We start from the raw sequence: 270955 nt of genomic DNA on the forward strand, positions 1-270955 counted from the left end.
AGCCATTTTGACCCCCCCCCCCGTCAGCAAAATTTCGTCATCAGCTCTGCCCCTCTGAATACTAACAATACTAACTCATATTTTTATGAAGGGTGGTTGATGACGTAAGCGTTATCCAACCCCACTACTCCCTTGTCATCAAAAGTCAGCAAATCGGAAACACCCCCCCCCCCATCGATGATCACGTAATACTTGAACGGCTCCTAACCGAATTGGAAAGTTGTTGCCCCATCTCTCCTGAAGCCAAAAAGAATCACGTTCCTAAGTGCAATATTCGCTGAAATATTTGAATTTGAAATCGGAGAAAAGTTGGGAAAGAACAGCATAAACGAGGGGGGGGGGAAAGAGTTGACCGTTTGTAAAGCTGTTCTTTCCCAATTTTTCTCAAATTTTTGAACCCAGATAGATATCCGCAGTGATGCGGATATCTATCTGGTATCCATATTTCTAAGTGAATAAAAATCCATATTTCTAAGTGCAATATTCCCTTAGAGATATGAATTTTTTTTCCACCTCAGGAAAGACAGTGCAAAATCTTTCTAATTGGGTTTTTTAGCGCACAGGGGCTGTATAAAAAGTTGATGTTTTAATTTGTTTATGCGTACGATCCCTCAAAAAATTACGAAAAGGGAAACCGCATATCATTTGAAAACATTTTGTAGTTGGAAGTGTACTTTTCAAGTCAACGGTGACAGAGTTAGAGTCCACAGACAAACAATTTCAATCACCCTGTACAGATATTTCATGGTGAAAAGTTTTAACCAAAACCAATTTTAATTCTTTTCACATGGGACCTATCTACACTGGTTGATGGTGTAATATTGACCACAGAGCCGTTGGAATCTGGGTAAAGTGGAAGGCACAATGAAAGTTTCACAAAGCTGGATATATCTTCTGATTGATTACCATCGATTGAAAAAAGACCAAACATTACTAGTGTGAAAAATAATTCAGTTATTTTGTAAAATCAGGTACAAGATAGTGGCTCACACCTTAGAAGACTTCTGGGGACACATTCTGTTGGGGTTCAGAGGGTAATTAAATTAATACAGTATCTATGTGATTTATAAAACAAGATTACATACACACAATTGGAAATCCATTTGTTTTGTGTTAATAGTGGAATTAATTTTAGTTTTATAGAATAATTTGACAATTCATGAAATACATTGACAAATAGCTGTAAAAATCGTGTTCTGCAAATTGTTCATATTTTGAATACCAATTCAATGTATGTATCTATAGAAAATACTCTAATGAGAATATTTTCTGACGATATTGCTAGTGCGTATTTACAAAGACGTTTATACATCAAAAAAGCGAGATGAATCATATTTTTGGCTGTGGAGGTACTTCTTGTAACGTACTTGGAAGCACTTCTCGTAAGTTTGCGACCAAAAGAAAAAAAATGTCATGTACTGAAACATGACACAGTTTAGCTTGAAACACCCTTGCACTCATCATCCAAATGATGACACATAAAAAAAAGGACAAAGTCAGATGACACGGAAACATCAAAATACCCAACATGATGACGATGACTCCAAAACGACGCGAAGGAGAAGAAGAGGAATGCATGCACATTCCTTAGATGGCAGAAAGGAGATTCCTGGAAATGATAACCGTATCATATATGAATGTCTTTGGAGCCTGAACATCAGATTTCGCGAGTGTAAACGCGCGCTGTTATTTGATACGCATCTTCCCTAGTTACATAGTACGTAAGTATATAAGAAATAGGCAGCTCCGTAATATGCTGCCCCATTTCTATGGGAGATTTACGTGGGTTTTCATCCTCTGACATAACACGCTTCTAGCTAGCTTCACCTATTGATGCGAACGAAACCACCTTTGGATGCTTTGGATTGATTACGTCGTCGTCGTCGTCGTCGTCGAAGGACATCTAGACTTTATGTATGTATATATTCAAGCACATGCACTGACATGCATGCACTTATTTCCCGCTCACGAGCCACCTCATTGTGAAGTACAGGCAGTAAAGACACGGCGCACTATCTCTAACCGTTTGTGCTGTAAAATTCCAGGGAAACACGAGATGTATTCTTTTCCCTGGTGGGATACCGCGCACTACCAAGCCAAGGAAACTGCTTCCTTCGGTATGTCTCAGAATCACCCTATCTAATTCAACGCCGCAGTCTCCGTTCGTGTCACTAGAGACATAAGGTCCACCCCCCTCAAGAAGGGTTCCTAAATTATTCATCGAACTTTAAATATTCAGAGGTATCTGTCTCTATATCTCTATCCTCTCTCTCTCTGTGTGTGTGAGTGTGTGTCTCCGTATGTCTTAAGAGCTGCAAAGTTCTGTCGGAAACGGTTGTGTGTGGGAGATCAAATAAACCATGTCTCGTACAATATTTTCCCTGTAGTGGTGGTGGAAATCGAAAAGATTAAGAAACTTTTAAGATAAGTTCTCTTGGCCTCGTCCCGTAGGACGACAACTTATTCGACTCTCATCAAACGGACCTGATTTTGATATCACTGTGGAAGATGCACTGCGCAATATACTATGGTTAGAGATCTTTTGATTCATTAATTATAGCCTGAATCATGCAAGGATTAATCAAAAACATAGAGAGTATCAAGATCGAATTAAACCTAAGAAATTAGTGGAACATTCCTCAACGAGATTAGTTGAAATCGTATCATTAGTGCGATTCTCATGCACTTAATTCTTGCGAGAGGAAACGTTAGTTATTCTCAAAGTTTCATTCTCAGAGTTCAAATCATCACATATTCATTCAAATGATGATATATTAGCACGTGAATTCAAACTTTCTGGATCAAATTTACTCAATGGGCCCCAGAGGACATTTTTTGTTTTCTTTCCTGTTACACGTTCAGTCTTGGATTGGATGTTGCAAATAATATTTGTAATTTAAGTGCGATTTCGTTCAACGTGAGATGTGGTCCCAATTAACAATAAAGAGAAAGTCGTGAAAAATTATCTAGCCCAATTATTTTATCTAGCTCCTTTTTTGAAAATTCTGGAAGTTATCATTGAACAGCAACTGATGAAGTGGATGGAAAATAGGTATATCTTGTCAGGGGAATGCTTTCATATAGGAAAAATGGGCACGTGGTTTTGGGTAGCGCAGAATAACTGTGGTTTGTAGCAGCTTGCCAGCAACCCCTTTCACTGGGACATTCCCATAGTTTCACGACTTTATATAGGGTAGTTAAGGCTACAGCCAGCACAGAACAGCCCAAATTTAATTACAGACAACCTGCATTTAAGTTTGTACAGCGTTTGTCATTTTATTTCTTCCTTCAGCCAACTCGTTGGGTAATTTACATGTTGCGGCTTTTAATTTCGCGTTAAAATACTCAGATTTAACTTATCCTCAAGGTTGTAGAAGCATTTATGTAAGCGTTGACAAAATATAAAAAAAACGGCTGTATAGATGATATGTGGGTCCGTCAGTACGCTTGCCCCATACAAGGAATGGACATCCACATGAGTGATGGTGGATGATGCCATGGAGATGTGAAAAGTACGGGGGATGATGTCTTACGCATACATATATTGTCTCTCCCTTCTATCCTTGGCTGTTTTTTTTGTCTTCAAGAAGCCACGCGATCGGTAAAAAAGAAGAAAAACACAATTTGTGCCGCTATCGCTCACTTCCCTGGGGAAGAACTTCATGAGCTCAAGGGAACGTGGGTTTCGCCACTATCGTTGTTCCAGCCTTAAGGCAGAGTCAGCGAACGTAGAAAACACACCTCCACGAGCGATAAAAGCGTGTTAATGGCAAAACTTTGATTCATGAGATAAAACCACGGATGACCATTCCATCAATTTACTCAAATATGGATGACATATTCGCGCTCTTCCTCCCCCACCTCTTATACCCATTTTTTCCCCTTCACTTTTCTACTTGTACGAGCCCAATAACAAATAACCGCGATGAAAAAAGTACGTTATATTTATGTTAAAGCCAAGACGCTTTGGGAGAGTGCGGACCACATCGTTGGTTTGAGAGCGTGTCGCGGGCCACTCTAGTGATCTGCACCACATATCACTTAAAGGATTTATAAATATGCCGCGGGTCTCTCTCTTGAGTAATCTGGAAATGTGCCGCTGGCCACTTAAGTGATCTCGGGTTGTGTCGTGGGTCACTTATGTGATCTGTAATAGTACTACGGGTCACTCAAGTGGTCTCTAAATGTGCCGCAGATCATTTAAATGATCTGTGAATGCGATGCTGTTGCAAATGTGGGTTGCTCGAGTGATTTGGAACTGTGATGTGGTTCACTTGAGTAATGTGGACCTGCATCGTGGGCCACTTGATTTATCTGGAGCTGTGTCGTAGGTCACTTAAATGATCTATAAAAATGCTGTGGGTCACTTGAGTGCCCACGGGACACTTTAGTAATCTGGAGCTGTGTCGTGGGTTACTCAAGTGATTCATAAATATACCGCGGGTCCCTTAGTTGATTTGGTATTGACTCGCACATGGCTGCCAGAAACCATGCCGGAGTTAAGCAGATGCCAAGGATGCGGAAGCACCGGACCGATAAATATTAGGGACCGCAAAACGGGATAAAAATGCTTTGATTACATTTTGAATTTAACATTTGAACAAAGTACGTAATAGCTTAAACCTCTTTCCAAGATAGGAACCCCCTTAATATTCGGACATCGAACCCTCAGGACTAGGTATTCGACTATTTTCGTTTTTTTTCCTTTTAGACCGTTCACCGCCCAGGCTCTATCGAGAAATGCCAGGGCCAGGGCTTCGACTGGACTGACACCCTTCCCCCCCCCGTCAATATGGCAGGGGCATCTCATGTCCTGGCTGCTGGACAAAAGGGTGTCTCCCCAGCACGACCCAACCCGCACGGGTAAAAGGCTTATATCCCGGGAGGGACAGAGCCTGGGTCGTGTCTGGCCTGTCGGACAAAAGGGTGCGCTGAATTCCTCCTTTAACGAATTATTAAAAACTATGCAGAATTACACAGAAGGAGGTAAAATGTGCGCTTGCTCCGGCTGAAAGAATACTTTGTTACTGCACTGGGTAGATGGTCGGTTCTCTAGCCCCGACAGCCTTTCCACAATGGTTCCTTGCATGCAGGTACTGCAGAGCAGTGGCCCTAGAGATACACCTGTAATATTTTCACTGGACAGCGGGAACTATTATAAAAACTTATTGCTGAATGTCATTCTCGGGTGCCAGCGTGCAGTGCCGTCTTAACTCGTGGCCTTCCTAGGCACGGCCTAGGGCCTCAAGAGCAAGGGGGTGCATATAAGTAATATCCAGTTAAAGTTTCCGAGAGTAAGCGTGTAAATTAGTACGGAAAAACATTTCTAGCCAGGGCCTCAAAAATATTACTTTGGAGGAAACCTTTGATGTTCTTAAGACGGCAATGCGAACTATGCACGCACCAGGGTGCTTATGGGCACTGGGGGAAATAGAAAAACCAGTTTTAAAGGGCCACGAAGCTGATCTTGCACCGGGCTGCCAAATATTTAGATCCGTCCCTGGTCAGAAACCATACAAAATAAACATGAAACCACATCGATCCAGAGAACCCTTGTAGCCAAAGATGATCAAGACAAAGCACGATTCAAAAGAGCCCGTTTATCTATCTCCCCGTCGTTCTTTTCAGGGTGTTCACGTAACTACCTTTCGACCACGGTCAAACAGCAGATATCATTGTAAATATTTCACTGACCCCCCCTTCGGTAAAGGATCCCGAAATAAAAAGGTGAAAGGAAAAAAAAAAAAAGGAAGCACAAGAGAGAAAGAGAGATTCTTTGCTCACATATGCACTTAATGCGTGGACGCTCGTAATTCTGTATGTTTGGTCGGTCCATCCATTCTTGAAATGCAAGCAAAAAACACGTTTAGCTAAACAAAAAAAAAAATATGTATGTGCATATATGTATGCATACATATGACTGGCCGTTTTTTAACGTCCCTTTCGAACTCCCACGTACTATATATTTCCTTTTTTGAACTAAGAAAAAAACTGAAATTGTGCATGTTTTTTTTGTTTTTATTGGCTCGAGGGCTCGACGGAGCAGAGCAAAGAGTCACTTGGATGAGAAGCAGAAAAAAAAAAATAGAAAATATTGCTCAGAGAGAGAGAGAGAGAGAAGGCAACGCGCGCCTGCAAAACAGCTGATAGAGCTAAGGCTCTCTCTGCTCTGGAGCCTTCAGTATCTGCATAGGAAAAAGTCCCCACATCCCTCGTGGAACTAAACTCCTGCATGAAGGCTTCTTTCTCGCGGGGGTGTCCCCAAAGGGGAGAGTGAGAGAGAGAGAGAGAGCTACCTTCTCCTTCCCCTTCATCTTACTGCTCGAACCCACTTCTTCCATGCAAAGTTGAGTTTGGCAGTGATGGATCTGGCTTACGCCAGTGCATAGCCCCAGACCGGAGCAATTTTTGCGCAAAAACTGTTTATAAATGGAGTAGTAGTAGTACCGCCACCACGGTACTACCGTCGTGTGTTTTTTTTTGTGTTATTTTTTTTTTGCTTCCAAGTGTTTTTTTTTTTTTTTTTTTTTTCGCGAGAGTGCCCCTCCATCTTATATCTGGTTCTGAACACGAGCAAAAGGATGCAAGACGTTTTTTTGTATATCTGTGTGTGTGTGTATGTGTAGTTTTTATTTTTTGGACTTCTCAAGAAGAAGAGGAGGACGGTTCGTGTCTCTCGAGAGAAGTGGACACGTTATCGGACGCTAGTTCTGAATTCAAAAGTCACGAGGGACGCTCCAGGAACGGTAGGAAAAATATGCTGACGTCTCGAAGATGGAGGCCTCTCCATAAGTGAAGATAGCTCCCGGGGAAGGTGAACGAACGTGGGCGAGAAGAGAACACGGCAACTTGCTTTTCAAAGATTTACATACGACGTGTTTGCCATCCAAATGAGATAGAAAGCCTTAAAGGCGGAATAATAATAATATATATAAAAAGCTGTCCCCTTTTTTTTCCCCCTCCTCCTTGAAATTTTTCGGAGGGGAATTTACTTACTCCATATTTTTTCAGGAATTCTGATCCGAATACTCGATCATCATTTCATAATGTATTTATTGAGGTGATTGGGAAAGTTTAGCAATACACTGTGAAAACTCGATATAACGATATTCTGTGGATCAAAAAAAAGAATTTCGTTGTAGAGGGATTATATCGATAGACAGCATTACCCTCAGGTCATTTATGCTGTTATTGGCATCTTCTCTAAGGCCGGGATTACACTATAAAAGTTTGATAAACGTCCTTTTATGAAACTTGAAAATGCTACCAATAAGATCATCGGTTGGTTGCATTTGCACGAATGTAACCGGTACGATTATTGGTTGCATTCTTCAAGTTTTATAAAAGAACTTTTATCAAACTTCAAGAATGCAACCATATTGGTTACATTCAAAAAAATGTGGACTTATAGGCTATTTTTTTAAAAGTGTTGTAAAAATATTTTATCAAACTTTTATAATGTAATCCCGCCCTTAATCACCGTTATTTTTACCACCAAAAACATGCGCTTTCGAGTGTTTATTCACCGCAAACATTTTTAATTGATTAGTTAATAAACAAAATTGAATTAGATGTATTGCCCCTGTAGAGTGGTTTATCGTGATATACTTTGATGTATCACACAAAACGTAGTGATACCGAAAACATCATCAAAATTTTCGATGATAAAATACCGAAATTATTAACGGTATTCTTGTAACGTACAATCCCCTTCAGCGGTTCAAATCCGTTCGTGGGTACACAAACTTCCTTTGTGTTCCTTTTTTTCTCCCTTTGTGTTCGTTGAAAAAATCCGATTCCAGGTTGGGCCCAGTTCAAGAATCATTCACAATACCCGTACAAATGACTGGACAACCAATAGCGAATGCTTAGATTGTATGATCCACGCACTAATGTATACGCTCCTTTAGATGTCCTCCGAAGAGCTAAAATATGTGACGCGTTTAAAAGTATACTGAAGGGTATTTCGAGCGAAGAATAAAAAAAATCGTGGTAGCGGTTTCAAAATCTCCTAAAAATATATCGTTATAGAAGGGTTTATCACAGTAATGCTTAATTACTCCGTCCCGTCCCTAGGGATATACGGTGTTATTTGTAAATCAGACGTCGCAAACGCAATCCAGTCCAGCTCGAGAAGAATTGGGCTGGGGCGACCTGCTCCAGTGTCAAGTTAAATATTAAGTGTCAGATTTTTCTAGTTAATTTAGACTCCCTCCTACGACATCCTCCCCCATAAGGATCTACAGAAAGTCGTCCTCCCACCTATAACAAAAAATTTTATCTTTATACTATTTACATTATTCCTAAGGTGTTAGTAACACATTATGCTGCTAAATCCACTCGCAAATTTATTTACATAGTGAAAAGACATAATTGTCCTGCCCGACAGTCTTATTCACGCCTATCCATAGTTTATGAAAGAATATCAAGCGGGATCTGCAGCTTTTCAGACCAGTATGGTTCACCACATTTATTACCTCAGCAAGAAATACCCTTAACTAAATGCCTAAATTATTTAAACATATCTTATTTTCAACATACAAAGACTTTTTACGCCATACTTACCAATACTTATCATGAAATACTACGAAAACTACTTGACCATATACAGCAACTCATAAACTGAGGAATTTGTAACGGATATTTGCATGCCGAAATGCGTTGCTTCTGTATACATATCTGTTGCCCTCCTAACGCAATGGTTATTGCGCAGACCTTGAGTCATATGGTCTCTACGCCCCCCCCCCCCCCGATATGCTGAGGAACTTCAAGGGGACACAAGTGAAAATCAAATGGAAGGGGAGCCATGAAAAGTAGTAAAGGAATAAAGCTTTGAACTGAAATATCCTAGTAAAGTGTATAGTAAATCTTGGTATCCAGCAGAACTGCCGTCTCAATGTAGGAACATCTTGGTATGACTCGTGAACCTCATGTCCATGGAGAGCCTTCATGATGAGATTCAGTACAATGACGATTTCCGAAAATGAATATAATATGTAAGCGGTTACTTCCATCTAAGTACGGGCCCCAGAATAGCACTTTGTCGGGTGGCTCAATGTTCAGACGGCTTTGCATAGTAACAAACCCTCCTAGATAGATAACAGTAGTATCTAGGAGGCTATTTGATAATACCTCTACAAGAGGGAAGTTCACTAAAATCTATGTCAGAATTCCATAGAGATCGCCCATATTAAAAATTTTTCTCATTTTATAAATATACTCATAAATCAATTCAATGATTCGTAGAAAGGGTCTTCTTCCTGGATGAGGGAGGAGAGTGGGGCTGGATAAGATTGGTGTGGGATAACAAGATAAAAATATGGCTAGAGATATAGTCACGAACGTAAAAAAAAGGTTAAGAAACTCTCCTATAACATATATAAGATGTCTGTGACATACACGTTTCGTGTTCAAGAAGTGCTGTCATCTGTCTTTCACATTGGAAGTGAAAGAGGCAGATGCCGGAATTTTCTATTGTTGACGTTCTCTGCGGGAAGACTTTCTTGAATGGGAGAACGGCTGGCATCCGCGTCTCGAAGCTTAAAAACCATAAAATACGGAAGAGATTGCACCGCCAACCCAAGGAAAAATATCGAAACGACACAATGGAATCGACTTTATTGCAATTAAGTTTTCCAGAAATATGGCCGTTGTATGAATAAAACGCAAAAAATAAAAGAAAAATAGATCAAAGCCTCTCGAACAATCAATTGCATCGGAAACTCTCTTCCATTTCCGATATCAGAAATAAACAGGCCATTTGTTTGCGGATCTCGAATGATCGCAATCACCATGGAATTAGTGCCGCTAGATAATAATAGAAGAGGTAATTAATTGCTACGTAATATGCGTTCGTGATCAAAACGAATCGACCGCTTCCAATGTGCAATTATTGACGCCGTCCGGAAGAGACGCCATTGTTTTTGGTTAAAAGCGTTTTATTATCGCTTCGTATCCCGGTAACAATTATAAGCAATCAGAACAACTGTTCAATAAAAAAAAGGATCCCAATACAGTTTTTTTCCTCCTCACATGCATTGTAGACATCATTTATTCACTGCAGCATTCGGTGCATTAGATGTGGAAAAAAAAATGTATTAAATAAAGAGAATTCAGTGTTTCTTTCAGAATGATGGATGATTTTAGTAGCTGTAAACATAATCAACATTTCACAGCTTATTATACATTCCCTGCTATTAAGGGATAAATAAAAACAATTTAAAACAATGATATAACAATAAAATATTCCCGCAAGCACGTACATTCCTTTCGAGATCCGCCCATGCAATAAAAAATGAAGCATCTTCATCCTTGTGTGATTGATTACTACGAGGAACGTATGATGCTATTATAAAAATGGTAGCTTATGCTTGGAATTATTAATAAGTTTAATACCTAATCGTTTTTATTTCTTTGTTTTCAAGTGTTCAGTGCTGGAATTTGAGTCATTACTTCAAAAACCATTAAGAATCATTATCATGAGGATCAATGAACACGACTGTTGATTCTGGAATACACGGTAATCTTTCCTATTTCTTAAGCAACGTCCACACTCATAGACAAAATCGTTCTCTATAGAAAAATCATTAGCAAATCGCAAAATGTTCTATCGACTTTTTCACTCGTCCACCCTTATAAAATGTTACACAACTTGTCTCAACTTTTCCATCCGGGATGATAGATCATACACCTGCCTGCAATTTTTGTCCATGAGAGATTACGGAGCACAAAATGAATTTGGACATATCCTCAGAAAGACAGCATTAGTGTTTCTGCAATAGCTAGTATGTTTTCCTCCTTCTTAGAAAGACAGAATTGTTGGTCCTGGAATACACGGTAAACTTTTCCTCCTTCTTAGAACAATAAAAGTGCTGGTTCTAGAATAGACAATAAGTTCCTCCTCCTTCTCAGAAAGAGAGAAATTTCGCTTTTAAAATGAAAAGGAGCATCTCCTCCTTCTTAGAAAGACAGAAATGTTGGTCCTGGAATACACAGTAAGCTTCTTTCTCTTCTTAGAAAGGCAGAAACTTTGTTTTTTTTTTCCTAGAAGGAAAAGTAAGGTTCTTCTCTATAGAAAGACAAATGTTGCTTCCGGAATAGACAGTAAGCATAGAAAGACAGAAATGCTCCTTCTTAGAAAGACAGAAATGCTCCTTCTTAGAAAGACAGAAATGCTCCTTCTTAGAAAGACAGAAATGCTCCTTCTTAGAAAGACAGACATGCTCCTTCTTAGAAAGACAGAAATGCTCCTTCTTAGAAAGACAGAAATGCTCCTTCTTAGAAAGACAGCTCCTTCTTAGAAAGACAGAAATGCTCCTTCTTAGAAAGACAGAAATGCTCCTTCTTAGAAAGACAGAAATGCTCCTTCTTAGAAAGACAGAAATGCTCCTTCTTAGAAAGACAGAAATGCTCCTTCTTAGAAAGACAGAAATGCTCCTTCTTAGAAAGACAGACATGCTGGTTCTGGAATAGACAGTGAGCTTCTTCACCATTCTTAGAAAGACAGAAATTTTGCTTTTAGGATGAAAGATAAGCTTCTGCTTTTTAAAAATCTGCTTCTTAGAACAATAAGCTTTTCGTCCTTCTTAGAAAGATAAAAATGTTGTTTCTCCGGAAAATACAAGCGGTAAGCTTTTCCTCCTTCTCAGCAGCTACCGCAAACTGCTCTAGCTTTTATGGTGAACTAGAGGCAATCATCATAAGTTTACGGAAATTCTCTTACGGTAGAACTTGTTTCTCCAATGTAGTCGTTCTTTCAGCTGAAATAGCTATTATCACTAATAGAGCGCTGACTTTGAACGTGCCTACGAGTGTAACCTAGTTAAATCTCTTGTCATATCAGTGTGGTCATAAGTTCCAGGACATAAATAAATCAAGGGAAATGAAATTACCAATTCCAGGGCTTAATAAGGGATCGACTGTCCTTTAGAAGCTCGAGCTTTGATAGATTATCTTCTGGGGTTAGAGACTTTCTTTCCTTCAATCCGATCATAACTCCGGTCGTATCGCAATGGGCAATTTACTACCGAATGAGTTGTGCCAGAAGTATGTTCTTGTGTGCCTAACAGTGGGAGTGCGTATCTAGTATTATGCGTGAATTTTGTTTTGGTGCTGCCATCTATTTTTCACACTATGAATGGAGTGTGATGATTGAATAACAGTACTGTTGAAGGTCTGTTTCTCTCTGTGGCGAGACTTTTAAACGGGAGATCACCTCGCTTTCGCGATTGGTTGGTTCTGAAAAGAAAAAAAAAATTACGTAAGATGAAGTCGCGTAAAATGAGTTGAATTTAACATGATCAAGATAAAGATATGTATTTTCTTTTCTTTCTTGAAGAGCTTGGTATGATAGGCTGATAACTTTTTCGATGAAACAGTGACGATTTAGCTGAAACGTGTCCTTCTTTGTCTCCTTGTAAAAACTTTGGTGTCAAAATTCTGAATAACCACGCAAATATGAGATTAGTCTCATTAATACCGTTTTCTTCGTTTTGATGGCATTGTCAAATGTTCATTAGTGAGATTCGTTAGTGACTATCTACTGGTGACGTAAGTTAATTTGAGCTTTTCATCTTCATTTCCAAATCCTACAAAGATTAGGCTGCACCATTTTAACTCAGTGCCGTCTTTTGACGCATGGGCTCACCCTGGCACTGCCCGGGGCCTTATGATAATGAGATCTCGTTAAAATTTTCGGATTCAAGCATGCAAATTGGTAAGAAATCATTTCTAGTCAAGTAGGGAGCCTCACAGAAATCAATTTTGCCGGGAGCCCACGATGCTCTTGAGATGGGCCAGTTTTAAACTACGTCTTATCTTTGATTTTAATCCCGAAAATTAGCTTTCAAAATAACCTGCAAGCCAAATTTCACAGTTTGCGATTTCTTAAATTTATTTTTTAAAATCATGTTACAGTGAAATCGCTTAAGGCGTGGGATACCTGTCGTGCAGCTGTGTCATCGTTTCATATTTTGAGTCTGCCTGAGACTGTCTCAATGCTCATCTCTTTTAAACATTGAACTCTCATAAATTCTTTGCATAAAACCAGCGAAATCAATGTATTTTCCGACAAGTTAAAATCAATTGAAACCTTACGACCGCTTTGAAACTTTATGGGTTTGGTTATCAGAGGATAAAATTAACTAAAAAGGTCTAAAATGAAAAAAGACACAAAAAGCCGGCCATCGTGATGGCTTTTGGTGTTAAATTTGTCGTTTGACGTTGATTTCACTGGTTTTATTCATCTTGCGGCTAAGTATTTGCTGTGTTTTTGTAGTTCAAATTATTTGCAGTCAATGCTCAAACTCAGAAATGAGAAGTAACGGACACGTACGTGACACCTACATGATTTTAAATTATTTACTCGGAAATATCGGGAAAAGTGACCAGAGTGCTGATAACAATGAGAGCATTATGATACTTCATTAGGATTTTAATGAAATAAGTGTGTGTGAGGAGTAAAGTAAGATTTTTTTCAGATTTAGTCTTAATTATGGGAGGAAAAATTATCTGTTTAAACAAGGCCGTAGCGAGAGGGAGAGGCCCTCTTCTTCCTTCACCAAATGAATCCATTCTGCATATACACACATTGAAATGTACATTAAAAATATTTCAGACCGTACATAAAGCATTGAATGAACTAAGTTGGTATGAACCAATTTAATGTGACGTCATCACATTATGGGTATCGATTCATATACAGCAGAACGTGGTTAATTCGAAGTCCAAAGTCACTGGAAAAAGTTCGAATTATCTAATTAATCTATCCTGAATTTTTAAAATGACTACAAATTGCAACTTCATCATCAACATTCAAATGGGATAATAATTATCAATTGTTTAAATTTTTCATCAGTAACGAAACGAAACTGTTTCCAAAATTTTACTAATTGTAACATCACATATATATACAAAATTTATGTGTATGTATATACAGTGGAATCCTGTTATAACGAACTCAAAGAGACCGGAGAAATCACTTCGTTATAACAAAATTTCGTTATAAAGGAATTCCAGGTTTTTGCATTGTTCCTATGTACACTTATCTGAGGGGTACGTTTATCTGAAAATCTCGTTTTAAAGTGTTGATTGAAACGAGATTTTCGCTATAATGGTATTCGTTAAAACGAGATTCGACTGTAATTGATCTTAGCTGCTACATTCTTCCACTGTTGTGAAATCGGCATCAGTGCAGAATGTCTTGACCATGCTCAAAGCCTGATTAACGGAAACAGTTGATGATTATCCGTTATGAAACTGTTTCCCAAATTTTGCTTCATCACATTCTTATGCTATTAATAAAACATACTTTCATTAACGTATTACAATCTGAACTTGCAAATATTTTCCATACTCTTGAACGACGACAAAAAGATTCAGATTTTGAATCCTACCACTTTGATCTATGGATTGAAAAGAAAAATCTTTATTAAGTGGTGCACAGTCTCAGTGCATTTCCAGCTGAACAATGTAAAATGGTCATCAAATTATCAGAAAAAAAGAGTAGAAGAGGAAAAAACATCGTTTACAAACTTTTCTTAGTCTTCAAAAATTTGTTGTTTAACAACTTGATCTAAAAGTTCGGCTTCTCGTAGATTTTTTTAAAAATTAAAATTGCTCGTACGAAAATTATGGTTATTTTTTTTCCACCAACTTCGAATTATCGAAAAAAGTTGGAATTAAACAAGAAATTTTAACATCAAATTAGATGGAAAACTCAAGGAGAGTTCGTAACAGTTCGAATTATCCACAGCCCGGCTTTACCAAGTTCTACTGTACAAATCATAAACCGATAATTACCGTTTTCCCTTTAAAAAAATTATTTTTGGGAAAAACGCTCAATGTAAAGAGGCTGCAGAAAAGAAAAATAACTATTGATAGTTTCTTAATCACCGATCAATCAGTGTGTTGACTGTTTACGAGTTTTTTTTTATTTTTTTGTTGTCTTTTCTTCTTTTCTTTTTTACTCCCTCCATTTTCAATTTATCGCAGGTCTTCACTATCAAAGAAAGTTGACACTAAAGAGAAGCTTCGTGTAAAAATACGAGTATATACATCGCAATGCACACACAGTGTACGTAATCCTCGAGTGAAGGACTCAAAAGCAAACGGTAGAGAGAGAGAAGAAGAGCGATGAACGTTTCCCAGGTAATAACGACTGATCATACGAGCTGGCTAATGGGGCATAAAAAATATACTGATACTATGCGTTATAAACGGGGAAAATCGCTGTATACGATAAAAAAAAATAAGGGGGGAACATCTAAATATTCAACCTGAGTAGAAGACAGGTATCGAGTTTGATCTTTTCTGTTACGTTTCTACGCTTTAATTAAACCTAGAGGTTTTATATCGAGACGAGCGTAAGAAAATTCCCAAGCAAATATTAATATTCATTAAAACAGAGGTATTTCAACCTTTTTCCTCAGTCGCAAGCACTGCCTGCAGCTATCATCAAAAGAAGAGCACCCTTACGGCAAGTTTGGCATATGAACGCATGCAATTAGGATGATTTGAATCCTTGATTTCAATTTGTACAAGGTGCTTAATTGGAACGCTGATCAAGTGCTCGCGAACACGAAACCGCACACGAGCACTCTGGGTGCTACAGGGAGCACCGTGGGGCTCGGCTCACGAGTAACAGGTTGAAGATGCCTGCATTAAAATACACTATTCCTATTCTGTACCACATTGAGTCTAGCGAGGTACAGTAATCTCTCACTAAGGGTGAATTCACAGCTACAGTCATACACCGTGTCGTGTCAGACACAGCATACGTTCTTTAACATAAAAATGTCTGTCTGCGCAGCCACGATACTATAGATATAAATACGGTCAAATTTGTTTTATGTTAAAGAATGTTAACCAGCCGTGTCTGACATGACACAGTGGAGTGTCTGTAGACGTGAATCCACCCCACTGCACCCTCTCAATTACAAGACGATTTTCTGCACTCCTGGCCAAAGATATAGCAGGATAATGATATTTATCAATCATTTATAAGACTTTCATTTGTATAGCTTTTTCATTTATGCGACTTATTTTGTGACGTACCTCTTAGTTATGGATCATAAACAATTTTGATTTTTTTTTTCAGAAAGGATTTTATAAAGAGCGTAAAAAATCATCAATGAACAAGCTATTATGGCTAATTTATATTTCACGTTTGCTCAAGAGCGTATTCATTCTCTTCTTTCGTAAGACTACATCGCTGTTTATGATTAACTTTATATCAATAAGAGCGGGGTTCCCTATGGAGGTTCTTTTGCACTCCATAGACCTCGCTGTGGGATTCTAGCATCTATCATCACTCTGCCCAGAGAAATTTATCAGTATCGATAAAACATACTGCTCCATGGGTGCCAGGAATTTCAAATGGAGGGTGGTTAGTTGAATTGGTTGGATATGGGAGATTGTCAATAGGGATAAGAAGTTGCAGCTAATATGTAGCAAGTTATTCAGAAAGGTGTCACACACACGAATTTTCGTATTCCCTAGATACTGCATTTTCAATTCGTCTAATTATTAGCCTACATTAGTTTCGCTATGCTCCAAAATGGGTAAATGAAAGAAATTATCAATTTCGTCGAAGATGAACAAATGAAAGTTTGATGAGCAGTTGTTTACGAGAACTACAGAATATATTGGACGGTAATGCACAATTGCAACATTGAACAGATCGCAGCAGAAGATAATTTAAATGAAACATCTACGACATTTGCAAAAGCTTTGGAGGCACTAGAAATTCTTCATGATTATAACATTTCATGAACTGGCACGACTTTCTTCCAATTATACGAACTTGAGAAACAGTTTTCCGGGATAAATGGAAAGAAAGCAGTCTTCAATTTGAAGGTATTTCAAAAACTGCAAATTTAACAATGTAATAGTATTGTCATCACCAGGGCGTGGCTTTAGCAAGTGCGAAGGGCGTGGCTGCACCGGGCCGCTAAATTTTAGGGCCGCAAAACGAGATAAAAAGGGTTTGATTAAATTTTGACTAAAAAAAAACTTTAATTTACATTTTAGCTTAACAAAGCATTTGCTTAAAATATTGTCAAAGACTTGAAATTCGGCCAGCGAACCCTCTGGCCTAGTGTTTTGGCGGAACCTATTTTAGAGGGTCGCAAACTGTTTTTGCACCGAAAAACACTTAAGCCCGCTCCTGGTAATCACAGGATGTTTTGCATGTTCATCTGAATTCAATGAAGAAATATTATTCCCCCCCCCCCCCGCATTTTGAGAATAAAGCCGATGCATTTCGCTTAAGTGCTTGCATATATTCATTTTCATGTATAATACATTTCATGTATTCCCCCCCCCCCCTCGCTTTTTACTTATACGTCTGTTTTTCTTTTTCCGTTGCACCGACGCAGAGGTGACACATTACTGTCTGATTTGTTTTAAAACGGTTCCTATTGAAGAATGGAACTCGGGCCATATTATGTGATATTCGTGAAAAACGTGCTGAAACCAGGGCCGTTTACCCTTGCAAGGAATCTATCCTTTCGACATCACAGTTAAAATGGCCTCAGAGGTCTTCAGAATCTCCGTTGATAAACGAAATCACTGCACGCTTTCACCTTCCAAAACGTTGCTGCCCATTAAAACAGCTTATGTAATAGTACCATATCGTAGTGACTTCTATACGCAAATGCGGTCTACAATCATGGAATAGTGTTTTTTTAAAATGAGTCGCGGCGAGCTGGAGATATTCATTTGTGTGGCTATTTATGTGCCTTGAAGTGGATCTTTTATAAATGTTAAAAACTAAACTGTTCTGGTAGCCGTGGATAAACCGTTAATTAGGTAAGGGCGCCGTGGGTAACAGAAGTTTGACTTTTTGTCAACTTCGGCCTCATTAGTAAAGGTCTTTGAGGCTGGTTTTAAACTCATCACAAAGCGAGACATCTTTTCTTCCTCTTAATTCGATGCTTACACGAATTACGGTACACGACTTCGCACATACGCCACCATCTACCTTTCCCAACAGGAGTTATAATCCCCTGATCTTATAACAAGAAAAGATCAGAAATGTCTGCAGCGGGCTCTGAACTAAATAAAATTTTGAATGCTTTCTTTTCTTTAATCAGTCTGATTGGAAATTTAAGCTGCTTCTTGCCTGTTCAGGCCGTTCACATTATTCTGAATTTTACAGGCGATTTAGAATAGACCATATGGCTTTGCTTTTATATCGACCAGCCAACAACAAACTAAAAATAATCATATGAAAATAATAGAAGAATAAAATCACTTATAGGAAAAAAATTTCGTTGACACACACACATTCCTTCGATTTATTCATACACAAAATATATTGCTCAGTCTTATCATGGGAAAGTGTGCTTTTGTCCACTATTTTAGAATTGAACAGGTAAAAATACATCGCCAGAGGGCGATATTGCATATTACTTCTGTTTGTTATATAGGGATTATTACTCGAAATAACATTTTTTCTCATATATTCGTATGTTCTTTGGATAAAGTTCGAGTAAAGTCCGTAAAAGAAGAAGAACGAACTGCAAAAATAAAATAAAATGCGAATAACTTCCTCGCGGCTACGGTAAAGGGGGGGAAAAAAATGTGTAGTGAATTTCATGACTTTTCGAATATAAAAAAAGAAAGGTAAGAGAATCTCTCGTTTCTGTTCGTTGCTGGCAATTTCCTCTGACAGTCACAACGAATTATGGAATTTCGCCGCCGGTTGCGAGTTAGAGGCAACGAAAAGGACAAAGAAAGAGATGTCTTCAAAATGTGCATGTAAAAATCAAACTATGTCAGTTGAAGGCGGAATAAAAGCCGAAAGAAAAAGGGGGAACATCACAGAACAATATTTCCATAACCAAACCCACCGAAATTCCCACGAGGATATAGCAAATCGCAAAAGAATATTGTCTTTTTTTTCACCAAAAGATCTTCCAAAGAAGAAAAAATTCTCTTTTCTGAATTTTGATGAGAATTTTTCGACACCACACCGTTCTACAGAATACGCGAATCTTTCTTTCTCTACTTTATTCTGCTTTTTTAGCTTATTTTCAATTTTTTTGTAAATGTTTCCGGGGGTAAAAACATGGATATTTTTATTATTAAATTGTATTTTTTCTTTTTTGTTGTTAATTCTAATTGTATTAAGAAATGTTTGTCGTCATACGGAATGAAAGTTTCAAAAATATCGAAAAAATCATGTCATATGGTCTGAATATCTCTCATTTCGGCTATGAAATTTCAGAGTAAATTTACGATCCATCTTGCGGTTCATTCATGGTACTTATGTAGATGCGGCGGACACAATGTAACTATACATTTGCGTCCGCAGCAATAAATGCAGAACATCACTGAGAGTAATGAAATACTTTTATATTTTTTTATGCAATATATTCATTAATAACTTATTGTAAAATACTAAAATATACAGTGCTCCACAAATTCGTAAATAGTTTAAATTTTTATAAAAATTGAAGGGAATTATTATATTTGAATGCAGTTTTATTCTCACAAAACGGGGTGTATATCTTTTTTTTTTTTTGTAAAGAAAAAATTAGTTCAAATTTTTGCCGATAGGAAGCGCTGCATGAAAGTGCATCACTGAAAATACGCAATTCCGGGCGTATAACGCAGGGTGTCGATTAACAGCTTATGGCACTTACATAAGGTTTTCATTGTTTGACGTTGGTGAAATTGTTTTACCTTAGCCACGAATCGCCAGTTTAAGCTTCCCTCGAGTTTCAGACACAGAAGAGATTGAAGAAAGGTTCAGGTAACCAATTTTTTTTTTGCACCAAAAAATACCCCTTCCTGAGAATAACGTTTCCGCAAACTGCATTCAAATATACCAATACCTCCAATTTTATTTAAATATTTACGAATTTATGGGACACCCTGTAACTACCATAAAATAACACTGTCTGTCTAAGAAATACTGTAATATCGAAACTTCATGCAATAAGAATCAACTTCGCTGCAACAAAATGCCAGAGATCAACTAGCAATGCGTCGAGTCTATTTCCATTTAAAATTAAACTTTAATTACATATTTTCTATTCCATAACTGAAAATCTATAAATTTTAAATTTTATTTGGGATTGTTTTTATAATCATGGCCCAGGAAAGAAATTCGAATTTCTAGAAACTTTTGTAATTTGTTGAAATCATTTTCAAAGATGTGAAAATCTTTAATGAGTGGCTCGATACGTAGTTGATACATTCTGTAAAATCAACACCCAACCCAAGGGTGAAAAATTGCAGTGCGCGTACGTAAAACGTGCAGCGTAAGAACTGCGTACACGTTTCGGTGCCTGTGACGTTTCCGAGTGCGTTGTGATACGTTTTTAATAAGGCCGATTGCGATAATTTTAGGTTATTTATCTCATTTAGAGCTGCGCGAAAATTAATCTACGAGCCATATTTCTTTTTTGTTTTGCTTTTAGTTGGTTCGATCTCATTCATTCGCTACACGAAAGACCGTGTCCTTATAGTTGTAGGTCTCGGTGATACAAAGATTAATGATTCGGGTTGTAATTTCGTGCAACAGGAAAAAAAAAAAAAAGGTGAAGCCATTTTATATATATATGTATATTATTATTATTAATACCAGTAGCTTGCGGTTGAAACGATAACACTACTAATACCCGTTGATTATAGCAATCAGCAGCTACGGTCCACCGAAGATTATTATCTCCATTGCCGAAATACGTTATATACTCGGGCTTTTCTTTTTTAATAATTAGTTTGGGGAAACCCCCGTAGCCTTAAATCAAGCTTTTTCTACGTTTTTTCGGTGTTAGTTGCTTCATTTTTCCCCCTTGAGAGATCCTCAGAGATTTTTGTTCTGATTTATTGAAAGTGGTCTTTTGATCATCAGAAATTTATGCTTTTGTTCGTTGTGTTCGATTATTTTTTCCACCCTATAAAAAAAGATGAAATTCTTCAAATATTTCGTGACATTCCAAAGAATCGTTTTGTTCAGATATTGTTGGAATCATAGTCAGAAATGCCATGTACCATAAACTATACCAGTGGTTCCAAGGCACCCACGACCTTCTGGGAGTGGGGTCGGTCACGTTAATGAACTGGTGAACTGGAGGGGGGAGGTATCGAAAAATTCTCCGAAATAAAACGTTCAAATAAGAAATTCATTTTAATTTTTCGCTACGAAAATGTCAAAATATGTCAAAACTAAAAAAAATGGCTCAATTCAACTAAGCAGCTACGTACCTTAATGTAATTTCATAAAATTCTACATGTGCAATGACAGCTCCATGGCAGTCAAAGTCATCATTAGTAAAGAGGGGTTTATAAAGAATCATCCGATTTTTTAAATTATTTTTATATATATTCTTAAAAATTAAAACGCAGAATGAGAGAGAGAGAGAGAGAGAGAGATAAAAGAGAGATAGAGTAATATATGTGAACGTCTACATTTTAGATTAGGAGCAATTCTTTGGTGTTTGGTCAGAACATATCTCCAAAAAATGGCTTTTTGATCTAAAAATAGGTCTCTTGCTATATAACTAATAAGAAGTGAGATAAATGCACAAATACGTGTGCATGGCTAAACAGCATGCTGCTGCAGTATGATATTTTCATTTGCATTTGTATGTATGCGTTATTTCTGATTTTTAAATGGCAATGAAAATGCTTATATCTCAAAACTGATTTTGGAGTTATCATGTTCTGACCAAACACCACAGAATTATAATAACACTAGTATGTCGTTTGTGAAGCTCTCTTGATGAAGAATTTCAGTTATTGAAAATATTGGGAGGGCACAAAAAATATCCGGAAGTAGAAAGGGGAGGAGAATTAGAAATATTGTCGGGAGTACACCGGGTAGTCGCTATAATAGAAAATTCTAGTGTAATTGAAAGATAATTTGTACAACTAAGCAAGGTTGACTGTGTTACAACCATCAAAATGCTATGAAAATTTTTCGAAATGTTTATAACATTATATATTCAAAATAATGTGTAACAAACAACTAGAATTATTCTTTCTACGAAGGAACCCGAGAATATTTTTGCACTGAGCCCTGTTTTTGGTAATGATGACCCTGAGTTTAGTTACCGAGATATCCACTCCGCATCATCTCGATGAGCAAAATACGCATTACGTCCTAACTTGCGGCTGTGTTGATGACACCGTCTACAGGATCCAAATCTGAAACACATGTTGGTACAGTAATTGGAAATTTTATAACAAAAAAGTTCTGCCAATTACATATTTTAAGAAAAAAACCATTTCATTTATCATTGATTACGGAAGTTAAAAGCACATTTAATAAAAAAAACAATCGAATGTCCTGTAAAACCGGGACATATGGTCACACGAAATAAAGAAGTTAACTGATGTTCTTGTCGACAGGGATCACGCTTCAAAAAAGTTGGGAAATAGGCCTGGGGTTCCCAACATGAGACTATGATCTCCGTGGGGCCTTGGGCTATTCTAAAGGGGCCACAAACAGCCGTGAGAAAGTAAACGGATGTGAAGAAATGAAGTTTTTAAGTATAGCGGGAGAAAAAATGCTACTATTTTCAGAATCCTGCAGAACTGCCTATAGGACCAGAGCCATGTTAACTTGGACCTATCATAGGCATCATGTCAACAGTGGGCCTTCATGATAAGATCTGGAATCGTGATTTTTCGATACACAGTATGTGAATATGTAAGCTGTTACTTCCAACTAAGTAGGAGTCCCCCTCCCCAGAACATCACTTTGCCCGCAGGACCCAACAGCGTTGAAGCAGCCCTGCATAGTCCCCCAGCAGGAAAGAAGCTCAGTAAATTCTGCCCTAGGAATCCAGAAATCTACCTTTATTTACCAAAGTTTTGTTCACTAGAAATTAACTCAGAAGATCCATTGAATATGTAGAAAAATGATAGCGCTCTCTATTATATTATCATTAAACGATAAAAGATCCATTATTTTTCTAAGGTGCTTAAATAATTAAGTACTTGAGTTATAATATATGATATACCGAGCAATATGTAAAGACCTCCTCTCCATTTTATCAACACAAGATTCCTTGGAAAAACTGGTTATAATTTGGAGATGATAATTTTAGAATGAAAAACGTCCATGTACTTAGTCACTCAACACACACACACACGCGCGCGCGCGCGATCCAAGAAAGGAATACTTTACCTGTTCCCATAGCATAAGGGTAGTGAGCTCGTTCGGCAAACGAGAGACCGGGGTTTGAGTCCCTGTGGAGACAGAGTTGAACTTTCTTCCTAAAATCATTTCCAAATTTTAGCCAGTCTTTTGAGGGGTGTCCGAGTAGCGCAGTGGTGAGATACTTGTCTTCCCCTATGAAGGCTATCGTCAAGGTCTGCGGGCAAGACCATCAGAAACAAGTTCTTTATCTACCGAGCCTGGGGTGACCACCGATAGATGGCACATTCATCTTCCACTTAACCTCACTGGTTGGAAGTTTCCGTATGGCGATATATGACCGGAGTTGTTGTGCGGTAAAGTAGTTGTCTTTCGAGGAATCTTGTAACACAGAGAATAAAATGATAAATTTATATTTTATTTGCATTTAAAAAATTTATATAAATAATACATATCCCCTAATTGTTTTGAGCAGTATATGTGAGAGAATATACGTATTTATATGACTATAATTAATTATGTTATAGTCCTAATAATCATAATATAATTTGTGAGTTTTTCCAAAATCATTATTACCAATTATTTTAATTGAGTGAAGTTAATTACTTCATATTAATTAAAATATTATCAATTTAAAATTCACATTAATTAAAAAAATATGCTAAATTGATGTCCATTTTTTTAAACTCCTCAAATATGTTATTTAAGTAGCCAGTTATCATTTCTAAAAAAAATTGTGCAATTTGGTCAGGAATTGAGTGGTCAAGATGGTTCAGGATTAGTTCGAAATACATTTTACATGTAGTGCAAGTAGTAGTAGGGGTATGATTTCCACCAGTGAACTATGGAACTTGGTTTGGTAGATTATATGGTTGGATAGGTATATTGCTATACGAAACAGAAAGCATGGCAATGTTTCAGAAGGCTTGGGGATGGCAAGAAATGCCGAGATAGAATGTACACCGATGCCACCAAAATACCACGAGATCATTCAAAGAAAGCCACGATATATTAAAAAAAAATTCTAATCTCATTCTTGAATTCGTGCTTCGAAAATAAAAATAAAAAGTTTGAAACTCGGGCAACGCGTTTATACATATCTCTATCTCATTCTTGTTCGTTGTGTCTTGAATTACATCATTATTTTATTAGGTTTTTATTTTGCCTCTAGCAGGTTAATTTATGCACTCTGGATTTCCCACCAGGTTTGATTGCATGTTTTTGCAAGCATCTGTGTTGAGAAAGCCAATTTTCAGGTTGGGTTTTAGTTCAGGTGGTCTCTGTTCATTTAGAAAAACTCTTTTCAGAAAATTCAAATTTCGATCAATTTCTCGTATATAAAATGCTCCATAGATCTGTGAAAACACGAAAAATTTTATAAATACTTTTACAACCCAATAAATGTGATTACAAACAAACTTGAAATTTAGAAATTCACAGTAACAAATACGCGTATTACTCATACTTTATAACAGTAAAACATGACTTTTATGTATATTTGTTTTTAGAGTATAAGAAAGAAAAGCAGATCCAACAAAGTAAGAAATTCGAAAGCGATGAATATTCATATTATATAGTCCCCTAGAGGAGTCAAAGATCAGGTGAAGTAGCTTTTTTTTTTTTGGAACGATGTTTTGCTAACGCTATCAAAAACATTTCGATCATAATTTGTGAGCGGAACGGGCTCGTGTGTGTGTGCTATATCACATAAGTTGAGTTGAGTATCTATCGGGTGGACGTGTATGGATGGCACTTGTGGAGCTTTTGGGAGATGCGCCGGAAGGCGGATTCGGCGCAAGTGAGAAGGTGGTGCTGATGTCGCAAAAAGGGTCTGTTCTTGCATCGGGATCTCGCTCCTCCTCTTCGTCCTCAAAATCATCAAACGAAAGAGACGACGGAGCAAAGAAACCATCAAAGACAACCAAGAAACACACCGTTGCTAGACGAAAACCAAAATACACCGAAGTTAAAGTGCGTGTACCGGTGGGCGTGGGCCACCGCCGAACCACGTGTGTGGCGTCGAAAGACAAAAAGAAAAAAATAATCCACACAAACTCTCGTCAGTTACTGTGAAAAAAAAAAAAAAAAGAAGAAAATCTACAAGTAAAATTGTGAAAAATGTCGAGAAGGAAACAAGCAAAACCAAGATCTCTAAAATGTAAGTCTATATCCTATTATACAAGAAACGCACAAACAGAACCATTACAAATTACATTTTTATGCGGACAGTTTAGACAACATTGAAGTCGAAAACTATTTTTTTCAGCAGAAATTGGATAAAAGAATTTTTAAATAATTAAATATTTTTAAACTCTTTTTATAGTGCCCCATATAAAAACCTATTGAAAATTATTTTTTCTTTGCAAATATGGTTGTAAAGGGGAGCTGTTAGCATATTTTCAATTGAAAAACATACATCAACAAAACAAATTAATGAGAATGGATTTTTTTAAATCAGCTAAAATGATTAATTAAGAGTAAAATTATCTTGTCTTTAATGTTATCTATAAACAGATAAAATCTTTCTTAGCAAAGCTGAATAGTTGTTACCTTTAATTTTATTCCCTCAGTAGTTGGTGTGATTTTATAAATCCCTAGACAAGTAAAATTTCAGCAGCTCTTACAAATTGACACCAATAGGAGATAAACATTTTGTAGATGAAAAAAGTATTGTACTTATCTAGCTGTATTTCTTACTGAAATGACACTAGAAGATGTATTTCCCAAACTACTAAAAAAATGAGAAAAGAAACTGGTATAATGAGTTTTTTTTAACCATGTATTAGCCAAATAAACACTGGCCCGTAAAGGGTTAAATAATAAGTAGAAATTGAAAACAAATAGAGGGAAAAATAATTTCATATTACGCTAAAATTCGAGATATTTCCACATTCAAAATACCCCCTAATAAAGATGAGAAATAACGTAGATTGTAGCATCTTTATGAATGGGCCAACAGGGCCTTGACCCAAGGCTCTGAGTCAACAGAAGCTCCCAAATTATTAGAAAATTTCATTAATTTTGGATTTTATTTTATTTTTTGATCTCTGCATACTTTTGTACAGTTTCCAATGAAATTTTCAGTATGTCAGTATTTTCCAAGTGTACGTCAATTTTTTATTCATCTACTTATATTTCATGTATGTTTGAATAAAAAACGACTTTCCCCAACAGAAAGCTTCAGAATATATACAATTAGGGCTTGCAATAAAACCTTGGGCCTTGTTTTCTCCTTAATTTCTTTTTTGTCTTAATTTCTATGTCCAATTTATGTCTTGTAATTTTTGATCAAACTTTTTATTCCTTCATTTTTTCGCAACAAATTTTTTATGTCTTGATTTTCATGTCAAATTTTTTATTTATTTATTTTTTCATGTCTAATTTTTTATGTCAATCTTTTCGTGTCCAATTTTTTATGTCTTGATTTTGATGTCCATTTTCATGTTCTTGATTTTCATGTTCATTTTTTTATTTCTTAGTTTTTATGTCCCTTTCTTGCTATTTTTGCACGTTGTTGTGCAATTTGCGTGTTGTGTCTTCAGATTTCTTATTTGTCTTTGTATGAACTCGTTTGACGGCTCTGATGATAAATACGAAGCTCGTATTTTGATCATTTTTTTTATAGAAATTTAAAGTGATTTGATTTGAAAATTTCTACAAAAATAAAAAGAGGAATAAATCTGAATATTTAAGAAAAGGGGGAAAAATATAAAAATAAATTTAAACATCAGGCAACGCCTACAATAATAATAATATCGGAAACAGTTACATCACTACGTGATTAATACTTCATAAATAGCTTGTAAAACAGGTATATTTCAAACAGGTATCGAAAAGTTATTGACAGGTTTAATTTCAGCGAAAAATAAGTAATTATTTTCGTTTTATTTCAAGGTAAATTTATCCTTAAAATACTTAATGATATTGATTTATTTTTTTTTAGGATGTGCCCTATATTACATGTTCTGGATGTATTCTACAGTATTTATCATAATGAAAACGTGCAATTAGTTTTTGATTACAGCTGTAAAAAATTATTGAATGCTGTTTTTTTCTTCATTAATTTATACAGACAGTAACTTGTTTGCGCTACTTGATTTCATTTTATTGTGAAATTCAGATACGTGCAATAACTAACTACGGCTAATTAATAATGAATATTCATACTTGAAATTATAATAAATTAAAGTATGTAATATTGAAAAAAATAAATTCAAAAATATTAATGACTTTCGTTTTACACATAATATCTATTTTTTAATCAAAATTTTATTTATCTATATCCTCAAAAATGAGGATGAGGATAGTATCTAAAATTAAAATTGAAATACATTACTAATATTAAAATAAATTTACGATAAAAAATATCTTTAAAATTCCTATAAGATCCATTACTAAACTTATTCATTCAGTTTCGATTCAATAAAAATATTAATTTGAATATATATATATATATATATATATTGTCGCTAGAGAAATTCCTATTACGTCCGTAGTGACAAAAGACAGTTAAGTTCTAATTGATATTTTTGTCACAAGTTATCGTAATAATCGTAATTACATAACTTGTTTTATATACAGAGTGATTCCATTTTTGGGTTTTTTAGGACACCCTGTCCTATAAAAACCAATTAAAAATTTGTTGCTCTGTCTTTCCTGGAGCCAACAAAAAAATTCCACGTTTCCTAGTGGAATATTATCTGAGATATTTTTGAATCCTAGGATTCGAGAAAAAGTGGGAAAGAACAGCCTAAAACCAACGCGAGCAAGCACATTTTTTTATGATGTTCTTTTTTATGATGAACTTTTCTCCAATTTTTTAATTCAGTTACTTCAACGAATATTGCACGTGGAAACCTGGAATTTCTTGTTGGCCTCACGAAAGACAGAGCAACAGCTTTCTAATTAGGTTTTTGAAGACGGGTGTCCGTATAAAAAGTTAACTTCCATATTTTAATAACTATTACTAATATTTAATAACTACACGTCATATGGATAATTTTTCTAATTGGAAGAATGCTCTTTGGATCAACAGTTCGCCAGTAAACGGCCGCAAGGGAAATTATGGAATCACCATGAATATGATAATTAATGATATTTATGAAGAATTAAATGTTTTGAAATTTAAGAGAAGAGAAAGAAGAAAATGTTGGAAAACATACGATAGTTTGGAAATTAAGTGATGAAAATCTACTAATACACCCAAAATTTCTGAATATATGTCGTCTACATGCGTATAATTTTTTTACAAAAGAGAAAATTCTGTAATACAAATTGAAATTCCGTATTCCCCGATAATAGCTGGCATGCCATGAAACTTGAGAGTGATACTAGCTTTTTGAATGTTGGGGGTCTGGTCCGTTCCCAACATGCTGGGAAAATCGACGTTTAATAAGGATCACAATATGAATTTAGCCGATCCAATAGATTTTAAAAATAAAACGATATTTAAGAACTCAGAATCTGTGACTCCAATTTCCCGGCATGCCGGAAAATACGGAGAATATGATACAAATACAAAAGTCAGACAACAGACAAAATGCCCAACGAGGTGGCTGAAAAAAGATGCCCTTAAAAATATGGATGTCAAAAATGCTAAAATACAGCAACCTAAAATAATTGCAATATATTATCACAAAAAACTAACACACACTAAATTAAAAGCGCTGACCACAAAAAGTTATGGTTGTCTTATTGTAAGTATGGATAGCTTCTCGCATTATAAACATCGCATATCTTTGCAAACGTTGTAATTACAATCCATATGAAAATTATTCTCAAACGACTTTTATTAGTTATTTTATATGCACTGACTATTCTCATACTATAAAGATATTTTTTCTGAAAGAATTATAATTTTAACAACTGTTCTGCGAAACAAAACTTGTTCTGTACTTTATATTCTTTGGCCTTTGTTTCTTTATTTGTATTTGCATATGATCAATGACACTTTATTAATTCAATAAAATATTGACCATTAAAACTGGACAACTTTTGACACTTTGATAAAATAAAATAAAAAATGTGATTTGTTTATGTTTCTCTCGTCAAGGGTTATATACCGTACTGTAAGGGCGATCCGGTACCATAACTTGGAGAAGCATTAATATAAAGCGTACTCATTGTATTGGTTTGAATGAGATCTACCACAATTGACCTCCTGAACTTCTATCTATGCCAGATACTTAATGAGATACTGTATAATCGTTTAAATCAGCGTTTCTGAAAATAGGATTCCAAGAGGAATAGTTAAGAAAATTTTGCGAATTTGTAACGTAAGGGGGTCGCTGTAAAAATATTAGGTTTTCCGAAAAGATATTATTTCGAAAATTGTACTAAGGCAAATCGGGTGAGAAATGCGCTTAAAATTGTCACCACAAATTTAAGACAAAAATTGACTTGAGAATGACTGACGATAAGGACCTTGGCTCCGTACGTTGCGGTCAACTTTTCGGGTTTGACACGATTTGTGAATTTCATAATGACATAATTTTTATTACCATGAAATATTTATATATACTGACGATATTTTTCTTTCTTATTCAGCAGATGGGGGAAATCTCGACGAAACGGATGGAAATATTGACGTTTGCACGACATCATCATCACCGTCATCATCACCACCTACGCTGCCTTATTTCGACGGAAGAGACCATATTGCTGATGGTAAGTAATACACACAGGGTGGGCGAGAAGTGGTGGACACATTTTAAAAATGAATAACCAATCAATCAATTGACATAAAAAGGTGCGGGTTTGCACTAAAATACTTATTAGGACCTAGAGTCTGTGGCACTGTAAAACAAAAAAACTCGACATAACACTAAATGCAATGCAAGCAGCGCATAATTAATGTTTATGACAATTTGCGTTGCATATTACTATCATACTTCACATGAGCACCCGTGTAGATGTAGCCTGAACTATACAAAATGTGTGAAATTTGAACTTTTTGTCTAGTTTAAAAATCAAAAAGGAACCAAATACTCTAGGCCACGATAAGTATTTTAATGTAAACTGTATCTTCTAATGTCAATTGGTTGATTTATTATTAACTTTCAAAATATGTTCAGGACTTTTCACACACACATACCCTGTACATTTATTCACAATGGGATGCCATGTATCATTCTTTAATCAGTCATTTACAAGAAATTCATTTATATTCTAATAGCTGATATAACTAAATTGGTGCATTTTTATCATATCACCAAACTTCTGAAAAATACGAAATACTGTATACGTTCGTTGGTTTGTTCGAAATGTCTTCATTCTCCGTGGGACATTCTGGTCATTATTTATGATCTTGTCAATTTTGGCGTGTCGATCACGATTTCACGATGTCATGATCATACATGATTTCATGGTCAATATAGTAGCAACGATTGATTATATTGATTTATTATCTTGCCGTAGTCTCTATGTACGGCTGAACGTGGGTAAAATGAAAAATGCGCGTGGCTTCATGGTGGTAATTATACATCAAAGTTCGTGATAGAAAAATAAATTATAACAGAATATATAAAAAGATGAATTATTATAGTATGTATACAGAAGCTTTTTCGGTGAAGATTCATTATATCAGGGTGTTTCGCACGAAGAGTGTACAAAAGAAAAGTATCCATAGAAAAATGAATCCGCACACACACGACTTAAGAACAAAATAATTATGTTCCGATCATCGTCCGTAAGTCGCACCGATTTTGCGCCAAATAGCTAATTTGAAATTCGAAAAGAAGCAGTGTGGTGGAAACGTCTTTGCCAAATCTCACCAAGATCAATCTTTAATTCGTCAGTAGTGTCAAATCTTTCGGTTCGTAACTTGGGTTGGGCAAGTTCGTAAGTTGGGCAGTGACTATATTAAAAGGGGAGGGATAAATAATAGTGGGACTTCCGTCAACAAGTTACTCGCTCATAGAATAATAGTCGATTTATGGTACTGGATAGGGCAGCAGGAACGGGTCTAGGATGGGGTGGCCATATCATGCGATTTAAAAACAAATTGAAAAAAAAAATTAATCTCAGAAGGCATTATAGTATCAAATTGTATGGCCAATGGATATAATGAGCTATTGGCATTAAAAGCCTGGGTCTTTTACAGTTTAGTTTAGTATTCTTAAACTTTTTCTCATTGTAGACCCCTGAAATAAAGGGAAAATTTTGACAAACCGCAGCTTAAATGTGAAAAATAATTTGTGAACCGGTGGGGAAAAAAATTGGATTAAACTTACCTAGCCTTCTGATTTATATTTTTATACTTTGTTATTATAAATACAATAAACTGCTTCAAGTTTGGACCACTGCTGTCACCCATTGAATAAAATCAAAACTATACCTGTTATAATTCTGTAAATAAAATTATATTGTTGCGCTTTTAAACAGACTGGTGTGCAGAATGGAAATGAAGAACATGTGGTATGAAACGAAATTTTTTTTTTATTCTGCATACCGGTGTAAATTTTATGTCCTAAAATACCGGTTAATAATGCTCACAAAAAATAATCTAGAGGCGAACATAAAAATGTATTAACCGGTATTTCGGCACATGATATTTATACCGGTATGCAATAAACAAAACAATAATGTAAAGTATTATAACACATTTTGTTCGTTTTCATGTCGCATACCAGTTCGAAACCTTCAACTAATTTTACTTAAGAAATTATAATAGGATATATCACATCTTTTGCGATGGATATTTTTTCCTGATATCTTTGTATGGAAGAGAAATGAGGCACAAATATTTTGTACAATTTTAGACTCAATCGCAGAGTTTTATCCTTTTCGGACACATTATATACTGTATATAATAGGCCATATAACATAATATTTTGGAAAAATGTATTTTTACGTTTTTATGCAAACTAAGACGTATTTTCCCTCATTTCGCGACGCACTAGAATATACAGTTCCGCTGGAAGTGAGGTTGAGTTTTAGGTTTTGCAGAACAGCCCAGTTACAGTAGACCTAAATGATTCCATTTTGAGAGCAGTCGCAATAGGTCTAAATGACTCCATTTTGAGCCTAGTTGCAGTATACGAGAGCCCATGATCGCAACGGGCTGCTAAATATTAGGACTGTGAAAATTGATCAAAATACGTTGACTACACATTTGAATCATGGCTACCAAAAAAGAGAATATTTGTGAAATTTCACGCATGTGTAGGATCACTTGCATCATCGTCAATGAAAAAAATAAAAAATGTTCAAATGTTTTGTATTTTTTCCTATGCTCGCTTATGTGGCAGTCGTGAGGTCGAAAAAGTACATGCCCCGGGCATGCCGAGCAATATATTTGGCTGACACAAATGGTCAGCACGTGAACTTTTACGATAGCCACATACGTATACAACATCTCTCTTCCACTAGTGGAAACAGCACCTCTGCTCCAGAAAAGAGTCGGACGAAGAATGGGACGATTTCATTGAAATTTCTGAATGTCCTTAGGTATATTAGGAGCTTGTCTTTTAGAGACGTAGCCTAGGCTCACGCCCTAAAATTACTCAGACTATTTTCTTCAACGTGTCATTAACAAAATACAAAACATGGAAACTACAGACTCATTTATCGGGGAGAAAAAACTTAAATGAGTTTCATGATGCCTAAACAGAATCAGCTCGCAACCATAAAAGCCTGGAAATTGTTCTAATAATCACATCGTGGATAAGGCCTTCTTCTCCACCTCTTCTACTTCTTCATTATACCTGATAACATAGCAATATCCGAAGCCGATTTCCAATCAGATATCAATAGAAACGATTATAAAAAAAAATATATAATAATAACGTTAGTAACTCGTCGAAAATTGTTTTTAAAGACGTAAAAGTAGTTTCACTAAAATATCGATTATTTCAACCTTTTTGGTGTTTTGTCTCGTTAACCCGGAAGATAAGAGCATGCAGTGTTTACTCCTCGTGCGAGTCGTAGTATATTGTGAACAAGGTAGCAAATACATATTTAAAAAGAAAAATAGTAATAATAAAATAACAGAGGTGGTATTTGGATAATTGAAACGTAAGTGTACAGTATCGTGACTCACGATAAATCGTGACAGCACGAATCGCACACGCTCTTCTTCTTCCTGATCATTTTTTTTTTAAAGCTGCCGCGTACACAACAGCCTCGTAAAATTGATCGTTACCCCATTGGAAGGTATAATATTATAGCAGAAAAGGTATCGGTTTTAGGGGAAACGAGAGCATTTAACCTGCTCATCAATATCATGAACTTCATAACTACATTCTATATTACAGCACGTGCTAAAGTGAATAGCAATGAAAAAATGAAATAAAAAAAAATAACTGTAGCAAACAACAATGATGTTACAACCTTCAAACAATAAAATACTTTTTTCCATCGATTTCTGTCTTGTCTATTGCGGCATCCTGTTATCTAATTGCTATCCCAACCCCTTTGTTATGTAGTCTAACTAATTCGCAGGCGTGTATCAATGTCGTATATATTGTACCAGTGGTTCTCATTCTTTTTGTGGCCCTGGGATCTTCCAAGAGAGCCACTGGTACATAAAGAGGGCCACAAAGAGGTTTGAAAAAAAATACATGCGGACAAAAATTAAGCATAAAGTGAGATGTGGTAGGAAAACGTGTGATTAGTTAGGAAAACCTGCTAGGGTCCAGTTCAAAACTGAGGCTTAGTTATAAACCTTGAAAAATGCAACCAATAAGGGTATTGGTTGAGCGAATGTAACTAATAGGTTTATTGGTTGCATTTTTCAAGTTTGATAAAAGAACTTTTTTAAAACTTTTACAGTGTAATGCCGGCTTTAAATAACTTTACGTTGGGGGAGCCCTGGTCAATACAGACGGTCATAAGAAGAAAATAAGCTCCAAAGGGGAGCCATGGGTTAAAAAAGTTAAGAAACACTGGTACTTATATACAGTCGGCGCTCGTTATAAAGACCCTCGTGGTTCCATGGAAAACAGATATTATATTGGGAGGTCGTTGTATCGGAAGTTTGTTGAGAGAAGTCCACATTTTGACGGAGTAAAAAATTATTGTTTATTTTGTTATAATGTGAACAGTAGGAATAAAATGTATCGTGTTAGGAAATAATAATAAAATCGTAATATATATAATTAATTCAACGAACACACTGCATGACGGATATCGCGTTGCTCTCCTTGCAGATGCCATGTTCAGTGAATAAAAACAAGAAAGTGTTTATTTTCATAATGAATGCATAAGTCCTCTTGTTTGGCCCCATATCTGAAGAAAAGGAATTCATTATGAATATCTATTGGGAGATATGACTTCACGTTGTGGTCAGGACACATGAAGTCATATCTTTGACACACACCTTTCATTTTCTCTTTCCCCTCAATAAGGATTCCGAGAAACCCAGACCTCGAGAAACGGAGGGATCAGTCATGCAACAGTCACACGCAGAAATTCAATAGTACATTCATCTGACATACGAAAAACCAAAATTCTCAAATATCGAAGGTCCAAGTTAAAACCTAATTTTTAAATTTTTATTCATTTCTTTTCAAAAACAGAGGCGTGGTAAAGACGAGTTCGGACGTTGCATTGAATCGAATGATCTTGATTGGCCGTGATATTATATGAAAATAAATGGGAAGAAAACATTCGGGACTTGTCACACTGGTCGTTATAATATAATGGAACGGTCGTAATAATGTGTGGTCGTTGCAACGAACATCGACTATATCTTGATTATATCTAGTATTTCCATACTTTTGAAATTCTCAAATGGATCAATTTCACAATTTAAGATTTCATATTGAAATATTATTCGTTTTTTAAATCCTCTGAATGATTCGTTGCTTGTTGATTTTTTTTTTTTTAATTATTCAAGATCATTTTCTAGATTTCGCGTGAATTTGAAAAAAGATATTTCCAATGGTAATCCATCAGCCTATTTAAACCTTTTTTTGATGAAATGCACAATTACTTCTTGAGAGTCTAAAGATATTAATTGTTATTGATGCTTTCAAATCATAGACAAACTTTTGATTGTTTTTATAATTTTTGAGCAATAGTCAGAATAAAATAGTTAATTGTATGCTTAAGTATTCGGGGCCAGCACCTGTGTATTAATGAATATAATACGCTTTCAAACAACGTATAAATACTTTTAAAAGACTTTTCCTGAAATTTCGACAGCATTGAATTAAGATAACCCAAATAATGAGAATTTTAAAGACTTTTAGGAAATCCAAACTTCTGAGACTTTTAAAAGGGGACTTTCTTTCGTATTCAAAAAATTCCTCTCACACACACGCAAATATCTCTATAAACCTTTCAACACCTAAGTATTTTCAAAAGTTATTCTTGTTAATATTTCTATAACGCTTTAATTCCTTTCGACACAAATGTTCACAATCAATAACTTCCAGAGTCATTCAAAGGTCCAAAGTCCAGAGGTGATAAAATTTTCCGTCTAAATATAAAGGAAAATTTTCTGGGGGGGGGGAGGGTGAAATGACCTGTAGAGGAACAGAGAAGAAATATTTAAAAATTCCTAAAATATTGTTACATGATATAAGGTAAAAAAATAATTACGGTGCGTTAATACCGTCTCGCATTTGGAATCTTCTCCATTCAAAGGAATAGAAACCTTGCAATGCGTGGCAATAATATGCAGTATAATCGAGAACGTGCTTTGCCACACACAACTCGCGGGTATATAACTCTATCTCCTATTTTTCTACTGTCAGTAAATCTGCAAAAAAAAGCAAAAACAAGCATGAGAGAAATACCAGGAGGCGTATTTCTTTGTAATAATTTTCATCATCAATCAACGAAGAATGGCTACCGTTCGCAATTCAGTGTGAAATTATTATTATATCCAGATATAGAGACCGGACCGTGATAACAACGAACGTTGAAAAATATATATATAAGATGAGAGAAAAAAACCTAAATAAGAGCTGAAGAAAATCGATTACGGCTCTAAAACTTGTTCTTTTTTTTTTTTAAGTGTATTTATCTTCATTGTAGTCGTGATCGGCCTGAAATGCAGGATGGGCGCTAATATCAGAAATACCACAGCCGTGGGCCGTTTATTCACAACAACAAAATATACATGCGTTATTATTATTATTTATTGATATCTCAATTTCTTCGATGTGAATTTGGAAGTTGTTCCGATTTCTCTGATTGTAAGAACCGAATAATCCTTCATGTTTATACATTGAGATACAGGCCTACATCATACTGGGTGTTTGTTGTTGTTATTTTCTTGATTAATCATACTTTTTCGTGCTCTTATTCATTTATCCGTGAATAATATAGTAGTTACGAACTTGAGAGATTTCGTGATCTATTTATGCATATGTGAATCAGTGCTTTTTTTTCAATTCTGATGTTTTGATTTTTGTATTGGATTTATATTTGTGTTTTGACATCGCCAAATTCATGCTCGCACCAGTCGCTATTTTACATTGACCTCTATTTATCCTATACCGTCAAACCTCGTTATGGAGCCACTCTTGGAAGAGAGCATGATCTTGCTACTTCCGCACTGCCTCTATTGATGCATTCGATCACAGAAAATCACCTGTTCGTAATTCACGCAAGTGCAGTCTTGATAACTGATTAATTCATGTTAATTTACATTATAAAACTCAATTAACCCGGCCTTCCAAAATCATGAAATATTGTATAAAAGTTAGTCATCTGTGTGACCCCAAAGATTTCAGGCTAAAAAGTTACTCTAATTAAAAAAATAATAATAATCCATCAACATTTCTTCGAGGAAAAAAAAATTGAACGTATTGAGAAGTAATTTTAAAACAATTAAAACACTGAGGAAAAAGCGTATGAAAATTATTTACTCTCATTTTTAAAAGAGTTTGGATCAATACGTTTTTTTTTCTTAATTTCTAGATGACGAAAGCGTTATAGACCACAGTATCTACCGGAATTTCGTCGATAAATGATGGAAAGGATGGAAGTGATGTCTCATTTTCATCACTATTTATCATTTTCATGAATTCGCTATTTTTTGGAAATTTCGAGTAGAATTTACAAAATTATGGAGAAGGCGCGAGAAGGGAAAAGTTCGTTGTAATGGGTGAAAATTTTCCTATTTGACCTCTCGACGTTTCAAAAATTTCTTCCTGGTAGAAATGCTATGCAAACATGCATGCATTTTAATGACACAGAAATATTGCCACTTAAGAAAATGTTTCATACGTTCCTGTAAAGAAAGTTATCGTTGTCTTGTGTAATATATATATATATATATATATATATATATATATATATATATATATATTATTATTTTTTTTTATTTTTTTTATTTATTTTTTTTTTCGTTACAAGAATTCTAAAAATTTAGGTTTTTCTTGCTCTCAATGGGAAAAAAAACGATTTTTAATTAAGTTGAAGAAGCAAACCTTTCATCAAGGTAGATAAAAATTGGGAATCTTTGTCAAGCGCTCTTTCATCCTGGAGCCTGTCCCCCTCCATCCTCAACTCAACTTTACAGACCCACCAGACTTACCCATATTGGAGAAGACATGCTCTATCGAATGGAGGGAAACGAACCAATAAGTGACCGCAGAGCGCAGATGAAAAGTTTCGAGTGAAGCCTTTCTTTCACAAAAGTGTCCCTTTTAAGTGGAGTTTAAGACACATTATCGGGATAGTGATAGTGATAGAAACCTAGAGAGATATATTGCATACATGGGCAGGTGCCATTACGCACATCGCCAGTAAACAAGTAAAAAATTTATAATCGAAAAATGGTGATTCATGTAAATAAATCACAATTATAAATCACAGGTTATAAATCACGAAATCGTCATAATCGATAAAATTTGATCTGCTTCTCTTCAGGAATTTTCATTGTGAATCAGTTACTATCACATCAATGAAAACTGTCAGCCTGTCTGCTGCTGGGTTGATCTAATCGCTGCACCGTGTGGTTTGATTTGGTCCTAAGACATTCGTCAGCAATTGCTGCCTGTATCCAGCTTCTCGATAATCCAGCGTGGATCATACTATTCCGGGCTCCTCTTCTTCTTCCTCTTCTCTAAACAGATGTATGAGATCGCTGTCTGGGTTTAGTTGACGCCTTATTCTAGTAAATCTCCTAACAGGCATGGGTGGCTCTCTATCTGGTTCTGGCTCCGGGGCTGTAGCTGTAGAAAGCGGACCAGTCTACGTATTTTACTTTTCGAATCTCCCCGCTTCAGGATGCACTCAAGCCAAGGTATTCGCAGATGTTCGGTTGGCTCTCTGAAGTGGAAGGCCGTAGTCTTGGAGCATTGAGTTGCGTAGTGAAGAGGCGTGCCTGTGGACGAACATAATTTTATTCATATTTATTTCATCATAATGTTATTGAACTTCCGCATCATCGGGGAGTTCAATAACATTAGATTATCATAGAGGTCTATCAGATTTTATAAAAAGTGACCCTGTAAGGGGAATAGAGCGTTATCCGAGTGACCCGCTAATGATTTTTGACTGTATATTGAGCAATATCGCCTAACTTCGCTAAAACGATATATAGTAAAATATAAAACAATTTTCTTATTCCAAATTCCTTGCATTTTTTCTAATCGAATTGTATTCAAATTTTGGTGTCGATCCAGCTAGTGGTTGCGGCCTCAAATAGCTCTGAACTGATCAACTCATTTTACGCTCACCCTGTATCATCAATCCCACTGGATATGTTAAAAAAAGTCGGTAATGGTAATGTCCTGACTCACCATATAATGTTATAGTTTTCCCCTGTTAATTGATCCTGAAAAATTAGCTTATCGTAATTGTAAATTTCAAAAATCGTAACCAGAAATTTCCACATAGAAGATATTTTCCTAAACAAATAACGTTCCCTGTTAATTAGAAAATATAGGCGGGGTTAACTTGACTCATCGAGAAAATTTGTTTCTTTCTCCATTTCTTTCCACTGATGAAAAAGAAAATGATGTAAGTAGTACAATCTCTGGGTGGTTTCTCCAATCATTCATTCATTGCATGGTCCACCAGTCAAGAATTAGTCGAAATTATTTTCGCCTTTTTCAGTAGGGAAAAAAAAATTCTGTTGTGTGCTAAAACTAAGTTGCGGACGATTCCGTTGGGCTAACAGTAGTAACACTTGACCGAACTTACGATGAATTTGTACATACACACACACAAACAAAAAAAAATTGGAAATTCTAATTGTATTATGCGCTAATGAGTATTTACTATACCGTGTCAAATCATTCGTGTCAAGGGTCAGAGTCTGAATAATTTTCCCACGCATTCATTCGTGTACTTGATCTGCAATGGCTTTGTATACACAACCGGTACATTTTTTTTTTGTTTATTTTACTTTTTTATACTTTTGTATTCACGAAAATGAATTCGAATACTCAATTCAATTTTTATTGATTTTTTTTTTCGAAATTGGATATATTTCATGACTAAGAAAAATTATAGATTGTCGAAATAGATTGCGTTCTCTCCAATGTGTGAGATCGGAACAATCTACCAAAATGATGTGTAGACTACTTCAAGAGTTACAGCAGTAAATTAATGTCATTAATCATCACTTATGAGTCTGAAGTTCTGCATTTTACTAATTTCAGGGATTTCTTCTCAGGATAAATGCAGTCTTGCCCTCTTGCAAATCACTTCCTGAAAAAAATCTGGAATTAACCGCCCTCAACCAAGATTCTTTCCAAAATCCAAAATTTTAGTTAATTTATTCCATGAAACATTGTTACATAGAAATTACATCCCGCAAACCACCTGTCAGGAAAGTCTATCTTTTATAAAGAACACAAAAAAATCTCACGTGGTCAAATCTGGACTACAAAAATCTGAGCCAACAACTGAGCAAAATTGCTTGAGCAAAAATTGAGCGAAAATTCCAAAAGTCTGAAAGCATTGTAGGGCCCGGTCATATTCATGATGTGAAAATAACCGACATAAGCCTGACCTCTTAATCCAGAGATTCTTAACCAGGGAGGTCTATGGAGAGATTTCAGGAGGCACGCGTGGGGCTTGGATGAAAAACAATTTGCTTTATACCGAATATTATTTTGTAAAGGAGCCTTCATTTTATTGGCATGGGTGTAGGCCCAGAGAAAGGCGTGTTTCATATGCCGCAAGCCTTCTTTGACGCATCATTGATGGAACAAACGATTTATATACTATTCAACGTACTACTTTTTTTAAATTCGTTTCAAATCACACACAACAGGTTGATTGAGCATTCTGCTCCGATAGTCGTGAGTCAAGTCATTTTCTTGCTGGTGTTGTCAGCTGTTTTACGTGTTTTGAAGTCAAGATAGTAAATATTTGAATTTTAATGTAATTTTGAATTTTAATGTAATTTTGAATTTTAATGTTATTTTGAATTTTAATGTTATTTTGAATTTTAATGTTATTTTGAATTTTAATGCTATTTTGAATTTTAATGTAAATGTAAGTATCATGTTGTTGGTCTGCCTACTCTCTGCGAAGAGACTTTATCAAATGGGAAAGTTGTTTAACGGTTCGGAATCATAACTCGGAGTTGGAGAACTGCAGAAAACAAACTCTAGCCGCTCACTACTACCGTTACCGTGATCTGTTGAACGAAGCCCCGGGCTTTTCCCCGCATCTTCTCCATCATAGAAACTCGTATTGAGTTTTTGAAAAACCCACACATATGGCTATACACCCAGTGCTAATTCAATAGGCATATAGAAAAAGTTTCAAGCATCCATCTATGTACTTCACCGCACACCAACTCCGGTCATATCACCGAACGGGAATTTCCAACCGATGGGGTTGGGTAAGAAATGAAGGCAACTAACGGTGGTCGCCCTAGTCTCGGTAGGTAAAGAGAACTTGTTTCTATGTTCTTTTCTGGAATCGAATCCGTAAACCCTGACGGTAACCTTCACGGTGGAAGACGAGCATCTTACCACTGCACCACTCGGTCGCTATTCACCCACCACTGCAGCGGCAACGGGGCTCGAACCTGGATTTTCACGATGAGAGTGCAGCACGACTCCCACACGACTGCGCAGAGGCTACGTGTCTGTGTAGAAGAGGGAATTTCTAAAAAATTTCATAACAGCACTAGTATTATCTGAAATCTCAAAAGCTTCCAGCCAGTGGAAAATGGCATCCATGTTGTACTTTGTTGATAGCATCTTAGTCATCATTGAAATACAAAATTTCCATATTCCGTGTTGATCTTAATTTCGCTGAGAATCTCATACAAAATAATTCGTTATTTTATTTATTCATTTCCTACTCTTCCCGAACTAGAAATTTGTATTCATACGAAATCGAATCAAAAATCGTCATGATATACATATAAACAAAACAAAAAAACTTCTCACAACAACAAGATGTAAGAGAAATTCGCATCAAGTAGAAAAGACTTCGACTCCTTTAGACTTGTAATCAGGTCCTTTGACGAATACATTTGCGTACCTTCCTGTCGCTCGTTTTTATTCCTTATTTCCTTTTTGAAGTAGAGCTACGATATACAAAACAAGAACTTTATCCATATAACATATCTACTTCTTTTATTTCATTTTATTTATTTTTTTTTTGTTTGTTCTCCCTCAAAAGACTAAATATTTAAATTAGCCTGGAAGGGAATAAGAGGTACTACTAGGCGTTGCACTAGGACTCTCTCTAGATCTCTCGGGAGTCAAAGTCCCGAAGTACAATCGGAAAAATACTTCTGCACTTCTGATTAGCGAAAGGGAAAAGGGCTAGTTGGGGAAAATGGGTGGAAATACGGTGGAATATTCAAGTTTTAGGAGATAGATGAAGTCGAGAATACGAGGGAAGGTTGAGGAGAGAGAATGGTATGTACACGGAAATCGAAAGCGAAGGCAATCCGTGGAATTTTATTATTATTATTTTTTTTTTTTTTTTTTTAGTTCATTTTATCTTATTTTTCGACCCTGTTTCTACCGGAGGAAACTCTTCAAATGTTACCAGACAAAGTCGAAATGGGAGCTCGGAATTGCGAAAACGAATTGCAGAAAAGGAGAAAGTTCCCTAGAGAAATATGTTCATGTATGTGTGTTAGAAACTGGATATATATACACCTCTTTTTTCCTGTGTGTGTGTGTGTGTGTGTTTGTCGAGGTTTGTTAAGCTGCTCCAGGATTTTGTGTCCTCCAGGGGCCGTAAGAGCTTTTAAAATATATAAAAACAAAAAAATGTATATATATATAAAATAAAAGAGTAAGAAATAAATTGCACTGATGAGAATCCATGTTTTCGTCGCTTCCCAGTAATACACCTTTTGGGCGAGTGATTAGAGGAAAATGCGGCGAAACTGCGAACGAAAACTATTTTTATAGATTAGCCTCGAGATGATGATACGACGTGATGATTTTTCATTTCATGTTATTTTTCACATAGAAGAGGAAAGAGAGGGAAAAAAAAATATTTTCCGAGAATGATCCGTCGGATTATGATTGCATGTCAGTTTTTATTATTTTTTCGAGAAAACGTTACAGTTCCGACAATGTTTCCGAACAATCTTAACAAGAATCTCTTTTGATGTTGAGAGTTGAATAAATAATAGTTTGCGTATTTTAATTTCTGCTGCGATAAATTCATTTAAATACGATTTTTTTTTTAGTATTTAATATATTTACTACTGTATTCTAATTTAGATCTCTCACCGTGAATTTTGCCTTTCTTGTAAGTTTCTTTTATGAGATTTTAGATTCTCTTGATGTCGGAACATACAGGATGCGTAGCTAACAGCTGGCACCACAATTTACTGGTGGACCGTTGATCCTAGAAGCATACTTACAACTAGAAAAGTATCCAAATAACGTGTGGACCCCCAGATACGTCATTCGTATTGCAAGGGGTTGCATAGTTATTAAAATGAAATATTAACTTTTTATACGGACACCCTGTGCTCAGAAACCCAATTAGAAAGTTGTTGTTCTGTCTGTCCTGAGTTCAACAAAAGTGCAACATTCGCTGAGATATGTGTTTTCAAAAATTACCACATCTTTCACAACGAAAGTTTACAGCATCTTTTACAGTATATTTCGATTCAGAAAATGTTGAAATGTATTCATAAAATTTTTTTACATTACCACCAGAATTATTTGATGTGACTTTTGAACATTTGACAAATATTTGTATTAGATAAGGATACAAAAGAGAGTAATGTTAAAAAAAAAATTACTAGCAAAAATTACAATGCACAAGCAAAAAAAAAAAAAATTGGGTCACGTGTCCAAACAAATAGGCTACTAGCTACATACTATAAGAACAAATTTCAAATACCGTTAGAAACACCAAAAAATACTAGAAAAATCTTGAATTTATAATTATGTGGACGCGTGGTTTCTTTAAAGGAAAATATTCGAAAACTTACATCGGATTGGGCAGTATGTGGCCCGCGACAAGGTAAAAGTACCGTGAAAAAATTAAATTTGTGATCATTTTTTGAACTATCAGGGTTCCAACAGCAGATTTCTTGATTAACAAACTGCTTACAAACTTCTTATTTCTAGTGACGAAATTAATTTAATAACTAACTAATTAGTTCAATTAATAATGCAGTGGCTTATACACCGAAGTTGCACCACTGATGTGGCTCACGACGCTATAGCTAACCATTATGTTGGCCCGCGAACAGAAAGAAGTTGGCCACCGCTGATCAGTTGATCTACTCTGGGGGGGGGGGGGTTTAGGTTACTCTTCGGCATGCGCCCTTTACGCCTGAAGTTCCGACTGGAATGTAAGCGTGGATGCACGTTTCGGTTTTCCTGCCTGATCTATATTATTTTAGGAAAATCTTCCATTTTTAGCTCGTTTATGCTAAGGGTTTTTGAATATAATTTTAGTTTACTTACTCACGTATAGATGGCGATGCGTTGGAATTATATATGAACCATATAAGTACTGTACATGTATAGCATATATTCTTCTGTTATACTGATCCCCAAATTGTATGTCGCATCACTTTAGAGCAGGGGTTCTTAACAGTTTGTGCTCCACGTACCCTTTGTGCGAATGAGATGAAGCCCACTATTATCAATATATATGCATAAATGTGGAACTGATCATATGAAATTCGGCGTTTGTATCGGTGGTTCAGGAAATTGTAATCAATATGGTTTTACCGTGGCAAAAAATACTTAGGAATTGCAGAATTATTCTTTGAATTTCAACCGAAATTTTGACGACGGTTCAACCGTTACCTAAGAAAAGACTAAAAATATAAACTGTCAAGGAACATTTCTTTTCTTTCCATTTCTCTGATTCGATCACGATTTCGCGTGGTTCGACACATGAAGGCGGTGGCATTTGTGAAAAATATTCTGGCTCCAAGAAATTTGTAGGAAGACATAAATATCATTTCGCGTTTTTTGGCTGATTTTTTTTAGTTAATCGCAACCAATGCATCTAACTTGTATCAAAAAAAAAACAACTGTTTCATCTCGTTGCAAGTAGTTTGACCATGTACTTCACCCTTGTACCTTATTGAGAAATTTGATGAGACCACTACAGAATTTATAACATGATAAAGACTTCTGATTGTAAACTTTGGATGAAAAAATAAATCTTCGTATTGTGTGGAAAACACGTACGTGAATTAAGGGGGGAAAAAATTTGAATCAATACAATTGATAGAATGTGCTATAATTTTAACCCCTCAAGCCCGGAGGAGATTTAAATGAATCCCATCTCGTAGGTCGGAGGAGATTAAAATGCAATCGCCGGTTTTTGCAGATGTTTAGTTAAAAAATTATAACTGTTAAACTAATCATTGAATTAATTTGAATGAATTTTTTATGTTTATAAAATATATTGTCTATTATATTATATAATATCACTTGGGTTATCTTTTTTTTTTTTGGTAAAATATTTTTTTTCTTTCCACCACTGCCGAAAAATCGGATTTATAACTCATCTCTTGGCTGTAACAATGAACTACCCACTCAATTATACAGGTAATTTTAGCTCAAAGGGACTTTAACACGCTCTTTACAATAACAATAATTACATAAGGAGTGTTTTAGATCAACATTCTAAAATGTGCTCTTTAGAATAATATCTCGGATCCCCACGTGTTAAGCAGCAAATATTCATCACTCACAATAAAATATGATAAATGAAATTAATACAATAATTATGATTGTGCAAAGCCACATTATTCCTCTTTCGAATGATACCAAACATGCACAGATTGTAATATAATATAATGGATCAAAATATTATAACATATGCTGTTGGCCACCTCAACGTACTGAGTATGTCGCTCGCCGTTGATAGGGTTAACTGCAGTTTGTTTATAAAATATGGCCTGTCCTATCAATCAATATAACATTCATGGCCAGTGAATTTCTCGGAAATTCGTTGAGAACCAACTTTTATTATTTTTACGTTTAAAAATTGACATTCTATGTAATCCAGGAGTGATTATACATTTTGAAAAAAAGTTATAGATTTTGTATTTAAAAAGTAATAGTAAGAGAACAGTTGTTCTTTTTTTTTTCACATAGGAAGCCTGTAATGTGCAGTGAGAGATCGGCCGACATTTAAAATTCTCTAATATAATTACCAAAATACCATGTAATGTTCAAAAATCTCTCTCTCTCTCTGTGCTAAAAATTTACAAATTTCCTTAAAAAAATCCAAACTTTGAAAGAGAAATATGCTATATTATTAGCATAAAAATAAATATCGCTGTAATATTTTGCCCATAATCCACGTTGAGATATAATCCGCACATACAAAGTTTACCACTTTGAGAAAAAATTCCCATAATTCACTTATGGAAACTTTCTATGCATATTACATACACCCTAAAAATTATTACTTCTATTACCTATAACAAGGTAGGGTTTTCAGTCAAAAAAAGCCAATCCCTCTATTCACATTTGCCGTCAGTAAAAAAAATTTATGAATTATTATTAGAAATATTTATTTTTATTCCAACTTATGAGAAAAAAGTGACAAACAATATAATCTGAAAGTCACACGTAAAAAAAAAAAAATACAGATTTTTTTTTAATTTATAATCCGAGGATTATAAACGGATAATTACGGTAAATACTGCGTATATTCTTACTCGTACAGGGAAACCCGCTTATAAAGTTTTCAATACAATGTTGTACGTGGGGAAAACTCTTTAAACAGGAAATTTTAACGAAAACTACAGTTGGGATCACGAAAATAAGCCGTACGAAGCGGGAAAGCTTCCAAGTGGGAACCTTATAAGCAGGATCCACTGTATGTCTTAAATACAGAATTACATATTTTTTAAATATTTATCAAAAGAAAAAAAAATTAATCATGCTTTCCAGCGGGCTCAAAATTTCCCGAAGTCATTTTGATTAATAATTTCACTCAACATTTCAATTTAGTTTTTTTTCAAGCCAACAAACAAACACAATTTCTTAATTAAAATCCCTCCGTAAAATATCCTCTACCCAGGTATTAGATATCTGCCCGACTTGCCTCTCGAATTCTCGGAACAAAACCCCGAACCCAATCTTGCCAAAAAAGAAATATCCATACCCTATTCCAGGATAATATCATGGGTCTCCATCGACTTCATGCTACCGAGGTTCATATCAATAAGCATCTAATGGAAATATTCAACAGCAGCAGCCCTTTAACAGATGCAACCTCCCAGCGTTTTATAACATCTAAAAAATGAAAAAAAAAAAATAAAATAATAAAATAGAAAAAAAAAAATACATTCTTCCCTAACGGTTGATGATAATCCCTCGGTTCGTGCAGCGAAAACTCATTTGCATGTGAGTGTGTGGAATCTCATACCGAAAATGGTAAGGATGGAGAGGGGCAACGGTGGTAGATGAAACTACCTTAGCACCCTCCTCGGAGATGTATATTTAATAGACATATACGTAGATTTTTTTTTTTTTTTTTTTTTACCAGATGCGTAGGGAGCCATCACTTTCCATATCTACCTCATCCTTTCTTAGTCTATAGAGAATCCAAGATAGAGTAAAAAAAAAAATTTCTTTTTTTAGTAAAAATATATAAAAATATATATCTTTCTCTGGGAGCACGTTTATTAAAGCTAGCGATCTGTGCGGATGGAGTTTTTCTTTATACATTTTTCAAAAAATAGGAATACTAAAAAAAAAATATATAAAGGATATTTTCGCCATTAAAGCATCGTTCTGAGAAGAGATGAGGGAAATGTTTTGGCGTTCACTAAACGAGGAAGCATCTTATTCCCATAAGGATTAAAAAGCAAAAGTTTTGATATCCCCCGGATTCAAAACCTTCAGTCGACCAAAATTCTTTTCTATCTTTATTTTATCTTTTTTTACAAAATTTTCTTCCTTTCTTGAATTATTTTTATTTAAGTTTTTTTGGGGGAAAAAAAAAAGAATGTGATTGTTCATTTTTCTTTTATTATGTGATCTTTTTTTTTTTAAGTTCGTGATCCGATGAAGAATATAAAGATATTAAGATTTTTAATGTTTGTTATAGAAAAGAGATAAGGAATACTATCGTAATGTATGTGGGGATAATCTTCTTCTGTATATATATATTTTTTTATAATGATGATGCATTTTTTTTTGTGCGTGGATTACATTATAAGAGGATTAACTGGTTAGGTGGATATTTTTCCCTAGCCCCGTCCAGTTTTTATATATATCAGTGTTTCACACAATGTTTGTTACCTGAAGTACACAAAAATTTTTAGGAAATATTCGTCGGGACACCAACTTATTATACAAATACAAATACAACGCCACAACAGGCAAACTGCCCACCGAGGTGGCTGACTTAAGAACATCATGGATCCCCGAGCCCCTACCTACTACTGCTACACCCCCACCTGCACCCCCCCCCCCCCACGGAACCCCCCAACGAATCGGTACATGCGGGAATGTGTGTGTACATGTAGTGCAACCTGACGTAAAGTTTGTTTCTGTGTAATGCTTGTTATGTGTAGTGCCGTCATCTGCCCCCAGTTTTTTACTAACTATGAGTGAAGTGTTATGGGTGAATGATTTACCGTTGTAGGACTGTTGCTCTCTGTGGCGAGACTTTTTAACGGGGAGATCGGCTCGCATTTGCGCCTTGAAGTTGGGAACCACAGAAAACCAACTTCAGCCGACCACCACTGTGGGGTTCGAACCCGGATCCTCGCATCACGAGTCCGGCACTATAACCACTCGACCACCACAGCGGCCAATACATTGTGCCAATACATAATCATTATTAATTTCTTTCAACATTCGTGGGTATCAGTGTAAAGTTATATTAGTCCATTGTTGTTTAATTATGATTCAAGTAGAATTGAATTTTATTTTATTGCAAAAACATCAAAAATCTTAATATTTTTATTGAGATAAAGAATATTCTCATATAATGCCTGGTAATCTTTTATTTTATATATATTTTTTAAACAATGGTACAGTCGAATCTGCGTCTGTCCACGAAACACTTTGGCCAATTCTTATAGAGGTTACGCAGTTTTATAGATTTATTTTTAGACATTATACCGTCTCTATTTTGGTTTTCATTTCTGTCTCAACCGTCAGAGGTTTGTGAATTATACAGAGGGTGAAAACTTATCTCCGTTTCACCTCAAATAACTAGTAAACCGTTGGTTATAGAAACATAACAGATTAAGATAAGGACCAGAGATACCCCCCCCCCCCCCGCTTTACATCATTTAGAGATTTCAAGGTATTCCATTGGGGTGGATGCGTGTGGAATTTTTTTTTAAATCCTTTTTTCATTCATTTTCCTTCCAAAAATCAATACATCATCACAGATAATTTAACATTATAGCATGTAATTTGATTCATGTAAATAGTTCGAATAATTCCTAGGGAATGTGCTGTAATCAACACGCATATGGTAAAGAATTTGAAATTTATGTGCATTGTGTGATAGCGTTCGCGTGCTGTGATGTAAATTTTTGTAAAGTTCACCATTAAACTCATCGATAGAAATTATATACAAATCTAGCGTCTATTAAATATAGGCATTATATAGGTAGCAGACTCCATTTGTAATTTCATCCTCATCCTCTAGTAAATATTGGTTGGAATCTTGGATCAAACTCGTATGATCTTCCGAAGATGGTTGATTGATATAGAAACATACAACACACTTTCAGTTCGAAAAAGTATATCATTTAGTTTACTAAAGGCCGTACATGTACCGAAATAGAAAATTTAATTTTTATACTGTCGACTCCATCTTCTAATTAAAAAGTTGTTGCCCTGTCTCTACTGAGCCCAACAAAAAAAATTCTAAGTGCAATATTCGCAGAGATATTCAGATTCAAAAAACAAAAAAGAAAAAAACCCCGCTGAAAATAAGGGAAAGAACAGCATATGAGAGAGGGAGAGAGAGCAGCATGAATGAGCTTATATAAGGATGACGTCACTCTCCGCTATCATACGAAGGTTTTAACAACTGGCTGTTGCGAAGATGAATTTTTTTTGGAAAGAGAGAAAATTGAACTGCCTTTGCGGGAAATTGAACCCACGTCCTTTCACTTTCCGGGTGAACGCCCTAGACTACAAAGGCAACGAATCTCCCAATCTTTCCTTGGAGCTCGTGTACACTGAAAGGGGCCGTACATGGACGGTCGGACCTGACTCAGACCAAGCTCACAACTGCTGATGCTGCCACTAGATGGCGACTTACGTCTAGTGGTCTAGGGCGTTCACCCGGAAAGTGAAAGGACGTGGATTCGATTTAATGCAAAAGGCAGTTGAATTTTCTCTTTTCCCAAAAAAAAATGCATCTTCGCAACAGCCAGTTGTTAAAACCTTCGTATGAATGAGCTTGTTCGTTAGTTTTTATGTGGTTCTTTCTTTATTTTTCAGCCAGATTTCGAATTCAAATATCTCAGGGAATGTTGCACTTAGAAATATGGATTTCGTTTTGTTGGGCTGAGAAGAGACAGGACAACAACTTCGTAATTGGAAGTTAGAAGACGGGGGACCGTATAAAAAATTAAATTTTCTATATCGGTACATATAAATGACACATCTCAGATGGGGACAAACATTCTCTAACTAACAGTATGTTTCTACAGCCAACCATTTACGAGTTATTTGAAGTGAAACGGAGACTTACCCTGTATATGTGTTACTGAGAAAGAGCGAAATTGGCCAGTTCGCGAAGTGGCCAGTGATCCCTGGCCAAAGTCCAATAACAAAAGACATGATTCGAGCTCATCGTCAAGTTGGCATATTTTTTTCGTGATGATTATTTCCACGTTATTTATCGTAATCCATCAAACCACAGTAACGATTTTATTTCTCCAAAATTTGGAGGGGAAAACTATGTGTTTATACAGGGTTTCCTGTAAGTACTAGCACGGCTTTTATCTCATCAACCGTCTGTCGTAGATTTAAAAAATGCTCAACAGGTGTTCAAAAATTACCTTGTACCTTCTAGTTACAGTGAGTAACAAAATAAAAAAAAATCTAAATTTTTATACGGCCCCTGTGCTCTAACTTCCAATTAGAAAGTTTTTGCCTGCCTCTGCTGATGCCAACAACAAAAAAAATTCCATGTTCCTAAGTGCAATATTTGCATACATATTCGAATTCGAAAAACCGAGGAAATTTGGAAAAGAATAGCGTTAAATGCGGAAAAACTGTTTTACCCGCATTTAACACTGTTCTTTCCCAAATTTCCTCCGTTTTTCGGATTCGAATGTCTCTGTGAATATTGCACTTTTTCTATTTATTTATTTTTATTTTTATTCATTTTTTTTCTTTGGCATCGGGAGAAACATGGCAACAACTTTCTAATTGGAAGTCGGACCGGATAAAAATTCAGACTTTTTTATTTTGTGACACACTGTATTTTCACTCTCAAAACTGGCACAGGGTAATTTTTTAAGGCCTGTTGAGCATTTATTAGATTAGTATCATACCTCTACTACCGACGGTTGGTGTGACAAAAGCCGTGCTTGCACTTGCAGGACACCCTGTATAATTATTTTTATAGTTTTGTCTCTCAAATTTAACTTTTTTTTCTCTCGTTACATAGAGATAATCCAATACAGCTGCTGTACATAAAAATATATCCCACGATGGCGATAAAAAAATGGATTTGGCTCGTACTGGGCCGTCTTACACCAGCACATCGAGCTTTGGCCAGGGATCTCCGTCCAAAATCCGAATCATTTCTGCAATTCGGACTTAGGCCAAACTCTTGGCCAATTCGCGAAATGGCCGGTGCCGTCGCAAATTAGTCGCACTTCGGGCTCTCTTTGGCAGTAAAATATATTTTTTCCCCCTGTCCGCAAATAATTTCTCTTATTTTTACCAAAAAATAATTAATAATTCATTTATTTTTACCAAAGCCAAGCCAAACTTTGTACTGTGTACATTTTGTAAATAAGACATTAGGACTAATGAACATAAAGAAATGCTACAAATACGGAACGTAATTCAGTTCTTATGTTTTTTTTTTTCATTTAATAAGCAATCTCTATTTGATAATGTCTAAGTATAGTGTTTATTACCAGCACCTCCTAGAGATAGAAGGCCTCCGCACTGGTTGCCAAGTTCATCTGTAACGTCATTAATACTGCCTAACAAGTTTGCCACATTTTGCACCACAGCATCCTATTTTGTTTTTTCTTATTTTTGCGTAGAATCTTCCTGGTTGTCTCCCAAATACCGCATGGTGATTGGATGTGGAGCGGTGAATTATTTTCCCTGAATATTCTGAGGGAAAATGGATTATTGTACACTCACGCTGAGTTGGCCTCTGGCTACGTCATAAAACGTCACGATGGGCGATTCCATTTATCTTCTTTCGGTAAAAAGGTCGCAGGGAAAAGGAGCAGGTTAGTATTTTTCGTTCGCGTCTTTTACGCCATTTTAGCGAGTTTTTTTCCCCTTTTTCCCCCCGTTTCCCCTCCTTGGAAAATGAACCCTCCCTTCGCGCGTCAAGGTCAGAGGCCAACTCAGTATGGGCATACAATACTTGCTGACATTACGAGCAGAGTGCGGAGGTCTTCTATCTCTAGGAGGTGCTGGTATTACCCAAACCTTTTTCGACGTAAAATGTTCATTTTAGTTCATTTCAGTTGGAATAGCGTTTCTCAACCTATGGTCCGGAGAACTATAAGTGATCCGCAACGATGGCATAGGTGGTCCGCAGGCAGACTTGATAATTCAATTCTAACTGAATGCAAAAATTCAGTTTTTTGTAATTGATATTAGCAATATCCATATGGGTTCGAATAAAAAATTCCCTTTCTTACTTAGAGTCACCATACCCTATCAACAAAAATGCGGGAAATTTCAATCCTGAATACGGGATATAACTAATTGTAGCCTAAAAATGCAATTTACGGCAAATCTACTAATTATTGCTGAAATGGGTGAATGTCGAAAAATAAAGGGGCTGCTACATACAACCACAGTAAACAAAATTGTATTTGACGAAAAAAACGTGCACCTCGTGCACATTCCTCTACGGAATTTCTTACGAATCGGTACTTGCTGGAATGTGGGTGTACGTGTTATAAACCTAACGTGAAGTTTGTTTCTGTGTAATGCTTGTTACGTGAAGTAAAGTAAGGTCGACTAGATGTCCATATTTCATTCAATAAAAGTGGAGCTGGGATCTTAAATACGGTAAAATACGGGACGTCACCCATTGTCATCAAAAATGTTGCCATAAGATGGAAAAACCCCCAGTTGTAGGGGGTTTTAAAATCGCTGAAAAATCGAGGGAAAAAAATGCTGCTTATTCAAGATTTTAGTAAACATTACCAATTCAAAAAAGCATCGGTGAAAAAACGGGACAAATGTATAAAAAAATTCGGAACAACTGAAAATACGGGAATGTCTCGTAATACGGACAATCCCTTGAATAGTTCAGAGCGCACATGCAGTGGTCAAGTGAGTGACCGTATTAGTGAATGACTGAGTTGTTGAGTGAATGCTCATACGAATGATCAAGTGAGTGACTGCATGAGTGTGTGAGTGTCATAGGAGTGACCAAGTGAGTGGGTGAGTAACAGTATGAATAGCCAGGTGAGTGGGTGAGTGACCGTATGAGTGAGCTGGTGAGTGACTACGAATGACCAAGTCAGTGCATGACTGACCGTACTAGTGACAAAGTGAATGACTGTATTAGTGACCAAGTTAGTGAACGTATGATATCATTACATCTATATTGATTTCACTGTATTAAAAAATATATATTCATATTTTTGTAGCCTACTCATTATATTTATACAAGAGGCAAAATATCGAAACTGAAATGTTCGTGGCGAAATGTCCCACTCACTCGATCACTCATACAGTCACCCACTTGATCACTCACATGGTCATTAACTTGATCACTCACACAGACAATTCATACTATCACAAAAACGGCCCGCTACATTTTTATAGATCATTCGTCGATCTCAGCTCATTTCCCGGTCACTTAAATTAGCTGCGACACATTACCAGATCATTCAAGCGGCCAACGGCACACTTTGAGATCACCTGAGTTGCCCGCGGCACGTCTCCAAACCAATGAAGGTACCCGCACTTCCAAAAAAAAAAAAGTCGGCCACCCTTAGTCTAAAAATAGTGATCAATTTGAAATTTCATTTCGCGTACCCGTACTGAATCTCGTATATTCTCCCCCATTATAAAGAGATCGATCGATTGATTGATCTTTATGAAATCCAAATCCGTTTTTACGACCCAACTTAGTGAAACAAGTAAGATGTATATACAGTATTTCGAGAGAATATATATATATATATTTTTAATGATTGATGAGACTTATTTGATGTGCAAGAGAGAAAAAGCGCAGCAAGATGGAGATGGTAGCAAAGAGGTCGCTTCTGTGTGTGGTCTGTTCTTGATGAAGAGCTCTCATCAGACCACACTCGGTTGATCTCTTCGCAATCACCACAAGAGTTTCGCATAACTTTTTTCTTTTTAAATAATAATAATAAAATTCTTTTTGTCTATTTTTTTTTTTTCACGAGAAAAAGAGACATATTGAAAAGAAAAAGAAGAAGAATGTTCTTTTTTTTTTTGGCCTTTCATTTACGATCTTCCCGCACAAGAGGAAAGATTCAATTGGAGAGGAGAAATCTGCTAAAGAAAAAACTTAAGAGGAAGTTGGGAAAAGAAGTTTGACTTCAAAGTAGCCATCACCCAAAATTGTTGGGTTTCATTGCTTCTGTGGTGAGAGGGTGCCTCACAACTGATGCGTAAAAGATTGAGGGTTGCATGCTGCCTCGAAAATTACAGTTTTAAGCGGCCCATCAACATTTACGGCAGACATGAAAATACTTTTTCTCTCTCTCTAGATATATTTTTTTTTTCCTTTTTTGTCTTTTACCTCCTTTTGTAAAGGGTTCCTTTTTTTTGCCACTTATTTATTTTTCGTCCATCATCATCTCATAGCCACCCACAGACACCTCAAACGCCCAGCCTCACGTCGTGTGCGGGGGGGGGGGGGAAAGAGAGACCTTTAAAATTTTCAATTTATTCCAAGCCGAAGATATGCCTTCTTATTGGTCATTATCAACAAGTGATGGCTGTTTATATACCAGACGGGAATGGGATGTAAAAGTTTTTAAAACTTCTGAAGTGTGTGTTTTGGCATGCGATGGGTGCCGTCGTCGAAAGAACGAGTAAAATTAACAATCGACTATAAGATCTGGTGGGATACGGGAATTTCGCCCCTGATATTTTGCTTGCCCTGACCGTATGAATGACCGAGTGAGTGACAAGGTGAGTGATTAGGATTGTGTGAGTGACCGTATGAGTAACCAAGTGAGTGATCGTATGAGTATGTGAGTGGGAGTGACTGTGTGGTTGAGTGAATGACCATATGAATGATCAAGTGAGTGACTACGAGTGAATCAGTGACCGTATTAGTAACCAAGTGAGTGATCGTATGATATCGTTATATCGTGTATAATCGATAAAGTGTTGTATATCCTGATTTCAATGCATTAAAAAATAATTATACGTATTATTCGTAATATTTTTGCAGTCTTCTCATTTTATTTACACAAGGGCTGAAATGTCCGGGGCAAAATACCCCACTCGATCACTCATACGGTCACTCACACGGTCATGCGCTTTGTCACTCATATAGGCACTAAAGTGGTCACTAATATGGTGACTCACTTTTCATTAATGAGGTTATTAACCCACTCACTTAGTCATTTGTGTGGTCACACAGTTGGTTACTCACACGGTCACTCATATCGTCACACATTCTCACACTCACTTCGTGACTCACGCGGTCATGGCACCTACACCAACCATGGCTCCCGCTCTGTCCTCGTAGGGGGATATAAGTTGCATAGTACACGGTTATGGTAGGCGAAATGTCGGAGACGAAATTTTTTTAAACCAGATCTCTGACGGACATGGGAGGTTCCCACCAGGGCTTTGGCAGCGTTGCTGTCAGTGGGCACGAAATGCTGACGAGAAACCCAGATCAACAAGATCATATGGTCGATTGTTAGTTATTTATCAATTGAATAAAGTCAAAGGCACCCCATTGTGTGGTGAAAAATTCGTCAGAAATGAAACCTTTAGTGCTTAAGAATTCAGTCCCGGTCAACCAGGGGTTCTTGGCCTTCTTTTTAGCCGTGAGCCAAAATCAACACCACGATCAATTTCACGCCTCATATGTCTATTTCGAGTTCGAAATTTTTTTTTATAACATTCAAAAAATAAGTATTCCTAAATCACGGGTTTCCAACTGGTGTTCCGTAGAACCCTGGGGTTTCATGACAGTTTCTTTGGGGTTCCGCATGATCAAATGCCACGGAACCCTTAAGATTCCCGGGGGTGAACTATCTCTGCAGTCCTTAGTAACTACTAGTCCTAATGAACTACCGGTCGGAGGACTGAAGCTAAGGACCGCTTCAACTACTAGTAGTTAAGAGGTACTATGTACTACCAGTCCTTAAGGTCACGTGACGTGAAACAGTAGTTAGAGGGGGAGAAAATTTTTGGTTTCGAGAGTAACAGATCTCTAACCAATCGGGATGCCGTTTGAAGCCTACAACTACTACTAATTATTTAACAATCGTTTTTCCGCAGTGGGTTGTGGCAGCGATTTCATGTTTACAAACAAACGTGTTGTAAACAAACTTTTTTTTCCGAAGGACTCGCCATACATTTTTTTGTCACCCGTGTTTTGCAATTTTTTTTACTCTAATATCGCTGGCTAGTTTAATTATTTTGTAACCGTATGAGGACGTTGCATTTTTCCATCTTGGGACTTTTTTTTAGAATAAGATTCAGTATATAATAATAGTCAAAGTATTTTTCTTGTCCGAGCTCATGGACCCCACTTTTGGATGCTTGAAGAAGCGAGTATCTGGGACCCCAGCTGCATATAAGTGGGTCGCATACTGATGAAATCAAAATTTGAAAAAAAAATTCTTACAACCAAATGTAAGATTTTAAATTAAGGTTACCGGCACTAGTTGAGCCTACGGTCGTAGTGTGCCTTTCCGGGCAGACTTTCCCTTTTTTTGGGGGGGGGGGGGCTCTTCTTGAAAGGGTTATTATGCAAAATAATTATAGATTTTTGGGCCCCCTATTCACCTCGGGAGCCGTACTTGAGGCCCCAGCTGAATACTGTTTTTAATATTGAGTGCTACTTTTTTTTAAAAACCAATTTGTTAAATGATTTTTTTATTATCCATTTTTATTCCTTTTAAATTCATTGAAACAACGAATTGCAAATTCTTTCTGGAGCAATTAAAATAATAAATTATTGATAATTTATAATTAAAAGAATTAACTGCCTTGTTGCGTATTGTAGTTCTGCATTTTAAACTATGGGTTTCTCCTCAGTATTAAAAAATATTATCAGAACATGATTTTCTATGAATGAGCACTTACCTGTTAATGCAAGTGAATACTTCAATATTTAAAATATATATACTTCTATATTAAAGATCTTTCATCAATTTATCTGTTTCATATTTAGCTTCCAACAAATAACTTCACCATATAACTTTCATTTGATCGTATATTTCATTTCAGTTGATTAGAAGATGAATGATTGATTGAAGGTGATTAATAGAAACATGAATTGAATAACAACTTGCACACATGATTTGTCATACAAAAATTTTTTATTTCAAACATATGTTCATAGAGAGTTATCATAATCACAATTTATTTGTTGTACTTTTCTTAGAAATCGCACCTTTCAAGAATATAATTTTTTGAGATTCATTAATTTTCATTTGCATCTTCAAATGTTGATTTACCTGAAATTAGAAAGAGGAAGAAAAAAACACTTTTATTATGCTTATCAATCTTTAAATGTACTGTATTGATTTCAAATTATAACAGTCTTTAGTTGCATAAGTAGAGATAATTCGTGCACAATAGCACTTTGTTGACTCGTCACCATTTTATCACAGTAGGATCCAAAATGCATCAACTGTGTTTTACAAGGGAGGCCTGGCATTGCAAACAGATGCACTTGTTCATGTCTAGATGTATTTACCTAGGGCTTCACAAATCTTAGGAGCCAACATTGCAAAAAAGAAAATCATACTGACACCTAAAATTTTCTATGCAGATCACAAAATATTTGGAGTTTATGTCTGCATCTTCCGATATGTGAAGATCATCACCAAGTGCTAAAAAAGTTGAATATAATTTGTTTTTACTTTGGATTATTTCTCCTAAAAATATGCTTGGCTGCCAAGAAATTTGGCCGGCACCTAAAATGTTTTTCAATTTTTCGAGCCATGGTTCTACCCCTAAAATTTTGGTCAGACAGATGAAGTGAAAAAACCTATTGGCACGCAGCTAACTTCAAATTTTCACTTTACTTTCAGCTTCGCTCTAAAACACATCCTTAGCAACCTCTTGTGGATCAGGGAACCCTATTTAAATTAACATAGAAATTTTGCAGTGCTGTATGGTCTTACTAGTTAAAAAGTATGATATTATTTGTCGTCAATTATATTAATTGTTTTAATCTTTCCATTCACAAAATTTGCTAGTCAGTAAATATGATAATAACATTTTCAAAGAATTAATATTGCTTTTCAGTTAGCAAAGCTTCTAAAGGTTTTTTTTAATGTCCTCCCTCTCATTTATATAGCCAAGACAGGTTTTTTTAACAGTATACATGTTTTTACTTGCACTGGTCAAATTTTGAGTGGTACAGGTAGCCATTAAGAAATCTATCTTAATTTGCTCAATTCAATTATGTCAAAAAGAGTTGTTCTTTCAATAGTATCTAAAAAAATTATGATTATAAAGAAAATTACTCATAGCAAGATATTTCTTGAGAAAAACCAATATGGTATGGACTAAAAACAATGCCACCTTTCCCCCCCCCCCCCTGCTTATTTTGTTTTTGCACATATAAAATGTGTTGCTGAAATTACAATAATTTCAGAGGGAAGTATGTTTCTGTTAAGTTTTATATTGAGAAATATTCAAGAGATTTTACAGTTTACAATTTTTATGAATTTTCTCAACTTAAAATTGAATGTGTATAAAATAGGTTATTTTATTCATCATGCAACATAAATGAGACACTGAAATACATTTCTTAATAAACGTGTGAATTTATGTAATACAGCCTCTCCGAAACGCTATTATGTTTGCGATCTGATATAACGCCAAAATTCTTTGGGTGGGATGGTGGCATTAAATCGGGGGTTCGACTGTATTTGTTCCACTAGGGTTGTTGATACAAATGAAATCCGTGAAAATGATGCGACACAATGTTAAAATTTATGTCATTAAATCATGCATGGAAATATTTTATTTTACATGAAAATAATAATGGAAACTGTTGCTCAAAGTCAAATACAAAGAATTAAAATTACCTTTGTTTGCTCTGGTAGACATGTTTTGTAACTTTGAAAACCTTCACATAACTTCGTAGCTACCTACAGCCAATTTCCTGGGAAACAAAATTTTTCAAGAGTTAGAAAAGTCTCACAAATGTATATACAATATATATATATATCAGCTGTTTCCTAACAACATCGTTAAAAAATAAATTCTTGTTAAAAGTTTCAGTTCCATAACATCTCAAAATGTTATATTTTAAAGTTCTTAAGTATTCGACATGGAAATGTTTTTTCTGTCGTTACCCATACACACAAAATCAAAAACAATTTTTGGCAAAAAATTCAATTTGAACACACACAGCAAGGCCATAACCCAAATACTGAAGTAGTAATATGTTTCAAACACTAATCTGCTTCCTTTCATTATAATATATATATATATATATACCTCAACACTAAAAACTGTGCGTGAAATTAAAACTTTGTTTTTTAGTCCCATTGTACGAACTTCATTTTTTATATCAACAAAACAATATAATGATTCCTTATTAAATATTCTTCATCTCAGAGCGAGTTACAGAGTGCAATTTTTAAAGTAGTAGCATATGATTTTTTTCTGAAAATTTAACTTTCACTAAGTATTACAATATTGTTCATTTGAACAGTTCAAAATATCAAATCTATATTTTAATCCTTTACACTAAATTTAGTGCATGAGTTTTACAAAATTTAATATTTAACATTACTGCCAATTTTTATTACTCATCACAAAAAAATTAATTTAAATTTTTGTCATTTAGGTGCTATAATTTATTATCAATGAATTGTATTTGTAATTATTTATTTACGCATGTGCTCAATACATTTAAACATAATTTTTCATTAAAAAAAATTAATGTAGCAAAAAACCATAGAATGTAAAATTTCAATCTGATATTATCGTAATAGAAGATTCATCTTTCATTCGCCATGTAAATATTTTCAATACAACCCAAAATATACATGGGCTATTTGATATTTTTCCAGCATTACCAAGTGGGATCCACTGCCCTATTGATTGTGTGACATTATGTCCATTTATATTTTTAAATAACGCATTTACCGAGCAAAAAAATATTAATAATATCTCTAACACTTTTCTTATATAGTTCGATAGCAATAAAATAATTCTTACCTCAGTAATGAACATGCTAGCACTTCGTCGTGGCTTCGATCGCCGATGTCAACAGAAACGTATACGACAGCAGGTTTTTGAGGATATAACGATGAATCACTTCAACTTTGATGACACCGAAGATATAATCCAAGTTTTATGTGCCATTATTATCGTAAAAAAATTTTTAATTCGAAAAAAAACAGCATATTTCATCGCTAAATATCACAGCGAGAGCTCGCGGCCAGAGGCAAAATTTCCTCTTTTCCAAGATGGCCGCCGTGAACTACTTTTCTTGCTGCTTTAGGACTGGTGCTAGGCAGTCCTTAGCAGCGGTCCTAAGTAACTACTAAAAAAAAGTCCTTAGTTTAGAGATAGTATCGAAAAGTCGAACTACTGGCCATCTAAGGACAAATCGGGGCTTAACTACTTTTTTTCGGCTAAGGACCGCAGAGATAGTTCACCCCCCGGATCCCGGAGAGATTTCAAAAAAGAAAACTTTCTTGTTGCTGATATTCGCAAAGCTGATCTTTGCTTTGAATTTCAACGGGATAGTGTCGCGTTTAAAAATTAAATCTACACCACTTAAAAGATGACTAACCTAGAGAATGTGGACCAAAACAGTGTACAAGTATGTGAGTGACCAAAACAGTGTACAAGTATATGAGTGACCAAAAGAATGACCTGGGGAGCGAAGGACGAAAACAGTGACCTAGAAGGTATGAAAGCACGTGAACAACCGAAATATAGTGACACACAGACATATTTAAGGTATAGGGGTGGGGGGTTGGCTAATTTTGGGGGATAAGTATAGTCAAGAAAAGTAGACTATAATGGATGAATGAAATGGGGCATAAATTTGTTTATCCCACAGGCCACAAAACGATAAATCCGCATCCGGGGGGGGGGGGGAGGATCAAAGCCCTAATTGTAGGGCCTAAAATTATGTGATCCTTGTCAATTGCTCGAATTCCGTGGAAAAATGAGGGAAGAAAATCCTGCTGAGTTGAATAAAATTTTTTATTTCGATGGTACTAAGGGGATCTCTCTCTTTCCCTCCTCATTTTCCAGATAGTAGGCACATTCGCTTTAATTTCACCTGCACAAACCTGTTGTTTCTCTGCGCACAGAATTTTGATGCCTGTGAGAAATGAAAAAAAAGTATCGTACTACCTCATGCAATACAGAATTTTTTCTCTCCGCGGCAGAAACTTTGTGTACACGAAAGTACTCCCATTCTTAATCATTCTCAGACTCTAAATGTCTATGTTTTGTAATATAATAACTTATTAACCATAAAAAATGATGTCTTTCGTAGTTATTTTTGCCCATAATCAACAAACGGGTAAAAAGTAAATTTTATCAGCGTTAAATATGCCTTTCAGAAAATAACTTTACAGTGCAGTATGTAGTATTATCATATCAAGACATCATTTAACTGGAACCCCTTCTGCTACCTATCAAATAAAAGGAACAACTATTAAGGATCCTTCAAAATAGAATTTGTGAAAAATAATGTATGTATAAAAAAACAATACAACATGATATTAACAAATATTTTTTGAGCTTTAAGAGTATTAATCAATTTCTTTTACTGCATACAAATACCAACTTTTTAAGTATTGCAGTAAACTTAATAATTTAATTAATATTATTACTTAAAAGGTATATATTAATATCAATTAATCGTTTTATCTGTGCATATTATTTTTCATGAATTCTATTTTCAATGATCATTAACAGTTGTGTTTTTTATTTGATAGGTGGCAGAAGGGGGATTCAGTTTAATGATGTGTTTGTCAATATAGTACATCTTGTACTGTATGGTTGTTTTCTGAAAGACATATTTCGCGGCTGATAAAATTTTCGTTTTACCCGTTTGTTGGTTTGCACAAAAGTAACTAAGAATGGCATCATTTTTTCATGGTTAGTAAGCTTACAAAATATGGACGGGATTCCATAAGTTTACAAAATATTGCTACAAAATTAGTCTGGGAATAACTAAGAATGAGAATACTTCTGTGTACATACGTAGAGATTTTTTTGCTGGAAAGGAAGAAATATTTCCCTATATTGTATAAGGTAGCATGTTATTTTGAGATTTCATGAGCATAGAAATAGGCCAGTGCAGGTAAAATAAAAGACAATATGCCCAATCTGGAAGAAAACAAAGTTAGAGGGCACATTCCATGTAGGAATCAAATTTTTTGCTTTCCCTGCGAACATCTCTGTGCTCATCATGCGTCCCCCCATCCTGAAGCCAAGCTCTCTAGACTGAGATCTTTAGTAGGGCCTCCGCAGTATTGAGTTTAAAGTGTAGAGAAACCTACAACTCAAACAAACACCTTATGATTCAATTTTTGGCATCATGACTAATTCACAAGCATTTTCATGATTATTTAAGCACATGCCAGAGTTCTTGCACGGGAGCTCTGGTGATGGTTATAATAAAAGCTCTTGGTTCGTAAATATGCCTCCAATAGAATGACAAGGCCCCAAACCCTTGAGTCCCAACCACGAGTTCAATTGGGCACGGCCCGGAAACCCATGCCCCTACCAGCGGGGGGCACTGCCTATACTGCGGCAGTGCCTCTAAGCTGAAATATTTAGTGAGCCCCTATGCAAGACTCTTCACGTGCTCCCTCTATTATGAAAAGTTACAGTGTGGAAAAACAAAAATTATGAGAATAATATCGGGCCTCGAGCTGGAGCTCTGCAGGCTCACCCCGTTGTGGGGGGCCATGCGGGGACCTCAATTGAATAGGGATTCCACGATAAGATCTGGCACAACGATTTATGACAATAAATATGTATTTTAAGAGCAGAGACCCCTACGCATGGGGGGGGGGCAGACCGAACCAACACCATCTATAATAGAAGGCCTCCGCATGCAATATCTTTACCTTTTTTGCAGTATATCCAAAATGACTATAGGTGAAATAATGTTTGCAGTGACGTCACGAGCTTCGCGCGGAGGCCTTCTACTATAGATGGTGTTGACCGTGCCCCCTCCCAAGCCAACCAAAAACTAAAAAAAAAGTGCAATGTTACGGTTAAATAATTTAAATATCGAAATATAAAATACCTTTTATTTATTTATTTACAATAATAACCCCAGAAGGCATGAAATGCACTTATACCGGAAGGAAAAAAAAATAATAATAATAATAGTCATTACGGGAAGCACTTCGCATACGGAGCCAGGTCGAAATCCCCAATAGTGGAAGCAAATCTTGCGTAGGAGGCGCATACAAGTTCTGATGGAAGACTGTTCCATATTCTCGCCACACGGCATCTATATCCGTGGAAAAAGCAATCCCTTCTAGCCATTGGTATTCTTACTTGGAAGCGATGCCTACGTAGGTTAACTCGCCTGTCCATGATCTCAAAGAAAGGCTCTCTCGATGGTAGATAAACAATTTGGTGGACTAGTTTGTAGCACATCTTCAGATCTGCAGCGATTCTACGCCATTCCAGTGAGTGTAAACCCAGAAATTGAAGTCTCTGGCAATAAGATAGACCGCTCATGCCAGGTATTCGTTTAGTAAACTACCTCTGTGGCTTTTCGAGGAGCTGTATGTCCTTGATTTTGTAAGGGCTCCATACTTGCGAACAGAACTCCAGGGTCGGGCGAACGTACACACAGAAAGCATATGATAACGTATGCGCATCACACTTACGGTATGCCGTACGTAACATATATGAAATTCTATTAGCTTTGCAGACTATGCCATGATAATGATCAGTGAAATCCAGAATGCGGCTCATTGCAATACCTAAATCCACGCATGTATCCAATTGCTGTAACGTTTCATTACCTAGTTGGTAATATTCAGGATCGGTGCGTCTACCTAAATGCATTGATCCACTTTTTGATGCTGAAATAGGTAGCTTATACTGACAACTCCACTGGAAAAGTTGTTGGCATGCAATTCTTAAGCCCCTAGTGTTTTCCACTGGAGAGAATAACTTCACGTCATCAGCGAATTGCAATAAAGAGATGGGTGACACAGCCTGAGTAATATCGTACGTGTACAAAGTAAATAAGATCGGGCCTAACACCGATCCCTGGACAACTCCGCTTGGCACCTGACATTCTCTAGACATCACGCTGGCTACGCGAACCTGATGAACTCTGTCTGACAGCAGTTCTTGAATTATCCTCACAACTTTATCCGGAACCCCCATGCAAGCTAGCTTCCTCAGTAGTAGCAATCTGTCTACTTTATCAAATGCCTTCTGGAAATCGACGTAAATTACATCAATCTCTAATGTGTTACTTAATGTGTGTCTTTATGTGTTACTTTAACTAATTTCTGTTAATTTGAATGGTTTTTGAAAGGTAATAACTCAAAATTTCTCGGGAAAACAATTCCTGCGTACAGTCGATCCTGCATACTCCCTCGATTAAGAGGTGATTCCTAAGCCCTCTTCCATTTTGCCCTGGGGCTATGATGCTGTTGAGATGAGACGGCAATAGAAGGCAAACTGTTTTTGGATAAGTATTCAAAAACTTGTTTAAGTTCTCTCACCAAGGGTCCCGCTGATCAGCCTTATAACCATCGGTCACCCATCAACCGCGGGTTCCACGAGTAACTGTACTCTGGAAACTCCCGTGTCTAAATAACAAAATTTTTGGTTTTGAATTTTTTTTTAAACCAGTCAGAGGGAAGTCTTAACGGATGGACCAACGGGACCTGATCTGTGTGTGTGTGTGTGTGTGTGGGGTAGGGGGGGGGGGGGGTAGGGGACCCACTGATTCTAAAAAAAAAAAAAAATTCTCACTAATTTTCAATACCTTTCATCATCAGTTGCGAGTTTTATTTCTTCTATCAATTCTGACATTATTGTTCATTCTGGAAAAAGGATTTTCTTTCTTCTAGAACTATATAATTATTTTATTAATTTTTGTTAACTATGAACCTTCATTAATTTCTGTTTAAATATATATATATATTTTTTTTTTGGAATTGATGTTTCCCAGCATTCCTGTGCATTTCGTAATAACCTTTTTGAATGACGACCTCCTTTGAAAAATGTATAAAATCCTGTTCCGAGTGAGCCCCAAAAATTTTTGGGCCACAGCGCAGGCTGCCGAATTCGTTGAGACACTCCCTGAAACCAGTGGCGCCACATATGGATTTATAACGGGATTTTATGCAGATTAGTAGGACCCATCTCAGAAGCCATGCGACTTAAATTTGAGTCACGACCTATAGGTTCAGAAACCCCTGAAGTAAACTGACATAATCTTAGAGTATTGGCGATTCATTATATGAGCAAATCCTGATGTTGAATAAAAATATGGATGCTTTGCTTTTTAATTTTTAAACATCAGTAAAGACGCAACTTTAAGCCAGTATAGACCACAGTTGAGCGATATCTTAGCTGGTACCGCCGGGTATTGAAAGTAGATACCAGGAGGTGTGCACTGCTGCTGCCGATTTTTCTTCCATGTGGTTCAAGGCCAGCGTGGAAGCCAGCTGACGTTATTACGACGCATGAACTTTCCGTTCTTTCCTATGGGTGGATGATGATGCCATATGCTACCCCTTTCCCTACCATATGTGGTCCCCGTGAACGAGACTAGTCACTCTGAAGCGAGGCGATCCAGATTTTATGACTATACCCATCACTGACACCGTCTTTTATTCCTGCTTATCCAAACACTTTCAAGGCCTTATGACAACGAAAACCAGGTTTCAATTTTTGAGATCGAGTATGTAAATTCGTAGGCAAATATTTCTAGCCATGTAGGGGGGACTCATAAAAACCACTGCACTTGGGGCTTACGATGCTATTAAGACACAGTCTTTTGTGTCATCCACAGAAAATGGTATCAGTCGCCCTTGCCCCCCCCCCACATCCTGGAGCAAGTACCCTAGACTTCGACCTAACGTGTCCACCCCCCCCCCTTCCCTTCATACCAGCCTTTTCACGGGCTCAGCTATAGTTAATTTACAGCGTGAAAGAACAAAAAATGATGATAATCATCCCGGGCCCCCAGGGCTGCAGCCCTGTCAGCTCCACCCTTGTAGGGGGCCATGTAGTCGGAACGTGCTCGACTCAAATTATCTCAATGCAAAATCGTACTCTGAATGTGAGCACGAAATCGTATGCAAGCACATCGAGTACTCTTGAATATTTCATTCAGCCCCTCGGAATTTTGAAAGGTTCAAAAATATCTCTAGTAATAATATGAAAAGTACATGTCATAATCTTTTTTCTCATCATTGAGAATTGGAGCAGTGTTCGCCAATACGTATCTAGATGCGTGATTCATGCATCGAAATTCAATTTTATTCCTCCAAATTTTAGGTAATTTCCCTCTGTTAGAGCAATTTTGTGGTAAAGTAAGTTGTTCTTGCTTTATTAGAGCAAACTTTCCAATCATTCTCTGTTTTTCACTGAAAAAATGCTTCCCTTTTCACAAAAGTACCCCTTAAAGTTTTAGAGAGGAGAGAAACTACACTTTTCAAAATGATTTTTTCGGATAACACTGAGTCGGATATTTGTTGTATAGGTCACGTCGTATTGCACGTCTGACTTGATCAGACGTGTTGTATAGAGTCAGCTGGTCTTGTCTGTCTGTCGGTCAGCTGAGTAAACTGCAACCTGTAACGCGGGGACCAACAGATTGGAGCAATCTTTTGGCTATTATCTATGCTTCCTCTCTTCTGACAACGGCACCCATCATTAGCAGAAAAATACGTCTAGTCCGCATAATTTTAGAGCAGAGTTTCCAAATTTTTTTTTTTGTTCTACCACCTGTTTTGCAGAAATTTGTTTTTTCCCCCATCGCTCCCCCAATATAAACCACACACACAATCCGTAGGATTCACAGAGTAATAATACTATAGAGTGCGCGCGAGGGGTTACAATGTGAAGCAAAGATCCGGAGTCACGTGATTCCGGTCGAAAGGCTGGTCAGGGAATCTCGCTGGCAATGCTTTCCTTATGGCTGTTCGTATGACGATCTCCAAGTGCTGTCTTATTTTTCATTAGAATGGTCACCACGTGTGCAGCTTTCGGATGTTCTGAACGGTTTAGGAAAGGAGGAACATTATCCTTTCACAAAGGAATACTTTTTTGCTTATTCCCCTTCTTATAAATTAAAAATTGGAATATTAAATTGACGATGCAATGGATTTCTGACGTAATCTCAGTTTCTAACGACTCCATTTTGGATTTAATTCAATTAAAGTTCCAAGTTTTGGTAAAATTCAAATGGCATGAATCATTATTAAATGTTTTAATAGAATTTTTGGCAATAAATGATTGAAATTGTGAGTTTTATGAAGTTTTAACTGAAATATACGTCTCCGCAAGATTTGGCGAGATTTGGCGAGCTAGTGAGTTCATTCGAGTTTTGCTCAACTTGGAAGAAAATATGCTTTTCAGATGGAGAAATTTATGAAAAATATTCTATTTAAATAGAATGTGAGGAAAACTCCCCCCCCCCCTCTAGACAATTGCAGTTTTGCATAAAAATGCATAACAACCTCTAAAAATAATAGTATTTTTACCCCTCTTCGTAACGGTTATGTTTGCATATGCTGATAAATACAGCAAAAGCCAACATGAACTAAGCCGATGAAAAAAAATCTCTCTCTATCTTCGCATTTATTATTAATTTAATTTTTATGGCGAAATATGTGTAGTGCACGCATCTCATACGGACAGAACTAAGTTGTTGAAATAAAGTGATATTTCAGCATGGATTTTTTCCATATTCATTAAACTTACTAACTTCATTTTGAGAATTATTCGATTCATTCGTAAAAAGTGATAAATGCTACGAAATTCATCAAACTTACTAAAAATATTGGTAATTATGCATATATTTACCAACTATTATGCATAATTTCTGAAGATAACGCGCACTACGGATTTATCAAATTTACAGTAACATAAACATTATATATTTGTTGTATACAATATTTTGTTTCCTGTGTGTGTATAGATATTTAGAAAGCTATTAAAAACTGTGCCAAAAAAATTTATTTCATGAAATTTATACTGTTTATATTCACTTCCTTCAAATATTATATATTCAATTAAAATTTAAAAACCCATGTGTTAAGAAATTATTAAGAATTATCACTTAATGGAAAATAAATAAATTCCGTTTTCCAATATTTGTTTATTTTATAGAATTTATTTTTTCAAATCTGATACTCCCTAAATATTTCACATAAAAATGAGTGAAATTCATTGAAAAAATGAAGGAAAGTTTTCATCAACTTGATCGAATTGAGTCAAATTTCGTTACAGCAACATCCTAGCTTCTGCGAAAACGCGCCAAATGTAATAGCGCAGAACCTGTTCTTTCCCCGACAATACTGCTCATCTTTTCTTCACGTTCGACAAGTTTTATGAATAGCGTGCGCGGTCTATTTATATCTTAAGTCTATGGTAGGATTCTATACCAGTGCTTCTCAACCTGCGGGCCATCTTTGATTCTGAGATCTCCTAACAAGGGGCCACGGGTGAAAATCAAGTAGGAGGGAAGCCCTAACAGGCTGATAAGGGGGCCACAAAGTCCTGCGAAAAAAAAAAAAAAAAGACGTAGAGAAATGAATTTTCAAGTGAAATATGGTGAAAAAAAGTGTGACCACTTTCAGAATGAGGCAGAACTGCCCATAGAACCAGAGGCGTCTTGGCATATGCATCCAGCTTTGAGTGCGGAGGAAGGCTTTACGATAATAAGATTTGATTCAATTTTTTACATAATAAATATGTAAATTTCTATGCAGGTACTCCCAGCCAGGTACGCCCCCCCCCCCCCAGATGCCACTGAAATGGCCCTACAAAGAGTCGGGGGCCATCTTAACACATGGGTCCATCCAGGCATGGCCCGGAGCCTGATGTCAATGGTGGATCCTACATGATTAGATCTCGTACCATGATTTGCAAGAGTAAAGTAAATATGTATAAGTTGTTGCTTCCAGCTAAATGAAGTAAGGGGGCTCCGTAGAACTTCACACGAAAAACTTCACTGAATCAAGAGTCGACCATGAAATTTCTCTTAATATCAATTTGTTCAAAAAATCACTTCAATAAGTAAGAAGGGTTTCACTCTCTTGATGGCGGGGGGAAATAAGAAGGGAGGGAGTGGGGGGGGGGAGAAGACACGAGAAAAATATAGTACGAAGAAAGTTAAGAAACACACACACTGTCCTATACTTTAGCCATAGTTACTACCGCCCTCCAATGGGTACTATTGCCCACTCCATCCGGGAAACTGTTTTAGAATAAAGCAGCGGTTCTCAACCTTTTCTGACTCGCGAAGCCCTTTTTAGTATATAATTTCTAAGGCGGAGCCCCGTAGGCTATGATCATTTCTGTCGCACCATGGTGATTTTCGGCACACGGGAGCTAATTAAACTGGTACCTACAATCCCTTTGTGCTGGACTCTCTGCGGTAGTAATCTTTTTCACTGGTCATGTCGCCTTTTTTGTTGTACACCCGCGTCAGGAAAGTTTCTGACAATGACGAACCTCGAGTTTTGAACTCGCGACACCTCTAAACATTCTTTGGTACAGGGTGGTTATAAACAAACTGACATTACTCAGACGTACATAGTGCCATTCTGTTGAGGATATTTTAATGGAACTTGGTAATATAGAATATATGGACCATGGGGAGAAAAGAAAGATTCAATAAAAAAATAGTTGAGTTTCTGACCACCAGGTGAAAAAGTGGCACTTTTTTTTATCACAGTTGTCTTTTTCTCATTTCTCAAATAACATGTATACCAAGTTTCAATGGAATACGTCCACCACAACGGGCGCTACATAGGTCGGAGTAGAGTCACAGTATAATTAAGCTGAGTAGTGTAAGTATAGTTGAACTGACACTGCACCGACCTATGTAGCACCCATTGTCCGTGTATGTAGCCTCCGAGCTTTTTTTGCGTTATTTTTATACGGTATTCAGATCATGGGAAAAGGATAACTGCGCTAAAAAAAGCACCACATTTTCACCTGGTGGTCAAAAATTGAACTATTGTTCTTATTGAATTCTGTCAACACTCGATATAACGACCCCCTCCGTCCCGTCGAAAACGTACGTTATATTGGGAAGGTCGTTATATCGATAATAAAACATACATGATAGTTGCTCTGTGAAAACAGTTAGGACTTATCCTACCACCCAGTCGTTGTTATGAAATGGTCGCTATAACGTGGGGTCGTTATAACGAGTGTCGACTGTACCAAGTTTCATCAAATTGCATCCAACAGAATGGGCGCTACATACATCTGAGTAGTGTCAGTTTATTTGTAATCACCCCTACCCCGTACTTTAGGTGAGTATCACACCCCCGACCCCCGTAGGCCTCATGTTTTGTTTATTCATCAAATTTACAGATATATTGTATTTCCCTCGAACGGCCGCGGAGCCCCTGGGAAGTGCTAGGAGGCTCAAAGGCTCCGCAGAGCAGCCGTTGAGAACCACTGGAATATAGAACAACTGGCATTTTAAGACGTCAGAAATTACCTGAGCGACACAGTGGTGAGTCTATTAACCTTCCAAAGGGCCATGACCAGCACAGAAACCGATCGAGACAACCATAAGTTCATGCCAAATTCCAGCGGAGGATATCATTTCCGGACGTTTCATTCCGCATCATCTCTAACATTACAACCGTGTAATCATTTCACATTTTTACATTTTTTTTTTACGCCTCTTTTTATTCCAAAAATATGCGCTCTTATCAGGGATTCAAGAACTCATGAATACGTAAAAAAATAAAATAACATTAATAATATAAGACCAGATCTTCTGGAAGAAGAAACAAAGTTGGAAAAGACGAGAGCGAAATATTAATAACCAATATAATGAACACGTCCGTGTTTTTCTTCTATTTTCTTTCTTTTCTTTTCAACCCATTGCTGTTATTTCTCAACACTGGCTATATACAAGGCCGTCTGGACTATTCTTATGTTAAAAAGTGTGAAACTGACCTGTGTGTGAGGATTTGCTACTGCGTACCAATTTGGATGCTAAGTTCTTTTCCCCTCTATCTCTGACAGTGTAAAGTGGTTGTTGGCTGTGGTGTAACCTAGTAAGTTAGGGTTCGCCCTTGCCGTAAGAGACGTCGACTTGAATATTTATCTCTATGTGGTCCAAGTCACTTCTCTAATGTATTCTCCATTAAACTGCCCAAGGATGCAATTAACTACCTTTTCATTTTCTAAACAACCAACACCCTCCATTTCATTAAAGAAGAGGAAAAAAAGAAAAATGTAGCTAGTTTCGTTCCCAGTGAAGTGAAATCCTATTTATTTCTCCTATAGGCTGGCTTGCTGGCATAGCCGAAAAATAATAATTATTATTATTCATTATTATTATTATTTTACATATTTCTATCCGCGTATCGTATGTACGGTAGGCGTTGACGTGGGAGGTTCGATATTTTCGGGTTTTTTGATGAATATTGAATGTCTCTTCTTTTTTTTTTCAATTTTGTTTGAATAAATTTGTGAATGTCATCAACTCACCATGAATGCAGTGAAACCTCGTTTATACGGCGTTCAAGAGACCGAGTCAAAGCGTCGTATAAACGTGTAAGTCGAATAACTGAGACATTTTTTTATACAAAAAATGACTTCTTCCCCCCCCCCCCCCCGCAGACATACAAAACATTATAAAATTAAATGTGTTCAATTGAATCTCAAATGCTGTTGTAAAAAACTATAATTTCAATCCTTCTTTGAGGTGAAAAAAAACTGAATCGCATTTCAAGTCACTGAATGAAATAAAATGTAACGGAACATTACCTTTGGGACGCGACATCGGGTAAGAAAATTGAAACAAAATCTTTTCGACTAGGGAAAATTTCTCATCTTGAGTTCTTGATCTTTGATTGTTTCTGTGCTTTATAATCGCTTTCGAAGTTGTCACAGGAATATTCAACTGTTTTCCAGAATTTAGAATTCTTGTCGAATTCTTCCAAAATTTCCAGTTTTTTTGGTTTTTTTTTTTAGAGAAAGCGTTTTTCGTTTTCTCGACATTACGAATGGCAGATTTGACACGGCCAGCAAGCAAACGACCACAACGAAGGAAATTCTACTGGAAATGATCGGAATAACTTACTGTGTATGTATACCGTATATCGGCAGACCCGTACTCTCCAAATGCTTACAATGTGTGTGTGTAGACTTTCTTATCCTTGAGGGATAACGCTAAAAACATCGGGAGAAAAAAATTCTAAAAAGACATATGGCCGTGAAAGCAATTAGAATCAGTTTCTTTGGGGCTCGCCGCGTCTGCGTATTCTTAGAAACATGCAATAAACAAATCACTGGTGTCCATTCTAAATGGCCATCAGCGAGCTCACTGGCTATTTTCGTATATATCAACAATCAGCTTAAAATTTGTGGCTTTTGCTGTGACAATATGCAATATCTGTTGCAGCAACGCACTGCTATGAAATTTCACTTCATACAAAAATTGTGCGCATTTGATGGATATAAATGACGTTTTTTCAAAAGATTCGGAGTCCGAGTCGAAGTGAAAACATCGAGTAATTGAGGTTTTGCGTCAAATAAATGTATTATTTTAACATTAAAATGTATAAAAACGAATTGAGGAAGAAGATAAATGCCGTATAAATGCGAAAGTCGTATAACTGAGTGACGTATAAACGAGGTTCCGCTGTAATATTTTTTGTATCTGAATATATTTTTAGTGAGTACTGATTGAGTAAATGGTGCGAGCAGATTTGAAGTGTTGAAATGTACAGCTTAGCAATAAAGACATTACTACATGATCAAAAATTAGTTAATTAGTTATTTAAAGTCGAAGTCGCCTTACAATGATGAGCCCGCTGGGCCTGATTCCTGCATGTGTAGAAGGGCATTTTCTCTGGGCCACCATAGTTCAGAGAAAATTGAATAAATTTTTTTCTAAAGAGTTTTTTTTCTAATTCTTATCCTTTCAGCCTAAAGTTGAATGTCCAAACAAAAAATTGAAATACGATACGAGTGATATGATATATATATCACAATAATGAAAATAAAAAAAAAATCTGAAGAATGTTTTTACACAACGTTTTCTACAAATAGGAAACTAGAAGTGTCAAAAGCACCTGAGAGAGAGAGTAATTGAAAAACAAGTCCTAGACCAGACTTGAATTTGTTGGAGAGAAAGGGTTAAAATACAGAAAATGCAATAGAAACGTTTGAACTACAGAGGTGCGAAGTCGATGAAGTCCTCATTTAACAAGTTTTTCAAAATTTGGATTTATTATTAGGTAAAATTTTGAAAAAAGTATTTTTTACTCGTACTTTCTTCGTAATATATTTTTTACTCGTACTTTCTTCGTAATATATTTTATACACTCGTACGTGTCGGCTGTAGCTGCCGACACGTACGAGTATTTTCTCCGGATTAGGTGAGAAAGTCCATTGTTTATAGCAGTGGTTCACAACCTGTTTTCCGTGGTGTCTTTGGGGCTCCGTGGCCACGCCAGCAAAATGAAATTTATCAGTACGTTTAGTGAAAAATGAAAAAGAGGCTTGAGGGCTTCCACTATAGAATTCCATTCTTAAAAAAGGGCTCCTCGAGTTAAAAAATTTGGAACCGCTGGTTTGCGAAAGTGTGTGTGCGAACGTTAGAATCAGAATGTTACTGGGACACAGAAGAGGTAATAGAAAAAAAATTGTGAGAGAAATGGTAGGCGGATGACAATTAAAATATAAAAAAATAGATATTAAATTTTGATTTAATTTGGTACGAGATACTGTACTCTCTCTGTATTAGATAATAGCTTTAAATTTGGAAATAGATTAATGGCACGAAATGTTGCAAAAAAACAATAATTCTGTTCCTAATATTATATTTGTGTGAAACCTGTTTTTCTGTAATGAACAATATCAAAAAAATAAAACCCGATTGCAGAATCTTTGGAAGAAGCTTCAAGAGTGTTGCTGTCAAAAACGAAAATATTTTACAAATTAATTATAATAATTAGTTATAATAATTATATAACAAATATAATAATTATATAATAATTAACTATAATAATTAAATATAATAATCACTGAAATTACTTTTTTTTTTTTAAGAATTACAATTCGAGTGTGTCATAGAAGTTCAATTGTGAGTTTAAGTGTTCCAAGGAAATGAAAGGTTAAAAAATGCTGTCTTAAAGCAGGGAAATGCATTGACCATTGACTTTTTTTTTTCTGCAGAACCGAGCACAACCTTGGTCTACCGCCATGAGTAATGTACTTATTATTACATGAGTAATGTGCGTATCTAGTGCCATGGCCACGCTAGTGCTGTGCTTGAGTTTTTAGTGCTGCCATGTATTTTCCAAATCAAACTGTGAGTGAGGTATGATGATTGAATATTTATGCCGTTGTGTAGGTCTGTTGCTCTCTCTCTCTCTCTCTCTCTCTTTCTATCTCTATCTCTTCTCTTTCTCTTTCTCAATCTCTTCTCTATCTCTTCTCTCTCTCTTTCTCAATCTCTTCTCTCTCCATCTCTTCTTTTTCTCTCTCTCTATCTCCATCTCTTCTTTTTCTCTCTCTCTATCTCCATCTGTTCTCTTTCTCTATCTCTTCTCTCTCCATCTCTTCTCTTTCTCTATCTCTTCTCTTTCACTATTTCTTCTCTCTCCATCTCTTCTCTTTCTCTAACTCTTCTCTTTCTCTATCTCTTCTCTCTCCATCTCTTCTCTTTCTCTCTCTCTCTATCTTCATCTCTTCCCTTTCTCTGTCTCTTCTCTTTCTCTATCTCTTCTCTTTCTCTATCTCTTCTCTTTCTCTATCTCTTCTCTTTCTCTCTCTCTCTATCTCCATCTCTTCTTTTTCTCTCTCTCTATCTCTTCTCTTTCTCTCTCTCTCTATCTCCATCTCTTCTTTTTCTCTCTCTCTATCTCCATCTCTTCTCTTTCTCTCTCTATCTCCATCTCTTCTTTTTCTCTCTCTCTATCTCCATCTCTTCTCTTTCTCTCTCTATCTCCATCTCTTCTCTTTCTCTATCTCTTCTCTTTCTCTATCTCTTCTCTCTCCATCTCTTCTCTTTCTTTCTCTCTCTCTCTATCTCTATCTCTTCTCTTTCTCTCTCTCTATCGCCATCTCTTCTCTTTCTCTCTCTCTATTGCCATCTCTTCTCTTTCTCTTCTCTCTCCATCTCTTCTCTTTCTCTTCTCTCTCAATCTCTTCTCTTTCTCTCTCTCTATCGCCATCTCTTCTCTTTCTCTCTCTCTCTATTGCCATCTCTTCTCTTTCTCTCTCTCTATCGCCATCTCTTCTCTTTCTCTCTCTCTATTGCCATCTCTTCTCTTTCTCTTCTCTCTCCATCTCTTCTCTTTCTCTCTCTCTATCGCCATCTCTTCTCTTTCTCTCTCTCTATCGCCATCTCTTCTCTTTCTCTATCTCCATCTCTTCTCTTTCTCTATCTCCATCTCTTCTCTTTCTCTATCTCCATCTCTTCTCTTTCTCTCTCTCTCTGCCTCTCTATCTCCATCTCTTCTCTCTCTCTCTCTCTCTCTCTATCGCCATCTCTTCTCTTTCTCTATCTCCATCTCTCTCTCTGCCTCTCTATCTCCATCTCTTCTCTCTCTCTCTCTCTCTCTCTCCCCATCTCTTCTCTTTCTCTCTCTCTGCCTCTCTATCTCCATCTCTTCTCTTTCTCTCTCTCTCTCTCTCTCCATCTCTTCTCTTTCTCTCTCTCTCTCTCTCTATCTCCATCTCTTCTCTTTCTCTCTCTCTCTCCATCTCTTCTCTCTCTCTCTCTCTATCTCTATCTCCATCTCTTCTCTTTCTCTCTCTCTATCTCTATCTCCATCTCTTCTCTTTCTCTCTCTCTCTCTCCATCTCTTCTCTTTCTCTCTCTCTATCTCTATCTCCATCTCTTCTCTTTCTCTCTCTCTCTCTCCATCTCTTCTCTCTCTCTCTCTCTATCTCTATCTCCATCTCTTCTCTTTCTCTCTCTCTCTCTCTCTATCACTATCTCTCTCTCTCTATCACTATCTCTCTCTCTTTCTCTTGACAAGACATGGATCATGTTTCGATTGATTAGTGTGAGCATCTCTCAAGTCACTAGTGACCAAACTTCCTAATGACTTGAAGAACCTGTCCCGACCAATTTTCAAGTTATCCAGGTACGATGTAATGTAATTTGATTTGATCGCAAATTACCACAATTGGTGCTACAGTATTGCCATTTTAGCTGGCTGTCCAGGTTTCGAAATCTATATTTCCCGCTGAAATGTATCTTTATGAGAGTACGTGCCCATGACCATTGGATTTGAATTTCAACACTCTTGAGCCGGAACAGTAAAGCAATTTACATATTTATTTATATAATATGCTAATGATATTGGAACATGATCCCAAAAAGTGTCTTATAATTTTAAATTTCAATCATTACTAAAATGAGGAGGTTCAGTGAAGTTAATTCAAGTTTTTAAATTCAGGTTCTAGGAACATATACAAACAGCCATCTCATTGTTGTTAATAAGCTTTCCTATTGCAAAAGTGAACTATACCATATATGTAACATGAATATATACTTTTTTCTCTTCCAATAATAATTTTCGCGAAAGGTACCAGAGAGATAGATAGATAGAAAATTCTAGAAAACTGGACCCGCCCTTTGTTCATCATCATCAACAAACACGGCTGAAAAGTTTCAGTTCAGCTTTTATTTTCCTCCGAACCAGGAACGGCTCAGCCCAAACAATATATACATACATATATATATAAGCAATAACATTGTTGTTATTTCGTATACATACAAGTGACCGAGAAGAAAATTAGGCGAAATTCAGCCTAGAGAGAGAGACGGTGGGTGTCCGTCCAGAAGTAGATGAAAATTCATTTTTTGTTGTTTGGCCATATCATACCTACAGAGAATTATTGTTGTTATTATTACATATTTTTTTTTTATTTTTACTCTCCAGGGTGATTGTGGGTGTGTTGTTAATACGGAGAGAAGTTGCAGTATTAGCAAAAGTGGGGGGGGAGGGGGAATGGTTGAACGAGAAAGGAGTCCATGGATAAGTCTTCCATGCTAATGAGCGTTTGCTTTTTTTGGATGCTTGGGAGCGGCTTCTTAGCCTTTGATGTGGGAGTTGGGCAGCAGCAGCAGCAATCAAAGACCGATTGGGAAAGACTACTTTTTATTTTCTCTCTGCCTCCTTTTTTTTGCCATCATCTGAAACTACCGACTGCCATCTTACGGTATGAATCGAGAATGATGATGATAATAATAATAATAATAACTGATGTTGGTAGCTAGCTGGTGGTGGCCCCGAGGTTACGCAATTTCTCCCTCTTGTCCCATGTGAAATAGCATCAATGTTTGCCTTTTTTATATATATATATATATACATTGCCTTGGCCCTGTAATCTACCATCACAGAAGCTTCTGTCCCCATTTTTTTGGTTAAATTTATTGTATTCTTGTAAAAGCTTTGTTCATCTTAATTTATGAAATTAAGATCAACAAATTATTATTTTAGATTTGAAAGTATGTTTCGCAATAACCGATGCATTCGTTTGGAAGACTTTAAAGAAACTTTAGCGATAACAATGATAACACAGACAGACAGACATGACGTCTTACCGCCCTGAGAGACCATCTTGGAATGTTTTGACAATGATAATACAGTCAAACATGGTTATAACGACAGTAAAAATTCCATAAACTTTTGTCGTTATAACTGAGGTTGTTATTACAACAGAGGTTGACGATTTCCAGACTTTTTTTTTTTGACTGAAAATATAATCAGAGGCAATCAAATACTTTGCATGAAATTTTTATTTCATTATGATCATGGGTGACCACATTTAATCAAGAAAGATACGGAAAATTCGGATAATTAATGCTGAACATCATCGATTTCCGCCAAACATGTTGTGATATGACGACGAGATTATCAAATATTATTTATAAATATACCTTTACTATAATTTAATATAATATACTAAATATTTTAAATACTTTAATATACTAAAAATACCTTTCACGAGAAAAAAGAAATGCTACAACAAGTATGCTAAAATTTATGCATTTAAAACGTATGTTATTTCAGTCCCGGTACAGAGAGCAACATGCCTACAACGATACAAATAATCAATCATCACATTTCACTCATAGTTAGAGAAATCGACGCTAGATGGCACCCATAGCAAGCGTTACACAGAAACATTGGCTTCACGTTAGGTTCACAACATATGCATGCACCACTTCCAGCTTGGCTCAGATCTTCTTCCACCACCTGGTAAAATCTCTTCATTAAGACAGAACGACGGGCCATGATCTGGTTAGGAGTATATTTTACGAAGTGGGTCTGAAAAAATAAAAATTCCACGGTTGATTCTACAATTGAAGTGTGTATAATCTGAAAAATGAGGGTAAAAGACAAAAATATTGAGCTGCGGGGCGTGTGATGCCAATGCGTTATTGCCCTCCTGCAAAACAGGAACTAGAAGAAATGTTAAAATCAATTTTTTTGCAGATCAAAATATCTCAATTAATATATATAAAAAATTACACTCCCTTTATATCTCTATTGTACTGGGAAAAAATTATTCCGTGATGTTTAGATGAAAATTCGCCAGGATTTCACCGATTGAAAAATCTCGATTTTTTTCCATTTTTATGCTCGGTTGTCTAAATACATGTACGTTTCTAAAATAATTGTCAAAAAAAATTTTCTAGGCTTCCTTCGAAAGAACACGAGAAATGTCTACAATCAAGAATTTTCATTACCAATATCTTGATGAATTTCTATTCAAATGTTAAGAACAGATAATTCCTTTCAGTATAATAAAGCGAGGCATAATTTTTATCAGACGAGAAAGATGACAAAACTTCTCAAGTTCAATGGCAGGTTATCTAAACATCTGAGAAGGAGAACCCATTCCCATTTTTTTCAACTAAAAGAGTATAGCGTTGAGTTTACAAGAACGTGCTTTACTGAAGACACTTTTATGAATGCACTAATTTCGTACCAAAATCTTTGTAAAAATTTTCCGTCTTTGAAGGGTTTCACGAAAATTAACCCCCATCTCTTCAAAAAGATGTTTTTCCAAAGTTTCGTAATTTTCTATCGTGTAGTTAAGGCTATGAACAGTTCAGAACACGTCAGCTCTAATTATTACAGAAACCCTATAAATTCACTTCCGTATTCATTTCGACGTGAAGGATATAAAACGTCATACCTAACTGTGCAAGAATGAACCTGCAACCTGGTAATAAACACGTGTCAAACGGAAACAGAAGCAATTTGACGTTAATACTGCCACCTTATGATCAATTGATTCTATAATTTCAAGCATGTTGTTGGCTGGAATGCACTGATGTACGGAAATAGGAAAGTAGGGGTGGGGTAATCGACTCTGCGTAAATCTCAGAGCGGTGGCCAAAAATGTATTTCTTAATTGCGACCAAATTGGCAGTACAATAGTTTAACCATGTAATTCCGTATGCAAGGTGATTTCCATTTTACTGGTGAACTGTTGATCCTAGAGGCTTGCTTCCAATTAAAAAAAAATGTATCAAAATTTCGTGTAAAACTCAAATACGTCATCCATGTTGCAAGGGGTTGTATAGTTATTGGAATGTAAAAATTAACTTTTTATACGGACACCCTGTCCTCAGATGCCCAATTAGTTGTTGCCCTCTCTCTCTCCTGAGGCCAAAAGAATCCACGTTTCTAAGTGCAATATTCGCTGAGATATTTGAAATATTTCCAAATATCGGAGAAAAGTTGGGAAAAATAGCAGTATGAACTAACGGACATCCTTCGTTTCCCCATTCATGCCGTTCTTTTAGAACTTTCCTCCGATTTTTGAATTCTGATATTTCTACGAATTTTGCATTGGGAAACGTGGAATTTTTTTGTTGACCTCGGGAGGGACAGGGCAATAACATTCTGATTGGGTTTTTGAGGACAGGGTGTCCGTATAAAAAGTTAACATTTCTATTTTAATAAATATACAACCACTTGCAACATGAATGTCGAATTGGAGTTCTACACGTTATTTCATATTTTTTCTAATTGAAAGTATGCCTCCAGGATCAACGGTTCGCCAGTAAAATGCGGCAAGGGGAATTATTGTATAGGCCTGAATATAACGGCACATATTAACCAAATTTCAAATATTAGCTATTCCGTGAACTGCGTGAGGAACTGGTCACCTAGTTGATGGGATGTCACCGAGTATCAAGGAGGTTATCGCAAAAATGGATCTGAAATTCAAAACGCAATTGACACCACAAAAAAAAAAAAAAGCTTTCGTGTATTCGAATCGGTCGGGGGAGGGGGTCTGCGATGACTTTGACAACTCATATTGTAATGTCTCAGATATTTTAATGAAACTCCACATGAACTGAATTCAAAGAATTGAATTAATTCGTATGCCTGTAACCAACTAAGAAGACTTCTGAAACATAATGACCATTGGCCACATGAAACGTTGATTGGAGAACGGGTTTCACCTAGATGACGCAGTAAAATGAATATTTATACAAAAGGTGCAGAATCTAAAGATCCATGACCGATATAAAATCACTTTTTATATCCATCAAATTACAAGCCTCTGGTATTCTTAATCCTGATAATATAAGTGTTTAATATAAAAGAAGACCCTGACTCATCACTCACCTACACTTATATATTCAGAGAAAAGCTTCTCTTGAATGGCGCATTTCTCCCTTGTACGTCTAGGAAAAAAAAGTACATAATAATAATAATAATAATAACATGAACTTTAAGTGCACACATTTTTAGTTTTCTTTTTTTTTTTTAATCCCCTCTGACTCCACCTTTAAGTAGTTAGTTGTCCAAAACTTAACTGGCGCCACTTGTGCAGGAAACGGTTTGCATTAAAGAGAGATGAAGGTGAACAACAACAAGAGAACTCTCTCTCTCTGTGGTATCCTAAAACTGTACAAAAGGAGAGAAATCTTCTCCATCTTCCACCTCAATTGACAACAACATAGGTAGAGAACAGGGGGAAAAAAAAGTTTTCAGTTATAGTTTGAGGGGAAAAGCTCGAAGAAAAAAGCTTCCTTTTGTGCTCAGTCGGAGGAATGCGATTTTGGAATTGTTCAGGGAGATACACGTCAGGGGTCAAAAATCTCCTCTGCTCTGCTTTTCCACGCAGCTTGGTTTGCCTTTGACAACGTACCATCTGACAACTTTATCGCACTGCCACCACAACATGGACAGAGAGAGAGGGATTCCTTACTTGGCCTTGTCTGAATGTTTCACGGATCTCTCCTCACTGTCTCTAGGGACGTGGCCATAGGGATCCTTACCTGTAATGTGGGTGCGGGCAAACACCGTTTCCAAATTCTGGAAGAGTAAACAAAAACTGCCTTGTCGAACTCGAAGAATGAGAGAAGCATGAAAGAGGATCTTTTCGACCTTTCTTTTATGTGAGGGTAGTTGTATCCTGCTTATTCTTTCGATTTATCTGATATGTCTCCCTCCTTCGCGCGCACACACCCTCATAGATATGCTAATTTTATTGGATGCAACGATATTTGATAGGACATTAATGCATTTTGCTGTCATTCTCTTGCTGAATTTTTATGTATGAAAATAATTTCTAGAGGTAAATGAATTTTAAGCACAGGATAGATATGAATTGAATTTCGTGTGACGATAAATATGTAGAACAGAACCATTTTTCTCCAGTATCATGGGGGACCTCGGGTAAAATGATGTTTTCGGACTCCAGCTCGGCTCGAAGCAGGGCCGGATAACCATGGGTGGCAATCGGGGGAGAGGGAAAATTTCAGAAGAAGAGGAAAACGTTAAATAACTAGCTTTTATAATTGGGGGGGGGGTGAAATTGTATGCCCTCCTATACCAGACAAAAATCTTAGTTACGACTCTGACTTGGCGTACACCCAGGTCCTGTTTGTTTCATGGGTAACGTGTCCAGGAACCAAAAATTTTCAGGACCCGAAAGCTGAATTTTGTATTTTAGGCACGGCGCACGTACCTCTGCGTTTGCTTCTGCCTCAAAGGTGACCACATATAAGGAACCCCGAAATTCGTATTTGCCCAGGGCTCGAACTTATGGGAAACAAGTCTTGCATACATAGCCAATTCACATACTTCTCTGAAAAAAACAACACAGTACCAAATTTAAGTGTCACGGAACTCACTCCTAAAAAAATGTCTGAAACAAAATTCGTGTGCAGCCCACCCTAATATTTTACCCATTCCTCTTGATCAATCACAGCTTTGAAAAATATTAAATTTCCGCCCGAATATCCTTCACCTAGCGCAGCCGCATGTTAAACATGACTGAATACGGTCATATATAAATCCCTGTCAGTCTATCTTAGGCTGATTACACATAGATTTATATTATTATCTGTAAAATTCTTTATCCCGTCCCGGCCCCATAAAAAACAATTTTGAACAGAAACATGAAAATACACATACAGTCCATCCCACTTATAACGATTCTCAAAAAAAAACCTTTAAGAAAAGACATTGTAAGTGGGAAACACTTTAAACGGGAAATCTGATGAGTATTAGTGAGATTTAGGGCCCATGAAAAAGAATCGTACCAAGCGGGAAAACGTTCGAAGTGGGAACGTTATAAGCGGGATCAACTATATATTTCATTTTGAAAAAAGAACAAGAATAAGATAGATCAGGGGAAAACGTGGTAATTATGATGTGTTTCAGGATTAAGCATGAATTGGAATTAAATTGCAGTAAACCTAAACACCTATCACACGCGTCACTATAATACAGCTGAGGGTGTATATACTTCGGTTCCTCAGGTAAACTCTTATTTGCAACAAAAACATTTAGAACATCACTCTGAAGGCAGTTTTTAGGATTTATCCAAAAAATCAACGTGCAGATATCTCTAGCTTTACGTGATTTCATTATAACACAATTTTGAAAAGTTGATTTTAGAAATCCCGAGACCCTCAAAATTTGTTCTGTAATTTGATTTTAGCACTGCAAATGGGCTTGTAAATTAGAGGTATGATATAATTGAAATCACAAAGTTCGTTGGATTTGTTGATGTAGATAAGATTGGAGAAGAAATGCTGAAATTCACATGTCACCAGATCTCACTAATGAGCATCTTTTGGAAACACAGCGTCAATTCTATCGTAATTTCAATCGAAGAAAATTATCCTAATGAATCTAGAATTGTAATATTTACTATAGATATTCGGAATTTTCTAGCTTTGCTTCTCAAGTTTTTATAAAGGGACGAAGAATGCTGCTTGACAGCTAAATTTCGACTTCTTTCATTAAAAACCTTATCAGTCTATGATATCAAGCTCTCTCTTCAGGAAAGAAAACATCCAAACTCACTAGAATCAATCAGAAGTAGTGAAAACAGAAGTAAAAAAGTATCAAATTTACTCATACAGCCTGAATTGAAGAGATTTATTATAAGTTTAAATAATTGATTCATTTAAAAAATATATACTTTGCTGCTGAAGTTGGGTTTATTTTTTTCTCATGCTCCTGAATAAAACCACCCCACCGAACGAAATTCCTGGCTACAAGCCTGACGGGATATAATTGTGGGAGAAAAATGCAATTTACAACGAATTGGCTAATTATATTACCGAAATTTCTGAAGGAGGAAGAAGTATAGATCTGCAAATTTCAATTTAAAAAAAACTTATTTCAATGGAATTGATTTCCTCATGACTTGGGTAACCATTTTTAATTCGGAAAAACACGGGAAATAGGAGCTCAAATACGGGAAAAAAAATGGAACATCGGTAATTTTCACCAAAAACGTTGCCATTAGTCGGCGAAATCACCAATTTAACTGGTGGGTAATGAAGAATTACTGGAAATAACAATGAATTAAAATGTGGTTCACACAACATACTTGCTGTGTTAAAACTTCATGTTCAGATGAATATTTATACCGTAATTATCATAATATAATTTATAAGTGATGAAAATTACTTTCATTCGTAATTTCAGTAAAAATTTCGAATCCAAATAATGGATTTCATTGAAAAAAAAAAAGGTAGGAATCTATGAAACATGTGGGCGATGATACGGGGGAGGGGGAGAGAAGCATTGCCCCCCCCCCAGTGTCAAAGGTGGAGTCGACTGATCTAATGTATAAATGTATATATGCATTGACATCATCATCATCGTGCCCCCCCCCCAGACTTCCAAGTCTATCTCCGCCTATGCTATGAAAAAAAGAGAATGACCAAAAATGCAGGAAAATCACTCAAAATACGGCATATTCCTGCATAGTATGTATTTCATCCCTAAATTTCATTGACCTGTATCACGGGGCATATGGTTTCGGTCCTCATAATGCAAATAAGTGGTCCGTCGAGTTGTTTCAGACATTTTTACCGGTCCTTGGGTTGAGAAACGCCGGTCAAGAAGATTACTTTTTAGGGTGTCTTAATTACATCATGGTGAACTCGTAAAAATCAAAAGTCGATATACAACTACTTAAATTTCTACTAAACGTCTATTGATCGCAAAAAGAAATAAAATTTATGCACCCCCAGCTGCAATAAATAATTCAGTTACAAAAAAAAAAAAAAAAAAAAAACCCTTGAAGTATCCAGGTAGTATGCTGGACTGGGAACCACATACTATACCTGGAAATAGAAAGGGAAGATAGACACTTCCGTTATAAAGATTCAAAAACCCAGAATGCATTTCAATAAAGGGAGGCCCACCCGCACCACGGGTGTTCTTTGAAATATCTAAGCCAAAAAAAAAAAAAAATAGGGCCCCCACAGATAGAATCTACAGGTGAAAAGAACCTCCTTGTGGTCCATCTTCATCCAAAAGTGAAGATAGTACCCAGTCCTTCTTCCTGTTGTTATAAATGGAGAGAGAGATGCGGGTTGTGTGTGTGTGTGTGAGTGTGCAAAAAGTCCGTAAAGATAAAGATGTAAGGTTTTTTCTCGTGGAAGGAGGAGGTTTTTGCACTTGAAAAATCGTCTTTCTGATGTTAAAAAAAAAGCAAAAAGGGGTGGACCTTAACACCTTTGACAGATAAAATGGAAAGAAAAAAAAAGGGAACACCACATAATAACGTCTTCTTTCATTCTTGTTATGGAAAAACAGCTGTGCTGCTGCTGCTTTCTTGCTTGAAATTGGCAAGGAACATTTTTCTCTTGAAGGTAAACTCTCTCTCTCTCTCTCTCTCCTGTACCAAGAGTAGGATCCTCCGCAGGTGGCGCAGAAAAAATTCGAAAATTTATTTCCCTTGACTTGTTGAAAAATTGTACAAAAGACAATTTTCTAAGAAGAGAGGTGCTCAAACACCCAGTAACGTTTCTTACAAGAATGTTATTTCGTTGGATGAAGTCTCTCAATTATATGAGAGCTGGAGAGGGTGGTGGGGGGAGGTGTGAACGTTTTGTGGGTCTAATGTATATGACAGCTGGATGGATTTAGAATTTGCATAAACATTTTTATGCGTCGACGTTTACAGCAGTGGTTCTCGAAGCGAGTGTCAAATTTACCAGCATTGCGCCAAGAAATTACGTCAAGAGTGTTGAGTGTCTATTGAGGGCGTCGGAAGTGTTTCGTTCCCGTGGGTGCTCGCTCTGCTTGGATTTTATGTAGAAGATTTTCATTTTTGAATGAATTCAGAGGATGCTCTGCTCTCCATTACGAGTACCGTATTTTAACGTGTGTAAGGAAGAACCCTTTATTTTGCCCCAAAAATAGAGGGATGGGGAGTTTCTTATACACTTAGTATTATTTTTATTAATTTTTTATACTGATAATATTATAAGTACAGTGGATCCCTTTTATAGCGTTTTGAAAAAATCCTCACGTAAAAAAATATCATTTCGTTGTAAGCAGGAAAACGCTTCAAACGGGCAATCTCGATGAGTATCAGTAGGAGTTGGGACTATGATAATAAGTCATACTAAGCGGAAAAACATTCCAAGTTTGAACGTTATAAGCGGGATCCACTATATTAACACATCACTCAATTCCTTGCAATTTGCGATGAAAGTGACTTTGATGATGATAATGAATTTGTTGATGAATCTGATTGGGATGTATCAGATGAAAGTAATGAGGAATTTAATCGTTTCTGTAATCGATAAAAAAAAAATTATCTTAAAATAAAAAATATATTTGATGAAAACTTTTTTTTCCAAATTTTAATCATAAAAAACCAGGGGGGGGTCCGTTATACACGTTGAAATATAATACGTACTATGGGTTTTCGAGCACCCTCAATTTACCCCGGGCCCGATGCCGCTGGTGCTTAAGGTTAGTAGGAATTAGATTTTGCCTGACCATTTGCATAATTGTCACCGTCGCTAGAGTGCCTTGAATATACGACCATTAGAGTGTTGTAGAGAAAACGTTGGTAAATAACTACTAGGACAAGAGAACCTCGATATATGACAGAACAATGAAGTGAGAGTATGGGCAAGGCAAGGTTCCTATGAAGGATTTTGAAGAGCTTTGTGCGAAGTAGTCACTGGGACATGCCCCCCCCCCCACAAGGGTGGGTCTGACAGGGCCAGGGACAAATACCATTATTTTTTGTTTTTTCATGCTATAAATTTACTATAGAAGGGCCCGTGAAAAGTCTTTCTTGGGGGCCCGCCAAGGATTCCAGCCTAGCGACCCTACCCCAGGAAGTGCGGGCAGTGCATTTTATTTTGTCATAATCATTCGTTTTTTAATGGTTTTATTTTAGTGTGAATTTTAGTTTTTGGTGATAGTTGTTTCATTTTGGTTTACTGTATTTTAGTTACATTTGACGTCCATATTTTTTATGAGCATCTTTTTTTCAGCAACCTCGTTGGGCATTTCCCTGTTGTGCCATTTGTGTTTGCATAGTCACGATAAGACCGTTAGAGAGTGATTATGATAATTTGAAAACCAATTTGTGTGTTCTTTTTTTTCACATTTTTCTCTTCTTAAAAGTTCCAAAGTTTCCAAAGATTGTGATCCTTGATGTTTTCCGCTGTAATTTTTGAAAAAAATAAACGAATGAGTGAAATAACTAAAATGAAAATAAATAGAATGAAAGTAAAAAATAAATAAATAAGTGGTTTTTGTGCGTATTAATATGGATGCGACACCGCACCAGTATGAAAAGTGCCGACTCTCTGGGGATTTTTTGACTATTTTTATTGCGTAATTATTGAACGTTTTGAACAATATACGTTCAAATCAGGGAATCAGTCAACTATTGATTACATCATTGAACTTTGCGTAGGAGGCAAGATCGGCTCCCCCCGGACCGAGTCCTATTACTTTTTTGTTTATATTTAAACTACAAATTTACTATACAGGGGCCCCGTTAAAAATCCCGATTTGGTGGAGCTATTCGAAAATTCCTGCCTGGAGGAAGGGAAGGAGGGAGGGGGGCTCACCTCCAGGATGTAAGTGGTGATGAATTCAAGAAATAGAAAAACGTTTTTTTTGTTTCTCTGGACGAAAGAAATACGCTTAATATCAGCATCACTCCATTTTCATCAATCAATGGTTATATTCAATAATTAGCCACAGAAAAGCTACTTCAAACCGATGCAAAAGCACCCGTGAGTTGATAAATTTTTCATAAATCCTGACTGTGACGTATGATTTACTACATATGCGTAGGCGTACGCAGAATTTTCTAGAGGGGAGTGTCCGATTTTTTTTTACTTTCTGGGTGGGGGGGGGGGGTGCTTACGTTTTTTCCCGCAAAATAACACTAAAATCTTGGCTCGGGGGGGGGGTAGCTAGGGTTAGAACCCAAACCCCCCCCCCTTGCGTAAACCAATGTACATATGTATCGATTTTTTTTTTAAGAAACTATTTTAATAATAAAAAAATCCACTCTCCTCGTCACTTACAAAACAATTTTATCATGAAGTTTTGGGAATTTTTTGAGTTCACACAATTTTTAATCCTTTCTCTGTTGACGGCACTTTAAAGTACCACTAATTCATTCAACCTTCCCCACCCCGTAACATCCATTACATACGTTGTTGCGTGTTAGAATTTTGAACTGTAAAGGCTGCATGACCATGTAACTATTACCAGATAACAGCATCTAGTGTGGGACTATTTGTTTTTTGAAATATGTTAATTAATAAAATTCAGTTAGATGTTTCGTCCCTGTAAAAGTGTTTACTGCCTCATACAAAATTGTAATGCAGTGTATACATCATTTTAATGTTCCCGTATGAAACAAATTATGACTTTCTTTGCGGTAAAACGAATGTTCATCATTATGTATTATTTAACATTATTCAACACATTTTGCATTAGTATTCATTTTTATTGTAAAAGTTTGTCATTTTTATTAGTGAATTTTTACTGTTAATTAATGTAATTCGTTGTGTAGGTCTACAAAATAATTTTTTAAGCTTGAAATAGAACTAAAATGTATGATCAAAAAAATTTACACAATAATAATTTCATTTTTTCATAATGTAGAAAGAGTGTGAAGGGGTTAAGGAACGATTTTCAAATTTAAATTTCCATACATTTAATCAGCTTGAAGAATGTTTGAAATTTTACAAACGATTTTCATATTTTGAAATTAATTTTTTGGATATGAAAGAAGAAAAAGTAATCGATTGATGTTTAGGAACTAATTTGCATATTACACGCTAATTGTAATAATTTTATTAATTACCATATGAAATAACATCATTTTATATGGTAATTAATTTCTCTCTCTCGGAGAAAATCTCATCTGTCCAAATTTTAAATACCTAGAGGCCATCTCTTGGTCCTGATCCCTTCAAGCCAGTTCCTTAATGCTACTGGAGAAAACTAGCGAGAGAAATCAAAAGATCGTATTCGAATCTTTCAATGTTACATTAATGAGTGATGTGAATCCGCGTATAAAAATACTACGTATAGAATTCATATTATTGATACCTTACAGTCGAATTTCTGACCGTTCACTGAGAATCTCATAGGTAGTTAATGGAATCCGTGTATTCAATTAAGGTACACTGAGTTAAGTAGAAGAAGCAGAAGTTCGGGGTAAATGATTACCCATATGATTTGTAAAATTCAGTTCCGTAGCTACTGAGAACGTCTCTTGGGGAATTTTTCTTCTGTACTTACCCTATTTATCAGTAGAAATGAACTTGGCGCACTGGCTGCTCTTGCAAGGTCGCAGGACTTCATATGGAGAAGTTGGATTTGTGAACACGTTGCTACCTGTTGTGTTCTTTCCATTTCAACCATTTATAACAGTGTGAAATGACTTAGCATCAGTATATATTTCGTTATCAAGTTCTTCCTTTCTTAACTGAAGTTGAGGCTCGTCTGGAAGTAAAATTTTAAAGAAGAATCGGTGCATAGCTTATATCTACCTTTCAATGGCCCAAAATTCAAGATAAAAAGTATGATTAGAAGTTATGTGATTTCCTTCACCTCTCAAGAGTTTGAGTTTGGGAAAATTCACATTTCCCTTCTCATTTGTCTCACATGATTTCGGTTAAAATTTTGGGGGGTATTATTTCATCGTGAGTTTTCTACATACCAAATTAACATTGTGATTTTTCTGCATACTAAGGATGTTAATTGGCTTTGTATACCAGAATAATAGAATGTTTGGACTTTGGTTCAAATGAATTTTTTCGTTTCGTTTACACTTCTTTCACTGAGAATCGTTTATGATAATCATTTTGTGAATGATTTTAAAGCCCAATCAGCCATAGGTTCTACTTGCCCCACTCATCGAAGCAATGAAACGCTTCGCTAAATCAAAAATAAAACTGATCTTGGAAAAAAGGAATACTGCAGAAAATATATAAGTTTAAAACATTAGCTCTATAAAAAAAGCATAATTCAAAAACCCGCTTGCATATTATCAAGACGTTTCGTTTAATTCTTCAACGTAGGCGCTAGAGTGAATTTTCACGCTAGGAAAGAGTGGCTCCACTAATCCCAGTGTACCTGATGCGAAATACAGTGGATTCCGCCAAAAACATTTTTACAAAATACCGTCATGAGGAAAAAAAACGTTGTAAGCGGGAAATTGTTATAAATGGGAAATCTTTATGAGAATTAGACCACGAATATAAGTCATACTAAGCGGGAACAATATATCTAGTGGGAACATTATAAACGGGATCGACTGTATTTATATTTCTTTTCCATGTGATGATCGAAGTCACAAAATGTTTTTATGTGAGAGGAAGGAAAAAAGCTGCTCGGATTTGACTCGAACTCACAGATTGATCCAAAGAATGGAAATGGAGGAGGAAAAAAAAAAAGAAGAAGAAAGGTGCACCTACAGAAAAATATTTACTTACGGATGGAGGAACTGTCAGAAAGTCTACAACTTTACTGGCAGTCTTAATCCACCTCGGTATTCAGCTGGACATGCAGTAGCAGTATTAACTGTCACTTACATCACATTTAGACCGATCTCCTTTTGTTGTTGTTGATGTACGGAGGAGGTTGAGAGAGAGCATTTCCAGTGATTGTGCAGTCTGTACGATGGCCGTCTCTCGAAGGAAGAAGCTTTTATGTACAGTGTTTACTTGCACATAGGTGCAGAAGAAAACTGAAAAGAAATCAGAAAATAATGCGTTTGGTAAATGCTAAAAAACCGTTTGAACGATTTTTTTTTTCTTTGTGGAAGATTACAGAATGGGATCGGCTTTAACATCTGGGCAGGCTTTTCTGTACAAAGAAATATAATACTCAGTGGTACTGAATTTTTCGAAAGTACAAGAAACTTACCAATTTCTTTCAATTATTTATCCGAGTCTGAACTTGATTCTCGATGATGGCCGGGACCTGTTTCTCGCATGGGCGAACGGGGCACGTGCCCAGGGTCACAAAATTGTCTGCCTTCTATATTATGGGAACAAGTCCATACCCGTCCCCTTGAATATCATTCCGCTTTTAAAGAGAAATTCAGTGGATCCCACTTACAACGATCTTCAAAAAGCCGTCATGAAAAACGTTATAAGAGGGAAAACGCTCTGAAAGAGAAGTGTCTATGAGTATTAGTAAACGTTAGGACCACGAAAATGAGTCGTAATAATTCAATAAAACGTTCTAAGTGGGTACGTTATAACCGGGATTCACCGTAGTTTGTAAGGGCCCCCCCCCCCCACAAAAATATTCATATTTTCCCAGCTCCCGATCTTATGAGGAACAGGCCCTAATGATGACAAGTGATCAAAAATGATGCAAGAACCTCCCAAACGGTATGCGAAATGTCAATTAATGCCACTCCTAATCATCACATAATTGTTTTTCAAAGAAATCATGTCTCTTGTAGTAAACTAAAATGAATCACCGAATCTATTCTCGGAAATTAACCATCCAACCATCCATGTAAATGAAAGTTTCTGCTTAGACCTCGGAATAATTACATGCAAGTTAGTGTTGTTATTTTTCCTTTAGGTTCCCATACTGGAGTTTACTGAACGCTAGGCGTTTGAAAGATTGATATAATGCCGCGGTACTGTTTTGTGCCAACGCCCTCACTGCCGTTTGACCTAAAGACACACCTACAAGCCGAACCAAACAATGGCTACTTCAGTGGCAAACGTCATCAGCAAGTTCCGTGAACTAATGTAATTTTCTTCTGTCTCTTGAACGCAAATCGAGACTTCTTTCGGAAGCCCTTCGGTACACGGATGTCTGGTGAGCAAGGAGTAAGATACTCAGAGCAATAGAAACGTTTTGCAACTCGAGATGACATTTAGACCGGAACGGGTAGTTTTTGTTTTAGTGGGAGTTTCAGCATTTTATAATCATAAAATCAAGTACTTTTCAGCTGTGAGTGCTCATTTTTTGCCAGAATTCAAAAACAAGTGGTCTGACAAAATGGCGAAGTTCGAATTTTCAAAATTATTCATCTCGACACAGTCATATTGAAAGCATCGTGGTAGCCACGGGCAAGTGATGTTCGGGGGGGAGGGGTCCTATCAGCACAGTCTTATTGAAAGCATCGTGGTACCCCCGGGCAAGTGATGTTCGGGGGGGTCCTATCAGCACAGTCTTATTGAAAGCATCGTGGTACCCCCGGGCAAGTGATGTTCGGGGGGTCCTATCAGGCGGGAATAACGATACCATGTTCGAGGCCAGGTTAAAACGTCGTATAAATGTGTAAGTCACACAACTGAAACTTTAAAAAAATAACCTCCCTTCCTCACCAAAAGAAATACAAAATATATTCAATATCTTCGATCGCATCTCCAATTCTTTTATGAAAAAATTATAATTTCAATCATATTTAAGGGATGGGGGAGAACAGAATTTAAAAAAAATCGCATTTCAAATCTCTTAGATGAATAAAATCGGCAGAACTCCTTCCGTTGCTCAGGAAAATTTCCCATGTTGCACTATTTTCTTTTCGGCAGCAGATGAACTGCAACCAGCAGCTTCGCGTCTTTGGTTTTATTTCTCCACTTTATAATCGTGTTCAGAATTGGCCCAGGCGTATTCAGTTGTTTTGAGATTAACTTAACTAATTAAGATCAGTAATTTAGAATTCTTTCAAAATTTTCAGTTTATCTTTTAAAGAAAGCTCAATTATTTCAATATTGAAATGCATATGAACCAATTGCGACCGAAGCCCAACTTCGTATAAAAGTGAAAGTCGTATAACTGAGCAACTTATAAATGAGATTACCGACCTGTTAGCTTAAACACATGCTCTCGAAAACCATAGCACCAGATCTCATTATCATGAGGCCCTCTTATGAAACCGAAACCCTCTCGAGACTAGATGTTATACCGAGTCGCAAAACTTTGCTAGCTCCCTTAGCGTAAACAATATGGGGTTTAATTTTTTTACGTAGCTGGGGGGGGGGGGGAATAGATGGTGTTAAGAAAATCATGGGAAGACTTGCAAATATATTCGTATTATAGCCACTCACCAACATACGAACAGGATCCGCTCCGAGCATCACCCGTAATTCGAAACCAAAAAAATTCAATAATTTGAGATCGGAGACAGAAAGAAGGGAGGTAGATCTAGTTATCTTAGATCTGGTAGATCTTACATATGGGCTTTTGGCAACAAATTTGTAAGATGTGCAGTTGAGCACAGATAAATCTTAAAAATTGGTATAGTTGTTAATGCATAGGAAATGAAGGGAAAAAAGATTTCTGAGGAGCTGTTTTTGCATTCTTTTTCTCTCAGACAGTCACTTGTTCCCTGTGTATGTGATAATATACATAATGTTTTTTTACTCATCAGGTCATACTGAGGGAAAGAAGAAAAAATAATGATGAGGGAAGGGAAAAAGGCCAAAAAGAATTTCCGTTTACAGGGTTACAAATGGAGAAACTCGAAAACAGTTCGAATGCATTTCTTACATCTACACAGCGGCGAGGCATCTCGTCTCCGTTCGCTAAGGTGTTAAAACATTTTTGCTAACTATCGCTAAGGTAAAATCTATAATTCACTGAGAGCACCAAATCTTTAGGTTCGCAAGTCGGAGAGAGGCAAAATAGATCCATATTGTGGCTACTTCAGTAGCAACATTAAATTCGGCGAGCAAATGCAATTTTCTCTGCCTCAAAAGTGAATCAAAATTTCTTTTGGTATCAGGAATTTAGGAAAATTCTTAGAAGCCTCGTGTATATCAAGTGCCTAAAGAGATAGATACACACACATGGCACTAGGAGAGTTTCTCGACTGTCCGAAGCTGTACCGAAATGGGTACTTTTTGTTTTTGTAGGGAACACTTCAGCTTTCTATAATCATAAACACCTGGTGGTTTGCAGCTGTGAGCAGTCGTTCCTTATCAATAAAATTCAAAAGACGAAATGACAAACCTGGGGTTTTCGTCCAAACAAAAACTATCCATTTCCTCACAATTAGCTCTGTTATCTCGAGTCTTAAAACTTTCCAGTGCCCTTAGTGTAGACCGGGGGGTAGGGGTCTTTAAATTTAAACCTCTATGCTTTAACTCATAGCCTGTGGTGACATGTGGACCTCGAAGCTATTTTGCAGTGACCCCCTCAGACAAAAGGACTAACATAGTTACAGAATTTATATAAATGCTGAAATGTGTGTGTGAATGAGAAAATGTATTCCAGAAATGATGTAAGAAGTAATTTCAAATTTACTTCCAGGAAACATTTCAGAACTAATGACGGAATTTAATTTCACAATTATTAAAAGGAAATAAATTGGAAAGAAAAAGAAATAATTTTAAAATTATCGAAAAAAAGAAAGCGATTTTTTAGAACTAATGAAAGAAATGATTCCGTTATTATTATTAAAAGAAATAATTTCAGAAGAAAAGTAGAAAAGTATTTTGCAATTCACGTAAATTCATAAAAGAGAGGAAAAATATTTCCAGAATTATTGAAAAAATAACTTCAGAATTTTTTTTAAATATAAGATTCACATTTAATCAAAAAATTATTTCAGAATACTGTAAATGTAAGTTGTTACTTAATGAAAAATATTTCAGGATAAATGGAAATCCATATTCATGACAAAATAATTAGACAGAATTAATAAGGATTCACAGTCAGTAAAAAAAAAAATATTGCTGAACAAGTAAAATTCTGAAATAATATCAGGCCTCCTGTTTTATTCGCAGCCCTGGGCCCCGTTGGGCCGATTCGTTAACCCTTTGACCGCACAACACACTGACGGTACTTTAAAGTACCACCAACTTTTTACCCCTGTAACATTCCTTACATACATTTTTGGGTGATGGTATTTTGAAGTATTAAGGGCTATATAATTACTATACGATTTCCAGATTACAGAACAAATGTTGGACTAATAGTTTTTAAATATCGTCCCCCCCCCCATGCTAGAAGCACGAATGTGCAATTTTTTGCTTTTTCCTCTTTTTTCAACTGGTTGGATATCTTATTTTGCTATCTAAGTTTTGCCTGAAATGCGAATGTACATTATATCCCTATTGAAACATATGTTGCAAAACATTTTCGGAAAATAACTTCCATGTTAAATGTTTTGCAAGAGTACCATGGTTAGAGTAAACATTCAAACGTGACTTCCCACGTTCTTTTCTTTTCCATGGACATTGCACATTCGCGCCTCTGGCATGAAGAGGACGATATGACAATTGCTAAAGTCCAGTTAGATGCTTCACCCCTGTAAAAGTGTTTATTACATTACACTTTTGTGTAATGCAGTAAAACATTATATGCCGCAAAAGTATTCTCTAAGAAATGTATGAAACAAACTAAGGATTTCTTTGTGTTAAAGGAAATGAATATCCTAATTATTATGTGTTATTCGACATATTTGAATTGGCATTTTTTATTTTCGTTGTGCGTTCAGTGCTGACGAAACTTGCGAGTACCATTAATTAATTCATTGTGTACTAAAAAAATACCTCTTTTTAAACTTTAACTAGAACTAAAAAGACCTACCAAAATATTTACAAAATAATTATTTTATTTTTTCATAATTTAATGATAACGTGATCATCACGTATTCCCAAGAGATCTTTACGATCTGTCCAGGGAATTTGTTAATGTTAGTAGGCATCCATGCCTGAACTGGGATTCGAACTCAGACCTGCACAGTCAGAAGCTTGCTAGCTAGCTCCCTAACCGCTGGACTGCCAGGCGGCAAATGGTAGATAAAGAGTTAATGCGCCACTGTGTGTGAATTCAGGTACCGTAGTATGGCTTGTTACCTTCGAGCGTCATACTTTTTTTTTTGAGCACCATGTCTAAATGACTGAAAACCTCTGACATGTAAGCCATTTGGTTTTCATTGGTTTTCAAATATACTTTCGTAACTGATAAGTAGACTTGAGATCATCACAACGTCAATAACCACCATCACACCGAGGGATACCCAGTCCACATTGCCATATAGCAATATCGGCTCATTGTCCTCACGGAATGGGTACCTCTGACAATTTCTTTATTTATAAAAACATCACAAAATATGATATAATCATAGCAAGTATCAAATCATAATCTAAATATAAATCAAGTTTCAAGATCATGATCTATGTATACAATCATAAATCAAGGATACAATCCTATATCGCATATTAAAATCATAAATATAACTATAATAATGAATCCCGTTATAAAATCATAATCGGTTTCATCTTCAATTGAATCGTTCGATTTCCACGGCATTATACTGCTGTTGTTCCACCAGTATCACCGAGCTTATATTACTATAGTAATATATATCGGTATTCTTTATAGTTGATGACTTTCTTTTTTCTTTGTAAACGGCGAGGTAGTGCAGTTTGTACGTTTACTACTGGTAACTACTGATTATGTTCACCAATACAGCGTAAACTCCTATAACGGACACTCATTCACGTTGATATGGGCCTCAATGTATTTTAATACTCATTAACAGACACTCCTCGTTAGCGGACAAAATCTTCGGTCCCAATCCCGTTATGGGGAGATTCTACTGAATTTCTATACGTATTAAAATTAACGAACATAAGGTAGCCAGAAAGCGGAACAAAGAGACATGCACCTTTTAGGAGAAATCCACATCTGTAATGTGAAATATAAAGAGTAGCGGGAAGAAAAGTGAGAAGCTGGCATTTACAGTTTTCGGAAGAGAGGTTAAATTCCCGACACGGACAAGTCACGGGCCGCTGGCCATATGAAAGCGTGTGGCCCTCCTAACAAAAGGACACAATGCCACAAAAATCCCCCCCCCCACGTGTGCTTTTTCATTTTTTTTTTTTTTTTTTTCATTCTTTCTTTTTCGAAGCTATCTTTTGCAATACGGAAGAATGCGTTGGTTATACGCCACGATGACCGCCAGGCCAACGCGGGCAGATGCACGCGCTGTACATGAATGAAGTTTTACAGAAAAAGGGTCAATCGCTTCACCCCTTCAAAGGTCGCAACGTGCCCATGATTTTGTCCAAATTCACCCACAAAATCAATGAATAAGAACGAGGATTGAATTGTTGGTGGGGGAATAAGTGATGAGTCGCTCCCAAACCACCTCTATATTCCCTTCCACCCCCCCCCCCTTTATTATACTATCGGAGCCTCGAAACATATCTATTATCATACAAGTGGTGCCTTACCTTCTAGGAACTATTTTTCCACAGCAAAGACCCGCAACAACTGTTACACTTTCTTCCGAATAATAATATTTTGGACGTCTTTATACGCGAAGGGTTTGGTTCTCGGGTTTCGATATGGAACGGCAGCTGTTGATGTGCCATTGAGAATTACGTGATCAACCTTAGCCACTTTAGATGTAGAAAGGAAAGGCTAGACATACTCTGTCTATGGCAACGTTTCTCAACGTATGGACCAGAGGTGGACCGCGACGATGGCATAAGTAGTCCACAAGCAGACTTGATAATTTAATTCAAACTGAATGAGAAATTATTCAACAGTTGATATTACTAATATGTTGATATTACATAATATGTGTGTGTGTGTGGATGCAAATAAACATAATACCTTCATACTTAGGTTCATCATATATCATGCCGGAAATTGTGATCCTAAATACGTGATGTCACTACATTTTATCAAAAAACTCAATTTATCGCCTTAAATGCAATTTTCTAATTACTGCTAAAAGGAAGGTAAATTTCTGGGAAATGGGGGGGGGGGGGCTGCAAATCGCATAAATCTACGGCAAACTGGCATCTTAAATAAATATGTGACGTCACCCATTGTAATCAAAAATGTTTCCAGAAAAGTTGGCATAATTACCAATCTTTATTAAAGTTGCTGTAAAATTGTGGAAAAAAAGTTTTAACCTTAAAAATAGAATATTTATATTCTTTTGACTCATATTTAATATATTAATATGTTATATATTAATAACATAATTATCATAATGTTATTTCTATATTATGAAAACACTGTGCTACTATTAGAAATTCTCAAGAGTACCACAGTGAAGCATCGAAGAATTCCAAATTCTTAAGTCCGATTCCTATTCACGATTCCTCAACTGAACTACCAATTCAAATAAAATTCAAAGATTGATATTTGCTACGCTAGCATTTCTCAACTTTTCTAAATTCAAGGACCAGTAAAATGTCTGAAACAATTCGACAGACCACTTATGTACCGTATTTTACTGGGACATCCCAGTATTCTCAGTTGTTCCGAATTGTTTAATTTTGCAACGTTTTTGATCAGATTTGGTGACGTCCCGTATTTTCACCGTATTTAAGATATCAGTTCCTCCAGTAATGTTTCTCAATGAAATATGGTCATCTATTGAAATGAAAGAATTTTCATCAAATTCATTTTTGTTTACTGCGATTTGTAACAGTTTTTAATTTCCCCATCCCTCGCTCAATTTAGCAGTAATTAGTAAATTTGCCATATCTTTTGGCTACAATTAGTAATATATCCCGCATGTAGAATCGCAATTTCCCGCATCTTCCTTGATGACGTATGGTAAACCTAAGTATGAAGGTACAATTTTCATTTGAACCCTCATGGGGATATTAGTAATATCAATTACAACAATTGAATAATTTTCCATTCAGCCTGCCCGCGAACCACCTATGTCACCGTCACGGAATCCCTCTGATCCGCGGACAATAGGTTGAGCTACCTATGGATACCTATATACCTCCATTTCGCCAATTTTAGTTGCCGTATGGGTGCTCTTCTTCTGACGATGGACATGGACACGAACGGTGCTCTCAATTTTAGAAAGTTTGAAGACCCGTAATCTAGGGATCCCGTAGTTATAGAACGAGGACTAATGACGTTGGAAAACTGGGCAGAAAAAAAAAAGGAATATTTTCTAATTGCATTTCGAGACAGTTTCCATTTCGCTCCGCATTATCACTATTTTCCATTTCCCATTGCTTTCTAACATCAGTACTTAAATTGGCGAAATGAAGTACCTACCCATTAGAGTACTAGGTGCAGTTCCCGCATCCTCTCCTGCGAAAGGGGGGATTCATTTTTCAATTAAGCTTTGATGATTGGGTACGAGCGAGGAGGTGTTACCACTCAGCTCCACAAGCATTTACAACGTCTCATCATGGGCACTAGGAGAGAATATCACCGTTAATTTGCTGATGAATACGTTAATGGACAGTGGTGGGACTACGCAGAGGGATCTACTACGCTTTCTGTTCTGCCGGTAGTTGACAAATCTGTCTCTCAGTCACTGACGGTGAGATCACAGAGAGAGAGAGAGAGAGAGAGAAGTGGGGTGAAGCCAACCCAGTTAATCATCGATTTCCATCTAAAAGTAAGCGTGTTATGACCCGAATATACACTGAACGAGATTTCAGAACCTAACAAATCGGGCTGTTGAGTACGTGAGGAAAGGGGTAAATGAGGCTGTCGCTTGATTCTATCTCAAACCGCAAAAATAGTGCGGGACCAATGCAAATAGTACGGGAATCGGTTCTATTTTTATGAAATTAGCATCGGAATACTATACCAAAGCGAAAAGCATTTCATCAATTTTAATACCGAATGATTTATAAAGAAATATACAGTTTTTCCAGATGCTGTAAGACAGTAACAGTTGTAGGCACCAACCAAAACTGCGATCAGCGATACCTCAGCTAACGAACGCCCCAGCCTACAACTCTTTCGGCTAAAAAAGTTTTTTTTTTCGGCTAATGAACATTTTCATTGATGTGGATGCACGCGCTAACATAAAACAGCCGCATATTGAGCTGAATTTTAGCGCCAACTCAGAATTTTCTTCCAGGTGTATCAGACACTTAGCATCAAACTGAACAGTGTGAGCTCATAATTTTTCATCTACATGTGCGAGACACAGAAATGAACTGACCAAAATACAAATGGAGAGAGACACCTACGAACTCGACTGGATTGTGTACATAGAGTGAAATAGAGAAATATGTCTTCAGTACCTCCTCTTTCTGTAAATTCTCATTTTTTTATCCAATTTTGAAGCAGTGCATTTTAGCCTTTGATCTGTTTTTGTCTATTTTACAGAGCTCCAGAATAGTTTTAAAAACTTAGCTCTAAATTTTGGACAGTACTTGGAACGAATTAAACGATTTTCTATAAAAACCTACAGGAAACCGCGTTTCGTCGAACGAATACAATCGATTCTTAAGTACCAAATTTTACATATCATCTTTTTTTTTTTACAAATTTTCAAAAGAATACATTAGAAACAGCCGGCGCGTATGATAAAATTGCGTGAAATCGATGTAATTAAATAAAAAAAATTAATCAAAATAAGAGCAAATGCTCAGTTTCATAAAACAATGAAGAGATTGAGATTTTACTCTATCAATCTTATTCAAAATTAAATTTAAAATTCTAAAAACTTAAAAATAATTCAAGTATTTTTAAATGGATATCAAATATTTTTCGTAATTTTATGAACTGAACAGTTTTCGTTACTTTGAATCGATTTTTTTTAATTTCATGATGTCATATTTATTCATGCGTGCAAGCTGTTTTGATTGTGGGTTTGTTGTTTTTTTTTTGAAAATTTTTAAAAAATTTAGTATTGGAGACAAAACATTTTCTGGCACATAGGATAGCATACAACAATCAAATATTGCGTGGTAAAAATTTGAAATAAATCAATGGAAATATATGTAGTATTTTTAATAATATTTCTAGAAAGGTGTTTGCAATGTTTCAAGGTAGGAGATCCCTTAGTAATTTATTCATACAGTTCGTGAATTTAATTTATAACTTTAAATAATTAATTAATTCACGACAATTCATTGTGCTACCGGAGTTAGTTTATTTTTCCACCCTTCTAAAAAATTGCACTTATCCTTATATATCTTAGCATTAATTTTCAACTCACTTTATAACATTGCGCCCAGAGGAGCATTTACGGTTTTGTCTCCTGTGGGCTGACTACACGAATTTACCACACTTTTTTCATTCTAGTCTAATTTTCTTGTGTGCTCTTTCCTCGAATTCACCACCCTGTGCTATAACACACTTTTCTACCACTCCTGCAAGTACACCCGCTCTCTAAGTCGCTTTTTAATTCACTCATATGCTTGTACACTATTTTGGTCACTCACGTGCTTGCATACTGTTTTGGTCACTCACGTGCTTGCATACTGTTTTGGTCACTCACGTGTTTGCACACTGTTTTGCCAACTGACATAATTACATACGCTATAGGCCATTGTTCTGGTCGCTCACTGACATGGTTCTTTGCAGGCCCGTAACAAGGATAGGGCGACCGCGGCACTGACCCGGAACCTCGATCCGAATGCCCCTCCCCCCCAACAAAAAAATTTAAGGTTGTTGTAAAATAAGTAGAAGGTTACTGCATAGCAATAGTCTTTTCAAGTGTGCCCCAAGAAAAAGTCTGCCTCGCAGCCCCGAGATAGCACGTTGCGGCCTCGATTCCTTGTTTTATAGGTCACTCATTTGATCATTTACACGTTTACACATGCTCTAGGCCACTCTTTTTGGTCATTCACGTGTTTTAATTTTCTCTAAGTCACTCTTTTGGTCATTCGCGTGCTTTCACTTTCTCTAGATCGCTCTTTCCGTCACTCACGTGCGTTAACTTTCTCTAGGTCCCTCTTCTGGTCATTCACATGCTTACCCACGCTCTAAGTCACTCACTCAGGTGCTTGCAAACTCTCTAGGTCACTCAGTTTTTTTACTGTCTCACAGAAGCAAATTTATTTAGAGTTATGCTAATTTTGCCTTCCTTTTCACATTCTGCTAATTTTCTCAGACACTCATTCCTCGAATTCAAAGCCTCCTCTGAACTTGCCGCTCAGGGCTACGCCCCTATGTAATACGACATTTATGACGTCTTACATGATTATTTTGCAGAACCAATTATAACCCGTATATTTCATTTACAATCATTTCATTCTAATTTGAAATAGTGAAAGTGTTAATTTCATTCTTGCCCACCCTGTATATTGAACATAAATGTAGTTCGAAATGTCTCAAAGCACGCAATATCTCACTTCATTCAAAAGAGAGAAATTATTTTCTAAAAAAAATATTAACCATAAGCGCAGCGTTGCATAGATTTAAATAATTGCTGACGAACACGTAAATGAACGAAAAAAAAAATGAACAAATAATTTTTTCCTTAGAATAAAATTTTTCTTTCAAAACAAACAATTTTAAGATCCTAAAAAAATTGATATATTGACACTGATTGTACACATAGGAGTATTTTGTATACAACATAAAAATATCGGAATTTTTTTACTGTTACATATAAAAAAAATCCTTTGACCACCACTTGCGCAATTATTACATTCACTGTTCCATTCATTGCTGTCGATGTCCGGTCCAGTGAATTCACTTTCTATCCATGACTAATATGTATGAAAAAAAAACTGAATTTTTCTACGAGGAAAGTTTCACCTTATATAAATTTTTTTTCACTTATTCTATTCACTTATTGTATGTAAAAAAAACCCTTAACGTGTATATTCCCAGCGTTTCTTATTCCTCTTCGCGAAAGCTGGTCATTAATGCCCTAAAACACAGAAAATGCCTTAATGCCATTGTATTACTTTTCCCCCCCTTTGTGTAAATTTTTTGATATAAATTTTTTTCCCCTATGTGTGTGTGTGTGTCCAATTTTAGTGGAGGGCCAAAAAAAAAAAAAAAAAGGCATCAGTTTCGCGTAATTTGTGCGCATTCGGATGCGAAGTTGGGAAAATTGTCTCTCACAAACTTGGTCATGATGTGATTTCTGGCGAAAAACTTTCTCATTTCTGTCTTTTTTTTTTTTCATTTAAATCTCATGCTTTGATGCTTCCCCATGTACCAATTATACTGACAGTTTCCAAAAGAAATTGATACCGGAATAGCAGTGGGTGAATCATTGGGATGAAAAATTCTCGGCTGGGAATTTGTTGATTGATTCGGTGCTTTTTTCGAGAACTCTCGGGAGAAGAGTTTTTTTTTTTCCCCCAAAATGCCTAACATGTGATGAAAACTTATTTAACAGCTTTCATGCTGTACATGTATTTTCAGCATTTTAACGGCAACCTAGATTCGTCGTTATGAAGAAATCAACGGATGTCTAGACTGGAGGAGTTGCGGGTTCCATCTATTTTCTGCAGAATGTTAAATTATTTCTGTTATTTACGGTATTTTTTGCTGTCCACAAATTATTTTCCCCATTTATTATTATTATCTGAGTACTACACGTTATTTGGAAACTTTTTCAAAGTGGAAGTATGCCTCTAGAGATAACGGTTCACCAGTAAAATGTCACACGCCCTGTTACCCATACACCCTGTATATAAACAGCATATATATTACTAAAAAACATCTTCTCAGGGAACCCCCTAAAAGTTGGAGAAAAGCAAGCCCATCCCAGGAATTCTTTGTCTATGGTGTTCACTGCTATTTCTCACGGAACCCTCAGTCTTAGGGTTCCGTGGACACCGATTAAGCACTATAAGCTTTCAAACTTCATTAGCACAGTGGCGTAGTCAGTAGACCAGTGACATGACTAGCAACACTATAGTTTACTATTCTCACTGCATAGAGTCATGCTGTAGCTTCCTGTGAATATGTTCCTGCCGGAACTTTCTTCTCCAATAAATTCGAATTTCGAAATACCGTCATTTCAAATATTGTATAGTCAAACTTCTAAATATATATATAATTACAAATACGGTCAAACTTCACAAATAAAGAACAGCGATAAAGGGGGAAAATACGAAATTCCTAATGCATTTTGACACACACTATGGATGCCGTCTTCCAGAGGATTGAGAATGCATACAACCATCGGGGATCGCGCTTGGGTTGGTTACTAAATCTTAACTCTCGGTTGCTAAGCGGAAAAAAATATACGTCTGTGGTTATATTTATCATCTGAAGACGACACCCATAGTGTATATGTGTCGCCGAAATGCATTAGGAATTTCGTATTTTTCATTTGCCTTTATCGTTGTTCTTCATTTGTGTTTATATCAATCATAAGATAACACAATCAAGCTTCTAAAAGTACTGTAGAACTTAATTCTAACTTTTAGGAGAACTCCCCCTTGAGTTTCCTATCTAATTCAATGTTAAAATTTCTTATTGGAGTTCTTTTGTTTAATTGTCCAGATAATTTGAAGTTGGAAAGAAAAAATCATTATTTTTGTATGTGAGCAAAATTAGTTTCAAAAAATTCTACAAGAAATCAGACTTTGCTTTTCTCGATCAACTTGTTAAACAATAACTTTTAAGACGAATGAAAGTTTGAAAATTCTGTTTTTCCTCTACCCCTTTTCTTTGATAAATTATATAATGCCCATTTTAACATTGGATAGGGCATCGAGAATGAGTACCACTTAATACCGATTACGTTATTCGACCGATGTATCAAGGCATACCATTCAAAAAAAATCTGAATTTTTTAGTATCATTAAGAGTATGTAAAGTATCAGAAAGAAAAAATTGTGTAAAATACGTTAATGAAAGTATATTTCCTTGATAGAGCATAAGAATGATAAGCAAAATTTGAAAGCAGTTTCGTAACTGATGATAAAATCTTAATAATTGAGAATTGTTATTATATGTGAATGTTGATGATTAAGTTGCAATCAGTAGTCATTTTATAGATCTAGGTTTGATTAATTGGATAATTCGAAAATTTTCCAGTGACTTTGGATTTCGTATTAACCAAGTTCGACTCAGTAATTATAGCTTTTAAAATAAACACATCGGTGAGTTACGTTTTTTTTCTTCCACAATATTTCTTCCCCGCCTAAATCACTTTGCATTACAGTCTTTATTAAGTTTTCACTTTCAACGCTGTTGCGGGACAGGGGTTGAAACGCCAACAACAGCAGTATGTACACAGTACAAGTACGACGACCGTGCTATAGGTAATAACTCTTCCTTTTCCACCTGCCTGCTGTTAAGGAATACATCACATGTGTAGGCTCCGCCTGGTCCCGTTGCTCCACAAAAGGAATTGGAAAGCAAGAGAAAAGATATGGAAGGGGACCAACACAGGCCACCAAACCATCTATATACTACTACGACGAGGGCGGGCCCCCTCCAGCTTGTGATTCCACATTTTTTTTTTTTCTCCTACCTGTATCTTTTTTTTTTTCTTTCAGGGTGCCGTGGTCATCCAATGTCTGAAATGTACTTTAGGAGGGAGAAACGGGTCCATCCATCCCGGTGTAGAGGGAGTCGAAAGTAAAGTGAAGAAGTAAAATGAGCAACAAGCGAGGCGCCTTTTAAATCACGGGCGTGTTGTAGTAGTAGTAGCCGCTACCTGGGCTGGGAACTGCATTAGCCTTTAGCCTTGAAGAATACGTGGTTAGAACCAAAAGAATGTTTACACCCCTCAAACTTTTTCTTCTTCTTCTCTTGGGTTAAAAGGTTTTTCGAGAATAAAAAATGGTCGAAGATGAGGGAGGGATGGGTCCTAGGGCCACACTAGTGTATAATGGAGACGTTAAAAAGGAACAGAGAGCGATAGCCTCCGGGGGTGCCGCAGAAGCACCTCTTTTTTTTTTTTTTTTGCTATTCAATGCCTTCCCATATCTCTTCTTTTTTCTTTCGACTGAACCCTTTTGCACCATGTGTCACATTTTAATCATCCTCAGCAGAGACTTCAGTCAATTTCTTTATTATCACATCTACGGAAAAGTAATAGGAGGCACGGATGATTTTGAGGCTCGACGCGAAAATAGTGTTGCGGCCCTGTACGATATGCATTCCCAGAACAATGAAGCTAATTGAATTGCATTTTTGTAAATAATTTCTTGCTGCACATCAGGAGTGCCCGCAACCCTGGGGATGCGAGATGAAAAAAAAAAGTGTAACATAGTGACTGATTTTTCAGGAAAATTGAAATGATGTGAAGCATTCAATTCTATGAAAAATGCGAAGTCATACTGAAATTTTGATACTTTTCTTTTTAGTTTTCGCTTGCAGAAATGTGTCGTGCAAAATTCACGTTGCAGAAGTTTCTTTTTAGATTGGTAATTTATTACTAGAATGATTTACTAGAAGTTTTTTTTTACATTCGTAATTCATTACTAGAATGCAGCGCTCAGATTTGATACTGACGGAAGCATAGGCGTACGCAGAATTTTCTCGGGGGGGGGGGGTTCACGTTTCTTCCTGCAAAATAACACTATAATCTCGGCTAATTCCAAATTAGGAATTACAGGTCAATCGGTAGGCCTATATATTCTTTTTAGCACTTGAAAAAAGTTTTGCGTTTTTCCTGAGTCATGCTCATCAACGCAAGGGGGGGGGGAATTCTAACCCCCCCCCCTTCATGTACGCCAATGGTGATGAGCATGACTCAGGAAAAACGCAAAACTTTTTTCGAGTGCTAAAAATAATATATAGGCTTACCGATTGACCTGTAATTCCTAATTTGGCCTTTATCCCATCAACCGTTCGTCGTAGAGGTATGGTTTCAATTTTAAAAGTTCTCAAAATGTGTTCAGAAATCACACTTCCAGTAAAAATTTGTTTACCTGTCTCTTCAATCCACCAAAAAAAATCCCATATTTTTAACTTCAATATTCACTGAAACATTTCAATTCAAACACTACAGAAAAGGTGTTAAGAATAGCATAAAGATATAAGAGAAAAGAGCGTTGTCCGTTAGTTTATGCTGTTCTTTCCCGACTTTTCTCCGTTGTTTGCATTCAAATATCTCAGCGAATACTGCACTACGTCAGTGCCGTCTTGCCGGATGGACGCCCCCGGGCCGTGCCCGGGGGCCTGAAGAGAAGAGGGTTCTCACAAAAATGAGATCCGGTTGAAATTTTCTAGGATTTACCAAGTAGGGCCTCCGAAAAACCACTTGATACTCTTAAGGCGACCCTGACTACGTGAAATTTTTTATTGGACTCGGAAAAGAACAAGGCAACAACGTTGCAATTGGGAATTAGGAAAGTGCGGGACCGTGTGAAAAATTTGTTTTTGTTTCTTTTTTTAATTTTGTGATGAACTGTATTCTTGCTCTTAAAATTGGTACAGGGTGATTTCTAAACACATTTTGAGCATTTTCTAAACTAGAGCCATACCTCTACGGCGAACGACTGATGAAATAACGGCCGAATTAGGACTTACAGGACACCCTGTATAATATTGTTATTCCGCCTGGAATCAATAAGTGAAGAACAATTCATTGTACCTTTTTCTTTTGAATAATGAAAAATGTTAGAAAGTGATGATAATTTTTAGTTAAGAGTTTTTAATTAATTTTCAAGTAGAGCCAGAACCAACTACGAACCTTAGGCCAAAAAGGGAATTTAAAATGTAGCCTATAAAATATTTTGTAACAATCAATTAATGAATAATTAATGTAATTAATTACAGAAAAATTAAATTTCACGCAACAAATAGATAAAACGTATTGCACTGGGGGTGCGGGATGGACAAAAGTTTAAAGCCACTGCTCTATACATTCAACAATGAAACAATGCTGGGGGGAGGGGGGGGGGCTCTAAAAGTCTTGGCTTGAGATTGAAAACACTTTACCGTCATGTGTCCACCACAAAGAGCAAATTATCAGCTTAACCTACAAGTCGAATAACAATTTTTTTGCATTTTAAATTTTGCTAGAAAATTAATATAAAGGCACTCTGATATCATTGGCCTAGATGCTGTGAGAAGAGCACCTTTCGTGAGAAAATGAAAAGTGCTTTTTAGCTTCATCATCGGATTTATCTGTCTCTATTAGCCGTATTCGTAGTAGAATAATTTTTTCACCCTCTGGATCGATTTAAAATATCCTAGTACGTTCATAACATCCAAGTAGTAGAGGAAAAATCTATAAATATATAAAATCTATATATCACAGGGCTTTTCAATATTTTGATTCTCTGCTTGACTTAATCCAAGCCTTCATGGCCAACACGATATTATTACATCAAATAAAACTCATCTTGCGCTATTTTTTGAAGGAAGAGAAATTTGCCGAAGGAAATGCAAATATTTAAAATGCCGTAAACTCTTCGAACACATTTTTTTTATAATCCCCATTAAAATCGTTCTTAGTCTCTTGAGTTAGAAATTTTAATTCCGTAAAACTCGAAGAATTACAACAATATATGTATGCATTTCCATGTCGTGATTATATGAAGAGATAAAGATTTTGTAATATAGAGAATTTTTCTATCATGATAAGCTATTTTCCCCAACGAAAATAAGAAAAATCTCCGATTAACAATTTGCAGAAAAATTCCCGATTTGCTTTTCTAAAGCCTCATTAAGATTAACAAGTCATGGTGGAATTTAATAGAAGCTGAAACTTTTTTTCTCTAATCAACTTTCACTGATTTGTGAAATTTTAATCTTAAAGAGATCGTTTAAAATCTGAAACAACGTATAAATTTTGGTCAGAGGAATTTTAAAATTCTCTAACTTAAAACACTTTGAAACTTTTTTAAAGACCACTTGTGTGGCCCTAATTTTGTTCGATTTCTATTCCAATATGGTGACTTCTTTCGAAAAGTTTCTCTCCCTTAGTAGCGAGTTGCATGTTAACATTACGAGTAAAATGTGTTCTTTAAATTGAAAGGTGTCTGAAAAATCACGAAATATTTCTTTAAAAGTCAAAACTTCATATAAATTAACTCGATCCATGTCATCCCATTATATCTATTAGAGTTCTAACATGATTCGGTGGCCGCGTTTCTTAAAGATAACTTGTGGTTCTTTTTTTTAATGTTTCCTTTGTATGACATTGCGATTTGCGAATCGGTGATCATGTTTGCGCTAAAAATACGTTTGTGATGGTGTTAAACTGGATTTGTTTCGATGAAAAATAAATCTTTGTTTTGGAACTTTGAACGAATTCGAGTAACCGAAAAATCAAGAGAAATCTGCAAAAGAATCTTCCCCCCAGTAAAATTATAGCAGGAGGAACTTTCCGACGAAGTCGAAGCATCTTCGTCGTTTCGTGCAAATTACTTAATTGAAATTCTTGTCTCTTTTCAGATATTCTTATTCTATTTGATTTTAATACCGTATTCCCGCGTATTCTTGACTATATACTTGAGTAAATTCGCTAATTAGCTAAAATGGTTGATTAAGAGTGGGTATAATATAGAGTTCGCCCCCTGGATTTTAATGTTATCTATAAACAGATCAAACCTTGCTTAGCAGAATTAAATGGTTTTTATTTTGAATTTCATTTCCGATCCCATCAATTTGGTGCGATTTTATAAATCTCTGGGCACGTAAAATTTCAACAGCTCCCAAAAAATGACACCAACGAGGAATCGACTCTTTCTAGATAATAAAGTATTAAGATAATTTTTAATGTAGGTTATTATATGATAGATATTAATATACTAGATAATAATATCAAAAGCTGAATAATATCAAAATGTGAATATCAAAGCCTTGCAGGAAATCACCAACTACAGTATTTCATATTGAAAAACTGGAATCCCTCAATTTTTCTTTTTTCCCGCAAAAACCAGATTATACACGAAAATACGCAAAATCATTTGATCGGTGTAAAATAATCAAAAGAAATTGTTACTAACACTTAACAAACCAAATACCATACAAAAACAGGAATCAAATGACACCCTTTATCCATAACGACGAACAAAACTAGCATTTTTGTCTTTTGTTAGTGGACAAACCTTTCAATTTACACGTGGGTTCAGAACCGATGGCTCTATTGGTCAATAGACTGTCACGAGAGCATTGTGATCCCGTGACACCACTCTTGCCTGATCTCTGTGAACCCCTTTTCTCTTCTCTGCATAGATACCGTCTCCCGGGGTACTTGTCAATGTTCACTTTCTCCCCCCGAATGAAAGACACGTGCCCCCCTTTGGTATACAATTCACATTACCTGACAGGTCAACAGTGGGAGCCAGAATGGGTGGTTTCTGGTCAAGATAATGCTAGGCAGGTGTTGTCTTCCCACCCTTCTCCCACGTTCGAGTCTTGCTGTGCTTTTACTTATACGTATATATATATATATTTCTAAACCATCCGAGTTCATTAGTGATGATCTACCTACAGGTACAGAAAAACCATCACAAAAGGGTGAAAAACGCAAGAATTTTTCACTCTGAAAAGAAGAGCATAATGGAGTTGACTCACGTGCGTTATCTGCGATACGAATTCTGCTAAAAAAAAAAGTCTCTTCATTTAAATGAGGAGCTTATTTTCAAAAGGGGACATTTCCATATTTTTTTCCGAAATGTACTTTTTAATGGTTTATGAATCTTTGGGATAAAATCTGCCAGATTATGCAACCTCGTTCGATGATGTTCTCTTCAAGTCGTACCAATTAAAACCAGTGCTGACAGAGGATATCGAAAATCCGGGTTAACTGTTTTATTTTGACAGCACCGAAAACAGCTAGCTTTCCTTGTGCCCGAGTGGTGCAGTGGCAAAATGCTCGTCTTCCTAGGGATTTCGTGGTTCGAGCCTTTCGGGATTTCTCTCTCTGAAATTAAAGAAATTGTGAAGCGGATCCAATCGATCGTGTACTTCTGAAATATAGGGAAGTTTTTTGATGAAGGCCTTGGATCCGCTAACGGGGGGTGTCCGTTATGGAAGGTTCCACTGTAGAATTATTATGTTTTTTATGTTAATGATGAGAGGGCAGTAAGGGTACATTCCTGGGATAGTTAAAATCTTCTAGAATCAACAGGTGATTCCTCTTTTAAACGGAACATTTCCAAAATTTGAATGTATATATAGATAACTCCCTTGAATATTGATCAAGAGAAACACAGTATTTAAATATTCCTATATGACTCCCTTGTGTGTTGATAGATTTTCTAGTTTTGTAAAACGGTCCATTCTAGAAAAAAAGTTTTTGTTTTTACTTCTGCTGTAAATTTAGCGAAAGTGGAAACGTTGCTTTTTTGAAAATGAGCTTTATTATTTTTACTGGAGAGTTTTATTTCAACGGTTTTTTTCCCACTGATACTATTCTAATAGCGATTTGATATTATTCATAAATTTTGTATTTTGATTGGGATGATATTCAAATTATGATTTGAGCTTTCAATGCGATGTTATAAAATCTCCTTGATTCTTTTCGAAACTAATCGTTGATAATCTGTGATGTCTTGACTCTTTCACTACTTTAAATTAGTGTTTCTCAATCTTACGGTCCTTAGATTCTTGAAGGGGGCTCCGGATGGAAAAACCAAGTTTAAGGGGAGCCATAACAACCTGATAAGGGGACCACGAAGCTCTGTGAGGGAAAAATCGGATATAAAGAAAGGAAGGATCAAGTGAAATGGGGGGGGGGGAGAGTGTGACCACTTTCAGAATGAAGCGAAACTGCCCATAGAGCCAGAATCGTCTTAACACGTGTGCCCATTTGGACACAGCCGGAGCCATGAGTGCGCAGGACCCCCTCGATAATGAGATTTGATGCTATTTTTTTCGTGAATGAGTATGTAAATTTGTGTACAGGTACTCACAGCCAGGCAAGGAGGGGGATGATGCTTCTAAAATGGGCCTTCATAGAATCAGGGCCACCTTACAACATGAGCCCATCTAGGCATGGCCCTGGATGTCAATGGTGGAAGGGGGGTTCCTAAGTGATGAAATATGGTACCATGATTTGCGAGAGTAAATAAATGCGTAATCTGTAATTTCCGCGTGAAGTAAATACTGTACTATGTGTGTGGGCATTGGCGTACGCAGAATTTTCTCAAGGGGGGGGGGGGGGGGGGGAGTTCAATTTTTTTCTTCTTCTCAGGGGGCTTTTACTTTTTTCCTGCAAAATAACACTATAATTTCGGCTTGGGGGGTTAGAAACCCAAACCCCCCCTTTGCGTACGCCAATGTATGTGTGTATATATATATATAATATTCCGAGGGCCCATGGAGATTAAACAGCACTGCATAGATCCCCCTTTCTCACGAATACCCCTTATTCAATCGGGGGGGTCGACCTTAGTTATGACAATTTTCTTCAATATCAAAAAAATCAATTCAATAAGTAAGAAGGGTCTTGCCCCTTGACGGAAAGGGAGGGGCCCTAGGTAAAACAAGGGTCCACGAGAAAAAATATGGTCCAAAGAAAGCCACGGGCAAAAAAATTTTTTTTAAACACACTCTGCTTTAAAAAATGCCATTTTCTTTTTAAACTTCCGTAACATTTTTCATATACGTTGTTGGGCGTTGGTATTTTGAATTATGAAAGCTGTGTAACTGCTTTACGATTACCAGATGGCAGTACAAGTGTGGGACAGCTAGTTTTTTTTTTTTTTTTAAGTAGGGTTTAATTAATAAAAATTTAGTCAGATATTTGGTCCCTTTAAAAGTGTTTACTGTATTACACTTTTGTGTAATGCGGTAAAACACTGTTTCGCACAAAATGTTCCCTAACAAATTTATAAAACAAATTATAAATGTTTTCTTTGTGGTAAAATAAATAAATATTGATTATTATGTATTATTCAACATATATATATTTGTATTAGTATTTTTTTATTTTGGACGCTACGGTACTTTGAAGTACCAGGTTCATTAATGCGTTGTGTAGACCTACTAAATAATTTTAGGAGAAAAAATTGTTTTCATAGAGGCTTTATTTAGAGCTAAAATGACCTACTAAAAAATTCACGTTACAAAATTTTCATTTTGTTCATAACGTGGTGGATAAAGAGCTACCATGTAGACTAATAGAGCAAATTATTGAAGACTTTTATAGTTGTTGAATTTCAATGAATTAGTTCTCTTAAATTATTTCTTCCATTAGTTCTGAATTTTCATCTGTTCTGAAAAACGAGTTCTTTCTTGAAATATAAATTTTTATTCATTCGGAAAATAGTTCTTTCGTTAAACATGAATTCTAATAAATTGTGAAAATCATTCTTGAGTGAAACATAAATTTTAATCCATTCTCTAAAAAACTTTTCTTCCATTAAGTATAAATTTCCATCGATATTTTGAAATTACTTCTTCCATAAATGTTCTGGTATTACTTCTTTCATCAATTCGGAATTTTCATCAACTTTTGTTGATTGTGTCGCCTTTGTGGTGAGCTTCGTTTGGAAAAATGTCTTGATATAAGTGCAATAGAACCTCTCAATAACGAACACCCGTGGGACCCAAAATTTTATCCACTAACGATAAATGTCGGTTTAATAAGTAATGAAATACATTGAGACGCGTCGTCATAATTGAAAAACATGTCCGCTAACATGGAGTGTCTGTTATAGGGGATGCAAGTGTAGATTTTGGAAGCTCGGGGTATAGGAGCTCTGTGGCAAAAGATTTGGAATGCCCTGCGTCAGTGGATGATGGTGTATACTGTTCTTTAGCCTACTGTATGTTATGTTCGAATTATTCCGTTACGATAAAATATAAAATATCTCCAAAATGTGTTGGTTGTTTGAAGAAAAGAAATCCGAAATCGGGGCACCCATTTATGATTCAAAAAGATATGAAATCGTTTAAAACCATTGATTTAATTAATATTTCTTTCTTTCTTCACTGTTTTAAAGTCGAAAATTGATGAAAGAATATTTTTCGAAATTGTATAACACTGTATAATTGTATTCTAATGAAAATATTGTTATAAAAGCTCCATTTTTGATAAGATTTTTTTCTTTCTTTATTCTCAACGACGTCGAATAAAGATGAATGAAAACTTTTAAGTAAGTCCAGTGCAATACCATAAAATTTGCTGATGGGTATTCTGAACAGATTAGAAAGCTTATTGATTGGATTTACGTAATAAAAATATAGTTTCCTATAAATACTGAAAACCCGTCCGTATGAACTTGTTTTCTCATTTTGCGGGAAATTCTAAGAACTTATTCAGTTTAAGAAATTAGTGGTGGGCAATTAAATTGAAATTCTCTAAGACAAGAGACAAATTTATTTTCACTTTTTATGATTCTTGATTTTTCATCAACTCATTCAAACTAATAATTAAGATATAATGCTCAATGCAGGAGTAAATTCTTTTTCCCTGCACTTAATTTACCGCGTAATCATATGAAATAATATTTATATAAATGGTATAATATTTATCATTTACTAATAAGAACTACAAAATTATTTTCATAAACAGCGTATAATTTGATTTTTAAAAAAAAAGCTACTTTACATCATTATAAATATTAATTTATAATATATTTATATAATTTTATATAATTGAAATAAAATAGTTACATTATAATATTTTAATTTTATTTTCTGAATCCGAAAATACTTACCAGTATAGTGAACATTGAACATTGAAGGACCGGGCACACCCCGCTTCCCATCTCAAGGAGATATCGAAGCGTTCCCGAAAGATGGGTGCATCCGGAATTTTATTAAATATGTATACATATATATATATCTATATAAATTTGTATAACAGAATTACAAGTCCAATTGCAGGAGTATAAATCAACGGAATAATTATGATAAATCATGATCTAAGAATCGAAATCTAAATTGATATTATAGCGTCCTTAGCACGTCCGGACTCGATAATCAAATTCCGTTGGTGGCGGTCCGTCCGCGTTCGTTGGATGTCACTAGTCGTGTAGGCCGTACAACGACGAATCGATGTCATGTTTGCGTCACATGTGCTGGTCCAAGTGTCCCTCCCCAGCGCGACCCAACCCGCAAGGGTAAAAGGCTTATATCCCTGGAGGGACAGAGCCTGGGCCGCGACTGGTTTGTCGGTCCAAGTGTCCAAGTCAGCCAATGTTCGAACACCCAGATGTTTTAGCTCATTCTAGGCACACATTCCTGTTACATAAGCATCCTACGTCTTAATTCTCCTGGGCAATTAGGAGATTTTCATCATTCCCGAAGCTACATCGGCTGGCTAACTGGATTATGGGTGGCATTGATTCACAACGTTAACGTGTTAAGTGTTTATAGTTTCTCCAATAAAGTTCGCCGTTCAACGACGTATCAGTTTCGATGAGCGATCAGTTATAATGACTAATCGCTGACTTGATACAAATATAAAGGCCTCAACAGACAAATGCCCAACGAAGAAGCTGCAAAAAGATGGCCATAAAAATATGACGTCAAATATAACTAAAATACAACAACCCAGAATAAGAGTAATTATCACTAAAAAGCTAATGAATGACACACGCACAATAAAAACTAATGATTATGAAAAAATAAAATACACTGCCCATAAAAAAGTGGTCGTTTTATCTATGCATGGACAGTTTCCGATTCACCCCATTACAAGCATCGTTTTTTTTGAACGTGTCGATTGTGGTGGAATTCACGGACGCCGAGGGTAATCTATTCCATTTATTCACGACCCTGTTAGGGAAATATTTCCTGCGACAACCACGATCTGGACTTGTCCCTTTCTAATTAAATTTTAATTAATAATATTTTTAAGATACACCTACAGCGCATGGCCAAGATTATGCAAAATGTTCAGTGTTTTTTACCAAATCTATCTTTTAATAAACAACTCGTGATATATTTTTTTAAAGCATTGATTATCAATATTTATTTTTTCAAATTTACATAATACAGACCTACAGAAATAAAAACTAAGTTCGTATTTTTACTAGGTTTTCAACACCTGTGGTGAGTTAATAAAGATCTGGAAAACTGGAAAAATCCTTCATTGGAATTATTGTAGAAACATATTTTCTCCATTTAAAAAAAAATAGTGGATATTTATTTCTTTCATTTGTGGTAGGAGATTAAACTCATAATGGTTTTGTCAAACTGACTTCCATTTTTAATCCGATTGCATTGCGTGGGTGGTTCGTGAAAGTACGAATGGATTAACACGATAGGTGCCGAACGAGTATTTGCGTCCTTTCATACATACTCTGTTCGGATGATATAAGAAATAAATAAAGCGGAAATGATTTCTTTTCATACTTTTATCAAAAATTTCTCGCAAAGAAGCGATCCATTTTGTAGGTCGGGATCTTCTTTCTCCCAGCGGGAGGAAGTCTCTTTTGCGCGATCACCCGCTGACAATATTCACACGTATTCTTTATATCTCTCTATATATATATAACGCATAAATGAAAAGCACCGGAGGAAGATCCTAAAACTCAGCGAGTGGTAAATATGAACGCATATAATATGCTGACAAATGCGTATATAGTCCTCTCTTTTTTTATTTTTAATTCGATATATCTTTGCGTTTGAATCATATTTAACCATCTGGGCACTGCTGTTTGGAATATTAGAAAAATGCAGGTAAAAATCAATGTGCCCGTATGGTAGTTTGTCCAGCAAATGATTACGGGAGCCATTGGCGTAAGCGAAGGAAGGGTTTAGGGATTATAACACCCCCCCCCCCCCCCTTCAGAAGAAAATATTTTAACTGAATAACCTAAATTTCTTTATCTAACATTGGCTCTCTTTGGTCATGATTTTATTTCCGAGAAAAGTTAATACACTTGTAAGGTATGGAAATGCTTTGAAAAACACCTGCACTTGAAAAAAAATTCTAATAAAAATTCAAAATTTTTGGAAAATTTTCGATGATTTAAGAACCGCGTTTGACTTTAAACCATGGGCTCCGTTGATTTCTCCCCCCTCCCCGCCCCCGTTAAGCCGCCTCTGCACAGTATAACAGCAAAACGTTTACTGTGTAATATGGGTTTTGATATTGTATTTTTGCAGATTATGCACCAATTGCAAGATTATTTAAAGCGTTTTTCCGCTTTGCAACGGTTTTTTGAAGAACGTTATAAGCGGGATGCACTGCAGTTAACTCATTTTGGTAGTGAAATTTTATCGGGTTTTGTATTAAATTAAGATATAAAAATCAGTTACGAAAAATGAAATTTACGATGCATCTTTTTTCAGTCCTATTATATAAAAAGTAATTTCTCATTATCACTCTTAACGAGATAACAAATCAGTAATTTTGATTGATAACCGGACAAAAAAAAAAATTATTTCACTGTAAAGAACAAAAATGGTCGGGTTTTCTTCAACTTGGCCGTGATTCTCACTTCATTTGGCGAAGAAATAAAACGAAAAACTAATAAAAGAACCCAAGACGTTATACCACCAAGTAAAAAAAAAAATATATAAATGCATAAAAGAAAAGCAACGGCCTCTAATGAACTCGATCTTTCGCCAAGTCTATTTCCAGGTGTCTTTTCTTGCTTTTATTGTGTGTGTGTGTATATATATATATTTTTTTTTTTGCAATTCCCTTCTGAGGTTTCGCCCAATCGGGTGTCCCTTTCTCTCGGCGGGAGTGGAGCCCCGCCCCTTTGGGTCCCTGTGGGGTACCACCGATGGATGCCGGTTCGTGGCAGTAGGGGGTCCCGAGCACGAAAGGAAACAGAAAAATAATAAGAGACCAAAACTAGAGGAGGAGAGAGAGAGATACACACACACACACGCATAGAGAGAATAGATCTCGAGCCACACGCGGTCGAGAATTTCTCTTGTCGCGATCACGTTGGTTTTTATGGTGTGTTTCTTTTCCATAGGACCCTCATGTGAAATTTATGATGAGGTTGAAAGACGTTATTGCCAGTAAGTTTTGTTTTTTTTTTAGTTTTCTGCCATTATTATTTTTCCGCGATTTCTTTTTTTATGGTGTTGAACGCGTGAAGGTTTTTTGATGAATGGGTTAAAAAGATATCAGATTTTTTACGGTAAACAATCATTGATTTGCATTTTCTTTCTCAAATGTCGGTATGTATGTGATGAGAGATTCAATAATGGTTGATATCGTTATTCTTTCAAGCATTCGCGAAACGATGACGATGAATAATATACGTTTTTTCGGAAATTTGTTTAGTTTAGCAGAAAAATAGAAAGTAATTATTTTTTAGCACTTTTTGCTTTTTTTGACAATTTTAACACATAACTGTGACTTATTAAGCTTTATTCTCTGATGCCGATGTTTTCACATTCATAATGTAAAACAAAATAAAGACTTAATTAGAATCATTTGTGTTTAAAAGTATGAATTACAGCATTGATGTAAGATTATATTTATTTGAATCTTTATATGGTGAGTGTTTTAACCCTCTTGATTCACCCCTATAAAAACTTAATGAAGGAAACAAATTTTTTGTCACAGAATGGATGTTAATTTTGATATTGCTAGGAATATTTTAAATTGAAACAATGCATCAGCACAAGAGTATAATCGATTAGAGCGGGTTTTGTAAATGTCTGAAATGATTAATTAAGGGTGAGAAATAGATTTTACGTTTTAATTACGTTTAAATTGGCCTTGATTTTAATGTTACGTGTAAGATCTTGTTTTACCAAAAAGTTGAATAGTTTTTACCTTGAATTTTATTTCCAATTCCCTCTATTTTGTGCGTTTTTATAAATCACTGAACCAGTAAAATTTTAGCAGCTCTCAAAAAATGACACCAACAAGGATTAAACTCTTCCTACAAAAAAAATACGCTATGTACTTACATAGCTGTAGAAATGGCATTAAATAAATGCATAATTTACTTTCTAAAATACCAAAAAAAAATTGGCATAATGGTTTTTTTGCCATTTATATTAAAATTCCGCAGTAGGCCTATAGGCCTACATGGAACCACTGAGGATTAAATTTCAAAAGAAAAATTGAAACTAAAATTTAGAGTAGAATAGTGCCTAGAAACCATACTTGCTATAATGAAATATCAGTATTAAAACTCTGAAGTACGAGTAAAAATATTACGATGTTATAATGGGTAGAATTTTTTTCTAATTAATTTATTTAAAACATTGAAATATTCAATTGAATTCATTACGATTTGAGTATGATTGCTATTTTTGATCCGTTTTATTATTATGAAGAAAATTCATAATTTTTTGATGATAGAATTGAAATAAACTTGAACACAGAGCATCATTAATTCGTCATAACTGATAAATTTTTCACAAAATTTTTGGAATTCAAAGTGCAAAACTAAATAAAATCGTTCTTTCACCTCAATCTTAAGATCCCGTTTAGAGCTTAAAATAATTTATATATGTATGTATCAAATAATTTTCTTACAATTATTTAAAATTATAAAAATATTCCCTATCCCTGCTTCTCAGAAATCGCTGGATTGAGTTTATGATGTTTAATTTTCAGTAAGTAACCGTGATTTTTCCCTAATTGCGTTTTAAAATTAGTAGCTGACTTTACTCCAAGGATCAGATTTCATTTTTACGGCCAAGTAATAAATTTAAAAAAGCAGTCGCTTGTAATTTCCTGCGCAAAAGATTGCCAGACTTCTGTAAGTTCTGACTTAGTTTGTAGTGAAAAATAAGCCGTGTGTGACCACTAGTTTCATCTATAAAATTGCCACAGTTCATTCTGTTCATGATGTCTGTGTCTACTGTTCATCAGTAGGAAAATTTGAAGCCCCGATCGGACAACAATCCTTGGAGAAGACTGGATTATAATGTGCTTGAGCATTCTGACCTAACTCAGGCCACCGTCCGTGCACATTTTTACGGATAAGTTGCCATCTGATGGCATTGTCAGCAAATTGTGAGCTTTGGCCTGAGTTAGGTCCGTCCGTCCATGTACGGTCCCGTTCAGTGCACACGAGCTCCAAGGAAAGATTGAGATAGTCGTTGCCCCTGTGTAGTCTAGTGGTCTAGGGCGTGGGTTCGGTTACCCGCAGGGAGGTTAAATTTTCTCTCTTTCCAAAATATATCTTCGCATCAGCCAGATGTTAAAAAATTTTGTAACATTGCTCACACACTAAATGGCTGCACGATATGTAAATTTCACCTCTTGTTAAATTCCTGTTACACACGTATTATTACTTCATATTTCATTTGATGACCTCGGAATTTTCTATATCAATATTTAATTTCATTGAATTTAGCATCAAATTTAGTTGTATTCGTGTATTCCATTTCGTTGAATATTGTATAAACGGAAATTTTGAAAAGCGCCATAAAAACTTTTGTGTTCTCATATCGTAGGATTGAACGGAGGTCTCGGTACTCCGAATTCATGGCGATCTACGGACACACCAGAGGAGAGCATAAGCACGCCTTCCCAAAGTCCGACCAGTTGCACGGCTAATCTCTCTGACCAGGATGTGAGTCCACAACAGCACGATGTCTCGTTCACAATCGGCGTAACCGAGAACACGCCGTACGGTTGTCACTTTTGTGATAAGGCTTTCCCTCGATTGAGCTATTTGAAAAGGCATGAACAGGTGAGAATCTTACCATTTTTTATGACTTTTTATAATAACCACTGCTCAAACATTGATTTTGTTCTCGAAAATATTTCAGTGACTTTAGGGTGCTGATTTCGAATCTGGCATTGGTTTTTTTCAGAATGGCTCTAGTTTTTTAAAATAAAGTGAAAATTAAATTTCAATATGGTAATACCATAAGCAGCGTATTAATCACATTGACACTGTGCATTACAAACAAATACGGTAAATCATTGGAAAAAATATTTCTTAGATTTTAGGGTGATTTTGAGGCACTGATTTCAAAATTTGTCATTGGTTTTGTCTGAATTGACTCCAGTTTTTGAGACAATGCATACTCTCAGCAATGTGATTTGTATGCTGCTTATGTATTACCATTCAAATTTAATTTTCCTCAAAAACTAGAGCCAATTTGACAAAACCAATGCCATATTCGGAATCAGCCAATATGTCCTATAACCATCAACATTTCTTTGAGACCGTGATTTTTTTTGAGCATGTAATCCGTTAAAATAAAAATTAATTCAAAAAACAGCATCAGTTCGACTCGAACAATGATGGAAGTAATGTTTTTTGTCTCCTAAGGCAAACCAAGCCACTGGTTGTCTTGAAAAACTAAAGTCGAATCCAAGTTATTGATTAGAATCTATAACTTGGTCTTAGGTCTCATTTGAATCATTTATCTTCATCCAAAAATTGCTTTAAATCGGATCTGTAAACAGGATATAGCAGCTAATATGTTTATTTTGATAAATACAAGACTTTCATTTTTTTAAAAATCATTATTAGAATACCCTTAGTTAACAGCTACAGGTTATGGTGATAGTTTTTAAAACCGGATCAGAATTTCGTGGTTATCTCACGAAACCTTCAAAGTTTTTCGACGTTTTAAAGGTATGCAGTCGAGTCTCCATTGAACGAAGTTCCTTTGTTCCATTAATTAGTTCATTATATATAAAAAAATCATTATAGAAAAATAATTTTAATCGAATATAAGAAAATATGAACACACTCCGGAATAACGAAACATTCGTTCCATGGAAGTTCGTTTATACATAGATTTCATTGTGTTTTAATAAACAAATTTTTAAACAAATGAAAATCCAAATTAAAACTCAAATTAAATTTAAACAAATTCAAATTAAGATTCGTAGTAGACACTATGTGAATTTGATCATTTCAAAAATATTCAAATAATAACCAATTGATTCGCAGATGTTTAAATTGTCGGTCGTAAAGTGATTTACGTTTCTTTGCAAATACTCAATGTTACAAAAGAAACAAACTTCACGGGATAAATGTGTCATCGATCGAACTCAAATCCAGACTGTGTTCTATGTCGCAAAGCAAAATTGTGACAGAATCAAATCCATAAAATGAAAAAAAATACTAAATATATATTAATTTGATTTGATACATACTCTCCGTCTCTGTAATACAGTAGAAACTGTCTAATCCAGACGCCTTAGGACCTGAATGATTCCGAATTAGTGTATTTTACGGATTGATCAAGCTTTATTTATTTTCTAAGTACTCATACCTAGAGCATGAGTAATATGTCGCCTACGTTGTGTGTGTGTGTGTGTTTTTTTGTTTTTTTTTTGCTTCTCAGATTTTTTTAAAGAAGAAACGTAATTTTTCTTTCAATAGTTACTTACAATATAGTCTCAAGATCTTCCAAATCACTACCAAAGTAAGAAATGACTTATTATAATTGTATTCTTCCGAGTATCTTCATTACTTCCTGTTCCAGTGTGTGTGTATCACCACTTTCTGAATTAATTCTTTCTCGATTTCAAAACACGTCATAAATTTTGCGATTTTGTCATCTGTTCAGTTTTTAACAACCCATTTGACATTAGCAATGTCCATTATCTCTTCAATACCCTAATATTCTAAAATCAAGTTTCTCATACTATAATTGTATGATATTCAAAATTTTGATTTCATTGCACGTGTTTCCCGTTAGTTGGAAAAATCGAATTTGGCATCCATCGCCATGGTTGCTTTCAACTAGCGAAGTTGTGAACCCTAATTTATACCAGCATGCTATTAATTATGAGGAACAAGTGTCACTTCAAAAGCTTTTATCTTGCGTAAATACCCAATCCAAATTAATCTGGTTGAAGAAAGTCATATTTCTGTTCAGATAAATGATGCCGTAGCGGAACTGCGTGGATCGCATAATGTCCATTTCTATTGGTCACGAACATGATCGCAGTCGTAAGTTTTCTCTCTCTCAAAACACGAATATACTGAAAATATTTTTTTTTTTTTGTTCAAACAAAGAAGAATGGGTAGGTGCAAAGATGAAAATCAGTTGAAACAGTTTTTGGGTATAAAAAGATTCATAGTTCCCATTCATCGTTCCCGGATTAAGAAGTTCTTGCTGCATTTAAAGAAATGTATACACGAAGAAAAGGTTAATCTCTCAATGGGTTGCAATGTCAATTATTTTAACGTTAAGATTTTTATTACCAAGATGAACCGAAGACAAACGTTAATCTACAGCCATTCAAAAAGACATACTCAAGATTAGCCAATGGAACTCGGTATCATATCTCATCCAAACTACCATTTCCTTATGTTAAAGAACTTGGACCGAGGTAGGTCAGCACCTCCTATCTCTAGGAGGTTCTGTGTAGGCACATATCTGATTTCTTAAAGTCCGTGCATTCACATATTTTACGCCCCATTCACCTAACAATCAAAAAGTTAGCAAGGCCGACAGAAAAGCGATCCATATTCAATTAAGTGCTCACCGAAACTCTTAAAGTTGTATCAATTCGCATATGTAAATTAATTTACATAAAAAAATATCAGTCTCATTTCTTATTAACGAACATATCTGCTAACATGATGATGGTGTGAAATTCTTATTTGTTACTTAATTATTACGAAAGAAGTGTTTTATAGAGTGTGAATAAATCATTCTTCTCATGCCGTCTAGCCAGCTTGCCGCTATACTTTTAATTGAAACAATACATTATGCAATTTAATCAATTAAAATGGATTTTTTTAATTACTTAAAAGGGTTAAGATATGAATAATGATGTTTAAGGTAATGATTAATTAAAATATACATTTCACCTTAATTTTAATGTTATTTATAAACAGATAAAATCTTGCTTAGCGAAGTTAAATAGTTTTCGCATTGAATTTAATTTCTAATTAATTCAGTTCGATGAGATTTTATGAATTTCTGAAGAAACGTAAAATTTCAGCAGCTCTCAAAAAATGACACCGAACAAGAAATAGACTTTCTAGATTTAAAAAAAAGTAGCACTTATATAGCTGTATTCTGTACTGAAATGACAATAAAAGATGTGTCTGGTAGAAAAGTGTTTTCAAATCACACTTTACGTAAGATTGTTGGAATTCAAAGCGCAAAACCGAATAAAAAAAATTTCTTCCTCTCAACCTTAAGATATCCCGTGCATAAAATAATTTTCCTACAATAATTTACGGCTATAATAATCATAACATTTGATCTATTTTTAAAAAGCACTGGATTGAGTTTATGATAGTTAATTTATAATAATTAACCACAATTTTCCCTGATTGCGTGTTAAAATTAGTAGCTCACTTTTCTGCAAGGATTAGAATTCTTTTTTTACGGCCAGGTGTTAAATTGTGAGACTGCGAGAGCCAGTATTTCCTCGTATTGTTCCTGGTCAGTCTATTCTGGTCTAATTTTTTATGAGAGGTGAAGTGTTTCTTCAAACCTGTGGAATTCTCCTCAGAAGAAGTCTGAGTCTGGTAGAGTTTTTAGGAGCTGTATAGTCTAACCCCCCTGGTGGAATTCTAACGAAATGGAGTCCGTGTCAGAATTCTTGATTTTTGTCTTAATTTCAATCATATATATAATCTAATTATTTTAATCTTTAATTTATTTTTATCTTAATTTCTATGGCAGAACTCTCACACTGACTGACTGAGCACACAGCATTTTTTCAGGGAGTGCCTGGCCTATTGGCCTCCCTCAGAAAGTGACCCGGCTAATTCTTAAAATTTAAATTTGGTCTAATTTCTACGTACAAGGTAAAGTCTTCATCTGTTAAATCACAACACAAAATGATTACGCAGGCCTTTTACCAGAACCATCTTTAACTATTTTCTCATAGATTATCTGCCACCCAGAGAAAATTGGCAGAGAAATTTGCACATGTTGCACATGCTTAAATATGACCATAGACCGGGACTGTCTTAAGAGCATCATGGGCACCCACACCAAGGGATTTTTCTGAGGTCCTTACCTGGCAAATTCTCGAAAATTTCAACCGGTTTTCATTTTTGTGAGGCCTTTCCTTCTCTTGAGGCCCTTGGGACGTGCCCGAGTGGACCCATGCGTTAAGACGACACTCTGCCATAGACTGAAGTGTCACTCTATTAATTACGATGTTTTTTCATTAAAAAGAGATAATGAAGATGATCTTTATGATCATATTTATGTTGAAATATACATAACCTTTTATATGGATGAAACAAAGCAATCTCTCTGTATCACTCTGGCATCGAATCTGTTAGACAATTCGATACATGGTTCACTGAATGACTACAGATTCATCAATGATGGTCTCTCGCGTGAGAAAATATACGACGATCTATTATTCTTCATTCTGAGGGCGAGAGAGAGAAATCGATCTCTCATCCTATGGCAGAGATTAATCGTTTTTTCACGGCACATACTATATACTACCTAGAAGTGGAAAAAAAAACCCGGGTATTTGTTTGATACTTGAAGCAATTATCGACAAGAGGAAAGAAAACATCTCGGAATCGAGATACAGCTCTTCAACCAGCAGCTTTGTACCAGACAAATACTGTCTGAAAAGATTTCAACTGGAAGGTAGGGGGAAAAAAAGATAGTGTCCTGATGGCAATTGATGTGTGGGGTGGCAGAGACTGTGTGTAGCTCCTTCTTTTGTTTTTTTCCTGACGAAATATCCTATCCTCTACCGATTCCTTTTGTTCGTCAAACCGTGTAAGCTGGAATAAGATGAGAAATAAAATAAGAAAAAAATAAAATAAAATAAAATCCTTTCTTAAAAAAAGTTCTTTGCCCTTATAGGAAGTTGCTGTTTTAGAGAAAATTGTCTTCTTTTATGTAAGCCAACTTAATTGGCAGCGGTCCGGAGGACACAAAGCGGCACCTAGCACCCCACTAATTACCGCACTGACTCATTAAGGATCCATTAATTAGGCGCTGGAGCGGAATGATCGGTGACTTTTGAGGATTGCGAGAATAAGAAGGAAGTGGTTCTCACATACTCTGACTTCTTTTATTCTCTTCGTCATGGACATTGGGAAACTTGATGACCTGATGTACCGACGAGAAATCAATCCTTCTTGAAGATACCGAGCGGTCATTCAAAGACTGCTTGGGAAGTGAAATTCCTAGTAATTTATATCTGTCGATGAAAGGAAAAAAAAAATTAGAAGACGCCGTTAGCGGAATATTACGTGATCATGGCACGAAATTATTTGTTTCTTATGTATTAAGAAGGAACTGTTTTTTTAAGGCTGGTGAATAGATCATTCTCTCATACTGCCTGCAAAAATTTTTCGCATGTGACAACCAATGTTTTCTCTTCCGTTCTGGTAGAAATTTTAGAATGTGAAGTTCGTGTTCTGGTCTAATTTATATATATATATATGAGATATATTATTATGAGATGAAGTTTTCTCTTACCCTGCGATTAATTCTCATCAGATGAGATCATTTCTCCCTAATCACTGGGTTCAGCTATACGCTTTAGTCAAATGGCTTGTAAGTTGCATCGATTTGGTGGCTGTCTTCATGGGGAGAACGACGCGAGTGATTCGATAGTTGCGAGCACGGGGCAAGGGGAGCCATCACTATAAATCTTCGCTAACTTTCCGACACAACTTTGCCTCTTTTGAGGTAACGGAAGTAAGGTGCTTTGCATCAGTCCGGGGTTGTGAGTGGTTCTATCTATCTATCAGATGAGATCAGCGTCTGACAGAAAATTTGAGAAGTGATGTCTGTGTACCTGGGAAGACTTTTAGGAGATAAAATTTTTTGTGTCGTTAAATTTTCAGAAAATTAACGCTACAACTGGTGGAATTTATGTGTGACATATTTTTTTCTATGTGATGAAGACTACATATGACAGTATATTTAGAAGATGAAGTTCACATCTGATAACAATTTTAAGGAAATGAAATTTATCTGATATAGTTTCTATGAGGTGAAGTCTTCACATGCGGAGAATTCCACGGGTTAAGTCTGCATATGGTAGAGTGTTTAAGACGTAAAGTCTCTGTATCTGGGAAAATTTTTAAAATAAAATAGGTAAAAATAGATGAATATAGGTAGAATTTTTAGAAAATGAAGTCTACACCTGTTGGAATTCTTACGAGACGAAATTTGTGTCTACGGATTTTTCCAGAGGTGAAGTCTCTATCTGGCCGAATATTTAGGAGATGATATCTACATCTGATAGAATTTTTAGGAGATGAAATTAAAGTATGGTCTAATTTCCATTAGATGAGGTCTACGACTATCGAATTCTAATCATATGAAGTCTACGTACGGTACAATTTTTAGATAAATAGTCTGCGTATCTGATTTACAAGAGGTGATGTTTGTAATCCATGGGAATTTTTTGAAACTGAGTTCTGTCTTTTGGAATTATGCAAGCAGAATAACTGCAATAACTGAAGTAATACTGCACTGAGATGCGTAACTGGTTTCTTAAAAAATATATGTAACTACACGTATATTTGTAATCACTTTATAATAGAAGTTTTTCATATTTTCCACCGTTTTAAATGCTTTATATGAGAATAGTTTGGTTATTATGGGGGGGGGGGGAGAGAGAAAAATCGAAATTAATTTCGTTTCGCAATATTAGGGGCAACACAAAAAACGTCATTAAAACACATTATGACCGTGTATTTCAATTTAACTTTGTCTTAGCAAATCCGTAGATAGAAGTTCTATCAATTTAGACATTTCGCATCAAAACCTTATCAACAAACATGCACACATATATACCATAAAATGCCCCCTCCTCCTTTAGATCTCTAGCCAGAATTCTTAGCAGGTGCCCTACATTAATTTTCTTGTAAATGTGCGAAATGTTTCAAATTTTCTCTGGGTGGGGGGGGGGGGGAGTTTATCGGTCTTCTAGAATGAAGTCCTACGGTTTTCGTCCATGTGGTGGGGGAGGGACATGCATTGGCGTAAGCAAAAGAAGGGTTCTGGAGTTAACCCTCCACTTTGAGCCGATATTATGATTTATATTTAAAGACTCCCCCTCCACCCCGGGGGAAAAAGTGTAAAAAACCCCCTCCCTTTGAGAAAATCCGTTGTACGCCACTGGGGAGGGATTCAACTATAAAACTGTTCGTCACAGTGCAGCAAAATGTCCAAACCTCACCCAGGGTACAATCTAAGCGGGACCTTTAGGATTCAAATTGGCAAAAATTTACCTTTTTGAGAAACTTTGCAAACTGTTTTGTTTTTCCTAATAACATTTTTTTTAATGTTGGTAAGAAATTCTTAAATAGAATATTTTTCCAGATTTTTTTTTTTTATCATCTTAACACAGTAATTGTCATTTCACTGATTCCACCTACCACAAGACACAAGAAGTGTGTATCACTAAAATTCTTGTTTTTCTCATTTTTTTAAGCTCGTGGATTTGCTCCATTTGTTTTCCACTTATGTGTACAAAAGGAAATATACATCTCATCTTACTTTTTTTTTTCTCCATTTCCTTGTCCATTGTATTGTCTATTTTTCGATCACCATCATGAGTCCGAGACAGACTTTTACCTGATCAGAAGAGCCCTGTTCTTTCCTATATCGAGTCGATGCTAAAAATTATTCGATTTGCGGACGTCACGGACGAGAAAATCCCTCTTTTAGCATTTCCTGCTAAATAGATCGAGTATTTGTTATTCGAGGTGGATGAACCATCGAGTAAAAAAAAAACCAATTAAGTTTTTATTCATGAAGAAAAAAAACCGGATAATTATCAGTATTATATCAGCCACTGCTCGGAAACATATCAATATTCCCCCACATCCTCCTATTCCAAAATTATTTTTCTCATAAAGAGAAGTTTTGATTAACATTTGATATCAGTTTATAGCAATTTATCAACAGAATCAAATAAACTTTTCCAAATCGGAGATTATGAATTCGGTAGTTTAGGTCTATATACTACTTTTGAGACAATGGGGAGATAATATTATACAGAAGCACTGATAAAGAATCTATTAAGACAAAGTTTTAAAATTTTATATGGGAAAAGAATGAAATTTTGCATCATTTTATTTGTTATGTATGCATTAACTCCTAACATCCATTATTAGTTCTGTGTATTGTTCATATATGTATGTGCATAATTATTTTGATATTATTATAATAATAGTTATTTTAAATATTTTTTGAAAAAAAAATTTTTTTTTTCATGAATACATTAAATGTTTTTCGTAAATATTTACTTTCGTATATTTTCATTGAATTATTATTATTATTATATACAGTAGTTTATTTTTATAGCCTTTCAAATATGCATTTTTTTTTTTCTATTTTACTAAAACATTCTATTCTTCTCGTTACTTACTAGTAAAAATACCCAATTATGAGAGGTTTTTTTTATTCTTGGGATATTATAAATTGGGGATAACTGTTATTAAGAGACAAATATTTGTTTGCATTGCTTTAAAGTGCATATTTTTTTTTTTTTTTTTTTGGAAACACCGTGGAAAAGCTAGGGGTACGTACTCTGGGCAACGAAATAAGTCTGGCGGCAGAGTTTTGGCGTTTAGCAGGGACCCGTGGAACCGAAAACATCGTTATTAGAGCCATTGTTGAGAGAAAATTGTTGGACATTTCTTGACCATTTCGGACATTTACCGAAATTTGATCATTTTTTCAAGTTCAGCAGGGGTGCTCAACCTTTTAAAGAGTGCGGGCCACTTGATTGGTTTGAATACGTGTCGCGGGACACAAGCGATCTGTAAATTCAAGACACCGCATGTCACTTGAATGATCTATCTGTAAACGTGCTGCGAGTCACTTAAGTGGTCTGGAATGTGTTATACAGATTACCATAGTGGCCCGTGACATATTCCCAGACTACTTAAGTGACCCGCAACAACGCCCCAAGACACAAGTTATCTGTGAATGTGCCGTGGGTCACTAACGTGTCTTGGAAACGTGTTGCGGGTCAATCAAGTGATCTAGAATTGTGCCCGGGTCACTCAATTGGTCTGGAAATGTGCCAGGGGTTACTTAAAGAATCTGGTTATGTGCTGCTTTGTTAATTTTTATAAAATTAAGTTAAAAGCCACATATGATGACTCGGAGGAACATGGGTTGAGCATGAATGAAGTACAGTAAACTGCAGCTTTTCGCACAAGCCAGATTCTCCCACAGACGAAGAATATAAGAAAATGTGATACCGTACTGCAAATAAGACAAATAAGTTTATTCTTCAAATATATTTCCCCCCAGAAAACGAACTTCAAAAAACGAAATTCTCATTGGATCACTCAGATTTTCGTGAACGCATGTGATATTTACAGGCCCGTCATTTAGGGGGAGGGGCAAGGGCCCTCCCTGCCCCCCCCCCCTCCTGGAAAAAGTTGAGATGACGGCTCTGGACATTTAGCATTATTTTTCTGTAACGACTATTTTTTTGTTGGAAGTATTTTCGTTTAACGAAATTATATTCTTTTAACGTCTTATATTTTTCTTTTAAAAGTATGTAGTAATACGGATAGTTACGAATAGTTTCGTTACGAGTCTCTCATTTACATCAACAAGAAATTTCAGTTTAAAAACTATATTTCTATTGAAAATTCAGATGTGAAATAAATTTTTCACGTAGGCTATTGGATGCATGTTTGTTGTATTACGAATCAAACTGTTATCGATGGGATGTTTGTTTGTTTTTCAGTATTTTGTTTTTCATTATTTATTACTCATCTATTTCTAATTATTATGAGAAAGAAATGAGAATTTTGTTTGTTTACATTAGTTTTAATTTTTAATTTAATCTTTTTAAATTTTCAGTTAGAAATTCCAATTTTACAGGGGTGTTTTTTTCCAAAGTTTCAAGGGTTTTTTTCCCCTCCTTTTTTAGTTACTCTTTCAGTATTTTAATATTTTTCTCCTAGTTAAGGACTTTTTCCCCAAATTTTATTTCCATATTTTTCTACGCTTTTTTAAAATTTCCTCTCACTTATTTTTTTTTTTCATTTCATATAATTTTTTGGAGTTAAAATTATGTGCAAAAATTAAAAGCAGATCAGATAAAATTTATAAAATAATTAGTTGAAATGTTGAAAATAAAGAAAAAATCGGATAAAATGTGAAAATTTAAAAAATATGGAAATCAAAGAAAAATAAACAGATAAAATTTAAATATTAGAAAATATTAAAATTTGGAATATTTTCCGATGCAGTATGACATGAACAGGAAATACACAGAAAAAACTGAAAGAAAAAAATCGATTGATATGCAAATTGAAATAATATATATTATATAATAAGCTACTCATTTTATTCCTAACATTCTTGAACCCCTAGAATGACAGGATTTTTAGGAGCCCCCCAGGACAAGACTTAAATCTGGCCTCCTTATTTTGATTATGCGGTTGGTTTAAAAAAAATATATATAGTGTGAAATTATAAAAAAAAAAGGTATCGCCACACAGGGCCCCGGTAACATTGTCTCGTGAACATCCTGCCATGTAGTGCGGACCCTGCACTTGCTGATCATCAATATGGGATTCCCTGTGTAAATTTTTGAAACTGACAGACGAGGCTCGGGGTTTGTTGTAATCTTGGCAAGATTTGGCGCCGGAACAAGACGCATAGCAACCCTTGTGGAAGTTAGCACACCGCCCTCCCGCGGCTCATCTTCAACACACAGCAGCAGCAGCAAGAGAGCGAGTTGAACGCAACATCCCAAGCAGTTGCCCACCAGCAGCGAGGACCCGTCTGTTCGTGTGTCCTTCACTAATGAAGATATCTTGGAGGAGGGCGGGTCACCCTCCTCTTTCCCTTCCATTCCTATCTATCGTGGGGCGATAGTAGTAGTGGTGGTGGTGGTGGTAACGGGCGTCTGCATGCATTTACTGTGTATAGTGGGAACGGAACAATCCTCCTCACGGGTCCGCGCTCTCCGTGGGGGATACTAAGGAAACCTTCGGGGTCCCCCCTTGTGCACCTCCCGCGAAGCAGCAGCATCATCATCATCGCCCGGGCGCCATGGGAAAGGCTCCGCGGGAAACAAGTCCAGTTGGCAAAAGCTTTTATCCGTTTTATGCATGACATCCTCTGGGCCCTGAAAACCATCAACAAGAAAATGTATTAAAAAAAATGAGTGAATACTTCCCATAATAATAATGATGATGATGATGATGATACAGCGGATCTTGTAGCTTAAAGCACCATTGCAGTGATTATTACACACCGGCCCTTCCTACATCGTTCAATATTTCGTTTTGCATGTCTTCAATCAGGGCCAGCAATTAGGGAGGGGGAGTAAAATGGCCTGCTGCCCCCCCCCCCCGCGTGTCGGATCGAATTTAACGGTTAGAGAAGTGGTTCTCAACCTGGGGCCATATGGGCCTCCTTTAGGTCTTGGTACGTTCTAAAGGAGCCACGGGTAAAAATTAAATGAAAGGGGAGCCACGACAAGTTGTGAAGGGCACTCCCCCCCCCCCTTTTACCCTTTTATAGAGCTGTGAAAATAATACAGCTTTCAAGTGAAATATGGGTGGGAAAGATATGTACTTTCAGAATCCAGCAAAGTTGTCCATAGAACCAGGGCCATCTTACCGATGTGAGCAGGGGCGTATGCAGGATCGACCTTTGGAAAGGGCACAGAAGGGTAGGGGAGAGGAAAAAATTTTCCACCCCCAACAGAAATTGGTTAATATATCATATACATAAAGGGTAATTTCTTTCTGTATTTAAATTTTTTCACCGAAATATTAAATGTTTTTTTAAATTTTTGTTCGTCTTGGGTGGGGGCACAGGTCCCTGAGCACCACCCTGCGTACGCCGCTGCATGTTGGCATGACTCGGGGTCTCATACTTATAGGGGACTTACACGATGAGATCTGGTACTACGATTTCCAAATGTGTGTAAATATGTAAGCTGTCACTTCCAGCCGAAAGTGTGAGTACCTAACAGTCTGGGTGCGTAAATAGTGCTCCTATTGCTCTCTGTGGTGAGACACAGAAAACCAACTACAGCAGACCACCACTGTGGTGACGGTGGGGTTTGAACCCGGTTCCCGACGATACGAGTCCGTCGCCGTGACCTCTCGACCACCACATCACGACCATGGGTTATAAAAAATTTAGAAACACTGGGTTAGAGGATCAATTCGGTCCGAAACCGAATATGGGGGGTCTTAGAAATATCTCTCTTTCTGGCTGACCAAATATGTAGTTACGGTCCTAGTGCCAGGCGCAGACATTTGAGGCCTGATTGAGATAAGAAAAAAAGCTGTGGTCCTCTGCACCAGTGTTTCCTAACACTTTTCCGCCCATAGTGCCATATTCTGATCTTCGAGTCATATTTTCTTTTCCTCTAGTTCTCCATCTATCCAAGGCCTGCCACTCTAATCCAGGACCAAATCCCTTTCTACTTATTCAATTTATTTTTTGAGTAAATTTATATTAAACAAAATTTTATAAATGACTTCAATCTCCGGACAATTGGACTAGATTTCAGCGAGGTTCCCTCTTGTGAGGGGATTCTATGCCACGCCGTCTCAGCATCACGGTTCCGAAAGCAGTGATTTTCTGGTTCTAGGGTCCCATACTTAGCCGGAAGTAAAAACTTACATACGTGTCTGCATATTTACTCTTGAAAATCCTAGTACCGAATCTAAACGGACGGGGGGGGGGGGGACGTAATGCGTCTTATCGTTATTTTATCTTAGGGGTTACAGCCCGAATATTTTGTGGTCCAGATCCAGTGCACCCTTTTCACGCTTTTAGTCTGGCCTTAGCTGTAACTAAATTGACTGCTTTAGGGCTGCATTTATTTCGTAATGAAAAAATTACATGGTAGCATGGTATTGACACTGGCCATTTAAGGCAAAATATGTGGACCGAAATATTTTCTTCCCTCTTTTGGTGTCTCCGAGTGAATCAGATCCTACATTAAATCAAAGGTAGACAAAATCAGGCATTGGGGGGGGGGAAGGCACCATGTCAAGAGTCAAACATCTCTCCTAGGCTCTTCTAGGCGAGACTTCTTCTAGGTGAGGATTCTTGACAAGTCGTAGTCCAGGGGTCTTGAAAGCCACCAAGTCTCCTAGTCCATGGCCCGCGGGTCACATGCGGCCCTCGAAGTTTTTTGCAGTGGCTCGACGATAAATAGATAAACAGGCTCACACACACACACACATAGGAATTTATAGAAATGCAGAAAAAAAACTACAATGAAAAAATTTATTACACGAGAATTGGTTATTGGAGATTAGGGGCCATTCAAGTATTACGTAAGCAGATTTTCAGCCATTTTTGACCCCCTCACCCCACTTGTCAGCAAAAAGTCAGCAAAACACTGACCCCCCTCCCCATGTCAGCAAAATTTCGTCAGCAGCATAGAATATTTCATTTCTTCAAAAAGGGATGGTTGATGACGTAAGCAACCTTCAAATCCCCATCCCCTCTTGTCATCAAAAGTCAGAAAATCCGAAACCCCCTCCCCCCCCCCCCTTCGATGCTGACGTAATACTTGAATGGCCCCTTAGTGAGAAAAATAATTTCAGAAGTACCGTCAGTATTGAAAGGGTTAAGATGATAGCCAAAACAGTCCCTCAGGGAAGCTGGTTGATTCCTTGTAAGCAAATACTGTATGAAAGAAAAATTCCTGAAAAGAGAAAAAAATTTAACCCTACGTGGCCTTTCTAGGGGGTTTCACTGTAATAATAATAAATTATTTTCATAAAAAATGCCCCCCCCCCCTAAAAATTTTTATTTCAATTAAAATTATTTCAATGGAAATAAAAATATTTGAAGTATTTACCACGCAATTAATTTTGTTTTTTACATATATAATCGAATGCTATGCATTTAAATTTATTTGTTAATGCTGAATTGAATTTGTCTGAGTCATCATGACTAACGATTCGGTGTCATGTTTCTTAAGGTTCACAGCGACCAGATGCCTTTTAAATGCGATTTCTGCCAGAGACTTTTCAAGCACAAGCGTAGCCGCGACCGCCACGTCAAGCTGCACACCGGGGACCGCAAGTACAAGTGCACTCAATGCGAATCCGCGTTCTCCAGAAGCGACCACCTGAAGATCCACATGAAGACGCACGACAACGGCAAACCCTATCAGTGCACGGTGTGCAATCGCGGATACAACACGGCGGCAGCACTCACGTCGCACATGCAGAACCACAAGAAAGAGGAACACAACAACGCGTACACATCGGCTAATCAGTTCAGGTGTCTTCAATGTTCTTCGTCTTTCGCCACGTCCGACGAACTTCATGTGAGTACAAATTATTCTTTCATTATATTCGTGTGCAGTGGCGTACTTACAGGGCACCCTGGTCAAAAGCAGACACTTACGATTCAGAATTTTCTGAAACACTTTTTATTCAAAGTTTTATTTTCAGATTTCTTTTTCTTTGCTTTCACTTTTGAGATTTTGTACATTAATTGGGATCAAGGGGTCTCAAAAATGTCAGCCAAACTCCTTAAATGACCCTGTTCACATATAGGTGTCGATAATGTTGCCATGGCAAGTATTGTAGTTGCTGATGTATCATTAAAAAACAACTTTCAGCAATTTTCTATTATCACATATTGTGGTGCTCACTGTATTATGATCCAACCATGACTCAGTTAAATATCAATCTAGTGCTTACAGAGGCGCATTTATGCTTTGGCCGCCCGTGGGCTCAGAGCTGAATCTTGAATCTTGTGAACTACTCGACCGCAGAAGGCGCCAATTGAAGGGAGGTGATTGTTTATCACCAAAATATTATTCGCTTATACTTGAAAAATGTCCGAACCGGCCTTGCGCGTGGGCTACACGAATTTTGCTGCCCTTCTCCCATTCTAGTCTAATTTTCTTGACTTCTTTTTATTCGAATTCCCCCCCCCCCCGTATGCTTTATAGGTCACTCTTTTGATCGTTTACACATGCTCTAGGTCATTCGTTTTGTCATTCACAAGCTTACATACACTCTAGGTCACTGACTGGCCTAGTCCCTCACTCTGTAGGTTATTCTTTTGGTCATTCACATGCTTACTCACGCTCTAAATCCATGTTTTGCTCACTCATGTGCTTGCAAACTCACTAGTTCTCTCTTCTGGTCACTCACTGACCTAGCTCCTTGTTGCCTAGGCAGAAGCGGATTTATTGAAATTCATACAAATTTTTCCGCCCTTCTCCCATTCCGCTAACTTTTTTTGCCACTCATTCCTAAAATTTGCCACGCCCCCTGAACTTGCCACCGAGGGCTATAGACCACTGACCCCCCCCCCCCCCCCCGTAAATACGCCACTAGGTGCTTCTAAATGTGTGAGTCATTTAAATAATTATCATTTTCATGAGTGACTACATGTCACTGGACAAGGGTACCACTGGAGTCAAAAGTTTGAAAATCACTATATAAATATTTGGTTGTAATAAAATATGCTGTTTCGCATTATAAGATACGAAATCTTTAAAAGATGTTGAGGAAAAAAATACATTGGCCCTAATTCAAAGAATTCATTCAAACGGCCCTTTTGAGGGAATACCTGCAATTTTAGAACCGCATGAGAATTCAATTCCGAGGAATTGGGTAAATATGCTTCATAAATTAAAATCAGTTTTTTTTTGTTAAATTAAACTTCATTTTTGAAAGTTCATGTGTATAAAGTAAGTCCCGCTTATAACGTTCTCACTAAGAACATTTTCCCGCTTAGTACGACTTATTTTCTATCAAGATTTCTCGTTTAAATTGATTTTCCGCTTACAACGTTTTCCATAACGGTTTATGAAAAACGTCCACTGTAAGCCTATAACACAGAACAGAAGCTTTGATGCACTTTATTGCTGAATGTGAAATCAAATTGAAAGATGACAAATCATTAACATTATTGGGAAAGTAGTGAGATGAAATCTCTACTAGTGAAATTAATTAGTGAAAATTCTGAATTCAAGAACAAGAATTTCAGTATTAGTGTAAATTCGTAACTAGTTAACGAAATGATTTCGATATAAATAAAAATTCAGTAATAATGGAAGAAGTCATTTCTCAAATATAATGTAAATTCTGAATTAATGAAGGAAATAATTTCAGAAATAGTGATAGGAATAATTTCAAAACAAACAAAAATTCAGAATTAACACAGAAGTCTTCAATAATTCAGCTTCCGCCCTATTGGCCCACGAATTGAGGCACCATTGGAGATTCAAGGAAGTCTGAAAAAAGTTTCATCTTTTGAAACTCCGATAAGATCATTTCATCTCGCTTTGAAAACTATAAAATGAATAGTTAATTTGAAATAGAGAAATATGTCAAAGAAGTCAGACAATTGAGGGCATTCCCCCCCCCCCCCCGCGCATCTTATTTTACTCGGGCCTTCCAGAAATCATGTCTATTTACAGTCGAATCCTGTTTTAATGAATACCGTTATAGTGAAAATCCAGTTGTAACGAAAACGTTCCTAATCATTAAATACGTTTACAATGGAACAATGTATTGAAAATTCCGATATTGCGAAATGAAGAATCCGTTATAACGAATTTCAAAACAAGTTTCTGAAAATCAACAAGGGAGTTGAAAACGTTCCATAAATGATCTCGTAAAATCGATTTCAGAGAATTAACTTGTTGGGGAAATAAGGGTTATTCTACTATGGCTTGTGGGGGTGGATGTATTTCAACCAATACCATGCGTGCAAAAAAATATAAAATCTGTCGTAAGCCACGGAATGTTTCATGAATCTACGCGTCGGAATGTTTCATATTTCTTCTGTTTCAAAATGAGTGGGCCCTGAAAGAAAACACTTTTTGATTAGGGAAAAACTTACGATCATTTCTGAAGTAGATGCATGAGTAAATGAAAATAATGTGGCATTCATTTAAAATACGGCATGTCCCCATCTACTCTTTCAAAATTTTTGAAAAATCTAACCGAGTTGTAATTGCAAATTGAAATAGCAGTTATAGGATAAAAGACAAGACTTTCTCTCTCAAATTTTCAAGATGTGGATGTAGCTGTCTTTACAGGACATTTGTTCAAGACCTTTCTAGAAACGTACATGGTTTCAGGATATTCATTCTCGAAATGTGCCAGTTACCAGCCCACTCGTATGAAAAAATGCTTTGGAATTTGCATGTGCTTTTGGATGCGAAATCTTTCAAGCATTGCACGCGTTTGAGCATGCATATACTGTATAAGAATTTGCAGTTCTCTCCGCTTCTCTCTATTTCTCTCTCTCTCTCTCTCTCTCTCTCTCTCTCTCTCCGCAGTACTTGTACAGAAATTTAAAAAGAAATTGCGGATTATTTGCCTTAAATATGTTAAGTAAGTAAAGCTTACCCAAAAAAATTTCAACGCCTAATTGATTTGAGTAATTTTTGAAATTTAACTTCATTCTTTTCATTATCTAGAACAGCGGTTCCCAACCTGGGGTGCGAGAAAGCATTTTTGTGGGTGCGAGATGAAAAAAAAATTACAACATGATGACTGATTATCCAGGAAAATTAAAATGATAATTAAAATTGAATTTCTCGATTTTCCTGAAAAAATATGAATTAAACCAATGTTCCGACGCCTCATCTTCTGACTTTTGCTGACAAAAATGGCACATATGAATTTTGCGTTGTAAAAGTTTCTTTTCCGATTAGCGATTCGTGGTTTGTTTACATTGGTACCTCGTGTTATTAGCATGTTGTACGTAACGGTCGTGAACGCACATTATTAAGGAAAAACGTCAAAAAATTCAGGCGTGTCAAAGAAACATTAATTTATAGTTTTGTGGCTGGAATCAATAAGTGAAGAACTATTTGTAATTACTTTTTTTTTTTTTTAGTTTCGTTTTGGAATTAATTTTCAAAAAAATGAAGCCAAAGTTAAATATTAGTCATAGCCAAAAAGGCATTAAGCAATGAGTAAAAGAATTCATAGAAATTAGTTAATTATGGATAATTAATCAATTTCACAAAAAAAGCCCTGAATTTTCTAACAGAAAAACGTATTATCCAAGGGAGTGCGGGGAGAAAATAAAGTTTGGGAACCACTGATCTAAAACATAGTTTCCCAAACTTCTGTTCCATCACCCCATTCTGAAGAAGGGGGGGTTGACTTGAATTCGCCCCCCCCCAATTCAACCCGTAAGATCCTGTACTAAATCCAAAGCGTCTGCCGCCCCCTGGACCCTTCCATCGCCCCCCGATGTTGCCCACTTTGGAAAACACTGATCTTAGAACGTAAATAAGCAATTTTTTCCTTATAATCGAATTCCGCTTCAACGAATTTTTTTTTAACGAATGTTAAAAAATTCGTAAAATCTGAAATTCCTTTGTAATGAAGTTTTTTTGACAACGAAGTGACTTCTTCATTTCCTTGAAGTTTGTTATAACGGGATCCGACTGTAGTATGATAAAAAGAGGAACGCCTTTTATATGTTTACAAATTAATTTTATTATGCGGCACATTTTAATGTATTTTCTTTTTCTTTTATTCGTAGGCTCATATTTCAACGCACGATGGTCGTCGGACGAATTCACCTTCTCACAGGAATGGGGAGGCCAGTGCCCTGTTCAGGAAGCGCAGCGGGTCCGCAAATGACCCGCCTGTTAAGCGTCGAGACAATTTTTCGGATTCGCACATTTTCAGACCCCACAAGGAGGTAAAATGATGTGAATATGAATGTGATATGAATGTGAATATGAAATTCATGTAAATATGAATGTGAAATATAATTATATGTTACAGTAAATGTTTAATAAATAAGAGATTATGCATAATCACTGGTTATTACGCAGTCACCGGATTTATCACATTTACCGTCATGGCCTCCACATCCTGGAACAGGGCCCCCAGGCTGGGACCTTTTGCGGGTCGACTAGACTTTCACGGGCCCTTTTATGATGAATTCATATATCGTAAAAAAACGAAAAAGTTGAGAATCGTTCCGGGCCTCTGGGCGGAAATGGAAATTATTTGTTTTCAAAAATTCCAAAAGAATTTATTTCAGTAATTCTGGAATTATTTCTTTCATCAAGTCTGAATTCCTATCAATTTGTTGGAGAATTACTTCTTTCACATTTATTATAATTATTTTCCTTCCGAAATTATTTCTTCCACATATTCTAGATTTTTTTTTTTTCGTTTATTCGAGAATTATTTCTTTAATTTATCCTAGAATTAATCGTTTTTGAATGTTTTCAAGCATTTGCGGAAAATGATCGGTGGGCCTCAACAGAAAGCTTGGCCAAATGCAGCTCGCGGGCCATGCGTTTAAGACCCCTATAATACAGAGGGGGCGGTGAAAACATAATCTGGCAATGTTTTTCCATAGTAAGTATGTGAATTGGAATGCTAGTACTTTCAGCCAGGAAAAATGCCCTAGAGCAGTAGTCCTTAACTAATTGTCCTCGAAAAGGCTTCACGGGAGAAGGAAGGGGCTTAGTTTGGATAAGAAAACAATTAAGTGATTGTTTTTTTTTTAATTATTCTGTGCTGAATATTATTTTGTAAAGGGGTTCGGGGTCTTCATCTTATTGGCACAAAGTGTCCATGGTTGAGAATACCTGCCCTTTAGGCACGGGTGCCTACAAGATAGTCTGGCTCGTCCTCTACCCCCCCCCCCTTTTGACCATGTTTCATTTCTGTAGTCCCCAAATCCAAGTAACGAGATTATTTTACAAATTAAATGGATTTCTTTACCGTCGCTTTCCCACTCACTTTGTTTTTGCGATGTGCCCCCCCCCCTTTTAAATGTCTCAGGACTACGAAGTGGGTTATGCGGCTCCAGGTAGAGAAAAATGTACATAAATATAACGTATTTTAGAGTGAATTTTGTACGTTACATATTCCTTGAAAACACAATTTCGGAATGCAGATTGGGAGAGAAGGTAAACACACAAGATACTTTTGACAAAAATCTTTCGTGAGCCGTATGGCTGGTGATTGTGCACCTCTGGCTATTAACATTTTTTTTTTTACTTTAACATTATAAATTTATCGGAAAATACATTATCCAAAAAGCAAAGAGCTCAGAAAAAACTCTAGCTTACAGACCCTACTCAAAGATGTGTGGGTTTCATGTTTCTGGTCACTTCCTTTAATGAGTAATTTTAGCCAGCCAAGGCCTGATATGATCAATAAAGTCTAAATTCATCTGAATTAATCATCATTATTGACATTTTATCCATCGGCTTTATTTAAAATGTGTTTCTCTTTTTTTTTTCTTCCAAAAGGTTCGAGAAGATGACGCGGGAAAACTATCGGCCGGGTTCTCGTGTAGTTTCTGCAGCGAAAATGAATTTCTAACTTTGGCTTCCTTAGAGAATCACGTCCAGCAGTTCCACATCACGGCTCCGTCAGACACTGGACGCTCCGACCCGGATTCTCGTGGCTCGCAACAGAACGAATCGTCTCAATGTCCTCGGGACACTTATGACTGCGAGTATTGCAATACCAAGTTCAACACCGTGCAAGCGCTACAGAGACATACTTTAGCTGAGCATAGTTTAACGAACAACGAAGATGCAGTAGAAGAGGAGAAAAACTGTCGTAGCAAGTCTTCGTCGTCACTCACTACCGATGAGATTCTTCCACCGAAACCCGATTTCGGTGGAGGAGCTGTTCCTACTACTCCTAGGGACCCCACTGACAAGAAACCTCATCACGCAAAGACGAGAAGCCTAAGTCCGCGGCAGCACAGTTTCATGGCAGACATGCCCGTGTACAGTGCAAGCATGCCTCACTTCCCTATCCCTGGTACGTTGCTCTGCAGCCAGTGCAGCGCTGCTTTTGCTGACTTTGAATCTTTCCGGACGCATCTGAAGAGTCACTTGGATGCTGTCGTCAAAGTGTTCAACTGTAACGAGTGCGACGGTGAATTTTCTTCCGAGGACATGCTGAGTGAACATGTCACCAATCACTATTTGGTGATGAGCACAGAATATGGTTGTCAGTGTTGCCCAAGGTTATTCTCGAAACCGGACCAGTTACAAAAACATCTCATGGACATACACGCCCATCAGTTATACCGGTGCTCCCTGTGCAAAGAGGTATTCGATTCGAAGGTCGGCATCCAGGTGCACTTTGCGGTTCGACACAGCAATGAGTGTCGCATGTACAAGTGTTCGTCATGCAGTTCTGTGTTCAGATCCGAACTTGAATTCCAGTTCCACGTTCGAACTGTTCATCTGTCTAAAGCTCATCATCCTTTCAGGTGCTTCCTGTGTGACACGCTGTTCTCTTCGGAGATGCAGTTGCAAGTGCATCTGCAAGAACACAAGAAGCCGTATCCTTGCATGTACTGCTGCGAGGCATTTCACATTGAATATCTTCTCGATAAGCATATTCAAGAAGCACACTCCGGTGAAGTCATTTCCAATGGTAATAATGGGTCGGAGGGGATACAGAACTTGAGCTTGAAATCGAACTCTGAAAGCGTCGATAGGTTCACTTCAGGTAATAAGCAAGCACGCTGCGACATATGTGACGCTGCCTTTGCATCTGATTCGTCTCTGAATCTGCACAGGAAACAAGTGCACAACATTCGAACAACCGGTACGCAAAAACCGGGACAAGCTACCTTAAGTTTATTCTGTGCTTATTGCAACGAGTCTTGTAAATCTAGGACTGAGCTGGAGAACCACATGAAAGCGCACACCGTGAGTCCTACAAAACACAAGTGCAACATTTGCGACGAGGTATGTCCGTCCGTTGCCACTCTGGCGGAGCACAAACTTTCCCATTGCAAGATTGTGACCGGAAACACGTGCGTCGTTTGCCACATGGTCCTGAAATCCAAAGAGGACTTTTACTGCCATCTGAAGCAACACAATGCGCAGGGTTTACCATCTCCGTGTGTCGTGTGCCGGCAAACAGTCGTGTCCGATGTCGAGGTGCAAGTTCACGCCAATTACCATCTGAAAACTACCGAACCTCAGTACTCATGTTGCGTGTGTGGACAACAGAGCACAATACAGCAGCTCATAATCACCGGTACCCAAGACAGCCATTCCTACATGTGTAAGAACTGTTTCCACGCCAAAGGAGAGGATATCTTGAGGTGCATGGAATGTCTCGTCAAATTCGAGACCTTCGCCGACCTCAGGAAACACATGCTCGCCCATCGTAAAACCTACCAGTGTATAAAGTGCCAGATGTCGTTCGAATCCGAAGCCGCCATCCAAGTGCACGTCGCTTCTCACGTCCTACAAGAAGGTACTAACCATCTCTGCCGTCTATGCTCACGAATATTTGATTCACCTGCGAAGCTTCAGTGCCATTTGATAGAGCACACCTTCGAAGGGTGCTCCAGTTACTCTTGCTACATGTGTAGCGCGGTTTTCACGTCGCCAGCAGTAATCCAACAACATATGTTGGAGCACGGACTCGACTCTAAGCCTTACGAGTGCTGCCAATGCCACCAGAAATTTTTCTTCAGGACAGAATTAGACAATCACAAGTTCACCCACCAGAAGATATTCGGTGGATTCCCCGATGATTCGTGTCACTGCGCCGAGTGCGAAAGATTATTCCCAAACATTCTCGAACTTCGAAATCATCTCTGCAAAAGAGATCAGAAAGTCAACGGAATTCAGTGCCCCCTATGTCCTGAGATCCTCGAAACGCCCACTGAATTGCAACACCATCACTTCAGGCTCCACAGCCTAGAGCCGATGGACACAAGTGAAAGCGTTTTTCCGTGCAGAGAGTGCGACAAAGTGTTCTACTCTAAAGACGGTCTCGAAAATCACCTCGAAACGCACCATCAGGAATCGAGGTTAAACTGTTCCGACTGTGACAAACAGTTCACTTCGTCCAAGGAGTACAACGTCCATTTGCGAGTCCACGCGGGGGACAAACCCTACGAGTACACTGTCTGTAACAAACGATTCGCCAGGAAGGAGAACAAGAAGCTTCACATGAAGCTGCACAATGGAGAGAAACCTTTCACTTGCCCGCACTGCAGGAGAACGTTTTCGAAAAAATGTCACGTGAAAGAACACATGAGAGTCCACATAACTTCGACGACATTCTCGTGCGATCTCTGTACCGAGACTTTCGCTTCCATAAACGCCCTTCGGTGCCACCTCATGGATGCCCACAAGAAAGAATTCGAGCACTGTTGCTCTGTATGCGGTGACGTGTTCGAGAACCTCCAGGAACTCGAGCACCACATGAACGCTGAGCACGATGTGCGTACGTCAAACAGCTGCGATGACTCCTCACCCACCGATGACATGTCCGAATCATCCCTTGGACAGAGCTACACTTCACTCGACAGCAAGGACACTGAAAGTAGCATCTCAAGTATAAGCAGTGCTGCCGGTGGTGCTGGTGGTACCGGTACCAACACCAGAGAATCTCCAGTTTCTGAATGTGGTGATATCATTGTCAAATGAAAATATGCTCGAGTGTTTCAAAGCCTTATAACAAGACAAAATAACGAGTTCCTGATACCCTTGTACATGACTGTTTTTGTGTCTCATATTTTGATATATTATATTATTATTATTATATTTTGATTCTTTCGATCGTTTGAAAGTACAAAAGTTTGATGATGATGGTTGTTAAATAAGGTGCTCTTCCCCTTGCATGGTTCAAAGTTACTTACTTTCGATATATATTCATGTACACACATTTAATTGCCTGTATATACCAAGATAAGACTACAATGTTGCCCACATCTTTATCTCCATTCTCCGCTCCTTAAAGCAGGGATCTTCACTTTTTAAATCACGAGCATCGTTTATGTGCCTAGTTACCCACCCACCATCAAGAAAGCACCCAAATGACAAGAGTCTAGCATAAATGCTCAAACTTGAATTAGTACGATGCCACGTAACACTTCAATGATATTTTTGACTAAATGGTCTGCTCAATAATCCTCGAGATCACGAAATACTGGGGAAACATTTAGAAATTTTGGGATCTTCAGTGAGTGCTATGGTGCTCGCGCAAACAGGTTGAAGGTGCCTGTTTTAAAGAGTTGAAGAATGTTAACTTTTAAATAAGTTATCCCGATGGATTTATAGATTGAAATATTCGCAGAGATAGAAAATCTTGAGTATAAACATGACCGTACCGTTTTCTTTAGGGCAATGGTACTAAAACTTTTGTCAATTTCGGCCCCAGTCCACATTTTTACCTTCGACTCCTTAGAATAGTCTGACAAAGAACCGCTTCAAAGCACCGGATAGACGCAAATCAATGTCACCAGCTTCGTGCCACTAAGACACGCAGAACATTTTGAGAACCACTGCTGTAGAATAGTGGTAAGCTCACGAATTAGGGATACATAAATTTCGTATTTACGAAATAACCGCGATAAATGCGGAATTCACGAAATAAATGCGATAAATGCGAAATTCACCAATTTTGACTATACAACATTATATTGCTGTTTTTCTCAATAAATATGAAGACGATTACTCCAGCATAAGTTTCTAAAAAAATACGTTTTCGACAATGAAATTCTAGCTCCTAAAATATGGGTTCAGTTGACTCGTTTCTGTAGGAAAATTATGCTAATCAACAATTTTGAGAGAATCAAACTTTCCATTCGCACATGTTTTGTGGAGTAAGTTAATAGATTTGAAATCTTTCGTGCTCAAATTTTAAGGGTATTTTTACGAAAAATAAATTGACAAATGAGTAGAGTCTCGCTTAGCCGACATAAACGGGCCGGCAGAACGTCGGATAATACAGAGGTTAAGGAAAAGCCTATTAAAAGTTAAACTATGTTATAATTTTGCACATTACGAACCTAATAATCATGTTTACAGCAAAACAACAGAAAAATTTCAGTGAGAAAATGAACTTACAGTTGCAGAATATTTTGAAGCTAAATACAGTACTTGAAAAGTTCAGTCCTGTGATGATTTAAAAAACATTTTGATCGTAGTTTGCTTTCTCCTGACGAGTGTTGTTTCTTCGCTGCCAAATCTCGTCATCTTTGCAGCAAAATTATGTCGATTCCTGTAGATTCTTCTTGTTGCTCAATGTACTTAATTGCAGTTTCTAGAGCCTTAACTACGTCGTTATGTGAAATTCTGAAAGCTCAACCGTTGGTGCTTGATCTTTTTTTTGCGGTGGGACGTCGGATAATACGGAAGGTCGGATAAACGAGACTACTCTATGTTGAAATTGATGAACGGCATAGTATTCTGCTGAAGACACAGCAGCAGAAAAGAGTTAAAATAAATGCACTATACACGTGACATCCAACCAGTGTCGTCTTAATGCATGGGTCTGACCGAGCACGGCCCAGAAACCTCAAGTGCAGAGGGGGCCTCAGAACAATCATTTTAGCCGAGGGCCTATGATATGCTTTTTTTAAATATATTTTATTTATTTTTTTAAATTTTTATTTTTTGCGAAAAATTAAATTATTTTTTGTGAATAAATGCGAAATTTATGATTAAAAAAAATTTTTTTTGCGAAATTTACGTATCCCTATTATCAATATTTCTAACTCACATAATATGAACACCCATAACCACTGGTGTACGCGGGCGTGGATTGAGGGGGAGGGGGATCATTCAATCGAGATTACTTTTTGATATCGAAACGAGACATTTATCCGATTGGTGACCAAAAGTAAGCTAAATTACCGATCTACGTATCCCCACAATCAGAACAGAAGGTTGCCGATTCGGGCCCAAATACGCGACACGTAGTCAGCCAAAATGAAGCCGAAGTCATTGCCTTTCCTAGCTTTGCTTTGCGTCATGCAGCAACACTAATTTGAGTTGCAATGTGAAACATTTTCCATCAACTTAATGCTGTGTCCCACAATCGACTGATGGTTTTCAAAATAAGATAGCAAGAAAACGGCGACAGATATTAACGTAATTTTCGCGGAATTTAAATGTGCAAAGTCAAGAATTCAAGATACGTCATTCATGTTGCAAGGGCATGCATGTATAGTTATCAAAATTAACTTTTTATACTGACACCGAGTGCCCAAAACCAAATTAGAAAGTTGTTTCCCTGTCTCTCCTAAGGCCAACAAAAAAAATTCCACATTTCTAAGTGCAATATATCTCAGTGAATATTGCACTTGAAACGTGGAAACATTTTTGTTAGCATCAGGAGAGATACGGCAATGGCTTTCTTATTGGGTTTTCGGGTGTCCGTATAAAAAGTTAATTTTTTTTATTTTAGTAACAATACGTCCCTTAGCGCAACATGAACTCCTAACTTCACACATTTATATTCCGCGAGAACGACTGTCACAGTTTTCTTGCTATCCCATTTTGAAAACATCAGGAAATAGTGTAACACCACTCTGTATTGAATTTAATCGATTCTTTGCGATTTTTCTTTCAAAAAAAAAACAAAAAAAAACGGGCATTTATCTTATAGAAGTATAGGATCTCTAAAGTATGGAATAACCGTACTATATAAATACGATCTCCTATTAGCATAGGCAGGCAGAATTAATTATATAGTTGTTGTTTTTTTCATCGAAAACAGCTTATCTCTAATTATCTACGTTAATAACTTACGCATTTCTTTATATATTAACTTACATGGGGCCCCTGAAGCTGAAGATCCCCGAGGTTGCCAGCTTAGTCACGGTTGCTCAGCTATACATACGCACCATACGAGGTTACCGATTCTGGTGGCATTCTCTTATACGAAAAGAACAGTTAATTCCAGCATTATCAATTTTCAGAATTATCTTCATTGTTTTTTTTAAGAGATTCTTTCCATTTCATCAATTATCATAAAATGTCAAAATCTTTTGAAAATAATTTTCCTCTAATCTTCTAAAATTGATTAATTCCCATTATCTTCTAAAATGCATTCGTAATACACATAACTCTAAACAAGAAATCGACATATCGGTGTATAATACTCGAATTTTTACTTCTATGCTACATTTCTACTTCAACCATTGTTTGTGAATTTAGATATATTTTTTAAATGCAATTTACATTCTTTCTCTCATGTGTTATTTCTCTTCTTTTTTATTGTTAATCATTTCTTTGAGATACTCCCTTTTTTTTTCTTTTTACTAATTTATGTGTTCTCGATATTTGTATGTGAATCAAACCAGATGAATTTATTACGTTCTTGTCTATATAAATATTTATATTATGATATAACGACGAATGTACACAGTTTATATGAATAAAGAAATATATATTATATACAGAAACAAATTCGTCGATTTACTATACATCCTCATTAGAAAATAAAAGGAATTGGAAGAGTGGGGAGGGGACTCCATAAGACATCCTCTTATTGATATGGGACCCATCCGGAGCCTTCGTGATTTTTTCCCTCTTACGAACGGTAAGAAGGGAAAAAACGAACATCACGAAGGTCCGACCGAACCCATCCATTCAGCCAGGGCCCCAACTAGATACTCTGTCAGTCGGTGCAAGCACGCATTTTGGCAGCCCTGTCTGGTCCAGCGCCAAGGGCAACAGACCCACCGGCTCTTCTCCCCCCCTCCCCATCCATTTCCAAAGGATGTTTTCGTGAGTTCAATCCCCGTCAGAATTTTATCCTAAACCAGAAACATTCACTTCGGAATGACGAGAATTTGGTGCTCCAAGCTCTTTGTGAATGCTTTGTGAGAGAAGAAACGATTTGAAATTCGCTGATGACCCTCGAAATAAAAATTACTTACATAAAAAAAACTGACACACACACATTGCTGTTTTCCATTTCCAGGTTTGCGTGAGATAGATGGCAGCACTAAACACATAAAACAAAGTAACACTCAGACATACGCGAACACGTGAAAGAATCAAACACTTACGGCGAGTGCCAATTTTCTGAAAAATATTTACTATACTTGTTCGAAATCATAGCATTAACTGTAGGTCCCCTTATGGGGAGGTTGACAGATTTCTATCAATGGGCACCGGATTGTTTGTACGAAATCAAAAGAGCAACATTGTTCTATCCCCACGGGCAGTTTACTAACGTGTCAGTTGTGCGGAAATGTGAGTGAATCAGTGCCGTTTTAACGCATGGTCCCACCTGTTCAACGAAAAATGTGGTTGAAATTTTCTGGAGTGAGCGTGTATAATTTTTCAAGGAGGGCCTCAGAAACATCACTTAGCCAGGAAGCCCATAATGGTCTTGAGACGGCACTGGCGTGTATACCTAATAGCATTAGCGTACGCAAAGTTGGGGTTTCGGGAAGAAAAAATTTTTTTATTTTGCAGGAAAAGAAAAGATAACCCCCTCCTTGAGAAGAAAAAAATTGAAACCCCCCCTTGAGAAAATTCTGCGTACGCCTATGCCTAATAGTATCAGTACGTATCTACGTATTGTTCCAGAATTTTTTTAGTGCTGGCATCTGCAATCCGAATCGAGAGTGAAGTGCAATGAATAAATATTTCTACTGTTGTAGGTCCAACGTCACACAACAAATCTAAAACCATGCCCGAGTCAAAGTGCGTGGTGACTTTAACTAGTCAACCCGACTGAGTCAAAGTGGCAAGAGCGTCTTAAAAGGGATGAGACAGCCCTTACTACATTTTATATAGCACTGGTCAAGGCCGCAACTAGATGCTTGGTCAGTCGGGACAAGCACGCATTTTGCGCCTCCTTGTAATGTTGAAGGTATTTGAAAAATGGTGAAATTTGCGCTCCCTCTGGTCTGGCACCCGGGGCATCAGACCCACTTGTCCCACCCCAGTTGCGGCCCTGGCATCATCACTGTATTTTCCTGGGTCAAAGGACCTGGACGAAGAGGAGGAGAGTGTTAAGTCTCACCAGAGAGGAATAGGCCTACAATGGTACAATTATTCAATCATTACGTTTCAATCATAGTTTGAAAAATTTACGACAGATAGCAGCACTATAACAAGCATTACACAGAAACAAACTTCACGGTTAGGTTCACGGCACATACGCGCATATTTTCCAGCATGGTCCAGGTCTTCTTCGACCACCTGCTAAAATCTGTTCATTTAGACAGAACAGTGGGCCATGATCTAATTAGGTAGGGTCGTAACTAAGATTTCCGCCGCCCGAGGCAAACATAATTTTGCCACCCTCTCTCTCTCTCTCCACAACTTTAAAATTCAATAATTCTATAACGGTTCTTTGTTCCCACTTAAACCTGCCACCCATTAAATTTTTCCACAAGGGCAGTTGCCCCCCCCCTCCACCCACCACCTCTAGTTCCGGCCCTCGATTTCGAGGAGGGGATTATTCGCTTTTAACACATTTTTTTCCAAAATCTTGGCCCCAGTGTCCCGATAAAATATTTCGTGGCACTTAATCGACAGAAAGACAGAAAAAGTTATCATTAATAACAGCTTAAACAAGATCAAAACATTTTAATCTATCGGAAGTTTTTTTGCATCCCAGAAAGCAATTTAATTGTGAGTAAAACAATATTCTAGCAACAGAAGTAGTTGAAGGTTAGTTGTTGCAGTCGCGCCATCTGTCGAAGAAAAAGAAAAACGAATCTTTTTGCGAAATTTACGAAACTGATAAACACAATTATGCATGCGAATTTGTGCTGCCATCAAAATATTTTCACTTAACAGTTCACTGATCAATATGTGTCCCGTATTTCATTCACAGAGATCTGGCAACCTTGAAGTGACCATACGTCCCGTATTTCCCGGGGCAGTCCCGGTATTTTCTGTATTTTTGGCCGTCCCGACTTTTTGGCAAAAGTGTCCCGGTTTTTCCGTATTTTACACGAAGTATACTTGAATTTTTATTCTTTATTGAAATCAAAGATTGAAATTATTTTTCAACTCATAAATTATATTGTGATAATTGCAACTATAAATGAGAATATTAATCTCCCACATTTGTCTTGAAGAACGTTTTGTTTTTCGTGGAATTCATTTTAATCCACTGCAATTAGCAGTAATGCTTCATTTCCCGCTATTGGGATTTTTCCGTAATTTCAACAATATTTAGAAACTTTGTTCCGATTTGTCGTCATTTTTGGCGATAATTGGCGATGTCCTGTATTTTCCCGTATTTGGAATCCCAATTTCCCGTATTTCTCTCGAGTCGAGGAAATATGGTCACTCTAGGCAACCTCAACCGAAGAGGAAGAAAAACATATTCACATTTCAGTAAAATTGCAGTCGAACTCATTTTTTAAATTATAAGCAAGATAAAGCAATTCTTTTTTAATCGAAATAAATGTCAAAATGGTGAAATCGAGCTCGAATGACGTCACGTGCGGTAGCGTGCGAGTACGATGACGTGACGTAAGACTTCAGAAACCAGGTTGGAAGAAACCAAAACGCAGTCACGGCCGTCGTTATTGATATTTATAGCGAACCGCGTGTTCGCGCGCCACGTACATTTTTTAATTGTGAATATATTGTAGTGACTTTAAAGCTCAAATAACAGATCGCCATGGGCAAATCGAAGTGCAGGAAATCAAAGCACCACCGCCCCCGCCCGACCGGCATCCCCAGCCTCAAAGAAATGGATGAACTCGAGGAGATGAGCGCCAGTGTCGAGAAAGAGGCTGACACCATTGATGAGATTCTCGAGAAAGTAGGTCTAAGGAATTGAAAAAAAAAAAAAAAATTCACACGTGCTCTCGATTTCACGAACAGCTTCGGTATAAGGGGCAGCTTGGCGATTTTCGGCCAATTTTTTTTCGTCGCCAAACATGTCAATCAAAAGTCGCCAAGGCCGTCAGACATATGTGGGAGCAGGGCTGGGATCTTTTGCGGGTCCCCGACCAGACTTTAACGGGGCCCATTTATGATGATATTACCGCGAGAGGAACAGGTGCTGTATAATCCAGAGATTGGCGATTTCTGGCGACTTTTTTTTTCGGCGCCGAACATGTCCGACGGCCGATCAAAAGTCGCCAAGGCCTTAGACACTGCGGACGCCGAAAAAAAACATCGCCAGCATGGAAAACAATAATAAAAACCCATTCAAATATGAAAAATATCATGAAACATAAATATAATAGTATATTTAATAAACATTGGTAATGCATGTTGTAATAAGCATATTCTGGGTATGAAAAAATTAAAACCCGGATTTTTTCCGGGTATCTAGATTCTTTTAAATAAATAACGAAAATCAAATAAAATAACGAATATTACTAAGAAAAATAAATAAAAATGATACAGCCTTACCGGTCGAGGAAAATGTAATCCGGTTCGTGTAATCCTAACGCTCGGAACGAAAAAAACTAAATGGCTGTTCAAACGTTTGAAAAGACACTCTAAAAACAACTAGCGACAGGTAATCGGGAATAATCCAAGACAACAACGCTACTGCACAACGAGAAAAAAAGCTGTTATCCGTTTGAATCACCCGCGCTTTAAGTGTCATCTATAATGGAGGGGTAATGGAAGCTTCTAGAAAGAACAACGACAACCCGGCAAAATAAGTGAGAGCGCCGCCGTTGGCGACTTATAGCGCCCTCGGCGATCTGGATTATATTGGATTTCGCGGTCTGGATTATACAGCACCTGTTCGCCGCAAAGAAAAAGCAAAAAATTGTCCCGGGCCCCAGGGCTGGAGCCTTGTGGGGGCCATGCATTACGGGCACCGAAAAAAAAATGGGCAGCATAAAAAAGCAACGGAAACCCAACAAGCACATAATAATTACTAAATGTAATAACAATAATTAAGACAACATAAGGCATCCAGACACTTTTAAATAAACAGCCGTTCCTGTTGTTTAAAAAATAATACTATGGATAAAAATAAATCAATCTCAGGGTGGCATATCTCCGGGCTCATAAAGCCCGGACCCTTATTTAAATAATAAATCGATTTGAGTATAAATAAAACCCAGGCACTGTTTAAATAAAGGAAAATATTAAAGGTACAACCTGAGAGACGATAGAGAAATCTGATGATGTCGGTTTCTGTTGTTTTTTATGCTGGCAATTTTTTTCTCGGCGCGATATATGCAATAATTAATCTGATCCATGCACTACATTGTAAAAATCAAGCTCTCAATCATGAAACAAAAATCTTGTCTACCAACGGTTTTCAAAATGCTGCTGCTATGGGGTGACGCTATTTGGAAGAAAAAAAGGAGAGAAAATCAGTTACGACAAAATGGTAGTTGTAAGTTTCGAAACATGTGGTAGGAACAATAAAAAACAACAACCAGTGCCACCTAGCGGTTTTTTTTTTATCATGAATAGAATAGAACATTCTGGAACAACGACAACCCAGCCGAACAGCAAGGAACCTGAGCGCGCCATCGCCGGAAAAAGTCGCCAACTTGCCTTGTCCCTTATACCGAAGCTGTTCTGCAGTACTAGCATACTTACTGTATTGGGAAGAATTGATGGTGAATGACGCTGATAGCTTTCAACTGCCTTCCCAATGATTTCACTTCAGCAACTAGGGTGTAATTCAAATGTCCACCATTTCGAAGAAAACAGCCAAACTTGTTCCTCTTTTTCAGTGACCACCCCCCTCAAATTAATATGGTCTACATCCATTCGAGAGAGTCTAATATTTTATTTGCTCAGTTATCAAACCAAGGGCGGGGTTACTTAATCCAATTACAGTGCAGTATGCATGTACTATGTAATATGATTGAGAAAAAATATAAAGAAGTAAGGTTCTCTCTTGGAAGGGGAAAAAAACAGAGGTAGAGGGTCTCAAGAAGGAAATTTGAAATGGTGCTGAAATAGATAAGAGCTTAAAAACATTGTTGTCGGCAATGAAAAATTCTGAAAGAGCCAAAGCTTCAAGGTAATCAGTTAGTGACCAAAAACAATATCAAATTTGGGGCAAACCCGCTTACGGAATCTTTCAGTGTACAGCAGCCAATGCACTGAAAGCTACGTCATAAGGATCGTGATATTTTTTGAAGACAAAGTGTGCAGGGCTAAAACAAATTGCCAAAAAAAGTCTAGGTGCTAGAAAATTTTTTTATCAGAAGAAAAAGGTCCAAGAATTTCTTTTGGCTTTTTCAGAGCATAGTGACCCTCTTTCATGTTGGCAGATATGCTGCTATCATAGACGTACACAGAATTTTCTCAAGGGGTGTTTATGTTTTTCCCTGCAAAATAACATCAAAATCTCTAAATCTCTGCCTTTTGCGTACGCCAATGGCTGCTATAAATTCCAAACTTTTTGTGCTGCTCTGAGCCTGCAATTTAGTAACTACAAAAGCCAATTTTAGGTGCCATCTCTACCTGACGCGTAGGATTTGTCCAACCCTGAAAGTATGCATTACATTTATTCTATGTACGTTGTTTATCTTTTACAACTTGTTTTATCTTTTAAGTATGTTTATTCAGTGTACGGCTTACATGCACACGTGCAAACATAGCTACATGCTAGCAATTAGTGTACCTAGGGCTGCAACTGGAGGTGGGGAATGAGCAGACAGGTCTGGTGCTCCGGGATGATGGACCAGAGGGGGCACAGAATTCCCTCTTAGATCATTCCTTCTAAATTATACAGGAATGACAAAATTTGACCTTGCCTCGGCTGACCAAATATCTAGTTACAGCCTTGAGAGTATGCCACATATATTCCAAACCACACTTCTGCAGGTTTGTGTGCGATGGGTATCAACTCAAAAATGGCAGACAGCGTAATATGTAAAACACAGAAAACCCACTGTGAAAGAAAATGAATCAAATTTCATCAAAAAATGGAGATGAAAGAGAAGAAGGAAAAACCTTAAAGTTTATAAGTTTGACCCACGACCTCACGACCTTTAAAGTGCTGATCCCACATGCTACCACCTGGGATAATTTTTTTTGCCGTTAGTAGTACTAATGAAACATTGCACATCAACTTAGGCAATAGCATGGCACATTGCTTCTACTTATAGTCCTTTACCGTACACCAAATAAATGTACAGTGCCATGTACGTATTCACAGCTAATATAAAAAAATTTTGAAGCATATGTTGTTAGATATAGAAAACTACTAACTTAATGCACAAAATACGAAGTGAAAGTGAAGTGCAAAAAGAAAATTCATGTCTCTGTGGTGAGTTAGACCTTTTACATGCTCTAAGCATCAAGCTACAGAGGATTGACATTTTCTTTCCTTACAGCATATATGTTCCCTGAATGTGATAGCGCATGGGCAGCATCTGAACTCTGCCAAAAGCTCTCAGTAACAATAGCCCTTCCCCCTCTCTTGAGATGGTGACGTATAGAAAGAAACAATGTTGCTCTCTGCTATTTGTACTGGTGTGAAAGGCTGGATCAGGGCCGGATCTTGAACCTTTTATTAATCACATTTTTTTTCCCCAGCGCGACCCAACCCGCAAGGGTAAAAGGTTTATATCCGGGAGGGACAGAGCCTGGGTCGTGACTGGTCTGTCGGATCTTGAACCTTTCAAATTACATGGCCGGAGAAAGCATCAATTTAAAGGGGGCAATTTTTGTAACAGTAGGGGGTGATTGAGGTGGTGTGGGGCACCAAAACATTCACATGTAGCCTACTTGAAAAATGCCCAGAACCTACCCTGGGCTGGATACCAAGTGAAGATGAAGTTCGGAGAGAATTCATATGCTTCTGTGGGAAATCGAATCATGAACCCCTTCTGGACTGGGCAACTGCTCTAACCATTTTCTATCAGCACAAATTATCTTTCGAACTTCATCTTTGCTTGCAATCCAGTCTTTCATATTTTGTATTAACAGCAGAGAATAACATCACAGACACACACTCATTTCTTTCTATATGTTGTCATCTTTGTGCTATTGTTGTTAAGAGCTATTAGCTGAGGCTGTCTATGCACAGTCCCATTCAGAAAACATACAGGCTACACTGTTGGAAAGAAAATGTCAGTTCTCTGTAGCTTAAAGGTAGAGCATTCGCTTTGTCCATGAGGAGCTGATGGTTCAATTCTCAGCAGCGCTGTGTAAATTTTCTTTCTAAACTTCATCTTCTCTCAATATCAATTCTTTTTGTACTTTGTAAGAATAGCGGAGAGTGGCATTGTGCATTTCTCTCTTTAATGTGACATATCAGCCATCTAATACTTGAATAACAATACCAAAACCATGTGTAAACAGCGTTAAACACAATATGATTAAAATACCGAAGGTAAATTTGCCAGTAACATGCCATTCAAGAACATTTAAGCAGTTTATCTCTAAAACTATACACAAATACTGGCCACAATAGGCAAATTGCCCTATATATATCAGCCACCATACTGTATAGATTTGCACTGTATATGTATGTATATTTATACAGTGAAAATCCTGTATAACGTCTACATGACGATATTACTCCCTTTCTTTCTGTCGCTCATCCACCTCTGGTCATGTGGCAATTTACTTCTGATTTATTTTATATCTAAGCACTCTCTCTAGAGAAAGCCTTGCTATACTTCCATTCTCGTCTTAAACAGAGGGGACTATCAGCGAAAGCATATTGGGATGTTATCTATCATTGGTCTTCTCAGGTCCAATAGGAAAAGAACTTTTCATTGTCTTTCCCTGGGTTTTAACCCACAGACCTGATGGTTCCTTTCATACAGCCATCTTAATGCATGGGCCTCACAAAAATGAGATACAATTAAAATTTCCAACAGTAAGTATACTAATATGCAGAAAGAATGTTTAGCCAGCTTGGGCCTCAGAAAACAAAAAAATTCACTTGGCCTGGAGGCTGATAATGCTCTTGTGATGGCCCTGCTTTCACGGTAGTAAACGAGAATCTTACCACTTCATCACTCATGTCCCGAAATGACTCTCGGTTCCCAATGCTTTTTTCATACTGTTTATACAGTAGATTCCACTTATAACAGCTTTTCAAAAAAAAAAAACTACATGAAATAATATCAGTGGGAAAACACTTCAAATGGGAAATTTTCATGAGTAATTGAGACCACAAAAAAAAGTCAATGAACAGGAAGAAGTTCCAAGTGGGATCCACTGTATACGCCATCTATAATGATAACTTCTTGATAACAATGCATTTCTCCAGTGCCTTGGATATCGTTAAATAACTTTGTCACTGCATATGGGTATGAACAATTATGGATGTCAGTAATGCAATAGAAAATGAAATAATAAGAAAAGCACAGCAAAGAAAACATAGGAAACTAAAAATACCAGATGAGATACACTGCCCATAAAAACTATGGTTGCCATCAATTAAGAATGGATAGCTTCTCCATCATTCCCTACATTGATATCATATTTCTTTTTGAACATGTTAATGGTTATAAAATTCCCAACACCTGAAGGTAAGCTATTTTATTTATTGACAACCCTGAATTGCCCCCATTAGTGGATAATGGCCCCCCAAAGCAGAATGTTTTGCATTGTTCTGCAACAAGCCCTCAGCTGACTGGAAATGTCCTGTGGTAAAAATTCCCATGATGTTTTCTATTTTTTTTTTTCTTAAAATTCTTTCAGATTTTTCTCCTGCAGCATTGATTGTTCTGCGATATACGTTGCAGATTTAAACATATTCTGCTTTGGGGATAATGGTGCCCCCCCCCTTTTTGAAGCTTTCTATTGACGGTGTATTGATAACTCATTGCCCTATAAAATACAAATTAGAGTAAACCTCATTGCATATATATAGATTTCTAGACGCCATACCAATTTTCTAGTCAACATGGGCGACTTAGCACCTGTGATTTGTCTAGCCCTGCTGTAGGCTCAGTGGCAGATGAAAGTCAGTCGAGGCCCCAGGCGCAAAAGAAAATATTGGACCCCTTAAATTGAAAAAAAAGTGAGAAGTTTGTGTTTTTCAGGCCCTTTAGAAGTCAGGGACCCGGGCACGTACCCGGTGCACCCGCCGTTAAGTCCGCCTCTGTATAGACTAAGCTTCCAAAAGTTTAGTTTTGTTGCTGACACAGATTTTTTATGTATTTTTAGCTACTCAGTTCATCATCCAGTGACAAAGTATGCAGTGCGGCTTACATCACACAATCTGCAAGTAAAGTTAGTTTTGTGAATCAGCTAATTGAGAGAAATATTGTGAGGATAGCATCGCCTTTCATTGTTGATCCAGACGCATCAGTCAGCAAGGACATAGCTGCCTGCCTTAGGTAAGAATGTTTTGCTGAAGATGTTTCTAATAGCAAAAAATTTCACTATTTTTTTCTCATTTATGAATTCTGTTTCAAGCCAGAGGTTTCCTTGACCTTTTTTTTAAATTTATTTCCATGGCATATCCCTTTTTTTGAATGAATTCCTGTGGCCCCTTTAGGATTGCTCTGTGTCTTAAAAGTTTATTGTGTTTTACCAGTGGCTGTGACGAAATAGCAGGTCATGCTAATTTTTGACATAATTTAAAAAATTAATTATTTATTAATTATTTCAATCATTAAATTTGTTTTTGCTGATGATTTTGAAAAAAAGTAAAGAACATAATATGAACTCAGTTTCAATATATTCATAAAAAATTTTTAATCAAAAAAAAAAAAAATATATATATATTGTTAGCTTCAAACTTCCAAAAAAAGAGGAAAAAAGAGATGTTAATTGGGGCCAGATGACTAGTTAATATAGTGTCATGGAAGGGAACGGGACAAGATGGGGATGGTAGCACAGGTATGTAAAATAGAGACATCTAAACAATGTCTAATTCCCATGCAATGAAATTCAATTAGGTAAATTTTCATTTTTCCATTCAGAATGTAATTTCTAGTTTTCTTATTTTAATTCTATTTTTTATTTCTTATTCAATTCGGTTAAATTTTTATTACTTCTACTTTTCCTGGAGCTATTGCACAAAGCTCTTAGGCTTTGTCGAGCACAAGTTAGGTACCATTGATTTAAACCTTTTTTTTCACCCTACTCTCTGATGTTAAAGGCATTCAGATGAGCAATTAAAGAGCCTTGCAGTACATAAAGGGCTTTCCTGTATTTTATTCTAGTCTTTGATTCATGTTGCTTGCCTTAGAACACTGTATGAAATGATGAAATAAAATTTTTATAGCATGAGCGAAACAAATTGATTTAACTATAAATAGTAAAACCTGCTTTAATTTTTAGAAAATAATTTTGGTGATGAAAATTATAAATATTTTTAGCTTGTTAAATTTGATGGTGCCATGATACAAGTAGAAGGTTATTGATGTTTTAATATCCCATGAGAATGTTCCAAATTGGCCTGATTTCTTTTTTTCCTCATCAGGGTGGGCATTTTGCTGGGACAGTGGCAAAAATTAGTAAAAAGGGCAAAAACAGTTTTATGGGGAAAAAAAATTTGACTTGATGTGTATGATATGTAACTGAGACTTGAAATCATTACAACAATCAACTTTATAATGTTGTATTGTGAAATAATCTGGTGGAAAATACATGCACATTAATAGAGATACAGTTAATGTTCATTATAATGACCCCCCCCCCCCCTGTAGCGATCATTCCTTTACATTGACCTGTAGGGAAAGTCCCTAATGTTTTCTTTTAACATGTTCATAAAATATAATTTATGCTCATTATTTGATTAATAAAATTAGTAAGCATATATATATCTCATGTTAACATGATTCTTAGACCAGAGTTAGTGTATTTCAAACAATTTTTTTTCATTTTTTTTCTTCTGAAATGCTAGGAAAAAAATGTGAGAAGTATCAATTTCTGATACTTGGAAAAAACCTATTGTCAGGACATTTTTTACTGCTGTTTTTTCCAGCAATGGCAAAAAATCAACTCGAAAATTTATTAATTCTTACTGTAAAGTTTTCATTTAAAACTATCTTATTTGCATTTAGAGAAATAATCAAATGTACAATAATGCCTCACATGCATAAATGGGGAGTGGGAGGGGGGGGGGGGTTAAATCAAGTTTTACCACTTGGAAAAAAACTGGCAAAAACATATTTTTGCTAGGACAGTTTTTACCACTAGTGGTAAAACCCGACCCTGTTTGCCTCATATAAAAGACACTCACTAAGAAGAAACAGTGCACAAGAGATAGAACCTCCTGTGTATGAGAAAGAAACAAACTTGCTCTCTCTGTGATTTTGAGAGCATGTAATTGCTATTTTTGAATCATTGTGAATTGTTGTTCTGTAAATAAATATGGGGCATCCTGAGATAAATCGTTTCATGCCTTTACTCATCTCAAGGTATTGTGAGGATATTAATCCGGAACACACATACAGTGCAAAAGAGCAGCATCTGCTAACTTCTTTTCAACTTCTTCTTTCCCGCCAAAAAAATAATGTTTTTACTCAATGGGTTCTGATTGATGGAAATATCCGAAACAAGCATGGTGCATGGTCACAGACAGCAGAAGATGGTGGTTATAAATTATATTTCAGAGCACTTGACTACATTTCTTTTCTCAGGGAAATTGGATATGATTGGCATACCTCAAGAGATCAAAAAAATATTTAGGAGCTATGGTTTTTTTTGCTTGAGGAAGAATGGTCCTAATTAATGTTTTTTTAAACAAGATATCAGAAAATTGAAATTTTGTATTAACCTAAGACTCTAACTTAGCAATCATGTATCAAAAATTTTAGTTGCCAAAACTAATTTTATAGTTGCCATGGCAACCTAGCACTTGGGATTTATCAAACCCTTATTATTGGCATATGCAGGTTGTCCAGAACTTTACCACGAGAATGGGAGGTGAGATATTGCACATCAAGAAAATATTTTTACAATGGAACCCAGGTTTACCCAACCCTCTTATTTGTAGGAGTCATCAGTCTACTTCGAGAAGTTTCTAAAATATGACGTCCCTGCTCACATTATAAGTTGTGACAGGGAAATTTCACTTCCAAAGTGATTGTTGTTACAAGAGGGAAAAAATTTCCTTCCAGTCACTTGTCATTTCAGAAGAATGAGTGTTTGTTTTTCTCTGTGACAGTAGTGTGTGTGAAAATGTGCGGGGAAAATATTTTTCACCCCCATTTAAAACCATTACTTAAATATCTTTGTTTTGATGGCAGTGGCTTAAATTATATGCTCATCTTATGTGCTGACTAAAAAAAAGTGATTTGCAACCCAGAGCCACCCTTACCAGATGCAGGGCTCAGTGCTGAAGTAACCATGGGAGGGGGGTCTTTGTGCATAGGTTCAGGATGATGTGCTTGGGGGGAAGGCTGGAAGGAAAGTTGGTTTCCTGTGGTTCCCAACTTCAAGGTGCGCAAATGCGAGCTGATCTCCCCATTAAAAAGTCTCCCCACAGAGAGCAACAGGCCTACAACGATAAATCATTCAATCATCACACTTCACTTATGGTTAGAAAAACTGGTGGCAGATGGTAGAACTACACATAACAAGCATTACACAAAAACAAACTTCACACCAGGTTTCACTACACGTACACGCACGTTCCAACATGTACCAATTCTTTAGAGGTTCCACAGAGGAATATCGACGAGGTGCATGTCTGGCTTAGTAGTAGTAGTCTAGGGGAACCTGAATGAGTGAACGCCAAAACTTTGCCACTGGACTCATCCCATTCGTCTAGGGTACCTCGAGATAAACATTATTTTTTTTCACAAGAAATCTGCACACCATTGTTTACCGTGCAAAATGTTCGTGACCATACCACTTTTGAAATAGATTTTTGTTTTTTGATCCAAAATTATTTAACTATTCTTAATCATGCCAGATAACTAAATCCCCAAAACAGCACTTATTTTGGTAAGAGATCGTCACTTGTCTAGTAAGAATGATGTATATAACAAGGTTATTTTTATTAAGAAATTTATCTCAAATTGCTTCTGGTACTCCAAGGACTGGAGAAGTGACAAGCCAAATTTTTCCTTTGCTTTCATTTCACCATTCTGGAAAAAATAATAGGTGAGGGAACAGAAATGCACACTTTCCCTTTTTTGAGGAAGCACATGGCAGCTGTCAGGCAATGCAACCCATTGTGGCCATGGGGGGGGGGCAGTGCTATATCAGAGATGAATGGGTGAAAAGGATGTCATTGGCAAAAAAAATCGAAGAAAATTATCTCTGTCCACTGTGGGGAGGGGGGGGGGGTGGCAAATCCGAGATAAAAAACTTTCCCACAAAAAAAATTACAGAAAATTTTTTTTCCGTCCTTTCAAGTTTTTTGTTAGGAATTTGTGAAATAAGTTGTGAGGCAGTAGCATAGTCCTCACAAGGAGAGGGCTGACAAGGCTCAAGCCCGAAAGGTCACAGGGACTCTATCCTCTCTTTCTTTTCATTTTTCTTTTTCCAAACAAAAAACTAACTGAAATTTTTAAAAATTTTGGAGTCTTAATTAAAGTCTATGATACTGCCCGGGTGCACCGCATCCCTTGCACCCTCGCTTAAGCCTCCCCTGATTTTATGGGACAGGCATATTTTCCGTGTGTTATAGATTTCTTGGAGACTAGGAAACTATCTTTCTTCTGGATTAGAACAAATTAACCTCATAATACTACTTACCTTGTCAAAGTTTAATTTTGTGCGATCAAAATTCTTTTGATAGTCTCTTTGTTCATCTAATACAGTATAATCCCCATTCTGAATCTTTTTTACCTTCATTCTCATCTGTAGATATTGGTCAACAGGTGTCTCAGATTTTATCAAGTAATTTTGTCATTTTTGTTGTACAAATTGTTTGTTTCGCAAAGTAGAGATATCTGCTATTTATGATTGCTATAGAAATGGCAAGAAGATGCAGATTCACCGAAGAGGAAATTTTTCAGAAAATGTCAAAGATTTTGTGAGAGAATACCCAAAAGCAGTGGTGCTGATTATGAGAATTTCAGAAGTCAGAGGACAATGAAAACTACCCATGACGAAACATTTGTGAAGCAATCAACAGTATTGATGGTGGATGTGTGAATCAGAATGAAATTATACTATGACTGTGCTTCAGCTGATGCAAAATAAGAAACTGCTGAAAACAATAAACGCAAATCACATTGAAGCCACAAAAACTACCTGGAACTGTACCCAAACGTGTTATCACAGATTATCTTACATATCAGAGATCTCAGTGATATCTCGTCTAGTGGTTTCGAAGGCACATTAAAGTGTCAATAGGCCGTCAAATATTCTAAAATATTTTATAAAAAACTCATTGCTTATCAGAGATGCCACTTTACTTTAATTTACCTGGATCCCAGGACTCAGAGTATGCAAAAAATCTGGGTCCCTTTCAAGTGAAAGTGGGTCCCTCTCGAAAAAAAAATCTTGAAAAAATAAGTATGCCCCCTCCTCCCCATAATTCACTGGTATCTCTATGAATTCTTTTTCCAGCATGCCCCAGGTCTTTCATAACCTGCTTATATTTCTTCGGTAGGAGGAGGCATCTCTGTGAATCAAATAATTCATTTCTAAAAACATGTTCTGTACAAAAAAAGGTTCATTTAGTTTCATTAGGAGGAGGCATCTCTGTGAATCAAATAATTCATTTCTAAAAACATGTTCTGTACAAAAAAAGGTTCATTTAGTTTCATTGTCTACTAGTAGGAAAAGCTTTCAAAGAAGCCCATTAATGAGAATTTAACATATGGAATGTAGCACATGTAACAAATCTAAATTGAATATGCAGTTGATCACACTTATAACATTCCCATTCAGAACATTTTTCTACTTAGTACAACTGATTTTCATGGTCCCAACTCTAAATAATTCTTATTAAGATTTCTCAGTTGTAGTGATTTCCTGCTTACAACTTTTTTTATGTCAGTTTTTTTTAAAAACGTTATAAGCAGGATCCACAGTAATTAAAAATTAAAAGAAACACATTTATATATTTACTAATAGATTGATTTATTAATTCCCTTCCGATTGATTTTTCATTTCTTTAAAAAAAATCTTACCTCTTTCAAGAATATCTTCTGATTTAAATTTAAAAAGAAAATGAGATTTTCTCTGTCTCTCTCTCTTTTAGTACACACTCTCTCAGATAATTATCTTATTATTATTATTCTCTCTATTCATACGAGCAAGGATTTCATACCAATCCTTGCGAAGTGATTTCCTAGTAGAATGATTTTATTTTCCCTCCCTGTTGGTCCATCACTGTGATCTGTTGACATTTAACTGCCACATATTTTCACACCTGAATATGGAAGCTATGTCAGATTTGTGTTGGTTAAACTCAAGTGTGTTTGTGTGTGTGCCCAGCATTCAGCGTGTTTTGTGTTCAGTAGGTGGTGCCATAATTTCTCAAATTATCATTTTGTCTAGTAACATTAGTCTAGTCTTATTTTGCAAGCACACATTTTGGCACCCCATGTAATGTAGAAGAAGCAGTTATAAAGGGTGAATTCGGCGCCCCCTCTATTCCATAGCTCGGGGAGAACTAGACCCGCCTTCTCCCCCCCCCCCTAGTTGCGGCCCTGAATCTATCCTCCAAATTGGTTTTTCATGGATTGGAAATTTAATGTATACATATTTGTGTTGTAGGTCTGTGTGATTTTCGTGGCGACCATAGCTTTTTTCAAAGGAATAGCCTCAAAACTGGAAACTCAAAATTGGAAACCTTAGAAAATCGTATTCGTAGCCGATTACCACTACGCAATCGTGGGTTCAGACCCGGATTTCCACCAAAAGCAAAATTGGGGTGGGGGGGGGGGTTGTTATAGAGCCCCCGCCCCCAGAAAGTGAAAAATTAAAAATATTTTTGTATAAAATTAAAATATTGGAGAAAATAGTATTTTATACTATATTAATTTAAAATTCTTTTTGAGCGTTAATGATCCACAAGTGTTCTGTGGAAGAAATCCTTCTGCCCCTCCTAAAGCCGATTCCGCGTACAAACCAGGGATTTTCGCGATGCGAAACGGCGTCTATCACATAGCAGCTAGGTGACAAAACTGCGAGTATTCAAGGTAGAGTTTTTACAGACTCCTTTTTTTTTCAACGATCTCGGGAAATGTTGCCCACTTTGAACGGGCGTTCCAAATCCTTAACGATTTTTCAAAAATACGCATTCGCAATCTTGTAAGAACAAGGCGAATTTACGCCGTATAGAACGCTGTCTTTGTCGTATAGAATGCCAGCAGATAGCCGCGAAAGTAACGTAATTGCCGATATGTAACCGTAGGGGAGAAAATACGTATGGGAGTAAAAACTCCGAAATTCTCTTTGAAAATTCTGTACACGGCCCCTCACATTAAGGGGAAACTAAATATCTTCAACAACTCGCGTGTATATCAGTACAATACAGTACACAAATGTGTAAAACCACTTTTTCAAGATCGTGTGCGATCGTGATAAGACTGAAAAGAAAAAAAGGGGGAAAAAATGTTGGGGAGGTTTTTCTCTCCACTTTTTTCATCATGGAACTAAAGCTGGTATTACACTATAAAACTTTGATAAAAAATTATTTTATAAAACTTGAAAAATGTAACCAATGAACACATCTGTTACATTCGAACGAACTTAACTGATTGGCCTATTGGTTGCATTTTTCAAGTTTTATAAACGAACTTTTATAAAACTTTTATCGTGTAATCCCGGCCTAGGAAAGAGTTTTCTTCCTAGTTCTATGATGAAATTTTTCTTTCCTTGTTCCACCAAATTTTTATGCGTCCTTTCCCGAAATTTCGGGTATTTCACGTGTTATAGCGCGTCAATGGCATCTCTGGCTTATACTCTAATGGCATACCAGTAGAATTACATGATTTTTTACAGATCGGAATCGACAAGCTTTTTTTGAAACCTAATATTGCCACACTTGTCGGAACAAACCCTGGATTTCATTAAAAAATTTTTTTTTCCTTGACATCGACAGCCCAGTTCAAAGGGGCCGTTCAAGTATTACGTAAGCAAGTTTTTAGCCATTTTTGACCCCCCCCCCCCCTTGTCAGCAAAATTTCGTCATCAGCTCTGCCCCTTTGAATCCTAACGCATATTGGTGGGATTAGAGACGTATACAGGTGGGAGGGCATAGGGGGCTCGTTCCCCTCTCCCCCACGATAAAAAATTAATTTTTTTAATGGAAAAAAATGTTTTTGGAAGAAAATACCTTTATATGTTATTATAATCAATTTCTGTTGATTTCAATGTTATTTGAAGGCTATGAACTCAAAATTTATCTTTAATAAATTCATTGCGACCCAACCTCTAAGCCATACGAGGAATCGCATAAAGGCTCTTGGCCCGCGGATCAAATATGGCCCTGGGGTTATCTGATGCGGCCTGCCGTCCTCAAACTTAATTTTGTAAAAATGAACTAAGCGGCGCATTTACAGATCGCTTAAGTGTCCCGTGGTAGAATTCCAGAACATTTAAGCGGCCCGTGACACATTTTCAAATCACTTAAATGACCCGGTACACAGTTTCAGATCACTTAAATGACCCGGTACACAGTTCCAGAACACTTAATTAAGCGCTCCGTGACACATTTAGAGATCCCTTGAGTGACATGTGACGTAGTTTTAGAGCATTTAAGTGGCCCGCAGTGTGGTTCTACATCACTCAAGTTACCCGTGGCTCATTCTTAGATTATTTAAGTGATCCACGGCATATAATTATGGATCACTTGAGTGATGCGTGACACAGTTCCAGAGCACTTAAGCGGCCCCCGACACATTTCCAGATCACTTGAATCCGCGAAACATTTAGAGATCACTAAAGTGGTTCTGTAGGGCACTTATCAATAGGGGGTGTGTTACTTCAAGTGCCCACAAACTATCGAAAGGTTTTTCTCGTTTTTGGCGCACCGAGTAAGATGCCATTAAAAATATTTCATATTTTCATTAAGGGTGGATTATGACGTAAACATTATCCAAACTCCCCCCCCCCCCGTCACCGAAAGTCAGCAAATCGGGAAACCCCCCCCCCCCCCCATCGATGCTGACGTAATACTTGAATGACCCCAAAAAAGCAAATAAGAAAATTTATTTTTTTTAGTCATGTACGCCATGAGGACAGTCAAAAAAGCTTCTACATATTACAAAACAGCAATAACTTCGAAATCTGCTTATTATATGTTCCCTATTCTAATTAAATCTGAGTTGATTCCATTCCTTTCTGTACAAAGTGAATCTTTAAAATACAGATATAAAGTGAAAAGCCAAAAAAACTGGTACAGGCATGCGTATGCAAATAAAGAGATATGGAACCAATCAGAATACGGCGCTGCGGTCGGCAACGCCTATATAACACAACAAGTGTCTGGCATAGTTGTTAGATCGGTTACTGCTGCTACAATGGCAGGTTATCGAGATTTAAGTGAGTTTGAACGTGGTGTTATAGTCGGCGCCCGAGAGATGGGACATAGCATCTCCGAGGTAGCGATGAAATTTGGATTTTCACGTAGGACCATTTCACGAGTGTACCGTGAATATCGGGAATCCGGTAAAAAATTAAATCTACGACATCACTGCGGCCGAAAAAAGATCATGCAAGAACGGGACCAACGACGACTGACGAGAATCATTAAACGTGACAGACGTGCAACCCTTCCGCAAATTGCTGCAGATTTCAATGCTGGGCCATCAACAAGTGTCAGCGTGTGAACCATTCAACGAAACATCATCGATATGGGCTTTCGGAGCCGAAGGCCCACTCGTGTACCTTTGATGATTGCACGACACGCAAGCTTTATGCCTCGCCTGGGCCCGACAACACCGACATTGGACTGTTGAGGACTGGAAACACGTTGCCTGGTCTGACGAGTCTCGGTTCCAATTGCTTCGAGCTGATGGACGTGTACGGGTATGGAGACAACCTCATGAATCCATGGACCCTACATGTCAACAGGGGACTGTTCAAGCTGGTGGAGGCTCTGTGATGGTATGGGGCGTGTGCAGTTGGCGTGATATGGGACCCCCTGATACGTCTAGATACGACTCTGACAGGTGACAGATACGTAAGCATCCTGTCTGATCACCTGCACCCATTCATGTCCATTGTGCATTCCGACGGACTTTGACAATTTCAGCAGGACAATGCGACACCCCACACGTCCAGAATTGCTACAAAGTGGCTCCAGGAACACTCTTCTGACTTTAGACACTTCCGCTGGCCACCTAAATCCCCAGACATGAACGTTATTGAACATATCTAGGATGCCTTGCAACGTGCTGTTCAGAAGAAATCTCCACCCCCTCTTACTCCTACGGATTTATGGACAGCCCTGCAGGATTCATGGTGTCAATTACCTCCAGCACTACTTCAGACATTAGTCGAATCCATGCCACGTCGTGTTGCGGCACTTCTGCGGGCTCGCGGGAGCCCTACACGATATTAGGCAGGTGATTAGTTTTTTTTTGGCTCTTCAGTGTATTTCTCAAAACGGAATTTTGAGTTGCCTTTTTGAACTGAGTTGTTGGCATGTACTATCATCCGTCCATCTTATTGTGGCGATGAAGCTCTGAAATGCACATATGTTACAGTAAAGGCTTAGATCACAAACCTAGGTTTTATTGAATTGAGTTGTTGAGAAAAAAGCCTGAAAAGGAAAAGTTTAGAAGAACTGTTGCCTTGGACTGCAATTTGTTTTCAGGCAGAAATGCTCAGACAGACAATTTCATGGTGAGCTGGACTCATCATTTCAGTTCAAGGGGTTAATAATAATAATAAAGTTGAAACACAGAGGCTTCACAGAGGCATTCAGAGAATTTACTTTTTTTAGAGGTGATTAAAATTGATGTATGAATGATTAATATCAATAATGTTTTAATAAATATTCAGTATCAAGTAGTAATAAGTTAATGATATGGCAAATTACTAAAGATTTGTGAAAACGTGTTTGTTCAATCACTGATAGAAGAATATGGACTTTTCATGATCGATTTTGGTAATTAATGGTAAAAGCCCAAACTGGAAATGTGCTATGACCATTTTTCATTTCCATGAAATGAACCGAGAGAGAGAGATGAATTTTTTGGTGTAGAGAAAACATAATAAATATTCCAAATATTGTTATAATATTGATTAGTTTGTAAAAATTTTAATACCAAGTGATGTGAAGTTTTTATTCAGAGAGATTAGATTTGAAAGGGTCCTTTGAACTTTTTAGTTTTATAAATATTTTCATATACAATATTGATATATACATTGAAATATTTGATTCAAAATGCTTTGATGCCTGAAAACATCAATAGAAAACAGACTTAAAACTTCTGATAAGAACCCTTGCATCGAAAAATTCAGAAAATTTTGTATGAAAATTTAATTTACAAATCCCACAGTATACTTTTATTCATCGAGGACTCTGGGTCTCTTCAACCTAGGTTATTATGAGTTGCATCACTGAGATTTTGTAAGCTATTCAGTTGCTGATAAGATTTTTTCTTTTTAATATTAGAACACTATAAAAAAATGCAGCTGAAATATTTTTAATGTTAATATATGATGGATTATTCTGATATAAAATAAAAATTAAAGAGGGAATGTAATAGAAATATTGCTAGTTCAAGGAGCAGCTTATAAATTATGCAGTGATTGAGACATGAAAAAAAATGTTCTTCCTTATGTAGTATTTCTTCCAATATGCATGCATCCTTGGAGAAAATGAAATTTCTTTTTATATGCAAAATCTCTGTCATTCTGTAGTTATTTTCTATTCAAAAGCAGCAGCTTCATGTTTCTCCCAAAGCCACCCAGTCTTTTTGAAAAGTTGATCCTAGGATGAAAAAACTGGAAGCATTCCGGTATTTTCTCTCCCTTCTCTTTTCTTTATGTAGGTGCTCAAGAGACGCCTACAAAACTCCCTTTTTCTCCCTCCTGTTTCTTCAGAAAAACCTTCTGTCAGTCATTGTGGTAGAGATTTTCTTCTTGCCTACCTATCACATGCTTTAGGTTATGGAATTGGGGCCCATTCACAAAATATGATAATAATTCATGATTTTTTTTTTTGAAAATAAAAATTTGTGTCTCTTTGAACAAGTATATTGCATAGTCAGATAAGTGACGAGAGACATTTCAAAAGTTTTAGAAAGAGTAGCAGATTCTAAGCAATTTTAGATGGTTTTCTAAATTTAGAATTCTTAGGGCAATGTATTATTTTATTTTCCTCATAGTTTTTTGATTTTTCATGGATATTGCTTTTATTTTGGATTGCTGAATTTTTAGTATATTTCACATCCTTAATTTTCACGGGAATTTTTTTTTCCAGCTACCTCATTGGGTAGTTTGCCTGTTGTGGCCTTTGTAATTTGTATTAAGATAATAATTATCTTAATATAAATTTTGATACAAAATATTTACTTTGGTACTTAATACAAAATGTTTTGAAATTCATATTTATGAATTTCAAAAGTTTTGTAATGTTACTTAAAAAGCAAATAAGAAAATTTTTCTCATCAAAGGTTTTATTTTTTATGAACAAAGGTATTTAAATACATGAAGAAAACCATCTGCAGTTTTGATTAAAAATGTCAATCATATATTTATAATGTTTCTGGGCGCGGTATCTCAGGTTGATAAGATACTCGCCTAAAGTACCAAGGGATGTTTAGAGGTGTCGCGAGTTCGATACCCGATTCGTCCTTGTCAGAAAACTTTCCAGAAAAAATTGCTACCGTAGGGAGTCCCCCATCGAGGGGTTAGCGCTCCAACCTCTCGATGAGTATAAAAAACAAGCCTGCTGTTCGAAATCGGCAATAAATTGTAGGTCCCGGTCTAATTAGCCCTGGTGTGCAAAAAATGACCGTGGTGCGACAAAAATGATCAAAATGTTTCTGACATATTGGCCTAAGTTACGTATTGTTAAAAAAAATTAACTTAATTAACAAAATTAACTGATATTTTGAGAAGTAGCAATTTATATCCTTTTTCCTTACCTTTGTAAAAAAAAGAAATTGTTGGTTAAACTTATACAGTTGAACCCAGTTATAACGAACGCCAAGAGATCGGAGGAATCAGGAATCGGAATTATTTGATCAGTGAACATCAAATAATTTTGCTTTTTTTTTAATGATTAAGTGAAGTATTTTATTCTATTTCCATACAAGGGCGAGATTTCTCGTGTCAGAGTAACTGGAAAAAATACTAGAGAGCTCTATTTTCTTCCCCTTTCATCATCGCGACCTTTCATTGGCAATCCTATGAACGGAATTTTTGTTCCTTTACCTCAGCATTGGCTCCTTTTTTTTACTTTCCTGTTACTAAGATTATTTAAAATATGTATAATATTACACGTATATGGGGCGGATTCGAAAATGCTCTACTCATCTTTTTTTTCTTTGTTTCCAAAATATTAACAAAGACACTAGTTTATGAGAAACATCGCTGGTATTTCAACTGGGCAACATTGTCCAAATTTGTTGCTGAAAGCCCGAACGTAAAGAGTAAATCTTTTGATTTTCATCATTTGAATTGAACATTTATGTGTCCTTGAAGTAGTGTTAAACTTGTCGTGAATTTTGTCCTTGAGCGCAAAAGGTGTTTACACATATTGGGAAGGATTTTAGACCAAACTAGGAAGCCCCAAAACAGAATGTTTTACACTGTTGTTTTTGCATTGTTTTGCAACAATCCCTCAGTTGACTGGAAATGTTCTTCGGTAAAAATTCCCCATAATAGTGTTGTACAATTTTCTTAAAATTCTTCCAGATTGATCTGCAGCAACAGTGATTGTTCCACGACGTACGTCACAGTTTTTGGCATATTCTGCTTTGAGGCTTGGAAGGACTAAATAAAATAAGCGCAGCCCAAAATCACTAAAGTCCATCAGTGGTACATCTGGCATAGTGATCGAGTGATCATAGTGACGGAATCGCATCGTGAGTCCCCAGGTTCAAAACCCACGTGGTTCCCAACTTCGAGGTGCAAATGCGAGCCGATCTCCCCGTTAAAAAGTCTCGCCACAATGCGCTACAGTCCTACAACGGCACAACTATTCAATCATTCCACTTCAATAACAATTTGAAATATAGATGACATCACTTAAAATTCACACACAGCACTAGATACGCAACCCGGACAGTTAGGTACACACATTCACACTTCGGACACAACTCAATCGGTAATAAATTAGCCATGGCGATAGACCGGAGTTTATCTCGGTTTGGATGAAAGTGCTACATTTGGGAACTTGATAAGGACATGATGACAAAATGACAGACTTGATTCGAGTTTCTAGTGTCATTTTTTCTAGGAATGGGATCGTGCTTTTGGAAGTGTGTCTGTTCGCTTCATCCCGATGGAGCTTTGAAAATTATCAGGATAAAATTTTATAATATATTTTTAAAAATGGAGGTTATATAGCAGTTATTTGATAGTATGTGTAGAATTGAATTTTCATTTTCTTACAAATTTTTCTCTTTTGTTTTCCGTTAAAAAAGTATATCAGAAATGAATGTAAATCTTTTAGTGATTCGGATTTAAGATCAATGCCTTATCTTTCTCCCATTAATTTGTTTCCTCCAGGAAAAAAAAGAAAATGGAAATTTTTGGAAGTATTTAGGCCCATTATTGTTCATTCCCTTCATGTTCAATATGTATTCGTTCCCTTCCCTCTGTAATGGTCTGTACGGTAACCAAGAGAGGACCAAGCAGTTGCGGTTTCTTTTCTTTTTTTTGGACAATCCGAAATTGGAAAGGAGTTCGGATGTCCCTTGTCTGAAAAACTTATCTATATATACACGAAAAAAAGACGCATATGCACGCGTGTGAACTCTCTTCTTCGATATCCCCCGGTGTTGCTGGGTTTTTAGAAAAGAAAAATCTCAAAAGAAAAATGCAGATGCACCGCAACCCCCACGGTTCTTGGTCCTCCAACTGCCTGCACAGACACACACAAACCATTAACGTCCTATTTCCCCAGATGACACGCCGTTCCAACTCCGCAATACGTCAAACGGTGCGTGCATGTATACTTCAATCTTGGTCGTCTTCTTCCAAGAAAGAAGAACATTTCCAAACTCAAGCTCCCCCTCCTACGCAATGCAATATCTCGGAGGGATTTTATGCGCCGCTGGCGCGGCAAATAGTGCCACCCTCTGTGGCTCGGTGCTCTTGCTGCACGTTTCGAACTGCTTCCCTTCTCTCTTCAATACCTGTTTGTTCCTGTCCGAAGTATTTTACCTTTATTTATTTCTCCTTCCCCCTTTTTTTTTCATTTCCTTCTTAAATTTCGACATGAAATGCAAAAAGTTCTGGTCTTATATTCGACGTGCACGTCGTACTATTTGAATAGCGGAAAAGCAATTTAAAAGATTGAGAATTGTCTGCTTTAGGGAGGGCTATCTGTCCAGGGAGTTACTTGTGTTTTTGTGCGTGGTCAGTTGGCCTTGACAAGATGAATGAATTGTTTATGTACACATACAGTATATATGGTAATTTTTTTTTTTTGGTTGAAACATCAATCACCTCCATCTTGTGCTGGTGTTCGGAACCATGCCATAAATTGTAATAATAATGTTATGTAACATACGCTAGGCCAGTTGCGTGGGATGTCAGAAGTTTAATCAATGTATTTATATAAAACGAAGCCAAATGTTGTAAAAAAAAACTTTTCAAGCAGAAATAACTTTTGTGTGTGAATTATAAAGTGTCTGGGGATTATTGTCTCGTGTGTATAACACAGGAAGTGAGAAAATCCCAGGCCGCCATAGCGATAAAAAATTGATATTCTGCCTAATTTTTTTTTTATGTCTAAGAACAGCTTAAAAGCATCGGGAATTGCGTTAGTGTGTCTGTTAGCACGGAAAGAAAGTCCCTAAGGCCTGGATAAGTTAAAGAATGCAATATTTTGGGTGGATTTTGTCGGGAAAAAATTTTTTTGCACCTGTGAAATTTTTCTGGCACCTAAATTTTTTTCCGATTTGTCTAGCCCTGGTATAAATAATTGTAACTCGAGTCGTTCTGAAATTAGTTCCGAAAGTTACTCTTACCATGAAAATCTCGTAATAAACTTCCCCTGTTTAAAATACAGTTGAGTCTTGTTTACATGACATTCCGTGTTATCCACGTCTCGACTATCAGAGGCGGGCGCGCGGTAATCCAGGTCGATAAGATTCTGTCCTAAAGTACCAAAGGATGTTTAGAGGTATCGTGAGTTCGATACCCGGTTCGTCTTTGTCAGAAACTTTACTTACACAGGGGTTCAACAGAAATAGCGACATTACCACGGAAAAAAATTGTTACCGCATGGATTCTCACACCGAGGGGTTAGAGCACCAACCTCTCGATGAGTATAAATATAAACGGTGCCTTTCGGAATCGGCAATAAGTTGTAGGTCCCGGTCTAATTAGCCCTCGTGTGCACAAAATGACCGTGGTGCGACAAAAATGATCAGATGACTATGAGAGGTACCGCGGGCTATAGTTTGGGGCGGTAGGCAAATTAATGGAATTGGTGATCAAGAAAATTAGACTAAAACGGGAGGATGGTGGCAAAAAAAAGCCATAAATCCGCCTTTGCCCACAGTATACCCCCACATTCAAGGCGCGAATGCGAGCCGATCTCCTCTTTAAAAAGTCTCACCACAGAGAGCAACAGACCTACAAACAGTATAAATGTAATTCAATCATAACACATCACTCACTTCACTTCTGAAATACGGATGGTGGCACTGAAAAATCAAACGCAACACTACATACGCACTCAGACTTAGGTAGACGCACAGTTACACTTTCGGCACAACTCACTAGGTAGTCAATCGCCCATAGATGGTGATAGACCTTAGTTGTGCCCGGTTTGAAAGAAAGTAAGTATACCCCCCACAATATACGCTGTACTCGTATAAAAATTTGTTAGCATGGTGCCGTATCGCAATGTACGAGTGATTTTGCTTGTACAAGCGTAGATCTAAGATGATGTGCCTGGAACAAGGCAACTTATATTCTAATGGTTATTAAAATATCCTGTATTTTATGAAAAAGCATATTTTCCATGTAGTATGTATTTCTTGTGGGGGGGGGGGGGTTTCTTTGGAAAAATTCGAGTGTGAATATTCTGGCTGGTGACGAATTTCCCTACACATTTCATCTGAACATATGCAGGGTTACATCGAGCTAAAAGATTATCGGCTTGCGATTCATCCAAGTTACGGAAATATATTCGCGTGAAATAAAAAAAATGCTTCAACTTGCGAGAAAATTTTCAACTTACGAGAAAAATCAATAAATTCGCTTTAACTACGACGATCACCTTCGACTTTACTGAATCTCTCAATCTTTCGTGTGTCCAGCGAATTTCTTTTCGAACGTTAAATGCTCGGTAGAACATTTTCTCGTAAGGTGAAGCTTTTTTTTTTTATTTTCCGCGAATATATTTTCGTAACTTGGATTAATCGCAAGTCGATACTCTTTTAGCTCGATGTAACCCTTCATATATTTTGTTGAAGTGTGCAAGGAAATTCGTTGCCAGCCAGAAATGAACGCTTACACACTCGAATTTTTATGAGACTAAAAAATGAGCGTTTCTTCACTCGTTTCCAGGGCTCTTAGTGTTTGCGGAGGACCCGCAGTTGCAGAAGCAATGGTCGAGCAGGACGTCATGACTTCAGTCTCAACATTCTTGAAAGAAGTAAGCAGAACTTCTCTTTTCTTTAAATAATTTAAGTCATAAAGGAATTTAAATTTTAATTGCATAACGAGTGTCATGCAGTAGAGAAAATTGTGGCCAATATGCTCTGGTCTGGACCAGCGTTTCTCATCCTGTGATACGTAAAGATAAGACAAGGAGAGCACCAGCTGACTTGAAAATTTGATTTTGGTTAAATGAAAATTGTTTCACTATATACAATCAATATTAGTGATGTTCATGTTGGTCCGAATAATAAATTACGCCTACCTACTTTAAATTGGCGATCCTTCGAATTGTTTCAGAAATTTCGCTTGTACGAGTATTTACGTTCAGAAACGCTGCACTGGACAATTCTTTTTCTTTTGGCTTTTCTCTTGTATTTTTTACTAATTTGCACATTTATGGAACGTTAGGCGAAATTCATGGAACGTTAGGCCGGGCATATTTTTTTTTTCAATTTTTCTTACTTATGTCCTTTTTTAGATTTTTGTTCCCTGAAATGCAAATACGTCTTATGAATCAACTATCTGACCGAACGGGTACATTTCCGAGAAATTAAAGTAACGAAAATATATACTTTGCTTGTATCCCAAGAATAAATTATAGGGAATAGGTATGTGGGAGATCTTTTTTATACTACGGATGTACAGTATCTCGTTCATACCAGGGCCATACGCAAGTTCCACCTTTGGGGGGGGGGGGGCACGAGGAATTCTTCTAGAGAAAATTTGAGTTGTCAATTTTCAATCAATTTAGGTATTGATACCACACCTTCCACCAGGGCCGGACTATTCTTTAAAAATTTACATACCCGAATCAATATTTTATATACTAACGGCGGACGTGTGGTATAAAAAAAATACGGTAAAAATTTTGCTTACTTTGTATTTTTCCAGCTTTGAGTATCACACCGCGGCACGGTATTGTAACGAAATTATTTTACGATATATCTCAGGAAGTACAAGATGCAGATAGAGGCCAATAATATCTACCAATGGATCTCGATTAGACTAATCGCTCGATACCCCTCATTTATGTGAGTACTGTATATCTTCTGTTTTGGTTAACATCCTGAAAGGTCGTATTGCACTGTATGTAACGAGATGTAAAATATGTATCCACGTTCAAACTGCGACGAGACAGCCTCCACCGATATTTCTGCATTGATAGCAATTGATTCAATAAGCGTATCTGTTTCTCTTTTTTCTGATATTTTTGCGTAATATTCTTGCGATGTCTGACTTTTGCATTACGTACTCAATTTACGTGAACTTATCTCATTCCTCACTAGAAGCATCTTACGCGTCCCGCATATCATTAATAAGACTCATTCTCAGGTGCCTACTCCTTTCTGCGTCAGGTGTCCTAGAGCAGAAGTGGTAGGCGGAAGAGTTATGCATGGAAGGCTGGTGCGTCTTAAGTTGCTCCCATCTCAGATGTGTCCTATCATGGTTTAGACGCGCGTGCTCTCGTACATGCAAAACACCTGCTTTATATAAAAATACAACGGGAGAACATTTTTTACCCATCTCCCAGGGCGCGGAGTCGAGCGTCTTTAATGAGTTCCTGATTCCCCGGAGAGGAACCGGGAGAATATACATACAAAAAAAAATTCTTGCCTCTCTTCCGCGAAAAGCATTAGTGTTTCTTTTTCCTGAATTAAATTTTGCGCGGGTGCTTATATATTCGTAATACGCTGGCTATGGTGGCTCTCTGATGATGCCTGGGGGATGGAAAATAAGGTGGTTGTGGAAGAAGCTGGATGAATGGATCCCTTCCAGTCATCTTCCACCCATACCTAGTAACCTCCCTATTTTTACACTGCTTGCTATTACTAGGGATTAGAGTAAGATGAAAAGAGGAAGTTGTAAAGTTCGCCGCCGGATAAGTAAAGAGCAGAGCTATGCAAATGAGGTGGTTTCCCAGGAGGATCCCTTTCTCAATAACTCGCAGTTTTTTTCGGCCGCCCCGTGTATTTTACTGGTGGCAGTGTAAGTATTCTTCGCAGTTGTTAAGGAGTGAATGACGCGCTCCTTTACCAAATATCTGTATGTTACACGTGGGAAAAGTGTGCACATGTGGTGGTTGTCTGTTCCCTTTTCACTATTGAAGATTTCACCACCGTCACAGCCCCTTTGATTGACCCGAATTTTTTTCCATCCCGGGATATTTAGAGGCCTCTAGTTCGGTATTAAAGGGATTTGGGTGTCCCAGAAAATTGCCTGCAGATATTATATTGATTTTATTTTCCTATTTTGTATGCGTGCGTACCCCACATTTTTTTTACCAAGGAAGGTATTCGAGAAACATCTGAGACCATCGAAACGTGGCCCACATCACTAAATGCTCAATCAGAGCTTTAAAAGTTCGCGCATGTGTATTTTTTTTACACTTTCTCAAGTGCATGTGTCATTATCCGTTATGTTATACCAGGTCTTCAACCTTTCAGACATTGCGGGGCAAATTAGAACTTTCCATGAAGCCCGCGGGCCACTAAGTCGTAAAGTGGAATTCCCCGTTTTTTCACCATTGTTCCCCAAATTATTAGACACTTCTATTTACTACAAGATTCATTGAAAGACTGGTTATTTGTGGAAATGAAGATTACGAGGAAGAAAATCATTATTACTGCCCCCACGGGGACACGAACCCCGGTCTCTCGCTTGTCGGACGAGTGCTGTACCATCTAAGCTATGGAAGCAGATAGAATATTTCAATCTTGGAACGTATATATATATGTTGAAAGGCTCCGTACATGGACGGCGGCAGCAATCAACTAATTGCTCGTGAATGACATTGACCACCAAATTGCCACATGTATATAGAGATGTCCTCTCCACTTGTTAATTTGTTAATACAAGTGGCAGTGATGAATTTTCTTCCTTGTAATCCTCATCTCTACAAATAACCAGTCTTTCAATGAACCTTGTATTAATAAGTGGAGAGGACATCTCTATATGCACTTCTATTTACTTTGAAATTATTTCTTTCATTGAATCTGAAGTTTATCTTAATAATTCTAAAACTATGTTTTCATTAAATTTACATTTTCATTAATTATGAAATCATTTCTTTCTGTAATTCTGTAATTATTTTTCCTTAATTATGAAATTAATTTTTCCAATAATTATGCAATTATTTGTGCCAATAATTCTGAAATTACTGTATTTTTTTCATCAAGGTGTGTTTTAGCATTTCTGTAAATGCTTTAATTATGTATGCTGAATTGCACCTCTCCGAAATATATAGAATCAGGTCTTGAAAAGCGTTTTGGCCCCGATCCCCGAATTCGTTAGGACGACTCTTTTAATGTATCAAATGCACAGCATTACTATTGAATTTAGATAATATCTCGCAGTTCTAAATACAGCAATACAGATTTAAGTGACCCACAGAGCTCTTTAACAATTTATTTTATTTATTTATTTTTTTTTTTTTTTTTTTGCAATTTAATCGTTGAAGACCCATGTGTTGTACAAATAATTTTTTCACATAAAATCTAAATATTAAAGCAGTCTTGCTCTATTTTTTTATCTTTCGTTTTTAGAGCAGTAGCGGTTCAACTCTTTTTCTGGCCCGCACTAATATCGAGGCTAGAAATTTTGATATGTTCACAGTCATAGACAAAATCGTTCGACTGTCAATGGACAAATGGCGGATTTTGTCTATAGTTGCGAACACATCGCCAGATGTTCCATCGACTTTGTCACGCGTCCACATTTGCAAAATGTCGCGCAACTTGTCTCAAGTTTTCCATCCGAGACGATAAAAGTTGCAGAACACCCGATTTTTTTGTTGCGCAATTGCCTGCAGACAGTCGCGGAGCATTGTCCCACGTCCCGTATTTTTAAGAAATTCGTCAGTGCTTCGCGAAATTTCAATTAAATTCGAAAAATAAACGGCATTGTTACAGATTCGTTGTATGGGTTTGAAACCTGTCAGTATTATATAAATCAGTGTTCTTAAACCTTTTTTAAAAGAGAAAAATAATTGAAAAATTTTCGCGGACCGGCGAAAGAAATAATTGCGCATGCCGATGGCTGAGACAGAAATTAAAACGAAAAAAGAGACGATGATTTATTTATTAAATCTTGAATTAAGTAGTGACTACAATTGGATGAAATGTTTCCCGGATCGGCAGGAAATTCTAACGGATTGACAACGGTCCGTGGGCTAGCGGTTGAAAAACACTGATGTAAACTAACTATGCACTATAAATTTTTTAAATCCAAAAATTCTTTTTTTATTTTTACAGGAATAATCTAAATATTCTTCATCGTTTTGAAAATTTTTGTGGCAAACCTTTTTGCGTGCTGCAGGGGTTACTCCCCCAATTTCATAAAATGATTTTAATCACCGACATCAATCTCTATAATAAAGGGCTCCATCACAAAGCTTTGATGAAGAGAACAGAGTGTTGTTGAAACCCAAGTTTTTCCCCCTAACCATATGTTTAAGAATATTATTTACAATCGTTTATTGCAGCATTTTCTGAAGTTGAGATAGAATATTTTGAATTATAGCAGAAATTAATTTTCCTGCTTGATTTTTGATTTTTATTTTAGTGATTAACTATTTCTAATACAAAATATATTTAATGCAGTGATTCCCTAATGGTGTGCTGTGGCATGTTAGGGTACTGTGAGATTGGTAAAAAAAAAAAGGGAGGTGATATCGATTATTTTATAGAGTTGTAATTCACAACAAGTGTCCCGGTAGAGAAAGGTGCTACCAAAGTGTTTCAAGATCCCCAGCAAGAAGTACCACGAACGTGAAAATTTTGGTAATCTCTGATTGCAATGAGTAACTTCATACAAAAATTTCACCAAGAATATTTTTTGGTCAACTTCAAATTTTATTAGAGAAAAAAAAAGAATGCAATTCTCCCTCTGGCTTTTTTTGTTTATTCAGAAAATTTTAAATCCCTGTATAGAAATTCTGTGGTGGTGATGACAATTTTATAAATATTAAGCTTCCCAACTTCTCTTATTTTTACTGTATTTTTTTAACAGCTAAATGAATCTCCACATTTTCATAAAAATTCTATTTTATTTTGGTATTACTGACTTTTTCTTCCCATCTTAAAAATATCTTGTATTTACATATATCGAGGAATTGAGGAAATATAGTGCTTTGCTTTCTTTGAGGATGAGGAGATTAGCATTTCCTTCTCCAAAACTTCTATGAAAAAATACTTGAAGTGAAAGTATTTTTGAGTCACCAAGCTAGAAAAATGTAAAAAAAACATTGTTTATCCTGCACATTTTTTTTTGAGACTCATTTTTGTTATTATTTTAGATGAGAAACGCAATTTTCACTCGAAAAATTAGTGTGCCAATCTTAGTTTTAATGTGCAACTTAGTTTTGTTAATTTTTTAAATCAAAATTTTTAATTTTTCCTCATAAATCTTTTTCATATTAGTAGAATGTATGTATGATAAGCTAATAAATAATACATCAAGTAAAATAATGTATTAATATAAAAATAATATTAAGAGTAAAAAAATTGAGAGTTTTTGCATTTATATTTTTTGATACTCTTGATTTTTTTTCCCAAGTAATGTTTTTGTTAATTTGTTTTTACTGAAGTATTAGAAGTATCACTACTCCTGTCATAATTTTTTTCTGAATTCATTAAAAATTATGGAAATGAAGTCAAGTTCATTATACATGACAATGAATTTGTGATGTTTCTTCAAGCATTGCTCTTAAATGAACATAAATACACTTTTACAATTTTTAATGTGAGCTGAGTTACGTTTTTACTTGCAAAAATTTTAAAATTGTTTTTTTTATTATCTCTATATTACTCAAATTTTGAAACGTTGTTAGATAGTCAAACTAATTCTGACTTAGCCAAGCACTTTTCTACAGTTTATAGAATATTTTAAGACTCCAGGTGTTTTTATGTTTTTGTTTTGAAATCAATGCATTTGTTTTCAGTATTGAAATTTTATTTCTATTTATTATTTTTTGATATTTATGGCAACTGCTTAGAAATCTTAACTCGTAACCAACAAATTATTCACTTTTGTGTGATTTGTGTGTCCTTTTTAGTTCCGACCTCAGGGCTTTGATTTGAGAAAACTAAGTCAAGAGAAGTACACAGCTAAAAAAGAAGCATTTGGAGAAGTCTGTGGTCTTCTAACTTCACTTTGGTAAATGCCAATTGAAAATAAAAAGATGTGAAATTTTTTGAATTTTTTGCAAATGATGTTTAATTAAAAATATATGGTTCATAGATAGAGACTGTATAGTAAAACCTCCATGAAATCACCTTCACTCTGAAGCCAAATTTTTTGAGGGTTTAGACTTTTCCTGTATGTACACAATTAATTGATCACCTCTATACAGGGACCCACGTCTCAGTAGAGTTGGTTTACGAGTGGAATTTTTTGGGTAGGCTTATATTGTTGAAATTTTCACTGCTACAGAGACAATAGGATTGGAGTATGAAAAAATTAAAAGTGAGCCAAATAGGATAACAGGATAAAACTGTTTTCTTTGGCTCTAATTAGAGTTGTACTTGGGGAGGAATGGAATACAAATAAACGTTCTATATCTATTTTACTGTCATTTACCTACCATTGATTGACATGGAGCTCTATATGTTAATGCAGTTTACAATTCATTCAGTTACGTTTGTACAGAGCATGTTATTTAAAATGACTCGTTATGAATTCATGCTGTTTTTAATGTCAAATAAGTGCAGTTATCTCTCATATGAAAGCAGATTCTTCAAAGTTTGTCTGTATTGTTTTTCTTTCTTACTCAATTCAAATTGGTTACAAGCTGTTTTATTTAGTTTTATTTCTAATTTATTATTTTGTATTGAAATTTACAATCTCAGTAAAATTTACTTTCAATATCACATTTATTATCATCATTCCCCCCCCCCCCATCTTTCCCATTAAATACATGTCCTAAAACTTCACCTTTTTTTCCTCTTCTAGTGAAAATAGCAGTGCTGCCTTAGATATCTTCAACAGTAATAACCTGCTGTTACTATTGCTGCCATATCTGAAACTAGACATTTCAGAAATGATACTGGCTGTAGGTGAGTCAAATGGCTTCAGCCTTTATTGCACTTAATCTTTCATATTGCGACTTCCTTGTATCTGTTCTGTCAGATTTTGTATTTATTGTATAATCAAATTTAGCTTTCAAATGCGTTGAACACATTCATTTTATTACTTCAGCCTTGTACTATTTTGTATAAACTCATTATAAGTAATAATTTTATATCAATGATAATAGTAAAATTTTTCATGAGAAAAATCATTTTAGTGAGACTGGCTAATTTGAGCCAGTATTTCATTTAAAATACTCTCACCATAGCACATACAAGTCAACCTTGGAACTAAGCCTCTCTGTAGTGGCAATGTTCATCTCTGGGAAAATAGGTCTCTTCCCCCCCCCCAAAAAAAAAAATTCACAAAAATCCTGAAAAAAAAAATTGTCAATTTTTTTTTGAAGTTTTGTTTGGGGCGGGGGAACTGCCAACCTATATCAAATTTTTTTTTTAATTCAAATCAATTTCCTTCAAATTTAGAAAAAAATTGTGAATCTGACATTGTTTATCAAACTAGCGAGTAATGCAAGCAATGTCTGGCACTGGCCAGGTTTTCTTCATGTACAGGGAGCATTAAAAAGTGATGAACCATTGTTTGGGAACCAAGGTAACAAAAGTAGACATTCCAAAAGGCATTGTTGCTAGACAGTTTTTTGACCCTATCAGATTTTTTCATTAAGTTGGTACCTATTTGGTGAACATAAAAATTTGACCAGAATCATAAAGATTGATATGAAATTGTAAATTTATGCATATGCACAGACACACAAAACATCAATTATATATATAGATAGATGTCAAGTTTTCTGTCCAACTTTAATGAAATTTGAACTTTTATTCATCAAAAAGAACTCTAGGTTATGACAAGTTATCTTAGTGCAAACTGCACGTTTTTGTGTCAATCGGTTGATTTGTTATTGTGATATTTATTTTTTGGAGACATAGTCTGTGCATGATGCCATTTTGTACTCGATAGGATAATGGCACTCAAAAAATCCTTGTACAAAAGAAGTTTCTAAAAAAAACAGATTTCTGTAGTTTTTTAAGATTTGCAGTAATTCCGAATTTTATTGTAGAAATCTGTAGAAACTACAGAAATTCCATAATAGTAGTTGGCAAGTATGCTACAGACAGCAGATGGCTTTCAGCGCGATACTTATATAAATCCAGACACGCTTATTTTTATAATTTGTTGCGTGAGAACTCCAGCCAAGCTTAAGCAGCTTTCATTTAGTTAAGGATCACCAGACAGACTTGTGTGTTTAATCTGATTCGATGGATAAAATTTCCAAATAATTTTCAAGAGGTAAGACAAAGTTTTTTATAATTATGAAAAGGTTTTATGTAATGCCAGAACAATAATATGGTCATTCGTAAGAAGCTATTGTCAAATTAAAGATGATGTGTTACATAACTTCAAGTTCATTCTTGCCATCAGAATTTGTTTCTTTTCCTATCTTTTTTTTTAATGCAAGAATTCATTTTCTCTAGTTCAGTGCATGCAAACAGTCACAGAAAACAACATGAATGCACTCAAGACTCTTGCAGAAACTAAAAATGTGGAATCTCTAAAATCAATCATGTCTTTAACATGCAATGACGGAATCCATATTCACATCAAGATTCTGACTACTGGTGACTCACTATTTCCTTCTTTTATAAGCCAATATAGTACTGTATTTCTTAGCATATTTGTTCACTATGCTTGATTTTTTTTTTAAATAATTTTGTATGCTTGCAATGCTTACACTATTGTGTTGACAGTGTTAATTTCTGTTTAAAAAAACACCACCTTCGTGAAGTTGACTATTGACAATATCGTATAACAAGAATCCCAACCATCGATCAAGATTGACCAGATGTTAAACCCGCACACAACATTGTGTTTTGCAGTGCAATTTTTGCTCTGTGTATTCCAATCTTACACATGAACATGGAATGCAAAAATATATTGCAATCTAGGCCTACTTATTATTTTCCATTCATGGTGTTCCTATTATATTTTAATATTTAACTCATCTGATCTATGCAAACTTAAATAGCATCCAACAGTTTTAATAAATGAAAATTTGTGGTATAAGAAAGCAAGCATAAATCTCAAACGGTCTGAACCTAATTCTCAGAACAGGGGGTGATCCTTAAATGTGGAGATGAGGCAAGGTTTAAATCAACCTGTAGAAAGTCAAAATGTGAAATTACCTGTCATGCTGGTCTTCCTCAATTTTGTTCGCCATCGTGCCAGCTAATGCAGGGGAATCCAGTAACTATTCAGAATCAATTCTAAGCATTTTATAACAAACATTTGTTTGGAGGATCCAAGGAAGTATTTACATGAAAGTCAAATGTTATCCTTGAAAGATACAATTGCTGATGTGATTATTTTGAAAACCTTTTTCATTCTTTATTTTGTCTAACTGTGGTAGTTAGTCCAAGAAATACATTAATCTGCAAAATTTGATACATTATTTTTCTCTAGCATTTTAAAGAAATTAGAAAACAAAATTATTTCTACATCACAAAGCTATTATTTTTTCAACTTTTTCTTTTAAATTTCTTGTAGGAGTGCTGTTCAATCTGTATTGGAGCAAAGTGATTGACAGTGAAGCTTCAGCAGCAGATTTTATAATGCAAATCATAGAAAATACTCTGAATATTCCTATTCAAAGTGATATTGAAAACATAGCAAGATCAATTGACTCTGTCAAGGTAGTTTTATGCTGATCTGCAATATATTTTGTTTAAATATTCTTTTTTTTGTTCAAGAATTTTTTCAACATTAAATTAAGATGAATGCCTGTTTTTATTATATTACTACTGATATCTACATCTTTTTACCACTCTCTAAAATTCTGGATTTCAAATTACAAATTTTCATTAAGATGAATCTATAATTGCTCATTAATCAGGGGATTTAAAATTTCATTGTTGTAAGAGTTATTTAGTATCATTTGATAATGTATGTATTTGCATTGAAGCATCAATAGATTTTTCTCTAAATCTATTTTCTCTAGATTTTTCTTTGATTTTTATGAATCTGATTCTTATTATAATGCTAAATCATATTTTCTTTTTCCCAGTCAATTTGTTTTGTGTCCATGAAATAGCTTTTTGAATACTTGAATTTTTTGAATAATTTGATGGTAAAAATTCAGATTTCTTTACATTCATAAATTGTTTAATTTAAATTTAATTCAGTTGTTAGTTTTATTTATATATGTTTGAAAAAATCTCATAAAAGTCGGAGAAAAAAATTTATTAATATATGTTTTAATGCATTGCATGTTTTTAAATCTTCAATATTTCAATAAGGAAAACAAAGGTGAAGAAGAGAAAGTTTCATTAAAAGAAAAAGTAAGTTCACATATTATTTGAAGAAAGTTTTTCTTATGCATGATTATGTTACATCTTCTCAACTCAAACATGTGTAATGTATGTATTATAATTTAGAAAATGTGTCCCTTATTTTTTGATTATGCTCATATATATTTATACAGTTGGGCCTTTGACAGTGGATACAATAAAATACAATAATAATTATACAGGGCTTTCGGCTACTATGGCCATACCCTGATCATGAGAAAAAAAGTAGAGGAAAAGATAACACGGGTAAAAATAAAGCATTTTCACAAATACTCACAATAACAAAAACATTAATAATGCCTCATGGTCACAGATACTGACAAAAAAACCAAACAAATTATTACAATACAAGGTTATGAGTATGAAAATAACTGAAAGAAAAAAAAATTATATAATAAAGCGGAAACATGACTAAGATCTTTCAGTAAGGAAACCCAAAAAAATTTAAGATGGCTTAAAAAAAAAAAATATATATATATATATATAATATTCCGGAAAACAAAGGGCATCAAAATACAATGATAAATATTTAAATAAAATGTACCTTACATTCAATGAGAGAATCGTAACATTACTGACTACTTTATTCATTAGAAACAAACAGGAGAAATCAATAAAATAATTATAATAATTATAATAATAAAATAAAAAATAAAGAGGGAAAAACACATCTGCTAAAAATAACCCAGACTGAGGGGAGAAAAAAAACAAGTTTAGACAAGATAACAATGAACTCTTTTCACTGAATGCGAAAAGAAAAAATGTGAAAAAAGCACACACACCCAAAAAAGGCAACATTATCTACTTGATAACAATCGAGGGGAACCATCAAGTTTTGGGTTGGGGCTTAGAATCCCCCTTTTATTTGGTTTTTTGAATGTTCAACGTTTCTTTGCTGTTTCCGCGGACAAGATGAGAAAATTGGTACACTCAAATTCACCAGAGATATTTGAGCCAGGATCATCATCAGATGGAAGGGTGTCATTAAAGTTTATACCGGAACAATCCAAGGCCTCCATGTCCACATTTGCACCATCTGAACATGGCATGCACGTATTTTGGAGAGATAAATTAACAGAATTCACGATCACCGGTATCAAGGATTTAATGAAGTTTTGAAGGGATTCTTGGAGACTGGAGCTAAACTCCTTGAGAACTATTTCTCTAAGCGCATTTATCTCCGCATGAACCAGAGATCTGATCTCCAGTTTCAAAGCGTTAATGTTCGACGACGTTGAAATATTAACACGACCAGCATATGACGTATTATTTGATTTACACCTTGCTTGTGCAATGTTTATGGGGACATAGTTTTCAGCTTTGTATTTGAGGACTTTTGCTTCAAAAATAAATGTCGGACAATTCCGGTCAGTGGCTAGGTGTGCAGCTTTGCAATTATACAAGAAACTAAATTTTGACATAGCTCATAGACATGGTCATCACCACCACACTTACAAAATTGATTAGAGGCCATACAAAACTTTTTTCAGTGTGAGTAACTAAAACATCTAGGTTGATCGATGAAACGACGGGGATGGAAAATCAAGAACCACAATTTTACCTCACTTGTTATACTTTTACCATCATCATCATTTGGCGTCCCATAGGGGAAAAGCCTAGGCAAATTTTGCCCATTGCTCTAACACCAAGTGGTTCAACATGAGTTGTGGGTCATGTAAGAATGAAGAAAAATATTATTCTGTGGAAATACCCAGAGTTTGATGACTGCTCCGGGGACGAGAGTTATGGTATCTATTACCACATTATATTGGGTCTCTATATGGGACATTAAGGAGAACCGCAACCGGTAAAGCCATGTCAGAAAATTTGAAGCTGCTCCTGTCTGCGGTGCCCTTTTAGAAAAGGAGCAGAGAAGGTCTCAGGGATATGGCTGAGAACTCAACATGAGGTTATTAAATAGTAATGCATGAAAGTTCAAGTTACAGCAGAATTGAAACTCACCATGAATTTAGGCGTTTAGTGTAATTTAGAAAATTTACCAAGTTGTAAATGCTGGGAGCATTGACAACTTCACTTAGTGTCACCTGATGATCACCGAAGTAGTTCCTTCTCGGGATAGAGAAGGCGGGACATCATCCCACATAGTGGAGTGGAGTTTCGTCTTCTTCTCCACACGCAGGGCAAATAGGTGAATCTGTATAGCTGCAGTTGTGTAGGTGTTTCGCTAGGTTAGCATGACCAGTGATGATCTGTATAACCTGACGAATTTGTTTCCTGTTCAATCAGATAAGTTTTTTGGCAATATTCGGATGGGTTCCCAAGGCCAGCTTGGCCGGTCTGCAGTCCCACCTTGAGTTCCATTGCCGTATGTGTTTGTCTTCTATCCATTGTTTGACATCTCCTTTGATGGTTGACATCGCAACAGGATAGAAAGGTTCAGGTCCAGATAGCTTCATGTTCGCTGCCTCTTTGGCTATCTGGTCTGCGAGTTCATTTCCCTGGAAATTTACGTGACCAGGAACCCAGTAAAGGTTGATGTTGTTGCTCAATGCGGCCAAGTTATTCAGCATGTCAGTGCAGTATTTTACACACAGTTGAAACTTGAGGAAGTTGTCAAGAGCCAATAGTGCTGCTTGGCTGTCAGAGAAGATAACAATTTGTTTTCCATGATACCCTTTGGTAATCAGACTTTCAGCCAGTATGGCTATTGCTAATACTTCAGCTTGAAAGACTGGACGTTTTGCCTAGATACAAACGTATCTTATGGTAGTCGTGATCCACTCCAAAGATGCGGAAAATTGCTCCAGCCCCAGTATCAGTAATCCTAGAGCCATCGGTGTAACACTCAATAACTCCTGTTGAGATGCTATCAATTATGTGAGCAACTTCATTTCTCCTGAGTATGTGGATAGTGAAGCATTTAGTAAAATTTTTTGTTTTGGAACAGGAGTCTTTTGGCATTAGTAGAGAGGGTATCTCCACTTTTCCCAGTAGACAGCTGTCAAGATGATTCTTGAAAGAAGGTTTGTATCCCATATATGGTCGATTGCACCATGTACCATTTCTTTCCATCCTATACATAGTTTTAAACACTTCTCCTTGTAGGTACCATTTCAGAGGTGGTATCTTAAGAGTAGTTTCAAGGGCGATGGAGGGAGAGCTGGGTAAGGCTCCCGTAATAAGAATGCAAGCTAGTCTTTGCACTTTTTGCAAGACAGTTTCATAAGAGGTCTTTGATAACACCTGGTGCCATACCACACAACCATAGCTCAGCATTTGGCGTGCAATAGCAGTATAAATCCACTGAATGGTTTTAGGGTTTAAACCCCAGGCTTTACCAATAATTCTTTTGCACAGCATAAGTATATTAGTGGCCCGTTTAGCTCGTTCATGAATATGGGATTTCCAGGAGAGCTTAGAATCCAAGTGACATCCAAGGTATTTCACTCTGTCACATATGGTTAATTCTTGTCCCTTGAGGGTTAAGTTTTACCAAGAATCGTGACTAATACCGTGTGTAAGAGATTATTGCCTTTGATGAAACGATGAACACTGATAACCTGGAGGTTTTCACCTTGAAGCTCTTCTGCAATCTCACTGACTGGAATATCAGTAGGAACATTATTGAGCACAAACTTAGATGAGATGGATTACGTAAGTAGGAAAGGTTTAACCGGAATATCAAATATATTCTCTATCTTTAAGAACTTCTTTGCAATTTGTGGATTACCCTTGGTAATAAGAAGCTCATCAGCACGTGTGAAAGGATTTCATGAATATCTTTGGGGTTAGAGATTTGGCCATATACATTTTTTTAATTCAATAGGTCTTGTTTTCGGAATGGCTGCTGGACCTGAAAATTTGATAGAATACAAACATGCAGGTTCAATATGATAGATGATTTCAGCATCACAAATCGAGGATGACCAAACATTAAAAGGGCCGGGCACCTTACCTTTTTGCTGGCCGAAGAGAAGGAATTCGCCTTGGCAGAGCACATGATTTTTGGGAACTTTTTGGCACCTTCAACCAAAAATTGAATTAGTTTTTCATTGAACTTACAAATAACATGACCACGTGGGGCAACTTACCTTTGAGACTTAACTCTATAAAAATTCACTTTAAAGCAAAAAAAAAAAAATTATAAAATATAAAACAATTTAACACTAAACCACTAGAGCACGTTGATCCGCTCCACACGGTTTAACTTATTCAACAGTAGATAAATGATCGTAGTTTGATTCCAATCTTCTGTCAGATAAGTGAATACAGTTTTAATGGATGAAACAGTTAACTGAATGCCCATTTTTAGCCTGAAATCTTCAACCATAATGTAAATATTACTCTCTCTAAGTGGATACTTTTTTTTTTCCGTTGATTTTTTTGCCCACCTGTTTCTTAATTTCACTAAAATTAACTTTTTTTTATTGTACTCAATCTCTATTATTGAACAGGTTTTGAGAATCCAGATTGATGATTGCTGATTTTTCTTTTATGTTGATAATTGTATCTTTTTTTTGTCTTGTTGCTTTTTTTATTTAATATTTCAAGTTTCCAGATACACCCATTCTTCGGGAACATTTTGAAATCTCTCTCTCAAATGTGAAGTCGGGTGTGTCCGGTCCTTCAATGCTCAATGTCCACCTGTTTGCAAAAATTGCATAAAAGTGTGTTTGTAGGGGAACTTTATATGTAAAAGCTCCATTTATATTGTTTTAGTTCCTTTGTATACTTGAATTCATTATCGTGAATTATTTTAATTTTTGGGGCTTGTATAATGCATCACCAGCTCTAAAATTATGTTTTTGAGAATAGAGGCGCCATGGTGGATAGATCAAGAAATACAGTAATTGAAATTCAATTAGCAATGAAAAATATTCTTCAATGGAATAATTCTTTTGTTTGATTTATTCAAGGAAACTGAAATTGGGAAGCAAGCAGTGAATGCAACTCATGTTTTGACAGCAAAGCAAGTTGCTTTGGAAATTTTGACTAATATTTGCTCAAGTGATGGTATGTTGTTAATATTATTGTGTTCTGAGCTGATCCATAATTTATGGCAGTTCTTTTTTTAATGTGTATATGATACACAGTCGTCTTCAATACAGTGAATTTTAGTCTCTTTTTTTTCTTTCTTTTTTTTGTGTGTGTGTGTGACAGTTTCTATACTGATAGTTATATTGCAATGGGAAAGAAAATTATGGCAGTATTTTGTATGATAATTTATTTAAAATATGTGAACTGAAGTTTGACAGAATTATTACAGAATTCTGAATTATTTTTAAATTTCTCCTTTTTTTGAGTGTGTTATTCCCATAATTTTTTACATTTGCTGTATTGATTCAGTTCTATTACAATAAATTTCAAATTTAATTGATCAACATAGTATCAATTTCAAGAAGATGAGGCAAAACACACTTGTACCCTTTTTGAGCTGCCAATATATTTTGTACAGCATTTGGATAAGAAAAATGCTACATTTGATGATACATATTTTATATTGACTCAGATAATCTTTTTATCTTTACATATATACTTTATACTGTTTAACTTGATTGCTCTGCATCATTTTTTCAAACTCTCAGTAGATGACTTGCAAAATGTTTAATTTATTATATCAGGACTTGACAAAGCCAAGGCGTTAGTCGCCATGGTAACTAAAGAAGCTTAATTGGCACCTGAAATTTTCTGTGTGTGATGAATAAATTGTCTGAGAACAACTTAAAATTTTCAGAATTTGTAAAAATGTCGACCAGTATAGGAGGTCACCAAGTCCTGGAAAAGCCTAAAAAAAATTATTTTTGATTTTTTTCCCCATTTTTTAAAAAAAAATGGTTCCTATAATAAATTTGACTGGTGCCCAATTTCTTTCCCAATTTGTGAAGTCCTAATGATATTAAGTTCGGATAAAAATATTTTTATTAAAGAACTGCTTATCTTTTTTCTTTAAGATTCTTGTGATATGGATGAGGATGACAGCTGGGGTAGCTTCAGTGATGATGAAGGAGAAATAGAAGAGTTGTGTACTTCTCCTGATCATGTAATCCTTTTACAGATTAGTTTTCATTCATTTTGATCAATTTGCTCATTGTATTCATGCATGTTATTGCATGTTTTATGAAATTCATTTCATAATTTTTGTACATATCAATTTGTAATTGTTTGAATGCACATTAAAGTAAATCTTAGGAATAGCAAAACTGTGACCATAGGAAATGAATTGCTCTGAGCTTTTTTACCTTGGTATGGTCATTTATTTAAAGGAATTTTTTTTAAATATTTCTTTGACCTCAAGCATAAAAATTGTACAGTAAATATCTTATATAACAATATTCAAAAACAGGAGGAAAGTATCATTATTTAGGATTTACCATTATAGATGGGGTATAATTACACTATTGCTGGGACTGGGGAGTAAAATTGTTACATAGGCTATTATTATTGTGGAGGATTTTCACTGTATTATCCTTATTTTATTCATATTTTTTTTTTCTTCAAAATTATTATTTTTTTGAAATCATATTTAGATATTTCAACAAAATCTGAAGAATTTTTTTTTTTTTTTTTTGCATTTAAAAATGATAAAAAGAATACTTGGTATAATCCAATGATGTTAGTCTAATCGTGGAATTTTTTTACTTTTTATCTGATGCATCTTGTTGTCATGTATCTGCAGCTCACACCTGTGTTTTCAATGGATGTCAACAGCATTATTGTTAAGAAGAAACTTGTTCAAAAGCTTCCTCAACAAATATTGATTTTTGATGATAATCAAACGACTTCACTGAAGGAAATCACAGAAGGACAAGAAATTGTGAAAAAGTAATTGTGTATATTGGTATATATTACTAAATTTTGTGAACTAAAATAGAGGATGTAAATTTACAATGAAACAAACCTTTTTCAAATACTATAGAACACTTTCCTGAAATTTTGATGTAGTTTAGAGTACAGTTGTATGTAGGAAAATCTGATAATATTTGACATTCGGAACCCTGAAAATAACTTCTAATCACAGGCATCAGAAGTTTTTCAGACATGTGTGTGATTGGCTTGGGATTTATATATGAGATTTTGATTCCTCAATGAATTTTCTGGGGGTGCTCAGCCTTATGCTGCAAAATACTGTGGGTGCTTCTCGGCTCTAACTCCACTTCTTCTAATGCTTCTTTTGCTGAAAATGCTAGTGTCGCTTACCAATAGCTGTATTTACCATGGAGCAACCAAGATATTAGAAAAAGTTACTGAAAGAGAAACACACATCTCTAGTTGTATACCCTTCTGGATTTTCATGGTATAAAAAAAAAATCTTGCTAACGATGACAATTTCTCTCAAGAAAATACCTCCCCACCCTTTCTCTCTGTGCTCATCAATACATCCCTTTAAGCATTTCTAAAGTCTGAAAGAGTGTTTTTTTAGTATGTTCTTCAGTATGTATTTGCTTTTTCGGTTAGCATATATACTGCCTTCTTTCTTTTATAGTTTTCAGAAATGACATAGTGGCATTTCAGATGAATGTGTAGAGATCTGTTTGTTTTATTGGTTTTTCATTGTTATGAAATTAGAACCACATTATTCTGAAGTCAGGTCTATGGATTCATAGGTTTGATAGCCCTTTGCAATCAGATCTAAAGTTAAACTGGTATGATAGAAAATGGAAATTTTGCTTTTGATGTCTTTCTACAACAAGATAAAATAACTTCAGCCATATTTTATTTTTGAATGCAGTGCCATTTATCTAATTCTAAACATTTGTTGGAGGACAAGAAACTGGACGTTATGTAGAGATCATGATTTCTGGAAAGAAAAATTCATTTGTGTCTATGGGGAATTATACCACTGTACCCTCACAGTCATATATATATATATGCTGAAAGAGATTGTGTGATAGCAAATGAATTTTTCTTTCCAGAAATCACCACCTTTACATAACACACACCTGTAGTTTCTCACATATCTTGTATAAGCAAGTTAAGAATATGTCGCATCTTGCTTTATATATATTTGTTTGAGGTTTCATATTATTTCGTTTGTTGCAGATTGCATACAGTCCAATGCAGGGCACTCTTTTGTGTTAATAATGTTGTTCAAGCTTTAGATGTTGATGACCTCGGAGGCTCAGCAGAACTCTTCAAACTTTGGATGGATCTTTCTACATTGATGTTTACGCGAACAGGTATCTACATAAATGCCACATATGATGGTGAAGCATTTTCCTTGAAATATTTCTCTTCTGAACTGCAGATTTGATTCCGGTTGTGATTTTGAATTTTAGAATTTTCTTTTTTCAAAAATTTTATTTTATTTTATTTATTTATTCAATATTGTTTGGTCGAGGCCTAATATTAAGGGCGCTTTAATATTTATTATTAAAACTTTTTTTTGCCTCTACATCAGGGGTGGCGAACAGCTGGCCTGTGAACTAATTTTGTATGGCCCCAAGAAAGTAAAAATACTGAACACAAACCAGACAAACAATGAATAAACTTTTATTTATGAAGAAGTAGAGGAAAACAAAGCCCCAGGAGAAAAGTTTAATGCCTAAATTGGCCGTGTTTTACCATATTACTTATGGTGGAGGCAAATCTGCAAGTTTCCTGGATCATTTATTGGTGTAGCTTATACACCAGAGTTTCACTCCTAGTACCACTCCCCATGGGGTGTGCTGACCATTATGTTGACCCTCAGACAAAGAGAAGTTGACCACTCTTGCTCTATATCACTACAGCTGTGGTGCTGAAGTGGTCATAGTGACAGACTCGCATCGTGCAAGGACCCGGCGCCACAGTGGTAGGTGGCTGAAGTTGGTTTTCTGTGGTTACAAACTTCGAGATGTAACAGTATGGACCCGTGACAAGTTGAAAGGGACTGCCCCATTCAATAAGTGCTTATTGATTGATATAATTATTTATCCCGTATCTGTCCAAGGTCGGCGACTGTGATACTGTATTGTCATCCGGAAATGCCCACCTAAATGTTTACACCAAATCAATGTTGTGTTGCGGTTGCTACATCATCCTTCTAAAATAAAGGAAAGGAATTTGCAAGATATTGTGATTTAGCTGAATCAATGGTGATTGGCCAACACCTCTGCAGCTGCCACTATATAATGTAGCGACAAGATCATCAATGCACTTACTTTCCCTGATTGCTTCATCTCTCACTTGATTGTCTAGTGAAAACCTGCCTCCACTTGGGGGGGGGGGGGGCTGTGCATAGGAGCTATGGATCAGCTCTCCTCTTTGACAATGTTCCCAAACCCACAAATGCCACTTCTTGATGTAAGAACAACCGAATGTAAAGGAACTGTTGACTCGGTACAGAGAGCTAGTAGCGTACACCCGGAGCATGGCGTAGACAATACTTTCCATAGACTGGACATGTGGATTGCCAGATCATAGTTTGGCGTGATGTGCAGTAAAAATTTTCATTTTGTTAATTTCTAAGCTGTAAATTTAAATATTAAAATTTTATTATGTTAAAATAATTTTCCAGAGTTCAATCTCAACTCTAATTGCATTGGATTGCTTATTGGTACTCATCGAGATCCTGGCTGTGCGAATGCGACCCAATCTCCCCATTAAAAATTCTCGCCACAGAGAGCAACAGGCCTACAATGGCATAAATATTCAGTGTACAGTTCACTCACAAACTGAAATATAGGTGTCAGCACTGAAAAATCAAACACAATACTAGATATGCACTCTGACTTTTAGGTACTGTTCCAGACTCTGCCACGAAACAGAGCTAGAAGAGATCTTACTAACAGGATAAGTCCGGCAGCAGAGTTCTGGTGTTCATTCATTTATTCATGCTCTATATCACTAGAAGCATCATTTTCAATTTCATGTGAATTTTTTTGGTTTTTGAAACATAAAATTATGAACAAATTCTAATTCATATTCTTTAACCCTTAAATTGCTCCCTTTACTTAAGATGATGAGCTCAATAGGCTGCTGCAGTTTGCTTGTTATTGGGGAAAAAGCGCAAATTTTTCTCTTCCATATATGGCAAAGTATATCTCTATTTACAAACTCAAATGGTAGAGCATGGAGGCTCTAGAATTATTTCATAATTGAAGTGTTCAGTTTCGATTATCTGTTTACTCATGCACCTTTGTATGAAAATTTATTGAGGTTGTATTTTAATTTCTATGTGGTTAATTTTTCAGATTCAGCGGACCATGAACAGATGGAAGCTGCATCATCCTCGGTGCGTGCTGTTCTTCAAAAATTAGGTGTCACTGAAGGGGTGGCTTCACAGTTTGGACAAATGACAGAGTCTGATGTGAAACTGTTTTTTGATATTTATCATAAAACAGAAGATGCAAATATAAGAGCAAATATCATACGGTGTGTGGCTACTATAGGATGCATATTGGGCAACATGACACAACAGAATTCATATAGTCTTATACGTGTGAGTGAATAAAGCAATAATCAAAAATTTATTTTGAATTTATACCGTAATTTTCTGTATATAATCTGCTGATGCAAATTTTGTTACTGTGAGAAAAAATATCTTATAGTCTGCAGCAGCATACACTGAAGTTCCAGAAAAACTGGTATACTCACCTAATATCATGTAGATCCCCCTCGAGCACTCACAACCACCCCAGCACAAGGTGAGATAGACTCCTCTAATGTGTGAAGGTATCCTGAAGGCAATTCACACCATGATTCTCTTAGGGTAGTCCATAATTCCATAGTGGTGAGAAGTGATTTTGTAGAGCATGCTGCAAGGTATCTCATTATGTAGTCAGTAATGTTCATGTCTGGGAGATTTAGATGGCCTACAGAGTATGCAGAAGTCAGTAGAGTGTTCCTGGAGCCATGCGATATTAACTTCTGATGTGTATGGTGTCACTTTTAAATTTTTCAAGTGCGTCCAAATGAATGGGTGTAAGTGATCAGAAAGGATGTTTCATAGTAGTCATCATTCAGTCATCTGCAGCCTTATCAGGGGTCCTATATGTTCCATACCATGACAGAGCCTCTGCCAGCATGAACAGTCTACTGTTGACATGCAGGATCTATGGCTTTTCTCCACACCTGTATACATTAATCAGCCCAATACCACTGAAAATGCTACTCATCACACCAGGCAGTGTTTTCAGTCATCCAACGGTCCAATGGCCTTGCATTAATCAAAGTTACTTGAGTGGGCCTTTAGCTGTGAAAGCCCATATCAAGAAGGGACCGTTGTACATTTTGCATGCTGACACTCGCTGATGCCTAAACTTTGAAATCTGTAGATTTCAGGCATTATCTTGTGAAACGATTCTTGTCAGCTGTCTGTGGTCTTATTCCTTCAGTGTCTTTTTCCATCTGCACCTTTGTTAGAGATTTGATGTTTTTCTGGATTCCTTATATTCACAATACACTCTTGCGGATGGTCAGACGTAAATTTAAAATTTCACTTCTACCTCGGAAATGCTGTGACCCATCTCAAGTGCCAACTACTAAGTCATTTAAATCATGATAACCTGGCATTTTAGCAGCAGAAACCTACCTAACAGCTACCTGTTGTCTTATGTAGGCACTGCTGACCACATCAAGTTATGTTGATTGGTTGAATTTCTCCTTTGTTTGCAAACACTCGTCTGTACCAGTTTTTCTGGCACTTCAGCGTATAATCTGCATTTGGGAATTTCTTCCATCAATGATGAAAGTTTAAGGAATGGAAGTTGTTTGTCACGTTTTTGTAGAGAAAGTTCAAATTTTTCTGCTCTCACTTATATGCCATTTCTAGGTCTTTGAAAAATTATTTTTTACAAATTAATTTTTTAAATATTTATTTTTAATTGAACCTCTCGGAAAAATAAATCTGCAGATAAGACACAGCAGTAAGAAATTCTGATGTTTTCTTTTCTTAAGATACATAATTCTGCAGGAAAAGACCGCTTATTTTGAAATTTTATCAATGTGCAGATCTGATTTAATGGTTGATGGCGTGGGATCATTCTGTATTTATCATATTCCTAATCAAGGCAACATGCAGAATGATACAAATAAATTCACTTTTTACAGTTACTATAATTTTTTTCATTAACAGGTGATTGGTTCTTTCTTGACGGATGCATGTGCCAAAAGCTCAGAGCTATGGGTGACTGCTGAAGCACTTGATGCTCTCTTTGATGTATTTGCAGAAGATCATTTAGATGATATTGCCAAAGAAATCAACTTAGTCGATAAACTAAATTCCTTAGCTCCTATTATGAAAAGCAAGGTATTAATCTTTCTTTCACTTCACACATTGAGTATGTATTTTTGTTTATGATGAATATCAATTCATATGGCAAAAGGGGTAGAAAACACGTATACTTAATATTACACTTATATCCTTTGTTGCTTTAGAACCCCCCCCCCCCAAATATGATTAGAGTTTGTTCCAATCAGGAAGGTGGCAGCACTGGGACTGTTTTCTTATTAAACTTAAACTTTTTTGCCAACCACAATTGAAATTGTTAGGATGTTTTAACCTGTGTTGATTGGACATCAAGCTATGTTGCAAGAGGAATGTTTGAAGATTTGGTAAGTATTCACAAACCTACAAATCCCTTGTCAGGATCTTTCCTGGTGTATTTCGCTTTCCACTAGTGGAAGAGAGGGATAACGTACCGTTTCTGGTGCAGAAAATTTCTGCCAAGTGGCTAGTTGAAATCACTTTAAATTTCAGGTCCTGGTAAACCTCTTTACAACCGAAATTATATTTTGAGAAAAACGAACCAGAATCTATGAAGGAGTGATTTTCTCCCAGTGTTACCACAGAAGCACTAGTCATTTCACCCTAAAAATGAATGGACCCAAGGATAGTATTTCTTGAATGCTATAAGATGGCACAGCTATCTCATTTTTGAAAAAATTCCTGTGAAGTGGACCCTTCAAATAGTTGGTATAAAAAAGAATAAATTTTTAGAAAAAGACAATAAGTAAAACTCAATTGAACTACAAGTGTGTCGGTTCATATATATATTTCCATTTATTCAACACCTATATACGTATATAATTTTTTTTTCCAGATAAAACAACAGAAGAACTCCCTTGGAGAACATCTTCCAATAATAATGACTGCAAAAACAAATTTATTGAGGTTTCTCAAATACAAAAATAAATTTATGTAACCATATATTTCTTTCATAAAAACAATGTGCATTGAATAAATTATGCTTGATAAAATCGTGTTAAAATTGTATTTTTATGTGCAAAAGTTTTCAAAGACCATCCACATCTATTTCAATATTTATTTCAAGATTTTTGAAAGAGCTTAAAATAAGTGTAATTTATTTGTAATCTTATCTGAAATTTCATGTGGATGACCATGAGCTTTTAAATGTTACAATGTTGACTGAATCTATAACAGTTATGAAGATAATTTCCCTTTCCATCTCACTTGATTTTAACTTATAAGGAATGTCATATAAATGGTATTGAATTATAATTCTTTCATGTCTGCATTATACAAATTTTCACGTGATACATGAAACTTTTTTTGAAAAAGATTCCTAATGTTTGGCATGATTTATTTATATCAAGTTATCAAAATCAGAGAATGTTAAAAATTTTTGGTATTGATGAAATTGGAAGTTTGTTATGGTAACACCAATATTTAAAACTTGCATGTGAGAATCTGATAGTGTTTAATGCAAACATGAAACTTTTCAATTCCAATAATGCATAATGATACGTATATTTTAATTGTATAGAATAACTTGAAGAAATATTACTTGTATCAAGAGGAACTTCTGTTTATGACAGTGCTCAAAAATGGAAGTTAAAATACACAATCAAAACCATTCTGGGCAAATCATTTTGACTAGAATATTTCAATTAAAAAAATGGATTTTTAAAATAAATAATTTAAAGATTTTTATAGCTTGGCCAATCACAAGTGACTTGAAGTTTTACCTCACAACTGTAAAATATATCTAAACTATAACTACCATATTTCTCAGCCAGTGCTTGGATTTTTAAGAAATCAATTTTCAGAAGCTTTCTTCCCCCCCCCCCCCCCCTCCCCATCCTTGCTCCAATTTAATGCTTATATCAATTTTTGTTTCAAGAAATCCGAATTTTGAACTATAATGTTTATAGTCAATATTAATTAAATTGTATTTTAATTATTCAGAAATGATTCTGAGCATTTAGCAGCCATTTTATATCTGCTTGTAAAATATGCAAAAGTATTAATTATGCAAAGTTTTAATTTTTTCATGGAAAGGTGGTCCCTTATGCCATGCCACATATGTTGGACAACTTTCTTTTGCTTGTGATTTTTCTAAACCAAGCACACCTGGGCCGAGAAATACGGTATATATATTATTGTAAATGTGATAAATCTATTATACATAATAATGAGTTATTACGCATACTTATCAATCGTCTTGGTAAGTTTATCTTTTTACTAGCAATTATGCATAATAACCGTGTGTTGTTGGTAAATTTAATAAATATTTGAAATTTATCACCTTTATCTACGATACCTTAGTATAATTGGTAAATTTGATACATATGAAAAAAATTCTGAATATGTGTGATGAATATAATCAGACCCTGATATAACAAATTTTATGATCATACTCCGATATAATACGTGCATGAATTATCATGTATATTATATAATACAATTTATCATGTTTACCAATGACCTGATGCTTGAGTATTATGCATAATCTCTGTAAAAGTGATATTTTTAGTACTTATTAAATTTTCCAATGGCACTTGGGTGCTATGTATAATCTCCATAAAAGTGATAGATTCAGAGAAATTTATTAAACTTACCAAAATGCTTGACGATTATGCATGTGATTATTATATATAATCAGGACCGTAGCTAGCCCCAGCCCTGTGGAAGAATTTGAATTTAGGCCCCCTTCGAAGTGGGTGCACCTACGTAGTTGCGGCCCAGTACATAACTGGTTATTATGTATGATAATACATTTACCATAACATATATTTCATTTTCATATTCTCCACATTGGTGGAAAATATATAGTGAAAAGATTCAAATATTTAGTTGCTGCATTAATATAGATTCCCGTTTTTTCCAGTTCAAAGAATGTTTTGTTGGAAATTGAAAATAAAGTATCTTCAAACATGAACACTTATTTTTATGCCCTTCATTTTAATAATGACAAAGTGATCTTCAGTTTCTCAAAAATGAATGAACATGAAATACGATCGAGCTTCTTAAAGTGCATCTGAGAGAGATTTAAAGAAAATCATATTCACTTTGAGTGGTAGAAATTCAATTGAATGTCAATTAAAAACTCTTGAAAAAAAATGTGAAAACAAACATAATTTATTATTGTAGTTAGTTTGTATAGAAAAACCACATAAAAAACAATTTCACACTATAAAAAATTTGTACATTTTAAAAAACTAAATTAACAAATGCACTTCAAAACGGAATGGAATCTATAATGCACACATCAATATATATATATTCAATATCAATTTTTCTTGAAACATTCATATACACAAAATGACTAACACTAAAACTTAAAGATATCTTTCTTTGATGTTTAACCTGCAAAGCATGTTGTTTGGCATGATTATCTGGAAAGCTGAGAGATGTCTGATTTGTTTGACTTCCATCATGATAATCTTTCAAATCATGCTTCTAGTGTAATTTAAGCGCCTTTAATGGAGTTTGTGTATATAACTTTTTATTAGGTCAGTTATCACCAACTGCATATTTTAAGATAAAATGCCTTGTACTTAACTGTGGACACCATGTTTATGGAAGCACATTTTAATTTTTCGAAACACAATTATAATTGGTCAATTTCAAATTCATGTAAATCTATTGGCAACATATTGTTGGAAAAAAAATCTGAGTACACCACATATGATATAACAATTTATCATCTAACAGTTAACAATGATTCATATCCAGCATGCATAAAACAATTTGGATTAGTTCATCAACACCTGTAAAGACAAGATTAAGTTAAAGTATGCCTTTCTTGAATTCAAAAAATTCATCAATTACAATAAGCTTCAATAAAAAATGAAATTTTCATACTCCATGAATACATCAAAAAATAACTCAATGAATAACAAGAACATACAGTTGAAAAATGAAACAGTTTGAATGAAAATACAGAGCGATTTTCAGCACCCCATACCCACCTAAAAAAGCTATTACATTGCAAAATAAAACTTCCTGGCTGAGATTTGATTAAAGGACACCTTACTTCTTTACAATCACAAGTAAAACACTCTAAGTCATACGCTTATGTAATTATGTGTAAGTAATGCTAAGAATATTCTAATACACATTCATTCAACTGCATCTCCACATCTGGAAGGATGTATTTTGAAAAAAAAAGTGAAGCAATTCCATTGCTTGTGCTGCTGATTTCTGTTTTGTAGTTGTCAATGAAATAGCTTGACACCTCTTTTATAACATCATCAAATAAAAATAAAAAATCAGAAGCCATAACAGGCAAACTGCCCTACAAAGTAGCTGGAAAAAGAAATAGTAATAGAAAGACCAATAAAAATATGGTTTTCATAGCCTAAATACAGCTACCCAATATTGATAAGTCAGAAAATAAGTAACTGAAGTAAAATATTCTGGCTATAAAAATATGTCGGAGGATGATGTCACACTCTGCTATTCATGTACGAAGGTTTTTAACAACTTTCTGGAAGTGAAAGGTCGTGGGTTCGATTCCCAACAAATGCAGTTCAATTTTCTCTCTTTCCTAAATATATCTTTGCATCAGCCAGCTGTTAAAAACTTTTGTGTATATAGAGTGACATCATCCCTGGATAAGTCGCCATCTGGTGGCAGTGTCAGCAACTGCGAGCTTTGGTTTGAGTTAGGTCCAATCGTCCATGTATGGTCCCGTTCAGTGCACATGAGCTCCAAGGAAAGATTGAGATATTCATTGCCTTTGTAGTCTAGGGCATTCATCTGGAAAGTGAAAGGACGTGGGTTTGATTTCCCGCAAAGGCAATTGAATTTTCTCTCTTTCCTAAATATATCTCCACATCAGCCAGCTGTTAAAAACCTTCGTATAGAGATATGGTTGTAATTCATTTAAAAACATGGATATCTTCTCAATTACGCCTACCCATCTCCTTATTTCTGTGTGAAAGTGTCTATTGTGAGGGAATTCACGGCATCAGATGGTAAGCTACTCCATGCATTTACAACCTTGTTGGAAAAAAATTCCCGCGATACAACCACCTAGAATTGTCCCTAACCAATGGAAACATGTCCCTGAGTAGAAGCAGTTGAATGATATCATAACAATATTTCATGATTCATCTTATCGATCCCATCGAAAATCTTGAATACTTCAAACATATCTCCATAATGCCTGTACATTGTTCCAAATAAAACACATTAAATGAATCAAGCCTCTCTTCATAGCTCAAACCTTGCATACCCTTTAGTGCCTCATCTTTGCATTCTTTCCACCAGTCTATATCTTTCTGAAGATAGGGTCTCCAAAATCGTGCGACATATCCTAGACAAGAACTAGCTTCGGAAATACGAAAGGATGACTCTAGGAGAACACGTAGAGAGCTTTTTGAGAATCAAATAGAGCATTCTATTTGCTATTTTGACAACCGTGGAGCGACGTTCAGAATACCTAAGGCGCTCAACAATGAGAATTCCCAAATCAGTGATCCTAGATGTAAATCCTTCCAGACAAAGATGTCACTCATTTGATATTATTTAAAATTTCTACAATCAATCAGCACCTGACAAGCTCAAAAAAAGCAAATGTATAATATGCTGTGATCATTTGTTGGTCTAAGGTTGAAAAGTCTTGGATTTCTGGCAAGGAAAAAAATGTCACATTTGATATCAAATTAAGCAACTTAGACACCTCCCGATGATACATACAAACCGCTAATGTTGGGTAACATGGAGAAAAATTAACTCGCACAGACAACAGCCTTTTGTCCAGAAAACCTCTTCTAATTCAAAACTGCTGTGGAAACCTTATAAATTACTAATCATCTTTAGATGAAAAACACGTTGGCTTATTATAAACCTTATAAATTACCAATAATTAAAGCAAAATTATAGTTTTAAATAATAAAAACTATACCTGATATCATGCTACTTGTATTCCTCTAAAAATTTCTCGTGGAATTGTTCCAGTTTCTGTAGCATAATCTTCAGCTTCTCTGGTTGTGGCAAAATTGTTGTCCTAAATAAAAAAATAATTATAATGGAACAACATCTTTAATTATAAATGTAATTTTAAGTTTTAAAATAAGCTTGAAATATATAATTTTTCATACATACATTTTTCTTCTTAGTTTGATTCAGGGAAAAAAACTTGCGATAAACTTTAACCAATTTCAAATGAATATTTGATCAATTTTTTATAAAATTAAATTTTCCATGAGAAATTTACTAGCGAGATGGGAGAAAATTTGCTCTGCCAGAAAAAAAAAACCAGTTATGTTTTTATTGCTTCGCAACACACACTCAGGTATAATCTATTAAAATACCTGAAATGATGAGTTCCAGGAATTTGACCAAATCCACTTCCAGGAACTACACAGATTCCAGTACTTTCCAACAACTGCATAGCGTAGTAGAAATCCGGAGCTTGGCCTAGAGACTGAAACAAACACATTAATTTATTTCACATGCAGTTACTATTTACAAATTTAACAGATTGCAACTCTACTCATATATCTTAGAGTAAAATAAATAAGGCTTTTGAGTATGTAAAATTTGCTTTCTTGTAATAAAATATCGTTCTGGTTGCATCCATGCGATGGATGTGTTTCTACTTACTTGGGCTTTCTGGATAGCTCGCTCTGGAAGAGTTAACTTTGGGAAAGCATACATGGCACCAGCGACTTTGTTGCACCTGATTCCCTTCATCCTGTTGAATGTGTCAGCTACAGAAACAGCTCTTTCTTTCAACGACTTTAGAACAGCTTCTTTTTCCTGAAATTTTTAAAATTAACTAATTTAGTTGTATCAACATAAACTTTGCTTTAAATACTATATAATAAATACTAAATATTTCTTTTAAGAGCAAATTATTTGGTTTTGCAAAGTGACTGCAAGAAATTAGAATTTATCATTTTGTACCTCTGTTTTTCAATAAGCATGTAATTGAGGACCCTCAGAGGTCTGAGCTATAACCAATAGTTGTTAGCCAGAGAAGTGTATATATTTTCAATAATAATCTTGTTTTTTTTTTCTTCTATGGACTACCTTTTGAAAGCAAAAGCAACGGTTATATAAATATCTTCAGACAGTGATTCCGAAAGATGGGATTATCGCATGAGTATTTAAATAGAGAAGGATGATGCATATATTATTTGCACCATCCTGCTTGGTTGTTTATCATGCTTTTAAATTTACAAAATGAAGGCCACCTTACTATCATTAAATAGCATTCATGCTATAAAAAAAATTTCATGTAAAAATACATACTTTCTGGAATAGCTCATACGAAGGCTCGCCTTTTTGTGGAGGGTTTACTACACAGTCAATACAGGCCTAACAAAACAAAATGAGAAAATATCCATTAACCATTTCTCAGCTCAATAAATTTGAAAACAAATGGATAGATCGCCAATACAATACGTGGAAAAAACTGGTCAGTAGTTAAACAAAATTATAGAACAAAAATAAATAAAAACCTTAACAAGCATGTGTAATATTAAGTTTATGGAGATCCGACTTAGCATATCGATGAATAAGCTACGCCTCAGCCAAATTTCTTTGCAACCGAACATTTTATTTATTCATTTTTAAGAAAAGATCAAAAATAATTGTTTTCTTTTCATGGGATTATAGGTATCCTTTCCCATGTTAGTAGATACAATGGCCAAAATTTCCAAAAATTTTTGTTGTCTTGACTCTTATTTGATAATCACATGCACAAAATTTAAGGTGCCAATCAATAGAGATGTTTTGGCCACCATGGCAACATGCGAGCTGTCAAGGGGCCATTCAAGTATGACGTAAGCAGATTTTCAGCCATTTTTTACCCCCCCCCCCCATTAGCAAAATTTCGTCAGCAGCTTAGAATATTTCATATCTTCAAAAAGGGGTGGTTGATTTGATGACGTAAGCAACCTTCAAACCCCTTCCCCCTCCCCCCTTGTCATCAAAAGTCAGCAAATCCGAAACGCCCCCTCCCCCGTTGATGCCTGACGTAATACTTGAATGACCCTCAAGCTCTGATGAGATTTATAACTAAACTAGCTATAATACCCGGCGCTGCCCGGGATTTCTTCAATGACGCTTTTTGGATCACGTGATATCTCCCTCTTTCTTTGAGGGACATGCAAACCGTGTCTAAGTTGACCAATATGGCGACTTCATGAAATAAACAAATCTAGATTTAAAGAAACATAGAAAGGAATATTTCCCCCCCCCCTTTTTTTAAGAAGCGCTAGGTATTTTGATCCCCCCTCCCGAACTTCAAGTTATCTATTTCTGCCTGTTTCTGCTTCCAAAAATGCTTAAAGCTGTGGAATTTCTTCGATGTACTATACAGACCCATAATTGATTTTAAAACAACCTAAACTATATCAATTTATGCAGTTGAATATAAAAAGACAATACAGAGAACTTAAATTTCATGCTTGAGAAGATATAAATAAAAAGTGGAAATTAATGTTATTGCCTGGATATCCAACTCAAAAGTATATATATATATATATATATATATGCCCGGATAATTACTTCATATTTAATCTCCTGGGCTTTGTATATCTCTAAGCGAACTCAATATTTCAAAAAAAAAATCGAGAATTCAATACAATTTTTAAAATTATTGACATGACAGAAAACATCACCAAATTTTCGCATTTCTACAGTAAAATCGGCAATTTTAACACTAATTTCTATGAGGATCACCCTTTCCCTGACCCTCAAAGCGATGCTGATGATGATTAAAAAACCTCATTACTGGGAGTATTGAAAATGTGGCAAACCATTATAAAGACATAAATTATTATTCATATAGTAACAGGATTAGAGAAGTAACAAACCATTGTAAAGGCATATACATGTCTGAAACGCATTGCTAGGGAACCACGGTAACCAAAGTAAACGTTCGGAAAGTGATTGTTGAGGCAGAGAAAGCATTGTTGCCCGACAGTTTTCTGCCCATTTGGGGCACTTGCCCTGCTCTGACGAAATTTTAAAGTAGCCTATCGTTCAAGTCGGGTTCCGTTTGGTATATATGCAAAATTTGGCGCCGATTGATCTAAAATTGTAGATTTGAATAGAGAACATACACACACACAGATAGAAAATCAATTTTATATATATAGATTGACACCTCACCTGTCCTAATATACTAGAGCATAGTCTTGCAGACACAGCCTTGAATAACATACTTTTCACTTCTGGGTCAAAGTTTGTGAGCTCGCAGTAGCCTCCACGCAATCCACACCTAAGGGCAAATAGATATTTTAAATAAAAAAATATACGTGGGGAAAGGGCCAGAGCCAAAATTTTTTGTTGGCTACACTGCATCAATTTTCCAGTAAATTTTTAATTATCACAGAGAGCAAGCAAACCAATATGACACTTACATAACAAAAAATGTAGGCGTTTGCCATTTTTACTTCGAAATATGGAAGTAGGATGTGCAGCACCCTTAGAACACAAAACATGTGTAATTTTCACAAAATTGATACATTACGGCCACAAATACACTCAGAACACACATTCTGACAGATATCAATTTGTTAGAAATTCTTCAGAGGAATGCTTATGAGGTGCATGTGTCAACATGTACTAGTAGTAAATTCATAGTAAAGAAAATCAAAACAAAATCATCTTGATCCCTGGGCCCATCAGAAAACTACCATTTTTTGCCTACATGAGGGATTTGTATGGGCTAAATATTAATACAGTTGAACGTTATCATGCAAAACTAAAAAGACCAAAAAAATTATTTTGTCCATGTGCAGCTATGGACTGTGATGACCTTAACCCTAGAATACGAACAAAAAAACATTCCGATTAAAAACTGCATGTTAACTACCTATACAACTACGTTTCTGAGACGTAGAGTTAGTATTCTAGGGTTAAGAATGGCACAGTATGTATTGTCTGTCAGTAAAAGCAGCAACCCTGGAGACTGTTTTTTTCCCCGTTTCTCCCTACTGAAGAATGAACCCTCTATTTCATGATAAAGGTCATAGAAGCTCATACGCCATCTTCTGTAATCAGACAATATTTTCAGCTTTCAGTGTGTTTCGTCATGTTAAAATGTATTTTAGTAGAACTAAGCAAAGAAAAATGTGCAAACTCAAGACCAAAAATGGGATATCTTTGTCAAGAACCCAAACTTTTGTTCACACTATATTGAAAAATTTGGATACCAATCATTTTTAACTTTCCCCCAAACCTGAAAGTGTGAAAAACACAATTTCAAAACAATTTAGACAATATTTTGCACATGAACCATTCAACTTAATGCTATCTCACCAATATTTCAACAGACATTTACAAAAATATTTCCTACCAATTTTGGGAACTAAAAAGTAAAATATTGAAAGAACATTTAAAAAAAAAAAATCGGAACATTTTAGGAATTAAAAAAAAAAGTTAAACACAAATTGTAAAAAACTAGGATCTTTAACTCACTTTTAATCCAATTAGAATTATCAAAATAAATAAGTTTCTTACTCTCCCATATAGCCTTTAGATGCAGACATGAATGACACCAGCTCCATCTTGTTGTAAGGAGCGCCCATTTCCATCATTACCTTTTTGAATGAATGGAACTTCATTCCTTCTGCATAGACATTGTCTTGGTAGACCTGCCATAAAGAAATATCATAGCAAATTATTGTCAATGATTCGTTACTGAACTAGCAAATAGTGTTTTCAGGATACAGTATTACCATACATAATTTACAGTGACAGAGAGAAATCCATCTTTGCTTTTAGTATCGTTGTATCAATTTTATTTAAGGGGGGGATAGTTAAAGATGTTTACTGAGGAATCATTAACTCATGGCCGGTTGCAGTATATAACTTTTTGAGAATTCACAGGGGTCTGTCCAGACATTCTTTTGTAAGGTCTTGTTTTTGTGAAAAATTTTCTTATTTTAGTGAAAAGGGTGATTAATTTTTTTAAAAATAACTAATTTTGTAGGAAGCAAAACAATCTAGTTAATTTATCACAAAAGAAATGGCAAATTTCATCAATAAAAATGGTTCCATTAATTTGTATTTAATAAAGGGTCGGTTTTTCAGATCCAAAATTTTGTGAAGGGTCTGGAAAACACACACAAATTTCAGCTGGACAGACTTGATTCATGTTTATTAAAATTACAGTAGATGCTTGATAATTTGAGGTAAACAGAACTGAGACCACCTTAGATTATTCGAAAAACAGTGGAGAAACTACTTTTAGAAGTGGTGGGCGGGTGGGTCCCTATATTGATTTTATGGTAAATATTAGTGGTGAAAAGTATTTAGAAAATACAAGGTCCATCACTGGGTTGGAGCCCCTTCAGCCTTTCAATTATAATTTGCTGTACTTACACATGGACCCTTCCAATAGACAAGGAGCGTGGTGTTAAAAAACAGAACTTATTTTCATTTGGCATGAATGTCGCTGTCCACTTGTTAATACAAGATATACAGAAAACTGGATGTTGTGAAGATATTTATCATTTGAGATGTTAATTTTTTTTTAAGGAAGGAAAAACTCATCTCTGCCTCTACTGGGAGTCGAACCCGGGTCCCTCGATTGCCGGACAAGTGCTCTGACCACTAAGCTACAGAGGAGATAGAGATTTTCCTTCGCTAGAGCGTATGTGTGCTGAACAGAACCGTGCAATGGACGGTGAACCGATGAGCTATTAGCTGATCGGTTCACCATCCATTGCAGGTTCCGTTCGGCATTCCTTGTATTATTCTCATTTGATGAATAATTAAATTGTTGTAATTTGTTTTCTCTGGACCTACCTATCCCTGTTTAATTTCACTCTTCTTGTTCTCAATTCACCTGTTTAATTTATTACATATTATGGCTGCCACAACTGTGACCTCCTCTGGATCCAGTGGTGATGCTTCAATCAGGCCAGTCATTTTGGGGGGGGGGGGGGACCTGGCTTTTGAAAATACACTAAAATTGGTAAAAAATATATACATACATTGAGTGCATGTTGTTTGCCCCCACCCCCCTGGAAAAAGTTGAAATGACACCCCTGGGGGGCTTCAATATAAGTTTTAATTTTTATTATTTTTTACAATAGAAATTTACAATAGAAGGATGTCTAAAAAATTCTGGCCTGGGAACCCACCAAAACCATCAGCCTAGGAACCAAGATCCCCTTCATTTCCCGTCAACATCCCATTCAAACTGAAATTACTCACGCTCATAGGGAAAAATGGGGAAAAAATTCTTGGCAAACAAAAATATATGTCTCGTGAGAAGGAATTCCAAAACATTCTAGCATCTCTGATTATCCAGACCTTGAACTTATTGAATTATTATCGACACTACTGCGTTTATTTTTTTTAAAACTGGGACTTCAATATTGTAAGTTGATCGTAGTGTGTGGATCACCTATGGATGATCAAGCAGTTTAAGGATTAAAAAAAACATCAGACACTATAAAAACGGTGAAGTAATAATCCCTCTATTTCATGCAGAAGATTTGTTACAAAAAAGCAAATGTTCTCATCGTAATAATTAACTCACTTCATCAGCCATCAGGAACAGATTTTCTTTTTCAGCAAACTTCACAATTTTTTCAATATTATCCTTGGACAACACAGATCCTATAAAGCATGACCACAAAAAATATATTGATCAATAAATGAAACGGCTCGATTTATTCAGCTAATGCAAGCATGGACATTAGTCTCACTGAAGTCCAGAAATTGATTCGTTGGATTTTGTCTGTGAAGCATGCTTATTTTTTTTAAGATAAAAAAATACGTGTGATATTAGAACATATCTGAACACCTCAAAATAACTGAGGACATTACTTACACGCCACTGTCTCAGGATAAGCTGATACATAGTTCATTTTTAAAAGTGCAGACATATGCAGACAGGCCCTTCAAAATATGTACTCTTTGTTCTGAATACAGATACAGTCAATGCTCGATTTTACAAACCTCCAATTTACAAACTGCATGTTTTTATGAACTAATATTCTGGTCCTAAACGATATACTATTTCTTTGAACATCTTTCTCATTTACAAGCTATTTTTCACCTCCGTACAAGTTTGTAAAAATGAGTGTCGACTGTATATTATATTCCTCTAACAATAGACATTTCTCTAAGCATTTCTAAAAGAAGGGCTGATACTATATTTGTTTTCTATTAGCACCCTCCCAAATTATTTCAACACACTTTTCAACTCTCTAGGAATAATGCTGTGGGTATTAGAAAAAAGTTCTGAAAGGACATATGGTCACATTTCAAACAATTTAAATATATATATTTTTCCTTTTAACAATTTGAATCTACAATAATTATATGGATTCCATAAATGGAAATGATGTTTTTAAAATTTTGGGGTTGATTCAAAGAGTAAAATAAATGAAGCATTTTAACATTAAAATGACAGGGCCTGTCTCACATAAGACAATGGGGCTCGTGCCCCAAAGCCCAAAAAAATTATCTGTCTTTTTTAATTTAGTCACAGCCCACATGCCTCTCCCTTCCTGTTTATGCCTCTGCCTCGGGCCCAAAAAATCCATATTTGCCCAGTGCCCGAACTTATGAGGAACAGGCCCTAAGAATTTTTAGCGATTAAAAGTCAAACAGTGTGTAAATGTGAAAGTTGTTTAATTAAGAGATATATAAATGAGGATTTTTCAGAATTTTATTCCAGAAATGAAATGCTCTATACCTGTAGGGTTTCCAGGATTGATAACAACTAATGCACGAGGATTGCATTTTGCACGCAACTGGTCAATGGCTCTTTGCAACTCTTCAATGTTCAAGGCCCACTCGTGGTCTTCATCCAAAAAGTAACTAATCTATGAAGAGAGAGGAAATATGTTGTTCAAGAAAGCAATCAATGTCACACAAGAATGTGATAAAATTTGAGTAATTTGTTACACGTGCAGTAGAGTCTAGTTTATCCGACATTCCATATTATCCGACGTCCCACCAAAAAAAAACTCATCAATCAACAACAAGAACTGCAAGTTGCGAGTGTGAAACTAAATACATTGAGCAACAAGAAGCAGCTACAGGGATCAGCATAATGATGTGACAGAGATGGCAAGACTTGGCAGCGAAGAAATGACATTCATCGTGAAAGTTGATGATTTAAAGAAATTTTTGATCGCAGTCTAAGGACAATGTTTTAACTGTATTTAACTTCAGAATATTCTGTAACTGTAAGTTCATTTTGTCTGTTGTTTTGTTATGAAACGTGATTATCGGGTTTGTAATGAGTAAAATTATAACATAGTTTGACGTTTAATAAGCTTATGGGCTTTTTTCTTATCAACTCCCTATTATCCGACATTTTCATTTATCCTAGGGTCTGCCGGCCCATTTATGTTGGATAAGCGAGACTCTACTCTACTGTACTAGACAATTTAAAAAGGATTCACAGGAATAAAAACCAATTATCTCTTCTTTGTAAAAATTGCTCACCTGATGCATACCATATTCAGAAATTGTAGCAGAATACAATGGATATTGTGGTATTGGTACCATTATTCCAGGCGGTTTACCATTTTGTGTGCTATTCACAAGACCCAATACAGCCTTGAAATCAAGAGAAAAACCAAACTCAGAGATTTTCAATGTAACTTCATATTTGCAATAAGAATCACAACATTATTATTCAAAAATTGTAAAAAGATTCGATCATTGAAATGAAGTGATTTCCATCATATACAGTGTCATGAAAAAAAAAAATCGTTTTTTAAGACCCATTGATTAGTAAACATAGGCGGAAATGTGGAGTGGGGAACATGCGCCTAACATAAAAAATGCTTGAAGGTGACCTAATGTATGTGTGTCTACATGTACTGACATCATAATTATTGCGCCCTCCACTAGAACGTCCATCTCTGCTTATTGCAGTAAAATGTCTGAAAATGATCTGGTGGATAATTTATAGTATTTGGGTTTGCTGTCATGCTATCGTTTGGGTACCATAATGGACTCAGATCATGAAGATCCAGGTTTGAACCCCACTGATGGCATGTTGGTGGTCAGCTGAATCTTGTTTTCTATAGTTTCCAGCTTCAAGGCATGAGTGCAAGCCGATCTCTCATTAAAAAAAACTCTCCACAAAGAGCAATCAGGTGTTCAACATTTAAATATTCAACAGGAAAATAACCTGCCTATGTGTTTGCTTCTGAATTTGGAAGGCAGATGGCAGCACTTCTCCAACATATGACAAGCATTCACCAGAAACAAATTTAATGTTAGATGCACAGCACATCTTGACATATACCTATTCATTAGGAGTTCCTCAGAGAAATTTTTGCGAAGTATGTGTGTGCTTTAGTGGAAGTAGTATTAGGTTTAATCGTTTATTTCAATGTATGAGAGTATTACCAATTAAAGTTGCATGCAACGGAATTAATTTTAATTAAAATTAAATTTTTATGTCTGTTACAGAAACAACTGACACTATCCTCAAGGATCACAGGTTGAGAAACTCGCTCTAAAATACTATGTTCGAAAACAATCATTATCATACTGGTTATTATTAGGACGAAAAAATATTACTTTCACTGCTTCACTGGCACCAGTGCTGAGAATGATGTTCGTATAATCAGAGGGAATGCCATCTCTTCTCTCGATATACTGAGCAATATGTTTTTTTATGACTTCAACACCAGTACTATCGCTGTAAGCTCCTGTGAAAATCCAAAGCGGTCATTTATTGTATATAGAATATACATAATTGCATAGACACTGCACCAGAAATATGTGTACATTATACATAACTTCACAACACAATATGAATAGACCTACATATGAGTGAATCAAACAGCTATGTGCAAGATTTAATAAACCTATTAAATCTCTTTGAAACTATGTGAAATTTATCTTGCACAATGCTATACTGTGGAATAGTTCCATGATCAAATCTTACATTAGTGACATCACCTGAGCTTGATTTTCTCATAAGCACCAGGGTCCCTACAATTTGAGACCCACACTACTTATAACAGAAAACTCCAGATTATTCAACACTCGTGGGACCAGGGGGATCAACTTGTGATAAAAAAAAAATTTCTCTTTTTTTGATTCCTAAAAACACACCATAATCTCAACTCAAATGGGGGTTTGAAGATTCACACAAACCCGTTTCTACCATTTACCATTTGTTTACTACTGAATATTCTGACATGATTGAACACTTAAAATATTATTTTTTATAAAAAAAATTCTCTTTTGCCCTGTTCACATATAGAGTTTGATTTGAAACAATAAAGCACATTATATACAGTCAAATCCCGATAACGAACTCCAAGAGACAGGAGAAATCACTTCGTTATAATGAAATTCTGTTATAAAGAAGTTCTAGGTTTTTGCATTGTTCTCATGAAAACTTATCTGGGGATTAGAAAAGTGTTTGTTAAAACAAGATTTTTGCTATAACAGAATTTGTTAAATGGGGAGGGGGATTTGACTGTAATAAAAAACTTTTTTGAGTAAAGTTATTGTTTGCTTAACATCCATACCAACGCTATGACCACCACAACCTTCCAATATTGTTTTGGCTCTTTGTTTTACATCAGCTGGAAATTGGTCATCATCCATGAGCTTTGGATACGTACACAGAGTTAAAACCTACAAGAAAAAAATCACCCATAATCTCGAAAGAATAATATTTTCTATAACAATTCGCATGTAACTGTTTTAAATGAACTCAGTAATTTACAGCCCATTCTCCTGGTCAATGCCCTGACATTAGATGCTTAAAGCCAGGATGACACTATAAAATTTTTGAAAAAGTACTTTTATAAAACTTGAAAAATGCAACCAGTAAGCAAGTTGGTTAAATTCGAGCAAATGTAACGAATAGGCTTATTGGTTGTGTTTTTCAAGTTTTGTAAAACATCTTTCATCAAATTTTTGTAGTGTAATAACAGCTTAAGACACAGTATTAACAACAACTTTCGTAGGATGAGTAATTTTCTCAAGAAAAAATTCTAACTGATATTGATTTTCTATATTTTTTATCATCCAACATAAATGAAAGCTGGATTCATTTACCAACAAGATTTGCGCAAGTATAGAATGTTTATTCAGTTAAAATTACTGTAGATCAGGACTTAAAAAATTGAGTCACCAGCAAAATTTCATAGATATCAAGCATTCCCCCCCCCCCCCCCCGATTTTCATGATAACAGACACACTGACATAATTTTCGATAGTTTTGTGATTTCCTCAGCCTTCATGCATAAAAAAATTTGCCATCAATGTCAATTTTTTAAGGGGGTCACATACCTCTTAACATGGAGAAAAGTTACGTTTAAAAAGCTATTATATTGAAAATACTATTTAACCATTGATTTATTAAAAATGTTTTTCACATATTTTTGATTAAATATGATATCCTATGCTGGTATAAAATTTTACATATCTTTAATACTTAATTTTTTTTTTAATTTCAAAAAAATACATTAAAAACAGCTTGCGTGCATGATAAAATGACATTACATCAATGTAACCATACAATATTAAAATTAAAATGAAGAAAACAGATCATTTTATAAAATGAACTAAAAGATTTAAATTGCATTGACTCATTCTTATTTAAAATTTAAATTTTCAAAAATTCAAAAAAAAATATTTTTTATAAATCAAATGTTTATGAATGAATCTGAAATCTTTTAGCTCATTTTATGAAAGGAACCGTTTCCTTCCTTTTAATTTCAGTATTGTATGGTTACATTGATGTCATGTCACCATGCACGCAAGCTGTTTTCTGTTTTTGGAAATTTTTTTAAAAATTAAGTATTAAAGATATGTAAAATTTCACACCAGCACAGGATAGCATATTTAATCAAGAATATGTGAACAAAATTTCTAATAAATCGATGGTTAAATAGTATTTTTAATGGTATTTCAACTTTTTCCCATGTTAAGAGATATGCGACCCCTTAATACTATGGTGGGTACCTGGGATTTGTCAAGCCCTGCTATAATAATAATATATACATATATATAAATGATGCTTTCTTTTTTTTCTATAGATGGTACTGTGTACATCTGAATTGGTACATATTTGACTATGTGGATAATTGAATTAACCAATGTAGCTTGTTTCCAATCAAGTTGAATAATCAAAGTTCTTCTCTATGAATTTTCTAATGATAAAGTCCCATAAGGTCAACACTGTATTTGCTAATGACATGAGATAAGAAATAAATATTTTAAGTTGCAATTGAATAAGAGAAATTTTTTATACATGGATTTTTTTTCAAATGAAAATAAAATAAAAATTATTATTATTTACCTGACGAATGAATGTCAATGGAGTTTGTCCCATGGCATGGCAATCACCAATATTAGCCCTTATAACCTCAGTGAAGGGCTTTTTCTCACCCTAATATTAAATAAAGAAAATGATTAAATTCACCAAAACAAAATATGTAAGAATTTGCAATAAATTATGTCGAAAAACACATTCTTTTTTTAATCTGACCTCAATAATCAATGCATTTTCCCCGATATAATTTGTAAAAATATTGAATAGTTAAAAATACATATATTGTTGCAAAGAATCACCAATAAGAATAACTTGATGAAAATATTAGAAGCTTGGAATGGAAATGCAACTTATTGTTAAATATAACTCTTCTTGTTTGTCAAAGACAAATTCATAGCCGTTTGCTACAGTTGTGATTAAAGCTCTATTTTTTTTTCTTTCTGTGTGTACTCAATTTTTATCTGCATGATATAATGACATGCTTTGTATAAACTGTGTATATTGTGATTTGTATGTGTAAGGGAGCATTTTCACAGTGAAACTGCATGCTTGCACAGCTTTGCAAACACATTTTTTAATGAATGATAGGTTAGTGAGATATAAGTATAGTCACACCTCTATAAGTGGATATACGATAAAAGAATAAACTGGTTGTGCATAATTCCTTTGAGTCTTTTCCTCTTTCCATACATTATTATAAGAAGAATCGAATGAGTGGATAGTGCTTTAGTAGATAAAAGCTAAAAGTGAATGATTCTTCTTTGTCCTCCAAAAACTTTAAAATTAACACTGAACAATGTAAACACTGAATGAAAATTTCTTGTAAAACCTATGTAAGAAGAATGTGTATGTTAGAAATTTACCTGCATAATAATTTTCTATTAGCAAAATTCAATAAAGTAACTTCTGAAATGTCCTGATAAGTGGATAACACAATATTAGTCCCAGAAATATCCAGCTAGAGAGGGTTATCTGTATTATGTATATTTTTTTAACTTAAAGAAATAGAAATTTCAAAAATCTCAAAATTTAAATTAGATTATAAAAAATGAAATACACGGGTGTACATAATATGTAATTATTCTTAAATTTTTTTGGAGTAGATTGTAAATTGTCTGTGTGGAAGTCTGCATAACTCATTGCGTCAGTTATTAAAAGTTGTGGGGACGTTCAGCTCAATGTTTTAATTTATATCTATTAAATGTTATGAAGATTTTGGCAAATATTGGGAAAAGAGGTAATGCAAGTTTATGCTCATACAAGATAGATATAATGCAGTTTCTGCCGAACACATCCTTATTAGAATGAAATGATGAACCTCTCCACTAATTATACAAAGTATAGGTGGCTGGATAACAAGCAAAGATAACTGGAAAGAAAAGTCACATTCCTCTGTGGGGAATCAAACCACCAACCTTGCACTTTCTGGGCATGTGCTCTACCATTAAACTACAGAGAATAGACATTTTCTTTGCCAAGAACAATGTGTTCCTTTGGGCTGAACAGGACTGCGCGAATCCTTATTGGCACTTACCTTGGCTCCTGCAACGTGATATTTAATCTGAATAAGCTCTAGAATTTATAATTTTCACATCAAAAAAATCTTTAGACACATACTAATTGTTGATTAATATTATTGTTATCTGTTGTTAATGTTAGCAGTTAATGATCTTACCAAGCAGATTGTTCTTAACCAAGGGTTCTCAGAGAGGTTTCAGGGTGTCCGTGAGTTTGGATGAGAAAACAGTTGGTTTACTGTGGAGCGGGATGTTATTTTCTCAAAAACTGAAAGAATGCCTTTCTGGATATTAATGCTGCGATGAACTTTGGAATGAAAAGTTTGTTGTCTCCGAAGAGAACAAAGAACAAAACACTTGCAAGAGGACCGGGTTCGATTCCCAACACAGACAACAAACTTTTCTTTTTAAAGTTCCCCTCTGCATTAATATCCAGAAAGTACTTTTTTTATGAGCTATAAAAGCTTATATTGTGCTGAAGTATCAACAAGAGTTCTTGAAGCTCTTTAGAAGAAGAAGAGGTCATATGCCTTTGTCTTAATGGCACAAAGGGTCAGAGTTGCTGAAATGTAGAAAACATTAAGGGAGCTGAAAATCTGCCAGTTGTTCTGTCTATAGGAGACTCTGGTCCTTATACAGAAAGGGAGAGTTGCATCTCATTGTATATTCATTAATCATGGGGGCTCAACCCTCTCGAATAATTTATTGGTTGGGGGGGGGGGACAGAAATTTAGTGCTTCTTATATGGGTATCATAGAGATGGTGGCAAATATTGGGGAGGCTCACGCCCATGGGCCCAATAAAAGTTTACACCTATGTTTATGGAACACAAACCCCTGAGAGAGATAGAGAATTTGGCTATATTTAAGAATAGATATATCACATAGCAATTCAACAATACAAAATGCATATACATAGGCCTACAAGTACATAAAATTAGCATAAACTTTAATGTTGATTAATAATCAGACGCACTTATAACAATGTAAAAAAAAAAACCAGGCTTCATAAACAGATAAGCAATTCAAAATTCATAGAAAATGGAAAAACTTCATTAAGTTGTATGTGAAAAAAATTATGTGTGTTCATTATAAGGGAGTTTGACTGTATTTGCATTCCCTCACATAACAAATGTAGTGGGCATTAGGCATCAAGGGCATCCACATAGTATTTTGCAAGTGATTTGATTGATGTTTCTCCACTTTTAATTTCCCAATTAAGATTTTCGTAAGTGAATATTCAGATTACAGTGAATTTCAGTGGAAATATTTGGATAAATAAGGTTAAAAAAAAAAAGGTTAGCTTATTCAAGATTAATTGATAATTCACGCAATAAAAAACGGAAATAAATTATCAATTTTTTAACCTTCAAGAGCTCTTTCTCGATTTCATTCGCTCTTAGCACCAAAGGTCCACGGACAGCATACTCCATCCTCCGGATATTAGGATTAATGTTATCGATGGAAATAGTTTTACCGCCGGTCATCTTGAGCGATTTCCCAGTACAAAACGGTCGAAAATTTAACAGCGAAGAAGCAGCAGCTGTAGTATCACGACAACCTCTACCACGGACGGCAACCACCGACTCCAACAGGGCGGTAAACATCAACAATTCACCGGATGAAGTATGCGCCGACGCCGACGGCTGCTGGAAGAGATGGATAACGCGCCGCCGCCGCTGCACGTTATTACAGCTCCTCGTCGCTATCTTCCCAGCGCAAGTTTTCAACAGCATGATTAATGTTTATTTATTTTTCTTTTTTTTCCACGTCAATGCTTTTCCCTGTATTTTATTTGCATGAACAGCCTTGAGACGCAATATTTCGCCTACAATAAAAAGTGTATTGCCTCGCATACGAAAGTGGTCGGCCGTGAGCTTCTGCTGGTGTCCCGAAAAAAACCAACGATGTATGTCAATAGGGTTCGCGACTTCGCGTTCTATTTTTTTCCAGCTCGATAGTCGAGTTCCGTCACTCGTTACGAAGTTGCTTCATTTCTGTGTAGATTAATATTCACTCCTAGGCCTCACACACACACAAAAAACCGCGTAATATCTCCTATCTAAAAGGATTTCGATAACTTATACTTCACTCTCTTCAAAGACTGGTCTGATTATGAACTGGAGGAAGAAATTAGCGAAAGAATAAGGAAAAAAAAAAGAAACCTTTAATAATATTAGGCGTTTTTCCTTCCCCTTCTGGAGGAACTGTTTTCATTTGTTGGGATGGAAACAGATGTATTTCAAGTGGCGCCTTTCCTACAGGGAACGGGGCCGCTTTTTTTTTTTTTTTTTTCCTTGGCAATGACCCAAGGTTCAACCACAGCTGGATAATTCCCAAAAAATAAATAATTTTTCTTTAAGCCTTTTCCTTCTGGTTCTTTCCCGTCGTGAGATTCGACGTTAGAAAGTACTTCGAAAAACAATCAATGCCTATGGTGAAAGAGATGTTCTGGATTATTGCCACGGCTACTTTTGAAGTAGCGGTACGTTTCCGTGTCTCGAAGGCATTGGCGTACGCAAGGGGACCCCCCTTCCCTTTAGCTGAGATTGTAGTGTTATTTTGCAGGAAAAAACGTAAAACCCCCTCCGAAGGAAAAAAAAAATCTGAAACCCCCCCCCCCCCTCCTCGAGAAAATTCTCCGTAGGCCTATGCTCGAAGATAACGATAATCAGTTTCACAAAATATGATCATTTTTACCCAACTTTTGTTGAACAAAAATTATTTTTTGATTCTTTTCATAAGGAGGGGAGGGCCGTCTCAATATCACCATGGGTCCTCAGGCAAAGTGATACTCTGAAGCATTATTGGCGTACGCAAAGGGGGGGGAGTTGTAACCCCCCTCCCCCCCCCCGAGCCAAGATTAGTGTTATTTTGCAGAAAAAAAAAGTAATCCCCCCCCCTCCTCGAGAAAATTCTGCGTACGCCTCTGCTGTGAGACTCCTAATTAACTGAAAATACTGTACACATACTGCTTATAAATTTCTATGCTTTCTCTCGAAAATCAGGAAATCATAGCATCAATTGTCAGTATCACGAGACCCCCCCCCCCCTCAATATCAGGGTCATAACTAGGAGGGAGCAGGCGGGTCTAGTGCCCCAGACCAGAGGGGCCACCAATTTCACCCTTCAACTTCCCCCTTCATGTAAGTGGCGCCAAAATGCGTGCTTGCCCCAGCAGGCCAATCACCTAATTGTGGCCATCTCCTTATGCATTGAAGGCCCCTGAGCCATACCAGGGTGGGTCCACGACCTCCTAAATTACACAGCCCTCTGCACACGTGATCAAGTAAGCTGTGACGACAGCAACAGTTCTCTCTCTGCCGCTTTCCCGAGCCACGACCTCCTAAATTACACATTAGCTAGGTGATTATCTAGGTGGTCTTGATGGGTCCATAAGATGGTACTTTATCCAATGACTATAGGTGAAATGGGCGACTTCAATGATGTCACGAGCTTTGCGCGTAGGCTTTCTGCTACAGAAGGTGTTGCAGGGGCGTAGCCAGAAATTTCGTTCGTGGGGGGGGGGGGGAACCAAAGTGACAGAACAATGGATTTAGCCATCTTTTTCCCTTTTTTCGGTCATTTTGTCACATTTCGGGGGGGGGACCAGACCCCCAAGTCTCCCCCCCCCCCGCTACGCCCTTGAGGTGTTGGCACTGATCAGAAACACGGATAGGGCAGAGAGTGCGTTGCTTCAATCACACAGTGGTCAAGTCACATCAGCGGTAATTTACGTATTAAACAGTGGAACCCGCCATAATGGATATTCCCCGTTGGGCGGATATAGCTGGATACCTTCTGTTAAGAGTTTTTTTTTAATTATGTCGACGGGCCTCAATGTATAGTTTTCTGTTCATTGACGGACCCTCCTCGTCATGGCCTCCTACAAGGGTGGGACTGAAAGGACCGGGGCCGCAACTAGATGCTTGGTCATCATCATAAAATGAAGATCGATATTTGATGCTGCCAGCCAGGAGAAACCGCAGGATGAATGCCACTCATCTACAGGAACAACTTTGGACAGTTACTGGAACCAGTGCTTCAACTCAAACTGTGAGAAACCGACTCTACTTTATTGGTCTTTATGCTCGCAGACCTATGGTGTAGCTTACTTTGACCAGACGCTACCGCAGACGGTGGGCACAAGAACATGCTAGTTGGGGAAGGGCAGACAGCATTGGTTGGGGCTGAAATGAATGGTCCAATGTTATGTTCTCGGATCAGTTCTGTTTCACTTTTCAACCTGACAATAGGTGACTGTTGATTCGGAGCGAACGTGGCATTGAGCGAACGAAACAATCCGGCATTCTTGCGTGAAAGTACCCGGAATGGAGGAGGCGGATTGATAGTATGGGCGGATATCTCTATAAACGGCTGCAATGGCCTGTACATAATCAGGAATGGATCACCAACGGCTCAGCGCTATAGAGATGAGATTCTCAGACATTTTGCGATCCCCAACGCTGCAGCAGTTGGAAATGAATTCTTTTCATGGACGATAACGCTACCTCACATCGTTCTAGACTTGTGGATGACTCCCATTTCGTCAAAGGAATCCTTCAAACGGACTGGCCATCGTGTTCTTCTATGAATCGCACTGAACATGTTGAAGGAAGAAGGGTTGCTGGCATAGGCGTAAACTTATTGAAAATGTTGGGGGGGGCTCAGGCTCTAATGGGACCTCGTTTATACGACGCGTCGTATAAATGCGAAAGCAGTACTGAAAAACGAACTTTTCCGAAAATTACCCCCCCCCCCCACTTTTTTTTTACAGACGTTTCCGAAAAAAAAATTTGTGAAAATCTGTCGTTTTGATTCAAAATCTTATGCTTGAGAAGAAATATACTTATAATACTATCATAACATTATTGTTGCTAAAGTCTCAAGCAATTTTACGGTATTCATTTGAAGATTTAACAGAAAAAAAAGTGTTATTTAAACGTTGTGTAAAACGTCCTTTACAGAACACCGTTACAAAATTATCGAATGTGGGGGCGACAAAAATCCCAGTTACAGCCCTGGCTATCAGCATACCGTAGCCCGTTCAATAATTATTTCAGTACCTGCCAAAAGACATTGAACACAGGGCCACAACTAGGGAGGAGCAGGCGGGTCTCGTGCCCCGGGCGCTAGACCGGATGGGGTGCAAATTTCATTCTAAAACCTCTCCTTCAACATTACAAGGGGGGCGTCAAAATGCGCGCTTGCCCCGGGTAACCAAGCATCTAGTTGCAGCCCTGATTGAACCAGTCAATCATCTTAAATTTTATTACTTTTTCAGTAAAAAATATGCATGAGAAACTACAGTCGATCCCGCTTAGTTTTTCCGCTTAAAACGTTTCTTCATGATGGGTTTTTGAAAACCGTAAAACACTGTATTTCAGTGACACGTTTTCACCAATTGAAAAATTATGTGATTCGATTGATAGAAAAGGTGTTTTCCAAAGACTTGGGAGTTCGAATCGAAGTGAAAACGTTGATTAATTGAAGTGTATACAGGCAGGGCCCTGGGTAAAGCAGGAATTAGGAGGCTCTTGCGACAAGAGTCAAAGATGTTAATTGGTCAGTGAATGTATGTTGTTTGAATTTCGGGGGCTCAAAGTTATAAAGGCTTCATTTGCCCATGAAGAAATTAGGCCCTGTATACAGGGATAATGTATAGAAATGTATAGCAACTGAAGCAAAACCTCGTACAAATAAGTAAGGTCAGAAACGTAATAGGGAGATATATACAAAGGGTTCCATTACATTTTCCTAAATACAGTAAAATCTCCACAAATGATCACCTGTACTCAAACACAAATATGCATCAGTGGCCGCCTCTATTCGGCGTAAAATTTCTATGGTGGAGCCCCGTACGCTCTCCTCTTATATTCATTTATCGAATTTACTGATTTATTTTCTTCGAGTGGGTGCGGAGCCCCCGGGAAGTGTACACGGAGCACCGGTTGAGAACCGCTGCTTCAGTGAAAAGTTTCCCAAAATTTTTGTGTTCCATAGCTCTTCTTTAAAAAAAATTTCTTTCTCATTTCTCCCAACTCAAGACCACCCATAGGATCCTATACTAAACCCATAGCTTCTATCGACCCTTTGGACAATTGCATCGACCCCTTCCCCCAGGGGTCGATATTTCACACTTTGGAAAGCACAGCTTCAGTGGCCATTCTTGGTTATTATACAACTTAATTTAATGAAAGGTCACGGGAAATTGACCTTTTTAATTTTGATTTATTCATTTTTTTTTTGCACTATTTATAAATTTGTTATGATTAGTCCTGTTTGTTGCATTTATATAAATTAACCTCTTTTTAGCATTAATGTGTGTATAAATGTATGTAATTGAATAATTTTCAGAATAAGTGCAAATTTTCAAGTTGTGCGGAAGATTAATTAAATTTTTTTAATTTTTCAAATTAATATTGCTCATAAATACAATAAAAGTTCGTTATAACAACAGCTCACAACCACAAGAAAAGTTTTCGCTGTAACGTAGTTCTCATTATAAACGAATTTTCACGTTTCGCTCTGTAAGGACATAAAATTATTGAAAATTGCTGCTTTATCTGCATTGGGACGTCTTTGAGATCATTTCGTTCTAATACGTCGTATTAACGATTAACGGAACTCTAGTCATGTGAAATTGATTTTTGATCTCAAATCAGTTGATTCTCTAAGAGTATAAGATGTTTTCCATAGAATTTCGTATTATCAAAGCGGTTTAGATGACCAACTGAACAATTAAAAGTCTGAACTTATTACATTCATGCTCACTTCCATGGATTTATGGATCAGGCAACATCGTTTATCGAATCGGAAATTCGATATTTTCAAATAGTTTGGTTGCTCAACTCCAAGGACCTTCTAGCTACATGGACCATACCCGAAGCCCGGGTGCTTTATTTGCTTGTCATTTCTTTTTTTTCAAGTAAAAAGAAGTAAAATCTCAGGAGAAAAATCCGCCCATTTTTGACATTATTCATGTTTTGTTACTTGTGTGCACGTGTAGTTTGCTTCTTTTTCGAGCAACTTTTTCTTTCTATTAGTGAGCAGCTACAGTACTAATAACTAGAAATTCCTAAATAAAATACATGTAGAAATCATTTGCATGAGAATGTTTTTGCAAATGAATATGCATCGAGATAAATAGAAAAGATGCATTTAAAAATGCGTTTGCGTTTTTTGCTTGGTTATTTGTTCTTTAGCACATATTTTCTCAGTTTTAGTTCATATTTAGCCATTTTTTTTAAGTGGAAAATTCGGGCTCTAATTACAGGCGAATCCCGTTTTAACGAATACCGTTACAGCGAAAATATCGTTTTAACGAATGGTTTTCTAATCCCTCTAATAAGTATACATAGGAACAATGCAAACAATCTGAAATTTCTTTATAACGAAGTGTTTTCTCCGGTTTCTTGGAGTTCGTTATAACAGGATATTCGACTGTATAACAATCATTTAATGTATTGTTACCAAAGTGAATGGGACAAGGGCGTAGCCAGAAATTTCGTTCGGCAGGGGGGACCAAAGTGACAGAACAATAGATTTGGTCATCTTTTTCCCTTTTTTCGGTCATTTTCTCACATTTCGGACGAGGGGACCAGACCCCCAAGTCTTCCTCTTCGCTACGCCCTTGGAATGGGACTACCCCTGAGCATGAGCGTACCCAAGAAAACCAATCTATTTGGGGGGGGGGGGGACACGGAATTTCTTCCAGAGAATTTTTGAGTTGGTGCCAATTTCCCAAAAGCATTTAATTAACAAAAATTTATTTGATTGTTGGGGGCGTAGCCTTTGCCCTTGAGCCCCATTCTAGTTTGATCACGGTCCAAGTAAAAATATACTTTCATTCTCTCTCTCTCATTGAAACGAGCACAACTCCGGTCTATCGCCATAGGCAATTTATTCAGATCTAGTCATGCCGTAAATCTGCGTATATCCTCCCAAGATCCCCCAGATCTCATGAATCCCGAAATCCCCTGGGCGGGGTCATGAAAATGACTATATACAAAAAATATATTCAGAACAGTATATGCATCTTTATTTATTCCAGGGTTGGACAAACCCCAAGTGCCAGGTCACCATGGTGACTGGAAAATCTGTATTCGCGCCTAAAATTTTGTATATGTGATTGCTAAATCAGAATCTAGTGATGGCTCAAAATTTTCCGATTTCATAATTGTCTTCCAACATGGAAAGGAGCAGAGCCACAACTAGAGAAAGCAGGTGGGTCTGGTGCTCCGGACGCTGGACCAGAATGTGAGTCGAATTCACCCTTTAACTGCTTCTTCTACATGCAAGGGGCGCCAAAATTCCGAATTGCCCCAGATGACAAAGTATCCAGTTGCGGCCCTGGGAAGGGGTCATCAATTCCCAGAAAGGTTGAAAAAAGATTATTTAAGATACTTTTCTCGTGAAAAAACCATGCTTGGCTCTTACAAAATTTGGCTGGTGCCTAAATTTTTTAATGATTTTTGTCGAGCCCTGTATTTATTTATATTTTATGATACAGTGTATATTTCCCCCAAAATCAAATTACATGTCACTTATTTAAGATTTATTTTACTCTCATATATTGAGTCATATATCAGGTTTTAAATTAGAAAAATAATAATTTTTTTAGTTGAATAAATTTCTTATTAAAAACTCGATTCAAATATTGTCACTTTTACAAGTATGCAAGCCAAATGGAGTTTAAATTTTTCTTAAATAAATTTTAAATATGATTGAAAAAAATAAAACATGGTAAGTTTTATTAATTTATTGATATGTCTAACAGAAAAAAAAGTATTTTATACTACGCTTTATTGATTATAAGTATTAGAGGGCTGCAAAATCTAGATTGTTTTTGAAGATTCTGAATAAATTATCATTAAAGAAAATGTTTAAAATGCATGAATTTATCAAAAATGTGTAGCTATATTTAATATTGTTTACTTTTTCTGTCAGGAAACTGTGCGGAATCACGAGGAACTTTTCCGTTTTCTTGTAATATAACATGTTTTACTAACAGAAGGTTATACTGTACGTGCACAACCGAATGTGGTCCACACAAACCATAAAATACTGTGGAACTGTCCATCTCAACATTTGTGGTGGGGGGGGGGGGGTTCAGTGGAAAAACAAGGAGTTTACTTCAAGTGGCTCCAAACACAGCTATTCTTATTTTGCAGAATCACAAACCTCGTCTAGATTTTTCTTCACCACCGTAATTTCTTTATATTCCAATTAGGATCATCTATGTCGGCGTCCTTCACGGATGGCCATCCGTTAAGCACAAAAGCTTTTAAAGCCTTGACCAGCGGCGTCAAGAAGAATGTAGTTTTCACTATCAGAAGGGGGGTCCCCATATGGACGGATGCCTCCAGGTGACATATTCCCCACATAAGCGACACGCTATACACTCCCCGTCCTTCTAATTAGGAAATGGTGATTGTATTCAGTAAACTTGCATTGAAGCAGCCGAAACTGAACCCTATTGAAATGCTCTTCGACAGCTGCAGAAGGTGCGGCCCCTTTATCATGAAAAAAAAAAAATACATGGAATAAAAAGTCCGCCAAAGATCCCAGGCTAGAAGCCCTTCTCCAGTATGTGGGAGTCCATGGCCGTGCTTATAGCTCGCTGAATGCCCCCCCCCCCCCGGGAAACACGCCACTAGATGCCACAGACGGGCTGTAACTAGGAGTGAAGATCATTTTATTGTCGGGAAAGGGGGGGGGGAAAGCATCGAAATGCCTCCTTGAGATCGACTGTGATGCCGCAAGATATTTAAAATTTCTAACAGTGCTGCGAACGTAAACAGGGTATGTAAAACCCCCTCTTTGCGGTCACCGGACCCAGCACTTCCCTGTGAAAAATCGGGGTCCTCGCGAAAGATCTGTCCAAAAGCCCGGTCCAACGGAGACAGGATCATTTTAGTCGTGGAGGGAGGGAAGAGTATGTAATTTTTTCACCCTCTTTCCACTAAAAAAAACGATCGAAACGATATTTTTCGTCTTCCACCCCCCCCCCCCCCCAGAATTAGCAGTCCCCACAAGAATTCCGCCTGTGAAAACTGCCTTCTTCCCTAGTTCCGGCCCTGGCTACCTAAGTGTTGGAGTACTGGAAACAGGGCTGGGGGGAGGGGTCAAATGTCTAGGGTGCCGGACCAGGGGGGGGGGGACGCAAATTTCACCTTTTAACCTCTCTTCAACATTTATTGAAATACCGTATTTAAAATTTCTATATAAGAGTGCTGCTAACGTAGATAGTTTGAGAATCCCTGATTTATAAGGAGGAAATTTCATATTCCTAGTATTAGAATGCAATGGTACCCGGCTCAGGGGGCTTTGAAATTTTCCATTCATTTCTTATTTTCTTTTTTTTTTGTGTTAATTTTATTTTACTATTATTTATTTGATTCCCCTCAAAGGCACCGGAACCTAGGAGTGGAGGATATTTGAGCCCAAAAAATTTTGTAAGGTGGTTGAGCCCCCCCCCCCCAATAGTTTTCAGAAGAACAATGCAGTGCGTCCTCTGTTTCCTGCGTATGTGCTTCATTTCATCCCCGTATATAGGGGACGGCCAGCAACTTTCAGCGCTCTCTCCCCACCCAATGTTAATTTCTTCATGTCAGCGCCTCTGTTGTGAAGAACTTGTTAATAAGCTTAATCATTGTTCACTTTACCTCCTCCCACTTTTTTTCTTTTTTTGTGTTGTATCATGCCCCCATCCCCAAGGGTCACACTCAACAAAAGAAGGAAGAGATGCTCTTGAGTTTACCGACAGTGCAAGCAAGAGAAAGGATCCCTCCCCCCCCCCCAAGTTATCTACACTGGTGCCTTCAGGCACCACTCTGGGAGGACGCAATTTAGGATGAATGGATGCTGGATTGATTGGGAGATAAGACTACTATTGTCACAGAACAAGTGCGTTGAGATTCTGAAAAAAAGTAAAAAAATAAAATTTCGAGCAGATGGATTTCTACTATTTAAAGAAATTTTTTGTCAAAAAGTTTTTTCTGAGCCAAGTGTGAGAAACATATCCACTCGAATTTTTGGGGGGGCCGAGCCGGCTCTTCTAAAATGTTGGGGGGGGGGGGGGGCTCAGGCCCATGGGCCGGATACAAGTTTACGCCTATGTTCTACCCCCACCCCCAGTCAAATTTTGTTATAAAGGGGCTTGAAAAATGTTTCGGCATCGATCCTCAAGATCTGTTATGAATGGGCAATTAGAATGTGCTTTTTTCCCCAATATTTTTCAAAAAAACATTGGGGGGGGGGGCCTAAAAGTTATTGGTCCTCCCGCATATACGGGATTCAAGCGTGTACAAAGGAGAGGGAGAATGCATTGCACAATGGTTTTTTTCAGTAATTACTGGGAGGCTCAGTCCCCTTACAAAATTTATTGCGGGGGGAGGGGCTCAAATGGCCTCAGCCTCTAGGTTCTGGCACCTATTCTTTATAGAGTGTAATTTATTTCGGTTTCAATATCATTGCTTCCCAATATTCAACCTTCCCCCTCCCCCCACCATGCATCTTTGGGCTTATTTTCATGTCGGCGCCATGGCCGTCCTCCGGTCGCAGTGAACAAAAAAAGAGACACTCCATCGAGAGACACTCAGTTTTTGCCACAGGCAAAGAAGAAAGAGCCCCCCTCAACACCGCAAAGAATCTTCCTCTCAGCCGTGCCTTCTGGCAGTAACCGATGGAGACCGATTGGAACCGATGGAGGGTGCAATTGGGGATTGAACGGCAGGGAAGAAATGAGATAAACGTATTGTCATGGAACAAGAAAGCCAAAGACCATCCAGATTTTTTAAAAGAACTAAAATTTTGTGCAGATTGTTTCCATTAACTAATTCATAATTAGGACAACTTTTGGTTAAAAAAAAAATTTTCATCATTGCAAAATGAATAAGCCATATTCATACGAATTTTTGGGGGGGCTGAGCCGCGTCTTCAAAAATGTTGGGGGGGCTCGGGCCCATGGGCCCTATAGAAGTTTACGCCTATGGTTGCTGGTCGTCCATCATCCCCACAGACACTTCAGCAGGAGTGGGGCAGAATACCTCAGTCCCTCATCAATAATGTCTATGAATCCATACCTCGCAGGAGTCAAACATTGTTTTCCGTCGGGGAAAGCCACACTCCGCATTAGAAATGATTTTCATCCGAAAAAAAATCACATTAATCCCAAAAGTTTTTTATACATAAAGTGTAAAATCAAAAGGTTTGTATGCAATAAGGCGTGCATTTTCAGTTCAACATAAAACTCGGAACAAAATTTGATTATTCCATATAGCCGAAACCGCATTATCCCCCTATTTGTTTTGAGCACAGTGTATATTCAAATTCCCCTGACAGATCATACGGATCTCTTGGGAATGCGTGGGGATCACGTTATTAAAAAGAAATGTACTTGAAGTGCAGATCCTCTTGAGCGAGTGGCTAACATAAAAAAAATCGTATTTTAAATTGAAAAAAAAATTTTTTTTTGATTTAAACCGTATATAAAGATATTTGCTTATCTTTTTTTTTCTTCAAATTTCGATCGTCTTGGGTAGACAAGGCACATCTCAATTTCCCTCGTTCTTGAGTTTTTGCCTCTATCAATATATGTCCGTAATATACGAGAATGTAAAAAAGTTCGGAAATCTCTCTCTCTGAGCTTGACTACCGAGAGTCAATGAACTCGAAGTTTTGTGTAATTTCCGTTTGTGCTCAAAATGAAACACAAAATATGCATGCATGCATTAAAAAATAATGAAAATTTGAAACGAATTTTCATTATTTTTCAATCTCCGATGACTTTGAGCTCCTTTTGTTTTACTCGAGATCCGATAAGATAGAGCTGATTTCAGGCATAATAAAAAAATAAATTTTTGTTCTTTAAACTAATTAAGCTTCTTATGTGATCACATAAGCTTTGACAATTATTTTCCTTGTATTATCAGCGCCTCTGCTGATATGGCTCACCACTACGGGAATAAAACCAGCGTCGATTACTTTTATGTCAATAGACTAGGGGGTTGTGAATGCACAACCAAGCATTAATTCAGAGAGGAATGGTAACGATCGAGTCGCACCCCCTTTCCCGCCCCTAAAGGCATCCAGACAAGAGAGAGAGGGATGTTAAACGCAGCGTCAATATCCAAGGATGATGTCATCTCTGCTATCCACTCAGAGGTTTTCAACAGCTGGCTGATGTGAAGATGGATTCGGGAAAGAAAGAAAATTCAACTGCCCTTGCGGAAATCGAACCCACGTCCTCTTACTTGCATTATTTTTTAAGAGAGAACACTAGACTACAAAGGCAACAAATCACAATCTTTCCTTAGAGCTTGTTGATATGAACGGGACAGTACATCATCCTTTAATAAGTCACCATCTGGACAGGGCTGTCTTAAGAGCATCATGGGCCCCAAGGGCCCAGTGATATTTCCAAGGCCCTACTTAGCAAACATTCGGAAAATTCAACTGTTTCTCATTTTTCTGAGGCCCCTCTTCTCTTGAGGCCCCCGGGCCCATGCATTAAGACGACACTGCATCTGGATGCTGTGAGCATCATGGTTACAAAAAGGAACTTGTGATAAGTTTATAGAAAAAAAAATCCAGGGAAAGATTTTAAAATAATCATGGAATTTTGTCCATTTTTTAAAAGGAACTTGACCAAAATCCCTCAAAAACATAGTTATTATTACACTGTTCATTGACTCACTTAAAAGACCACACCAATGACTTTTTGATACAAAATGGAAAGTGATGCCAACAAGCGACCACACATTGAACCAATTCGGTGCAGAGCTCTCTTGTTTCTTCCACCATATGACACCAGTACAGCTCCATTTTTTTTATAGCCATTGCTTGGAGCTGTATGGTCCTTGCACCAATTTATTTCCCTGATTCTTTCCTTTATAGGAAAAAGTGAAAATCAGAAAAAAGTTGAGCTTTCTGGTTCTTACAACCACATTTTCAAATGAAATGTATGTATGCATAGGTGGCACACCATCATAATATACCCTGTGCTCATAATTGCATGCAGAAATATTTTTCACATGCTTAAAAAACTGTCAACTATTGCCAATTTAATAATAAAGAGTTCCAGACTGTGCCACTTGTTGAAGTTAGGTTGAAAGATATCTCAGCAACAGGATAAGACTGACGGCAGAGTTCTGCCATTATTGTATTCAATATCATGAATCCGATAGAGGCTACTACTTAATCATACATGTACTTCTAAACATTGCTCAAGGGAATTCCTAAAGAACTCATAAAGGATCCCGAGTTATGTTTGTTTTGCCTTACCCATATCCAACATCTTTGAGCACTACCACCATGACAAGAACAACGAGAGAAAGATTTTATGAGTGAAATTCGTAATTAACAGTCTGCTAATCTTTGACGAATGGAAGACCAGATTAAATTATGGGCAAAACTAGGAAAGATACAACAAAAAAATTGTAGGGATATTTATTCACACAAATCATGCTATAAAAATAATTTACACATATAAAAATAAAATTATTTACATAAATGATAAATATTGAAAGGTGTGTTATAGGTTTGACATTGTGACTGGCTGCGAAGACCTATGTTCGAAAGGTTGCAGATGCCCACACTGAGGAGTGACATTACACTGTAGGATGCATCTTGAGCCAATTATTGCCATGCGATTTAATTTCTTTGATTTCAGTTTCAATTCCTCCAGGCTATAATTCAAATGTGTCATCTTTGTGAAATCCTCTGTATCTTGAGGATATAGATCATCACCTTTAAAAATTTGAAGAAATGTCTCTCAATGACATATACCATATTCAATTATTACCGTATTTCATTGGCATGGAACTCTAATTGCTTCTAATAAATCAAACAAAAACTGTATGTTATTTATATTACAGACTACATTTCTGAGACATAGAGTTAGTGTTATATTATATATATATAGAGTTATACAGTTAAAAACCCATAGAGCATTTTCCAACAACTTCCAACCACATCTCATCTGTTTGTTACTCGTTACAGTACGGCCGTGAAAAATGTATTGTCATATTTTTTTCCCTTAACATAATAATAAAGTGTTTCAGACTATGCCACTTGAAGTTGGGCTGAAAGAGATCTGTGCAACAGGATAAGTCTAGCGGCAGAGTTCTATCATTCATTTGTTCATTACTGTATTCAAAATCGTGAATCTGATAGAGGCTACTACTTAATCATACATGCACCTCTCTAAACATTGCTGTTGGGAATTCCTAACGAATTCATGATGTCAGAGTTATGTTTGTTTTGTGTTATAGCTGGTCGCCTGGTGTTATAAAAATGGCCTCTGATAGAGGCTGCATGAGATTTGCAACGGGTGGTTTGTATACCACTGATGGCATAAAAATAAACCAAATCATGCAGCTGTTATTTTTGTCTGGGTGAGTAGCAGAAAAATCCAAATAGATAAACTGAATGAATTTTCATTCAACATTTTGTTCCTTGGAAACAACTTGGATGCAACAGCCATTTTTTACAGAACTTTCTAACGAAGAACACATCACACTAATTAAAACTTATAACTTCATTTCACATTGGATTTAATGAATGAAATACTTAGTCTGAAATATTTCATATTCATCAATCTGCCGATATATATAAAAAAAGAGTTGAGCAATGCAGGTAAATATACCTATTTTGAAAAAAATTAAGAAATCATTCAACGTGATTAAAGCTCTTCCTGCTGTAGTGTATTCATCTTTAAAAAAATATATAAGCAGAATACACTACAGCAACGTACCCTCTCCCATTTGCTGCAATGTACCCTCTAACACATTTTTTAGGGGTGGAACGGTGGGAAAAATTCCTTGATATATGAGTTATCAATTCTACATATATACTAATCGTTTGAAAGAGAGCAAGGATGTAAATTTAAGTTTCAGCAGTAGAAAGTTACTAAAGTAAACTGAGGGCCAAGTAAAAATTTAAAAGACTAGAACAAAATGTATATCATGAAAATAAAACCAGTTTATAATGTAAAGATAATTTAATTAATTAATATATAAATAATTAATATATAATATAATTTAATTAATTAATATACATGATAATTAATATCTTAACAACACTCTATAACTCTTATGTAAAATAATGTCAGAAGTATTGCGAATTTTTGTGATAAAAACCAATGGCTGTTATCAGTGATATTTTTCAAGTTAGTATGATATTGATTGGGGCATGCATTAATTTGAATAAGAGTGGGGGGGGGGGGAGAAGGTGAATGCTCGCATCTGCATTCGCCCCATGCTGATATGGCAATATAATTTTTTCACTGAACTAATGGTGGGGGGGGGGGAAGAGTGACTATCTTCTTCTTCGCTCTCTCCCTGTATCTGCCTATGGGCATTGTTCCAGCCCTAAAATTCACACATCTCAAAACTTCTAAACAAAACAGTATAGATATATGATGGAGCAGTGCTTGACAAATTAAAAAAATATATTTTTAGGTGCCAGTCCAATTTCTTAGGAGCCATGCATGGGATTTTGCTCAAGAAAAATGGTACTAGACAGTATTTTCCTTTACTTCTTACATGTTAAAAGATGTAGAATAATGAAATCTGAGAATTTTGTGTCACCCTTAGAAATTTACTCCAATTTAGCAATCACATTTAGAAAATTTTGGGTGCCAGTACTGATTTTATAGTTGCTATGCCAACCTGGCACCTGGGATTTGTCCAGTCCTGTGCTAGAATATGTTATTAATATTAGATATATGGAGAGCTCAGCAGCCAATTAGTGTATGCCAATTTTCTGAAAACAATTTTCATATTGCACAAGTGACTTTCCATTATTAAAACGTTCAGTTGCCAAAGTACTCAAATTCCTATACTTATATTGCATTAGCAGATAGTGTCACTTACACTACCTGCCGAATAAAAAGATCTTTTAAAAGATTCTTTTACCTCATTTTTAAAGTTTATTGATTTACACTGATTGGCTTATGAGCCCTCTATACATTATCAAATGTTAGAACACACTTCTACATAGTACTGAATTATTTTACCAGGAAGAAGTAACACAGCTCCATCATTCATTGAGACAATGATAGGCAAACATTGTTCACAACCAAGTGGTTCCCTTTTCCTAGCAAAGTTGAGAAGCTCATGATATGATTTCAAAGGCAGCAGTCTCGAGAGTTCATAAACTTGAGGTGGTGGTAAAAACACTGAATTATCAGAAGTCGATTCCAACATATCCTCGGGTGAGCTCCACTGTAGGAGAAAAAATTGAAACATTTTGTTATCATGAAATAATTTCAGGACATTTCTAAATTTCATGTGATGCAGCTTTAACATGATTAACAACCCACTTCCACCAAAAACTTGTCAGACTTGCTGATAGGTACATATAAAACCCGTGGATAGGATCAAGAACAGTAAAGCAGTGTGGCCCTTAAATGTCTGAAAATTGTAGAAAGAGCATGACTAAGGGCAGTATTCACCAACATGATTATGTATGAATAAATCAACATATGATTATGTATGAATTGGACTGGCAGAGTTGACAGCAAGGGTATTTTAATGAATAATTCTAATGAACAGCTGGAGGTGAAAAGACAGTAATACACACACAACAGGGAGTGATTGAGATTCCGTGGATGAAATCAGAAATAATTTTCAATATTGAAAATTTGTAGCATGTGTTTTTTGAGGTTTTTTCTGAAAATTGAAAATGAGGGGGGACTGTATGAGATCATTTGGAAGGCTATAGTTAGGCGTTATTAGTCTTTATTTATTTTTTGGTCTTTTTATTCTTATATAAGTTCACAACAAAATAAATTAAATCAAAGTTGATTGATAAAGGAAGCTATTCTTATACAATCACCTTCATTCTAAGATACAGAACTGTTGTTTTTTCAATGCACATACACTTAAATTCTGTATCACTCACATTTCTTTAAAAACTGTGCAATTCAGCTGTTGGTTTAATTTTCTTGCTTTCAAACTTTAATATTGTGGTCTACAAACTTCAATATACCCATCTTCTTGACGGGAAGAGAGACAGGGACATTCTCCGAAGAATATTCTCTCAAAGGACTATTATAAATTACTAGAGAATATTCTTATCAAAAATAATTATTATACAAAAATAATAATTATTCTCAAGTTGTGTATCAAGATTATTTATTACTAGCTATAATACCCGGCGCTGCCTGGGTTTTCTTCCATGAGGCTGTTTGGATCACGTGATATCTCCCTCTTTCTTTGAGGGGCATGCAAACCGTGTCTAAGTTAACCAATATGACGACTTCCTGAGCGACTTCATGAAATAAACAAATCTAGATTTAAAGAAACATAGAAACGAATATATTTTTTTTCCTTTTTTTAAGGTAGGTATTTCGATCCCCCCCCCCCCCGAACCTTAATTTATCCATCTGCCTGTTTCAGCTTTCAAAAATGCTTAATTGAAGCTGTGGAATTTCTTTGATGTACTTTACGGGCCCATAATTAATTTTAAAACATCCTAAACTATGAATTAATGCAGTTGAATATCAAAAGACAATACGGAGACATTATTTTTCATGCTTGAGGAGATATAAATAAAAAGTTGAAATCAATGTTATTGCATGAATGTCTAACTCAAAAGAAGGTCCAGCTAATTACTTCATTTTTAATCTCCTGGGCTTCGTATATCTCTAAGCGACCTCAATATTTCAAAAATTGAGAATTCAATACAATTTTTAAAATTATTGATGGGGCGGAAAATCCCACTAATTTCCGCATTTCTACAGTAAAATCGACAATTTTAGCACTGATTTCTATGAGGATCACCCTTTCCCTGACCCTCAAAGCGATGCTGATGATGATTAAAAAACCTCATTACTGGGAGTATTGAAAATGTGGCAAACCATTATAAAGGCATAAACTATTATACATATACTAACAGGATTAAAGAAGTGACAAACCGTTGTAAAGGTATATACACGTCTGAAACGCATTGCTAGGGAACCACGGTAACCAAAGTAAACGTTTGGAAAGTGATTGTTGAGGCCCAAAAACCATTGTTGCCGGACAGTTTTTTGCCCATTGGGGCATTTGCCCTGGTCTGACGAAATTTTAACGTAGCCTATCGTTCAAGTCGGGTCCCATTTGGCATATATGCAAAATTTGGTGACGATCGATCTAAAATTGTAGATTTGTATAGAGAACATACACACACACAGAGAAAATCAATTTTATATATATAGATAATACATGTTATTACATATATTCTTGATAATACTCTCTGGAAAGATTTCGGTAACTGAAGAATATTCTCTGGAAGGACTATTATTAATAACTTCAGAATAATTCTTATTATTTTCTATAAGAATATTCACCAGTAATTTATGAAAATAGTTCTTCCAGAGAATATTCTCAATGATATTATACGTAACCATATTATAAATAAGAGAATATTCCCATCAAGAACTTATAAGAATATTCTGAAGTTATTTATAATAGTAGTCCTAGCAGAGAATATTCTTGAATATTCTTCTCGATGAGATATTCTCCGAAAGATTACTCTCGAGAATTTTACATCTCTAGACTGCACTAAACTGTTTCTTGGGATATAAGATAGTGGTCACATTAACATGACTCTGCTCTGTAAAATTCACTACTTAACCATACATGCACCTCATAAACATTCCTCTGACTTTCCAATGAATTGGTACATACAGGAAGGAGCAAGTTGTGTGTATATATATGCATGGCCCTATCCTATTCAATTTGTCAGAGATGCTTGTTTCATGTTACACTGGTGCTGCCAACTGTCTTCCATATTTTGAGCACAATTCACTGCACTACCTTCCCTCCCTTGCAAACATCTAACATCTTTTGATCCAAGGAATGTTTGCCAAGAGAAGGATTTAGAGCGACTTTTTGCCTGCCTATTTTGACTATTTTTAGTGCCCAAATTTCCAGGTGATCGCTATCACATGCTAAAATGGTTAGGTTAGCCTATTTGGTATATATAAGTTTTAGTTACACAAATAACGTCTCTTCATTTTAGAGAAATAAAAGAAAGGGTTATACCTTCATGATAGTGACTTCACCCTGATCGAGCAAAACATCTGGTTTCCTAGGCAAGCAACATAAATAGAATATTGTGTCGTATCGCCTGTGCTCAACTGTTGGCGTCAACCAGCCAGACCATTCGTACAAAGACCAAATATCAGGACACATACTGCACTCAATGCAGAGATTGATGAACTGATAGGGATCTTTATGGACTTTGTCTTGCCAGTTTTTGACATCAACCTGATTAGAAGTGTGTGTCGTTGCTTCTGGAATTTTTTCTGCAGCTGGATCAGTTAACAACAGTATGCCTGTTTCTTCGAATGTTTCTCTGAGAGCAGTTATACGCAATGCAATATCGGGTAGCAATGGTTCCCCTCTGGAAATATTATTTTTAGATTTCAGAGTGATAGAATCTTTGATGATGGGAGGGCGTAGACCAGCAATTGACTCAGAAAATTTCATTAGTTTGCTTCTCGAGATACCAAACTTTTCATAAACTTTCCACCAGGACGGTGAATAATCTGCAGGTTCAACTATTCCACCAGGAAAAACGTAAGCATTAGCCATGAAAGAACTCGACCGGCTACGTTGTACCATCAATACATTGTAATCGCTACTAGAGGGTTTGTTTTTATGGTTCCAATTTGCAGAATCCATAATCTCAGCAAAGTTGTTTCCTTTAGCATTGTCATGCATAGATAAATGAGCCGATATAATCAAGCTTGCAGCTTCTCTCCAAGGAGGCTTGTCCATGGTATCTGGAAAAAGCGAAATGAAGATTTTCAACCTTCCTTGTTTAGAATATACAGATAAGGTGAGAACATCACCTGTTTTGGAAAAGTAAAAACCTCTTCATTGTCAATGGTGTGTTACAGTAAAACCTCGATCAACTGAAGCATGTGAAAGAAGACACGCAGATCGAATTCAAAAGCATGAAAGTGTCAGGGAATATGATTGAAGTTTTTAAAATTTACAACAAAATTGATAGGATGGACCATTATTGAGACACTGTCAATCTAGTGTTCCAACAAGAGGACACTAGTTTCTGCTAGTGAGTAGCAACTCCAGGCTGTGGTGTTGCAGGGAATTTCTCTGTATCAGGAGTGTGAAAAATGGAATAGCTTACGTTAGGGAGTCACAAATTCTACTCCAATTCACACGTTTAAAATGAATTATGTTTAGGCTATAATGGGATGAATCGAGAATATATATATATATATCATAGCTGTCAACATTAGAGAATGAGAATTCTGAGGTTTCACGGATCCAAATTCCATAGAAAAATAAATGCAAAAGGGATCTTTAAAACATTTTAAAGATTTTTTCATTGTTACAAGGGAAATTTTAGGGATATTTTCCCATAGCAAAAACTGTGACACCATGCAACCCATCGCCAATCATGGCCAACTAGTGAGTTAAACTACCTCTGAAAAATCTCCCCGAATCTCGTAAAGCAAAAAAAATCTCTATCAGGCCCGAACCGGACATATGAATAAAGCAGATACATGCGATCGTGCCAATTTTGGATTTTGAAAGGCCGGATTGATGCTTGCTGATTGGCTAATAATGTGTTTTCTCCCCAAAAATTAAATATTTTTTTGTGATTTGACACATCAGTGACAATTTACACAATGCTTATAAAGCAGTTTTTTGTGGGAAAAATTCTTGGTGAATAACTTATTTCCCTGAATGTAGGGAATTTTTTACAATCACGGGCGAAATTCTGGAGATGTAAGAATTTTTTGGGAGTCCAGGAGTAGAAATTCGAAAGCCTCTTGCAAAATCTGGGAGCCGTGGCAGCTATGATATATATATATATATATAAATCTTTATGGGCGAGAGATGTGTTTTATTTTATCATAATCATTAGAGTGGGACCCGGGTTCGAGCCCCACCGTCGCCACAGTGGTGGTCGGCTGAAGTTGGTTTTCTGTGGTTCCCAACGTCGAGGCGCAAATGCGAGCCGATCTCCCCGTTAAAAAGTCTCGCCACAGAGAGCAACAGACCTACAAACAGTACAAATATTCAGTCACGACACATCACTCACTTCACTTCTGAGATATAGATGGCAGCACTGAAAAATCATACACAACACTAGATACGCACTCAGACTGTTAGGTACACACAATTACACTTCCGGCACAACACACTAGGTAGAAAATTGCCTATGGCGATAGACCTGAGTTGTGCTCGGTTAAAAAAAAAAAAAAAAAAAAATCATTAGAGTTTTATTTTAGCGTGTATTGGTTTTCTCGTGATAATTGCCAATAACAAACTCTACGCCTCAGAAATGTAGTCAGTAATATAGATAACAAGCAGTTTTTTTTTTTAGTTAATGATTTGGCAATTTCCTTTCTAGATCATTGGTGCTTTTCTTCCTGGTTAGTGATAGTCTGCTATTTTCTTTTGCTGGCGTTTTTTTTTTCTACCGGATATTATTAATATTCCTTCAGCTTTTGGGTTATTATTTCCTTCTTTTTCTTGCTATGGTTATCGTCTGAAGGTGATGTCACCTTTAGAGACCACTATTAATTATAGTAGGCTTTGAATTAATCGAGTCAATTACCAAATGCATGCACATTTCGGAGCTTTTTTTCTTTTGGTTTATTATATATATTTTATCGTACATGCCGTTTTCTAAGTATGCTATATTCAGTGTTATTTGTTGGAACATTTTATTTAGAATTTTTTCTCAGGATTACGTATGGATTCTCTCCGGGTTCTACACATTTCATATTTCTATTTTAATTCCCGCAATCATGTTTTTATTGAACCGAGAGATTTTTTTTTGAACTGAAAGTTGTATTATTTAAAAAAAGGGGTCCTGGTTTAAAAAATTTTAAATTTCACATCCGGTCTACGATGTTGTACCTTTAATTTCGATTCCTTATTTAGTCTAAGAATTTTTTGCTATTGTTTGCTTTTGTCACAATCATAATATTATACTTTTTGGCAATGTGTTGGCAATGGTTTTTTTTAAATTTGGCAAGAAAGACATCCGAAAGCATGACTGTTAGACGAACTCTTACTCATCGCCAAAAAGGATTTTTTTTTATATGAATTTTTTTTTCGTAGCAGCCTCAACTAAGATTCTGTGAGCGGGATTGTGTCAAATTTGGTGATTTCAAATTCCGCCAAGGTGTTCAGCCTTTTATGACCTAAAATTTATTGTTCACCAAACATCTTTAACAACATGAAAATTGAGATGGCTGATAAAATAGGAATTCTTTCCTTGCAAGTTAGAACATCACAAGGGGAATTCTGGAACCAATGAAGAAAGTGGCCATAGGATTCACAGTGAATCCCTTGGCCTCTTTTCTTATTGATTCCAGAACGCTGGTGAAACCATTCACGAACCCATTACATTTGGGTTTTGTATTCCTATTCTGGCAAACCCAAGAACAACCAAATTTCTTGTTGCGATCGCGGTTCGTAACCACGCTAGGGCCACATTTTGGGCAAGAAACTATAACTTCTTTTGCAGATATCAGGGCAACTTATGCGTCAAGAACTGAAGTGTTGTTTTTTTTTTTTGCCTTACTGTAGAATGCTTATCGATGAAAAAACTGAAAAATTCACAAGTACAAAAGATGTATGATAAGAAACAGAGCTTCGGCATGTTGCTCAATAAATTTCAATGTTGATGAAAAAGAATGGCACATGTTAGCTTGAAAAACATTATTGCCGCCAACGAAAATTTTCTAAAGAGCCAATTAAAGCATCAAGATAATCAGTTGGCGGCAAAAATAATCGCCAAATTTGGCGCAACCTTGTCGGGTATTTCGCTTTTAAGGCCTTTGTATACATATAATGATACATGAGAAAATTAATAATTAATTTTAACTTGATTACTAAGTGAATATTACAGTACTTAGACTGAATGTGCACAAGTGACCCAGTGCCTATCTCATTTCCTTACTAAGAAAACATTAGTATCGGGCCGTTCAAGTATTACATAAGCAAATTTTTAGCCATTTTTGACCCCCTCCCTCCCCTTGTCAGCAAAAGTAAGCAAAACGCTGACCCCTCCCGTCAGCAAAATGTTGTCATCAGCTCTGCCCCTCTGAAACCTAACGCATATTGGTGGGATCAGAGACGTACACGGGGGGGGGGGGGGTTCTCTAGTGCCCCCTTTCCACGATCAAAAATTAATTTTCGTAATAAAAAAAAACAATTTTTTTTTTAATTGAAATTTCGGAAGAAAATACCTTTATTATAATCAATTTCTGTTCATTTCAGCGAACCAAATATGGCCCTGGGGGTTAATTGATGCAGCCTGCCCTCTTCAAACCTAATTTTGTAAAAATGAACTAAACAGCACATTTATAGATCGCTTAAGTGTCCTGTGGTACAATTCCAGAACATTTAAGCGGCCCGTGGCATATTTTCAGATCACTTAAATGACCCGAGACACAGTTCCAGAACACTAAAGCAATCCATGACACATTTAGAGATCCCTTGAGTGACATGTGACGTAGTTTTAGAGCACTTAAGTGGCCCCCAGTGCGGTTCTACATCACTCAAATCACCCGCGGCACATTCTCAGATTATTTAAATGATGCGTGGCACATTTCCAGAGTACTTAAGCGGCCCGGGCACATTTCCAGATCACTTGGATCCGCGAAACATTTAGAGATCACTAAAGTGTAGGTCACTTATCAATAGGGGGGATGTTACTTCAATTGCCCACAAACTATCGAAAGGTTTTTCTCGTTTTTGGCGCACCAAGTAAGATGCCATTAAAAATATTTCATATTTTCATAAAAGGTGGTTGATGACGTAAGCATTATCCAAACCCCCCTCGTCATCAAGTCAGCAAATCGGAACCCCCCCCCCCCATCGATGATGACGTAATACTTGAACGGCCCCTAGCGTGTTAATACCCTAATGTGTTATCGACGTACTTTGAATACTTTTATTATTTGCACAACCATAGAATCAAACAAATGGACTTGCCGGAGACCCAGCGAACGGGAATCGGACAATTTTTACCAAGCTTTGGAGACTCAAGGATATTATGGCTTCGTAAATTATGAATATTACGACCGCATGAACGCAGGTGACTTTTATTGAATAACTGCGTTATTAATTTCATTTCTACTTTGTCACGAGTTTGTGTTTGTTTACATTTTGAGCATGTCGTGCGTTGTGTTGCCATACAAGCAAAACGAAATCGCACAGAGAAAAAAACTTCAGCGAAAACATTCGAAAATCAACCATGATCTTGATATTTTAGATGACCATACTTAACCCAGAAAAATTCGGAAAATAGAAACCTGAAATACAGGGAACCGGAAATTTCAATACGGACCTAAATCATAGGTGGAGATACGAGCGGGAAAGGTCATTTCCCCTCTCCGACATCAAAACTGTTTGGGGGGCGGGGGGAAATCATTGATAAATTAGGAACATAAAAAGTAGGACCCATGCTGCTATCTATTATTTAGCAAGCAAACGAAAAAAACTATCATCAACTACTCTAGTTCTATTTCTATACCATAGATGACAGCAAATTTGCTATCCGAGGTCAAAGCCGTCTGAATTTTGATATGTCAACAAACATGGCCGCCCGTTAATGGGTTCCTATGCGTTAACTTGGATCTGCGACCCGCTTCTTGAAAACAGGTCCTGATGGAAATGCTGGAACAGGCTACCATCGATGTAATAAACTCTCCCTGAAAAGCGCCAGTTAAAAAAAAAGTACCTATTCCAGGGCCAAGTTATTTTTCTAAGGCCCTACCAGGCAAATTCTTGAAAAATTCAACCAGATCTCATTTTGCGAGGCCCTTTCTTCTCTTGAGGTGCCCGGGTGGGCCGCAACGAATTCTTTGACGTGTATTGAATTTAAAATGAATGATTAAAATGATATTTAGATTGATTTAAAGAATTTTTTTCGATGATTATAAATAAAGCAATTGATCTTTTTTATTACATTATTATATTTTTCAAGGGCAAAAAAAATAAAAGGAAGCGAAAAAATAACTGCGGTTAACAGTTAAACTCTGTTAGAAATTACATAACCCCAAGTAGTCGCCTGACGTCAAATATGACGTGAAAATTTGGTCATTTTCTCTGAAGGACGTCAGTCAAAAAAAAAAATCACGTCATTTCAAAGTCATTTGGTGACCACGAACATTAAAGGTCAGGAAATAACATGATTCTTGATGACCTTAATGAAATATCAGGTCATTTCATGACCTTATTAGCCATGAAGGTCATGAAATGACGTGATTTTTTATGGCGTAAACGATTTTGCGTCATAAAAATCACGAATTTCTTGCCAACTGAAAAATTCTGTTCCGGATGGAAATATCAAAATTATCCAAAATGTTTGTTAATGAACCTTCAGAGGGTGTTTCAAAATTACCCTAGGCCTATTCGTTACTGGTTGTCACAAGATAAATGAAGTACTTTTAACTGCGATTTTGTTTTGAATGGAAATGCAAAATTTTTCAATGAGTAATTGTTCATATAAATTTATCAACGTACGTTATATAAATTAGAATTGCAACCATTTCATGTTTTTTACGGACGATCAGAAGATCTGTGAAATCTGTCAAAAATTCAAAAAGATGCAACGAATTCATTGATCTAAAAAAAATGAATTTTTTAAAAACTTTTTTTTTTCGATAATTGTAAATAACGCAAATAATTATATTTATAATTATATTACTATATTTTTCATGGATAAAAAAATAAAATAAAACGAAAAAATAACTGCCATCGGCTAAACTCAGCAGGAGATTAAACGGTAATTGTAATATAACTAATCAATACTTTTAAAGTCTTTATTAAATAACACCAGGTGGCTACTGCTACTTTAGCGCGATCGGTTAAGGCATGGCGTGAGATACATAGGAACAATCCGGAGAGAAACCAGGTTCGACTCCGACCTGCGCCAGAAAATTATAAATCCCCCCCCCGTCTCTTCGAATAGCGCCATCTATCTTCTGAAAGTTTAACTATTTGCAAATGGTCATTTTTTGACGTTTCCAAAATGGACATAATGACCATTTTATCACGTCATGTTTGAGACATTTTATGACTTCCAAAAAACGTTTTTATTGACGTCAGGCGACAGCTTGGGACGGCAATTGTAATATAACTAATCTTTATTTTTAAAATCTTCATTAAATAACACCCGACGGTTACTACTACGATAGCGCGATCGGTAGAGGCATGGCGTGAGATTCATAGGGACAATTATCGAACTGATTCGAATCCGATCTCGCCAGAAGGATACACTTTTTTTTCTTCTTCCCGTCTCTTCGAATAGCGCCATCTATTTTCTGAAAGTCGAACTATTTGCAAATGGGCATTTTTGACGTAATTTTTCACGTTTCCAAAATGGACATATTGACCATTTTATCTCGTCATGTTTGAGACATTTCATGACTTCCAAAAAACGTTTTTATTGACGTCAGGCGACAACTTGGGGTAGGCTGACAGGGCAATGATAATATTTTTTTTCCCATACTATGAATTCGCTATAAAGGGGCCCATGAAAAGTCTGGCTTAGGTACCCGTCAAAGATCGCAGTCTGGAGGCCCTACTACAGGATGTGGGGCCATGATGCAGGGCTTCCCACGGCGGTAGTGCGAATCCTTGGGGCGCCTCTTGAAAGGGTTACTTTTATGCAAAACAAGTGTAAACTTTTGTGGGTGCCCCAACCGGCTCGGAGCAGTGCCCCGGTTGCCCCAGAAGCCTAGTTACGGCCCTGGGGCATCCACAATTTACGGACCTTAAAAATTGAAACAGCAAATATATTCTCGGGTGACTGACCAAACATTTCGAATACTACACAGAGGGGGGGGGGAATCTTATATATATATACATAGGATTACTAGATTCGTAAGCTCTAAAATGAAGATGCACACTTGCTCCACCTCATCAGTAACGATTCATTTACCTATGTTCACATCAGATGGCACCATTGTATTTGAAACCATAGGTCTCTCAATCTTTACGAAAGTACTGTTGTAACCAATTTTTCCTGCCTTTTTTCTTCGGGGGGGGGGGGGGGGAACCAAGCAAACTCTGATGAATAGATATGTTTCATAATACAATTTTTTTGATAAAAAAAATTCTGCAAACCTGAAAATAAGAATAAAAGGGAGACATTTCCACAATGTACAACGAGGACGATTGAAACTTAAAAATAAAGGATATCTGGTAACCCATTGCTAAGTTTACTGTTTTTCCCCATTCAAAAATTACAGATAAACTGGCGCCAGGAGACACTCTGACGAATGCAAGGCCAAATGAAACGACGAATAAAATAAGAAAGACCTTTGAGACATTATAACAAAGAGATTTGTAGGGATATTTATTCACACAAATCATACTATACACATAATTTACACACATAAAAATAAAATTATTTATATAAATGATACATATCGCAAGGTTTGTTATAGGTATGACATTGTAACTGGCTGCAAAGACCTGTGTTGAAACGGTTGCAGATGCCCACACTGAGGAGTGATATTGCACTGCAGGACACATCTTGGACCAGTTATTGCCATGCGATTTAATTTCTTTGATCTCAGCTTTAGTTCTTCCAGGCTATAATCCAAGTGTGTCATCTTTGTGAAATCATCTGCATCTTGAGGATATAGATCATCGCCTATAGAAAAAAATGAAAGAAATGTCCCAATGAATTCGAAATTACGAATCTCACAGAGGCTGCATATTTTTGTATTGAAGTAGAAACTTGAGACCTTCAACTGGAGATTTGCAGACTGTTGGCATAAAAAAAATTTACCTGAATCATGCAGCTGCTGCATTCGTCTGCATTATCAGAAAAAACCTAAACAGATAAATTTAATGGAAATTGGTGCAGTGCCTGGTTCCTAGGAAACAATTTCTGTGATTTCAATTTTGTGTGTGCATGGTATTTACGCCATAGATTTTCTCTGCTTATCAATTACAGAATTATTTTTTTGCTCAGTCGAAAGCATGATATCTGGAAAAATAATGGCTATCCACAGCATTAATCGGAGTCCTTAGGCTGGGATCTTTGGGGGGCCCCCGTGGTTACCCTATTGTGAATTTATAGTGTGAAGAAACAAAAAATGATAAGAATAATCTCAGCCACAGGCTGTAGCCCTGTCCATCGGTAAAACCAATGAGAAATGAAGATTAGCTTCTTTTCATTATGACATTGTACCACCAAATTCAATGTAGTAAAAGCATCATGAGGTATAAAAACCGCTAAATGCATCAAATAACGTAAAGCGACAAGGTTCTTCAAAAAGTACCTTTGAATGGACATAATAGGTACAGGAGAAAAACAAACATCATGATAAAACCTCTGTTTCCTTAATATTAATGTTCATGTAAGAAGACTGCCCATTTCAGCAGCTTTACAATCATTAGTAGTTAAATATTTCTAGAGCAGTCAAAATGACTGCTACCGTCTTACTATATAGGTAGAACTTCATTTTCCCACTAAACTAAGAAACCTAGAACATTGATATTTTAGGAATTTAAGAGCTTTAACCAGATGAGAAATGCCATGAAACTTCAAGAACCTGAGCAAAACCATTTTGGTGTAATCCCATGTCAAAGTAGCTTTGTGGTCGAAATGACCACTTCCATTGTAGTGTCAACTGGGCGTAAAAATCTTTGGGGATTTTTTCCTGGAATACATATGTTTAAAACCTTCTGAATGAAACAGGCTAGATATATAGAATGCTAGAATGCATTTCCAGATAATATTGAATTATCTTACCAGGAAGAAGTGACATGGCTCCATCGTTCGTGGAGACAATGATAGGCAACCATCGTTCACAACCCAGTGGTTCCCTTTTCCTAGCAAAGTTGAGAAGCTCATGATATGATTTCAAAGGCAGCAGTCTCGAGAGTTCATAAACTTGAGGTGGTGGTAAAAACACTGAATTATCAGAAGTCGATTCCAACATATCCTCGGGTGAGCTCCACTGTATACAAAAAAAAAAAATAATAATAATAAAAAAATCAAAACACTTTATTATCATGAAACCATTTCAGGACATTTCCAAAATTGATGCGAGGCAGTTTCAATGCGATTAACAACCACAAGTATCATAACCAAAAACTACAAAGTCGAACGATGATTAATGTTGGCATTTTTGTTCATTTTGCCAGTTTAAAACATTCTTTGTCATTCGCTTTTAAATATATGTTAAAATATTGTGCAGAGTTGGTAACTTAATTCTAGAAAGTAATTACAAAAACACAAAGCATCTCAAGCAAGTTATTCTTGGCTGCTTGACGCTCAAGGTGCAGATATATTGGCTGCCCCGTTTGAGCATGAGAATGAAAGAATGAGTCAATGAAAACGCATTTGGGGCACAAAGAAGAAGACATTGCTCACTTTAGGAAACACTAATCTAGGTTCACAGATGTCACAGATACTTCTGGAAGCTACTTTTAATCACTAGGAATGTGAATTCACATCCTTACAGTGCTGCCTTAATACATGGGCCTACCCGTCACAAAAATGAGATCTGGATAAAATTTTCTAGAATTCACCAGGTAGAGCCTCAGAAAAAAAACCACTTGGCGCGGGTGGAGGAGGGGCATGATGCTCTTAAGATGGCCCTTGCATCTTTGAGGATCATGTACATCAATAAATATTTATTGTCTTTCCCTGAGGGGGGCATATGGGATCTTTAAAAGTATTTTCGAAGGAAATGTTTTGAATCCTTAAAAATCTCTAAATCTCTTGTAATGGAAATACCAGAGACTCTTTCAAAAGTTGCGTCTCACAAGGAAAGTGTCCGGAGGCAAAGTTTTCAAAAAGTTTTGGAAAAATTGTTGTAAAAATCGAAATGGTCTTAAACTGATGTAGTTAATATTTTTGAGTGCATTTTTTTAAATATTAAATTAAAATAAATTTTTTTATTTATTAACAAGCATCAGAATATTTTTGTCAGAAAATAAGGTTGCATCCATTTTGATCAGTGGTGGTTTTAGTCATTCATAAAACCTATATTAGTTCTTCAAAACCTACTCCTAACCAGAACATGGCCCATCACTCTATACTCTTCAAATCCTGAGGATTGATGTTTTTTCTCGAATATTTACCCAGACCAAGCCACCTATGATGGATGAGTGGTCACAGTGAAGGACTCGTATAGTGAGGAACTAGGTTTGAACCCCACTGGCACCACAGTAGTGGTAGACTGAAGTTGGTAAACATGGTTCCCAACTCCAAACTTTGAGATGAATGCAAGCCAATTTCCCTGTTAAAAAGTCTCGCCACAGAGAGCAACGGGCCTACAATGGTAAAATTATTCAATCTTTACACTTCACTCATAGTTTGAATAATTGATGGAAGATGACAGCAATATAACAAGCATTACACAGAAGCAAACTTCACGCAAGGTTCATATAGCACATGCAATCACAGCTCCTAGCATGGCCCAAGTCTTTTTCGACCAATTGCTAAAATTTCTTATTCAGCGGGCCATGACCTGGTTAAGAGGAAGACACCTAAAGCTAACCCAGCCCCCTCCTGTAAACATGTCTCCATGGAACACGCAAGGCTTTTGTGGCCATCATGTAAAGTAACATTCAACGTTTTCAGGTTTTTTTTTGGCCGATATGACAGACAGTTTTTCTTTCGACAATATCGGCTAGATTAGCCAAGCACAAACAAAACTGTAGACTCTGTCAGGTTGACAAGCCAGCTGTACCGGAGCATGCTCTTAATAAGGATCACAAAATTCTCTTTGCGAACAATCAAGTGCTATCTAGCAGCATAAGATATTTTCAACATATATTTAAAGAACCAATCAAAATTCAAGAGCACAAGAACTACTTCAACAGAAAGAAAGAGAGGATGAAGATCAACAGTGCTTGGCTTCATGCCTTAAAGATGATGAGATCAACACCTATAAGCACTACCCAGAGTGCTTGGGAATAACTTCAGCCAATGAGGAAATCTTGCTCAATGGTTCGATCCCAACGAAGAAGTGCAACTCAAGCAGGGAGAAGGATTAAATAATAGCCTTTTTCTCACAGTTATACATATGATTTTATTTCTTGAAATGGTTTGCTACCCATCAAAACGTCAAAAGAAAAAAACTTCGTCATATCAGCCAAAAAACAAGAAAACTTTGAATTTTGATATTCCCCACATATTTGCTGATCCCAGGATTCCTTCCTCCAACGCTCTCATAATATAGATGCGCCTAATCTTGAACCCATGCGAAGGGGGGGGGGGGAATTGAGAAATATATTCATTCTTTTTCACCATAACAAATGCTAAAATGGTTAGAATAGCCTATTTTGTAAGATTTGAATAATGCAAGTAATGTCTCTTTGTTTCAGAGGAATAAAATAGAGTTGTTTGTACCTTCACGACAGTGACTTCACCCTGATCAAGCAAAACATCTGGTTTCCTGGGCAGGCAACATAAATAGAATATTGTGTCATATCGCCTGTGCCCAACCGAAGTTGGCGTCAACCAGTCAGACCATTCGTATAAAGACCAAATATCAGGACACATACCACACTCGATGCAGAGATTGATGAATTGATAAGGGTCTTTATGAACTTTGTCTTGCCAATTTTTGATATCAACTTGCTTAGATAACAGAGTGTATGTCGTTGCTTCCGGAGTCGTTTCAAGAGCTGGATTAGTCAACAACAGTATACCGGTCTCTTCGAATGTTTCTCTGAGAGCGGTTATTCGCAATGCAATATTAGACGGCAACGGTTCACCTTCGAAAAATATATTCTTCGATTTAAGAGTGATCGGATCGCTGATTACGGGGGGTCTTGGACCGGTGATGGATTCTGAAAACTGCATCAGTTCGCTTCTCAAGATACCAAGCCGTTCGTACACTTCCCACCAGTTTGGCGAATAATCAGCAGGTTCGACGAGTCCACCAGGAAATACATAAGCATTGGCCATGAACGAGCTCAACTGGCTTCGTTTCACCATCAATATCTTGTAGTCGCTACTGGAGGGTTTGTTTTCGTAGTTCCATTTTGCAGAGTCCATGACCTCTGAGAGGTTTTTGCCTTTAGCAACTATATCGTGCATGGATAGACGAGCTGATATAATCAAGCTTGCAGCTTCTCTCCATGGAGGCCTGTCCATGGTATCTGGAAAAAAGAAATAGATTTTTTTATTATATTTCATTACATTATACAGGAAATACGTGATAACTAAGCTTTGAATAAAAGCTTCCCATACGTTCAGGGCTTAACTTTGACATGAGGGGACCCAGGGAAAAGCAGGTTTTTGGGAGGGCCTCTATGATTACAGTCATAGATGTTTGGTTAGTCAGTGAATACAGACTTATATTGTTAAAATTTTTGGCAAACACCCCACTCGCCCACGCAGAAACCAGATCCAGCCTATGTTAAAGGTGACAACCTTTTAATTTTGAACCCAACAAGGCATAGGCTCTATCGTCAATCAGCGATTTCAGCCATTGCCCGAAGATGGACGAGAAGGTCGCATCAGGTGTGTTACACATTTTATCATGCTTAATTTAGGTGTCACTGGCTTTTTCTGAATTTCTTTGCACCCTCCAGTATTTCCCCGACTTTGTTCTACTTTGAGCTTCGCGGGGGGGGGGGGGGGGGAGCCTCGTAAAAATAAGATTTGGTTGAAATTTTCTAGAATAAGAATGTAAACTGGTAGGCAGACATTTATACCTACGTAAGGGCCTAAGAAAAATGATTTCTTCCAGGTGCCCATTATGCACACACAGCCCCTGCCTATCTTCTTTCAAATTTATGCTCCCTCCCCACTTGAATCCTTGGCCGAAAGTGGATTTGTACAGCCCATCGTGGAAGCTCCTGTGAATCAAGTTTGGGTTGGACCCATAGATCAAGAGCACCTGGCTCCTTTTTCTAGTGAATTCAAATGCTGGCCCAGGGACCTCAAAAAGAAAAGGCCTCACAAAAGTGAGATACAATCAAAATTTTTGAGGGGTATGCATGTAAATTGGCCCAGTAGAGCCTCAGAAAATCATTTGGCCTGAGGGCCCATGGCACTCTTAAGACAGCCCTGACACCCGGGCTCAAATCCCACTGTTTCCACAGTTGTAGTCGGCTGACATTTGTTTTCTGTGGTTCTCAACTTCAAGGTGCAAATGTGGGCAAATCTCCCCCATTAAAAAGTCTATGCAGAGAGCAACAGGCCTATAATGATATAATTATTCAATCATCGCATTCCAGTCATAGTTCGAAAAAGTGATGGCAGCACTACTTATAACAAACTTGACGTTAGGGCCAGAACACACACACCCACATTCTAACATGTAACAATTTATTAGAAGTTCTGAAGAGGAATATGGATGAGGTGCCATGTGTGGTTTAGCAGTAGTAGTAGCTCAAAAATCCTTGGCTGTAAGAGGATTTGTACAACCTATTTTGGAAGCTCCTGTGGATCAAGTTTGGGTTAGGACCCATAGCTCAAAAACTATTGGCTGTAAGTGGATTTATACGACCCATATCAGAAGCTTGTGTGTATTAAGTCTGAGCTGTGACCATAGCTCAAGAATTCCTGGCTACAAGTGGATTTGTACGACCCATCTCGAAAGCCCCTGATAATCACATTTGTGGCGTGACCCTCAACTCAAAAACCTTTGGCTTTAAGTGAATTCATAAGACCCTTTTCGGAAGGCTCCTTCCCTAAGAATCAAGTTTGGGCCATGACCCTTAACTCAGGAGCACCTCAACGTAAGTGTACAACCCACCTCAGAAACACCTTCAAATCGAGTTTGGGTCATGCCCCATAGTCCAAAAACACCTGGCCGTAAGTGGATTAATAAGAACCATCTCGAAAGCCCTTGCGAATTACATTTGGGCTGTGACCCACAGCTGGCTGCTAGTGAATTTAAATTACCCTGTTTTGGAAACCTCTGTGATTAAGTGTGGTCGTGACTCACGGCTCAAAAACTCTTGGGTGTAAGTGGATTCGTATGACCCATCACGGACGCCCCTAAGATTCAAGTTTGAGTCATGACCCGTAGCTCAAAGACTCTCATCTGTAAGTGGCTTCATAAGGCCTTTCTCGGAAGCTGTGTTGTGACTCACAGGTCCAGAACCCCTAGTATAAGTTTAGAGCAATCATGTAGGTGCTCTTTCTTTTGATGTCAGGTACAAACGGTGCTCGCGATTAAAAAAAAAAATTGTTTGACCCTTGAAACTATAAGATAGAAAAATTTCTATCATTTCTTTTAATTCCCTTCCCCCCCCCGAAAGATATTCCCTACACGACATTTCGATTTTATGAACACGGTGATAACACATTAAAGTAAGCACACATTTATAATAAAAATTCGTATTCTCTTTTGTTAAACATTTTTATAAAGATCTGTGTTTAAATCAAATACATTTCTTTGAGGAATCAAACAAATGGACACTTGCCCGAAGCCATCCGACTGGGAATCGGACAATTTTGAATGATCTTTGGAGACTCAAGGATATTACGGCTTCGCAAATTATGAATATTATGACCGGATGAACGAAGTATCCGCGTTATTTCACGAATCGAGCTCATTTCTGGTGGTCACGAGCGCGGATTTTGTTTACGTTTTGATGCAGCTCACGCGTGTTGCCACGAAAGAAATGACAACTCGAAGGTACTTTAACAACTGGCTGTTGAGAAGATATATTTTGGAAAGAGAGAAAATTCAACTGTCCCTGCGGGGAATCGAACCCACGTCCTTTCATACTCCGGGTGAACACACTAGACTACAGAGGCACCGAATCTCTCAATCTTTCCTTGGAGCTCGTGTACACTGAAAGGGACCGTACATGGACGGCCGGACCAGACTCAGGCCAAGCTCACAACTGCTGACGTTGCCACCAGATGGCGACTTATACAATGATGACGTCTCTCTCCGCTACCATACGTAGAACTCCTTAATACATGATATACGCATATGAAGTCGTCTTACCATACGAAAGTTCTTTAACACAACTGGCTGTTGCGGAGATATATTTTGGAAAGAGAGAAAATTCAATTTCTGCGGGGAATCGAACCCACCTCCTTTCACTTTCCTGATTGGTCGAAAAAACCCGAATTTCAGGTTTTTAACCAATCCCCTCCTTCACACTGCACACGGCGCAAAAATTCTACCCTAAGAAAACCCGGCTTAAACTGCATACCACCCACATGCACTATTTTGGTCGATCAGATATGGTCAGAAGGAAATTCAGCCGCCGAGATAACTGCATGGTCGGGAATTTATGTCGCAAGGAAACAGAAAAAAAACTACGATAGTTGTCATTTCATACAAGGATGACGTCACTCTCCGCTACCATACGAAAGTTCTTCAACCCAAGGTTCTGCCCAATTTAGGGGCAGTTGAATTTTTTCTCTTTCCAAGATATATCTTCGCAACAGCCAGTTAATAAAGAACCTTCGCATGGTAGCGGAGAGTGACGTCATCCTTGTATAAATCGCCATCTGGTGGCAACGTCAGCAGCTGTGAGCTTGGCCTGAGTCTAGTCCGGCCGTCCATGTACGGTCCCTTTCAGTCACTGAGCTGTGCTTTCAGTGTACACAAGCTCCAAGGAAAGATTGAGAGATTTGGTGCCTCTGTAGTCTAGTGCGTTCACCAGGAAAGTGAAAGGACGTGGTTTCGATTCCCCGCCGGGGCAGTTGAATTTTCTAACTTTCCAAAATATATCTTCGCAACAGCCAGTTGTTATATGTATAGCCACTATAGTTCGTTTCAGGTTAACTTTGCAGTGAAAGGGAAGCTACGAGGGAACCGCATCACACGTTGCTATGACAACGAAAGCCGTTCAACCAATGTATCGATGCGCAGTCGCAGTAAGGTATAGCTGATTCTCGCCAATCTCACTGAGAAAAATCTTTTTTTTATGCATAATGGTGATCATTTTTTTTTCTATTTTAAAATTCTTAAACGAATAAAGATCGATTCAGAACACTATTTTTTCAGTATTCATTTTCAATCATTCAAAAAATTGAAATATTCTGCATAAATGATCATCGTAAGCCTCCGATATATGGGAACTATATTTTGCGGCGAAGGAATACACTCTCTACCTTTCTCTGCACTGCAAAGTTAACCTGAAACGGACTATAGAATAGGTCGCCTTATTCGTATGGTAGCGGAGAGTGATGTCATCCTTGTATGAAATGACAACTATCGTAGTTTTTTCTCTTTTTCCTTATGACATAAATTTCCGACCATGCAGTTATCGGCGGCTGGATTTCCTTTTGACCATATCTCATCGACCAAAATAGTGCATGTAAAGGTGGTATGCAGTTTAAGCCGGGTTTTCTTAGGAGTAGAGTTTTTGCACCGTATGCAGCGTGAAGGAGGGGAACTAGTTAAAAACCTGAAATTCAGGTTTTTTCGACCAATCAGCGTTTTCACGCTGCACGCGCTGTAGAAACCTGCTTCTAGGAAAACCCGGCTTTAGACGCCCTTCAGGAAGTTGCCGACTGTGGCATCTCGGAAACGTTTATTTTCGCTGTGCTTGCCTGCTTCAACTGGATTATACTGCCTTCTGTGTCTACTAGGGCTTTAATCCTGCTTAGTGAAATAATATTGCCATGTTTCCGGTTGTGGTGAAAACAGAGTTGATATTTTCAGTCCGGAGACAGGGGCTTCCTTTAACGGCCGGAGGAGCGAAGCGACGTCCGAACCCGAACGAAGTTCGGCCTACAGGTGTGGTTATATCCGCTGTGGTGGTTAAGCGGTCATAGTGACGGATTCGCGTCGCGAGGTCCCGGGTTCGAACCCCATATTGGTGGTCGGCTGAATTCGGGTTTCTGTGGTTCCCAACTTTAAGGCCGATCTCCCTCTTAAAAAGTCTCGCCACAGAGAGCAACAGACCTACAAATATAATTCAATCATAACACATCACTCACTTCACTTCTGCAGCATAGATGGCAGCACTGAAAAAAAAACACAACACTACATACGCACTCAGGCTGTTAGGCACACACACAGTTACCCTTCCGGCACAACTCACTAGGTAGTAAATCGCCCATAGACCTGAGTTGTGCTCGGTTTGAAAGAAAGGTGTGGCTACTAATAAAGTAGTCGGAAACTTTTTGCGTGTCTATGGTTATAGCTGTAAGAATTTTACTACGTTCCCTCTTACGTCTTATTTGCATATTCGCATGCACCTATGTTAGCGATTGGACGAAACGTTTTCTGCGCTAATACAATGTTGAATTACGTGTCATTTGAATATCCTGCAACAACCACGATGTTGCAGGATATTCTGCTCACAGTCGTGTTTCAGCACCGATTTTTTTTTAATTCTTGACGGTTTTAAACAGCTTTTGTTGGGCCGAGGCCTAGTAACTGGACACCCCGCGGAATTCATATTTCTGGTGATTTTAATTTCGTATTTTCGTGACATTTTTTTTTTAAAATTCGGTATTATGAGTTTACCGCCCATTCAATTCTGTGTGGATTATTTCGATTTATAATGTGCATTTCGGATTACTTCGATTTAAAACGTGCATTATGGCTGTGCGGTGGAGGAAAGGAGAAAAAAAAAAACAGGTGAGCGTTACAGAAGACTCAGCACTTCTTGGCGTCAAGCTTATACTTCTTTAATCTTCAAGCTTATACTGCTTTTTCACCAAGGACGCCTGCGTGCGCACTCTTGACAACGTCACTTTTCCACTTTTTACAATTGATTTTGCAACCATGCCACCCCCCCCCCTCAGGTGAGATGCTGACACGGCTCTAGCCTTGGTATCCAGGACAATTGCCATCATTTCTTGCATTTTTTTGCTATTAATTCACTACGAAAGGGCTCGTGAAAAGACTGGCTTGGTGACCGTCGGACCGTCAAAGATCCCAACCTAGAGGCCCCGTTCCAGTCTGTGGGGGGGGGGGTCACGGGTGCCACTGCAGCGACATAAATAGACTCTTTAAGATCGTTTGACAACTATTATCTATATTCATGAAAGACTAATAATGAAAGAGGCAATACTCCTCTCTCCTAAGGGCATCAGAGACCCCTCGGACAAAGAACCCCTTACCAGGCTAGAAATACCTGCTACCTAATCTGCATACTCGCTGCCAAATATTTAACCAGATCCCCTTTTCATGAAGCCGTTTCCGCACTTGTAGATCTCCGGGCTGTCCATGCATTAAGATGGCACTGTTCTTCCTTCCACTTCGGTATACGGCTTCATCTGTTGGCGAGCAAACAATGGTATTCTCAAAATGGATGTCGCGGTTTTCTTCTTTCAGAAGTTGCTTTTCGGACTGTATTTTACACACCATCCTGCAGCAAGCTGGCTGGGCCTTGGTAAAAACAGCATCTGTCCTGCTTAGAGGCAACTTGCGTTCTTGTTTAATAGGAATTTTGACGGTGAGTGGTGAAAGTGTGTGAAAATGAGTGAAACGCGGATACCGGTAAAAAAAAAATTGTCCGTATGACAGGGGTGACTGTCAATCGGGTTTTTGCGAAACATACTTTTATTATGCATGGAGAATTATTTGGCCGTAAAAGAGAGGTGACCGCATTTGAGGGGATGTCCGTTAAGTGGGGTTATACTGTATTATAAGCAGTATTAATCTGAAAAGTTATAAAATGATCGTGGGCTTCAATAAAAATGTATAAATATGCATCTATTATGAAAATTCTCAAATTTTATGAACTTAATGCATTGATACTAAAAAAAGACCAAAATATGTGTAAATGCATATGTACGTATGCATTTGCATATAATCTGAACTCTAGTCATCAGCGACAAGTAAATTTTTATTGTTTCCTTCTATCGGCTATGTTCCTCAAAACAAGAAAGTTTCTCTAGAGCATATTTAGAATTTAATACTTCCCATAGGATTATAATTTATATATTTTTTTAAATCGGATAACAAATTTTGAATTTCGCTGACTATTAGATAATAAAGGAGATAATTTTCAGGTAAGAAATTTTCGAAATAATTTTTTTGCCTGCGGGTGAAAGATTGCTTTCAGTTGAAGGTAATGTATGTGTTACTGCCAATGCTCAAAGTATGGCAATTTCGCAAATTGCCCAGACTTGGTCCGAAGTCCGAGTTGCAGAAAAGATTCGGACTTTGGTCGGCCATTTCACGAAGTGGCCGGAGATCCCTGGTGAAAGCTCGATGTGCCGACGTAAAACTGTCCGATAGGAGCCAAATCCATTTTCTTTAATTGCCAACGTGTGATGCATGTCCATGTATAGAAGTTGTATTGGAATAGCCCCATGTGACGAGAGAAAAAAAGTGAAATTTGAGGAAAAAAAAATGTAAAACAATTATGTAAACATATATTATAGTATTTTCTGCCGAATTTTCGAGAAAAAAAAAATGCTTACCGCAATGTGACTGCGGTTTGATTTGTTGCTATAACTAACGTGGACATAATTATCACTAAAAAATACGCCGAATTGACGATGATCCCGAATAATATCTTTTGTAAGCGGACTTTTTTTTGCCTTTAAGCTAAAATGCTGCATTTTTTTCTTGATCACTGTGAGGTGTTAGAATAAATCTGTCTGTTCTTTCGAAATATTGTTTTTTACGAAACTGGCCAATTTCGGGCTTCAGCAGTAACATATGCACTAAAAAAGTGGCGAAATGTGCTCTAAATATATGAAAATACGACTGAAAATGCCAAAATACGCACTAACAGCACCGAAAAGCATGCACTAATAATCCCAAAACATGTACTAAAAAAATCTTTAAAAAAAGTCACACGTATAGTTTTAGATTTAAACACGTAATTTTTGTTTTTTTGCAAAAAAAAAGAAAAACTTTTTCGAAATATTGTTTTTAACAAAAAAATAATAATGACAATAAAAAGATTCCCACATAAGAAGCTTTTCTAAACCACAAGAAAACTATTGCCATCTGTTGGCGTAATATTGCATTTTCAGTTTCGTAATCACTTCTTTAACTTTCTTTTTTTTCTTCGCTACTGAAATTTTTTAATGGGACAAAAATAAATGAAAAAACTTTTTTTTTAAAGATTTTGCATTACTCACGGACCGAAAGCACTGTGACGAATTTTTATTTTTCAATATCAGGCATCATGACGAAATGTGGTGAAATATTGAGAATGAGGTCAAAAAATCAGAAATAACCTTCGTCTAATACTTTCGTGTGCAGAAAAATACGAAATGGTGTCAGAAGTATTTAAAAACAAAAATGTATCGTGCAGCCTAAGAATTAAATAGACAAGTTCCGAAGAAAAGAAAAACGATATTTTTATAGGCTTTTATGAATTTTTTTTTGTATCGCATTTTAGTTTTCGGGATGTTTGTAAGCTAGTAGCTAAATCTATATATATAAAATTGATTTTCTGTGTGTGTGTATGTTCTCTATACAAATCTACAATTTTAGATCGATCGTCGCCAAATTTTGCATATATACCAAATGGGACCCGACTTGAACGATAGGCTACTTTACAATTTCGTCAGAGCAGGGCAGATGCCCCAAATGGGCAAAAAACTGTCCGGCAACAATGGTTTTTGGGCCTCAACAATCACTTTCCGAACGTTTACTTTGGTTCCCTAGCAATGCGTTTCAGACGTGTATATGCCTTTACAACGGTTTGTCACTTCTTTAATCCTGTTAGTATATGTATAATAGTTTATGCCTTTATAATGGTTTGCCAAATTTTCAATATACTCTCAGTAATGAGGCTTTTTGAATAGACGTCATAATCATCATCAGCATCGCTTTGAGAGTCAGGAAAAGGGTGATCCTCATAGAAATCAGTGCTAAAATTGTCGATTTTACTGTAGAAATGCGAAAATTTGGTGATGTTTTCTGTCATGTCAATAATTTTAAAAATTGTATTGAATTTTCGATTTTTTTTTTTGAAATATTCAGTTCGCTTAGAGATATACGAAGCCCAGGAGATTAAATATGAAGTAATTAGCCAAACCTATACTTTTGAGTTGGATATTCGAGCAATATCATTGATTTCATTTATATCTTCTCAAGTATGAAAATTAATGTCTCCATATTGTCTCTTTTGATATTTATTTGCATAAATTCATGTGGGTTAGGATATTTTAAAATTAGTTATGAGCCCGTGAAAAGTGCATCGAAAAAATTCCACAGCTTTAACTAAGGATTTTTGGAAGCTGGAACAGACAGATGGATAACTTGAAGTTCGGGGGAGGGGGGGAATCGAAATACCTAGCTCCCCTTAAAAAAAGAAAAATGTATATTCATTTCTACGTTTCTGTGTAAATCTATATTTGTTTATTTCATGAATCACGCAGGAAGTCGCCATATTGGTTAACTTGGACACGGTTTGTATGTCCCTCAAGAAAAAGAGAGGGAGATATCACGTGATCCAAAAAAGCCTCATTGAAGAAAACCCGGCAGCGCCGGGTATTATAGCTAGTATAATATATTACTGTTCACATCGCTTAATGCGATCACATAAGCACTCAGGGTTTCTGATAACCGAATGATAAATATATCCGAAAAAGTCCCGTTTGCAAGTACTTTAACCATATATCCCGTTTGGTCGAACGGATTGTATGGTGAAGAGGAAACTGTTAAAACGGGACAGCTGTTTTCTTTATACATAATTGGTTGCAAAATGTTAAAATCATTCCATTTTTTTTTACATTTTATTATAAAACGGAGCATTTTTTGCCCTTAAGCTAAAATGCAGTATTTTTTATTCAGTCATTGTGAGGCATTAGAATGAACCTGTCTAATGTGTGAAATCGACAGCTTTTCTTCCTCAGCCTAAAATATATATACGCCACAGTACGTAAAATAAGGAAAGTAGTGTCGTGTCTTCAGTGGTGTATATGGCAGCGCAGTTGCCCGGTTTCGCAACAGGACCTGGGTTCAATATCAGGCGGAGACCAGATAAATTTTCTTTTTGAGTTCACCTCACGGCATAAAATCCAAAAAATATGTTTCGTTGTCTGATGTGCATTACGAATCACGACACTTCTATAATGTACGGTACCACGCGCGCGTACACACACCCCTTCTTGAAAAAGTCTATCCGAAAAAGAAATTTCTAAATGGACAACTGAAAGAAACTGATCAAGAATCGAACGGAAAAGGCTTTCTTTGTCATACATTCGCCTTCACTATCGGAAGGCTACACGTACATGGATCGCAGTGAATACTACGGACCGATTACGACATTAAGTACGAAAATGCTTGTCAATAAGGGCGGGGGGTGAAGGAGAACGTCTTCGAGCCTTTCCCATATAGTCTTGCAGTGTGATAACAATAACTTACGGGGGGGGGGGAATGTTTGGTCCAACCTTAGCTTCAGAATGCGGAAAAAAAACTTTTGACGGAAAAAAAAAAAAAACATTATCCGCAAGTCCTGATAACTTATAATTGAATTTTTTCTCACGTTATAATATTGGTCTGTTCCGTTCTTCACAAAAGTGATAGGAATACTCCCATGGGCGGATATGTGGGGTCGGGGCAGCGTCTAAGCTGGAGTCGAGTGATCTAATGTATATATGAATTGACATCATCATCATCGTGCCCCCCAGCAATAATGACCGTGCGCCCTCCAGATTTCGAAGTCTATCTCCGCCTATGCAATACCCGAATGATAACATTATCCATGATTTTAATAAGCAAAGTCAACTGTATTTTTTTTTATTTTGAAACAATTACGGCTTTCATGAATTAGGGGCGAAAAAAGTCAGTCGAGTCTCGTTCATCTGAAATGATAGGGGGATCGAAACAAACTTCAGAATAATATTGAACACGAACGTTTCTCAGAACATGAACGTTTCTCAAGAGCAGCGTTTCTCGTCCACTAAATCAGAGGTCTTCAACCTTTTTCTAGTCGCGAGAACTGCCCCGCACCCATCATTAAAAGAACACCTTACGGCGGGTCTGACATACGAATGCATGCAATCAGGATGATTTCAGCTCTTGAATGCAATTAGTACAAGGTGCTCAATTGGAACGTTGATGAAGTGCTCACGAGCACGAAATCAGATACGAGCATCAAGCAATCTGGATGCTTCAGGGAGCACCGTGGTTCTCGCGAGCAACGGGTTGAAGATGCCTACACTAAATGTTCCTCTATTTTTGGCATCGTAAGCGCTCAAACTTGATTTTTTTTTTGTGTAGAAAAACGGGGCCGAGTCTCCCCTAGAATTGATGCACAAACCAAATTTTTCTGTAGTGTTTTGTAGTATGAAGCCAAGCACCCTAGAATTTATCGACAAATCAAACTAGTCCGCATAGAACGACCACAGGTCTAAAATACTTCTGAGGATCCTGTCCTTGAGAATTAGCAATGAATACCAGTGGCAAATAGTTATATATTAACGTTCAATAGACCTCGTTCGGCGTAGGGGGTTCTCTGGGCCTTAGATTTTATCTGAAAGGACCTACAAGGCATTGGTTCTCAAAGTGTGCATCGCATCTCCTATGGGTGTCGTCAACCTCTGCAGGGGTGTCGTGAAGAGTTAATGCATTGATGTGTGTGCCCGTTTTCTGCATTGAAATAATTCTTTCAAAGCACTTCCAGACTATTCTGGGCAGCCGCGGATAAACGATGGCATGGCCAAAGTAGTTGCAGCTGCTGCTACTACTACTACTAATACTCCGTACATTCCGTAGATATACTGTAGCCTACATGCACCTCGTACGCATTTCTCCGCGAAATTTCTAACGAATCAGTACATGCAAGAACTTGTTGTGTGAGTGCATGTGCCTTGACGTATTTGTGTCGTCAGAGTTGTGTTTGTTTCGTGTTCTTTCCGGTGCTGCCATCGGTGTTCCATATTTGGAAGTAAAGATGGTAAATATTTGGAAGACACTAATAAAAGTCCTAATGCATTTCAACACCAATGGGTGCCGTCTTCAGAGGAAACATTTAAACACTAGTTTCGCTGACCGAGTTTCCCATTTGGGTTGAATACCAAATCTTCACGCTCGGTTGCTCAGCGGAAGAAGTACGTCTGTTCACTTCAAACGTCGTGGTCAGAATGAAGCTGTGAGCCTGCGTGAGATACTAATGCAGCGTCCTGATTGGACCTTTGCGGAATAGTGCTATCCGATTGGGCCATTCGAATTTTCTTGTAATTCCCGCTCAAAATGAATTCAAGCCATGGTGTTGCGATCGGGGGTGTAGATTTATTATCGTTCACTAGTAAGTTCTAAGATGGTAAATGTTTGAATCTTCATGTTATGTAATTATCATGTTGAGGGTCTGCCTGCTCCGCAGACAGCTGACAAAGATGGTAGTGGGAGGAAAAAGTTTGAGAACCACTGTCTTCGGGTATAGGCGTAAACTTGTATCTGGCCAATGAGTCCGAGCCGCTCCGAGATTTGCCACCATACTTACGGAAATGTCGTATTGGATTTGAAGTGAAATGCCCCCTATCCTCAATGTTTCCTTTACGCTTATTCGTTATGGCAAGGGTGTTAAACTCGTTGCCCGCGGGTCGCATGCGGCTCCCAAAGGAACTAGTGGCTGCCCACGACGTCACAACAAGATCTTTTTGTTATTAAAAAGTGTGAAGACTTTACCTTATAAAAAACGGCCTCTGCATATATGAAATAAGTTACATGTTCTCGAAACATTCCAAGCCTTTCAGCAATGTTTCCTTGGTTAACGAATGGATGATAAATGCTGCAGAAACTGTCTGTCTTAAATACGTGAGCATTTTCCTCATGATATTTTTGTATCGAGACATATTGGAGTTGAAAGAATAGCTTGATAGTTTGCGTGAGAAATTGGAAGTAACGTACAAATGTACATTGCTTTTCAATAGTATATTTGCTTTTCAAAAATATCAAGCTCCTACGAACAAATTCGTGGAATTGAGAAAGAGCGATACACCAGTAATGACTGACAAAAAAAATGTAAATTTTTGATTTACGAGATTTAAAGACTTAGAGCCGAAACTCAAGGAAACGTATTCAGACACTCTTAAACTCCAATCTTTCCATTGCGACATTTATCAGCAGGTCCTTTGATGGAAAGAGTTGGAAATAAGTATAATAAGTATAAGTATAATAAGAGAGCAACATCTAAACTCTGTGACGATCACTTTGAACTTCATCCGGTCCAGAGGCCCCCAAGTAGTTCTTATTCCCGCAAGTTTTCCAAGAATTGGACAGCAATTTCGAGGGGCTACCTTATCACATTGAAGTTCGTTGGTTGTCTTGTAACTTTCTTGGTTGTGAAATTGTTTTTATTTTATTATTGTTTTGTTTTTACTGTTAAACGAGGTAAAATAGTTCATAGAAATGGAAGATGTTTCATTTATTAATGATAAGTCATGGGTGCTATATTTAGTATTCATAATTGATATTGCAGGACATTTGAATGACTTACATATCCAACTTCAAGGTAAAGACAGGCTAATAACGCATATTTTTCCATGCACCGGCAAGTACATGTGTAAATTGAATTTGCTAATTCAAAAGCCATTTAGAATGGAATATTCTAATAGACTAGTGGTAATCCGCCCCATCCAGTAAAATGGCGTTTTTAGGCGGGTTTTCTTCGAGCATGTCTCTGCGCAGAAGTTTACAGTCGATCCCGTTTATAACATCCCACTTATAACGTTTTCCCCGGTTAGTACGACTTATTTTTCGTGGCTTCTTCACTAAGTAATTCTCCTGAAGATTTCCCGTTTAAAGCGTTTTCCCGCTTACAACGTTTTTCATGACGGTTTTTCGAAAAGCGTTATAAGTTGGATATCCACTGTATATTATTTAAACAGGGTTTTTCAATTGACTTCTAGTAATCCGGTGATTTCGATAATCCGGCACACCCTTGTGTGATATACGCCGGAGATTAGCGAGAACCTATTGTATTTTCAATAGCTTTTGGCAAGTAGGTAAAATAAATTTTATGGTTTATTTATAACGATCCTTTCACTTTCCTTCGATTCCAATTGAACATTTTTTCGAATGCTTATAATTAATATTTAATTGCTAATTAATAAATTTTTATTTACAATTTATCAAATTATTGTAATTAGTTAATAATTTTTGATGATTAATTTTTAATAATTGACGGTCCACTTGAGATATAATTTTGAAGCAAATGGCCCAAGGTCCAATTGAGTCTGACACCCCTGCGTTAAGGTAAAAATGTTGAGAAATTCTGATTTTTGGAAGAAGATAGATAAGGAATTTTAGAAAAGTAAATCTGCATAGCTAATTGTCAAAAAAAGTAAAAATAATACAAAAGCTTATAAAAAAAAGACATTATAAATTATGGGCTGAAATATTCATCACGTGATTTTCTGCTTGTGTGATCTAACATATAATTTATTTTGTTCATTCAGCAGTAGAAACATTTATAAATGAGTGCTTCAAATGTTGAGTTAACATTTGTGAAATTTCATTTCCTTTTCATTAATGCATTTTAACCAGCGTAAAACGAATGATTTAATTCACGCGATTTCATGAGTACTTCGGAAATGGTGATTCAATGTAGATCATATATTCCCTCAAAAAAAAGTTAATTCAGAAAATTTTCAAGTTTCCAAAGAAACGAATGTCCAACGTTGTGAATTTTCAGCCCGACGCAACTGTATTTCACTGAAGTTATTCTTTATCAAAACCCCGATCTATAGTATATCATTAAATAGTAACATACCTGCTTGACGGTCACCTGCTTCTGTTGTCGGAACAACTTGCCGAACTACGACTTTCAAGTGAATGAAGAGGAAAAAATCTGACCGTAAGATGTTATAGCAACTTTCAGTTTTTTGCCGCAGAAAAAGGATTTTTTTTTTCTTCTCTTCTTCTTCTTCCACTATAAGACACACACTCATGGATTCCACCACCAGCTGGTCAAGGCCGGTTGCCAAAGGATCACGTAATAAGACTGGGTCACAAGCGAGAATTAAGCCACAAGACAGAGCAGTGATGCTTGTGTGTCAGCAGCCGCAGCAAAAGTAGATGAGAGAGAGATAGAGAAAGGAAAAAGAGGGAGGTCGAGCTTCTCTTATACATACAGCTTATTTGCAGATTCGTGTCTGAAGTTGGGAAATTCCATTATTTGCACCGATATTACGGCTCTTATTGATGTTATTACAAAAGAATACAAAGAAAAAAACCTTCGTAAAGACAGTTGAACAAACAATGAGTAACATTGGCTTCATCTTGTTCAATTTCTTGCCAAGAATAATAAGTGTTTTCACTCACGCAATATACGTATATACTTTCTCTTCAAGTTTTGGTCCAATGATGAAATTAACATATCTGGCAAAAGGAAATACTTTTTTTTTTTCAAGGTCACGCCTGAAGTGTATTAGGAAGTCATATCCATGGGTATCTTATATCAATCTGATCGAGGTTAGAATCGTATCAATGGAGAAAGTCTAGCTTTTCTGGGCTACTAAGGGCCGAAGATATAGGATAGGATACATCGACAAACGCGATCAGAATCACAAGCTCTCTCCATTATGAAGAATTATACACATTGCTGAGCAATTTAATCCTTTTGATAATCAAAGGAGGGAGAAGAAAAGCCAATGGCCGATAAGATCATCTGCCACATTCCCCTATTAGATTAATTCGACTGGATTTTCCAATTATTTTAACGTTAATATTTTTGGAACCAATATTAAAAGGTGAATGTTAATCTGATTCCATTCAAAAAGATATGTATCAGATTAACCAATTGAACACAGCGTAACATCTGATCGAAACTTGGTCTAATGCAGCGGTTCTTAACCCTCACAGCGGCAATCCCGAGACATCTCGTCTAACTTGATGCGCTATAGTTTGGCAATCCCGAAATATCTTGGGTTCTTGAAACGCTCCTATTTTTGCAATCCAGAGCCCAAATACCATTGTAAGTTTTCTTCTCGTGATAACATGTTTTCCTTTCCCCCCTCGTTCTGTCAATCCACTGCCAGTGGGCGGAGTCAGCTTTTGTTCAAAGTCTGATAACGGAAGGGGAGAGAGGATGCTTTTCCTCCCCTCCGAGGTAGTACGGGATTATTGCGTACAGCATCAATAACAGATTTTCTCTTCCTCGTTATTATTATTATTATTTTGTGTTGGGAGGTGGGGGAGAGAAGGAAGCATTTATCAACTTTCAAGCGAAAAAAAAATTATTCTTGAAAACAGGTGGCAACTTTTAGAAGGTTTAGTGATTTTTAGTGTGACGGTTATATAATGCGGATCAAGGAAATTTTAAAAATCGTTTAAAGGATTAACCAGAGGTTCACGTATTCCTTGAGGGTCTTTGAAGAGGGAGGTCTGTGAGCTTGGATGAGAAAACTATTTATTTATTGTGTTTTTGCATTATTATATGCAGTATATTCTGCAAAAACGTCTTGCCTTCATCTTATTCGCGGAAAGGGGTAATCCGTTTTCGTCTTATTGGCACAATGGTTACACGGAACACAACTCTGAGTAAATTTTTACCCCGAGGTTTTACACTGACTAAATTTCATACTTTGAACAGACAGAAAGATTAAATAACTTGACTAAATTTTTCCAAAAGCATTGATTAGAATATTGACATTGGCCAAGACTCGCAAAAGACCGCCCAAAAAATGTTAGTATCGGTGGGTGTATCTTTCTCATAATTCCGAAAGTAGGAGCTGATGCTATTAATGATCAAAGCTATACATAACCTAGCGAGGACAGCCTAGTTTATTTCACACACCATTCTTGGATATTGACTTTTGGATGTGCATGAAAGTGTTAGAAAAAAGAACCGTTTTCCATCATCTTGCTGATGATGGATGAAAAATAAATATATGCGTATTTTTGATTGCATTTAGTCAGTACGTGCGTTTGAATTACGTGTTTCTCCTCCATCCTTTGAGTTATTGAACGTAAAATGTACTTTTTTGGTGTCAATGACTTAGCAGAGAACAATTTGAATCCATTTCTACAAACCATGCATTAGTACTTTTTGGAAAGGAGGGTACGCATATTAGAACCAAGCAAGCGTCGTAGTGTTGACGGCTCTATTTAAAATTATCCAATCGAATCATTGATGGTTAGGATTTACCGTATAGTGCTTACCAACTCATGTGATGGAGCAGTTTTTCCGGGTCCTTTTGCGGCCGCAGAACACCTTTATTACTGAAATATATGTATGATACGACATACTAGACACCCATTGTCACAGCTGACAATCATTACCACTTTCTTGGAGCTTAAAATAAATAATACGTTATTAGACTATTACAAGATGTACAGTTGAGGAAAAATATTTTAAATTTGACCTTCTCGAAATGAAAAGGTTAAAGTCATATCAAACTACTACTTTCTGCTAGTCATTTTCTACCAACCAAATTTCGACTAGTATTGTTTTCTTGATCTACAAATATGTTAATTACATTGAAAGAAAACGTTAATAATTCATAATAATCTCTATTGCCAACAGACGGCAGCAGAATAGTATGCTCTAAGACAGTGCTTTTCAACCTGTGGTCCACGGACCTCCGGGGGTTCGTGAGCACATTGTAAGGGGTCAGCGGGATCAATATCATTTGCTACCATTGAATGAACATTATGTGCCATCGTCACATTATGTGCTGTGAATTCATAATTTATTTAAGTTTTTATGACATGAAAATTATAAAAAAGAACACACACACAATTATATACATTTTGAATTTTATGGGGCAGTGGCGTCAAAACTGACTTTCTGACGCCACGGGTGAATTGGCCCACATTGCAAAGGGTCTGCGACATCAAAGAGGTTTCAGAAGCACTGCTCTAAGAAATCATCACACCACATGCTTTAAAACAATTTGTTTCTCAAAATGAAGAGTTATACTTACAACACTTTCTTTAAAACTTCTCCAAATTCTGTTTATAAATAATTGAATTTTAAATTCCTGTAAAAGAGATTACCCCAAGAGATCTACGCGGAACACTTACACATTCCAAACGGAAGTCCAGTATTATGCGGAACGAATTTTTTAAGAATCAGAGTTGCGATACACAGAAACACAAAAAGCTTCACGATCTTCCAAAAAGACTTTGAAGCAGCCCGAGACTCGAACCAGTTCTGAATTCCCAATCAATCACTAATCTTTATTTTGACTTGATCTTATCGTTTGAAACATCCAAGGTTACGATATTCTATAGCCTATTCATGATTTCATTGTGCAATGCCATCCTTTATCCATGATATGAGTGTGCATATATGTGTACAATGATTGCAAAATATAAAAGTTTCCTTGTATATTTGGCCTGAAACGAAAACCCATTCGTACCAGGCCAATTTCATAGATGTCGATTTTGACGAGGTCATTTATTGTAATTCAGAATTCTTAAATCAGGATACCGGCAATTTTTATAAGGTGCAACAGGGGCATTTCTAGTATTTTCTTACTTTTCAAACGGAGTCTAAAATGGATGGTACTTACAATCTATGTAGCTATAGCTATGCTTAGACATTGTGATCTATTTGATTTTGGGTGGGTGATATCTAGGTTTATGCCGGTTTGATATATTGTACAGGGAGTGTGGCTACTATGCCCAGTTTTTATAATGGCTCTAAACTAAAACAGTAAGGATATGTTGGCGTACTTATTTTTAAATAGCTAATTGCATTATGCGTTCTAAAAATTCATTCGAGGTTTCTGTAAAGGGAAAACAAACTGAATTTTTTATGAGTTTATTAAGAATATATAAAAAGATCTTGGCCATTTTTAGTTCAGCAGATTGAGCTCCAAGGGGAGAAAAAAACAGCCATATATTTATCCAATGGTTCTTACTAATACTCATAACAATGAACGCATAAATAGTGGCTTGTTTTAAAGCGTATTTTTTTTCTGGGTGGGATCTTTTGATTCACGTGAAAGTGAGCGAAAAAGACGGCATCCGTTACGCAACTATAATTGTATAACGGGTCACGTAACAATTACTCAACAAACTTGAAGATTTGTCTGTAATAGCGACACCAGCAACAAAGATGACCTCTACGCGACTGACCAACACCAGTGCAAGGAGTTGTCCGAGACCCACAGCCCCCGTTTCATCGAGTTCATTTTAGGTCAGGGTCTCTTGAGAGAGAGTTTAAAATACTTTCGGGACAACACACGTGTCTTACAAGTTCAACTATCGACTATAATTATAATCACTGTTACGTAATTGACATCACTTTCGTAACTATTTTCTCGGGAGAAGAAAATATAAAAAAATGAAGCGAATGGAGTAGAACAGAAAAAGAGGAATGGAATAATTTATAAAACAAAATAAATTCATGTTTTTTTCCCCGCTTCAGTAACCTTTTGATAATAGTAGTTTTAAAAAATATTTTTTTAAAGTTAGGTAGATAATTATAAAAAAGAAAGGTTTTTTTTCCCTAAAATAAAATTCAAAATTATTTCTCTACTAAATTGCAAATTGAGTTCAATTCATGCACAGTTCACGCCGCTCAATGTGATCATATCGGGACTCAGTATTTTGATAACAATAACAGTATGATAACAATATCCGAAAAATTCAGTTTGCAAATACAGTGACCATACATCCGGTTTCTTTGAATGGGACATGTGTGGTAAACAGGATTTTGTAAAACGGGACAACTATTTCTTTCCCACATAGTTGGTTGCAAACTGTTTAAAATCGTTTAATTTTCTTTTATTCTATTCTAAATCACGACTTTTTTAGCCTTTGAGCTAAAACCTTGCATTTTATTTATTCAGCCATAGTGAGGCGTTAGAATAGAACTGCTTAATGTTTATCACTAATTACGATATTTTTTTAACGTGTAAAATGTTTCATAGATCCCTTGAAAAATTTGAATCTCTGGTCAACTGAAAGAAACTATTCAAGAACTGAAGGAAAGGTTTTTTTTTCTCATGCATTTCACTTCACTACGGAAAGGCCATTGGAAAATCAGCACCACACGTATCATGGATCACAGCAAATCACATACTACGTACCGATTTCGGAGTACGGAAATGTTTATCAACAAGGGAGAGGTAGGGGAGAACACCTATATTCTTAGTTTCGCAGCCTGATAACGATAACTTGCAGGGGGAAAAAAGTATTGTTGAACTTTAAAGCTTCAGGAATGCGCAAAAAAAAAACCTTTCGAATTAACAAAAAAAAGATAACATCATTGGAAGTGTCGATAACTAAAAACAACTTTTCTTATGTTATGATATTGGTCCTTTATGTTCTTAAAAAATTTATAACAATACCCGAATGATAGCATTATTCGTGATTCTAATAAGCGGCGTCGATTGCACACGAATATCAATTAAAATGAAAAGGGTAATCTCGCTAATTGATTAATATTTCCTATGAATATTTACGTCCTTAGTCAGAGAGGGATTCAGACAGGTGCGAAAGTTAATGCTGTTATTAGGCCGCAAAATACTGAAGGCCTTAAGATTGGAGTAAAATACATTGACTATGTATATGTGTATTTTTCCTTCTCTCTTTTCAGTTGTTCAACGAAACCTTACTTAAAACAGTAGGGCCCCCAATTATCCGACTTAATGCAGACTGGGATAATCCCAATATAATATTGGATTTCAAAGTCAAACGAAATAAAGACATAAATGGTGAGAATTGAGTTTGCACAAAAATCCCAGTATAAAATGTTTGAAGTTAATAAATAATAAGTATTATCATTTTGAATGCTATTATCAAAAGACATTAATACTTGCTAGCTACTACTTGTCCGCTAACGGGGAGTGCCAGTTAAGGGCGGCTCCACTGTATTAACAATACTAAAAAAACAATACAGTGGTTGAATAAAAAACGGGATTGCAACTTCTACGTTATAATTTGTGTATGTGATCAGGGCCGTCTAAAGAGTATCATGGGCCCCTGGGCCAATTGATTTTTCTGAGGCCCTACCAAACAACTTCTCGAAAATTTCAACCACATCTCATTTTTGTGAGGCCCCTCTTCGCTTGAGACCCCCGGGCCGTGCCTGGGTGAGCCCATGCCTTAAGACGGCACTGTATGTGATCAGTAATAAACTTGAAATTGAATTTGTAAAAATTAAAGGCTAATAAAACCCGAGTCGCGAAAAACAGTCCCACGATGGTAATTTCGTCAATATTAACAGGCTTTTGAATTTCAATGCGTTCTTTCTGAACATGATTATTTTCTCTATAAACATAAAATTTCGTAAAAAATATTTACCCACATAAAAAAAGTAAAAGAGTAAACTGTCGATTTCGTTGATCGGAAAACGTATTTGACACAGGAAATAGACATTTTTGTGCAACTATTTCATAAACAACGCGATGTTGATATCGCTCGGATTAGCAAAGGTATTTCGTTAACCTGCTGCAGTTCTGGAGGCAAAGGATGGGAT

General features: G+C 36.5%; 5 protein-coding genes and 1 long non-coding RNA gene across 9 annotated transcripts; 2 read left to right on the plus strand and 4 right to left on the minus strand.

Moving 5' to 3' along the window:
• Nucleotides 1-24856: 24856 nt before the first annotated feature.
• On the plus strand, nucleotides 24857-147252 carry LOC149075834 (zinc finger protein 423-like). Its single transcript, XM_089242150.1, has 6 exons — nucleotides 24857-25169; nucleotides 29657-29776; nucleotides 119685-119923; nucleotides 134086-134436; nucleotides 138636-138797; nucleotides 140371-147252. The coding sequence occupies exons 1-6, from the start codon at nucleotides 24857-24859 to the stop codon at nucleotides 143533-143535; spliced, it is 4350 nt and encodes a 1449-aa protein (XP_089098276.1). The 3' UTR covers nucleotides 143536-147252.
• Nucleotides 57189-60449, minus strand: LOC149075835 (uncharacterized). The gene is made up of 3 exons (XR_016194022.1): nucleotides 60031-60449; nucleotides 58890-58966; nucleotides 57189-57305 (listed from the first exon to the last, which is right to left on the minus strand). It is a non-coding gene; the product is annotated as an uncharacterized LOC149075835 (long non-coding RNA).
• Nucleotides 147253-150331: 3079 nt separating the features above from the next.
• On the plus strand, nucleotides 150332-197988 carry LOC149075836 (HEAT repeat-containing protein 3). Its single transcript, XM_089243351.1, has 15 exons — nucleotides 150332-150634; nucleotides 156931-157103; nucleotides 174328-174415; nucleotides 180473-180573; nucleotides 181369-181472; nucleotides 182979-183122; nucleotides 184048-184193; nucleotides 184797-184838; nucleotides 189725-189821; nucleotides 190760-190848; nucleotides 191485-191630; nucleotides 192849-192985; nucleotides 194981-195228; nucleotides 196864-197037; nucleotides 197831-197988. The coding sequence occupies exons 1-15, from the start codon at nucleotides 150491-150493 to the stop codon at nucleotides 197930-197932; spliced, it is 1935 nt and encodes a 644-aa protein (XP_089099477.1). The 5' UTR covers nucleotides 150332-150490; the 3' UTR covers nucleotides 197933-197988.
• On the minus strand, nucleotides 197768-218871 carry LOC149075837 (alanine aminotransferase 1). The gene is made up of 14 exons (XM_089243352.1): nucleotides 218093-218871; nucleotides 215237-215326; nucleotides 213456-213564; nucleotides 212494-212624; nucleotides 211405-211518; nucleotides 210647-210776; nucleotides 209483-209562; nucleotides 207454-207587; nucleotides 206101-206209; nucleotides 204235-204300; nucleotides 203584-203739; nucleotides 203292-203404; nucleotides 202883-202984; nucleotides 197768-200741 (listed from the first exon to the last, which is right to left on the minus strand). The coding sequence occupies exons 1-13, from the start codon at nucleotides 218459-218461 to the stop codon at nucleotides 202894-202896; spliced, it is 1692 nt and encodes a 563-aa protein (XP_089099478.1). The 5' UTR covers nucleotides 218462-218871; the 3' UTR covers nucleotides 197768-200741; nucleotides 202883-202893.
• Nucleotides 218872-231160: 12289 nt separating this feature from the next.
• LOC149075838 (acyl-coenzyme A diphosphatase NUDT19-like) lies at nucleotides 231161-241895 on the minus strand. Of its 3 annotated transcripts, none has more exons than XM_089243354.1 (4): nucleotides 241736-241895; nucleotides 236759-237501; nucleotides 233746-233953; nucleotides 231161-231476 (listed from the first exon to the last, which is right to left on the minus strand). In XM_089243354.1, the coding sequence occupies exons 1-4, from the start codon at nucleotides 241836-241838 to the stop codon at nucleotides 231262-231264; spliced, it is 1269 nt and encodes a 422-aa protein (XP_089099480.1). In that variant the 5' UTR covers nucleotides 241839-241895; the 3' UTR covers nucleotides 231161-231261. The 3 variants fall into 3 exon arrangements, with proteins under 3 accessions (XP_089099480.1, XP_089099481.1, XP_089099479.1); XM_089243355.1 differs by having other exon boundaries at nucleotides 241648-241893; XM_089243353.1 differs by having other exon boundaries at nucleotides 241700-241880.
• Nucleotides 241896-245052: 3157 nt separating this feature from the next.
• LOC149075839 (acyl-coenzyme A diphosphatase NUDT19-like) lies at nucleotides 245053-264597 on the minus strand. Of its 2 annotated transcripts, none has more exons than XM_089243356.1 (4): nucleotides 264296-264597; nucleotides 249087-249841; nucleotides 246477-246684; nucleotides 245053-245369 (listed from the first exon to the last, which is right to left on the minus strand). In XM_089243356.1, the coding sequence occupies exons 1-4, from the start codon at nucleotides 264471-264473 to the stop codon at nucleotides 245155-245157; spliced, it is 1356 nt and encodes a 451-aa protein (XP_089099482.1). In that variant the 5' UTR covers nucleotides 264474-264597; the 3' UTR covers nucleotides 245053-245154. The 2 variants fall into 2 exon arrangements, with proteins under 2 accessions (XP_089099482.1, XP_089099484.1); XM_089243358.1 differs by lacking the exon at nucleotides 264296-264597 and adding an exon at nucleotides 252119-252501.
• Between the last annotated feature and the right edge of the window lie 6358 nt (nucleotides 264598-270955).

This window comes from Pholcus phalangioides, unplaced genomic scaffold (assembly GCF_987345545.1).
Source record: "Pholcus phalangioides strain wild (caught in Gottingen) unplaced genomic scaffold, Ppha-v1.0 ptg000015l_1, whole genome shotgun sequence".
NCBI classification, from domain to species: Eukaryota; Metazoa; Arthropoda; class Arachnida; order Araneae; family Pholcidae; genus Pholcus; species Pholcus phalangioides.

Coding starts and splice junctions, on each gene's coding strand:
- LOC149075836 (XM_089243351.1), top strand. CDS start 150,491: ATGGGCAAATCGAAGTGCAGGAAATCAAAGCACCACCGCCCCCGCCCG. Junction 150,635..156,930: donor TTGATGAGATTCTCGAGAAA/GTAGGTCTAAGG, acceptor ATGTATTTTTAG/CTACTCAGTTCATCATCCAG. Junction 157,104..174,327: donor GACATAGCTGCCTGCCTTAG/GTAAGAATGTTT, acceptor ACTCGTTTCCAG/GGCTCTTAGTGTTTGCGGAG.
- LOC149075837 (XM_089243352.1), bottom strand. CDS start 218,461: ATGCTGTTGAAAACTTGCGCTGGGAAGATAGCGACGAGGAGCTGTAAT. Junction 212,625..213,455: donor TTGTGGTGGTCATAGCGTTG/GTATGGATGTTA, acceptor GGATTTTCACAG/GAGCTTACAGCGATAGTACT. Junction 203,740..204,234: donor CGTATGAGCTATTCCAGAAA/GTATGTATTTTT, acceptor TAAAAATTTCAG/GAAAAAGAAGCTGTTCTAAA.
- LOC149075839 (XM_089243356.1), bottom strand. CDS start 264,473: ATGAGTGTGTGTCTTATAGTGGAAGAAGAAGAAGAGAAGAAAAAAAAA. Junction 246,685..249,086: donor GTGAAGTCACTGTCGTGAAG/GTACAAACAACT, acceptor TTTTGTATACAG/TGGAGCTCACCCGAGGATAT. Junction 245,370..246,476: donor AGCCATGTCACTTCTTCCTG/GTAAGATAATTC, acceptor TTTTTTCTATAG/GCGATGATCTATATCCTCAA.
- LOC149075838 (XM_089243353.1), bottom strand. CDS start 241,838: ATGAAATTAATAACGCAGTTATTCAATAAAAGTCACCTGCGTTCATGC. Junction 237,502..241,699: donor TCCCGTTCGCTGGGTCTCCG/GCAAGTCCATTT, acceptor CGCTTTTTCCAG/ATACCATGGACAAGCCTCCT. Junction 231,477..233,745: donor AGCTGTGTTACTTCTTCCTG/GTAAAATAATTC, acceptor AAATTTTTAAAG/GTGATGATCTATATCCTCAA.
- LOC149075834 (XM_089242150.1), top strand. CDS start 24,857: ATGGCACTTGTGGAGCTTTTGGGAGATGCGCCGGAAGGCGGATTCGGC. Junction 25,170..29,656: donor AATAATCCACACAAACTCTC/GTCAGTTACTGT, acceptor TTTCTTATTCAG/CAGATGGGGGAAATCTCGAC. Junction 134,437..138,635: donor CCACGTCCGACGAACTTCAT/GTGAGTACAAAT, acceptor TTTTATTCGTAG/GCTCATATTTCAACGCACGA.